Here is a 288,358-nt window from a genome sequence, read left to right on the forward strand (position 1 = left end):
TCTTCAGCCCAACACCCATTTAATCCCATAAACCATGCAGGTAGATTTTTGTACACAGGACAAATATTTTTAAAATGTCTATGAAGGCTTTCTTATAGCGCAATATGCACAGACTCTGTGTAGAGATGGATATCTACTCACCTCAGCATACCAAATCCTTGGAGAGACTGAAATGGCAGGAGACCTGGCCTGATTTTTTATTAATTCAGGTAAATAATATCACTTGAGGCACTCAGACTGTATTTAGGGTGCAACTTTCACCCTGATAATGTCTGGAAAATGAGAGAGAGATGTCACAACAAAAGCATCGTATGCTGACCCAACACAAAAGCACCCAATTAGCAGTAAGGCTCACAATCACTGATGTTTCACCGCAATTATTTTCTACTCGTTTTGGCAAGTTTTGGAAAAACAACAACAACTTATGAGTAAACCTGAAAAGAGTGATTGTGTACATTGAAATGAATTGAAATTGAACATTTATAGGTGGAAATTCACAATAGGAATACATTTGCACGAAGTCGTACCAAATTTCAAGACTGCAAGCTGACTGATCACACAGAAAATCTCGACTTCGTGGATCAGCAGTTTAAACAACTTCAATGATTTACCGTATTTTCCGCACTATAAGGCGCACCGGATTACAAGGCGCACCTTCAATGAAAGGCCTATTTTAAAACCTTTTTCATATATAAGGCACACCGCATTATAAGGCGCATAGAATAGACGCTACAGTAGAGGCTGGAGTTACGTTATGCATCCACTAGATGGAGCTGCACTACAGGGAATGTCAACAAAACAGTCCGACTCCGGTCGGTTAGGAGAGCCTCCTGCGATTGGGCCGGGGCGTGGCCGGACGATGGTCACCCTTCTCCGTTTGCGCACAGCATGTTGGTGGAGAACGTGGTGCTAAATGATCTGCAGACGACCTGATTATAGACGATCGGTAGGTAGATAGGTCAGTCAAACTTTATTAACAAACCAGCATTCTGACAACTATCCCAGCATGCACCGCACGCTTCTTCTTCTACGGGCGAAAATGAAGTCGGCGGCTGCTTACCGTAGTTGCTAGACCTGTTGTGGCTCAATATTGGTCCATATATAAGGCGCACCGGATTATAAGACGCACTGTCGGCTTTTGAGGAAATTTAAAGTTTTTAGGTGCGCCTTATAGTGCGGAAAATACGGTAATTAAAAAGGAATTGCGTTTATGAAACATGTTCTTTCACTGCTATTCGTTTCTACCTAAATGAAAATAGAAAATAAAGAGACATATTGGTATCAAGAGACGATAAAAGGGTGCAGGTGGCATCAAACAGAAATAGATTAAAAAATTAATGTAGTGGCTTCATTTAGAAACCACAGTGGGAGGTCAGCAGGCTTAAGATTCAGGCTCCAAAAAATATATCTGGTTTGGAATAAAATCCTTCATGAGCATCTTGATAATACAAAGATGTAGAAAAAAAAATACTAGGTTTATAATACGCGATGCGTTTTTATAAAACACATTCTTCTTCATCTAGAGACCACGTCGAAATAAAACACACATTGTCCTGTTTTGAGAATGTTTGTTATAACTTTTATTATTTATTATTATCATAATCGTCATCACTATTCTTCAAGTTTAGCTGTGTAACAAACTTTTCTTGGCTGTCAAAATATGTTGCTGAAATATCATTTTTGCATGACACAAAAAACTAAAAAAAAAAAAAAAACAATAACATACAGAAAGGTAACAGAATAAAATAACATGAGAAAACACAACCTAAAAATAAACAAACAACCTTCCCTACAAAAGCCATTCAACAGAGAAGAGACAAACTCCTAATATAATAAACTGATTAGACATAAACACGTACTGTGTGTGAGTGTGCGTGTGTATTGTCAGCCAGTATTAGACTAGCCTTAGTTAACACTGTTCACCCCAAAATCTACGCTCACTGTGTACCTATGTGTGTATGTGTGTTGTCCCTTCCTTGGCAATAAGAACATAATAAATGGAGTGCAAGCAATAGCATCAATTCCTAGAACACATTCTGACAAAGACAAAACATGTGATAAGGCCTCCCAATGTAAACGCTGATTCAAAATGCCATTAAACCAAAAAGCATATAATCACTGAAGTAAAACAAGACCATGTATTCTCCAGACCCTAATTTTTTTTTAATATATATATGTATTTTTTTTTTTTTATTATTTATTTTTTTTAGCATATTTGCATAATCGTTACCATGATCTAAAAGTTAAAATCCCAACATTCATAAAGACACAAGTGTATTTATGGTTTAGTACAGTTTCCTTAAATGTCAAAAAAGCGGGTGAGAAAACAAAAACGCATCGTCAAATGGGACCGGATTTCGGCGGGCTTGAACAAACTCAAAAGTGCGCAAGAACAAAGTTTTTGCTATAAAGGCTGTTGTTTTTTGCTTTCAACTTAATAACAGAGAAAATATTTTCCTTCAAAAGTTAAGACACTGAAACATCATGGCATAAAAAATAAAAAAAAAGTTAATATTATTGGCCCCCAGCCTACCGAGAAATCTCTCAAAATGACTTTTCACACCAGAATTAGCCAAAATAACAATTCAGACACCCTTTTTTTCCACAGTCCCCTAGAAATGTTTCAAAGAACATAAAACATAATAAAAAGTAATACAGGGGAGAACTTATGTTGTATTCCTGTTTAATGTTAGCTCTCTTGATATGAACCATGCTGAAATTCATGACAAAACCCAGTAAATATCTTTGAACCAACCAGAGCCATGTTGAAGTCAACTGTACAAAGCTTAAATTAGTTTGATAGGTCAGCATTTAAACTCTTGAGTAGCCATTACTGTGTTCAAATTGTCCACTCTTTCACTATAGAGTTCATTTTAAACTTTAACATTCTATGTAAGAGTTTGTGTTTGGTTTAAGGGAATTTTTAATAATACTGTTGTATTTTTGTATAGATTATGGAATATTTTATTTATTGCTAAGTTTTTAGTTTCACGGGGGGATGGCGAGAAACCTAATTTGAATTCCTTGTATGTCGAATACACATGATGCATTGACAATAAAGAAGACTTTGACTTTAATGGCCCTTTCCCGTCAAAACACTGCAGGACCAGTCAGCAGCTTATAAATAAAACTAACACACAAAAAATCTATCACTATGGTGTGGTCTAAACAAATCATGTTCAATCTAATACTAATGTTCACCTACATTGTTAGCATACCATAACATTAGCTTCACACTAATGACAACATGTACAGTAATGGCCGGATCAACTCTAACATTAGGGTACTAACAATATCAGTTGGGTAACATTAATGTTAGTATGTTAGCACCAGGGGTTAGCTCAATGCTAATGTTGCCAAGCTAAGACTAACGGTCGTGTTAGCACTAGACCGCTATCGCTGATGATTCTAGATTACGGTAATGAAGCAATCACTAAAAATTAGCTTAACGCTATCTAGCTAACAATTACAGCGAGTTCAGTGCGAATGCCCACAACCTAATTACTCTGGTGTTCAGACTTGTTTAAGGTGCAACTAGATACTCTTTGAAAGCAAAACCCCACCCCTGACAAATATTGAGAAATTCCAAAAGTGGGTGGTGTGGAGAGACACTGAAGGGAACAGCCAAGCGGGACGGGGTTGAGCAGAGCTGTGGTTACGCACCTAGTAACGAAACTAGCTTCTTTTTCTTTGTTATTGGGACCTTTTATGTCGATAGTGGCGACAAAACAGAGCTGTGCTGCCGTACGCCCGTCCTGCTTCCTAAACACTGCAGTCAGTCTTACACAGTCGTACTGCAGCATACCACCACCAGTAGTCAGCGAAGAAAGAAGACCACTCTGTGTCCACAGTTGTTGAGTTTCAGAGATAAATATCTGTACAATAAGTTAGTAATAATAAAGACCATAGATACTATTTTGTACATTTGAACTAACAGGTACAAATAAAAAAAAAATGTCTCTGTAATGTATTGATTGAATATCTGTCTGTCAATGAGGGTATAAAATATTCATGAGATGGATCTGAACTGAGGTGTGATCTGTACGACACTGCCTTATACCAACTTAAAAGTCAGGTGCAAAACAGCCAAAGCTTCAAAGGCATCAAATCTCGACTCTTCCAGTTAAATTTAGCACGAGCTTGTCAGTAAATGAGTGAACATTTTGAAGACAGCGCAAGACTCTGATTCAAAACCTTGAGAAACGTGTTCACCATGCTTTGTAAATCACTGAAAAGGCAGGATGCTGAGAGAAGGCAGGCTACAGAAAGGACAATAAGGAGAGGACTGAGATGTACTGTTACACCTAGATTCTAACCAGCACGTGAAATCAATGCATTGAAATACAGTCAAAGGAAAAACCAAGAAAACATTTCTATCAGCTACTGTATGTCTCATTTTTTCTCCCACAAATTCTTCAGATGCTCCTATCCTTCCATCCACTCCATTGTTGTCTTAAAAAACAGTGCATTGTTTGTTTTGTTTTGCTACAAAAACAGATGTAAACATTCTTTATGTACTCGAAGCCCCTTAACAGATCAAAAGTTTGAAAGTTCATAAAAAAAAAAAGTAAAAAATAAAAAACAGGACAAAATATTGCCACAAATAATGGCAATACAGTTTGAATGATAAGTTTGCTGAACATCCCCAGACATTGCATATTGGGAAACATTTTTAGTAAAAGTAAATTTAAACGACACAGTTAATGGAGATCATGCGTCTTTCTTTGAAATAAGGACAAAAGAATAAAAAAAAACCAGCCAACTCCTTGACCTACACCTCAACTACTTCGGTAATTATATTGCACAAACAACCTGCAGCTTTACTTGAGAATCTTATGAGAAATATATAGCTGGCTTGTCAGTTTAAATTAATCTACTTATAGATTAATGATTAAACAGATCGACTGGATGTAAATGTTTACCAATGTTTTTTTTATTCTCCACCATAATTGTATCACATTTTACTTCTCTTCAAAATTGTACAATTCACTGAAAATGTTTTATGTTCAATTTCTCAGTTTCAACATGAAATTCAATGTTGGTCCTAATTTCAAACCAGTTTTATTGGAGGTACCGTATCTAGTCGTATTATTATTTAGGAAACGATATCAATTACAAAATATGTAATGCCTCGACTGAAGACCAAAGCACTTGTAGTCTGTTCTTTGAGATATATGGCTCATAATTTCTAAAAGGTAGTGTGCATACATGGGAAATAAGCCAACAAGTTTGATAATACAGTAACCACAGAGAAGCATGGTTCCTTCTTTGGAGACTAAAACTGAAAAGTTTGATCAGTTATTGCATGATGCCTAATATCAGTCATGTGTTTATACAAAGTCTGTCTTCTTACACAAAACTCGTATTTTTAAAGGATCGCCACGGGCCAGTAAGAGATTCTCTTGACTGGATGACCTTGAGTAAAAATATTATAAATTCAGTACTCTAACCCCATCGCTTGAAAATCTGAAGTCTTAATTTTATGGAAGGTATTATAATAATATGTATTGTCAGTTTCAGGCTAAAATACCAGGCACCATCATGCTGTTATGCAAAATATTGATTCATTATATTTATTTTCTGAAGTATTTATTTGAACCAGCAATGCCAACTGTAAATTTGAGCAGAAGGATTTATTTGTTTTATTTTCTGGATTCTTTATTTGAACCTGTGATGCTACTTTGTACATTTGAATGGAGGGAGGGAGAAAAAAGCACAACTACTTTGAGAGTAAGTAAATTCTTTGACTTCATAATTTAGACTACAACACAGCTGACTGACAAAAGGGGGAAGGAGGTGTTGTGGTATTTTGAATTCAGACACATGGAGGAAACCCCATACCGTCTTTGCCTGTGGGAACCATGAGAACAAAACAAAACAATCGACATTTCGATTCTGTGGCATTCCTTGAATGCCACATTTTAAAAAATGTATAGTTAGCAGGCACCGAGTGGGTATTTTTTTTTCTTTTTCATCTTTTGAATAAATATAAAAAATAGTTATTTCCTGATTCTTATCTTGTTCCTCTCTCTCTTTGATATCCAGCGAAGGGTTCTCTTTTCTTTTGTTTTCTAGCATCTAAGGCAGCGAGGCTAAAGAAGTCTCTATCAGTTTTGACAACAGGTAAGATAACCAACATCTCTTTCAACTGACTGAGGGGTCTCGGACAAAAAGAAACAAACAAACAAAAAAAAACCTTTGAGAACTTTTTCTGAACTTCAGGATTTAAAATCTAATTATACTTCTTTTCTTATGAAGGTTTTCTGTAATATTTATGGTAAAAAAAAAGAAAAAAGTAACAGTTTCCATCCATTATAAAGGCAACAGATGTTCCATAATTATGAAGATGCTATAATGTGCTACGTAAAGGTAACTTTTTTTTTTAAACTCTGAACAATAAGACATAAAACACTGTAGGCAAGAATCTCTTAAGACTAGTTTATACAGTTAACCCAAAAAAGTTGATCAGTTTGATAAAATGTTGGGTTTTGCTCCCTAATTACTGAAGTCTCTCTAATACACTTAGTAACTTAAACACATGTAGACATTAAGAAAAGTTATAACCTAAAAAAAAAACAAAAAAAAAACACTGGCCTATTGCCAAACAAAAAAAAAAACACACAATAAAAACATATATAGGAAGAACCAAAGAAAACAAGACGTAACATGCTAAAAACACTTATCTCACCAAGCCTTTGATGTGTACAAATGATGTGTCACATGCTGTGATGAAGGCAGGTTGGTGTGCACGTGTGACCCCTGAGGACTAAGAAACTGAGCATTAGCATTCATTGTGTTTACATCATCGTTTAGGGACGGAAAACCTTCGATCCTCACACACACACACTGTAAATGCAGTAAAACAAACGCACAAGTGCGCACGCAACCCCCTCCTCTGCTGTACCAGTTTTCATTTTTGTTAGACGGCTTTCATCAACGTAACAAATCTCATTGAAGACACAAAAACAGGAAAAAAAAGAGAACTAAAATAGACTAATTTTTATAGTACCATTTCCTTTAAAAAGCTTTTTTTTTTTACCTTTACAAAACGACAAATAAGAAAATGTAGCAAATTGCATTTTCGATTAATGACGCCATCATGGTTCTTCTTCTTATTTCCATTATTATTATTATTCATATCATTAATATAAATGTCAAGCAGGTTAATAAATGGTTGTTCTATTTAGGCAGGCAGCCAGGCACATAGCTAGTATCATGGCACAGTGGAAAGTAAAAAATAAAGTCTTAGTTTGTTTTTTTTCCCATCCAAACAGATGAAGACTTGAGACCAGTTTTAACAGTTTGACCTGGATTCAAGCAGTTTCAAAAAGGGGTTAGGACTAGTTTTCAGCCACCGTGTAGATTTTGCATTGATCCAGGATCAGTTTGAGAAACAGCAAGGGATAAAGTGAAGGAAACTGGTCAATTTCGTACCAACTGAACCGCAGATAAGCCCTAGCTGGTTTCAAGCAAACCAGTTTGAAAATACTCAAAACAAACTGTTTTTTTTTTTTTTTTTTTTTTTGGTTTTTGAGATCCACTTGAGAGAAAAAATAAACATGTTCTGGGCAAAAGCGCAGCAGTTCTCACCAGATCACATCTGGCTGTTCTGAAATAAAAAGGGTAAATGCAGCAGATGAAATCAACGCAGCAAAGTTCAAGTGTTATACTTCGAGTTGTTGTTGTTTTTTTTTTTTTTTTTGCTCTTGTTTGATGGCCATGTTAGTCCAGCCTCCGATCCTCCTATGTGAATGCGCACAGATCGGCTGTTTCTGAAAAGTGATTTCAGCTGGATGCCAGCACCCTGTTGACTCCCTGCCACAAATCTGTCAGGTAAGCAGTAACTCACCGGAGGATTCAGGCCGTGTGTCCCCTTGCCCAGCTGTAGTTCACCTGGGTCCTGCAATATATTTCTCTGAGCCTTTGACAGTGGGAGTGCTTTTTAAGGTACGCCCATTAGGAAATGAGCAAACCTTCAGGAACATAGAGCCTAATACTCCAATAACATGTTATCAATGTTTTGTGAGTCATTTAATTTCCATCAGTGAGCCCATCTAACTTCGTAGACTCTGCCACAGTTGTTATCTCCGGGGATTTCTCATCATCCAACGCCGTTTTCCCACATAATTCCTTACTTCTTTCTTGCTCTTTTTCAACTTCTTGTATACTTCCACTGTCTGTATCTTCCTTTTCTTGGCCATCGTGATCTGTACTCATGACTTCATCATCTTCGCTTGTGATCCCTCCATCTTTCGGCGCAGGTGTCTGACTTCGACACTCCGGTGCTGCCTTTACATGGAGACTTTTGCCGTCTGGTGTGTGATCCTTCTGTTGCTGCTGTGGCGGTGGTGGCGGCGGCAGCGTTTTGTGTAAGCCCCTCTGTATGTGCGTGGTGAAGTCATAGCGGTCCGCGCATACGTGGAGGCAAAACCCGCACTGGTACGGTTCCTTGTCGCCATGGCAGCTCATGTGCAGGGCGTACATGACCTCGTCCAGGAAGTAGATGCCACAGTGAGTGCAGCGGTTGGCGAGGTCGTCCTGTGTGGCTGCGTCTGCCTTCGAGCAGTTCGACACGATGCTCGACTCGCGCTTTCCTTCCTCCGCCATCTCTTCGCGCTCTTTCTCACCTTTCCAGTTTCCCATCGAGGTCTCACTTTGGGGCGACTCCTTCCTTTTTCTTTCTGAACCGTTAGACACATACATATTTGCGTTGCTCGTGTCTCGTTGCCTTATTGCGAGATCCAGAGGAGTGTCGTTCTCAGGTGACGCAGAGGACAACGTTTGGGCGTGATGAGGAGGCGGAGGAGGGTAGTGAGAAGGGGCTGGAGGAGGCGGCAGAGGGGAGTAAGGGGAAGCACAGTAAGGCACCGTGTAGCTTTGCTGGTGATATTGTACAGGGGTCACCATGGTTCCAAGATGATGGGCGTTAGTTCCAATCCCACTGGGGCTACTCAGATTACTGATGCTACCAGGGACCCCAGAGGTGGCTGCCATCTTATACTTGGTCCAAAATCTGAGCCAATCAGATTCAGGTGTCAAATCAGGTGACAGGGTCAATGGAAGAGGTAATGGCAAAAGCGGATATTGATATTTTTCTATTGGCGAACCTGGAGGAGAGTAGCTAGAGGGTTTGGACGGACGCATGTACTTTTCAATTGGGCTTCCCCTCTCCGATCCTCCTCCTTTCCCCACTTCTAGCTTTGACGTTAATCCCCCGTCTGTGATGCCCCCGTTGCTCTCGGCCACCATGGATCCTGGGGAAGGATGCGAGGGAAGGAGGAGGGGAGGCATGCGCCTGTGGATCTCAAGAGTCTGATTGGCTAAGAAGGCTTGAGTGGACCGCGGGGAGCGTGAGCGAGGGGAAGGCTGCTGGCTTTTCACTGAAGGGCAGCTCCTGGTGTCCAACTCTTCACCGTTCAGGCGCTCCTCGCTGGTGATTCGCTGCTGTTTTGGGGCCGGGTTCTCGGACGACAAAGTGTCGGGGTTCAAACGCTTTCGGGTCCGCCGTCGAATGATTTGCTCGCCATTGTTCTGCTTGATGATGTTCAGGGGCCTCGGAGTCTACAAATAAAAGGAGACACAAAGGAATATTACTGAGTTCCCCCGCTCTGTTGTGCGAGTAATGCTGCCGATTTGACTAATACATGTCAAGTGTACATGCACCAGCTATACTTGACTATAATGACATTCAATAAATAACTTATTCAGTGATTGAAAGGCTTCTGTGAGTGTCTATCAAATCAAACTGATCAATCAAGTCAGCATATCTTTTTCATTGTTGAAAATGCATCAGTCATTAGATGTTAGAAACCTGTAATTTTGTTTTACATAATTCTTTAAGACCAACATAACCACCACCTCTGAAAGCTGTGCTTCTTGCCCTAAACACAAGGGGGCACACTCACATCTTCTGTAACCTCAGTTTGCCCCCAGGACACGAGCTTAGCTCTACTTTGAGAAGTGCATCCCACACTCATAAGGGTCAAACTGCACATTACATGTGTCAACGCAAATTTAAAAATACATTTAAAATTTACAAATTGAGAAAAGGAGAACATCACAGGCGTGCAGAATTTTGAAGAGTAAAAATTGCACAGTTGCTAAGAATTTAATCAGTTCCTTCTCCAGCTGTCAAAAGCATTTCTGAACACATGCTTCATGTTCTTCCTGCTAAACTGCTGAAGCTAATTATTGGTGCATATTTAGTTATTTATGACAAAAACTGCATCAGTGCAACAAACCTCAAAACCTCAGGTTTATTTAAAATTTACTCTTTTTATAAACTTAAACTTCTTAAACTTTTTTTTAATGTTTGTGCATTGGCATTCTCGCCCGAATCAAGACCTTGAACAAGTATTTTGTAGTATGAATTTTATAAATCTACAGACGGAATTATTTTCTATTTTTTCCCTTCACAAAATAACTCAAACTTGGCCAGATTGGATGGGGAACATTTGTGATTAACAGCACTGGCAAATGCTTTTGATTGATTTTGGGCCTGAACTTTGACTAGGCAATCCTAACTAATGAATATTCTTTGATCTAAGCCATTGCATTGTAATCAGACTCTATATTTATGGTTGTTTTCCTGATGGAAAACAACTTGATGAAGCTCTCATGCTTTTTATTCACCTTCTAACAAGCTTTCTTCTAAACTTTCCAATAATGTGCTAATTGGCATGTCTACACTGCTTGCACAATTTAACTTATTGAAACTTGCAGAAATCCTGATGTGAAAAGCTCTGGGTTTGGAAAAGTCTGTCTGACTCAGTCAGGTGAAAGGGGGGGGAAATGTGTCATTTTTGGCTTGTAGTCTAGTTGATCTGGCAATTGTTCAAATAAACAATAACTTCAGTGATAAAAATGCAAAGGTCCACAGCTCCATTTTTCTAGTAAAAAGAATACCTTATTAAGCTGTCCTAGCCAAAAGTCCACAATGCATTTTTGCATTTTTTTTTTTTTTGTTTACACTGTACTTCAACAAAATGCAAAGCGTCTCCACTGTTAACAGAGGAACTGTCCCTCTGAAGATTTTATACACAATTTAGAAGTCTGAATCAATATCCTAAACAAGATTGCACCACTGGGAGAAGTGGCAGCCTAAACACTGCCTAAATTATAACACAGACATTTCTCTAATTCTCTATAGTTTTCCTGTTTGTTTTTCTTTCACGAGAGACGTAAACAAGGGGGGGGAGATAAATCACAAGTGGGAAGCGGCAAGCTGAGAAACCACAGGAGAAAGAGGTCAGGAACAAAGAGGAAGGAGAAAGAAAGCAAGCATGAGAGAACCGCTTCCAGACTGCGGAGCTGGGATTTGAATCAGCTGACAGTAGAAGCTGACAGAAACAACTAATACTGGAAGACCAATCGATTAGTCGGCGGTCTGATGATGGACGCAGTTTTCCCACAATGCGATGCACAGGGGAAATTACAGACGAATTATTCTATGATGGCGCAAGAACTTGATGGCAACAGAGCTTTGTAAGCGTGACAGGTTATAAAAAATTAAAGCTGCAGTCTGAGTGACAGGTCTATAAGTCAGTATTTGGTATGACATGGTGGTTCAAACTACTGCAACCAAACAGAATTTCATTACATGTGACCACATAATGACAATAAAGGATCCTTGATGTTGCCAAATATCACATGACTTTCTTATTTGCTACCTGCTTCACCCCAAAGCTATTTTTGCCAATTTGCAGATTTTTTTATCTTATGGAACATACTGCACCTTGTAAAAATAAATATACACAATAAACATTTGAATGTATTTTATTGGGACCTTAGGTGAACAGTCAACACAAACTAGTGCATTATATTAAGGTGGACGATATCTGTAGTCACCCCCCTTTTTTACTCTAATCTGCAAACTCAAAAGCAAACAAAAACAACAACAGTCAAACTTAATAAGTAACCCAATTAGTAAAAAGTACCACCTGAGTGACTTCATATCAGTATAACTCAACCAATATGGGACAATCCTGGAACAAATCATGTTACGAGTTTCACTTCCAGCGGGTCAATACCCCTAAAGATAAAACTAGAGGTAGAATTAAATTGTTTAAATGTGTTAAAATGGTGCAGTTAAAGTCCCGATCTAAAATGAATTGATCATCTGTGGCAAGGCGTGGAAAGTAATGCGCACTGATGATCTCTGTTTCATTTGACTGAGTTTGAGCAATTTTACCCAAGTAGGATGGATAAAACCTTCAGCATGTACGTGTGCAAAGCTGATAAGAACTTCAGCTACAACTGCAGACAACCTTGGTACAATCCTCCAATGTATTGACTAAAGGGTCTGAATACAAGCAAGCCACACTTCTCAGATTTTTATTTTAAAAACAAATTTTTGACATAAAGTTGCCACCAGAATTACATAAATGCAGGCAAGTCACCTCATATGTTTCAGAAATTAGGGTTACTTTCTGTAACCAACATATATTGTTCTGAGTAAATCGGAATTATTAATCTCATTGGTAAAGAAGGCTTAGTCATCACAGGAGCTGCAGTTAAAGTAATAGGACATTTACATAATAAGGAAAATATTCAGTTCTTCGGTTGTTGAGCTACTAATCCTGTGAATGCGAGATGCTCAAATCAAACAAGGCAGTTGTGATGTTTTGCGCTTTCGTATAAATAGAGATAGATAGTATAATACCTAGGCTGACTTACTGCCAGTAGGCATAATTCTTGCTCTATTTATCAGTCCTTCCATCTGTTTCCATCTGTTCTTGAAATGTAGGATTCTGCATTTTCGCTTAATCTCTGCGACAGGCTCCATCTCTCACTCTTCAGTCGCCCCCTGCCCCTTCATTATCCTCATGCTGCCTTTATCTATTCCTCCATTTTTTCCCCTCTAATTTTATTTATCTTTCCACTCCTATTCTTACTCGTCATTTCTCTCCATCTGCCTGTTTCCCCCTCTTTATTCATAACTCTCCCTTCCCCTCTCGGACTCTCAAGTGTTTTACTAGCTGCTATCCTCTCTAATAATGTGTGTAGAGCGTATAAAACTTTTATTATAGGATATAAAATATGGTTGTCGTGAGGACTGCCAAGAGTGGAGGGAGCCGGGACGTGATTGGAGCAGCAGATGAGATGAACGGGTTGAACCAAGGACATCTTTGGGGGTAGGAAAGAGGAAACGATGCGGTAGCTTCTTTCCTCAGTGCCTTCTTCAGTGACTCGTCATCCCACTAACAGGCTTGTAGTATGGTCAACCCACTCATTCATTCATTAACAATGTTTACTTTCTTTATTTCACTTCAAAGCATTTATTTCCAATGCATTTTTAATGGGAATCCTACATGTAAATATTCTGTTCCGAAACTCAACGTTTTCAAAGGAAGGAAGGAAGAAGGAAGGAAGCTTCCTTCTTAGGGAAGAAGAATGAAACAAAGAAAACAGGAAGGACAGTCAGATACAAACAAGGGAATGAGCAATAAAGGAAGAAAAGACAGAAGGGAGAAAGGACACTAGTAAGAACAGATGAAAGGACACAAAGAAAGAAGTAAAGATGGAAAGAAGGGAGGTAGGCCACACAGATCGACAGAGGATACAGAGAAGGATACAAGACAAAAAGGCAACCCTTGAAGAGCAAAATAACAGGAAGGTAAGAAAAAGAGCACAATGAAGGAAGGCAGGAAAGAAGAAAGTAAAGACACAAAGAAGGAGATCAAGTAAAATATGAAAGAGGGAAAGAGAGCAGATCATTTTATCTGATCGGGGATTAAGTTTGAAAAACAAAAAAACTGTCCAGACTCCTACTTTGTATTCACATATTCTTTCAAAGCCAGAAAATCATTAAGTTCTAGACTTTTCCTAACTCTCTAGAAAGCCTGTTTTAAAGTCAGGGCTACACACATTATAAAGTTTGAGGCTCTGAACGACTGATATTATTTGTAAAGTGCATAATTAGGCTGAATACCTTGAGAGGATGTCTGAATAAGCTTGATATCCTCAAGTCAACTAAAAATCAAGCTGGCTCTTTATCTCAGCTGAACTTCATGCGGTCTAATTAAATTTGGGATTTCCATCGACTTTCCCCAGGCTTTGATGGTAAACTCCATCCATTCCATCACATTTCCTACGCCGAGGAACTGGCTCGCTGCGACCGCCGAAAGGCTCCCCAAACTCCCGGCACTCGCCAAATTAACAAAACATTTTTTTTCTTTTTTCCTCTGCTACAGTGTTACTTTTTCACAGTGAGAGTCAAACAGATACTAAGCATTTAACTGCATTATGCACAATTTCATTTGCATCGCATGCTAATTGGCCACACAGGAAGAATAATAATTAGTGGACAAAGCCACCCTGCGTGCGCACTAAGACACAGCAGTCCATAAAATGGCAATGAACAACCTTTCCTTTATGAGTCTCATATGAGTGGATGGCAGTTCAGCCCTTCAAATTAATTTCCATCACTCAGACAAATTTGCTTTTACTTATTGCAAAAACTTTACTCCCGTATGATTTCCTCGTAATATAAACTGTTTTGGAAATTTAATTCAGCGCACTTATTACTTATCGGACAGGCAATTTAAGCAACATTAGAGGCGGACAGGGGGAAATTACAAAAAAAGTATTAGGCAGAATGGTTCTTGTGTAATTTTTTTTCCACCATAGCAACTAAAGAAAATACAATTTCTTATTACAAATGTTTGACAAAGAAATTTTAAGGCTCACATTTAAATTTAATTCTTACATGAAATCTAAAATATAACATTACTTTGATTTCAATCACTTGTTTTTTTTTTTTTTTTACCTTTGCCTTACTTTTGTGTTTTTCAGTTCTAGCATTTGACTAACGTGCCTCTAGATTACTCTGCACATCAAATGAAGGCCTCGGCTGCCATCATGAACACCGCAGACAACGCAGATGAGTGGATTATTTGCACTTCCTCTCAGACATGTTGTTAATGCTCATAGGGACGGATTGCTGACAGTCTGGCAGTGAAACGAGTAATGACACCCAGAGACCACTCTCTGGGGTTTTGATCATTTTACAAATACTAAGGGCGTATTTCTTGACTATTTTCCTCTTAGTGGTCGATGACAAGTTTCATCTAAATATTTAAATTGTTTTCAACTTAAAACGCCATAAACCTTTCGTCTCACATTAGTCTGTCTGTGATAGACTAATCTGCACCCACAAAGTGTTTGTGTCTGACTTACCGAATGCAGTTTTTGGTATAAACCACATGCGTTGCAGACGTAGCCTCCGTTTGCGTTTTTCCTCCAGAGCGACGTCTTGGTGGTCAGGCAGTTTGCACAGAAAACCCCACTGCCTCTGCGTCGCTGCAAAGAGACAGCATGATGTGCAGCATTAGCAACTTGATGTGAAACTTTCAAATGCGAGCAAACAAATATGGGGAGACATTATAAGTTATAACGAGAATGGAAGCGCAAACGGTGCCGACAATTTTTGCCTAATTTGAAATAATTCCCTTTTAATGGGCATGCCACAGATGACTGAACTGGAAGATGAGGTTATGAGACAGGCAGAGAGAACGACCACCTTGGCTTTGTGGCTGAAGAACGATGAGCTCTCATTTGCCAATTTGACACAATACTGAACACATTCATCTTTTCCCCAAAATAAACACAGTCTGAAAAGTTAAATAAGCTCATTCAATGGAATATGTTGTTCGTGTCAAAAAAGAAAAAAAAAAAAAGTGGATATGTGCGACTCCCGAGATCCTTCTGGGTTTGCTTTTATTTTTATTTTTTTCAAAGTGCTGCTTGCAAGACATGCAAATGAATGACTTAGACTTTCACCTTGCAGCAATAGAAAGTGTCGCTGAGAACTGCAGAGGGCCAATATTTGACTTTTGCTGTACGAGCGTATGCTTCTTCATCTACACACCTCTGCAGTTCACGGCGCAGCGGTGCATACAAAAGCAGTGTGTGCAAAGAACGGCGTGAAGTGGTGGCGGTGGGGTGGGTGGCTGGGGTGAAAAGGCCAATTGTTGTGGCAATGTGCTCCATCACAGTAATGAGCCAATCACAACGTTTCTCCATCCCATTAAGCCTCTGGCCCCACTCACCACCTTTATGACCCTGCGAGGACAGCATACCTCATCTTTCTCCTCTGTGACTCAGTTCCTCAATCTCGCAAACCATTTCCTTCTCTCTTTCGGTTATTAAAATAAAATTTCATCATCCCACATCTCTTGTATTTATTTTCTCCTCTCTTCAGTCTTTTAAATCCTGCTCTCAGCCACGGAGAGATCTGCAACTGTTGCGCCAAAACGACACACGATAAAGTATTGCGTTGAAAGCTAACTTCCAATGGCAAACGATTACAAGTGTTTTTGACGCAATATGGTGGGAAATATGAATCAGGCTGGTTTCCATGAATATACAAGTAAACTAGGCTGTGGTGCGTCACAAGCAGATGCAGGTAACCTTCAAGGCGGTAGCAAAGAAAGAGAGTAAATGTTAACAAAATCAAGCATCTTAATCATTGACAGTATGCAGAATGATTTTTTTTAAGCAACAGTAGACCCAAAAAGAAGTTTACTTCTTTCCCAAAAACTATTCCTGCTCTCACTAGTGCTAACGTTTTATTATGTGGTGTTCATGACACAGCTGGGAGTTATGCATGACACAGGAAAAAAATCTCAGAACATCCAGATTCACTGGATAAAAACACAGATGAGGGCCTCACTTCAACCAGGCTGTTGGTAATCTCAGAGCAGAGCTACAGATGGAGCCACTCTGATCACCTCCACTTAACATCTGCTTGGTGCTGCCAGCTAAAAGCATAAGAGCCCAGTAGATGCTGCTCTGTTTGGGTTATTTATTTATTGGAAATTTCTTTACTGCAAGTGTCAAAGCCCAATAAACCACTTTATGATTCTTTTGGGATCCCACACATGCAACCATGCAGAATTACCCAACCGCTTCAGTCTAAAGTCATGTGCAAAACAAATTTCACCACCTAACATGGGACGTCATCTCTTTTGAAAGTACACAACAATTGGGACCACCCAAATTTGTACACAGTACAAGCTGGCAAACGGACAAACAGACATGAAGAAAATGGAAATATACTTTTTTTTCTTAAGGATTTTTTTTTTTTGGCTCTTCATGCAGAGAGATGGTGAATTGACAGGAAGACGGGTTAAGAAAGAGGGGCGAAAACATGCAGCAAAGGTCAACGGACCGGGACTTGAAACTGTTACGGCAGGGTCGAGGATTAAGGCCTCAATATATGGCTCTATCCCTGCGCCGCACCCCACAAATAAAAAATAATTTAACAAAACAAAACAAAAAAAATTTAACAAAAAAAAAACAGTACATTTTAAAATATCAATTTCTAGGCATAATGAGGCATTAAAATAGTTTATATATATATATATATATATATATATATATATATATATATATATATATATATATATATATATATATATATATATATATATATATATATATTTGATTGTGACAGTTTCAGTCCTCAGTAGAAAAATCATATTTTCTTACCCACAACTAATGTGGCAGTAATTAGTAACCCAAATTGCAGAGAGCTGATTTACGTAGACACGGATAATTAAAGGCAAACAACCGCAACAAATGTAATGATTTTTCTACACACATATGAACATTGTCTTCAACCCCTTATTTAAATGACAAACAGCCATCACTTAAATCGTATTTGGTTTTGCACATCCAGTTACAAATCTTCCAAGTCTTTTGGGCGCCACACAGGGTGAACATGATGAGGTCGAAAACCCCACGGCTGTGAGAAGATGCTCTCCTAAATAGCACACGGCAAGGTTGGAGTATTTGCGGCGGCTACTTCCTTGATTCTTTTGGCTCTTTTCAGTCTGGATTTGGACAGGAAATTTCTTGATTGCCCAACGACCTAATACATGCAATAAACAGCTGAGCTAATCTCAAGACTCTCTGTGGAACATGTGCTTTATGACGACCTGAGATTAGACAGAAGGACACCTCCATGATCAAATCCTCAGCAGCGCACCGAGCCAGAGCTTGTGTGTTCCTGCGAGTGCATGGGGAGCTCACCATACGGTCACCACATGTAAAGAGACAGAGCCAGGTGATTGATTGATGTATGCTTCCTGTGTGTATGTGCACAAGTGTATGTGTGACTAGTGTTGCAAGCCAAACAGTGCGTCTGTCATCAGAATTCGGTTTCCCTCCGAGTTCCTAAATCACTCGCATATGGCCCCACAGCTGCCCCTCGTTGCAACACACGTACACCTGAAAATATTTGCTTCCACCAGCTAATGAAGCAATGCTCGATTTGGATTTGAGGCCATGATTCAAGAAGTGTGTTAGGGGAAACATTCACTACCCTGAACCTGGGCCAGAAAGATAGCACAATGTGTATAACTGTGAGGGTATGGTTCAAGTGTCAATTACACAGGAAAGGACAGTTTGCGCACATATTGGGTTCATGGTCTCCCAACTTCCTTTTCAGTCAGCGGCTGGTTGGCTTGATGTTTGTGGAAATGTAAAATGCTCAAATGCCTCAACGCACGTAATATTATGTAAACATGAAGTCTAATGCTCAGAACCGTACACCCTTGTCTTCATATGAGTCGACGAGGTTTCTGGGCAGGATGCACTGGTGCTAACTAGCAAACTGTGTGGGCATCTGTGTGTGTTTTGCTGATTTATTACTGATACCTGGCCTCTCCCACTCACCTCAGCCTCCCCAAAAAGGGCCGACGATAATTACAGTTCAGAGGCTTAATGATGTCTATTTATCTGCGCCCTATAATCGTTTATGTGGCACCAACACAACGCCCTCTGACATACACATAAACATAGGGTAAGGTGTGCACACACACACACGCACACACACATACACACATCCAGAAAGATAGATGCACAGTCAAAACCCAGAGGTGTTCAATGGTGAGGAAAAGTATTGGAGTTATTCAAGCCAAAGCAAAGTCCCCAACTGAATCTAGAAAGTTGCTGTAGACAACTAAAGAAAGGACGAGTGTTTTATGCAGCGCTAAATTGTGGAGTTTCAAACGTCTCTTTAAACGTGATCCCGCTATTATATGGTGCAAATATAGTTTTTGGGTGTTAAAGTATGCTCCAAAAGATAGAACAGCATTATCAGCTTTATGATGTGACAAATTAGAACAAGTTGTGGTGCTCAACACCAGGATGGTTGTTTTTTATTATAAAAAAAATAAAATAAATGTTGGATGGGTGGACAAATGAATGGGGATATGGTAGGAATACACATTCATAACATTTATCAATATGTCAAATAGTCATAACAGTTATTTCTCCTGAGGCTACAACACAGAAAAAAAAGGAAAAAAAAGTACTTTCTGCACTCCCAACGACCTAAAAACAAAAAGTGTGATTGGTACAGTTACTTTTATTGTTCTAAATAATTATTTCCTGTGCTGTAAAGAAAACATTAACTTTTGGTTTGGAGAGTTATCAGATTTCATTGGGGTAAACAGGAGCTAGATAGATGGAAGGATAATGGAGAAATAGATGGATGGGAGGATGGCGTGATAATGGAAGAATGAGCAGGCAAACACATGGATGGACAAATAGATGGACGGACAAATAGATGGACGGACAAATAGATGGATGGACAAATAGATGGACGGACAAATAGATGGACGGACAAATAGATGGATGGACAAATGGATGGATGGACAAATGGATGGACAGATGGACGAAAAAAAACAATGGCTATATCAAATTCCCAATTTTCCAGATTTCTACTGGTACCTTTAAAATCATGCGAGGAAGAGAGTAAACACTGAAAATCACAGATTGACATTACAAATCAAATCTGACAAGTCGCCAGCTTCTGGAGGTTTTATCACAGTTAGAAAGCAACTGAAATCAGCCACATTTAAGAGTACGAGGAGTTGCATATAAAACATTTAGCGGTTTAATAACTCCCAATCAGCTTGGTCAGTTTCTGCTCTAATGCACAAGCAGCTCTTAGCAGAAAGCCTTTGTGTCCCGTATGGGGTTCGATTTAATGGGCTACATGACCTTACTGGTGTTAGTCGGAGAAAATACGCTCACTGAAAAACGGGCTAGATTTCATCATTTTATATATCAAAACTCTGATTTAACTTTTTTATTTTTTAGTTTTAGAGTTTTGTGGTTCTGCTGGACTTCCTCAACTTTCTATGAAATGAGCATCTGCCCAAATTATTATGTTTTTAATTCTCACCACATTTTGGGGCCGTTTGATGCGTCTGGATGGCTGTCCTCTTAAAATACTGCAATAAATTATGGAAATACCGTCATAAATAACTTAATTTGGAATGTTTATTCAGCACCAAACATATGGCGCGACCGCGCAGCGACTAAACACTTCAGCTGCGGCTCTGAGTCCACTTTAAGTTTCTCCCGAAGCCAAAAATTTACAGATGCTGAACCAAGTGTTTATACCGCTCGCTTTTTTTGGATTGTCACGCTGGAGCTGGCTGAAACAGATAAGCATCCGAGGGTTTAGGTCCTGTAGTGGAGTTGAGCCCTTCTGATGCATTTCACCATCTGCAAGGGATGTGTGGTAACGTCTTCAAGCAGTGCCAGTGCAGCTTCACTTGAAATAATTCATTAAAGAACAGCTATGCATGAGCTGCTTTACCTCTTAAGAGTTTATATCCTTTTAACTTTATGAACACTTTTAAAAGTATGTCAAGGTAGGAGTTCGCATGAAAAAGGAAAATTTAATCCTTAAAGTTGCGTGGCATAACATCGAGAGACAGAAGGAGCGAAAATGGCACTGGAGTCTGAACAAATTTCTGAACAAAGTTTCCAAAATGAAATTACATTTAATTCGCTTACAGAGCAAGTCATCCCCTGCTTTTAACATACAGAAACACACGCAAACACACTCGCAAAGACACTCGCATTAAATCAGCGATTATTTAATCAACCTAGAAGAGTATCTGGAGGAATTAACTGAACTCCATACTGCCAGGACCAATATCCTATGCAATGGATCACACGCGCGCACTCGTCCCGTCTTACATTCAGGTGGAAATGAGAACAAGAAATAGAGCTGTGCAGGAGGATACAGGGATCTTTTCAGATAAAGATTCACCAAATTAATCCTGTCTGTAACCTACACACACACAGAGACACACACCGAAAACCGACTGCAGTTAATGTAACAAGGACTCAGTCTGTCCACTCTCTGCATTCCTGTGTGTCAGTCCACGTCTGCCTGCATGTCATGCACACGGCTGCAGGAACCCACCCCGGCAATTCTGATGTGCTCATTTAAGTGTCTTCTCCATAATACCGTAATTGGGTTAAAGCTGAATGAATTCAAAAAGAAATGACTCCGAAATAATTTTGCTTGTCATTTTTATCGTAACGAGAAGCCAACAAGGAAAATGCCAAAAAACAAAAAGTAGATAAACCGTTCAAGATCCTCTTCAACTGCATCCTCTTTGAGGTGCTGATCATTTTAATTCTGCTGTAAAGGCTGTGATATTTCTTCACCGACGCGTCTTTCAGTGAAGCAGCAATCAGGTGTAATCCAGATGTCGAATGGAGCAATCAGGTGCAACTTATTGCTCAGGTTGTGTAAATATGACTCTGAAATGTGACTTTCCTGCTGCTCACTTCAAACAGTGCAGCAGTGATAATGAGACGCATCAAACATTACTTAAAGAGGGAAAATCATATTTTGGGAAGACGGGAAAAAAAAAAAAAAGACGACGCAAAACAAACAGATTTATTACTCTGAGCAAAGCAACCACTGAATTTAAATCTAAATTCAACCACTACCTCCTTTAAATTTGCTTTTCCAATGTCAGGACAAGATTTCAAGCCAAAACAGTCATACTGAATAAGTTAGTTAACAAGGACCCCGGATTCCTGATTATTCCACATTAGGTCCAGCTTTTAAAGCATGTGGTCAAAGAACTTAGACCATAAAATTAATCACAAGACAATAAACAAGCCGAGTCGTATTTATGATCCATTTAAAATAATAGGAGGAAAGGACCACCCTTGTCATGAAGAAACTTTTTTTTTCTTTTTAAAACAATCTAGATTGCATAGTTATCATAGAGTTCTTTTAAGGTCATCCTCAGTGATCATTACCAGCTGCAAGAAATGTGGAAAAGTAACAAGAGAAAGAGTTACAGCCTTGATAATCAGCCACTAACACTACCCGCTTCGGTCCTGAACGTCACGGTGCCAAAGAGAGGTGATGAACGCCCAACGTTGTCTTTTGAAAATGAGAATTGTAACATTTTCTTTCCAGACGGGTGCTTAAAAGTCTGTATTTGCTGCTTAGTTTAGCAAATTATTTCGTTTTCTAATTAATGCAAAACCAGTAGAGTGATAAAAAAGAATGGCCTTTGGAATGCAGGTAATAGATTTGGTGAATGGACTGAATTCCAGCCACTCAAAGCACTTTACACTAGAGGCACATTCACCAAAACTCACGCCTAAATACACTCACATTCATGCTTCCTACCCAGACTGATAGGCTAGAAATGAATCCACAACATTAGGATTTGCATGATGACTTTTCCACCCCCTCAGGCCACAGTAATAGTAAATCTAAAACTGTGGCCACACCGTTTCCTTTTTCACTGGCTGATTTAAAAACATTAAGAAATGAAGTGCATTTTGTCAAACATCAATCCCTTTCAGGTTAATGAGCCACATGTCATTTTTGATGAGTTTTTGTGTTGTATGTTGCACATGTAAAACAATTAAGTGTGCAAAATTGCTGTGCCAGGAAGGAGCATGAGTAAGTTTCTTTGCCGTGAATTCGACTGTCTTTTTTTTTTTTTTTTATTCTCATAATTAACGACTGCCAAACCATCTCAGGTTGAAAATTTAACGGTCTGTACAAAATCTAAGAGTTGCCCCTAGTGGTCCGGTGCTATTTTTAAACATATTTGTATTTCGTGTCAACACTGAGAAACTAGTGTTGCCTTGATTCTTTCATGCACATTTGAGAAAATCCTTCAATCTCCCATGGCAACCATTCAGCTGTCCAAAATGCCTGGTTGGGCCTGGCGCCACCTTCAAGGCGCAGCTCCTCCTCTGAGCGGCAGTGTCCAAGCCACCGAGCTTCCCCCTCTCGGCTCCGTCAGACTCGCCAGCAGAAATTAGCAAACACCTGGTGCAACGGCGCATCTGCTGAGCTCCTCATATGAGCTCCTGCTCAGTGCAGCGCTGCTTAAAAACGTTGCTAAAAGGTTTAATAGAGGAGCAATGTTGTGATGCATTTCTGAAGGCGGAGATTCAGAAAGAGCAGAAATGTGTTAAAGAGACAGAGGCCCAATTTAAATAAGTGTTAAATAAGGAAGTAGAATTTCTTTTACGTCATAATTGACGTATTTTTACAACAACTGACCGTAACATAGTGACTTGATCAGACTGTAAAAGGGCACTGTGTGCCTAGAAAACATAAGGAAAGGTGTCTCTGCATTACAGAAAATGGCTTTACATTGTCAGTGATCAGTGTGAGTACGAAACAGGTGCAATATGAAGTGAAGCATGGATGGTACAAAATGTCCCATGGCAAATGGATTCTTTTCACACCCTCCAAAAGAAATTCAGGTACAAAAAGACCAAAGCTGAGTAAGAGAGACAGAAAAAAACTAGAATCAGGTGATAAAAAAACAGAATAACAAACAGGAATAATGAACAAATGATGATATTGAGGTATACACAAACAAATACAATTGTCAAGTGAAGCTAGTGCGATGCACCACAGGACTTTCACACTGAGTGTTGTTCTATGAACATGTGTAAATGTTTAAAGTATATAAAAAAAATGCCAGAAAAGGGAGATACCACACACACACACACACACACACACACACACACGCACACACACACACACACAAAGTTTACACAAAAGGAGAGTAAGGTCAGTGCCCCTCACTTTCTCTCACTCGCACAGTAATGTGGGCCACAGTGTGTGGCCTGCTTCCTTCTTTTCTTTCTTTGTGATCTCTCCTTTCCGGAGCCTCCCTCCCTCCCCTCCCCAATTGCTGCCTTTCTTTTCCATCCTTCCTGTGCTTGGTTAATACAGTAGAAGCTACCTTTTTGTGGCACAGTGAGGTCCCCTCTGTTTCTGTGACCTCAGCCAAGAGCCTTAAACAGACCGGGCCACACATATGCAAGCACACACACACACACACACACACACACACACACACACACGCACACACACACACACACACACACACACACACACACACACACACACACACACACACACACACACACACACACACACACACACACACACACACGCATACAAAGAAGGAAAATCCTATTTTCAGTCAACTAATTTTGATAAACGATTGCAGATGCATCGGCGTCACGGTGAGGCGGTGTGGGCTTGAGCCTGATAACCGGGTGAACAATGGGAAGGGGCCAGGAGAGAGGTGAAGAACCAGCAGAGAATAAAAGGAATTGGTTCCACATAGATCTCATTTTTGATAAACTGCATCCATGCATGCATGTTATGAGTCCAGAGAGCCGCGCGCCACAAGCTGTGGTGTATGTTCTGCGCTGGTGTGCATGCAGGCATCTCTTCTGCGCATTTGGATTTAACCAACTGATACCAACGCATGTGTGCTTCTGTTTGTCGAAAGATTCATTTTATGCACTTTAAGCTACCTTTCCGATAAGATAGGACGTGTTATACTGTGCATTTTTTTTCAAACAGAAGTCATACTTGGAGTAGGGGGAACTTTTTTCATTCTAATCCTACTCTTTTCTTTTTTAGTAGTAGTTATCAACCTGTATTTACCAGTTTTGACGGACATAATGCATTTGATTTCTTCTCCCACTTCAAAAAAACAAAAACAAAAACAAAAAAACATTTCCTTCCTGTTGGATTCTGAAGAGCAGTAACCTACTTCATGCTGACCAGTAAAAGCACCATGTTTGTATCTTTTAGCGTTTGCCTTTGAAATGGATGCCTGATTGTCAGCACAAGCACAAGTGTTTGTGTGTTAGTGGCTAAGAGAGGAAGCGAAGAATCATGTGCGTTGCCATGGGAAGGCCCCGTAGGTTCAAATTAACCAACTTAGCTGCAGCACACATACGCACACACAGAGACACACGCGTAACAAACACTACCACACACATACAAGAGCACATAATTCAGTGTGGAAACCAGGACAGTGAAACCTTAAATCACCCCTCTGACAAGGAGTGGAGAAGAGGAAAAAGGATACAGAGTGAAAGCAGAAGTTATCATAATGTGCATCCTTAATACCTGCTGTTTATCCAGAGGCATTAAGTGCATTATTAGGTGTATTAGACTCTATTTTGTTGTTTATCTGAGAATGAGGCAGTGGGTTGATTCCCACACCATTCATAGAGATGCACATGACACATTCAGATAATCCGTGCACAGAAAAAGCTGCATATAACCAACTGAAAACATAACATACTGTCACTAGTTACAGTCACTCACATCAGGATTCATATGAAACTGATTTGTATTTACGCCTCTCTGCATGTTCATGAGCATTTTAAGTAAAGATCTGGCCCATCTGTCTTTCAGGAGAAAAGACAAAAAAAAAAAAAAAAAAACTTAAGGAAAATGTGTGTTCATCTTCATAAGGGAGGAAATCCCAGTAAGTAAATAGATGCTCACCTAAACCTTCCTCTACGTGCAGCCAGAGGAAAAAAAATAATAATAAAAGGTTTAAAAACAACAGTGCAGCAAGAAAGACATAAAAGAAAACTAAAGGGAGGCATCCATGTTGTATTCTAATTTGCTTAGTTCTATTTAAGTGTTTCACTCAAGACGGGTGGACCGCTGCGGCCCTGCAATCATAAAGCAGGTGTAGATGATGAATTGACTAAAAAGTGAATAAACTGTCAAACAGATTCGTGGTTTGTCTGTGTAGCAGCCAGAAGTGTTTATGTAAAAATGTGTATAGCAAGTTTAGTCTGAAATAATAATAAAAAAAAAATGTAGTCAAAGACAACAAGGCTGAAAAGTTTATTCATCTAGAACAAATTATGTCTGTCCGTCTCAGTCCGGTGGCAAATAGCATATTTTTCTGCTTTAGATAACCGTGTGTGTGTGTGTGAGTGCAGGGGTCAGGGGTCATAGCAGTGAGAAATGAGCAACACTTAATGGGCACAAGGTTCAAGGTGAACAGCGAGTGGAGAGAAGCACAGCGAAACACACGGAGCGGGACTCGCTGCCAGTTTGGTCAGAACTGGTGCTGCATTCAGTAGCAGGCTTTGCAGCTCGAGTCCAGGTGTTGAAATTTAAGGTGAACGGCTGAACTGAATGCAGAACAAAATGTCGGATACGGCAAGAATCATCCGACCCCAGCGGGAAATGTGTGTACAAGTGGTAATCCAACAAATATGTTTAGTATTTGTAGAAACAAAAAAAAAAAAACAGGCCAACACATGTTTAGAAATAGCTGTGTAATTGCCTTCTTAACGGAGGGCGCAGTCCCTCTCCGTCTGCGTATTCATCACAGCTGACGTGCTCCAGGTTGGATCAGTAGGTGCCGCTGAGCGTACACGAGTCATTCTGCTGTGACGTTTAACGAGGGAAAACACTCATTTGCTAAGATACAAGATAATAGAAGAAAATTAGGATCACAGTTAGCTGGGTCCGCACATAAATGTGTTTTTTTTTTTTTTTCCCTCCCTCAAAAAATTGTTAAAGTCACAAAACGAGATAATGATAACACATAAGTTAAAGTGGTATGAGGATTGGAAAGTCCATCAAGTTTCTCGCTTGCAACGCACGGTGTTTCAAAGCCCTCCGCTGGATTTTCAGTCCGAAACAGGTTTTCGCAAAACAGATGATGAAATTTACTCGCAGCACCACGGCTGTTAGACTGCAGGAACCGCAGCTGCTTGAAGCTAAAATGAAATAACAATTTTTCACCCCGTCTGTGTTCAGACATCGTCAACATCCGTCTGTTCTCTGACAGCTCGATCTTAATCTAGCCATCGAGTTTTTGATCCACGCTTAGACGGTTGCTGGATGAAATTGTTGCTAGGAGGACAAGTGCCAATAACAAAGTGTGGCTGAAATTACTAAAATACCGTGTGACCTTTAAGCATCATTAGTGTGGAGCTGACAAGCACCGGAGCCTTTCCTTGAGCAACCACGAACATGAGGCAACTCTCAGCAACCCTCCGGTATATTTCACGGTGCTGCTAACTGTACTCTGACATTGTCCCTCAGCATATCAATAATGGAAAAGTGTGTTTGCTGAAACCTTTATACGATGCATTACATTTGAGGCAGCAAAGTGAGCTTGCAATGCTCCGGACAAGACCGCATTAGTATTTATAGTGGGGGGAGACAAGGAGCTGGCACAGCCGCACTTGTTGCTGTGAGGAAAAACAACGGCTGCTTATAAAATGTTCACCATCTGTGAGTCTATAAACATAAACACACACACACAGAAAAAAGTAGCTATGCACCATAAAAGTAGCAGTTGTGCATAATTTTGCTAAATAAAAGCTGGTTGTAAGTCTCTTGCTGAACACAGGTGTTTGCTTCTGACAAACAGGACGTGCAACCAACCGAGGAAATCCAATGTCTGACAACAAAATGGACAATGCGATCTGAAAAGCTAGCAAACTCGAGTTGGTGCCATTTGTTTGTTGTTGTTGTTTTTTTTTTTACTTTGGACTGCTGAGTAGGTAACTTACTAGGAGAAAATGGAAATCAACCTGGAAGCAACAACAAGCTGCATGTGTTGTGTCTGTATTTGTTCCAGATCACATCCTATTTGGCGTTAGTCGTGTGGATTTTACTGCCACCTATTGGCTTGCAAAAGGGTCCTGATGTGTATTTTTTTTTTAACCAGATTACAAAAAATAATATCCAAGATAGTGTCTGTTTATGTAATATTGTTAGCAGCATTCTATAGTCACACTGTAAAATGTGAGGAGTGTCAGAGGAATCCATCTAGTATGAATGAAGAGCTATTCTACCCACTCAGTTGATTTCTTTTAAAACACAGCCATGCAAACCCCTTTCCCTAACCTGCACTTTTTTCAAGGATTGTGTAGCTTTTCTACTCAGTAGCAAAGCCTAGAAAGATTATGCACCTTGCAGTGAGGTTGAAAAAATAATCAAAGTTTTACTCCAGATCCGAGTCCAATTTAGGAGTTCATTTTGTTCCAGGACCAGAAGAGTTCTATTTTAGAGCAGCGGTCCTCAACTGGGTTTGCATTCTTCCTTTTTACACTGACGAGCTCAATTTATTGAAAGCAAAAACACTTCCAAAAGTCAGAAATCTTTTAAAACAGACTTAATTCTTTCACGCTAAGACATGACATAAATATGTCAAGCTCCTGACTGTTGCAAAAATTTATTAAGACTGAGACTAAAAATATGAATCTATGCTTTTTTTTAATATATATGTATATTAATACAGCTTTTTTTCAAATTTTGTCATATTAGAACAAAAACACGCTTTTTCTTGCAGCAGAGGCCTAATGTAGCATTTTCCCGTTTCAATTTTTCAGTGTACCGTATTAACATGATGCAAAAAAAAATGAGCCAGGCTTTCTAATAACGTTACAAATATGGAAGTTATAAAAACAGCGAGAACAAAAACAAAACAGAACGGCAAACCGACCACAATTTGTTACTTTAATGGGTTAATCATAAGAATTTTTGTGTTTCTATTTAAAGCCAGGGTTTCTGTGAAAACCTTTACACCGAGAACATTTTTCAGATTGAGTGAAAATGTTTACTGACTGTTCAACATTGGGGGTCCCAAAGGTCTGAAAAATGGGTCTTCTGGGCACAGTGAATGCCTGCAGCAAATTTCACAGTAATCTTTTCCACGGCTACGGCCAAAATAACTCAGCCCAGGTCATTTCGCCGCGATCTGCAGATGCAAAGTGCAGCTGGTTTGTAGTGTATATCCATTGTGTTAGCTTGGGCTTCATGCAGACTATAATTTAAGAAGTTTTGTGCCGCCGTTTGTTCTGCGTTACCACCGTCACTGCTAAGTGGTGCCGCCAGCCTGTGGCCCATTTGACATTTTCACCTAGACAGGCCCCTTAGGGTGGAGTTAGAGACTAAAACATCAATATCTGAATTACTTCAACCCTTTTTCTCCAGCTTTATCTGCCTTCATTCCGCTTTTTCTTTTTTTTTTTTTTTTTTTGCTTCTCCAAGTTATTTTGCTGAACAGGGGCCACTCACAAACACCACTGAAAATAAAGAGATGTGCTCACGCTCACACACACACACACACACACACACACACCCTCTTTAAGGGGTGTTAATGGCCATGCTCCAGCTGTCAAGGAGAACGGAACAGATCAGCTATCCTCCAAGCATGCATGTGTGCGCGCGTGTAATCAATGTCTCATCTCTGTTCCATTTGCTCCAGACAGCATCACGTATGATAACCCTCACGCTATCAGAGAGACAAGGGAGAGAAATGGCTGCTCAGGAAATATCACCTGACACCCTATTTGTTGAGCGACTTTCATACTGCGATTCATGCGGCCCTTCCGTCTGCCGAGAGAACGGCGTCGACGCATGGAGAAAAGCTAGCCGGCAAAAAAAAAAAACAAAAACCGATGGCACTTTTTCGAGGCCTAATTGGACTTTAAACCCAAGGGTTGAGACATCTTCCAAATAATGAGATTTATCAGCAAGTTTTGTTTCAAACCCAGCTCCGACACCTTCACAGGTGGCTTGTTAAAGCCACGTCAAGGGATCAACTGGAATTTTTAAAAGAGCATGACTTAACTCTGTTTCACCGTTCGATACTACTATACAACACTACACTCTGCCTCGCAGATCTTTTGTGATGTGCTTTGCAGCTCCAGTGAGTCTTTCTTCTCATCTCCTATAATTTTAAATGCCTTTAACTGGTGATTTTATGGGTTAGTAAAGCTTAATGTGGTATGTGAAAAAAAGTCTGCTTTGGAAGACAAAAGGCATAGAGTGCATAAAGAAGTATTAATCAGGAAATGCGTAGTTAAACATACAAAGACACAAATATATGCGCTGGATTTAAAGTTTTTTACATGCATGTCTGCAAATTCAAAATGATCAAACCCAGTACGATCCTACCCAATGGCGAATAACTGTAGTGGTAGTGTATAGAGTTGGGTTGTTACATTTTTTTTATTTTTATTTATTTTTTTTAATTGTTTGTACCAACTAACTCCATTGAGTTGAAAAGCTGGTAATTCTCTCCAGTATGGCATGTAGCTGAATCCAGGTATACTGATGCATCAAACACAAAGTTTGAGAGTAAAAACCGTTGTAACTTGATTTTGTTTTGATCGATTTGACGCATGAACAAAGGTTTTTCGGTAAGCACAGTTTTAAGTAACTCAATGGTATAATAATTAGTGCCGTCAATCAATTGAAAAAAAAATGAATCGCACTCTGGTGCTGTGATTAATCACGATTAATCTCTATTACTATGATCTTGAAATATAAAAATGCACACTGTTGTGCAAGCCCCTCCTGCCTCACTCCACCCAATTAAAATACAAAATTATCAGATTTTTTTTTTGCTTTATTTTGTAGCAGAAAGTAGGTGATGTAGCCCCATAACACACTGCTGTGAAATAGTTAGGAGAGATTAATCTGTGTTATGTAATGTTAATGTATTTAAGATTTTAATCACATGCGCTAACGTCGATCGCCCTAATTATAATATGAAAAGTTTAAGCCCACAGAGCAATCTTGCATTGATAATGGAGCAAATAATTTTGTAGTCCTCCTCCTGAATAATGGGTGTGACAACAGATAAAATAAAATATGGCACACAGCAAGGGACCCAGGCAGGACTACACTTTTTTTAGTCTATATTATAAACTCTTTTAGTATAAAACCATTGTTTTATTAGTGCTACTTTAATTTGTGTTTCTTGTTATGTTGCTTGATCTGTACAGTGTCTTTGATTGGTGTGAAAGCTGCTTCTGAAAGAAATGTATAATTAACACTATTGTTACGATGACAACCTACAAATTAATATCAGTATGTTGCCACTGAGTTTTCAGGAAACTCTAGTAAGAAAGCCTGCTTATTTGCAGAATATATCCATTTCTTTTCATGCTGTCCATTCAAGGGCAAAGTGTCGAATTACTTACTTTTTTTTTTGTTCAAAAATAATTTTATTCCCTACTTTTCAAAGTCCACACTGGCACAAAGCAAAACTGCCTCCATTTGGTCAGAATGAGTGAAAAGAGGGAGAGGGACGGCTGAAAAACAAGTCAAGGACCATAAGTTTTCTATGAGACGCCTTGCTGCTCATGAAGAAAAGAAACAACATTGTGTTTAAAACTCTGCAAAGCACAAATGAAATTTCTTGCAACCAGAAGCAATTATTTTTTTTTAAAAAGAACATAGCAAAATTTTTGTCAAAGTTTTTATTGAAATTCACGGAGAGAGTGGGAGGAAAACTGGGTCACTCAAGGACAAGGAATCTCAGTTTATTTCTGTAACTGTGCTCGCGCGCCACCCCTGCAAAAAAAAAAAAAAAAAAAAAAATCAAGCGGAGGAGAACAGAGATATGAAGAGAGCAAGAACAGGGAGTAAATGGCGAGAGCAGCCCGTGGAAAAGGAGAGAGCAAATTACTGCTGGTGGTACCAACATCTTGATACCATAAATCCCTTTCCCCACACACACACACACACGCTTTTCTCCTCACGCTGCTACATGCACTCTCATAATGAGACACCCCATCTTGTAGGCTCACTAAAGACACCTACAGCTGGCAAACACCCAGATCTTCAAAGTGATAGTTAGCATCTAGTCATTACCGAGAAGAAGAAAGAAAACAGAGGACAGAAGGAAGAGAGAGAGGGGGCAATAAAATAATACAGTAAAGGGATAGAGTCACAGTGGATGGTTTCCTTTTCCAATCATCATCCCATTTGATCTGAAGCTGCATCTACTCTCAGATCTTGTGCAGAAAATAAACTAAAACGGCAAGGAACTCAAAGGTTGAAGTGGAGTAAACAAAGTTGATGGGGATGAGCGCCACTGATCTTATCCAGCATTAGACGTGACACAAGGACATCTTTGAAGGCTGCGACTTATTTTTCCTCGTGCGGAAATTAGGAGCAGTTGGTCGATCTCCACGCGTCCGTTTGTTAGAAAACAGAACATACCAGAGGCGGCGTCAAAGAATACGACATGATACAAAAAAAAATAAAAAATGCTTGAGTGCTTTTTATGTAGCAGCAAAAAAAAAATGTTTTAATACTTCTTCTAGTGAGTTATAATAATACTACTGAGCATATTAAATAAATAGCTGCTTTCCCTCGTTGACATCTTCACCAACCTTTAACGATACGAGAAGAATCAAAGAATTCGAGCTGCTGTTCACACAACGCACCCTGAGGCACTGTTTCCTGGTAAAACTATATTCTTCCTGTGGGTGTCGTGCGTCAGGTGACTGACAGTAAGCAGAGTCGCAAAAGGGAAGGAACAGAACCAGAAGAAAACCACATCAAGGCTCTGCATTCAAGATACCGAGTCATTAAAACCGCTCGTTTCACATTGAAAACGAATGCTGCACGCTTTCCTGAAAGATAGTTGTGACTTTAGCTGTGCTGACTGTGGGAAGACGTGTGTGACTGAGAACAAAACACCTGGTATTAATTTGACGAGAATTTTAATATTGTAAAACTACCCCGTGGCCATATATTTCGGTTCATATTTCCGGAAAATCACAGCACACAACAAAGGCCAAAAGTTTTCGTATGCCTGCCAAATTTAAATTTAAAGTGACATCGTATGTGTTCGACATGTATCTTTTGACTGGAAGTGTCATAAACGTCCTGCAGTGGCCCAGCCAAAGTCCTTTACTAAATCTGACACAGAATCTGTGAAGGAAGCTTAAGATTAGGGTGATTTAAGGAGAACCGTAAGGACTCGGAAGTCGTCGCAAGATGAATAATCAAAATATCAGTGGAAAACAAACAAAAAGATTGTCTGCAATTACAAGAAAGATTTTGTTGCTGTAATAGTCATATAACAGATTTTTAAATTGGTTATTGAAAACCATAGAAATACATATCATTTTTAAATAAACATCTTATTTTTAAAAGATATTTTACATCGATTTGTCGCATCTGTTGAGAGATGTCCCTCTCATTTACTTTCCAAAGCAAAACTCTTAGTTGAATAAAACATGTACATCGAAATCTGCCAGGCGTATGAATATTTTTTGGCTGTATTCTTATCCTGATCTCTGTCTGAGTCGGCCGACTCCAATAAACAGGTTATGACACCTGATTGGACCAAATTCATTATGAACCGCCTCCCGCTGGTAGATCTTATTTAGTGGAGTCACATAACCACATTTCCTTACAGAAGACTCTCAGTAGATTATGGAAAATTGCTTTAAGACGCACTGTGCAGTTATCGGCTACGTTAGACAAAATCTTTCCTCGCAAAAAAGAAATTCATACATTGGGTTCTGAAGCTTGAATTCAGGTCTGAGGTCGGACACAGCAACTGATGATTTAACAGTCTCCCAACCAAACAAGACCTGTGACAAATATGAAGAAGCGTTAGAAGATAGCCAAGAATGTGAGCAGGGTTCAACCAACATTTTCTTTTTGTCCACCTTCAGTATTTCCCCAACTGTCTCCATCCCCTCTTTCTCTAATAATACGGCCCTTGAGATGTGTAACTTGCTGTCCATTTCCTGTTGGAAGGATATTCTTGGTCTGATGTGATTCTGCTGCAATAACAAGTTGTGCCGTCTGACAACGTCAAGTATGCAGTTTCACAAGAATTAATAGTACGAGTTTACAATGTCAAGCTCGCAGTGTTCTATATGATTTTTTTTTTTTTTTTTTTTAATTCCAGCTGTCTGCCAGGCTTTGAATCAAAGGTCGTCTGAGCAGGTACAAAATGTCCCCACTGAGGAAGGAGCTGATAGTTGATAGATGGTCTGTTTGAAACGTCCCGTGACAAGCCGCTCTGATACCTGAAGCAAAACTGGAGAATGGCAACGGACCAGCATGTTTCCCGGGCTCTCTGCGTTTACCTTAGTTCTTCTGTTTAGGTTGGTTTACTGGGCCTTCAACTGTTGGTGCCCAGCATTTTGATCCACCCTCTACCGGGATCTACTTTACTCCCAGCATGTTGTTGCATTTAGCGCGGCTGCAACGTGTTCACAATAAAAGCTGCAATAAAAATTGGCAGGTTTACTATCATGTAAAAGGATAAAGGACTTCTTGGACTTGAGACGGTGGCAGGAAGCAGAATGTTGGTGTCACCCGGATATTCCCCGGTAATGAGAGTGGATCAAAGTGGGACTTTCTGCAGACATTTGAACGCAACAGATATTAGAAATCAGGGTTTACATTTAGAAGAAAAAGCTTCTTAAGTAAAGGCCTCTCACTTCCAGAGCTCAGTTTATACAGTGCTTTGCGTGCGACTTATTTTTAGTCGCACAAAAGCAAGCTTTTTCATCAACACAGCCACAGAGCAGAGGCTGACGGAGGAGGCCCACTCATTCCAAATCCCCAACCAGTACCTAAGAGACACCGATACAGATGGACAACAGCCAGGAGGAGCTGGACACCCTGGACACAGATGGATCATGGTTGGACTGAGTTACGCTGCAGAAACCTGACGTGTATTTGTAAAGAAAGTTCGTACATTTGTCTCAAGTGTGTGCTTCTATTTTAGAAGCGTGTCTATGTGTTGTCTCCTCAACAGCTCAAAAGTAAAGTGTTGAGATGAAGACAGGAAGCAACGCACATACTACACACTCCCATGAATCAATTTCCAAACACACACACACACACACACACACACACACAGGGAGCAACAATGTTATGACAATAACTCTGTGTTTTACAGCCCACTGTAGCTGCACATCTGGATAACATCAGGCACAGATACACACACACGTCGAGGAAGAGCCATGGCCAAGAAGACGGGGTGCGCGCACACACTATGAAAAAAAAAAAAAAAAAAAAGACAAAAATCTTGATGCAGTTCCCTCTTGTTCCTCCACCCTACTCTATCCTCCTCTCCATCTATTTCTCCCTTGTTTTCTCCCTTTCCTTCTTTCCTTCTGTTCTTGTTGTCTCTCCTCTAATCCGATACGACAGAGACACAGAACACAAATCTCCCTGCTGGCAGAGGAAGGACGGCAAGTTTCAAGCTGAAGAGAGGGAAGAAAAAGGGGGTAGAGGGAGAAAAAAGATTGACTGTTGAACACTAGTTGAAGTGATTTATGAGGTTGGAGTCTGTGCTCGAACACATGTAGACACTCCTCGTCTTCCATTCGATCTTTCCAGCAGATAGACACGGAGAATAAACTCTTTGGCGAAGATTAGTGTAAACCAGGATAAACAGATAACTATTTAGTTGTTGTGCAGTCACAAACATCCAACCTATTATTAATGTGGATGAAAAACAATATTTTCTGGGAAAGAAAAAGCTCTAAAAGCAGAAAACTGATATTACTGTCAGACAAGAAAATCATATCTTGAAAATGTTACTTTTAGATGTTTCTTAATGCAACTTTAGAACGCCTTTAAAAGTAGAGGGTTCCCTTTTTTATGTGTTTCTTACTATAAATTTAACTATGAAAACAGAGACAGGTGTTTAAGGTGATCAACGCATTTTTACAAAAACACAAAACTACATATAAAATGTAGACATGAGGTTTTTTGACAAACTCTTTTCATTGAAGACACCATTCTATGTAATGCCATTCACTGTTCAGTGTGGAAACTGTGACTGAATGAAGTTTCAATGGTCCACGTAGTAATCAAAGGAAAGACTACACAAGTGGGTTTTCAGCTTTGATTTAAAGGAATTCAATGTTTTGTCAGCTTTATAATTTTCTGGAAGTTTGTTCCAGATTAGTGAAGCATAAATACTGAAACCAAACCCCAAACCAGGTTTGGTTCGGGGGATGAAGAGTAGACTAAAACCAGAAGACCAGAAGTGGTCTGAGAGGTTGATATAATTGCAGCAGTATGGCAACACTACAGTGTATATTGGTGCTAAGCCATTCAGTGATTCATAAACTAACAAGTTTATGAAACTTATTAAACGTATAAAGCCTCCTCTCTGAGCTACGGGGAGCCAGTGTAAGGAGCGATGCAGCAGCGATACGCGAGCAGCAGCGATACGCGAGCAGCAGCGCTCTACATCAGCTGCAGCAGGAGTATTTATTTTTTGGGGACTCTGGTGAAGAAACTATTGCAGTAATCAATGTGACTAAAGATCAACACATCCTGCTGAGAGGAGTTATTGTTGGATTCTGACTGGTCAACAAAACACATAATGATTTTGTGCAATGACAGGATTTAATTTCGTTTAATTGGCAATGTTGTCATAAAAGCTAACAGAATAATGTGATATTGTGTAGAAAAAAGTAACATGGGTGGTGAATTCATGAATATTGAAAATCCTTTGGAGGTTTCATATGAAACTGTATTTTCTTTTTCCTTTGATGTTTATTGATCCAAGTGAATAAGGGGAATACAACTATGAAGAAAATAATCCAAAGATTATGTCTTTAAATGTTAAAGATGCATCCTGAAAAGTTTCTTAATCTTTGACAGTTCAGTATGAAAGGATGGACATTTGCTTGGAGTATTATTGGAAATATTTTAAAATCAAAGCTGTAATTAATGACCTTTTCACAGGAGCACAGAGTAAAATGTGAATATTGACAGAAAAGAAGCAGTAGAAAACATGTACTTGGACAAATAAAAGGAAGATAAGTACAAAGAGATGAGGGATAAGGGGCACTCATCCTACAGAAACAAATAAGGATCATAGAAAAACCACATTTCAGATAAGTTGCTGGGAATTATAAGCAGTTAAAAATTAATCGATTCTGTAATCTGACTTCTTTTTTCCTCTCCCTCTCAGTGACTGTCCCGGGTTCCCTTAGTAATCACTCCATCCTGATTGCTCTGATCCCTCCATTCTACTTGTCATTAAACACAAGGCACACACACACACACACACACACACACACGCACACACGCAAACACACATTACCACACATAGTCACACATACAAGCCAAGAGACAGAAAACAAATGCCATTTAATCAAGTTGTATAAATAAATAAAAAGTTTGTATTTCCCATAAGTCCATCTGGTCCCCTGCTTCTCATCACACACACACACACACACACACACACACACACACACACACACACACACACACACACACACACGTTCCAAGCTTTCATCTGCTGGTCAATAAAGCTCACACACACACTCTAAATGAAAGGCACGGATGACCACACACATTGGCCGGTGAATCTAAATGTAGATGAGTTCAGTCTGCTAGAACGACTGGCGGCAAGAAGAAACCTTTATCAAGCAAATCTATTTGTTTTCTGTTGTTTCACTCGGCACCGTTTGACCATCCCATCAATCGGTTTAACAAAATGTTATCGACATGTGCTGGTTCGCTTTCATTTCGCAGCACTGTGCAATTTTGCTAAAGTGTAACTACAGTTCTGATCCAGTGGATCTGTTGCAGGGCAATTTCAAATAGCAGAGGGGGAAAAAAAAACAACAACAAAAAAAAAAAACACTGAGCTAAACTGTGGGCACTGCATAAACACAGGCTGATGAAAGAAAAAAAAAAAGAAAAAGAAAAACGTAGACTTTGATTTGCAGAGTCTTTGATGAATTATATCTTCCAAACCTGAAGCAGGCTCTTATTTATTTTTAATGGTGTTAACAAAATTGAGCGATGAAGTCTGATGCCACACAGATCAGTCTATAAAATATGAGTGACTTGAAGTTGTCTGTACTGCAAACGCCTGAGCCAGGAAATTTAGTCCCTAAGCCTAACCAACCTGAGAAATGTAGTGCCTAAAAGAGGCCAAAACCAAAATACGGTGCCGTACTCCGACCACATAACTCTGAGTCTTAAATAAGACCAAAAAATAAATTATTGTTTAGACGGGTTCCAATCAGTTTGGTGCCGAAACCTAATCATGCAAATGTTGTCCCTCAACCTGATGAAGTAGCGTCTGTGCCTAAACCAGAAGCAGTAAATTCGGCAAGATCAAGCAATGCTGTAGTACTGATACATAAAACATGTCAAATAGTGTATTCAGCTTTTAAATAAAAACTTCTCAATATAGCTTCAGTATTAAGACAGCTGTTTATCACACAAAGCCACCACTTGGCAAGAAGCACCTGGACCAAGAAGCTTTCAATCCTTAACCTGAGAAATGTTACCCTGGCAGCCGTTTTTCGTACAAATTCTTGGTCTTTTAAGCCTGGACAGTAGTTTTAGAGCAAAACAATTTATATGTTGTATTTTCTCTTTTTACAAAAAGCTTTTAGATGAATAAACATATTCTGAACTGTCTAGGACATCCAGCAACTTGAGGGAGAACATATAATAAATATTAGTTAAGTCTTTAAGTTGTCTCTATCTAAGAAACTCGAGCAAGCAGGTAACAAATTCACTTGCTTTTCCACCTCTGCAGATACTAAACTTTCAAATAGTCTTACACAAAATATGGAACCCCAACTTGTTTTTTTAGATAAGACTCCCAAAATGGCACAGGTCTGCAGTTTTTTTTTCAGTCAACATCTCACCCTAATATATCTGTGGTTTAGAGAGATTAAGTGTTTTGTCCAGTAATGATACTCAGGACTGCAAACATGACGCCAACAGATTCTGAACCGTCTAGGACATCCAGCACTTTGAGGGAGAACATATTATTAAAATGCACCAACCAATACAATCATTGAAAATACAATTATTTAATTATTAAAATCAAATTGCTGTGGTGAAATTGAAGGGGGGGCGGGGGTATATATAATTACAACACACCCATCTTCACCGACACACTACCACACAGCCAAACTACCATTCTCCACTTCCCAGTCTGAATGAATCGTTCCTTGTCTCCGAACTGATGGAGCGATAAAGTTGGTTTAAACAGCCATAGACACACCGGCACACACTGTTGAGACAGAAACATGTGTTTTACATCAAGAGCTCCCAGCTATACAAGAGCTAATGTTACCGTCTTTGTGCTAGTGAGCGCGTGCGTGTGTCAGAACAGGGGTGGAACATGTCTTTGCAATCTCCTATCAGCTTTTAATCTCCCTTTGGCAGAAAGGGGGAGACAGAAAGAGAGAAAGAAACCACTCAAAGAGAGAAAGTGATAACCACACAGTGAAAGGGGGGAACAAATGTATCCCCAATCTCTAAAACCTCCCATTATTCATTTTGTTTTGCAAGGCTACTTTGCTTTTTCCTTGCCTCAGGCGCAACGAGAGCAAGCAGGCAGAAGTTGCCTACTTTGGTTTACTTGTGTGTGGGTGTTTATGTGTGATTTAATTCTTATTGTCTGAATACTGTGGGAGTTGACAATTTTCATTTTGGCTTCTTGGGTTACTTAGGAGGGCTGTGTTGCAGGGAGAAATGTCAACATCCATTCCTCGCTTAGTGCTTGTAAGGGACTCAACAGTTATTATTTAGCTTGGAGTGGTTGGCTTGTTGAGTTTGTTTAGGCCCTCCACTGTGTTGCTGCGGTCCAATTTGCAAAGCTGTGGCCTCTGTAATGTCCAGGAAACAGCAAATGTCCCGCAGACATCGAAGTCCTGTAATATCTTCTCATCCCATGATCTGTGCTAGCTAAGCTGAAAACTAAGACTGGGTTATGAGCAAAATCTTTTCATCTCAGTTGTTTATTAAACAACAGTCTAAATTAAAGTGTGTTCTCTGTTTGGTAAGCTTCCAAACGTGAATATAAAAGAGACAGAAGTGAAACCTTCATCCGTTCTATTTCAACCAAAACATTGCTCAATAATTGGAAAATATAAATGTACTTTTTTGGTCATGTTTTATTCAAGTAATGCTGTCACTATTTAAAGACCAGACATGGATAGCTGTATTGTGACAATCAACATTTCTTTATCCAAATTGCTGCTCTTATGATTAAAATTTCTGATAGGGTTTGATATAATTCTTTCCCCAACTTTATAGATGCACTAAAAGTATGAGATGCATAAATCTAAACGTCTAAACATGACCAAGTGTCTTTAGCAGGTAAGGCATATGCTAATTTTGATTCATCCAAAAACGTTTTAGTGTCAAAACATTTTACACAAGTTTGATGAGTACACGTCCTTTTTCATAACACTATTACCAAGTAATAGACTAGACTACAGAGCGCACCTCACTGTAAGCCGCACTCACAGCTTTTAAAAAAAAAACTGGAAACGTACACATATAAGCCACACTGGACTGTAAGCCGCTGATGATATCCGCCATCGGTTTTCCAAACAGACGGCTGCGTCTCCAACGCCGAGCCATGGATTCGTCCACGCCGAGTTTACGTGCAGCGGCTCTATTCCTGTACTGCCAGATCGACAGCCCTCAACCCCTAGAACCCGACGGACCCACCGGTGGGTCCAGCTGCCACGTGACCTCGGCTCGCTCTGTAAACAAAGGCTCCACGTGCCTTTAAATTTTTTTTTATTTTTTTATTATCCGCTAAAAGAGGCTTTAATCTTTCAAAAACTATTCCGCATAAAGGTTTTGCCCAAAATGTTAAGATTTAAATTTATTTATACCCCCTGAGGGTGTAAGAGGTAAAAGCTGCATCATGTGAATTTCTTCATGTTGTTTCCATGATGAGGGGGTGTGAGTTTGATAACATTTCTCCGTCTGCCTGCTGCTAGCATGTGCTTGTTCTAAATGAAAATCGGCACTTTCTTCTTTGATTTCCAATTTTGACCTCCAATGATTCACTTCCTGCTAAAGAGCCCCCTGGTGGTTGAAGAAAAATCCACAGAAAAGCCGCACCGGGCTACAAGCCGCTACAAGTGTGGGGAAAAAGTAGCGGTTTATAGTCCAAAAAAATACGGTAATGAGTTTTAATATCTAATTCTAAACAACTGTATCAATTTGGAAAGTTATACAGAAAACAGTCTCTTATTGTTGCTATTTATGATGGTCCACTTAAAAATGTGTCTTGTATCATAGTAAGCAAGATTACATTTTTTAATTATGTTACAACTATGGAATATGTGTTGATGTTATGACTGCCCCCAGGTGGCCAAGTTATTTTGGTTCCATCCTCTCCCTTTTGGCTGTTTTTTTTTTCTTCTGTTTAGCAGCCACATGTTTTATTTCATTATGCAAAGAACGGCATATGCCATCACATTCTGACAAGATTACACTGCTTGATCACATACTCTCCAAGTAAATTCATACAAACATCCATGATACGCACATAATACTTTATGAACTAAGCAAATTGGCTTGAAAATTGCATAGAATCTCAGCACCAGAAGGAATGAAATTACTGCAAGCTGCCCGACCCAGGGGTCCAAACAAGTATACAGCATAATTTTTCACACATTAAATATAAACTGTTTCTGCCATGGAAGTACCAATTTCTCCAATGAGGACATACACAGCAACATTATTACAACATGTATCGGCCAACTGCGCAAGGTGGAAATAAGACAGAGCCTGTTGACACAGTAAATCGTGCAGACAGGATTTGGGCTTGCATCGCAGCATATTGTCACGACCGTGTTCATTCACAGATATTAAATCCAACACTGTGGAAAATCACCACTTTTTGCGGTTGCAGGTGTTACACGTCATCTGAACAGGTCCGGCAAAGAGCGTTTCTGACCAACAGTATCTACTTGACTTGTAAATGAGTCTACAACTAGAAAACTTTCAAATGAAACACTCTAAGGTCAGCACAGAAGGGGAAAAAAAACAACAAAAAAACTCCTCCACAAGACTTCAGTGTTATGCATCAAAACTATATCCAGCCTCAGAGGCTCTGGGGGCAAATGTGATTTACTGCTTAGTCTTGTTTACTGCAGAAACACTAGTCTTTACATTGGCCAAGTCGGCGTATGTGTGTGTGTGTGCACACTTTCAGACCTTATTAGGTTGTACTTGTGGCAATGCTTAACCCCACTCAGAGTTTGGCAGCTGCTCTCCTTTCTTGTTCTGTCTGCTTTTATTTTCTCTCAGTGTCTTCGCTCTCTTCCTCCCCTCCTCCTATCTTTGCCATCTCACTGCGCTTTATCTATTTGTAGCTTTTACTGTCGTCTCCACTGGTTCTTTACTTCTCTTCACTCTTTTTTTTTGCTCATTACAGCTACAATCTTTTGTGGTAGGGTTCGGGATTAATTACTGTTATACGAAACAAAACTTGTACTAATGTCTTTTATCAGCTTAAGAGATTCCTAGTTGTTTGCATCAATAATTTTGCTTTAGAAGAGAAGAATATTTACCACTATGTTAAGTCATGCTTTTCTTTAATGATATGTTCCACCCATTAAGGGAACTGAGAATATTAATTGTTACAGTTCCTGCTGAATACAAGATTTAAGCTGTTTAACAAGCCATGGTCGTCATCTTTTTCTGCGTGCCCTCTTTATGATATGCTGCACATTTTTAATTGAGGTTGATCCAGACTGCAAGCAGATTATACAGGCATGCATATTCTTGTAGATGAACCCAACTTGTACAGACGAAGAGCCCCTTTGGCCCATGAAGAATAGGTTAACTGTTTAAAAAAAAAATCAAATGTATTAAACTGTATCAGTGACATGACACCCAAACCTCCTCAAGAAGCTGGTTTAGCCACCTTTCTGATATGAGCCTGGATGGCTGGATTGTGTCTTTGGCAGGCAGGACGTGACATCTGCTTTGTTTGCTTTTCTCCTTAAAATCAAGCTGAGACGCGGACTCATCTGATCACAGAACGCGTGTCGTCTGTCCATCTGAGATGAGCCCATGCCCACAGAAGTAGACAACATTTCATGCAGAGATGTTCCGTGGTACCATTTTTGGATGAAGTGGCACATGGAGCTGAATGTCGATGGTTTTCCAAGGTGCCCCAGAGCTCATGTGGCTCCACTGGTCATGGTGACACGACGGTTTCTGATTCGGTAAAACGTCGCGTGAAATGTGTTCAGCACGGCCCCATCAGAGCGTTATTCGAGATTCAATGAAACGCTCTAAAAATACTGAGATTCTTTTCTTCTTTAAATAGGTTAATTAGCATGTTTAAGTTTTGTGCTACACGTATAAAAAAACAAGAAACTTACACAAACTTTGGTTGATTATCAGCGACTGATAAAGATGACCTTTTTTGAATTATCCCAAGAAGAGTGCTCAATATTCAGCAAGAAATATACCAAATGCTTGTTGATGGCTATTAAAAGTGTGTGGTCACAAGAGAGAAGCTGCTAACATTTCATTCAACATTAGTGGGAGTAAATGTGTTTATCTGGCTGCGTATAATTTTGATCGTCCGTAATAAATTGAAGGGTAATCAAACTACTAAGAACAGAAATATTACATTTAAAAAAAAAAATCCAGTATTTATTTCACTGTCAGTTATAGATTTACTGTCACCAGTACTGATAAAAATCACTGGCAGCACGGTGACACTCAGGACTGATGCTGATAGAGAGGAAGACTTGTTCTTAATCAGTGAGCCAGGGAAGATCAAAGCAACAACACCGGTCCAATTTCAGTGGAGACTTCTCCTCTAAAGCGGCTCTGATTATCTCCTGGACCTGAACCCAAAATGCATGAATTAGCGCTGGACTGGAAGTGGATCCTATCAGACTTGGCCAAGAAATAGGGAAAGTATTTTGTTACAGCTGGAGAGATGGATCCTGGCTCCAACATTCCTGGGACAAGGGGAGATAACAGTGGTGCAGTTGTGTTGATCTAGTGCGAATGGACATATGTGGCCAGTTCCTGTGCTTCTCTGAAACAAGAAACATAAACACAGACTACAGTTACAGTCAGATGCTGGGTAAGTAGAACTATGTGCACTTTGTGGTATCTGATTAAAGCAAAGTTGTAAAGATGAAAAAAAAGAAAAAAACTCAAGGACATTTAAGCCCACTGGTCATTGATGGTGACACACACGCACACACACACACAGAGATACTCACAAATCATGCACGCAAGCATCTATTGTTTGGCTGCACCTGGTTTATAAGGAAACAGGATAGATGGGATTCTGGGACCTAACTTTGGGAACGTTTTTATCAGTGTGATTGAATAAGTGCGGACATCCATGTGACTGCTCGTCCACAGAAGCCAAACATCTGCAACAGCAATACAGCTGAACTAAAACGTAAAAAGCCCCTTTTTTTTTATGCAGGTATTAATGGAGTGATTTGTACATTTTAAACTTTTGATTCCTTTTCCTGCAATGTATCATTTGCCTTATGTAACATTGTTTTCAGCATTAAATTATATGTACGCTTGACTGATTTCTTCTGGGTGCCTTTACAGTCAAAGGAATTACTTTTGAACTGCAAGTTGCTCGCAAACATGATTGATCCCAAAATAACACTAATAATGTCAACCATTATCATTAAGTGGATAATGTGATTGAATTTCACACATCATGTTGGATCTTCAAGTAAAATGTTAAAAAAAAAAGCTTAATCTTTTCTTCTCTTGCTATTTTGGTTGCATTTAAGTAAGAAATACCAATATACTGAATTAACACCACCAATAAATTAATTATGATTTTCCACATTTGGTTAAAGCCCTGCTCACAAAATGAATGAATGAATGAATGGATGGATGGATGAATGAATGAATGAATGAATGAATGAATGAATGAATGAATGAATGAATGAATGAATGAATGAATGAATGAATGAATGGATGGATGGATGAATGGATGGATGGATGGATGGATGGATGGATGGATGGATGGATGGATGGATGGATGGATGGATGGATGGATGGATGGATGGAACTGAACAGGTCTTGAACAGTTAAAGCTGTGGTAAGTTGGTGCCGCTGTGCTGCACAGTCAGGCAGACACGGAGAATGGGAACAAAAGAGGAATGGTCTTGAGGGAAATTGAGTGTACAAGATGCATCATGCTAGTGGAGCAGAATCCTTAAACACGCTCGCACACACAGCAGCACACACTACTGTAGAATGCCTAATGAGTGAAGAGCCCACAGGGGACGAGCAGGAGGAGACAAGCGGAGAAAATGGGAGGGGCTAAGTGTTGAGACAAACGGAAGGAGAGAACGCGATGCATCTTTCTCGAGCTTTCAACGCTCATCAAGCATGCATGGCATTATGTTTGGGTGTGTGTGTGTGTGTGTGAGTGTGAGTGTCTGCTATAGATTTGGGGCAGAATTTACGTTTCCACAGAGAGGACTGGAGAGGGAAAATCACACATGCACAAACACACCCTGGCAAAAAGTGATGAAGCTGAGCTGCATGCACTCATGCCCAGGGCAGAATTCCAACTTCACCACGAAGCCCTTCGGGCCACAAAGGTTGCCATGGCGCCGTCTCCTCCCAAACAAACTCTCTCCCTCTCTCGCTCTCTCACCTCTCACACGCATCAGAGCAGGGCGTGGCAAGACGTCCTCAGGTGAAGTGGATTAAAGCGTTAAAATGACTTCAACTAAACGGATTAACTAAAAGTTTAAATTCAAATATGATCTTATGTGTATTTAACCCGAATATGGAAAGCTTATACCGTTTTTAAAATGTACTGCAAGGGGAAATTACATTTCTGAGTGATGCCACAATTCCTCTTTGTCCATTTTACATAATTTGCACATTTTAGTGGCTCTTTAGGTATCCAAGACAATGTCTGAATTAAAATTAAGAAAATGAGGATTACTTTGAAGCACATAGTGGTGAAGGATCATGCTATGGTTGGTTATGTTAGTCCTAAAACTTGCCATTTTTAAACAATTGCAGATTTTTCCAGAATCTTAATTTTTCCCCATATTTAGGGAGGTCAGCAAATGCATAAAAATAAAGCATTCTGTTTATAAATCCAGCTTTTCTCCTATGATATGGCTCTTGAGTAAAAGAAAAGTGCGCAGCAGGTCAGACCACAAAGCAAACTGGTCTCAGCCAGGAAAAGACTGATTGATGCAAAGGACAGATAGATGGGCAAAACACATTCACAACATGTATTCTTGTAATGATTTAATAGTTTTTATCAAGTGTTTTATTAGGCCCGAGCAGCTAAGCGCTGCGAGAGCCTATTGTTCCTGTACTGTTTCTTCTTATTATTACGATTCTGCCACCCTTTTTAGGGGGCTTTTTGGGGGCTTTATCATATTCAAAAACTCACCAAACGTGGCGGGGGCATAGAGCCCGGTGAAAAATTTCGTATTTTATGGTCGTTGAAAAAATCGCAAAAGAAACGGCTCAAGGGCGCCACCTAGCAACTTTCAAAAGACCCTTTCCTATTCACTTACTTTATCGTAGAGACTTGAAACTTGGTACACTTGTACAGCTCCCCAAAACACTCTGAATTTACAATTAATGTCATAGTGCAAGTATCACAGATTGTCGGCCATTTTGGATTAAAGTTCCGATTTTGACCCGATTTTGGGCGTTTACAGGGTTCGCATTTGATCGAACTTGACCTAGGGATTTCGATCGATCGGCTTGAAACTCGGTCAGATCGTTCAAAAGGCATGGCCGATCCAAAGTTATCGTAGGTTTGCGTTTTCGGGCTTGCTGAAGGGGTCTTTCCGGGGGTCAAAGGTCACCGATTCGCCATGAAACATCAAACTGTTATAACTCTTTGAAAAAAACTCATAGAAGCACCAAACTTTCAGTGATTGATCATCATGGGATGCTCTACAATACCCAACGGTCAAATGATGACGTCACTTAGGCCACGCCCCCTGAGAACAGGAAGTGTCATTTTTTACGCTGAACGGTCGCTATCTGACCCCTTTGACCTAATCGAGGTGAAACTGTGTCCACAGACAGAAAACATGTTGGTGTGTTGAGGATTCCAAGCCAAGCTCATTTGAATCCAGCAGGTGGGCGTGGCGGCGTGGCGAAGTGACCCTAAACGCCGTGTCCTTACGTTTGGCTGTGGATTCCACAATTTTGAGGCCAGCTGCACCAAACTTGACATGAGTGATCCTGGTAGGGTCCCCTACGATCCTATGTTGTCATAGTCTGACGTCATCTAAGCCCCGCCCCCTCAGAACAGGAAGTGCTTTTTTTTCCATGGAAAGCTGCCTTTCTGGCTCACTGCACCTAATCAACATGATTCTGTGTTGGATGACAGATAACATGTTAGTCTCACTTGCTTTAAAGCGCCAAGAGTCTTCTGTAGAGGGCGTGGCCGTGGGACCGCGGCGAAGCAGAGGTAACGCCGCCGCCATACGTTTGGCTCTAGATTCCACATCGTTCAGCCCAGCTGCACCAAACTCACTAGGATGCATCCTTATCCATCCCCGAACAGGAATCCATAACAGTCGTTGATGGGCGTGGCCTAATTTCTCTACAGCGCCCCCTAGAAATTTTTAAATGATCAGCCCCAAGCCATGCTTTAACCTAGAATTATGAAACTTGGTACACATGTGTATCATATCAGGACCTACAAAAAAGTCTCTTGGAGCCATGGTGCAAACCCAACAGGAAGTCGGCCATTTTGGATCAAAATCAGCCATTTCCTCTTTTTCATAGACATCGCATCTGATCTATCTCCTCCTGCAGCTTTTGAGATAGAGACTTCAAACTCAGTCAGCAGAGACTTGAGACATTAAAGATGAAAAGTTATCGTAGGAATTTTTCTATGTCAAAGCATGTGGGCGTGGCTAAGTCCCAAACTTTGACTATTCGCCATGAAACATCAAGATGCAATAACTTCCACATAGAAGGTCACAGCTGCATCAGACTTCCTATGTCTCATTATAGACCAGCCTTCATCATAGTTAGGTGGTCGATTGATGACATCACCCTAGCCCCGCCCACTTCCGACAGGAACTAACCTCTTTCTTCAATTGTATGTCTTACTTTTACTCTCTAATTCTTATGGGTTTCATCCTGTGCAGGCTGACATGAAATGAAATGATGATGAACTCTGCCGTGATGAACTCTACTGACCCGTGGGGGCGTGGCTAAGTCCCAAACTTTGAATATACATCATGAAACATGAATGTGAAATTACTTCCTAATGCCAGGTCACAGCTGCATCAGACTTTCTATGTGTCATTATAGACCAGCCATCATGACAGTTAGGTGGTCGATTGATGACATAACATTAGCCCCGCCCACTTCCGACAGGAAGTCACCTGTTTTTTCTACTGTATGTCTTACTTTTTCTCTCTAATTCTTATGGGTTTCATCCTGTGCAGGCTGACATGAAATGAAATGATGATGAACTCTGCCGTGATGAACTCTACTGACCCGTGGGGGCGTGGCTAAGTCCCAAACTTTGAATATACATCATGAAACATGAATGTGAAATTACTTCCTAATGCCAGGTCACAGCTGCATCAGACTTTCTATGTGTCATTATAGACCAGCCATCATGACAGTTAGGTGGTCGATTGATGACATAACATTAGCCCCGCCCACTTCCGACAGGAAGTCACCTGTTTTTTCTACTGTATGTCTTACTTTTTCTCTCTAATTCTTATGGGTTTCATCCTGTCCTGACTGACATAAAATGAAATGATGATGAACTTATTGATGATGAACTCATTGATGATGTACTCTACTGACCCGTGGGGGCGTGGCAAAATGGCTGTCCCTCGTAATATGCATACGTTCGTCTCGTATTCACAAACGCATCATCCGATTTGCACCAGACATTGTATGAGTGACACTTGTGAACCTCTAAGGAGCCCAATAGAGTTTAATTGCGATTTGACTCCACTGCGCACCAAGGTTAATCAAACACCTGTGTCTCCTTGCGATATTAGCTGATCTACACCAGATTTTTGTGCATTGTCTGGGAGCAATGTCGAACATGACAGGGTGACTATCTTCAGGGCGGGTTTGGCAGCTCCGTGAGAGCAAGGAAGTGGCTGGGGGTAGGCGGTGGCTGGGGTGACATGGTGCTGAGGGGAGGCAGTGGCTGGGGGGAGGTGGTGCTGAGGGGAGGCGGTGGCTGGGGGGAGGCGGTGCTGGAACATCCGCGGTGGCTAGGCTTGAGCGGCGCTTGGCTGCGAGGGCCGCTTGAGGCTCCGCGGAGCTTTAATATCTTACTTAAAACTGCTCCAGCTGACAAAGTCGTAGGTGTGGAGAGTGAGGCTGATTCAGAGGCAATGATAGAGTAGATAGTAAATGGCCTGAATTCACATTATCCTTTTTTTGTTTTGTTTTTTATCTTAGCCAACTCCACAAAGTGTTTAGTAATGTCTGCTAACTGTGACAAAAGCAATCTGCATATTAGGGCGTTTTAAAAAGGAAGTGCATCCTCTGATAGTTGTGGGGTTTTAATCTACCCTAAGGCCGCTGAAAAGCCTGTCATCACAACAAAACTGAGATGTGTGCAAATTATGAAAGAATTTTAGGAGTTTATTTAAGTACTTAACCACTACAATACAACAAGAAAAAACTTCTTTTGAACAGTTTATTTTTTGGAAATTGTAAAATATTTTTCATAAATTCTGCACTTTTTCTCACATTTCAAGCCTGCAGTTTACAACTTGTGCTTCAGACATACGCCTAAATTGACTTCTTCTGCATAACTTAAACCAAATACAAATGACCTATTTAATTTAGCTTTTTTCAACTTCAAATGCATCAGGCTGCAAAAACCACAGGCCATCATTCATTTTCACCCAGTTTATAAAACACTCATCGCTTTTGAGTTATTAAACAAACTATTTGTTTGATATTTCTAGTCATTTTATTTTTCCACAAACTCACTGAGAAATGACATCATACTTCTCGAAGCAAGGGAAATATTACTAACAATATTTTTCTCAGAATATCACTTTCAATGATCCAAAATAACAGTTTATGGAAACTTCAGAACTGATGATCAGAATTAGACATTAGCTGCACGGCAAAAAAAAAAATCTAATTAAATAAACTGACAGATACAACGGCTTGGAAGAAGCGGCACCCTGTAAAGATTTGGGCAGTTTACTAAACGTCATCGTTCCAAACCTGGAAAAAATTTTGAGTTGTTTATGGTTACAGACATTCATTTCTATCCAGAGCATTTGAAAAAGTGACAGCCTATTGAATTTATATGAACCAACACTGTTTTTTTTTGTTTTTTTTCCCCCTATTACACACTGACAGATAAAAACGGAGAAAATGTGACCTGGAGCTATTTGTCAATCCATTTTCACCCATTTACTGGAAGCAGTTTTCCTTGAACTATTTACCATAGTTTTCTCCAACTGTTTTGGTCGTATTTGTCAAATTACATCAGTTACCATAACTGCCTGATTGTGTGAAAAAGTCAGAGATCAAAAGCAGAGATGCAGGAAGGAAAGGCCAGAAGGCAGAGGAAAAGGGGAAGGGAGGCAGGGTTTTCAAATTGACTATTGGTCAGGGGTCAGATGGACATTTAATCTAACCAATCAGCTTCCTAATTACACAAGTGCTGCCAGATTGGTGTCTTTTATAAGTGTGCATGTGTGCGTGTGTGTGTGTGTGTGTGTGTGTGTGTGTGTGTGGCTGGCTGGCGTTGCGTGTAGAGGTCTTGTTGTAGCAAAACGAACATCTGGCCTCAATATTGATTCCATGTGTGAGCACACACACTTTAAGTCTGTACGCATGTAAATGTGCGCGCACACACACGCGCACGCATGCACAGGTTGCAGTGAATGGCTCCTGCCTTACACAGCCACACAGAGAGCAAGAGATGGAAAAAGAAAAAGAAATACCCAAGGACTCAGCGACTCGATGTGCAAGTCAGGCCAGAAAAACAAATACAAAAAAAAAAAAAAACATAAAAAAACACATAAATGTATAAACGCATACACACACTTTCAATAGTGCGCACGCGCGTGTGTGTGTGTGTGTGTGTGTGTGGAAGATGATTATAACAGTAATTGATGTAAACGTTTAAATTACAGCTAGGAGCTAAAATAACCACTGTGTTTTAGCGTTGCCATGTCAACATGATGAAAAACACCTGGCCTTTTCACTGGAGGGGAGGGTGGAACGTATGTGTCACTGCCGCCCAGACGAACCAATGAAACACAGTGTTTGTAAGTGACATGTGTCTGAGCAAATGAAATACTGTAAAAATAGAGATGTAATTTAACGGCCTGTCAGGCTGAAGCCAAAGTCATTACATGACATTACAAGGTAATACAGAATAAATAAGACTCAAAAGGTTTATTTCAACTGGGGGTTTTTTTAAAGCATTTTAGTGCTTTAAATGTCTGAATACTCCATCTGAATACCTTGTCTGAAAACTTTTAAAGGTTTTCCTTAATTTCTCTAAGCAAGGAAGGCATCAATAAGAGAATCAGCCAAATACGAATCCACAACCTCACAGGAAGAGTTTGTGGACAAGACAGCAATCAGTTCTGCTCCTCGCAAATCTGACCTGAACGGAGGAGAGGGCGACTGACGAAACGTAAATGTAGGAGCTCTCGTCTGATGAGAATAAACTTAGATTTTTTTGCTCTACATGCAAAACCCATTATGTGGAGGAAAACTAGTACTGCACATCAACCTGAACACTCCACCCTTATGTTAAAACATGGTGATGGCAACATTAGGCTGTGGGAATGTTGTGGTTTGCATGGTAACAGCACCTTTTAATTATTTCATTAGTAAAAATAAATAAAATTATATATATATCTGAAACTATTCATCATTTTTCTTCCTGGTCACAGTTATGCACTACTTTTTTTTGGTTTGTCCAATAAAAATATCTAAAGAAAATTCATGGAAGTTTGACATTCTCAGGAGATACCTAACATTTTACAGGGCAATATACATTCACAATGATGCAGAACAATATTAAAAGTCACAGAATAAAGTCAGGAATATACAGATATTCATCAGACAACCAGATTCTGCCCTCAAGAGAGAATACTACCTGAACATTTCAGCACAAACTACTGAAAAGCTTTCCTGGAAACCCAAGCGCCTACGTACATCTTCAAAGTTCTACGTTGTAACGATCTAGGCTCAGTGCTTTCACACTCAGATTTTAAGGAGTTTGTCTTTAGCAGGAGACGCATAAGGACTGCCCCGCCCTGCTTCCATAGAGTAACCCAAAATAAGAACCGCACTGACAAATCCCAGGATTTCAAAGTCAATTTTATGCACTTTTTTTTTACGGGTGATCCCACACTTTGGACTTTTAGAAGTTGCATGATGTGGCTAAAATGTTACTCAGACATGACCAGAAGTCTCCAGATCAGCTAATCTGGCAGTTCAAAGCATGTGTCAATGGAGAATTGTCATCATGAGCAAACAGGGGAAAGGAAAATAATCCTACCTTTAAGTTTTGTGAGACAAAGATGCCAAGCTGTCACCTTCCACGTATGCCTGTTTTGCATGTGTGGACTACCCGGAATTAGCCTAGATGTGGTTAAAATGGTGTAATTTATTTTCCAAGCCAAGCGTAATGTTCCTTGCAGACAATCAGACTGCTGTGGACTGTCACACGGCGTAAAGCCACACTGTCATGACACACGCTCTCTGATCTAGCAGATACACATAAAACTCTTCTACAAAGACAACACACACACGGCACAAAAATTGCAGCAACCAGGTTTTCTATGACATTAAAAACAGGCTAACTCTGTTTTAGACACAAAAACACACCAAGACTGGGAAAAACATACTTAAACTTTTTCTCTCTTTTTTTTTTTTTTCCACCATGGCTGTGTTTATTTGAGTCTGTGTCATGATGGGAAATGTGACTACTACACAAACAAACTGAAAGGTCTGCAGCATACATCTTTGTCTCAGAGACTTTGAAAATGTGTGCTTAAGAGGAACAGGGCGAAAACCACCGTGCATCCCATTGCCACGCAGACTCCGACAGTCTAACAAGATGAGGTAAATAAAGTGTTCATATTTTTTTCCTCTGTAATAGATGAGAATCATCATCTATAGTCTTCAGGAAATCAGTATTTAAACTCAGGCTGATCTCACTTATGAAGCTGTTTTGATGCTTATTAGCCGGAGAGCGATTCGATGAATAGAAACGCGTGGTTCTGATGGAGTCGCGTCGTGCATGATATTTCTTTATGCAAATATGGCCAATATGAAAGGACACTAATTAAAAATGAAAAAAAGTAAAAGAAACCACGAAGTCAAACGGTACGTGTTAACGTAACGGGTCTGGACCGAACTGAAAGTGACACAGTTAGGCGTTTTAAAAGCTCCAGGACTTAAGTAAAATGATTCCACTACTGCTACTAAAATATTTTCTTGTTTTAATTGCTACAAAAAATAGAACTATAGGCACTAATGCATAAAAAAAAAAACATGATTCTCCCTTTAAGACAGTCTTCGTCAACTGAAACATTCTGTTGTTGTTGAACCATCATGACTACAGCAGCTAGATTGTGTTTAAATATTATGATTCATTCTCATCTTTTTATGGACTTTGCTGTTGAATAAAACAACAGAAATCTTAGTAATCTCTCAGCATGAATTATTAAATGGATAGTACTGTTTAAGAGCCTCAAGCCACCCACTGTTTCTTTAGACTTGTTTGCACTAAACCAAAACTTTCTCGCAAGTTACAAAAAACATATTTATGGTTAAGTACATTTAGCAAAAACTCGCATAACCCAAGATGGTGAGCAGTACTCATAAATAAATAAATTTAAGGGAAAAAAAGATAATCTGGTAGATGCATCTTTCTTTAGATGATCACCTAATTAAAATGCTGATCGGAGCATCTATACTCTCCATAGTGGTTATCTTACATTTTCTTCAACAAAAAACAGACACAATCACAGATATATCACAGATTAGTATTTAAACACCATTAAATACTAATGGTGTTTAGTATTTAAATTTTAGGTTTACAAAAGAAGACGGCACCGACATTTTCACCATTATTAAACTTATCATGATGTGGTTAGATAGCATAAACATCATCAGATCACATTGACATCACATCTTTCATATACAAAAAAAATAAATAAATAAAATATGCACACATATAGAGACAAATAAAAACATAAGCTCTAATTTCCTGTAGCGGATATAAAGTGATGCCAAATTATCAGTTCAGCAAATAAGTTAAATTTATACTCTAATTTCCTCCGCAAATACGCAGCCTCAGATGCGCTCACACACACTCAAATGCAAATGCACACAAATGGCATGTGATTAGGTGAAGGAGCAGCAGCGTGAGAACACATTCAGTTATCCAGACGCATGTGAGCCGTATAGAAGAAAAACAGGAAGCATCTGAATTAGAACTGAAAGGAACAGTCGCTGTCCACTAAACAAGGCTTAGCGGGATATTAAATGTGTTTCTTAATTTCTTCCAAGTGTCCGCTCCTTCTCGCTTTCTTTCTTGTGTTTTTCTTGCTTCTTTGCATTTTCCATTCCTTTTGCCATACTTTACTTCGTTATGATCTTCACTGTCCTTTCTTTCAGAAAGAATCATCAGACAGAGTCTTGTGTGATTTTTTTTTTTCTGTAGCCTTCCTTCTTTTCCATTTCCTTTCTTTTTTCGCTTTGGTTCTTCCTCCCCTAGTTCTGTCCTTATTTGTGTTCTTCCTTCCTTACATCCTTTTTTCTCTCTCTCCTTTCCTTTCCATTTTTAATGTGCATGTCTTTACTCTCAGTCTATGGTATCTGACTACATTAGGAACACATTACTATAAGAAGTAATATCCTGAAATTCATCCTCCTTGCCAACATCCATTTCGCTTACCTGCTGTCTCAGGAAATCTGGAATGTATCAGATAAACTCAATCTAATGTCGACTCACAGACGGTTTGGTACATCTGCACCTCTTCACATGTGTTTTCTTTCCATCTCCTCGCGGCTCTTAACCCTAAAGTCCACTGTGGCTCAAATGCCCGTCTCATTTCATTTATAAACTAAAAGGTTTCATTTTAACTTATTTTCTAAATCTGGCATGGTCTCAACTCTTCTCTCGTACAGTCAGTCAAACAACGAGAAAGCAAAATTTCACAAAGACAAAAACACTGTCCTCGTAATAAATCACTGGGACAACAAAGCCAGCAGCAGGCCATTGCCTCAGCCAGGCAACAGTGTGCAGCAATTAAACATCACACCTTTCAAAGAAAGTATTTCCCTCCCTCCGCAAAGCAAAACGCTGCACGTACCAGCATACTAAAGACTCCCCGTTCTCCATGCGGACATACGTTCGCACGCCTGCACAGTGGTGGTGTGCGCGCGTGCAGCCGAGCGCTTTAAATGTCTGCGAGGTGCGCATCGATCCCCCTGTATCGGGCAAGTTGTCCTTTGAGGAGAGACGGGAAATGAAAGAAAAAGAATGAAACGGGGGAAGGGGAGAGACGGATCGATGCGGCGGAGAACGGCGAGCGCGAGTGGGGATTGAGGGAAAACGCTCCGCAAAGGCACGCGGAGCGCCGCACAGGTGAAGAAACGCACACACGTATCTACACACACACACACACACACACACGCACACAGGTGAAGATTAAATCCGACTTGGGGTATTTGTTTCCACTTTTGTCTCTTTTTAATCTTTTACCACCCCAGTGGTAACTCCCCCCCCTTTGCATGGGGATATCACATCACATTTCCAAATGTCATTTTATATTTTGGACAGATTCACTTACATCACATCAATTTCTCCTCTCTTGGGCCTCATTCAACCGGCTTTCTCCTCTGTGTCTGTGTGTATTAAGCTGCATACAGGATCAAACTTTTACTTACAAACCTTTATTCTTCTCTCGTTTTGAGCAGCAATGATTCAACTCCAGCCTATTATGACGTCTAGAACGAATTGTGCCTGCATGAGGAAACCTGTGAAAACGTAGCATCGATATCTCTTGCTTCTCTTATTAAAATGTACATTTATTTATTTATTTTTTTTACTTCTCAGCTAAACAAATCAAAGGTCTGCGTTTATCTCTAATTAAATAAATTGAATCTTCTAGACGTGAAGCGCTCGGCAAGGACAGATGCAAGATAAGGATGTTGATTAAACTGCGCGTCTTTGTTGCACAGTCTGAATCAACCTCATCACTCATGCATTGCTTTAAGACTTTAAGCTGTACTGGTGCTGCAGGTAAAGATATGAGGAAAACACCAATTTCATCTTTCCTCACAGTAGTAAAATCTCACAAAGAAACATTTAGAAGAAACTCCACCTATAATCTGAGTGCACGGCGTACATAGGTTAAAATCCCATGTTTAAAAAAAAAAAACATCTAACTCCACACACTAATTTGCGCTCCAAACTGTTTCCATAAAAGAAGAGTCACTGAACAATTTTAACTTTTATTTTTTTTTAAGTCAGCGACTTTTGTATAGAGGAAGAAATACAATAAAGAGTGGCATTTTGCACTCACCAGGTATCCATTAAAACTATCATGTGCCCACAAAGTTTGCAAGAGATCCCACTTTCACAATCACATATAATGAATATATGAATCTTCTGCATGCCACTGGGTCTTCAACTCAAACTGTGTGCTTTGAAATAAGTGTTGCAATTGGACCCAGCGTGAAACAAAAGATGAGTGTGTGGAAAAGAATCCCTCATGCCCAGTGTGAACTGCAGTGGAGGATCTGTGATGCTGTGGGCCATTTTCTCTCCCAAAGGCCCTCAGAACTTTGTCAGACTGCATTGCATCACAAAGTCTTTGACACAACAGGAAATTTAAAGCAAAAAAAAAAAAAAAAAAAATCCCCTTACCTCAGCTAGATAATTAAAAATGAGTCGCCGCCGTGTTATTTAGCAGAATAATGATCCAAAACGCAGTTCCCACATCCAAGACTCTGGATGATGCAACAAAGATTGTGCCCAGAAGAACGGTTAAAGACTCGTCTCTTTCATGCACAAAACCTGGAGAAGATTAAACGCAACCAAAGGGGTTCTTGCACGTTATGAGCAGCAGGGTTTATTAACATTTTCTGCAATAATTCATTTTGTTTTTACTTCACACATCATATCGAGGAGCGACATTAAATCCAGCGGCTGCTGTATTATTCTAGAAAGTGCCACAAATGGATTGCTAGTTAATTAGCGCGCTCTCAGTATCTTTATCTCGGCCCTCCCTTTCATTCTCATGCATCTCTCTTTTATTTCAGTGTCACTCTCCCACTTCTTTGCAGGGACACACGGCCCCACCCACAGTAATGAGTAAACCTCCTGCTGCCCCACCCTGCCCAGACTGCCAAGTTGCTGCCAACACCTCAGACACACAAATACACATTTGCAGCAGGCCCCACCACAGCTTGTACAAAGAAGTCATAGACTCAACTGTCGCGCTCGTATGCGTATCCACACACACCGGTTCCACCCGTCTCCCACTTAATGCTGCCAGTATCAGTGCCCTGACACCACATATGCACACACACACATATATATATAGAGAGAGAGAGAGAGAAAGAGAGAGAATAGTCTTTCTGATCTAATGTGATCAGTGCAAATAAGCTCTGTGGCGCTGGTGAACCACAAGCTACGCCTGCCAGTCCATGACATCACTGCAGAATGAAAAGCATTATGGTCCACAGAGTTGGGCGAAGGAAAGTGAGTGACAGGTGGGATTCATGGGAACAGTCGGTTAGCCACCCTCAGTTGCCAGGACGACAGGAAAGTTTCCCTGTGTTGTGAAGTTTAAAATTTGATTCAGAAGAGGAAGATGAATGTGGCTGATGGGAACGGGAAATGATGTCATGGAGGCATGTGCACAACAGATACGAGCGCACTCGTGTGAGAGGCTTTGCTGGCAAACATATTTTGCATAAACTGCAAATATGATTAGAGGCAAACAGATTAGGTTGTAGCAGCTCGCCACATGAGATCGACTCCACGCACTGGAATCAAAGGGAAGATGATTTGAGGATGAAAGTGTATTAAAAGAGGCATTTTGATAACTAGCGTTCCCAGCAGGAAGAATCCCAGGCTGAACTCTGAAAAGTCTCAGAGTGAAGGAGACAAAGCTGACCTGTGAGCTTCCATAACAAAGAAATCAGTATTCACGATGACTTCCACAAATATTCCTACCCCTTTAACATCCTGACACCACATAGCAATAGACTGAAATGGGATTTTGTGTGATAGAAATACTTAAAAATAGTGCATAATTATGAAGTGGTAGGAAAAGCACACTTTTTTTTTTTTTACATACAAAAATATGAAAGGTGTGTTTATGTTTGGCTCTTCTCAATCACTACTTTATAAAACCAGCTTTGGTTTCAATTACCGTCTTTAGTCTTTTAGGGTACGTCTCCACCAGCTTTGTACATGTGAACATTTTTATTTGGCTTTTTCTTCAGCTTATGCGCTAAAAAAGTTCCACGTTAGGATGGTCACTTGCTGCATGTGTCCCAGTTATTTATCTCTGCCCTTCGTCATGTCCAGCTACTAATAAATAAAAACCTTAGAAAAGCTTCCCTGTCAGAAAAAAAGCATCTGCACAGCATGATGATCCCACTTCCATGTTTCAGAGTGATGTCGATTTCAAGATTATTTGCAGATAGTTTGCCACCAAATATAATGTTTTGCATCTACACCAGAGAGTTACGTTTTGATCTCATCTGACCGCTTTCATTTACACGTTTGCTGTGTTCCTGACACCATGACTCCATTTACTTACGAAATGTCTCATGAAATCAATTGTATTTAAGGGTTTCATAGAACAGAATAGCCAACGCACTTTGCAGATTTTCTTTGTAGAAATCATCCGAAATGTGAATAATTTTCCTTCCACCTCTGATTTCTGCATTTCTTTGTGCTGCTCTGTACCATAACCCCCCTCCCACCCCCCCACAAAACTTTTTTTTTTTTTTTTCCATTCAGGTTTGAAAAAACAGGAAAAGATTTAGCAAGGGACTCTGATGACGTGTGTGGTGCATGTTCTGCTTACTCTTAGCAGAGACTGGGATTCTTCTTTTGTGGCTCCTCCTTTCCCCTCCTGTGCTCCTGCACCTCCACTTCCACCTCCTCCACCTGGATACTGTTGTGAAGGTATCTGGCTCTGCTTCTCCCCACCTCCTCCTCCACCTGCAGTAGCTCCCCCTGGCCTCCCTCCTCCCAAAAACGTCTTGGTATCTCCCAAAAACGGCTTGGTGTCTGCCAGGTAAACCATGCCAGGCGAAGCCATGCCTCTCTTCTGCTGCGAGCCCTCGTGATTGGCTGAAACGAAAGAGAGGGAGAGCGGGGAGGGGAAAAGAGAGGGGCTCCCACCTCCTGCTCCTCTTTCTGCTACTCTCTCGGGCCCCATCCGCTCCTTGGGTACCCAGAGTAATCCGTGGGCCTGCTCACCTCCTCTTTCTCCCGGCCCTCTTGTCTCTCCGAGAGCCCAACCCTTCTCCCGTTCTCTTTCTTTCTCCTCCACTCCCTCGCTTTTTACTACACCACCGGGCTCCTCTCTGCCGCCCTCCGCCAATCGTCCCTCAGGTGGAGCCAGAGAGTACAGAAGTCGTAGATCCCCCTTGCTCTCCTCTTTAATGGCCAAAGTCGAGGGGGCTGAGCAGCCATTGGCCGAAAGCGCCAGCGACGGTGTCATTAAGGTGGGCTGGGAGCCTAATGAGGGAGAGGCGTCTTGACAGTGGGCAGAATTAAAATGGTCGAGGAGGGCCGATGAATCGGGAGCGGTGAAGTCGCAGTGTCGGCAGCGGCAACACGCGTGGACACGCCTGGTAAGAAAGAAAAAGTACAAATCTTCATTTTCGGTTTGAATCAGAAAGCCAGATGATGACACTGAGAGTCATCGAAACTAGTAATGAGTCATCGCAGAAATACAATAATGTGACTGAAGGCAGCTCTGCAGACGTTGTTTTGTTTTCAGTTCAGTCTCGGCTCATCTTTATGTCTACCCTTTTAAATAAGTAAAAGTCCCCGATTCACGCAGCTCCACGCCAGAATCGCTCATGGAACGGAGAAAATCCGCCCCCCGGAAATGAATAAATCAAAAGTGCATTTGGCCCTGCTTGATTTCCTCAGAGCACTCAGGTCTTGACTTTCAGGGAACTTGTGGCCAAAAAGTGACTCAGAGTTCCACTAAATCACCACGAATTACTCGAAAATGGTGAGGAGCATAAATGAATCTGAACATCGAGCACTGAATCAACTGACAACAAGCCACCTTCATTTCCTGCCGGGCCAACCCCTGAATGCTTCGCTATATTTCCAGAGCAAGACATGAGGGTACGTTTTCTTCCTGGCACAGGAAAAAAAAAAAAAAAAAAAAACATGCTGGGTGCTTCATGTGTGGGCCAGCAAGAAAAAAAAAATCAATGAATCACCTTTAACACATACCTACACCCACACAAACTCAGACCATGGGCAGCTAATTTACATTTACTTGACATGAGCCGTACTACCCAATAACCTTTATGTACTGTATGTTTTTTTATAGAAAGGGAATATTGAGAATGTTTATGCATTACTTCGATTATTCACCTCTTTGATTTTTTTTTGTTTTTTTTAAGGAAATTGTTTTCATATTAATACTGAATGTTTTGACAATATAAACATTTACACAACATCGCACTCCATTTTATTGTGTTGCCATTTTTGAGGTGGACCAACATAAAAGCAGAATACTTACGAAGTCGGAAAGCTCTACACGGCTTTTACAGTTTTACAAATAAAATCTGAAAAGTGTGGCTGGATTTGCATTTAGAACCTTTGAATCTATGCCGTTTCCCTGACATTACAGGTGCAGAAATTTGGAGTTATTTGTTAAAACTGTTCTGCACACATTGAGACCAAAAAAAAAAAAAAAAAAAAGTCCTATTCCAGTTTAAACTCAGTCAGACTGGATGCTGGGCATCTAAACATCAATTTTCCAGTCTGGTCAAAGATTCTCAATGACATGAGCATTTAAACTTTGACTGGTCTATTCAAACACAAAGATGCTTCATTTTCCTACCAGGAGCCAAACTTCAGTTTCAGTACTCCGAATGAGTTTTCTTGAAGGAATGACCCCATACTTAGATTGTGCTTTTCTTTAAATACTAGCAACACTAGATGGTTGGGACGTCTCTCTCTAACTGAATCCCTGATAAGTCTGCTGTGTCCATGAAGCTGTGTGTTCACCAACACCTCAGAGGCATTCACAGAGCGTATGGAGGCTCTGTTTACTAGGTGACTTTTAAAGACAATTACTTGTGCTGGGTTTTATTTAAAACCCAGCAAATAAAACCCAACCCCTTCCCAGAAAATGCCATCATTTTCCTTCCACTTCACTATTTGGCATTTCTATCTCCTGAAATTTCTGAAAATTACACAAGAGCTTGTTAATCCAAAAATAAAAAAAAATAAATAAAAATTCAAGGGTACTTGTACTTTTTGGAAGGTTTTTAAAGTACTCTGAGAATATCTTGTGCTATCTTGTCGAGGTTCTACCGTTTTGGCAGACGAGTCATGTTGAAACAAAGCTTCACTTGCTCAGGTTGTCACCCATCAGCAGTGATCTGCTAAACACTGGCTATTGCATTCACTTAGCTTTTTCTCAACAGCAGCTTCTTATTGATGCCCCGCAGTGTGAGTATTTTACAACAGCAGGATATACAGTAAGTATGCCAAAAATGTCAATGAGAGCAGAAAAACAACCTCTATGTAGAGAAGACACTCACACAGCAAGAAATAAATCAATGAAATTAAACAAAAAAAGAAAAGAAAAAGCACAAATATGAGGAGTAAATAGATTTTCTTTTCCTTCTCATAAGCTATAAGCTGATTCTCCAGCGGGTTAAAGACTGTCTAGTTCGGAGAGGCCATCTAAAACCCAATGGGTTTAGAGAGTGTCTTCACACTCGACAGGTTTGGTTTGATTAAAAGTAACTCTGGTGTGATTATTCTGTTAGTGCCGATCATTTGAAGCGGTGTGACTGCCGTCATCCGGACCCTGGAGATGCAAGTGGAGATACCAAACAACTGCACCAGAACCATTTAGGTGTGTCAGCCAGTCTGGTCGAAACTGAACTAAAACAAAATATGTGAGAATGTAGCGTAAATCATCAAATATCAACTAAAGACTTATACTGTACTTTATTTCAAGATTATGTTATTCCTAATATTAGGTTTTATGTTGTGCTTGTAGCACTTTAAGGCTTTCTAATGCATTGCTAAAAATTACAACTTGTATCACAACGTCTTGTGTCACAGTCTTAGGGCAGTGGAGCAAAATGTTCATTGAGAGGTAATTTCCTGTTCGATTAAAATTGTGACATGAATTAAATATATATATATATATATATATATATATATATATATATATATATATATATATATATATATATATTTTTTTTTTTTTTTTTTTAAGACACTAAAAAGTCTATGTTCGGTTTTGGAATCCATAGATTACTTGTAGCCAGTTAATGAAGATGATAAAATAAGTTCAATTAATAAATGCAATCTCAAAAAGAAAATTAAGATGGCTTTTCTGGCTGCTCTACCAAGAGGAGGGAACACCACTTGAGAGGCATTTCCGTGTTTTTGTACATAAAATCTAAGAATTAGCTTAGAAGCTAGAGCACTGATTATACAATGCACTTTTTCATTCATATGTCTGGGTGATCACTCTTTCAGCAGGTAACCTTTTCTCTCATTACACCACAGCCCTTTGTTTCAAACACCACTGAATTAAATCCCGAATTTGTTCTCTAAAACTTTAGAATCCGTTTAGCTCTGATTGATTTTACGGGGGGTATGAAACTGTGGCTTTAGCTCACTTTTATTTCATCACAGCGCCGAGTATCAGAGTATACGAGCCTTTTGTTTGAAATGCGACTGGACCGTAAAAAAAACATCTCATAACTGATTTCTCACCTTTCTCTCCTTTCTTTTTATTTCCCTACCCCCACAGCACTATTTCTTTTGAAAATAAATCTGTTTTATTATTTCTCTGGGACCCCACTAAAATCTTTGTCACATGCTAAATAGAAGTACAGAATCGTGGATTATTTAATACTCAATATAAACAATTTTTTTTATTGTCTTTTGTATTCTTGAATACTTTTCTCCAAGTCAGGTAATCTCATTTAAAGTTATCTGTGTGTGAAGACCTAATTTTACTTCAGAGACGTATTGTAACGTCATGCTTTGATTTCTTCTTCCATTTTCGCCAAGAATTGCAGAGCACAAATGACTGGTGAGCTTCAGAGAATGAAGACTGCCATCAGGAACAAACCTAATTTGCATCAGGTAAAGATAAAAGTGTTTCAGGTTTCACACAGCTTTTCCCACATCTAGAGTGAATTTCAGAGGTAAATTGTCCTCGAATGTCAAGCAGCTTGTTCTGTCAAAGAAAAAAAATTGTAGGGGTGACTGAAGGACCGCTGTGTTTAGAATGGAGCATGCAAACAACATCAAACCATAATTGATTAACAGTTTTTTTTTTGTTTGTTTGTTTGATTGTTCTGTCGGTTTGTTGTATGGTTAGCTGGTTTGTTATACAGTGGACCAACAGCATCCACGAGGGTTTGCAGATTTTACCACAATTAGGTAAAATCTGCAAACGTTTAGAACTGTCTTTGTAATAGTTTCAACACCAACTATACCTCAACATGCACTGATACACACAATAGAAATCATCACAGCACAACCACAGAAACTAATCTCTGCACACTAATTTGAAGATCAATTACATTTCACAAAAAAAATCTGCAATCAGGTAAATTCGCAAAAAGGCAAAGGTTCGCTGTGCTTGTGGGTAATTGGTTGGTGAGCTGACTGAATGCGGGAGAGCTGGTTGGCTTGTTAGCTTGTGGTTGGAACGGTGAGCTGGTTAGTTGAGTAATAAATTGTCTTTTTGGTCTAAAAGTTCATTAAGTGAATCGTCAGGTAGTTTATAAGTTTGGAAATTAGTGGTTAACTGACTGGCTAGTAATTTGTTACATTGATCAGATGGTTGGCTGGTTGGTTAGTGAATTAGTTGGTTGAAGGAATTGATTAGTTGGGTTGTTGACTGTTTAGAAGGTTGCTGCTGAAATGTGATCACCCAGGTAATCACATTTCCTGGGTGATCACTTGGAGACCAAAAACAATGGTAGGGCCATCCAAGCACAGGAAATGCTTGGTGGCGTACTTGACTTTTGAATGAAATGTTTTAAGCAGCTGCTTTCAATACTTAGGTGTGTAGAAACCAGTATGGGATATTTTCTCTTTAGATGAGCCAATATGATTGGCATCGTAGTGAAACATATGGAGAATTTTCTTATTCACTACGTATTGTCCAAAAACAATCATCAATTAGTTATTGTGAGATGTCCTGCTCACCTGTAGTGTCTAAAAAGCTCTTCTTCCACTTGTGTGACAAAGCTACACTTCGTACAAGTGTGCTCGGTCTCTCCTGCGCCTCCTCTGCCTCCCTCCTTGTCTCCTTCAGTCTCCTCTTCAGCCTTGACTTGTGGAGGTGCCCCCTTTAGTTTGATCATGCTGTGACAGCTCTCATAGTGTTGCAGCAACACATCGATGTCCGTAGTGGCAAACGCACACTGGTCGCACAAGTGAGTGACACCTGGAGAGAAGAGCAGTATTAAGACAAAAAAAATAAAAAACCTGAAAGATGGAAGTTTAAAATGTTCACATGAAGAAAATGATCAGCAAATGGAAACGGTTTGCTGCACCTATGCCTTTAAATACCTTGTGCAACAACAGGATGTGCCGGGTTAGAGGGGTGAAAGGTGGAACCAGAAATCACACTGGGGTCGCCTCTCGGGTTAGGAGGGGTCACGCTGGGTGAGGTGGCAGCAGTGGGTTTTGAACCAATGGCGTCCTGCTGCTTGGCAGGCTGAGGAAACTTTGAACAGCATTTAGAACAGGTTGGCTTCCGGCAAGCAAACGGGTGGGATACCTATCGAGAGAAATACTTTGTCAAACAGTTGTTTCCATGTTTGCATGCTACGGTTATTTGTCAGAATTGGGTGGATGATTTTGAAGCACATCAAAAAAAAAAAAAAAAGTGGAAGTCGGCAGCAGTAAAATTAGTGTGCATTATTAATAAAAGCCTAAAATATTAACTATCCATTTTTGTATTTTTAGCAGCTGCAGCAGCACTGTTTGGCAGCTGGCACAAAGGAGGGCAGGCAGTGTGCGTGGGCAGACTCAGAGAAGCTAGGGAATTTTAACTAAGCAGGAAATCAGAACAATTAACTTTACACTTGTTCATGGATTCCAATTCATTTTCATGCGCATGCAGAAAAACGCATTATATATATATATATATATATATTTTTTTTTTTTTTTTCCTCCCCCCAGTAATTACAGAGCAAACATCAAATGTTTCAGCTTTTCATGCAGCTCACCTCTCCCAGGTGTTTCTGGGGCTGGCAGAGCCCCTGAGGACAATACATGCAGTGTTGAATGCAACAGCGGTGGATGGAGTGGTTGTGCTGGTAGTGCAGCAGCAACGGAGCGACGATGATCACGTCCGCACTGTGGGCCATCGAGTAACGGAAATCGCACAACTGACAGTTGTAGCTGGTCACGACGGCTTCCGAATCGCCACTTTTTGGGTCTCCTGGGAGCAGAACACAGAAACCTTCTGTAAAACCTTTCGCAAGGGGCTCAGATGCACAGTGCCCTCCAAAAATATTCACACTTAAATGAACTTTTCCGACATTTTCCTCTAGAGAATCACAGACCGCGACTATTTTGCATGGCAGACAAACACAAAGTCGTGCATTATTGTCATGAGGAGGGAAAACAATACGTGGTTTTTAAAAAGTTTTTACAAACATCTGTACATTTATCAGTCTACTCTGAGCCAAAACTTTATAGAATCACCTAACATTGCAAATCCAGCAGCAAGTATGTTTCCAACGGCTTTGTAAATGTAAAGATGAACATTTTTATCTTATGTTTTTGCATTAAAGTTTCAACTTGGTCACTGCTTGGACGGAAAGTGTCTGTAGAAATCAATTTTCAAGTCTTGCTACAAATTCTTAATTAGATTTAGGTCTGGATTTTGACTGGGCCATTCTATGTGCTTTTATGTAAACCATCTGACTGTAGCTCTAGCTTTACGCTTGATGTCCTGATGGAAGGTGAACCTCGGCTGCAGTCTCCTTTTGGAGCCTCTAACAAGTTTTTATATGTATAGATCTCTCCTGTATTTACCTGCATTCCCTTTCCCATAATCTGACCAGCTTCTTTGTCACTGCTGGAAAAAAAAGAGGCGTCCTGAAAGAATGATCCCCACATTTCACTACAGAGAAAATATTTCCAACGATGTCAAACGTAGTTTTTCTGCCGCAGACAGCATTTTGAACGTATGCCAAGAGTTCAATTAAAAGTTCAGCTTTGTTCCCTTCCAAACGGCTTGCTGTGTCCCCGACATCGCTTGTGGAAAATCACAAGTGGAGCTCCTTGTGCCTCTCATTCTGTCTCTCTGAGTTATCATCGGCCTGTTGGCTGCTTCTCTGATTAATGCTTTCCTTGACCGGCCTATCAATTTAGCTAGACGGCAATGTCATGGGTTCACAGTTGTGTCATACTCTTTTCATTTTTAGAGGATGGATTAAACAGAGCTCTGCGAGTTGTTCACAGCTTGGGGTATTGTTTTACAACCTAACCCTGCCTTAAAGTCTTCCCCCCCCCCCCCACATCTTTATCTATGAACTATCTTTATTATGTTGTTTGTTTGCTAATGTTCTCTAACAGATGTTCCACTTTGTGCACTACTTTGTGTTGGTTTATCACAGACAATCTCAATAAGATACATAGAAGTTTAAGGCTGTAGCGTGAAAAAATATTAAAAAGTTCAAGAAGTCAGAATCGTTTTTCAAGGTGGATAATTGTCCAAAGTAATATCACAGCTCTGCTTAAAATTAGAGTAAACATAAAGAAGCAATGTTGCAATAGTTGCATAATATTTGCACCCAAGTTCCACCCCACTTACTTCACACTTCTTTCATTACCTTGGCTGGTGGTGAAGTGATCTTTGCAGCTTTTGGATCCCATGTGATCTTGCTCTCCTCTATCTTTTCTTCCTCCCCTCTCCCTCTCTCTGTCAAGCCCAGAGCTGTTGGGGCTCATAGCGACACCAGCAGGAGCCTTATGCCTTTGTTCATAGTGCTCTAGAAGCTTAGCTGAACCTTCTGACCACTCGCAACTCCAGCTGCAGAGTTTACACCAATAACACGCCTGTATGGGCCCTCGACCAGCCTCCCCCGTCCAGCCCGACGAGTCAGAACCCGCTCTGACCGGGATGAAGTACCCGACCACGGAGTCGTCTTCGGCTCGCACCGCCACCCGCTCGCCGGCGTCCAGCATCACGCTCCTCCCTTTTAGCTGGCTGTCGTGCGTCGCCAGGCTATTGGTGGCCAGCAGGGGCGTGGTCGGGGGAGATTTTACTTTGTTAGGATGCGAGGACAAAAAGTGTTGTTCAAGTTCCGAGGAATTGCTGCCCATGTACGTGAAGTTGCAAAACTTGCAGCGGAAGTACTTAGTGTTCCCTTGGCAGTCGGACGTCTTGCGGCCAATCCCGATTAAGGTGCCGCCCAACGTCACCTGGTGAGGAGGAGAAAAGAGAAGATTAAAAAATTTTTTTTTAAAAAGTTAAAGTAGTAATTAAGCTTTTGGAGTTGGACTTTAATGCAAATGCACATTTTAAAAAATGTATGTACTTAGAATCACATAAAGTATCCCAATAAAATACAATAAAATGCCAACTATCTGCCTACTGTCTGGTTTACTGCTAAACTGCACAGACGCTGAGGCTGACCTTCATCCTGTTGGCTGAGCCACATACAGGAGACACATTCAAGCACAACTTACTTTTGAAACCCATCATTTAAAGCCAGGGGACAAATGTAATTAGCAACTTTAAGATCTAATATTAACCTGTGATTTGCTCCACATACATTTAGAATAAAACTAATGACCTGATAGTAAATCAGATGGGTTAGTGACATTACCTTGCACACTGCTTTAATTCAAATTAGCATGACTGTTCTGGGAAATATTGCACTTCTAAAAACTAAAAACATAATAGGGAGCCGATAAAAACATAATGTTACTGAGTCTTAGCTGCTTTTTATACATTTTTTCCCAAACGTTTGTAAATTGTTTTATATATAATGAATGTTATTTCAGAGGAACAGGAATTGGCCGTGACTGGAACGAGCGTAAAATACGGTAATCCCTGGATTTGTGCTAAATGCTCATATTAAAGTTTGGATGCCTATTATATTTTATAGTGCCATCTGCGTAAAATATTGTTTTTGTGGCTTCATGTCTTTGTGCCTAAAGAAAACACCAGAAGGGTTAGAATCAAACAAGGCAAAGGGCAAATAGGACGTGTCGAGGAAAACGAGTACGAGTCTAGAAACAGGGGTGGCGAGAAAGAAGGAGGTGAAAGATGGATTAAAAGCAAATTGAGCACTTAGAAAAACCGATTTAATACTCAGAAAGAGCGAGCAAGGGGGAAAAAAGTGAAAACAGAGATATGAAGGAGAGACGAAGACGTATAAAATAATGGAGAATGGAGGAAAAAAAGAGGGTTAAATATGTCTGACAGCTGTTTCATTAGACTCCCTCACAGTCGATTAGAAGTACAGCTTCACCGTCTGTCTCTTTCGCTACCTTCTCTCCTTTCCTCTCCCATCTCCATTTCTTATTCATTTCTCCTTTGCACTATTCCTTTCCTCGATTATTGCTTTTTATTTTTTGGTATAATTATTTTTCATCGGTTGACAGAGATCCTGGTCTTAGTAAATGACAAGATGGAATTTTCCGAACGTGGGCTGAACGCAAAAAAATTAAGTGAGAGGCAGAGAGAATAGAGACCCCTTTCATTCCCTAATACTTTCGCTTTTTCTTCATAATGATGATATAACCTGCTGGATTTTCTATTTCGGACTCGCAGGTCTGCATGCGGACTGCTGTGCCTTTTTTTGAGTCCATTATACAACTGAGCAAAATTACTGGCAGTTGGAATAAATGAAATGAAACTGACCGAGTTTTCCTCTCAACTACATTTATAAAATCGCCTCACTTGAACTTTTTAGTACAAAACCTTGTGGTTTCTGTTCGCGCAGATTCACAGTTCTAATCCTTGACTCGTAATCGTCCCAACACGCAAAAATGGCAATTACATAAATAATTACCAATGATTCTACATATCCGATAGGCTGGCGGAACAAGGCAAAAAGCTTTACTAGACATATGATAAAATATCTGTGTGCAAATTAAGATGATATGGTGTAAGTGAAAACAAAAAAAATAGCTAAATAACACAGATTGAGCCTCTATAGGAGGCACTACATACCTGATGTAAAGTTTTTTTTCTTTCCTCCTTCCTGACACTTTAATGTTTATCATTAGCAGCCAGAGCAAATCAATGTTGAGTGGAGGGCGTTGCATTCTTTTTGTTTTTCTTTTTCGGACCAAGTCTGCAGCTGTTGATTTCGCTGATTAGGACCCTCTTGATTTAAAGCGGAGCTGAACACAACAAAATCAACTTTTCTAACCTCCAGAGGATTGAGATCCAGGCTTGCACACTAAAATTACACTCAACTAGAATTCCCAGGGAAGCTTACTTTCACCTTGTACGCGGATTTTCTTCTTCCTCAAAACTACATTGATGTATATTTTCTTTTCAAAGCAAGTCTGAGCAGATACCATTGTCATATTAGAGCTAGATGGAAAATATCTCGTCTTTGACTCGCCTACTGTACAAGAAATGTTGAAAAAACGAATGGCGTTATACTTCAACAGTACCACTTACAGAATATCCATGACTTTGTTAAAAAAAAAAGTTTTTCCTGTAACTTCTGAGCGACACACACCTGTATGTCGTACGCTCCGTTCATCATAACTGTCCTCTGCTGCTGATTCTGTCCATCGGCTCTCGTCTTCCCCAGCTCTTTGGTTTGACTTCTCGCTCCCTGTCCTGTTTGTAAATCTGACATCGGAACAGCAAAATGAGTTGGAAAAATAAAGACACATAAAGACAATTCAAGGTGATTCAAGCAGAACATGTTTAAATAGTAAATTAATCAGTTGCATTGATCTGAAATGATGTTAAACTGCCTATGAGTCGGACCAGTTTGTCTTTCAAAAGAGTACCGAGTTGAAATTAAGAAAGCCTTATACTAGGGTTATTTAAAGCAAAACTATAACTTTCACTGAAGCAGGAATTACCTAAGTTTGTATGCTGGGGCACCATGTTGTGGAGGGCCAGGATCTGGGTGTCAAGAGCAGCATCCTGTCGTGTGCGGTTGTGCAGACCCAGGTGATACTTCCTAAAGTGCTTCACCAGGTCAGCAGGGTCGTTGCCATAGTAGCCATAACCACACACATTGCACTTGAAGTCCTGAAGTTTGGGAGAAGGGCTGGACGAGAGTGCCGGGGTGTCACTGGTTGACTCCTCCCTCCCTTCCTGCCTGGAAAGGACCCGAGGTGCTGAAGGGAGAGGAGGAGTGAGGTGGTCAGTCTCCCCTCCTTCTGCTCCCCTCTCCCCGTCCTCGGCTTCCGACTGGCTGTCGGGTCTCTCACACTGTGCCGCTAATACTTGTTTTGCCCTCGCCCCTCCGCCTGCGGTCCTCCCCCCTCGCTCCTCATTAATGTAGAGCTCACCGACGGAGGAGGTGCACTCACTCTCTGCTTCATCCTCCTCGTCTTGCTCCTCGTTCCCTCGGATCCGTTCAGAGGACTCCGGTTCGGAGGGTCGGTTTATCCGATCTGCTTCCGCTGCCACTCTCTCCTCCTCGTCTCCTTCATCTTCTTCCTCTCCTGTTGGCTTCTTCCCCTCTTCTTCCTCTTCCTCCTCACCTCCCACACTCCGGATAGGGGGATTCTTCTTCCTCACCATCTCTAAAGATGAAAAAAAAAAAAAAAGAAAGAAAGAAAGAGAGAAACAAAAATGTTTTAATTATGCGTCTTAAATTGCTTGGACTCAGTTAACCCAATACTCTTCAAAAACCTGACTCAATGTGCAGGTAAAAATTTTGTTTTTGTTTCTGGCGAGTAGTTTTTTTTTTTTCTAACTCTATATGTGAAGTACATTTCTTTTATCATGATGGAATCGAAACCATCCATGAAAATCTTCAGCATGCGACCACATGAGAACAAAAACCATATCAGAGAGCCCGAGACAGCGAGAGCGAGGAGGGTGAGATGAAGCGAGACATGGGAGGGAGACACCATCGGCGGGCCTATGGCCACTGCGTGACCACATCAAACCAAACATCCGGTATCACAGAGATGGATGATTGAGCCTGCGGATGGCAACTCATCCTCTTCGACACTCCAAAGTTCTCTGCTTCTCCTCTGTTTCTGCCCGTCTTTCATTCACTTTAAAGCTGCAACGCCATCCTGTCCTTTTGTCTCGGTTTTGGTCTCTAAAAACCTGCATTTGTATTTAACCCCTCTACTTTGATGTTTCTAAATAAAATGCATTAAAGAAGTAATTTAGCTAGTAAGTAGAGGCCACCTGTGTGTAATTTAAATTCCATTGAAAATGAAGCTGCTTTGTGTAAGCCTTAAAGGCTTTTTTTTTTTTTTTTGAAGAGCACGAGGGAGCCAACAGCATCGCGAAGAGCAAGGATTACAGCAGAAAGGTCAGGGATAAAGTTGTCGAGAAATTTAAAGCAGGGTTATAAATCTAAATCCCATCTACTAGGCTGGGCAGGGAGCACATTACCAATCAAATCAGCCAGCGAGTTCATGCAAACTCTGGAGGAGCTGAAGAGAGTCCCAGCTCGGGTGGAAATATCTCTCTAACGGACAACTTCTCTTTAAGGATTATAAAATTTGGGTCTTCGTGAAAAAGTAAGAGAGGGAAAGCTATTGCTAAAAAAAAAAAAAAAAGCAGCTATAACTCATGTTCACAGTTTTCCTCAAGCCATGCATGAGATGCAGTAAGCACGTTAAAGGACAAAAGAAACAAAAATGGTGGAAACTAACCTTGCACATCAACCTGAATACACAGTCGTTACATTGAAACTTATGGTGATTTTTTGGTGACAGTTGCAGAGAAGCTGGTCAGTGTTCATGGGACGATGAATGAAGTGAAATATAGGATAATCCTGAAAGAAAATCTACGACAACCTGCAACAAATTGGTTGCTGTGATGGAGATTTACCTTCCAGCAGAGCAACCCTAGATATGTGGCCAGAGCTTCAACGGAATAAGTTAAATGAAGGCATATTTGGGTGTTGGAAATGTCCTGACCCAAAACCAAATGAGAAACAGTGGAAAGACTTTGAAACAGCTGTTCATTTGCAGTCTCCACCCAATCAACTATTTTGAGCCTAAAAGGCCTTAAAGTCAACCATTTAGTGGCCAGACGTACACCGGTCAAACAACCAAAAACGAACAAGGGGCGTGAAAACATTTGCAAGTCATATTATCGGATTAAAATTCTGCTCCGAAACACTTTTTGGGTCCGTTTCCTTTTGTTTCCATGGCGTTTTGATCCTTCATATTCCTTTCTTCCACACGCAAGAATAATTGTTAATATAATTGAAGTAATTTCATCAATAATATTTTTCTTTCAGTTCTTACCCACCCTGTTTTTTCCCTCCTCTCCTCTACCATTCGTTCCTTTTTCCCTCTTATAATCACTTTACAAAAGCCACCAAATAACCAGACATGTGTTTTATGTTAAACCATAATCTTTCTTTTGTTTGAAAAGAGAACAATTGTGGTTGCACTGTTCACAACAGTCGTGACAGAGAGATATTGCGTGTTTTGGGGGTTTTTTGTGTGCAAGTGTGTTTATTTGTGGTTATCCTCTTCATATTGGCTCATAAACACAGCAAACCCGTTGACCCATGTTTGTATGTGTTTGTTTGATCGCAAACATGCCGAGACGCCCGATAGACGCCAAAACTGATCACTTTTAGATCAATGCAGTATGACAGAGGAGAGGAAAGAGAGAGGGAATAATGCATATTTGATGATCCATCTGGAGGAGAGATAGCGTGTACAATGAGAACGACTCCTGTGATCAATCCAAGGCTGAAAATGCTTGTTATTTAAAGACCGCTACCTGCTAACTTTCTCTGTTTTACACATTAAGGATAAACACTTCTAGACCAAAGATGTTCGGGGGAATGTAGTCGAAAGCTCCATTTGGGATGATTGAAAACAAAAGTATGCAAACACACATACAATCTTAGGACATAATTTTAAAACCCTTGTAATGCAACCAAGGGGGCTCAAGAGGAAAAATGGGGAAAAAAATGGACTGCTGAATTCCATTTTCTCTTTGCGGCCTTTGTAGCATTTTACAATTTCAGCCTCCAGTCTTTGCCCCCTCTGCACAACTATTAAAATAAAAGCAATTTATGTCTGCGAGGGCCCACGCCTAGACCAGCCCTGGCACTCACTTCTTGTGTGTGTGTGTGTGTGTGTGTGTGTGTGTGTGTGGGTGACACAGGCAGAGAGTGCAGGGAGCGAAGGAAAATCTCATCTGATGTTCACCACACCCAGTCAGAATTCATCATTCACTTACACACACATACACAGTGGAAAACTACAGATCGTTGTGGTGAAGCAATGAAGCTGAAATCCCGACCTAAAAGGCTCTGACTGACCTAAGTGTGTTTCCATCTGCCCTATGTGTGCGCCGAGATGTTTTAGAAAGTTCATAAAAGCACTAATGATGACAATAATTACACTTATGACTGATTTTTAGGAGAAAGTAAAATCAATACAGCAGGAAGCGATGGAAAATATTGCCATTATCCAACACTTGTTTGAAACTGCAGTCTGGCCTTTTTTTTTCTTTTTTTTTTTCCTATAAAAGGCCAGAAAGTTCACACAGAGTCTGAGCATCTGTACGTCGAAGCTCGACCTCTCTGTGCTGCGGGCTGTATTCACAGACTGGAACGATTACTATCAGCTACAATTAGGTATAACCCACTACAAAATGCCGCATAACAACTCCTGCTACTAGCTACAATTAGCCCTCACACACCACAATAGCCCCGATACCACAACGAAGACAAATGTGACAGTTAATCATTTCCATCAGCAGCAATTAGTTCCAACACAAGTGAGGCTTTTATCTGAAATTGCCAATAATCGTCTCAGGACAGCTGCTAAAGGACCCAGCAACAAGCGGTGGAGCGAGGATCGGTGAAATATGGCCGACATGGCCATCTGGGGAAAACCTCACTGGTGGATTTAAATGTTAATACGTATGGTATATAAGGCCATCACAGGTTATATCAGAGGCATTCCATGATGCACTGATTAGCTTTGTACAAATATCTTCCTTAATTGGCAAACTTGCTTTATCTGTAACTTAGCATTTTCTTTACTTTTTAGAGTCTATATTGTATCCAATGTTGTATGTTGCTGTTCTGCACTTACCGACTTAACCTGCCCAGAGTTGGCACTTGTTGTAGCTGCCATTCTGCATTTGCATTTCTTAGGTCTACTAGGTCGAGGCAGGTAGCAGCTCATCTTTTCAAGTTCTGATACAGAGTTTCTTTCTTTGTAAATTGTCTTCACAAATACACAGAGGAATATTAGAGCTATATAGCAATCCATTTATTGTAGCTCTATGGAGTGGTTATTTCAGTTGGTAGCACTGTTTTCTTACAGAGAGAAAGTCCTGGGTTCTAATCCCAGCCTGGGGTCTTTAAGTCTAAACATGAATAAAATGAGCAATTTGTCCTTAGGTAACCCTGCAAAACCAAGCTGACATACGACGCATAAAGACACTTTTAATTGGTATTAAGCATGTTTGAAAAGCATATTTTCAGTTTCCCAAAACACAGAACAAGTAAAATCAAAAATTACCATTATTCCTGCAATTTGTCACCAATTTTAAAGGCTTGTTTGCTTTGTATAGCTTTAAAAACACATAACTCCAATCCAACTGCACAGTATACGCAGAATCATTAGTGAACCCAGCTCACCATTAACATTCATGTAGCCTTGAAGTCATCAAAGAAGGTTTTTCTCTTTCGAACTACGTTAAATGTCACTAATGAAGAAAAACAGATTACCTGCACATCTCTACCACTTCACCCAATGACTCCAAGCTAATTCTCTAAATGCGTATTATTGAGTTGCGGTAATGGATGGGTCTGATGGCGACTCTCAGCACATCCACGCACTCCCTCTGCCTCCAGATATTCCCCTCCCCGTGGGACCGCTGCTGTTAGCATCTCTTTCTTTCATAAACAAAGGATTAATTAGCAACATATGAAGAAATAATGCTTAAGGCATGGTCTGGTTTTTCCTAATGTTTCTTGATTTGTGTCATTCTTTGTAGTGGGGGGTTTATATCTCCCTCTTTTTACTACTCTCACTGTGGCGTCATCTTTTTCTCTCCCTTTCTTGTCCATTTGTTATCTGTTTTGAAAGAAGATCGACGGAGAATAAAAGTTATTGGTGCAAAGAATAGAGAATGAAAACGTAATTCCAATAAAATCTTAACGCTATTTCTGGAAGGATGATGAAGTTAAAAGGTCTGGAGGTTCCAAACAAGAAAAGCCAAATATATAAAAAAGAAATTGTCCCTTTGTTTTTTGGTAAATGATAGTTTGAAATGGGTGCCAAAGAAGGGAGTAGAAGAAGGAGGGTAGAAGGTAAGATAAGGTAATTTATTTTTATAGCACATTTTCAGCAACAAGGAAATTTAAAGTGCTTTACATAAGTTAAAAGGAAATGCAAACAAAATAAACCAAAGGAAAGAAAAAAAGAGGAAAGAAAACTAATCTAATGTTGTTCTAAAGTATGTAAACTAAGTGCTCCTGTTCAGGATTGCTAAGTATCTAATTCCATTTCTAAATAATGAGTACTCTACAGTTTCTGATAAAATAAGATAAAGAGTGATTGGTCTAATTCCTTTTCTGAGTAAAAGTGAGTACTCCACAATTATAAGTTTGTTCTAAATCCTTTTCTGGGTTAAAAGTAATATAAACAAAGCAGTGACTGTTCCTCTTAAGTATTTCTGGATTCCAAGTTCGTAGTTATTCTAATTCTGATTCCATTTCTGGGCTGTATTATAATGATCTAAATAGTGAGTACTCCACAATTTCTGATATTACTAATAAGCTAAAATAATCCTTTTCTGGGTTAAATAGGGAGTACTCCACCGTTTCTAACAAACTAAAACAAAAAAGAGGAAAGGATACATTAGGGCAAATGGCAACATTCAGACAAAACAATGGGGAAAAACAAAGACATGAGTGAAGGCGGTGACGTCAAAGGGCCATGAAACCACGTTACTGAGCCTCCCGGCAGAAGTCCGATACAGGTGTTGTTTATCTAGGAATGATGTCCTTGGGAGCGCTCAGCTTCGCAACTCCATGGATACAGGAGGGGGTGAGGAGGGAAGAGCGTTGTGTTTACATATCTTCAAGGAGATTAGAAATATGCAGCCCTTCCAAGGTCACACGGGGAAAGACAATTCAGAAACAGAATGTCTTAGGTCGAAGATTATAACTTTCAATCTTCCCTAAAGTCTCTCCGATACATCTCAGTTCCCAATCATCCAAATTAGTTTGGTCGTTCCACTGAACTGAAACTAGCAACTTCTCCAAGATCGATTCCATCCTGTTAGTGAGTTTTAGAGTCCTCGTCTCTGTCCACACCAACAGTCCGAGTGTTCCCTAGTTCGGCCAAGTCTGTCACAAATTTGTTGATAAGCCAGGAATCCATAAGATCCAAACAGCAGAAATCCTGTATGAATAAATCCAGGGTGAATCCCGCCGGGTGTGTCCCCGCAGAACAAAAGGGCTCTCCTGGGCCCAGACTTCTCCTTGAAAATGTGATCAATTGCATTGAGAGATCGAGATCGGTTGACCAGATCCATAATTTGTAGATTTGGATGATGTGCAAAGAAAGGCTCCAAAAATATAGAAAAAGACAGGACAAAAACAGAGCAAGCAGGGCAGGCAAGGGCAGGGAGTTAGCAGAGGAAAAAAGTGTCTGCCTTCATCGAGAGTAAGAGAGAAAATGTAGGACAAGATTATATGAGAACAACAAAAAAAAAAATCAAACCTCCTCTAATTTGAAGTGTTTATTATGACTAATAAGAACATGTCTTAAACCACAACTCATCATACTTCAAAGTTACTCTGAAACAATAGAAAATAAACAAATCAACTATTTATTTGTGAAACGTTTTGGGCTTAATTTGTCCAACAGAGATGAGACCAGTGTATCTGGTCAAGTTTCCAGAAACAGCCTGCAATTTCACAGTCTGTACTTCTGAACTGTGTGATGCAGATGGCGGTTATAGGTTGTCTAAAGTAGCACAGTTATATTTTTACACCTCCAGTTCTGACATCTAAATAATGACATGGACAAAGAAAGCCTCTGACAGCAAGCGATTGTGTGAGGACACTTGAAGAGAGGACAAGCTGTAATTGTGATTTGTTTTTTGTTTTTTTCCTGGAGAGATTCAACCATTCATTAAATGTAGAGGTTTTTCAGACTGATTTTAATGTAAAGTTCTGAGGGAAGAAGAATGATAGTAAAGCGTGTATCAAATGCAAGCATTAGGATAATGTAAGAATATATTAAATAACAGGTTTGCCAGTGTGAATGAATTATATAGCATTCTTCACAAGCATTGGAAAAAAAGAAGAATTATTGCTAATTATCCATGATAATAACAATAAATTCTGAAAATATGTTTGGATTTTGTACTTTTGTCTGACTTTTTTTTTTTTTTTTTCCAATTCTTGGTTAAAAAGTAAAGTCAAGTTGATAACTGATTATATGGAAGAATAAACACCGTTTGACGGTCCAGTTCTCATTCAGGAAGGAGGTGGATTCTGTGTCACAGATATAAAGTGAAAAATATGCAAAACAAGTCCAGAAAATAAGAAAAAAGACTTGATAGTGTAATTAAAGAGTAAAGACAGTAAAAAGAGTCGCATATTGACAAAGGCCGCTCAGGTCATATCGGAGCAGCAGACAGCCTGTCTGCTGCTCCGTAACACGGATGGCTTTGAACAAAAGTAATAGGCGATTTTCATTGTAATAAATTTATTTAGATTTAAATATTAGAACCAAGAAATTGACTGTTTTTTGTTACTTTTGGCAGAAAAGTACAATATTAAGATAAAAAAAAAAAATCTGTATTTTACATTTTTTTCTTGATAAACATCCTATCTATCATTAGAACCCAAGATGCGCAAATTCATCCTCTCTTGCAAGCTAACCGAACAAAGAAGCACCAAGCGGTTGCTCGTTTGCATGCGACGGTCACAAAATTTCTCCCGAGGGTCCTAAGTGAAAGAGCTTGTAGCTTTACGTCGGCTTTCAGAAAATGAAAGCAGCTGCAGAAAATATTAGCTAAAGAGTTCACATGACCCACACAGACAAAACAGATTAGTCTGTGAAACTGCACCTATTCAGAGCACTCGGATAATAATAGCAAACCACCTCAACTACATGCTGATTAGTTGTGCTTAGCGCGTGACGTGGGTCTCTGGCCTTTCTCAGAAATACAGGGAAAAGTTGGCTGAGAGAGAAGTTTTTTTTTTTTTGATGAAACTAGTTAAAGCTTGGAAATGGTATTACAGAGGCACGGCTCTTATTGGGACTACAGAATGAGCTTTTAGGGAGAAACAGAAGGAAGAAAAAGTCCACCTGCCATCTCAGGTCTTGAAGCTTTCAGTTGACTAGCGGGGCCCCTAATCAATGCCAGAATCCCGACTTACACTCACTGTACCAGAGGCCCAATTCATTCCCGCCATGCATCACGCAAATTGCACACATACAATTATGGTGAGTCATGTTCCATGCAGGCACACTCTTCAAAAGTGTAGGACTCATTTGTTATGGGCTAACAGCATGCAAAATATGGCATCTTAAATGTCAAACTTAATCAGACGTTCATATTTCAACGCCTTTCTCTCATTATGAGCCTCCCTCCCTCTTCTTCCTCACCCTCTAAATGGCTCTCAGTCAGACACAGGCACACACACACACAGGCTAAGAACACACCTCACTTCCCCAGCTCTCTCTATCTGTCCATCTTTCTTCTAGCACTCTCTCAATTAATCTTTCATCCTCTTCCCGCCCTCACGGCTGTCTTCTCCCCCAGTCCCAGTTTCTGTGCTCCACTCGCGTCCAGACTTTCCCAACATGCGATTCCATCTGTGTCTGCATTGCTTGTCTGTGTCAAGACATTTCCACATCGTCCCATTAATCTGACGGCTACAGAACGTGCCGGTGTCATGTGTGAAATATCCTGCAGGTGCGTTCTTATAATTAATTTGACACATGATCAGCTGTTCCGAGGAGTCCGACAGATTGCGCAATAAGACAGTCTGTTGTTATCAACATCTGTACAGTTAATCACTGAGGAACAAAAGGAACACAAGAGTCATGTTGACTTCTTGATGGAAAAGCTGCACAAACTTTGTTTTGAAAATACAAATAAAAAATAGTATCACCAGCTGTTGAACTGCGGCATTAAAAAGTCGAATCATACGTCAAACGGTGCTGCAGTAGGCTAAAAAAATAGCATAATTATGAATGCGTGAACGCTGGTGAAATTAAAGTAGCTTTTGAGGATGTAGGAATGAAATAAATCAGGAACGCTTTGTCTATTCACTCATTCTATAATAACACAAAGAGCTTAGTTTTTTTTTTCCCATCCACTATCCCATCAAATGACAGGAATTCTGAAGTCCATCCACTGACTGCACCTGTTTGTGTCAGCGGGGGATACCCATCTCCAGGAGTAATTGGGCCAGAGGTGGGATGAGCCCAGACAGACTGCCAGTCCATCACAGGGCAGAACTCTTAAGTCCATACGACGCATTGTTATTTGGACAAAGAAACACATATTGATGTGAAGGAAACATTTTCCAGTTGCTACAAAACTTTGAGAGCAGTTTTGCATGTGCGCTAGCTATTTCCGGTGGTTTACATGTACGCCTAAATGATGTGTTAATATGAAAAAAAGAGACCAACCCGTTAACGTCTGATCAATCGATAAAGGTCAAATTATTAACAATTCCTTTGTCAAATCCGGCTAATTGAGAAATATCACAGAAATCTACTTATTAAAGAAAATAAGAGTATTGTAAAAAGATTGACTGAATTCACTCTTTCACCTGTTCCACTTTACTTCAAGGTAAACTTAACCTTAGAAGCTGAATGTTCATTTCATATGCACAGTTTACATAAACATTTTCTGAAGCTCAAATTACAGGTTCAGTGCATTTTTTTCTTTTAAAAAATGAACATAAAGTGTCGCAGAATGCTTGCAAATTCTTACACAAGATAGAAGTAAAACAATCTAAAGCTACATGAAGTTTTTCCAGTTTTATATCTTCCCATTAACAAACCCCCCGTTTTTTTCATAGTTAGTATATCTTCCACACCTTTGAGAAGGATTCAATGTTCAATACATCTCACAGGTGTTGGACGTAATATGACCAGTGTGTGGCCCATTGATGTAATTACAGGTAGTTAGGCTTAGGAGGCAGAATGACATGACCACAAAACACAGATCAGCAGGTGTGGTCCCAGCTTTTCCATCTCAGACAAGCGAGTGAACGTTAATGTCCTTCAAAGAGGACAAAACATATGACTAAATAAATATTAGAAATCCACTGATTACAATCTTTAAAGCCGATTCGGACTATAAATGCTAGTAAAAGTCTGACAAAGACTTTGGATGAACAGGATTTTATTCTTTAAATGTTAGTATTGACAGCATGAAAAATTATGTTTCTGACTTGAGGTAGAACTTGAATTTGAAGGAAGATTTTTTGTATTTCTCTTAGGTAATCTTAAAAATAATGGAATACCAAAATAGAGACTTTTCTACAAATACAGTCAAAGAAATTGCAACAAAACATTTTTGTTAAGCTCGAAAACAAACTTCTTGCTTTATATGGTTTAGAGAAATAAGAAAAAAACATGAAGTGCTTAAAATTTTTAATCAAATAAATTTAGGAAAAGAAGAACAGAAAAAGTAACTGAAATGTTTGTTTTTGTACAATCACGTTCCAATTAAAAGAAATTACACAAAAAAAATATCACTTGTTTTTCACTATGCTTTTAATGAACAAAAAAAAAACAGCAGTTCCTCACAAACTGTCTGGAAGAAAATTTGGTACTTTCTTCCATCAATGCAGGCTAATTAGCATCTTGTATCAAATCAGCTATTCATTTCCTTTAATATTTACAAATACAACACAATATATATGAATGATGGCACCAGAGTGAGGTTTGGTGGGGATCAAGACATCTCTAAAAATTACTACATTTTATGCAATATTAACATATATGAATGCCATTCACTAATTTCCATGCATGCACAAGTCGTGTTTAGCTTTGATCTACCAGCCGCAGATCGTGACTGGTCCTGTTCTGGTCATGTCTCAGTTAACTTTTCCAAGCCGCCCCTGGAAATGGCCCCAAATGTTTCCTTATTCATCCAAAAGATAGGAGGGTGGATGGGCTGGTCCCTCACCACAAAAACATTATTAAAAGTATATGAGAGCAGTCTGACCTTCAATAATGACTACAGATTACTGCACCACCCAGGGTCTGGTAAGCACTGTCCCGTGAGTGTCTGATACGCTCTAGGAGGGCTATCTGTCCTTTCTGGAGAAAAAGTGAGCACTGGGTAAAAGCCGCAAGAAGGACACAAGCACACACGGTATTGTATAATAGAATAAGGAGTCTTTGTGTGAGAAATCTGCATTCAGACCGTTCAGGTACTCTCGGGGGGAGGAAAACAGGGAGACAATCTCTCAACAAATCTCCCTTAACTGGCTTAGAAAACAAAAGCACAACATGGTTTGGATTCATACTTTCACGCTCAATTAACAACTCATACAGGAAGCTAAACAGTAAAACGTTACCAGTGACAGAAACCTGACCCAGCCAGGAAGTCTACCCCACTGTGATGCACGCAGCATGACACAAACTAGCTGTTCTCACCTGCGAAGGCTAAAATGACAACGCTACATGACAGCATCATGCTCTATTAAACTTTACTTGGAAGACGGTGTGTTGGGCCACAGGTGGGACACGTAGGGCCATAAAACAGTAACTTCTGCAGGAATGGGGAGAAATTTACAGCAGCATCTAGATGTGTCTGCATTACAGGGCCACCACTATGTTTTAACCGGAGCGGCAGCGTTCACTTTTCGTCATGTTTTGCGTGCAGGGTGTGTTCGCTACATGGCTTGAGAAGATATAAAAAGTTACAATAAGAATGAATACAGCAGTATTCGACACTACGTACAGACGTGTTAATGCATAAGTTGTTGTTTTACACACAATTATCCAGTCAGTCGTGTACATTCTTTCAATTGTGTGAAAGATTTATGTTCACATTTCTTTAGCTTCTTGCCAGTTCCCGATACTGTAGTTGTACAGTGACAGAATACACACGTACGCAAACACACACAAGCAAAGACTTTATATCTCCTCTGTTATTTTAATAATCTGTGACCTGAGAGTTATAAGACTCAATAGTCTGGTCTCTTGAAAGGCCGTCTGGATTTTAACTTTAAGCACACACACGCAGAAACAGACAGAGCTCCCCTGCTATGGTCTTTAGAGCATATTCTGTCTGAGTGTGAATGTGTGTGGGGAGCATACCATGTGTGTGTGGTCACGTCTAAGAGTGCTCCTTTAAAAAGGCATTTCTCTGCATGTCTCCGTCTCATCATGGCTGATGATATCACTGAAACCATCCTCACAGCAGGCAAACTGTGGCGAGGAGCGTCCTATATTGTGCGTTTCTGTGTGCAAAATCTAATTTATCCGTTCAGCAATAAATCATAAGACTGTCGCGAGAGGCCTAGCTCAGACGTTGCACATAAAACACACACACACACACACACACACACACACACACACACACACACACACACACACACACACACACACACACACACACACACACACACACACACACACGCGCGCGGACAGACAGACTGCCAGGAGTGCGTGCAATTAATTATTGTTAACCGGCTGCCAGAATGCAAAGTCTGGCACTGCGAGAGACAAAAAAAGAAGGACATAAAGGGAAAACACATGTCAACACATAGAATTGGACTTTATAGGGTTTGTCTTAGCGGGAAAGAGCTTCACAGAGATTCAAAGCGTCACTTAAAAGAACAAGAACAACAAATCTTCCAGGCTAGAGGTAACACAATAAATGCAGACCTACAGAGTCCTTTTACAATATTACACAAATAAAGATAAAATACCTCATAATGAATAGTTTGCCTATGTAAATAAGCTAGGAGTACATTTACAAGCTTTAAAGGTTTAAGAACTGATTGTAAAATATATAAATGTTCCCAGAAATCAGCTCGTAATGGGAGTCAGACAATTTTCCCCTTCACAGATCCTGACCAGTCACTCATCAGTAAATGAGCTGTGTAGAAGCACAACCAGGTGATTTCAATCATGCTTTTTAGTGTGAAAATTGTTAATGAAGTAAGAAGGCTCAAAGTTAGCCACTTTTTAGGATCACTGAGGTAGCAGAGAAAGCACATCAGCTTTCTGTAGAATTAAAAAAGATGCTGGCAGAAAATTCAGAGATAAGCAAATCGAGGTCAACACTCTGCACCGCATCCGAACAAATGCAGGTTTTAAAAACCCAGCTCATTGTCACGTCATGTAAATTGCAACCAAAGGACAAATGTGCATTAAGATTTAATGGTGTACTTATTAATACCAAGCTTTTATTAATCCTTGTGTACAGTTACAATAACATGAATAATTAATGTACCATCTGGCTTCGCTGTCCTATAACATGCCGGTTATGTGCAGATTTCTGGAGACATAAGGAGAATGAACTGTGACCTTGTCCTATGATCTGATGTTTACTGTAGTTCACAGAGAAAATTGTCAAAAAGCAACAGGGGATACAACTGATTAATTCTAAATTAATTTTTGACTTCCATCTGTCATTGTCCATATTTTGGAACAACATTTGCCTCAACAGTTATTAAAATTTGGTTTACCAGTGAGTCAAAAGTAGACAGCAGTTTGAGCTGCTTACAAACACCCAGTTCCTCCTGGTTTGGTATTACATAAAGCTCAAAATGTTACTGTTTCTGTTGCTGAGTAACATGGGTAAAGACATCAAATAGAAAAGAAATTGAGAAGTACGAGTGTAAAAATATTGGGAAATATTCAACGCTGCAGACAAAATGAAAAAAATAAAAATAAAAAAACAGAGTGGTCCGGGCAACGTCTGGACATGAATCTGAATGAGAACTTGCAACCTGACCCTACGCTCAAAAATCCTCCATTGTGGCTAAATTAAAACAATTATGCAAAGAAGAGTGGGACTAAATTCCTCCGCAGTGTAAAAATATATTACCAGTTACTGCCTGATAGCAGCTGTAGTTGCCAAGGGTGGAACAACTATTTGGTTAGTTTTATCTTTGAATAAGATACCCCATAATACAAAAATTGAATCGTCATTTAGAAACTGCATTTTGTATTTACTTCGGCTGTCATTGTCTGACGCTAATCCTCAATTACGACTAAAACACTGATGCATTTAAGGATTGATTAGGCAATGTCTAAAGCAGAAATAACTTAAAATGTAACTTCTCTGTGTCGTGTCTGCCTCCCAAAACCTATTCCGAGTAAAAATAAAAACCTGTTGGTGTACTAAAGTAATGTGAGTAAAAAGAAGAACAAATGTGTTTTCTGGTGAAACAGGTTGAAACTCTATTCCTAAAACTTAACAGCAAAACAATTTACGCAAAGATAAAAGTATTAAGTCATGGGCTTAAGCACTGAAGGTAACACACTGACAGTACAAAGAAAGCATATTAAAAGCAACAACAACAACAGAAAAAAACATCAAACAGTCTTTGCTATACAACTGAGGGGGATCTGCTAACTGGTCAAAACTATAATAGAGTTTTGCTTTCAAGGCATTTTTAACTGAAGACAGTTCAAAATAAAACCGAAGAGGCAATTCACAGAAGTTCACTCAGAAGTTTACAGACATGGGCAGGATTTCTTTCATCCTCACTGGTTCCAAGATGGACTCGTCCTTACAACTAATAACTTTAATCATTCACCAAGAAAAAAAGAATCTGACATAAATCTGATTGGCTATTGATCACAGTTTCTGAAATGATTGGCAGCCCAACTATGTCCAAGTTTCTTAATTTGAAATATTTGGGGAAAGTTCTGGATTTTCTGGCAAATGTAAAGAAAAGGTCCCAAAGTATGCGGATGCCAACACTATGCTTGACAACTAATTCACTAACGCTACTCACTGATGGAAAAATCAAGTATTCTGACGTGTCTTATAACAGTAGCTATGATTTATCTAAATCCCCAGAAAGCCGTTTGGTAGTAATCTGACTTTTTTTCAAAGTCGTCTATGTTAGTCATCACTGACACAAAGATGGTTTCATATTGATGAGGTTTTACAATGAAATCTGTCAACCAAACTCACTGCAGAGACATTTCAAAAGTGATCTGAAACACTAGTTTATACTTTTGGTACGGGCTTTCTAAACTCTATTGTTTGATTTTGTAAAGATTAAGGATGCGCCAATCCACCTTTTTCACTTCCAATACGACACAAATACTGGCTGATGCTGTATCGGATCGGCCGACACTGATACAATACAGAAAAATAATTTTGAGTGTACTTAAAATGTTTCTTTTTTTTTTAAACATACATAAAAGTACTGAATAGCAAATTTATTTGACAGCTCTACACCATTACAGTTCACTTAAAGTCACCAATACCGTCACAAGCTTGGTCAGACATATAGAAATAACACAACTAAATTCAACAAAGTAGGTTTGTGGACCTTTGTTACGGCCCTGGGCCTTTTAGGCTGGGCTGCAGGTGTCTTGCTGTCTGTCTTTGTGCTCCTCCCCTTTACAGGTGCTGCTGATTTGCTAATTTGGAGCATAGAGTACTTGAACCTGGTTGTCTCCGTCTTCTGTGTGGCCTTCAGCATCCACTCTGCCGCTTGTGGTGTTATGTTGCCAGGCTTCAGCTCCCCTCCTTTTTGCACTTTTGAGTTTGTCTTTGTTTTGGCACTTCAACACTTTCAAGCATTTGCATTACACCACTGATACTGATATCCACAATCCATTGTTGTTTTTGTTAATAAATATTCATTTTACTACACTTTAACCCCTGCATGGTCTCCCGTTTTTGTTATGACCTTGAGCCAGTCGTAACAACCTTCTTTTAAATGGCTCAAAAAGTGCAATTAGGAATTCTAAATATAATGTAAAATAAATAATAAGGCATGGCTTTGTTCAAAACACAAAGCACAGAATCAGATTGACTAGATGTGCCCTTCTCGATAACTGAACACTGTCACCAGTACCCAGTCTAGAAATGTTTTCAATATCAGAACCGATACAGATATTAATATCGGATCTGTGCATCTCTAGTAAAATAGGACTCATCTAGCCTGGACGGATTTAATGTTTTTAAATATGAGATTACGTCTGTATCCATCTCATTGCACTGCTGTTACACATAATTATCTGGTCTTTCTTGGTGTGTTATAGCACAACTGGCAACCCGTTTAGACATTATGGTACAAGCGTTTAAAGCAGGTAACTCCAATAGGAGTCCAGCTTTGTTATCCAGGTTTTCATTGCACCAGTCTTCCTTGACAAGTATTTCAAGGTATCAGGCTGTCACAGAGAGCAGACAAAGAATGAAATACTCTCTTCCTTTGCTTGCTGGAGAGTGGCAGATTCTTCAGACAGAAGAGGGCAGAGCCAAAACAGAGCAGATGAAAAAGTGAGACAAGCTGGTTTTGACATAGGCAGGTTTTTCACACTTTATACAGAAGACGAGAAAAAAGACCATCACACCTGAACACTGTCTCCTCCATTTCTTTACTTCTTTCTTGCTCCCCCCCCCCTCTCACCCCTTTTTTTCTCGTCTCCAACAAGTGTGAAAGCGTGGGTGAAGGCAGCTGTGTTGGTGTGGGTGGGTGGGTGGGTTGGGTGAGTGTGTGTTTGTGTAACACAGACACGATAACTTCCTCTAAACTTCCTGTGATTAGAGCTTAGGGGTTGCTGGGGACAAGCAGGAAATTAGAAACACACACACACTCACACAATCTCATTAAAGGGGGAAATATCATCATACTTTAGAGTCATTAAAGCTATAAACATAAAAAAAAGCATGAAACAAATAAAACACAATTGACCTTTTCATTGTTTTTCAAAGCAAACAACTCATTTTAAAATCCTCTTTTGACAAAAAAAATAAAGAAATAAAAATAAAGCCTCTGTAGCCATGCTCTTGAAAACAGGAACTGAGTACCATAGATGGATGGTGAATACTTAGCATTTTGATTCCCTGTGTAATGAGCTATTGATGTACATAAAACAAAGACCGTATTCCTGATAAAAAATACTTTCATAAAGGAAATATGTTGAATTTTTGTGTGCTCACAGCAGTTGCTTTGAGCACAAACTAGACAAATGTTTCTGTTAACATCAGATATTACTTTTTGAAATCTGTTAAAATGTTGCAAATGAATCTGCAAGCTTATCTTGATTGCTTAGTTTCCATTCATGTGTCACACTCAAATGGAAGAGAGTGTTTTTCTGCATCTGCAATCTAATTTTCTATCAGTACCTTTGCATGGATTTTTAGGGTCCAACAAAATGAGGACAGAAAAATGTTAGTGGACTTCTGTGTCACTACATTTGTGTTATTGTAGTGCATGTTAACTCTCTCAAGTTTAGCAAAGATTATGTGTAAAAAAGTGAAACCTGCACAACCATCTATATGGTTCTCTAATATAAAGCAAGCCGTTATGGTGACAGTTGTCAGGAGGAACATGCTAATTAATGCCTCTGCATATCAACACTGGGCAAAACAAAAGCAGAAATCACATGTGCCTGATTGCTGTGAGAATTTTTATTGTGCTAACATTTATTGCATTAAGCTCAGTTCATAATTCAAATTAGTTTTAAAAGCTTTCTGTCTAAGAATTGTATGGAGTCGCTGATTTGCAGCATTCAGCACTTTTAAGTTCCTGGGTAGGGTTCTGGTTTGTCAAGTCTCCAAACCAGAGCCCTCAGATATTTCTCAATTGGCAAAATCACAATATAAATAATCACTTTAGAAACTTTTTGAGCAGGAAACTTTACCATCTACTACTTTTGTTTTGAGTCAGATATGTATTGAACATTGATTTCTAAGTTTAACTTCAGACTTCCAGGCCGTCTCATGCCGGTTCTCGTGTCTTCCTGTTTTACATGGTTATCGATTTTTGAAAGAACATTGTTCGCAACGCCTCCTAAGTCATTTTCAAACAGACACAAATTCTAACAAAAAGGGGAAGGAGGAAGAAGTTTTGCCCAATATTTCACAATTATAAAGCTGAGATTTAATCACTTCCTGACAATGTGTGCATATGGTTACACGCAAATGTGGCCGTGTGTCTCAGGGTGGAAACAAATGTTCATGTGAGCATGAATGAGAGAATTAAAAAAAAGAAGTGTATTTTCTCCTTATCTGCACAATAACTTGCATACTTTCTCACACACTTGGAGCACACGCAAACACATCCTCGCACACACAGAGACATACAATGCTAATGCATGTGAAGGACGCTAGGACAGCTCTGAATGCCTCAGGGCTACGTCTGAGCTTTCATTTCCTCTATCCTGCACAACAACTGACAGAAGCGAACACATTCACACAACCCACCGACAGAAAGCACAATGTTATGAAACTCTTCACCTGCCCACAGGGACTCCAGCTGTAGACAACTTTAATATTCCAACCAAAGATTCTACCAACATTAGTCTACGTTGCAATAAAATAATCAACGAAATAGAAGGGTTTTTTTCTTGGTATAAAGGGAAAAAAATAAATAAATACGCTAAAATATCTTCCAGTCACATTAACAAACATGCACCAGACATCCAAAAATGCAGACAATGAGTTTATAGGCAACATCTGAGGCTTTAAACTTTAACTAGTTAAACCAAAAAACACTGTGTAAAAATTTGAGTTTAAGTGACTAATAAAGAAGCAGATGTCACACTTTCAAAGGGTGGATACATTGTCAAGCTTAAGGGAAAGTCTAAGGTCTGGCTAAAAAAAAATAAATAAATTTTAAAAAAAAAGCAACAGGAGTCTAACTGTATAGATTATCAGTCTAATTTTACCACGCTGTAATAACTAAAGGCTAAACACGCTTAGTTTCCTTACTGAGAAGAAGTCTGCATTTGGCGTCCAATGATTTGCACCAAAAGGAGACCCCCACCCCTCAACCACACACAGATGCAAACATCAGTAAAAACATGCAGACTGTGTGCTTTCCTGTGCTAGGGGGGAAGTTGCAGGTCATTGCGACATCAGTACTTTAGATAAGAGCTCCTTCACACACCGTGGATTCAGCTGAAGGGGTTTAGTTTAGATTTAATGCAGATGGGCTTTAAAGAGTACGATAAATACAGCATGATAACTTTAGTTGTAGAAGAAGTGTCGCTCGTGCACAACAGGAGTCAAATCCGTTCTTGTAGTCTGGTGCTGCAGGATGACTGCATTGCAAGGAATCTGAATTGAAACTGAATGCAACAGTCATGTGGCTGCGTGCACAAGAAAGGTCTTAAATCAATTTTGATAATAATCCGTTAATCAAAGCACTTAGATTCACCCCTTAATTGGGGACAAAATGTGAAACACATTACATGAGCTTACTAAACGTTTCTACTTTTATTTACACACTTACACGCAGCCAGTGTTGTCAGCAATTTGTTTAGGTATGGTGTTTTAATACTTTAATCAGAACCTGCATCTTAGACTTATCCACGATTAAAAACTAGCCTGCTGAGAAGATAGTGAGCATGGTGGGAGTTAAACTGATGGCCAAGCTAACTGAATAAGATGTCTAACCCAACAGCCACAACAAGTAGAAGTAAATGAAGTACGGACACGTCACTAGGTATGAAACACGACAGGCTTTTTACCGTAAATGAATGATGCAAGATTCCCATAAATATTGCACCATTAAGCTCAAAGCGGTGATTTCAAACTGCAGTGGTCCAGGGCCAGACTCATGCAACTTTTAGATGTGTTCCTTGTCCCACACACTTAAATTAAATAGTGACACTGCCTTGCGAGCATGCAGTCAAGCTCTACAGAGCTCTGCTAATGAGCTTATATTGGAGCCAGGTGTGCTGAAGAAGCAGAGACATCTAGAAGTCGCCGAAGACCTGAAGCTAAGTCTCAGTCAGATGTGATGGAGTCTTTCCATCACAGATTGTCACTTGGAATGAGTTCTGGATGTACGTTCAGGGTCATCCTGCTAAAAGTGAACCTCCGCCCCAGTGTCAAGCATTGTGCCGCCTTTCACGGGATTGATTTGCAGTAGATTAGATTCCATCCATCCTATGGGAATGAATCCCCATATCATGATGTCACCACCACAATGGTTAACCATGGTGATGCGTTATTGCTTTAATTTCACACATACCGTTTCACATGCAAGTCAACAACTTGAATTTTGATCCGACCTGATCACTTTGTTCTGCCTGTTGCTGCAACTCCAACATCTGTAAGCAGGACTCCTTATGTTTCTCTGTTAACGATGGTGTTCTTACTGTCACTATAGATTCATAGACTGCACATCTAATTAAAGATTTTTGTACCTGAGATGTGGATTCTCCGCAGCTCCAGAGTTACCATAGGCCTCTCTTAGCTTCTTCTCTGATTAATGCGCTTCTTGGCAGGCCTAGAGATGCTTGATTTATAATCTAATCCTGCTTTAAACTTCTCCCCTGTCCTTAATGGTGCTGTCTGTTCACTTACCTACAATAAACCAGTGAGGCCTTCACAGAACAGTTGGTTTTACACTAAGAATAAATTACACACAGCTCTGTCAGGATCTTGGGTTGTTTTGAGTTGCTTTGGGTTTTTCTGGGTTCTGATCTGTTATTCTTATTCTGATTAGAGCAACTTTCTGTTTTACTTTGATCGGTCACCTGTTAGTTATTCTAGTTCTATTAATTATTCTTCGTGGAATTAAATTCATAGTTCCTATGTCTGAGTACTCTCCCTCGCCCCGTGTGCCTTTGTCTCTCTCTCTCTTTCTCTTTCTCGTCTCACACCTGCAAACTGTTAGCTAATCATCCCCGATCTTTAGTCCCAGCATTCACCAATCGAGTATATATGCACCTCTACTGCTCTCACTCCTTGCTGGTTCCTCCTGTTATTCTCTGTTACCTGTTCTTTGTGTCACCTGGATCCCTGCATGTTCTTGTTTTTTGGATTCTTTTGCATTTTGGTCCAACCTCAGCCACACATCATGACAAGCTTGAGTATTTAGGTGAAGGCATATGCTTTCCATTCATTTAGGTGCATCAGAGTACATGAGGCTTAAATATTTACAGCACGTTTTAGATTCACTTTACTAAAAAAAAAAAAAAAAAAAAAAAGTAACCCGATTTTCTTTCCACTTCACATGTATCCACTGCTTCGAGAGTGGTGGAGTGAAAAAAAGCAAAAAAGTCAAACGGGTGTGAGTAGTTTTACAAGGCACTATATCTGTATTTTAGTAGAATAGTCTAAAGACTACTTTAAATTACATTACATTACCGTTGGCAAACATTACTCGGTAAGCGCAGCCTCAAAGTAAACTGCACAGCTATACACACACAAGGTGGGCTGTGATGTACTCGTTTTGATCTAATTCTGCATTCCCAACATGATTAACTGAAATCGATCAGCTGTGACGATCCGTCTCAGAATTCTCTGGATGATTTTATGGAAGAGCGAGGAGCAGATGCTCTGCGAGCAGGATGAAGGCAGCAATTATTCAACGGGGGGTGCTGTCTTGACACGAGTCTTCTGACTGAAATATCGACAGAACGGCATCGACCATTAATCGCGTATTGTGGACCAGGCGCCAGTTCCCCACCGCTGATGCACTTTGGATAATAACTTAAATAAGAGCAAGTAATGCCAGGTAAACAGAGGCCCTTGTAAATACCTGCTGTGGAAATTCACTTTGGCTTGAGTCTGCTATTTGTCATGTTCTTGCCTGAGGGTAAAAACATTATACCTGGATTGTTTAAATCACGCAACGTGCTCATCAAGGAGAACCACTGCAGTGGATGAAGATACATATCTTTGACAAGTCTGACAACTAGCTGTACGCATGCAGCCAAAATGAAGATTTATTGTTTAACATTTGATGTCCCTTTGCTTTGAGCAAATAAAAAAAAGATAGCAGAAAACTGCAAAGGTCCAAATGTGGAAAATGAATTATACCTGATGCCTGACGGTTGCACTCGCTGCATAAAAAGGCACGCAATGTATTTTTTGTTGTTTTTTTTTTCTCTCTCTCTCACTAGTTTGACAATAAATCAGACAAAACCTTTTATATTTTTGGTCAGTTAGGATCATTAACTTACTCATTATTCTGAGTCAGGGCCAGAATGAATTTTCAGTTCTGTCAAAATCAGAAATGTGTCACATTCCATTAAGTTGTGGTAGATTGCTCTATTAGACTGCACGACTGAAGTCAAATGTTATAGGTGTCATTTCACAAGCTTCATGCAGTAGTTTGTTTGAATTTCCCTACTGAACTTGTGTAAGTGATTCATATCTGAATGCAGTCTGTCTTGCGCATATCTTTTTAGCTTAGGCCAAAAATTTTTGATAGGTCTGATACCAAGGCTTTGGGATTTGGAACAAATTTTATTGAGGCTAAACACTTCAATTCTGCTTTCATCAGACCACAGGAAACTGGAATTATGTTTTTTTCTGTTTTGTTTTGTTTGGATTGATTGCTTCTTCCTCTTCATGTAGCCTTCCAGCTCACGTGAGGCTCAAGACAGTAACAGTTGCAAGTAGAAACTTTAAAGGGCGATATTGTGCATTTTATGCCATTTTAGAATACAATCATGTAACTATGTTGTTATGAAAAATGTTGCATCAAAAACAACTCAAAAGAAAGTTGACTTCCTGTCACAGTAGTTGGAACTGGCCTTCGACACGTCATCCCAACAATGTCTCTCCGTGTTGTCCACAGCTGTTCTTAGGAGAGTTGCAGTTTGTATGATAAGTTCAGCAGACGTGCAGTTCCACCAGGTGTTTTCCAATTGCTACTGCCGCTAGTCTGGAGGAGTTATGTGGGGCAAAGGTGCTGTGCGGGGTGAGAACTTGACTGAGGACTGAAGTTTCAAGGCAGAGCTTTGACAAATAAAGGCTTGTGTGAGCAGGTGTTGAGGCATCCCAAATGGCTGCCATGGGAGATTTAAGGAATCCTTAAACATGCCTGAGTGAGTCAACACTCCGGGCATGAGGGAATGACATTATAACATTATATAAAGCTTAAAATATATATATTCTGCATAATCTCCCTTTTAAAACAATATCTTGCTTTTGTTAGGAGCTTCATGCATGTATTTTGTAGCAAATCATGTTTGTCTAAGAGAGACAGAACCATTCTCCTTCTCAAATGGTTTGCACATTCCCATAGTATTTATGGTTTCACTTACAGTTTGAACAGATAAATATGACATTTTCAGACATTGTAACTGAGGAGGAATCAGAGTTGTGAAGATCAACTATTCTCCTCCTGATATTTTGACTGATTTGATTTTCAGGGAGGACTTCGACATGTTGCCTTAAACTACAGTTCCTCATTTCCAGTTGTGCCGCTGTTACTTAATGTTGTGAATTAACCTCCTAAAGGCATTATAAAGCCATGACATCATCACACCTTCCCCAAATTGTTTAAAAGCATGCACTGTAAAAAAATAAATAAATAAAAAGATAAATGAACTGATTTTATATAGAACCGTTCCAGTATGACTGGACTTTACAGTACAGACCCATTCTCACTCACAAACACACGCACATTTATACACCAAAAACGCAGATCATTTGGCAACATTTGGGGCTAAGTGTTTTGCCCAGAGAGGCAGAAAGAAGCTGGAATCAAACCTACAACCTTCCAAATGCAAGACAACAACTCCAAACCTGCAATGTAGCAGATATAAATAATTTTAGCAGTCGTAGCATCTGGAGTTGTCCACCAAAAAGGAAATGCTAAGCTTAATTTAATGTCCGTAGTAAAAAAGGTATTTTCTTTTTCAGGCAGGGCATGTAAAAATCTGTTTTCCACTGTGCTCTCTTTAATATGCCTGAGGGTGTCGAGTTGTCGGTTCGATCCTTGCTCAACAGGACGCGTGCACACTGACGGAGGCGAGGCCCGGTGGTGCCTCGCCTCCGTCAGTGTGCCTCAGGGCAGCTGTGACTACTATCCAGTAGTTTCCCACCATCAGCATGTGAATGTGTGCGTGAAAGACAGACTGTGACATGCTTTGGGGTCCTCTGGACTTCACAGAGAGCTATAAAAGCACAAGCCATTTACCATAAGTAAATAAACTCCAAAGACGTTATCAAGGATCTCGATCTTACTCAGACATGCCTGTTTTACGAGGGGTGTAGCAGAGAGAAAGGATTCACTATCATCAGCCCTCTAATTAATGACGTAGTCAAAGAAAGATACTCAACACACTCACTCTACCCTTTTCTGTCAGAGCTGTCAGATCAACTTATTTCAAGTATTTGAGGTGGATTAGTCATTGCCATCTCAAGCCAGATTAGAGCTCTTTAAATAGGTCAAAGATTTACAAGAAATTCAGGTGTGGATCAGTAGAAGAAGAAAAAGTATGTAATGTTTCACACCCATCTAACTGCTGGTCCACCCTTTGAAAAAAAAAAACACACGCCATACACTTGCGTACATGCATGGACGTGCATTCGCAAAGAGTTAAGTTCTTAAAGTTATCTAACTGATACTGCGCCTTAAATCCTGTCATGTCACATTTTATATCCAACTCCTCCCTTCTTCCTTACCTTCTTTTCATCTGCTTTTATTCTTCCTTCTAATCTCTGTCTGATCTATTCTGATGAGTGGCATAAAACAACACCATAGCCTTGGTGAGCGGATGAAGGTATTTTTCATCTGTGTGCATTTTTACTGCAAATACCATCTGCAGTTGTCCACCATGTCATATACAAAGCTTCACAGTACTTGGGTCAAACCACAAGTAGGTTCTTGTGGCATGTTTTTTTTAATGCATGAGTATCAATAGAACATGAGCTAGATACAGCAACAGCTTGTTTTGTAAAGATTCAACGTAAAGAGTGCTAAATTGCACAAGCAAAAAAAAAATTGCACACGCAATAAGTGGATTTATTGCACACGATCAACAAAGACTGTGCATGCGCTTGATTGAACGTGCAAAAGTAGGGTTAGTGTACTTTCCTCAATTGGTTGTTTGGTGTATTTTGGTTATTTTGGGTTATTTGGTTCCCAGGATGGTCAAACCAAAGCTTGGATACTCAAGTTATTTTGTTTTTTATGACAGAAATTGCTTGGGTGAGAGGAAACATAAAATACTTGATTGATATGCAGCATAAACTGCCTTTGATACACAAGGTCTTAGTGGCACACGTGTCGATGTACAAAGGGTACAATGGCGCATGCTCAGTCATCCAACCCTAGGGACATGCTTAGATCAAAGGCAACTGGACTTCTACTTTCTTGAAGACATTTCACAACTTTTCATCATCCTGTGCACCAAGGCTGAGGATTTTGATTGTTTCATCCTCTAAGATTTTGTTTCCAGTTGCCATTCTCTGAGTTTGCCGAAGCCAAGTTAAAGTAAACCTTCACGTCAACTTTCAAGCAATAAAATGTTACACTGTCCCTTTGCTCCTAAACAGCCAGCTAAAATTTGGATATTGTGCATTTTCTTCTTGAACTTTATTTCAAAAGCTTAACATTTAGGTTTTGGAAATCAACCAAATGTAAATGACAGCTTGAAAAGGAAGAGACATCTACAAAGAAAAAGAATGAGATGTGGACACACATCCATAAAAGCAGTGGTGAGTAAAATAGCTCAATATAAATCACACATCACATGCTCAACTGCCTCCACAGACTTATGCTTGCAGGATTTATAGAAATTTGCTTTGAACTTCTTTAAACCAATACGCAGATACGAAATGTTAAATTACCATTTAATTACAGTGTGTATGCGTGTGTATGTAGGTGTGTGTGTGTGTATGCGTGAATGTGTGAAAGTGTGCAGGAAAATAAAGCCAGCATGAGACAGGAGGAGGGATAAGATTCTTTCCACCTATGTGTCATTTCCTTTCTCAGTCTTGCTCACTGCATTACCCCCTTTATATGCTAGCACCATAATTCTTGCCTTACAAGACTTTTTATTACTCAGTGACTTTCTATATAAGCCTACTGTTTATCTATCACTCTGCCACAGTATATCTATGTCTCGGACAAGAAAAGGAACCATCCTCATGCGAAAGAAAGTAGAATAATGGTGTCAAATGAAGATAATTCAGAATACATTGTCAGGAATTGACTATAGTAAAAGTGAACTTGAAGGATGTGATAATACTTGTACACATATAATGTAACCTTTTTGTTTGTCTTGCTTTGAAAGAAATGGTGAGAATTAATTTTAAGAAAAACTATTCAGTAATTAGACAAGTTTTTGGGTATGTTGTAGGGGTGCACGAATTTATCAGCCAGTCGAATTATCAGTGCCAATTTCCTTAATTTTGGGAGATCGGTGATCGGCTGATACTTACCCCCTGATCTTATCTACCTCAGCAAAGGTTTAAAAGTTCATCGTTGTCCTCTTCTGCTCTCCCATGGGACCCTTCTGTTGCCAACTCAGCAACTTTCTTGCTATATTTAGCAACATTTCAAACAAAAACCTTGGTATTGGCCAAAATCAGAATAGGCATGTTAGACCTTTTAAATATAAGTAATCTGCAATTGGCCAGAAAACTGTAATTGGTTCACCCCTAGTATTTTGTTGGTTAAGGTGACGGATCAGGCCAACTGGAGGAAACACACTAGGTTTGAGGTGGCTTGCCAACAGGAAGTTAGTCTAACAGGGCAAGAGTGATATTGACAGTCAGGGGTTAAAAATGAGAGCAGAGAATATGTCATACTAAAAAACCGTGGGGGAAAAAGGTCTCACAGCCACCGATTGGACAGAGTTTGAACTGAGCCAGATGAGTCTGAACTGACTTTGAACAGCATCGCATCAGGCTAAAAAGAGCCAGACGTTGCATATCCAACGTGCCTGTGTTTCGGAAGACTTTGCTTGGCCCACTTCTACAACAAAGCTGGAAATGTAAGAATGTAACAACATTTACATTGGTCCACTGAACCAAGAAGTACAAGAAACACAACAGAAAGGGTGTACACTAAACTGCTGGGGTAGACTTTGTTTTGCAGATGCTACTGACCCTGTATTGTTCTGAAAACTCAGTTTGTCCAAAGAAATTAATCGAGTTATTCCTGTCAATTTAGGCAAAATAAAGCTTTGGATTTTCATCAAACTTTGCTCTGCTAGCTGAATTTTCACTAAGCTTTACAGTTAAGTTTGCTCTACTTTCAGATTTTTTATGCTTTCACTTTTTGTTTTGGCAGGAACTGTGATTTGAGGTAGCAGCAAGATCCTTGGATTTTTTATCACTTTTTCGCCCCTATATGAGCTCAGATTGATAATATAGCAGAATAGCATAATACAATTGTCTGGTGTGTTACATAACTGAGTTAGAAATAAGTGGTATGATTTCCAGTTTGGGTGGTTTTGAGTGAACAGTCATGGCAAAAACAATACTACACCCTCTATCAGGTCTAGGATTTTACAATATCAATCTGACATTAAGTGCAGAAAACACACCTTAAATTTCACTGTGACAATAGTTATTTAATAAAAACGAAGCAAAAAGTGTTAAAGTATGTGAGAAACAAAGCACAAATAACCCATGATACAGTAGAGGAAAAAAACTTGTTTTTTTCTTAGTGACTATTTTTCTAAATTGGCAAGTGACACATTTTATATCAGTATTTTAAGCAATCATAGTGCCATGGTAGTTAATAGTATTTTTCTTTTCATACATACCTGTGTGTGTTAACTACTGTTTCTACTGACAGAGGAAAACTACTTTGTTAAAGTGGCTGTCACTTCCATGGCTTTGTAAACTGCTTGATTTTTAGGCTCAAGTTCTTCTTGTTTATCACCCTCAACTGATGCATCTGCCGCAGCGTCGTTTGCTGTACTTCATTTATTCAACACATCCATCCTCATCATACTCAACAACACTATCTTGCCTTTGTGCTGCATGACACGAGTGTTTAACACCAGTATACCGTCCACCACTAATGTCAAGTAGTCCATACATATGCAGAAATCAAACACAAACAAATGATGAAAGAAGCTACAGGAAGAGTATTTTTAAGAGTATTACAGGTAAGAGTATTACCTGTGAGTATTTAAAAGAAACATTAATTCTTTCTATAAACAAGATCATTTGGTTTAGTGCTAACTAATGACCTATAAAAAAGATTTTTTATAACCAAGGTAATAGACAAGAAGCATGTGTTAAGGGGTAAAAGAAAAGAGAAAGCGAGAGAAACACCAGTAAAAGAAAGCTTCAAAAGTGGAATTACAGTGTACGTTTTTCGTGAAAACAAGAAAAATTGACTCAACCGCTAAGACGCCACTACTTAAGATATAATATGTAACATTTAATATTCTTATTTGGGTCAGAAGTAATGTAGTGGTAAAGTTTTAATCAGAATCTGGAGCCAAGTGGCTAGTACACTGTCACTTCCATGGATTTTCAGGACAGACAATGGATGACAATAGAAACCCACAAGGGTTTAAAGAAAGAAAATCGAGCATTTAGAATGGCCCAGTCAATCACTTGGCTTTAAACCAACTATGAATCTATGGAAACAAATGAAGATCAGAGTTTATAGATGATGCAACCAGAATCTTTGGTTTTTGAAGTCAGTTTTTTTAGGAGCACGGGTGAAAACTGATGCATGTTTTTCCCATACAGAAGACGCCTCACTATTGTAAGAAATTTAACCAGAGTAGATAAAATGATTAATCAGTCTACACATAAAATCTAGGAGATTTTACATGTCTATTAGATTTTATGTGTACAGCAGTTTGCCATGCGATGTGATCGAAACTGGATCGTTTTGTTTGCCCAGGGGCCCCTAGGGGGTTACTCCTACTTTGCCAACACCCATCAATGGGGATCCAATGTAAAAAGTAGCAACCGAAATAAAAAAGGAGAACAGCAGTGAAAATTTGATTGCCTAGCCCTTAAATCTATATTTACAATGGAAAAGCCAATGCCCTGTAAACGCAGAAACTTCTAAAATTCCAAAGTGCTAACTTCAAATGATTTATTTGGTCTGTGCAGTTGACCACACTATAAAAAAGGTACAAATTGTTCTTTAGAAGCATTTAAATGATACCACATTCATGAGCATTTTATTCTTTCCGTTGTTTTGTTTTTGCAATGTTTGTCCAACTGATTTTCTTAGAAATCTGGGAGTCTAATGCTTTATCTTCTTCCCCAGCCAGAACAACATATAGTCTCTTGTCTTCCCCTTGCTGAGTAAAGATGAAGGAAACTGATCCCCGAGGTTGATTTTCCATCTATAAGAGTTTATCAAGATAAGGTAGCGTTTGAGTTCCCAAGCAAAGGGTAGCGGGGTAGGGTGGCAGAGTGACTCAAAGTAAGTACCGAGACCCAAGTTGTCCTCTATAAACTCCTAAAGTACCCTTGAGCAAGACATGTAATGGCCAACCTGTCTCTGGGGTGCTGTAGTGTTGCGGGGGCAGCAATCTAAAGAGCTGAGGTGAAAAAAAGAAATTTCCCTACTGAGGATCAGAGAACTACAAAAAAGCCTGTGTGCTAAAGTCACCAAAGTTCCACGCCTCACCTCACCACAAAACACTCTGGTGGCAAATTATCTGCCTTGCCCTCCCTCCTCCTTCTGTCTATGTGGCACTCTTCGTTTTTTTTTCTGCTTTATGCTTCCTCTCTTCTCCTGTCCTATTATGGACATAGCAACAGTGTTGCTGTCAGGGCGACTAAAGATTTGATTCACTATCTGTCCCCGTCTCAGTGTGCGTGTGTGTTAGATAGCAGATAAGAGCCATATATAAACAGCACTTGAAAGCAGAAATGTAAATGTTTAGAAGTCACTGCTGAACACAGACCATATCAAGATACCGGCGAGCGAGACCGAGAAGAGGAGAGCAGATTACAGCAGAGTTCACACCGGGAGAAGGAGCTCGCTGCACACAGGACTAGAGTTAGATTCCAGCCATCAATACGGCTTAGTGGAATTTAGCATCTCAAAGCTATGCTTCCACAGTCCTTAATCCGTTGCTGAATGTGCCAATTTTTTGATAAGGACGTATTAGATACCTGTGTGCTTTGGCCTATACATGTTAACTCCTTGATGATAATTTGGGGTTCACAGATGTAGAACGGCATATTTATTTGTGAGTGCGTAAAGTGAAAAACCGTGTTTTCAAACACAGGTGATGTTCTCTGCTCATTACAATTGATGGAACAGTGAATGGAGACGGTCAATTTTCAGCTTGACCTACTTGACCCTTGACTAGCCAATCTGACACTCAAAAGGACTACTGTTTTGTTTTGTTGTTTTTTTAAATCAAAATTGTGTTTACAAAATTCCCTTTCTTGTAATTTATCTTTTAGCCTGGATACACTGTAGGCTAATTGTGTACGACCTCAGATTTAGAGTAACTGTTTTTAGCTTGATGCTGTGGGGATAATTGCGGTCTAAAGTTTTTGACACTGCCCCCCTCAATTATTGGCACAAAGCATTAGTCTCTGTCCAATTATCAAGGCACACCAAGATCCTACAGTGTTATAGTTTCATACTACAAGGGAGTCATTTGAATTTTTTTAGCTGTATGGAGTGTGGAGTAACGCACCTCCCCCACCTGTTTCTGACCACTGTCATTCACCAGGTTGACTAGTGGTGTTAACTTATGGAAAAGATCGATTCCTTATATATTTAGGACATGTTGGCTTACAAAGTCTTTCCTACTGCAAGGACTCAACACATTATGTCCGTCCGTAAACGATCATTTGATAAAAAGGCTTTTATTCACATTCTCCTCAGGTGTTCCAATAACTGTGAGAAAATCCCCATCAGTGTTAATGGAATTTAATCAGAATAAAATAAGGTATGGAAGAGAACTCAACAGTCATTAAGAACATAAGTGATCATATTCTGCATGTGAATAAAGTCCCACAACATGCCAGAATGCATAATTCACTCACAAAAGCTAACTTCATCCAACTGACTTTCTCCTGAAGATAGAGTTTAGCTTCAAATTGAAACTCTAACAAAAGTTTATGAATTAGATGTGACAAGGTAATTACAAAGGCGCATGTGCAAGCAGGTTTTAAAAGATCTTTTGTAGTCAAATATTTCTAAAAGTAGAGGGGATTTTTTATTTTTTTTTGGAACTATATTGGCCACGAATTGTGTGCACATGGATATGAACGCCTTCTCGCGAGTGTGTGCTCAGTTGCACAACTGTGTGTATTTTTGCATGTGTGAGCATGCAAGTGAGGGAGTGAGTGATTGTTAGCAGAAGCTCGTTAACCTCAGAAGTCATTACCGCAGCTCAGAGGTTTATACCAATTAGAAAAAAAATAAACGACAAGCGAAAAACAAAACAGACAAATGAAAAACAAGAGGAGAGGAGAAAGTGATTACTGGAGACAAAATTTAAGTGATTATTTTCGCCACGTTGAAAACAATATTCTGCCCCCAAGACAGATTTAAATGGCGAGAGAACGGCAGGAGTGATTGCTGAGAAGAAAGCCATAATTGGAGAAAAATAGGAAGTGATCATCGGCGTAAAATATCAAATTACGGCTGGTAATTCCTTACACAAATAAGGACCAAAAAAAAAAAAAAGACACAATTGGTAAGTGACAAGAGGAATTAAAGAAATAACTGGGATCAAAATACAGAAATAAGATAAAAGATAAGAAGATGGAATGTGGAAGGGGAGAGGACTGACATCGTCGCTCCTATATCATTTTTATTTCTTCTTTTTCATGATATATCTTTGTTTTTCAGCCTCACTTTGGGCAACCCACATTCTGGCCTGTTCCATTTGTCTCCGACACACACACACACACACACACACACACACACACACACACACACACACACACGCGCGCATACATGTACGCATTCTTACACACAAACCCCTGAAGGGGCCTTTTTTTCCACATTGGGCCATGTGGTGCAGACAGGCGTACGGAAACAATTCCCTAAAAACACACAGTCTACTCATAGAAAGCTGCAACACAACCTCACACACTCACACACACATCAACAGTTAAACCTGCTGGATGAATTGCTGCCTTGTTCAGTGCTGAACTAATAGCAAGAAACTGCTCTGGAGATTAACACACACGTACATATCAACATACACATGGAAAAGCCTAAGCATTAGGCATTCTAGGCCACATGTGCATTAAAGTCAAGTTATTTTCCTCTGTCCAGAAGTAGGTTTTCAACAAAATAACCAAGAGAAGCTGCGATAAGTCAACTCCAATAGACAGCAGGGAAACATGTCATGGACGTATTCTGCAGAGATGTTATTTTTGCCTATTTAGAAAGCTATATCTCACTTGTTTGTCGCTGGAGAACTGTGCTGTCGAGACGTAATCTTTCACCAACTGGCTATTTTTGACCAAATTCATTTTGTAAAATAGCAAATATTTGTAGAGTCTCTTAGTTACGTAAAAAGTTCAGAGAAAATGGATCAGAAGTTTGAAGACACCTGCTGTCGTCAAGAGAAAACAGTGATTGGGAATAAATCAGATGGATTGGTCCATGGATGGATTTATAGTTTCTGACATGGTGAATTGAGTTTAGCTGAACTTACTTCACCCAAACTCATCCTGACTACTTACGGAATAACCCTGAAAATCAGACAGTTGAAGGCTGAATGTTCATTTTCCCTGAATTGAAAATACGTTTTGCCGAACCGCATCCGACTTACAAAGTCTGGAGAGTTCCTAAAGTCCTCCTTCACATCAAAACATGAATATATATGCAGGTTTGTATCTCATTCTTTCTGTGTCTTCACTGTTGAGTAATTGCTGTCTTTTCTTTCTGTTTAAAAGAAAAGGACACTTCCATTCTGTTGTATTTCTGCCTGACAGTAGTTAATTATATTTTACCACCAATCTCTCAATTTGCTTTTCTCCTCTTGCAGAAAATGGCGCAGCGTGTCTTCCAATATTCTCAACAATATGGAACGTTTCATGTTCCATTACAGACAATTGGCCCTGAAAGAAGTCAGGATTAAAATTCAACAGTGTTTATTATTGCAGTCAAACGGATCCGAGGGAGTCAAAGCAGCTGGAGACAGAAACGTCCGATTTTTTTCAGGTCGACTTACTCAGCATTGATTTGTTAAGACCAAACAAGTGGCTCCTGTAAGATATGATGCCATGAGAAAGAGCTGTGGGAGAGCTGACTCATCTTGCTGAAAAGGAAACTTCCTTTCATATGAAAACGGAAGAAACTGCACATATTATTCTCTGGCTTATCAAACGCATAAAACTCTGTTTCCCGTAAAAGGTGGTTTCTACTTTATTTTCTTATTTTGTGTGCGATGCGGAAAATGCTTTTCGCCGCTTTTTTAAAAATTATGAAACTTTACAATAAAAGAGTAATAGAAAAAAAATCATACAGTTTAAAGCAGAAGTTTACATACACTGAATAAAAATACAAAAAACATTCTCTACCCCCCTCCCGCTCCCCCCTCATTGTCTGAAGTTAAATCAGATGAAGCGCCTCTTGTTAGGTTCAGTAGAATTACCACAACATGCCAGATATGTATTTTCTAATGTCTCCACATTTTAAAGTTTACACACATTTCCTCAACTTTTTAAACCTTGCACTTTATGACTTTAATCGACATTTTTGGGTATCCTTCCATACGCTTCTCACAATGGTTTGCTGGAAGCCCAAAGTCTTAGATGCAAGGCAACCATATTGGATCTTAAGGTTCGGGTCAGCAAGAAATCTTCGGCTTTTACCACTTAAAGTTCTTCTCCAGAGAAGGTTTCTTTTAACTTTTGGTTTTTAAAGCATAACAAATACAAAGTCAGGTTTAGCCATTTGTATGTGTATGTCAGTATGCTGGAAATATTTAGAAAAACATATATCCACCCATGTGGAGCTTGTCACATGTCGCCAACTTCAGCAAATACACACAACTTTTTTGACTCTTACTTTGCGCAAACCACGCATGTCTTAGTTATGCCAGCACATGTTGCAAGTAGAGAAATCATCACCTCTTCGTCGTTATCAAACACAAAAGACTAGCATAACAAACAATAAACTCTGGCTCACAATGTTTGACACCACCCAAACCAGGGAGTACATTTGATACCAACTGATGATATTTTAGCTTGTCATCAATTTTGTCGCCATCACAAAACTACCACAAAATATGGTGGTAAAATATTAAACTCACCTACTCCTAAACACAAGACGAGAAACTGTGACAGCAGCTTTAAAAATCATAGCATCAACAGAAAATATTAGGTGTGCTCTCGACAAACACTGCACGCATTTCAACTAAGAACTGAGTAAAGACTTGCCTTTGTAGTCAGTGTTTTTTCTTTGTCAATTTTGAATTTTGTTTTCCCTTCTTTCTTTCTTTCTTTCTACTGTCACTGTTGTGCTACTGGAAACACAGTCAAACAAGCTCAGTGTGGCATGGCGACCGACTCGGTTGCATTTGGCTTTGGTTAGCACCTGAATGTGAGCAAACTACCAATTGGAACCATCTCATGGCTCCCAACTACTGTTTTTGTCGCTTTGGCAGGATGTTCTGCTGCTGCCTGAGCTGCCTGGCTGCTGTAACTGGTCGTGCTACAGTCCCGTTGTCTGGAGTGACTCTGGTGCTGCCAGAGTCTGGGCCTCTTCAAATCAACTATATAGGAACTCTAAAACCTATAGTGTACAATTCAAATTCTGATGACGGATCAGTCATCAGTTTAGGCTTTCCTGTATTATAAATGAATACAGACAAAGGTTGGCTGTAGCGATACAGAATAAATCTGCACAGGTACAATCATTTAGATTTCAGCAAAAAAAAAAAAAAAAAAAAGAAGAAGCAGCTTTTGGTCAGTATAAGCAGTCACATTCAAGCTGACTTTGCAGTAGTTTTCTAGCATGCACAACACTGCAAGTGCAGAGTGATTTTTCCTCCCAGACACACCAGGAGCAGCTCACAGCTGTATACATCACCGGCATATGGATTAAATAAATGCAGTCTGTGCAGAGCTTGTTAACACTTGTTCTCTTGGCAACAACACAAGTTTTGGGCAAACCAAACAAAAATAAGAGCACACACCCAAATCTGCGCACACCCAGACAAGAGCGTACATGCAGACTGCATGTGTGCAAACACAGACACGGAGATCGCATCCAAGCAATTTTCAAGAAGTGAACGTTAAACTAAGCCAAACATGTACGTGTGTCCTATGTACAAACCCCATTTGTGTCATAAACTTTAATGCATATTCTCTCCAAAATTGCACAAACGAGGCAAATGATAAAAACAAAAACTAGGCTCAGTCCATCACTCTTGTTTTGCCTGTAAGCCATCTGAATCTGAGTAATTTTTTTATAGAAAAAAATTAAGCAAAGACAGATGCCCTTTTTCTTCAACTTTTAAAAGTCTATAATCTAATAAACATGATTCAATATTAGTTTTGAGAAGTTGTCCCCAACACTTACAAAGCAGTAAACAACATATCAGAAAACTGACTCAACTCTCTACTAGTCTGATGCTTATTTTGCAGTTTTGTTTTGGGGTTTTTTTTCCCAGAAGTTCATCATTTTCACAAGCACTGCATAATTAATCAATCAATAATTAACATTAGTGAAACACAAATAAGACTGGATTTAAAAATGTCATTTTACATTTTTAGAACTCAAGAGGTAGGAAAAGGACAAAATATGATTTTTGGTATTGTGAATATTTACGGGGAAAACTTGCCCTCAGTCTGGAGCATCACTACCAATTAGTAAAGTCAAACTGATTCATATTGGAAGAATGTTTTGACCAAAAAAATGGAGCATAGCCTCTCTGCGGGGAAGAAAGAATGAGGTAAAACAGTGTGATGACACTGACCTCGACCAATCCCACATCGGGTTCTTACAAACAGACCGACTGTGGTTCGCTCACATCTGCCACTGATCTCTGATTGATTCTGTGTCCTTTATCTGAGTTAGTCCTTTACAAACTTACAAATGAAGTCATTAATTGCAATGACAAATGGTGACACTGTCTTTATAAATCTTTGCCTGCACAATTAATAACCTTTAATTGTAATTAATTAGAACTATTTGCCGTTCAGTATTTTGGAAAAACAGACCGGATTCAAAGTGTTGCGTGTGCCTTTCCTGCAAAATGATAAACGGTCACGGCTTTGTCTCACACACCGTGATACGCTGACACAAAATACGTGGTCGTGGGAGAACTAGAAGCGATATCCCCGACTGCAGAGCTGTGAAAAGATGAGATCACCCAGCACACAATGAGCTATCCTCTGACATATTTTGTGCAAATAGGTCAACAGGTAGTTGACGTTTGCAAGCTGACACATTTTTGTAACTCCGGGCTCCGTTATGAATGTGCTTCACAAACGATGGTATGAAAATTAGAAAGACTGCGGAAAAAAAAAAAAAAAAAAAAAAGCAATTGTGGCTCCACTTACTCAAAAGGGGCAGAACTTATTTCTAGGCAAATACATCACAGACACAAACTGCTTTGTGAGCAGCGAACATGCTAATGTGTTTGTGTGTAGTACGACTGTCAAACTGCTTTGTGGGAATGACTGAATTATCTCCGTTCGACATTCCGAAGTTATAAGCAAGTCTTAAAGGAGCAGGCATATCAAAGAGCATTCAATACCACAAGACACACACACACACACACACACACACACACACACAAACACACACACACAAACAAGAGCGCATCAGCGAACATCTGTATATACAGTCCACATCTAAAGGCATGCATATTCACATGCAGAGACATAGTTGGACACACACAATCAAAACCACGTCTAAAAGCATCAAGGAGCTCAAAGCAATCCGCCCTACTGAAAAACATCACCAAGCAAAGCCACCGTACCACATAATGAAAAACATACAAGCACTAACTCCATCATAGGCGCACACATGCTTCCACTCAGGGGCGCAAAACAGGCACCGTGTTTACTCAAACTTTAAACACTAATAATTTATCATGACATTAATTCAGAAAAAGACCTACAAACTGTTAATTCAGACAGTTTTAAAGAAACAGAAGATAAATAATCAAATCATCACATGAATCGATCACCTAGCGGATTGTTTTACAAACTAAAAAGTCGCGCAACGCCTCACCGACAGGACAAATTAAATAGGGGCCAAACTGCATGAAAACTCATAATAAAACAGTTCATTGTGGAAATGATGTCTTTTTCTGCCCGATGACAATTTCCTTTAGGTCTGACCTGCCAAGTTATTTTTTTTTTCCATTTATATTCATATATTCTAAAATCAATAACACTGAAAACATTTACTGCCCATTTTTGATGAAGGTAATGATTCTGAATTAATCAGAAAATGATCTTAGTTTTGATGCAGTGTAGGAACTGAAAAAGAATTCAGATTTTATGGTTTTTGATCGGCTAATCAATCTCTGGTGAATTGATTGGTTCGTCTAATTATTAATTTAAACTGCCAAGTCGGGGGGGAGAAAAACGATGAGAGTGTGAGAAAAGCAGGAATCCGCTGGTTTGAGACATCAGCTCTCTTAGATGTCTGCATAAATATTAAAGGGAAATGAACAAACAGAGAAGAAAAAAAAAAGATCTTCAACCATTTGACTTATTGATCACCAGTCAGAGGCCGTCAAGCAAAGATTGGCAATTTTGTTGCATCCTGGCTGAGTGGTGCATCAATAACAATTATGTTCAAAGAAAAACTGAAAACCAAAACTGTGAATGTAAAACGTGAGCTAATTTCTTTTAGTCTAAAACACCTGAAACATCTGGTCTGACTGTGGCCCGTTTTCATTTTGATAGACATTTTTGATAGAGCCAGTGGACCGTTTAACGGCTCTTTTAAGGCTGAGTCCTATTTTACCACTTGCCCCTCATGTTCAGCCCTTAGCTTTAGGCTTCGAAGCAGTGGGGAATCACAACCCCATCTGTGGGGGTTGAAGAAGGGCAAGTAGGAACAGTTTCTACACTTGTAAACAAAGGGGTCGGAACTAAGCTTAAAAATACACTCATAAATGTAAATATTATATTAGTGTATGTTTTATAGCACAATATAGTGGTTACACAATAACCACTATGGCGTCCATCTCAAAACCCAGGTGGGTTGTGGCAGATGGCCTCTCATACCAAACCTGATTAATGAGGAGTTGTTTCCCTTTCTACTGGTGACACATGCATGTTTATATAGTAAACAAGAGATTAACAAAGTGTCTATACACCATTTCTAAAATATGTAATTTCAAGTCCAACAAAATAAAGTTGTGTTGGTATAAAAATATATTAGATTTGGTATGAAAAGACAATATATACGTCTACAAACTCACCCATTTATAACTCGCATAAAATAAAGGTTTACCACGTATTTAGAAATACCAGAATAAATGCACATGAAATTTGCAGAAGAACCAGAAGACGCTGCAATAATTACGTACTCCTCTTCACAAACCGCTGCAGCCTTGTGATCACACTTACATAATAACCTCTCCACTGTATGCATTTGCATTTCCTGTAGCATAACAGCTTGCAAATATGTCAGTGCATTCTTGAATGCACGTCACAAAACGAAAGCGGCAAAACGAACGTAAGCAGGGTTTAAAGTGTCACCAAATAACACAAAAGGTCACATGATTATTTTATGAGCTTATCATCACGTAACTATGTTATAAAATATGACATAGTTCATCGAAAATGTTGCTAGCAATCTGTAGCATCAAACAGATTTAGTCTACTGCACACTCATAACCTTTACTTACAGATTTAGCGTCGGCCAAGTAGCTGATGAAGACATCCCCTCTAATTTTCACTGAGGGACTGATGAGCTCTGCTAATGGGGCTTACGGAACTGGAATGCACCAGCATGACGGAGGAGCAGGTAATGTTTGACTATGAGTCAGTTATTCTGACGTTTAATGTCAGAGACATTCTTCAACTGTTCATGGACGTGATCTCTACTCATTCAAGCCGTACAGTAACAGATTTCCCTCATCATGGGCAAATATTATTACTGAAACCCAGAGCACAGGGAGCATTCAGAGGCAATGCACAGTCACTTCCCCCAACGGTATGAGTATGACAGGTTTGTCATCGTGCTTTGCTACTCAGCATAAAAAAAAAAAAAACGTAGCTGATGTGAACAATCAGCTAAGGTCGCTGAGCAGGAAGCAATGTTGGTCCACAAATCAATAAAGCTCTGAGAGGAAACCTAAGTTTCCTTCTTTTTTTTTTAACTATATAAATAGTTTTTTTTGTAAAGCTTTAAAAAAAACAAAAAAAACTTGTATTTGCCTAATCAAAAATAAAAATTCCAATGGAAAAATGCTTACACAACACAAACACAATCTATATCCCTGTTGCTAATAAATATGTTTATTTTAATTGAGTCTAAACTGATATTATTTTCACAAGACTATAAGACATAGAAAAATAAAGTTTACAGAAATATGTCCCTTTAACAGTTTAAACTGAAATAATATTTAAGCTGGTTTCAAACATAACATGCATAAATGCATAGAATTTGTATTTTTTTTTTTTAAGTTCTGTATTATTTTGTAATCGGAAAACAAAACATCTGAAAGAGTCAGCAGAGTGTGAGATGTGCAAAGAGTTCTGAAATAATTTTGTTTATTGCAGTGGAATATTTTCACACTGAAAAAAGTTGAAACTCTGTAGACATATTTCTGTTCCCTTACATTTTCTTTCTCAATATATCTAATGAACCGCACATATAATATAAGGTTCGATGGAGTAGCTACTTCCAGATTCAGAAACGTTAACATAAATCTGACCAAAATAAATTATATGTCCTCCAGTCTTTCCCAATTTGAAGACCGTCAAAAATAACTAAGACTCCATGCCCCAAAAATCAGGAATAGTGTGTCAACATCGGAAAAATTATTTCTTAATGCTGAATATGCTTTTTCAATAAATAAACATACTTAAACAGCAGAAAATATTTTTCTATATTTTTCAGTTTTGCGGCTACAATAAACATTGTTTTGTTTTAGAAATTTTTATCCTTTTATCTTTACCAGGGGTGTCAATAAATATGTGGGTGCTTCTGTATCTTCTGGTAAAATAACTCCTTTCGGTTTTAGCTGTGGACGGCTTTTGAGTCATTTTAACGGAGCTGAATTAAACAAACCTTACCTGTGCTGGTCATCAGGTTATCAAAACATCATGGCTTTGGCATCAGTTTTGTTCAACCAGCTTGATTACACGAGTCTGTCCGGTAGCACAGCTCTTCTGCACGGTTCCCCTGTTACTCCAAAACAAAGTAATGGAAAGCAGAAACCAGACGTCGGACCCAAACTGGTATCACTCCATCTCTTCTGGTCCCTGCGAGTCCTCAGAGGTCCACAACTGTCAGAGTAAAAATGGTTCAGCTTCTTTGCCGTGGATTTAAAAAGGTCCTTCACTGGGACAAGCATCGGCTACGTTTGGTCAGGAGCTGCAGCACCTCTTCTGCTCAACTGCGCGCCATCGCAGTTTTGTTCCTGATCAGCTCGAGTCTGGGTGACAAATACTGTCCTGCTTTTTGGTCTTCAGTCACAGTTGTTGCCTTAACCTGGAAAAGTACAAGACAAAACTTTTTAGAGAAAATTTCACAATTGTAAACTAAGGCCTTTAATTTATTTCATTGACATTTAATATACATAAAACATCTAAGACCTAGAAATGTACTAGCTTCAGTTTAGATAGAATCTTTATTATTTAAATGATAAACTGTGAATTTACTTGAGTGTAGCTGTATAAATGGACTGGGAATGTTCCAGCAAATACACTAATTACATGCACAATCAGGTAAAGCACTTTGGGGAAAAAAAAAACAAAACACAACATTCAGTATAGAGAGTGGTGCAGGAAAATTGATGGGGGACGAAACAAACAGCCTGCAGCAGCATTCAGTCGCAACAGGATCCAGCGTCTCACTTTCTCTACGAGTATTACCAACTCCATTTCAATATTGATTGTTCCATGAGTCTGAACAAGGAGGTCGTTAATGAGTAATTTCCTGGGATTTCCATATCAAATTTCCAGTGGCCGTGACCGCTGACAATTACATTTCCTTTATTCTGTAAATCTAGCATTAAAAACACAGACTCTTCGATTCTCGGCTCCCCTCTTTTGTTGCCCCAACCGCAAAAAAAAAAAAAAAAAAAAAAAAAATCAAATCATCCCACCCTCTCTGTTTGTGCCACTCCCCTCTCTCTCCTCCTCTCAGTCCCCTCTCACTCCTCGGCGCCTGCTGGTTTCTATCCATCCAACTTTAATCGTCAGCCAATTTTTTATTGTTTGTGGACTGTTGGAGATGGCGTGTGTAAAGGTGTGCGTCGTTCAGTTACCACCACAAATCAAACCGTAAAAATATGGAGACCGAGTGTGTGTGCGTGTGCCAATCTTGCCAAAAATGTTTCTTTGGGATTTACATCAGGACTTTGACTAGGACACTCCCAATGAATATACCTGAATATACTTTGAATTAAGCTAATGCATTGTAGCTCTTGCAGTATGGTTAAGATCCCAAAGTTAAAAGAACAGGTCTCACAGCTGCAGACTCGATGATTTCCTTCTGGTATCAGCATCCTGCTGAAGGTAAGCATGGCGCTGCCACCACCGTCTTTCACAGTAGAAGTAGTGCATTAGGGTGATCTGCATTGTTTTTGCTATGGCATTTTAACATCACCGACATCATCCTTTCTCACAATTTCAGCTTTTTACTTGCAAACTCTTCCTTCAAGGCCAGATTTTTTGTTTTGTTTTTTTAAAACCCTGTTTTGAACTTATCCACAACTTTCTCCTTGACCAGTCTGTTGTTTTCCCTGCTCTTGGTGATGCTATTTGTTCACTAATGTTCCCTAACAATTCACAGAACATCTGCACTTGATTTTATTTAAGTGTGTCCAAGTAAAGGGACTACATATTCTTTTCCATCCACTTCACAATTATGTGCTACTTTGGTTTGGTCTAGAAAATAAAAGTCCAATACATTTAAAGTTATGGTTGTAAAGTGTTTGACTTTTTGCATTGCAGCGTACTGGATATCACCAGTGGGTTATACAAATTTTTAAACATACGCACATGCAGAATTAAAGAGCCCTGTCTATTGTTTGAAGCTTACTATACATGAATTATGCAACACTAGCTTTGAAAGAGATGAGAATGAATAGCGTTCTCATCCTGCAATCCCCACTCCGAGGGTTGCCTGTGCTCCTTGCCACTTCCCCATGTAGCTCTAACTTTGTTTGCACAAATAGAAAATGAACACACTGACTGTTTTCATGTGAAAAAGGGAAATCTGCACATTATGACTCATAACTGAAATTATGAGTCATTTTTATACCCTCCCAGTTTAAAACAGTCATATTTTTAAGAGGAGTAAAAAAAAAAAAAAAAAAAAAAAAACATGGTTTTGGAATAAGTAAAAATTTCTGTAAATGTCCCACGTCCTCGGATAACCTTTCAGCAATTTAAACAAATCAAACATCAGCTTATGAATACAAAACTATAACCACAAAGGATTACATTCTGACGGTTTCTCCAGGCTGCAATATCCCGACTCTGAAGCTACACACGCGCACATCCACACACATACATGCTTCCTGTTGTTTCAAGTCTGACCACATAATAGTATTAGCTATTAGAGCTGCGAGAAAGTAAGAATGTTTTTATTTTTTTGGCTGTGAGGGAAAGCAGAGAGAGCGAGAGAGAAGAAAACAGGCCAGCTACTTACTGATTAGTAGAACAACAGGAAAAGAGAGGAGAGAGAAAGGTTTTCTTTATTGGAAGGAGGGAGCGTAACTAAATATTTTTCCTTGCGGAGTTCTGACTCAGTCGAGCTCCTGCTTAGTCATTTGATTTAATCACTGTCATTCGCTGCCTCACTGTGCTTTATTCCACATTGTGTGTTTTCTTTATTTTCTCCACAAAGACTTATCTCGCTGTTTTGTTTTTTTTTTCTTTTCATCCCCAGCTACTTTAACCTCCCTCCCAGTGTAACGCCTACTTCCCTGTCTCAGTTTTCCACTCGAGCCGTCTGTCCTATCAATCCATCAGCGGAGCTCCCTGTCATTTTCAAATGCTTCTTCTGTCTGCTTTCCCAACTGTCACTGCGGCTAAGACCCCCCTCGCCCCCAACCCAACCACCACCCACCATCACCACCTCCGACCCCCCCCACCTTGAAGGACGTGTGTGGTCCGGTCTGACTATAGAACATTACATTGTTCCAGACAGGTTGGACTGCGCCACTAGCCAGCAGACGGAGGCAGGCGGGGGTAGGCGGAGAGCAGGGGTTCCTAGGGAATGTTTGTTTTTCTGTTTCCAATTTGGTCCAGCCCAAGGAACTCCACACTCCGCTCTGTCTCAAACACACCATTCATGACGGCCTGACGTAGATGATTACACACAAACACCCACTCAGCAAGTCTCGGCTAGCTCACAGCACACACACACACACACGCGCGCGCAGATGTGTATATAAGCACATACCCACACATGCTGAGCTACCTCGCTGCCCATGAAATACACATATGTACATATATGAGAACTGAGAACGATACACAGATGGCTTAGATTCGTTCTCAGTCCCTTTAACCATGAAACGTAATACGTTTAATTTATCTTTGTTCTCATCTTTTATTGTTTTCTGATTTGTTATTGCTAATGCCATTTCAAATGACATGGTGGTCAAACTAATTATGCTTGTTTTTTCCCTCGTCTTTCCGATCCCCCCTCCGCTCTGTACTTGGGAAAATGATCGTTTCTGAAAGGGCTTTTTGATGTGTCTTGCTGAGTTTTTAGATGTTATGTAGACAAAGTTTAAGCTCCATGTTCCACCAATTAAAGCACAGAGGGCACATTGTTTCATACTCAACTATTCCATCTGAAACGGATTACTTTAGTAATTTCCTTGTTTGGATTTGCTTTTATTTTTTTCTTTTCTTTCTATTTATCGAGTTTATTTGTAAGGAAGGAGCTCAGATCAGCTCTGGCAGCTGGGAAAAAAGTAGCAGACGTACCATACATGTGTTCATAGCTCAAATGTATTTAAAATGCAACTTCCTTAATGAGATCCGAGGGATCAAGAAGTTTTGCTAAAGATTAAAAACATTCCATATACACATGGATTTGCCAGCAAACAGGTGTAACACTAGCACCTGTTTTTCAACTAGTGTTCTTCATTTCATCAGTTACAATAATTTGCCTGGAGGAGAAACTATTTCAGAGAGAGATGCACAGAGAAATCAACTGTTAAAACAATTCAAAGTTGTAGCAAACTGACCAGTAACGAGGCAACCTGAAACCCAAAATTCCTATTTTTTTTCTGGTTAATGAATACGCCATACCAAAGTAATGACAGATCATGCTACCATACTTTTCACTAAGGTTGTTTCTAAAGGGAAAAGGAAAAAGACATAAGGGCCTACAGTCACACAAACACACTGGCTGTTTGCAATTACTAATGCTAAAATACTCACTTTTAATATGAGACTATGTCAGCAATTTTGTTTAAATTTAATATCAAAACCTTGTTTTACAGTAGTTCTTCCCCCACACACAGTAAAATGTTGCCTCTGCCTTTAATATGATGAATGAATGAATTAAGGGGCGATCATGTCGGGAAAGCTCAGATCAAAATATTTTGGAAGGGTTTTATTTACTGTTCTTCAAGAGAAATTCAGAAAGCTTTGCAAACTCAGGAAAAAAATCAGATGCTAAGTGAGTAGGTTAAAATGATTTTTTTTTTTTTTTTTTTAAACCATAATGGTTAGATCATAATATATCTCAGACTTTGTCTGGTAGATCATTAAAAATACTTGAAACAATTTACCAGACAAATTTTAGAGCGATCCGAGTTTTCTGTGGCTGTACGAGTCACAGAGTAAAACGATGCTTTTCTTTTTGTTGTTGCTGAGCACTGCAGGCGAGCTGGCTGATAGGTGGCTACTATGCACCCCAAGCTTGTAAGAAAAACACATTTGGATGTTTTGAAAATAATTTAGATAGCCAACAGCCATTTGACTAGTGGAGCAGGTAGCCCAGCTAATTAACCAGCAAATATCAGATTGTTATAATCCACATGTCAAAAATGAATATCTGCACTATAAACATATTTACTTAAAAACTACTACTAAATTAAGTGGATATCTAATATTTTTGTACAAGTCAGAACAGCAGCAATAATCATGATGGTTAATTTTTTATTGTTGTTTTAAATAAAAGTGATCACCACATACCTTTAATATAGTTATAAGTACTAAATACTGTGAAACTGTTCAAACTCAACAAAAGGATCTCATATCACGACAATCTAAAAATGGCCTACGCCTATTTCGCAGGAGCTAAAAGCACCTTATAAATGCAATGAAAAACTTCAATAAATGTCCTAAATTGCATGTCAAATGCTAACAAAAATATAAATCTTAAAGGCATGCACAAGCCTTAGTACAAGTCTTAAAAGGGAAAGCCATATGAAAATCTGTCCCAATGTCTGCTCATCAAAAAGTGCATTCATATTTATCAAACTAACCAAACTTCTGATCTGCATCTACCTTGCCACGTTCAATGCCAATCCGAGTATACAAGTGAAAACTCAATTAAAGCAATTTCCTGTCAGAGAGATTGATGGCAGAGGAAAACCATGAAGGAATATAGTTTTACCTCTGACAGAAAATACTAATGGTTCCCAGAGGATGACATGTCAGAAAAATGGACCCCGCTGAGTGTATTTGAAGAGCAGCCGACATTAACTGCTGATGTTCACGTCAAAACCATTTACCACTCACTTTCTTACAAAATGAGCAGAGTAATTCCAATTCCTAGTAGGTTTGTTTCAGCTGTGAAATCAAAGTACACCAAAACACCGATCAGGTTACCCGGCCGCTCAAGCGTGAGGGATATCAACTTAGGGCTGAAACGATTCCTCGAATGATTCGAGTACCTCGATTACTAAAATTCCTCGAGGAAAATTTACCTGCCTCGAAGCTTCGTTAATTTATGTTTTATTAGTTAGCGCACCGTGTTCCGGCCGGGACTTCATTTGCGTTGCGCGGAGCTCTCACTTCCGCCTGAGTTGTTGACAAAAGCTAAGTCTCAGCGGCATAAAGTCCAATCTTCAAGATTGGCCCGTGGGGATTTTATGGATTGATGATAATGCCCGACTTTTTATCGTTTTTGGGGAACCAATAAGCATCCTTAAAATGACTGGGGAATGCCTGGAGTACGGCAGCATTTCTCCTCCGGGGCTGCTGGTTGAAAGCGAACGGCGGGAAGAGCGCTGAGGTGAGCGGATAGCCTGAACAGGGCGGGCGGCTGAGTAGCTGATGCTTACCGTGTAAATGTAGCTTTACCGACGAACCGCACAATACATTTCATATCCCGGTCTGAAGAAACGGGTGGCGGAGCGCATCGTACATGGCTGGTAGATGAGTTTCTGAGTGTGACCAGTGAAGGTGTCGTAAATATCCCGTATTGCTTCCCCCCGTGTTCGTCCCCCGGTCTAACGGTTCGTCAGTTCGCTGGTCTATTTCCTCCCCTCCACCCCATGTTCGTTCATTCGCCCTCTCCTCCCACTCCAGGCGGCATTTCCCGTATTTTCAAACCCAAAGCGTGACAGGTTAGGTGGCAAGGTGAGTTTAATTAATCTATTAAACTCACTGAAGATGAATACATAAACTAAAAGCTGGATTGTAGACATTTTTTATAAGCATATTTGTGAGCCTGCCTCTTTGTTATTAAATTCAATATAATTTCACATTTTTCTATAACTTTTCTTCTGGTTTACTTAGAAAGTGAGCTATTATTGTTACAGGTTAGTTTTCTAAACTACAAAAAAGCAACTGTTAGGGATGCTCAAATATGAAAAATTGGACTGATATTGATATCTGATAGTAACACGGGTATTATGCCAGATTTACCAATATTTCATTTTATATTTTTTTTATCCGATTACTCGATTAATCGTAAGAATAATCGATAGATTACTCGATTACTAAAATATTCGTTTACAACAGCCCTATATCAACTGCTTTGATCAGATTAATGCGAGAGAATTATGGAGGTTTCTGTCATGCAAAAGCAATATTGGTAAAATTATTAGTTTTATTTTTACATAAACTCAAAATAGACTGCATAGCTCCTTATGAGTAAAAAACGGGGATGTCAGCAGAAAATACTGCTATATAAACTAAGAAGCATAACCAGAATTTGAAGAAATGTTTTTCAACATAATTCTTTAAACTTCACACTGTGCAAACTGGTTTGCTGATAAGGCGCTCCACCTGGTAAAACTCCACTTGCAGAGATAAACAATGGATCAAAACAGAAACTCCTTTATCATGTTTGTTGTGAGGAAAGAAGCCATTGTGTCGGGCCTGCTTTGCTCTTCTGTATGTGTCTTTCAGCAACCTTGATCAACCAGATCTTTCAGCTGCTTAAGTGAAAGCTGAGGGAGTGGTCTCTATTCACTGCTGCAAGCAACGCCCAGAGCTTTTAAGTGGTGTTCTGACAGTGAGACACGTGCGTGTTACGGAGACACCGACTTTTTCCCATAATGTGTGTCTTCGGACTGTCTCGAAGTGCTTTACGTGAGTTTGCCTTTTCCTGTGGGCTGTGACTACGGGGATTATTCTCAGGAATGCTTTCTTTCAAGTACTTGTGAGAACACATATAGCCGAGATATTTTTGAGACTCATCTGGGCAGAATTGTTTCACAAAGGCAGAGGTGCCAAGAAAAGGGACAACGAAAAACATTCAACATGTATTTTAATCAAGAACTTAAATACATTTTATTAATTAGATGTTTGGCACAGTTGGGTTTCAATGTTACTGACCAAAACGAACAAAGAACAATTTCAAATTTTCCCAAAAAAGAAAAAAAAAAAAATCTTGATAATCTCCACGTAATCACCTTTTCCTTGGTAATACAAATCAGTCCATTTGAGTTGATTCAAATTCAGTGCTATTGTGTACAAGTAACATCAGCAGAATGTATTCTCTGTTGTTTAAAAATGTTGCCTTTCAGAAGCATAAAAATGTATTGTGACAAACATACAGGTGCAAGACTAATCCCTGTGAAGCCCCCATAATCAAGTCTGATTTACACGAGAATTTGAATTTGAAAGACAAATACGACTTCATCCTGAACAACTTTTCTTTCCACGAAGAAAAATAATTTGAAAATGTTAGTTCCTCATTTACTGTTAAATATTTGCTGCCAGAAAATATTTGTGCAGCAGGGAACAGAATTAAACTTGCTGTCACAATCGCTAAAATGAGAAATGAAATTCTTTGAGAATGTGTTCAGTGAAACAAAGTTGCACACGCTCACACACGAGCATTAATCAAAGATTTACAGTTTGTGACCTACAAATGGGCGGTTTTGACGCTGCCTGCCAAAAGTTGCTGCAACACTTCAGAAGTCACTGGAAGACAATAACCAACAGTTGCTGTGGCTGGTAGAGGGGACTAAACTCACCAACCCCAGTCAAGAGAGTAGCCACTTTTGCCTTGTGAACAGTGTTAATATCCTGCCCTGATGTACGATAGCAGTAGGGAACCAAGAGCTGCATAAATCAACTCTTGACTGTTGATTCTGACCTTGCGCTACGCAGCTAAGGCTCTCATACATCAAAAATAATGGAGAACAAACTCTGCTTCCGTGGTGGTAGGCGTAATGGAAAGAACTAGTAGCTGCATAAATCAACATGTTGATTGTTGACTCTTGCTTTGCTTGTCTTTTCCTCCCCAAAAGAAACGGAAAACAAACTGAGACACACATCAAACTGGCTGCCAGAAATCGCTGATGATTTTCAGGACACGTGCACACAACACTGTACGTGTGTGTGTGTGTGTGTGTGTGTGTATTTGTCACGGTGTGGTTTGTCAATGTCTGGGTAAGCTCAAAAATTACGTCAGTCAAAGACTAGCACACACACACACACACACACACTTGCACACAAGTGGACATTCACACATTCAAATAGATTTATGCACCAAAACAGGCTCTACACTTACTGACCAACACACAAGTTCCACTCCTTATACCAAAGACGTTTCCTGCAAGAGCAAGGCCCTACGGGAAAATAGTCTGGACAAACTTCAGATGCACATACACACCTGCAAACACACGCACACACACACAACGGAACATTTCAAACCCACAATGTTGACATTATGCCCCTTTCCAAAGCCGGTCTATCTGCACGCCGGCCAAGGGAAGCACTATCGGGAATCAACATGGAGAAAGTTGTCGGACTTTGTACAAAAACTGGATTTGAATCAAAATTTTAAGCCAAATATGATCATATTTTCATGGTGACTCACCTTAAGTTTTAACGAAGCATTTCATAGCCTGAAAGCAGAGAGAATCACTGATACCAGTCTCCTTTCACGTGTATACTTTTAATAAAAGTATGCAGTGCCTAGACAGTTTCTCACAGTTCATAAATCAGTTCACAATCATTAATAAATTGAGTTGCTTCTGTTAGTAAATCAGTGACAACGTCCAAATTATATTACAATTCTATCAGAGCTAAACTTATTACAGTAATTGTGTTGGTATTATTTTTTTTGCATTACATTTACCATGATTTCAAACACCCATTTCTAGCATTATTTATACTATTCTATGTAAGATAGGAAACCCATAGACAAAACATTAATAGCAACAGGAGTTAACAATTCCCTTTAGTTTAGGAGTAAGAGTGACTAATACTACTAAAACTGCAGTTTGTATGTAATTCTAAGAGGATGAAGAACTTTCTGATTTCCAAAACAGAGGCTGAAGCTTGCAAGGACAAAACAGAGCAACGTTGTTCTATGCCCTTTAGCCTTTCAGTTGCCTGCAAAAAGTCTTGCTCACTCTTGTTCCGTCGTACCATGAATGAAACAGCAAATATGTCTTGCCATGTCGCAGAAAAGTTTAGTTTTAAACGGCTTCTTACACTTCTGTGCTTCTTCCAAGTTGATTTGATGCACCTGACACTAAAAATACTCAACTTTGAGTTGCCTTCTCTCTGTAGCAGCATCCATACTGAAGAGTGTTGCTGTGAGAACAACTTGGTACCGGATTTTAAGCTTCTGAAGAGCCAGTATGCGGTCAGTACTGGTCAAGTAAAAATCGGCCCACTCTGGTAACCAGCTGATTTTTCTGAACAGTTCGAAATACAGTGGTGAACATCAAGGAGATTGTGAGCTGTAAGTGACTGTTACATGGAGTACATCACAGTGCTAAACTGAAGATAATCTACAAGATTATCTCTAGTGAGTTTGCATACAATTGCAGAAGCTTGTATTATCACTTTATTAATCAATGGCTTATGGTCATCTAGCTTCCTCTACATTTCATGCCAGCCATAAAATGTACCACTGGTGCTGTCTTAGTAATTTTCAAGATAAGGTTTAGATTCTATAAAACTCTTTTAACTCCTGCTTTATAACTTTGTGTATTTTTAAGAGAAGTTGTTGTTCCGTACTGCTGTTGTAAATTATTATTTTAGTAATGAAGTAATCTACTGATTTTTTGGATGACTAATTGAGTAAGCAAATGAAAAAAAAAAGAGATAAAATATTGGTATTAAAATATTGGTAATACCAGTAGTAGATATTTACATATTTAGACATTTCCATATCTGTTCATCCTTAGCAATTACTCTTCTTTTAGAAATCAATATGTAACAATAATAGCTCATGTTTTAAGTCAACCTGGATAAAAAAAAATATACAAAGCCTGGAATGATATTCGATGTAATAATAAAAATAAAAAGTAGACATATATTTTTAAATAAAAGAATACTCCAGTTTTTATTCGTATTCTGCAGTCAGTTTAGTAGACAAGGTCTCACTTTGCATAGCCATTTATAGCGTTTGTGTCCATGTAAGAGAAGAAATCTTTGTCACCTTTTTCATACACAGTGGTGTGTACATATGCCAGCTATGTACACACCACTGTGTATTCGCCACTCATTTGTTGCAACCAGGGTGCTAGAAAATTTATTTTACGTTTCGTTCATAAAGCTACACCCGCACTAAACATCAGCAACAATGCTAGAGTGCAGCCCACTGTGTTCCATTTCTGTGTCTCCGCTTCACCTATGTACATACACCCACCACGCACTTTGCCACCATTCACTCAAAAACAACCTCTAGGCAGGCGCTCTGGGAGAGAGGCTCTTGTTTTCCATTCATTGCGCATCAATTTAAAGATCCATTTTGATCCCTTAAAAAATGATAAAACCCTGGAAACTTTTATCAATCAGTGAAATCCCCTTGTCCTCAGACAGAACATGGAAAGTGGACATGTTCAGACAAAAGGGGACGTTTGGTCACCCTACGCTATGCCAATAGCACGTAGCAGTTGTCAACTCTAGTGGAAGTGAGAGCGTTGCGCAACACAAATAATTATCTGGCGGGAACACCGTGTGCTAAATAGTAAAACTAAATTTAATGGATCCTCAAGGCAGATAATTTGCCTCGAGAAATTTTAATAATTGAGGTATTTGAATCATTTGATGAATCGTTATTGCCCTATATACTGTCATACAACTGTAGTGTAATTCAATAAAAAAAAAACGTTCAAGAACATTTTGATTTCAACATTCCTAACAAAGTAGCTTCCTGGTGAAATAATTTCAATGATTTCACTTCAAGAAAAACTACTCCTGCAGATATCCTTAAAAACAAAACGAATGCTTTTATCAATTTATGCAATGTACGTTCCTGAACCTCTACAAATTCAAAAGGTTTCATTACTTTCTAGAAAACTGTGAACATAGTCAAATAAAAGTTAATTCACTTTGCTTAACCTAATCTAAAATAAGAGAGAGAATACTCTTCATATTAGATTAAATCAGCCTCTAAATAAAGGGAAGAAGACAACATGTGTGTAAAGCAATAAAAAAGCCCAAAAGCCATGTTGTTGAACAAATGCCATGCCCCCCACTGGGCTTTCTCACACAGTGCAACACACTCCCACACACACACACACACACACACACACAGGGCTGAGGTAAATTTAACTGTCAGCCGTAAAGTTTTCAACCATAGCAAGTGATCTTTTGCTCCCTTTTCTCGCCCCACTTTCCCTCCTCCTCCTCTTTATGCAAATAGGTGTATCCTTCTGTTGCGCATCCATCGTTCCAGCCATTATTTTCTCACCCTATTTCCACTCTGATTTTCCTTCACATGTAATCCATCCTCATGTCCATTCCAGCTTCTTGTTTCACTTAATGCGCTTTCGTACCATTTTCTTTTTCCGCCCTCAATCGGTTCCTCCATTCCTCGCAGCCGTACGCTGACCCAGAATCCCTCTGGAGGCTTTTTTTACTTATCTCCGCCTTCCTACCTTCCAAGAGATGAAAAGATATCCTTTCCTCTTCTGTCTGTCTATCTGTCCATTCTTCCCCCACCAATACCCTCCCAAACAACCCACACACACTTCTGACTGTGGGCCTCTGACACCCACCTCTTCGTCTCTTGCCACAAAGGTCTGAAAGACCCCCAGATGTGTGTCCCCCTTCAATTTCCATTTCAAAAAAAGAAAAAGAACCACCTCTCTCTTCCCCCATCATTCATCTATCCCTGTATCCACTTTTTTTCCACACACACACACACGAAGGAGAAACGATTAAAATGTGCAGTTAGTAACTTATTGGGAAAAACACTATTACATTTTCTCAAAAAACACATGAATATCACTCATAAGGTCCAATGAATGAGAGTGCTGGAGTGTTAAGCAATTGTACTATTTATGATGGAGGAAAACTTCCTCTTTAAAATGTTATTCTTTAAAAAAAACATGCTGACCATCAAAATCTTTCATATCTCACAAGAGGAAACATGCTGATGCCAACACATTTCACTGATCTCTAAAAGGTTCTCTGATGTTCCTTGAATGAATTCTGATGAATCAGCTCCAAAAAATTACTTGGGGAAGTTTTTAAAGAGAATTGTAGATAAATAAGGCAGGAGTCCATCGTTATAGTCAAAGGTTGAACATCGCTGTAACATTCAGACTTTTACAAGACTATTTAATAATCACAAATCTAAACAGTTTGAGCATATTGCCTCTACTACTACAGAAATAAAAAGTAGTGGAAGATATTAGCTCCGATGCAGTATTTGATCTGTGAATTTACTGATTTACAGATCAGGCAACAAAATTCGCCATCGTCTCTGGCCATCAGATTGGTGTGTGTCTTTTTTTAAAAGAAGAAAAAAAAGTAAGCTTCCTTGTTTTGGATCAATTCCAAAAATTGAAAATTTACAGATAGAAATGTAATCAACAGTTATTCCAGTTCCAGTCAAATTATCCAGATTTTAAGCCCATTTTTAATGTCCACATTAAAAAAGTTTTAAAAAGTTTATCATGATATTTTTAGCATCCTCAAGCTTTGAAAACAAAACTAAGACAGCATAAAGTGAAGGTCTTCTTAAAAAGAATAATGTGTTCTGACGATTTTATGTTGTAAAAATCACAGGGTCGAACTTTATTCTATCCTGAGTAACGCATCCATAATTTAGACCACTAAAGCAGACTTTTTTCATGGGAAGGTATTTTTATTGTCTTTTTGTCAAATCAAACCTACAAAAAGAAAAAATAACGTCAAAAGATTCTGACGACACTGACATCATTTTATTTGGCGGTTCTCAGCATCTACAGTCTGCCTGTGCAAAAACTTGGCAACTCAAGTGTGTTTGGTGGAGGCTGAACCAAAATTAACTGGTGCTACTCGTAAGCACAGTCTCCATATGTTCAACAGCAACTCTGGTTATTCAAGCAATTTATTGTTTAGAAAACCAGATTTTTATCTTCTCAAGTTCATTTCTTTATGTTTTCTCTTTTTTTATATTCTCTGATCCGTGAAAACACTAAGCTGCTTTTGTTGATATCCAAGACTTTGCAAGACTAATAGTTTTTCAACAAAGGAAAATCTATTTTATACGTTTCTGATTTTCTTTTCTTTTTTTTTTCTAGACTGGCTACAATTAACTGGTCAGAAGTTGAAAATCCTATCATTTTTCATACAAGTAAATCTCCCATATTGAAGTACTAAAAGGTCTCACTGATGGGACTTATTGTTGTGAAAGCTTTAGAAGTTATTGAAGGGTCTTCCTACTCTACAGCGAATACAAACACAAACTGATGCTTACATGTAGTAATCAATCAAAACAGTTGAACAGCATATCTGAGATCCTCAGAAATATTAAAAATTGCAAAGCAGTTATTTTGAAAAATTATTTCACAAAATCCAATAAATAACTATGATGTAAGCTGTAATGAAGCAACACTCCTTGGAAATCAAAAGTTGCTCAAATTGATATTGGCGAGCAAAGACAGTGGTGGCTTTGAAACAAAATACGGAATCTTGAGAAAAATAAAAATCAGACCCAAAAAAAAAGTCTCACTGACTATTTTTGAGAAAAAAAGAAGTCTATTCAAAAGTCTCGAGGCTGAGTAGATTGAAATTATTATCCATTTGCCATAAATGTGGTTGTGTATGTAGCATATTTATGGCACAATACTCGTTTCCTGGTTCTCTGAAGATTTAATTCGAAAATAAATGAACTTTAAAACTCCTTAATGTTATTTCAATCAAGATTTATCAATGCAAGCACAATTCCTGACATCCATTTTATTTTCTCTGACCCGATGTTTTGTTCTGCTTGAGCAGCATTAAAAAATAAAGCCGTAAACATTAAGTTTTCAAGCATGAAGCCTCAGAAAGACGATAACACCATTAAAATTTTTAAATTAAAAAAAGACATTTTCACTGATGATTTACAAATGATAAGCTAGCACAAATCTGTTTTAGTTTAGTGTCAAAGCATAAGCAACAACAAATAACTTCCTGTGACTTTAGCCAACTATAATTAAAAAAACCTTTTCCTTTTCATCATTTAAACAGCACAGCACTAATACCCACAGTGGTAGTCCAATGATGGCAGCTTAACGCACAAAGAACTCTATACTGCTCTAACAGAAGACGAGTCCAGGCCCTTTTAAAGTTTGTGTGGTTTGAAGTGAAGCCCTAAGGGCATCAGCTCAAACCATCTTCAGGGCGGCAGCCCCTTAAGCCCAAAGCTGCTCCTGCAGAATTATTTTGCAGTATCAAAAAGGAAAAAAAACTAAGCCATCCCAGCGTCATCCTGCAGAGCACAGGTGAAAGAGTCCGCTGTGCTTTTGCACTTGGGTAAAGCTGTCTCGCTGACTCCTTCAGATTTGGGTAATAATGTCAGGCAAGAGCACAGCCAACTTAAAAAGGTGTCATATCTCCCTGCGCTTTCTTCTTTTTATTCCTCCTGGTTATAGAGCAGCCAGTGAAGGCTACATGAAATGAATAACATAAACAACAATCCAGACTGGCTATTTGTGAACTTTTTTTTTTGCAATGCATGCAGACAGAAGCAGACACAAAAATATATTAAAAAGCAGAGACAACAGTGGTTAGTTTCTTAAAGGAATAAAAAAAATAGCTTGAATCAAAGTATTAATTTGGTGGGGCACAATAAAGCGCGTGCACACACACACACACACACGCACACACACACAGAGAGGAAACCACACTTTGACAGACAGATGCGTGCTCAGACTGAGGACAAAGACTACTTTGAAAAGTTACTCAGCCACCAGATGTTTCAGCCTGATCCCAGACTACAATACTAATAGGGCTGCAGCTATGTGTGTGTGTGTGTGTGTGTGTGTGTAGGCTAAAGTTTTAAAAAGCTCCAAAAAAAATGAGACCCTTTGTAAAAGAAATGTGGTCATGATAAAATTGCTTCTGTACTCTTAATGCAACAGCATGCTGAAGATTCTTGAACTGAACACATTCCAACAATTCAACGATAACTCATCATGTACTGTTTGACGATTTTTATTGACCTACAGATTCAGATTTTGTCTAGTTTCTTTTTTTTTTCTAAGAATACAAAAACTAAAATACAATTGAAAGCTAACTTCTGGGGGTAAAAACTTTAGAGTTCTGTCTCTCACTGGAACTCAAATATTTTTCTCCAGCTTGCTGCACAATTGTGTGCAAATTAAATCAAACTGACAAAGAAGTGCAAAAATTCTTCTTCATAAGCCACAAAGACCTTAGTGGTAAGAGATGAGGTGTCAGAGGGCCTCTTATAACTAACTATAATCTTTTTCATGCACACATTAAAAACACAATAGTGCATAACATGACATTTGCTTCTATGAGATTTAAATTTAAAAGCAACTACAACTGTGGTACATTGTCATTGGTTGTATATAGGCATAGGCCCAAATAAGAACTTTACATTATATTCTGAGTACAAATAGCATAATTTCATGGTGTATGCATTATAGTTTTAAACTAAACACCTACAGCATCACTGATTTTAAAACCATTGTTTTATTTCTTTGAGGAAACGTTTTCAAATGGGTGAATTTGTTTTCTAGTAAGCCGAAAAAGTATAAACCTTATTTCAGCCAGCTGACCAGCAGTGGTGTTGTAATGGCGCAGCTTTTGGAATCACCAAACTGAAAGTCAAAGATCAAGATGATAAAGCTGAAAACCTTCCAGTTTCAGACCCAGTAAGAGAATTGGCAAGACTACTGGGAATGGGTCAGTATTAAAGTGTACCAACGTTTTGAAAAAGTCAAAACGTTTGGGGGTTTTTTTTCCCCCCCTTACTTTTCCTGTGATTTAAAGTGTTTTTTATATGATGTCAGAAAAAGTGCCAGAGTGACCAGAGTTTTCTGCAGATAAACGGATCATAAAAGTGACTCAGTGCTGCCCCTCCTGCGCTAGTTGCTAGGCAGATTGAAAGAAAGCTCTTAGCCTTTGACCTGCCTTACAACAAAGACGACTGTTTAGAAATATTTCTGGTTGTGAAAAACGCAGGAAACAAAAAGTGTGCAGCCCCCCACACCCTTCACTATTACTGAGGCAACTGTTTTAAAACTACAGCTGCAAACCTCGGAGCAGCATGACTGATAAGCAGCAGACTGCAGGCTAGTTACCTGAGCAGAGAGCCTCTAATTAACTGGGTGAGATCAGCTTGTTGTTCTTGTGTTGCCCGGTAAAGATAAGAGCAGCAAAGTATCATAGCGTACCACGGAACATGGAAAAAGCACTACTGCTCATTTTAGAAGTTGTTTTCTTAGGTCGTTTTGCCTACTAATTTAACAAAAAATAGATATTTCAAATAACATCATAACTGTAAAAATAAATGTTACAATTTTGCCAAATTGAACAGCTAGAAGGTTAATCTGTTGAAAATGTGTATGATCACAAAACGAATTTATATTCGCAACTGAAGAAACAACAATTGGGTTTTCTATTGTACATCAAAGCAATTGTTTCATATAGTTTTTGTTTAAAAATCTTTGTGAAGGTAATTATTTTTATTACACGCTCATTCCTAATCTTTATTCATTAATATTTATAAGTGAATACAGTGGGTGTGTGTGTGTGTGTGTGTGTGTGCGTGGGTGTGTGTGTGTGCCTGTGTGAGTGTGTGTGTGTGTGGGTGTGTGCTTGTGTGAGGAAGACCATCTCACACATAGCAAACAAAAGCTATAAAATATTATTTTTTATTTTTTTTAAATCCATAAAAACTGTATTAGCCACCAACAATGCATCACAGTTGTAAGGCCTGCCCAGAATAAAATGCGTGATTGCTGGAAAATTGTGCCACATCACCGTTGGAGAAAACATGTTCGTGACTGAGAAAGAGCACAATAGCAAACAAATGTCAGCAACTATTTACACACTCAACATTAAAGTTAAATGCAATCTTGGAGCAAGTAAACTCCTTTTCCTGGCAGTGATTACAGGACAGTTAAGGGCATATGACACTCAAAAAAAAAAAAAAGCCAGAAATTTTAATGCAAAGATTCAGAACATTTGAGTACACAAAGGAAAAAGAAGTGAAGCAGAAGCAGAGAATTGTCTGATAAGAAATCTGAGCGTGTGCAGAGGAGGTAGTTAACCTTCAGTTCAGAAATAAACCATCAGCAAGTCTATTTGTTCAAAACCAAACTGTAAATGAGATAGATTTGAAGTCAGCAGCTGCAGATAAAAAAGCATCCGACTCTTAGAATAACTGATTAGAATCTATCAACAAAGCCGAACCGTCTGGAGATAAACGTTGACTAATACTGCTACCACCAAGCATGTGATGTTGGGTGAAGATATGCAATAGCAGCAGATGCCAAATAATGAAATAGGCAGGGGTACAGGGGAGTGAAATCACCTGTGTTCAGGCGACTGGCCACATCAAAAATACCCAGCGGAAAGCTCTAATGGAGGTAAACCGAAAGCTGATGTTAGGCGAGCTGCAGTCGGTTACGCACTAATCTGCTGCAAAGATCTTAGTAAATGAGACAAACGACAAGTGGATTTCTTGATTCACAGTGGTTGTTTCCAAATAACCAGTAAATCAAATGGAAATTACCAGATTGGATCCAAACTACATTTTCCAAGTTGAATCACTATTTAAAATAAAAAAGAAACTTTGTGGAAAAACAGTAGAAAAGAAAGCAAACAGCTTCACCTGAAAGAATAAGAAAACTCTACGTGTGTGTGTGTGTTTTTTGTTTTTTTTTTGTATGGCACCAATTATAAAAGCAAGCAGGATGACATCACATTCATGTCACTCACATTATTTTTATTTTACGCTTAAAAGGTGTGAAAAATGAGCTTGAGAAGTCGGAAAAGAAATAAACGTTAGTTCAGTTTGGCAGTGAATGCCAAAGTATCTGAGACCGTCTAAAAGCTATGACCGGCAGTAACATAAAAGTAGCAAACCAAATTTATTGAGACACATTAGCAACTAGCAAAATGGGGACAGGAAGCATAATCTCATTCTAAATCTTTTTTTTAGAAAAATACAACCCTTAATTTGATTAGATTTATTGAAAATGGAACAATGTTCCTGCTGGAAAGTAATTCTATCCATAAAACAACCACTGGTGTATTCCAGCGATTACTGGAATACACCCAGATAAAGGAATAAAACATTTTTAATTGAAAGTCTGACTTTCAATTAATTTGTCTAACATGAATGCCATATTTAGTAGAGCAGATGTATCCTGATCTTTACTAGTCAGGAAGTGACAAAAGAAAATGATGTACTCACCTAAAAATCACTCGTCTACAGCAAGAGCAATAATGAAATGCTGAAGAGGAACTTTAAATGGGACACACAAAAAAAACAAAAAAAAACAGGTGTTGCATATTTACCATCTGTGCCAACAAACATGTAAGGTGCTGTACGTTACATGTGCAGGGCCGAATTATAGTTAGACTACACAAACTCTGAATACTTACGAATCAACAAACAAAATCCCTCGAACTTTGAAGACCATCTATCGCTATAGATCTAAATTAAAACATAACCCATTACTAAAACACAAAACAGGCATCTTAAGTACAAAATAAGTACTCTGTAATATTTACGCTAAAAGCCTTCATTGTTAAACAGTTAAAAAAATAAAATAAAATAAATGAGCACCACATCAGTTCATTATCAATTAACCAGGAGCTCCTTTTGTAATTATATTTTGACAAATTTCATCAAGCACGCAGCTGGAACTTCACCTCCAGGTGTTTTGCACAAGGTCAAAATTCATCTGAGGCGTGATTGATAACTGAAGGTCTGGGTGCACAGGAAGCATCAAACCTGCTCGTACCGCTGAGTCAAAGCAGCCGAGACTTCAAAACTCAGAGCGCTGACATCAGAAGCCAGCAGGTTTCATTTACCAGCTGCCTCACGAGCCAAAGCTGCAAAAGGCTGTGAATAAATTCCTAATTATTTTGACATTGTGAAACTCAGATGCACATGTTTGCAACTGGGGCTATCTGTTGCATGTTTTTTTTTTTTTTTTTTTTTTTTTTTTCAGAGCTTTAACTGGCAGTCATACAAAGAAAAGTATGAGTAGTAAGCAGGTCTGAACATTACAAACTTTCGGTAACGGAACAGACCACAAGGCTGTACTGCTGCCTGCACCACCCCACTCTTTTTGTACCCGTTTAAATCAACTCAACCACCGCCTATCAGTTTCCACTGTGTCATGACAGAAAGATTTTTACCCTCTCGCATTAAAGAAAATCTCCCAAATTTAGGATTTCTCAGAAAAACGGTAAAAAAAAAAAAAAAAAAAAGACTCATCTCACCCTAAACCAAGAACATGTGCTCGTTATCTGAAGACAGACTTTTAAGTCTAAAAAAGAACAAAGACATTAAAAGACAAACAAGGCTGCACAGACCACAGACGCAGTGAGGATGACAGTTTTTTTTGGGGGGCGGGGGGCTTTGTAGCAGAGACCGACTTGTAGCAAGAAGCAAGAAGAATAAAAGATCAAAATCCGTGCACTGCCACCAACTACGGGCAACTAATACAAAGTCACGATATGCCGGGACAGTAAGAAGAAGAAGGGGAAGAAAAAAAAAGCTAAAGATTGCGTCCTTGAGATATGAGCAAAAACAGGGCACCGGGTAGTAAAACAAAGGTGCGATCAGAGAGTCGCGAGCAAGCCAGGAGCCTTGAAAAAAGTTTTTTTTTGCTTCAAATAAACTATCCGTGACAAATGGGTGTTTTCCTTTATCTGAACTGCGAGCAGGGCTGGGATGAATAACAGCTGATTGCACTAATAGATGCAATCTTTTTCCTGCTTATTAGAAACAATGGGAGTTAAAGCGGTCGCAAATGTAAATGAAAGCGATTAGAAATGAAATAAATAGATACTGCGATGCCAGACGAAAGAAATGTTCTTTAAGTCTCCCGGTGGAACTTGTCGGCAGACAGTTTCTTCCAGAAGGACACGGCGGTGGTGTTGCACTGACACGCTCGACAAGCGTCAGCTGAGCACACTTATGAGAAACAGCTCCGGAAAGGCTTCCCACATTTCTAATTATTTAACATATAACGTTACACAAAAGCAAAGGGAAAAAGTAAAAATATAACTTTAAAAACGTACGTTATTTTATCATATATGGTATAAATAGATCTGTACTAGTTCTCAAGGGAGAGAGAATTTGGTTTGCAGAGCTGGTCTTAGTCTAATACAAAAACCAGCATTAGTCTGAACTAGAAGATGAATTATTACAACAAGGTAAGTAGTAGAATTGAAGAGCTCAAACTTCACATGGAATCTCATGTATAAAGGTAAACAAAGGGAACTGGTGCAAACTTTTATCCGTCCCGAGTCGGTACTGGTGTTTCTGTCATACTGTTCCTGTGCTTTAAATTCATTTGAATGAGGATCTGCAGAAAATAACCAGAATTTTCTTTGACTGTTTAGTACTCAGCTCTGTACCCTTGCCTACTTTTTGCTGTGCACTGCCAGTCAGCTGGGTGAGAGAAGGTTCCTACACCTTTGCTGTCTTACAAGAACCCATTTGTTTGTAAATATTCCAAATCAAAAAGAACACAAACAGCCATGGTGTAAAACCCAAAGGAGTGTAACCAACGACTTCAGTTGTTTTGAAACTATATAGTCTGACAGCCTCAAGCAGTACGTCTGTTTAGTAGTCAACGACAAGTGGGATAAGGAGCAGATAGTCTGACTAATAGTACCAGACTATCAGGTTGTTTCACTCCAAGATTCACTTTGTTAAGAGAACAAATTGGCAAACAAAAAATTTAAATTCTGCACAATGAGAGTTACTAAATGCATTCTATTCTATTTTATGTTATGTATTATATTATTTTAACAGAAGTAAGAATGATAGCTTATTTTTCAGATTTAAATAACCACAATTTGCAATTGTGTAAATACCATAATGGGTAAAGTATCGTGGAAATCTGATACCAGCTGATGCCTTGTTGCTTGTGGTGTAAAAATATAGTGTGCTGTCTTTGTACTCAAAAGTTGAAATTTAACAAGATTGTCCCCTGAAGTCAGGATTCTGACCAGAAAGTCCAGCGTTCAAAATTAGTATTCCCAGAATATGCAAACATTATAACTTGCAGGAATAGACTATTATTAGCCCTTCTGATGGTTTGCATATTACTCAGCAGTTGGCTCAGATAGGGTTATATTACTGTTAGTGAACATGTTGCTTTACTGTTTGACCAAAAAAAAATATATCACCAGCTTCTTTTGCTACTAATTAGCACCGTAGCGATTACCAAATTGTGCTGGCTTTCAAATTCGGCAGTGACACCATTCCCAGATCCGAGCTCTGACTTCCCAGACAAATCGAATGCAGCGATAGTACAACCCCTGCCCAAGCTGTTGCTCCACAGAGTCAGCTAGCTGGCTGAGTAAAGCAATGTCTCCTAAACTGATACCATTATTTTTAAGAAATGTTGCAGTTTTGACTCTTTTTAAAACTGCAACATTTTCCCTTATGCAAAAAAATATGGGAAGTTTGGGTTCGGGCAAAGGACCAAACCAAGTTTTCTTTTTTTTGTTGACGTTGCTTTAAAAAGCAAATGTTTGAAATAAGCTACTAGCTACTGTGACTATCAAAGGAATAAACGACCTACTGGAGTAGGGACAATAGTCGGTTTCGATTAAAAAAAAAAAAAAAAAAAGGCCCTTACACCATGGTAGAGATTTTTGGTTTTAATTTTTGTGTTGATATCGTGTTGCTGTTAAACATGAGTTTACAGGACATGCCTAATCCTCTAAACTTGTTTGAGTTTTTGTCTATCTTTTGAGTTTTGTCTAACAGGACCCGATCCAAGTCATTGTGAGCCCGTTCTTTAATCCTTACAGGCAACCAGGCAAAAAAAAAAAAAAAAAACGATGTCTCCAAGGGTGGAATCTGCTGCTACTTTCCCCCAAAAAGCTACTCAGACTGGCCTCGACTTTTTACGCTCCGTCTCAAACCGACCTTTCCTCCCCCCTTTCGAAGCAATGTAAGGGCTGCTCCGAAACAACCAGATACAAATAACATGGCAGCCCGCAAAATCACTACAGTTGTTCCTCATGTCTTCCAGAACATCAAACCATCAATAAAACACGGGAGATACATTCCAGCTATAGTCGAGCGGGACATTCCTGACTTCTGTGCATTCCCTTCGCAGCTCTCTCTCTCTCTCTTTCTCTCTCTCTCTCTCTCAAAACTTTCTCTCTCCTCCGAGTTTCACCACAAGTAAGAGCGGCTTCACATATTGCAGCCATATGAGTGAGCCATGGCCCGTCTCTGCTGCCCATACAGACACACACAAAAAAGGGAATAAGCGCTTTGCTGTCTCCCACTCTTGCCCATACATCCACAAATGAGTTTTACAAGCAATAGCCTCGCTTTAGGAAGTTGTCAACTGTTTTGACGTTTAATAGCTGCTATGAACAAGCCAGTAAGAAACAATGGTATCCAGTGACCTGAAAGAAAGTTTTTTTTTTTTTTTACCACAGTGACTGTACACATTTTTGGGTGACTTTAGTAATTTTAAAGAGATTTGTTCAAGTTGTAAAAGTTTGACAGGCCTGATTATGAACACGATTAGAATTTATTTAATCTAGTTAACGCTGAAACGTTGAAGACGGTGACGGGCAACATTAATTGCAAGTTTTATGAGATTTGGAAGTTGATTAAAAGTACATGATTTTCATTTAATTCCAGCCCTAAGAATAACGCCGCTCATCCATGTCAGCTTTTATTTAAAAAAAAAAAAAGAATTACAAGAAAAGAAAAAGACAGACATGGAGATTTGAGGAACTGTTGAGAAATTTGTCATTATTACATGCGCAGACCACTGGAAAGCAGATGTGAAAACAGTCAAAGAAAAAAAAAAAAGTCTATATATGGAGCTGAATTTTTATTACAAACTTTACGTGGGGGTAAATAAGAGGTTCTGTAATTTGACTTAGCTGTAAGAACATGCCGTAAATTCTTTTGGTCATAAAGTCTAAAAGAAATACAGAAATTAAATGTGATAAACTAAAAATCTGTAGCTTTACATTAAGGCAAGAAAGCTAATGTTTTAAGTTACAGCCGTCATCTTTCATTTCTCTGGGAGTTAAAACTCTGGATTGACGGACGCCGCAGGAATCTTCCCAACTTTCTTTGACTCTGTTTCTTTGCTTAGAGAGCACTTCATCAGTCGGAACTTAAACCATTTAAGTCTAAAGTTGCACATTTTAAAAATGATTGTTAGAGTGTAATATATATTAACTTTGAAACTCAGCGTATATCGTTGTTGGATTCATATTTAGTATTAAATGAGTAAGAAAAATGTTTCTTACTCATTGGAGAGGATTAAAGAGAGACTAAACAGGCCTGAGATTTGTTTTAAAATTCAAAAATAAAGGTTATCTGCTGAAAAGAAGCAAAGCAAGTTGTTGTCGGGCTTTTAGGGGAGGCTCTGGTTTGAAGAGATCTTGTGAAAAACTGGGATGAAAAGAGATAAATAAAGTTTCCACGCAGCACCTCTATTGACATCAAAAAGCCAACCTGAGACAGACTCTTAAAGTGTTATCCAACTTACTTTCACAGGGAATGCTAAACTGAATCAACGTGAATTAAACAAGAAGAGGAGATTCTAAGTGCGTCACAGAGACGTGGAGGCTATGTGGACAGCAAAGCTGTGTAACGACTCAGCCGAATTAAAGGGAGTTATACTGTATATGTAGTTAAACACTAGTCTTAGTGTGGGATTATGCACAATTCAGCGTTTTAAAATACTCTTTTAACAGTCTCCATACTTAATAGTTTTGCAAAGTTTCTATACAAGATGTGATTGACCTTCCTCCTCTCTTACTGAAGAATCTTTTCTGTAAATATACTGCACTTGCACACTGTAACCTTTTTTATATGAACTGCAAAAGCCAATAATAAAAAGAAAAAGAACATAGAAGCTTTCTCCTTCTAAGTCACCTAATTAGAGTTCCTATACTGGATGGTTGTCCGATAAATCTTTTTATGATAATAGAAAGTTTTCATCATCAGTAGTGCCTCCTCCAGGCTCTACCTTGGTTACCCTTGGGTTTTGTTTTGGAGATATCTCTGAGGTAACTTTCTGAGTCAGAGAAAAAAAAAACATTAGGGAAAATTTGACAGTCAAAGCCTAACATTTTAAGATGCAAAAATGCACATTTTAAAGTATATTTGGAGTGCATTACAAGTTTAATTTTTAGCCTAGGCATGCATTGTTAATTCATAAACAATTTACAACTCCTGAAGGATACGCATGGAAACTTTCACACTTGTACAGTTTTAATCTATTCATTTAAAAAAAATTACACCTCAGATGCAGATTTGAATATACGTCTACATCACAAAAAATGTTGCCAAACTTTCCCGGATCATTAAAGAAACATTATCACTCAATAGGTTCAAAAATGCTAATTTTAATGAACAATTTAGCATGTAGTTAAAGCCTCACCTTAAAACTATACATGCATCTTAAGAAATTTATAAATATGCAGAGGAAAGACTAATGGAAGGTTAAATAGTACTGAATTGCCTAAAATAAAAACTAAATCACCTCGAGCAAATTTGTAATTTGGATAAAACAAATTTTTGATCTCATTTTCAGCTGCCACTCTCACTCTCAACAATTTTAGGTATTTTCTTAGGGATATAAGCACTGATTTTAACTTTTAAACGAGTGAGGATAATTGTGTGGGGTAACTTAAACAGAAGCTTAATAGGCCTGCATTGCTTTTTAAATACATTACTGCTGGTTATCTGCTTAATAAAAAGCAAGGCACGTCGTTTTGTGGAGTTTTAGGGGGGCTCCGATTTGGAAAACTCTGGTGGAGGACTCTGTTAAAAAAGCTTCCTTGCCTCATTGTGCTGCCTTCACATACCCTGCTGTCCCCACAGAGTTGTCATGCCTACCCAGCACTCTTATCTCAAAGGAACATCACAGTTTGTTACGACGAGAGGAGGGGAGGTGGAAGGGGGGGGGGGGGGACTTTCTAAAAGTTGAGTAAAATGCAACTCAGAACATGAAGCTTTCAGCCAAAACAAAACAAAAACACACGAAATAAGTAGATAAGAGTTGAGTTTAGCTCGCGTGCACTTGTTTGCTTTAAGGTTGATAAGGGAGGATGTGTCGACAACTCAACATCCACCACGCCGCTCTTCAACAATGAAAACAGCGCCATATCGAATAAACAACGCTTCTTTGATGTGCAAATCCCACTTTTTGTCGCTTTTTAGCCCCAATAAACATCAGGGAACTGAAGAGTGACGTTTGCCGTTTGTTTTTGTTTAGCTTGTAACACTTTCCGTTTAATTCCGCGACGTGCGTCAGAAATCTGAACTTGAGTATCAAGTTTGCGGCGTGAAAAGTTATCAATGAAACAACAAACACAGCAGACTCGTAGTTACACGGGAGCTCCTTTGCAGTAACAGAAATCACTCCGGAGTTTAGCTGACTGCAATCAGAATCAATCAGGACGCCACTTATCGCCAACTTACAACCCAGAACTTAAAAAAAAAAGAAAAAAAAAAAGAGGAAAAGCACAAACCTACTTGAGGCGACTCCACGTTCCCCCCTTTGCTTGCTTTCTGCTTGTTGTTGGCTTCAAACTTAAATCAAAGCAGTAGCTTGTCCCCGGTAGCAGCAGCAGCAGTTACAGCAGAAACAGCCCCCCCACAATTCGCATTAGTGTGGCGTTTGGGTGTCCTAAGCTAAATGTAAATTGCCATGTGAATTCAAAGCGGTTCTCCCTCCTCTCTTCTTCATTCAACAGCAGATTCCCTCCACCCCCCCTTCGCCGCCACCACCACCTCCTCCTCCTCCCCTCCGCTCCCCTCTCTCTCTCTCTCTCTCCGTCTCTCTTCCCCTCACACCGACGCTGCTGCTGCTACTCAGGCCGTTAGTTACATAAGACGCAAACCGACCGCTGCCCGTCGTAAAACTACAAACGGCTACATTTTGTCTCCCCCTTCAAAATCGCTTCCTTTTCGGACGAACACGTCTCATCGGCTGACTCGTCTGAGAAGCACATCTCTCGCCGTCTACGACTCCAAACCTGCATCGCTTGGTTTATACATTTAAATAATTGTAATTTAATTTAAAAAAAAGAAAAGAAAAAAAGGAGAAGGTCTTGCAGAGATAGTTGTATGTATGGATGCTTACCTGTTGATCAAAATAAGCACTAGGTTCTTTTCTCTCTCAGATTGTGTCTCTTTCAGCAGCCTGTAAAGATGGTGGCTGGCTGGATGGCTGTCTGGCTGGTTCGTCTCTTTGTGGGCTTTTTTTTTTTGTTTGTTGATGATGTCGGACGGGGTGACTGTGTCTTGGCTGTCTCTTTTTTTCTCTCTTTGGTCAGAGAGGGTGGGGGGGGGAAGCGAGATAGTTAAAGGCTTCGCGGCAGCACATAAACTAGGCTAATACCGACTGATTAGTGGGTGAGTTTGGCTCGGGTGTTGATATATTCCCGACGCTATAGTTAGTTTGTTATTCATGGAGTTGGTGGTCACAGCAAACCAAAGCAGGTCAGCTCGTTATCTTTCCTTTTTTTTTCTTTTCTTTTCTTTCAGACTAGTGTTATCGCTTTGCTGTGACAGGACCTCTCCGCTTGTCTCTCTGTAGGCATTACGTCAGAGGAGGAAGACACAGCGGCTCTATTAATATCAAGAAGCCACCCGAAGACTCACTCTTAAAGTGACACACACTGTTATCTCTCCCTGATTTACACAGGTAATGAAGATCTGAATCAGAAACTAAGAATAAAGTTAGAAGTTATCGGAGCAAAGTAACCACTCAGCCAAACAAGACGGACTGCAGCTGGCACTTTAAATAAGAGTTAGGGAACCTGTACAACAAATAAATAAACGCTTATTATCGCTTATTCACCAACATGTGGTGAATGGTTGTCTAACTCATCTTTTTTCTGTTATAGTATGATTTATTTTTTTCCATTGTTAACAGTGCCTATTAGTTCTTATCTCGGGTTGCATTTCCCAACTTTCTTACAACCAAATTAGTCTTACTGCTAGCAGATTAATATTTGGAGTTTAGTCAATAAATCACAATGTTTGCTTCCATTAGGAACTGGCAAATACTAAAAAAACAATAAGACTATGTTCAAGGGGTATTAAAAGAAAATCACTATTAATTTACTTTTTTTTTTTTAAATGGCTTATCTATTTATTGATTAGTCAATAGATAAATAAATAGTATTTTGCTGAAAGTCAGAAGACCGTCTTGGACCTTCTGGCAAAACCCTTGTGACATCCTTATACGCCATGTGATGTTTGATAAGACTTATTTTACTTTGTTGTAAAGAGTTTTTAATTGCAAACATCTCTGAGATAAAATGTCAATGTAAAGTCTGTATTTATATGGATTTGACGAAAGTTATTGCAGCATTAATTATAATTCAGGGCTATAGTGATTCATTGTAAATTAGTCTCTTTTATGCCGTCTGCACCTGATAGAAAATTCTTCTCCCAGACTTTACTTAATCATGAATAGCCTTGATCATACTATTAGTAATTATAATAAATTATAAATAATTTTGTCAGCTATTCTAAAAATGCAGTACTGAATCCAATATTCAACTCATATATATATATATATAAATTATTTATTTATTTTTTTTCTGAGATATGAAATCAGTACTGGAGGCCTTTAAAAGCTCAAATACCAAATCTTGTGTCAGGCCTGCCTTTTTAAGTAATTTCCACTGATAGTGTGTCCTTTAATCATACAGGCTTCTGGTGGGAATTCTTTTACTAACTTATTTTTACTTTATCTTCATCACTTTGCATGCTTTCAAACTGCAAGGGAAACTACTGCTAACATGTACCCTTTTTGATCTAGCTCCTCTCACAGGGTTTTGAGCCTGGTAAAGAAGTTGTTCACCAAAAGGCAAGGAACATTCTTAGTAGATTCACAGTCCTTCACTGGGCGCACAAAGAAACACATTTCTATACCCTTTCACTAACACCTATGGGAATTTAGAATTAGGTTTCTTTATCTGGATGGTGGGAAGAAGCTGGAGCTCTTGGAGACACTCATGTAAACCTCTGGTCCAAAGCTCCTGGGAATAGACGATGCTGTATTAACATTACGGTCTTTATAAGTCTTTGCCTCCACTGTGTTTAGAATTTGAATTCAGGATTGTTCTGTTCTAAAAAGTCGTAAAAAATTCAATTTTAGGCTTCAAAAAGTCTTAAGTTAACCCATGCGTTATATATTTATTTAGATTTTAACCACATGTTAAATACAAGCATGTTTTTCTTGTAAGTCTGCCTTTCTCATGGATGTGCTCCAAACACATAAAAAATGGACTAGACTAGACTAAACTATAGATTTTACAAATGTTCTTAGCAAAGAGGGTGAATTTGTATAACAGTGCTGTGCACAATTTTTTAAAAATACATATTTTTCTATTCAGTTGGAATTTCTCGTACATTTTATGTTTTTGTTTTTCTTTTTGCACTTTGTTGTTTAACAGTAACAGGAGTGGGAAGTTAACAGTATTTATTTACTTTTTTTTTTTTTTTTCTCAAAATTTGATCAGGAGTCCTAAAAAGACCGAAAATATATCTTTGATATATTTCTAGCAATGTTTTTGGGGGGAATCTGAAAAACAAGCCATTTCAAAAAGTTCAGATTATTAAGTCACAATCTTCCGGACACTGCCGTTACCTAGCAACCCCAGCTGAGCCCAGCCTCTTACCCGGACCCTAAAACAGCTCATACTGAAAGGAGTTCAAAGTAGCTAGAACCAAGCAGGTGAAGTTTTCCAAGAATTATTATTGCAAAAGAAAACATTTAAAAAACATGTTTTGTGCAGCCCACAGAATTATCCTAACCTGTTCAAGGAAGCATAACTGGTCCCCTCTAAAATTCCCACCACCTTCTCACTACAAATCATTTTATTGAATTAGTTGTAAATGCTACTTTAAAATATAAGACTATGATTGTCACATTCCCTGTTGTAACAGTTATGTAACATTAAAGGGCTTCATGCTACATGACTTAATGCTACATGACTGCATCAGCTTAAGCATTACTCAGTCTAAATGCTACTCTATAGCGCACCCTCTGTTGAAAAGAGGGACTTTATCTACCTGTTGTTGGAATAATTAATCAGATGCAAGATTAAGATTTATAAAAGTACACACTGTGAATCAGAATTTTATTTAATTTTATTTATTTACTTATTTATGAAATTATGTCAATAATGTAGAGGTGTTTCAGGAAACGCTATAAATAATTGAATGTGACCTTGTAAGCTCTCTGGAAAAACCAACCTGTTGTCCAGTGAGCTTTCCTTCATTCCCTTCAAAAGCTTCCTCACCTCATTACTCCCTGAAGGAGGAAGCTTCAGTGAACTTTTTACTTTTTTTCCTCTACACACTGGCCTTCAGAAGTCAAAGGTAAGAGGGTTTTTTTTTTTTGTTTTTTTTTGTTGCTTGTTTTCTTTTTTTGCCAACAGAGGAGGTTCTGAAGCCTGAAGGCATACATGCTGCTGCTGCTGCTGCTGCAGCTGCTGCTGCTGGTGGATCCAACACTATGAAACAGAAAGGTTCTACAAATCCCAAAGGGAAACATTTAAATAAGAAGAAAAGTCACTCTGGAGAAATATAGCTCTCATATGAGGCTGCAGGTCTGCTATGCAGATATCAATATACAATTTCCAATTTTCATTCTTGTCCTTTCTTTATCTTTTGCTGTTTTGTTGAGGCTACCATTTCCCTTTAAGTAACACATCATGTATTCCTGTTATCCCCCCACCCCCATTCTTCAGAAGTACAGAGGCAAATAAATAAATCAATAAATTCATGGATCTGACAACTCAGAGAGAGTGGTTTGCTTTGTTTATTATATTTTGGGATTTTTTTTTACCTATCCAATCTTAAGTTTGAGGGATGCTGTCATGTGTTTTTTTTTTTTATGACAAACTTTACTCCTCTTTACCAAACACATTTGGAGTTCAATATAAATTCTGACATTTACTAGATTATCAGTACTTAAAAGATATTGTTCCCTTTTTCGTTTGCAGTCTATTCTCTAGATCTCCAAATGAGATCGAGACACCACGAAGGTTTGCTGCTTGAATTGAAGCTAAGATTGATTCTACAAAGTATTGAATAAGAAGTTCAGGAAAATAAAGCACAATACTAATTTTTAGATTAAAACTTGGATTATTTTCCTTAACGTTTATCGTTCTGTGCTCTTTGGTGTTGGTCTACTAAAGATGCATTTAATGTGAATGAAATATAACGCAACAAACTGAAAAGCTAAAGGGTGGTGAATACTTTTCCAAGATGCTGAAAACCTTTTGTCCATTTTCATTTTTATAGCAGCAGCTTGCGGATTTGTTCCAGTAGGTCACTGACTGGCTGCTCTCTAGGGTTTCATTCTCCGGAGACTGCCTGGTGATCTGGATTGTTTTGGAAACCACTTTCCTGCATTTCTCATTTGAAAATGATTTTGCAATTCAAAGTTATTAAACATGTTCTGCTTTTACAGAATAGCTGCAGGAAAAAATGACGCTTCCAAAGCTTTTTAGTTTCTGAAAGGCCCAGCACCTTAACTCTGAGTCACCAATGAGTTCCACCCTGCTTTTTATGCTTTCCATTATACAATTTTCATTCTTGTAAGTTTTAAAAGTCCTTCATATTTGTGCTTTCCAAAGTTAATTTAATTTTCACCTCAGAATACACTTTCTTCATACCCATGACCCTCATGTTTGTAATAGCATGAAATAACTCATTCAAAATATTTTTGATTTACTAATGAACCTATTACTACACAGTCTAACCTTTTGAAATACCAGGTAACTCAATAACGTATACCAAAAACATAACAAAAATTGTATGTAGCTGAATAATAATCTGTCAATTTAGCATAAATTTGTCACAAAAGTCACATTAAGACAAGCAAGTCTTACAAACGTATAAACTCAGTCAGTCCAACTGTACTGAATCCAATATGGGCAAAATTTGCTTCTAACAACACAATTTGTTAGACTACAATCTAATTAGAGTCACTTTCCGATCCAAATACACATAATCCAACTCAACCCAAATGATGCAAAACAATCCATTTCAGAAAATGAGTTAATGCCAGTTGGAAAACGACATCGATTCTCTGTATCATTTATCTGATCAGTCTCAAATCTATCAATGATCAATTAGAGGGAATACATTGTCAAGAAACAGAGCAAAATGAAAAATCCTCCAGGGAATTGAATAGAAAATATTAGGATATTATCAGCCCATTTCAGATCTAACCTTATTGAAAGTTCTGTCAATGTCTCTTTCGCTCTGAAATTTAAAGATATAGTTGTTGTGCTTATTTTGAAGTTCAAAATACCTCGCTTGCGTCTACAGTTGAAAGAAGAAAATTGAGAATTCAACAGAAGAATAGTGTTTTGAGTTACCACAGGTTCAGATTGAATTAAAAACAGCTTCAGTTTTGGCTTCAGTCTGGTTTCACATTCAGCTGCTGAAAATGTGCTGTATGAATAAAATGACCTTACCTCTGGACCTCTGGACCTGAATATCCAGTTTCTCAGCTCAGTGGCAGAATCCCAGCAGAGCTGTTCATTGCGACTAAATCTTGATCAAGTTGATCAGAACTGGTTAATCAGTCTGGGCCAAATCTCTTCAATGCTGTTTCTCATGTCACCTTGTTGAGATTTTCCTACCCTATTATTTAAGTTTACAGAGAGAGACAGAGAGACAGCTCCAGATTTCTAGATCTGTCTAGATGTCACATTTGGTTTAGAAGCTATCTTAGAGTTTTAAAATATCAAATCATACTCTACAGAGTATAGTTTGACATACTGATATTTCCACAAATAAATATTTTTTATATATAACATAGGAAGCCCAGTAAAGATGATGTCTTGCATGTTTCAGGTACATCATCTGTGGGGACAATTATTTCAGCCAAATTAAATATCACGATGGAGTGCTGATGCTAACGAATTGGTCAGAGTGTGAAATATACAAAAGTCAGTTTTCTGATTCATTTCAGTCATTACAAAAATATATGACATTATTCAGAATAACACCCATGGATTTTCAAGGCTTTCTCTAATATTTGGCCTTACCATATATATTGGGAGATGTTGCTGTCGACTAAGAAAAGAATGGTCTTGTTCATAAAAAGTCTCACTTAAGTCAAGTAAGTCTTCAACAAATGTAGTCGTGGAAACCTTTTCACAGCTATGACTCTTGTTCAGATGATTAACATGAAATGTGGATTTAAAAAAAACCACAAAATGCAAAGCTGTTGTTCTGGCAGTCACTCATTAAGACTGTTCATTGTAAGATGGCTCAATCATGCAGTTTAGTTTTTCATAAAATGTTCATACTAATAACTCAGTGATTTCTATTAATGATGGTATAGCACGTGATGTGCATTAATGTATGCAGGTTAGATTGCTGAATAAGAAAGCATCGAAAGGAACCGGTGTAAATTACCCCCAGAAGCCTTGAGAAAATTTAAAATGTGATGCTGCTTCATTAATTCCACTCTGTTTGAGTCCAATTGAAAAGGAAATGAACAGTTTCTGAACAACTGCTTCTTTCATCACTAATTCATGGAGAAATAGGTCTGATCCAAGGACAGCAGTGCTCAGCTAGCTCCATGGTGGTTTTGGCCTCTTCTTTACCTGACCTCATTCTCACTGACAATACAAGAGCACCTTTTAAAAAAAGGCTTAGTTTTGAGGCAACTTTTTTTTTTGTCAATTTTAAGCAAGAATAAACAATTGTTTGTCAACTGTTAGCTTTTAAAAAAAAAAATAATATCTGTAGCTTCATTAGACAGCTGGGTCTCTAAAATCTTTCTGGACAATTTTAATTCTTAATTACATCATCCCAATGGAGTAACCAATTAAAAATCAAAGTGGACTGGTTTACAGTCTGAGTGATATTTCTGTCTGTTTACACGGTTGTGCCATAACAGTATAAATATAAAGCTTCACATATATATTTTTTTTTTTACCAAAACCCTGTTGTTTCCCCTTTTCCTGACAGCCAGTGCACTATGTCGCAGCTGGAACACGTCAGATTAATGTCTGTACTTTTTATAAAAGCCTAAAAGTTTTGAAAAACACATTTTAAATTCTCATCTAATATGAAACAAAGAGTCTTTCACTGTGCGCCTCTGTGCTCCAATCGTACACAAGGGCTTTAGAGACGTTGGGGGATTCTAGAGCAAAAAAAAAAAAGGCAGAAAGGCTGTTGATTTGCGAGCCGAAGTCAGTATGTACAATCTATAAATGCTGAACTGACATATGGACGGACCAGCGGCCAGGCAGCATGTAAACCGAAACCAGATTTACTCTTCACAAGTCATGCTTCCCATTAAACAGTATCTCACATTCGTTCCCCTGGCCTCCTTTCCCTCTTAAATGAAATCTACTCCTTTAAAAAAATCTCAAGGCAACTCAGAAATATAAATTCATTTTATGGAAATTGTCCCATTCTCAATTTCAGTGATGTGATTTAAAAACTTTAGATTTTACTTCAGGTGAGCAGATATTCCGATTTACGATCCTCTGGGGGGGGGACGGCTTTTATTTGATCGAGCCGTTCGTGATGGATGACGTTGAGCGTGAAACCTCTTGCCACGAAGAGCCAGCAGGAAATGTATCAAGAAAGATGTAATATGTGGATAAAATCTCCATTATCCTTTCATGATTTCATAGACTACACTTCTGATCCAGACACTGGGATTTTATATTAAATACAATAATTTTCATCATCATGACACCGGCTTCTTTTTTTCCCACATTCATGTGGACTTTTGATGGGTCGTAAGTGTTTTGTGATGGATTTATTTGTTTTTTATTTCTCAAAGTTAATTTAGACTTATTAAAGTTTTATAAAATGTTTCCATATGTAATAAAGCAGTAGAATGCTAAAAAAGAGTGCTCCCAGGTTGCTGTCTATCCACTTGACTTTCCTCCCACAAAATATTACGATGAAAAAGCATTTAAAAGCTGTTTGTCTGCATAGTGAATGAACAAAAATGTTATCTTTATAAATGCCCCAAATTTGACTTATGTAACTTCAATAACTCCACTGAGAATTAACATTAAGAACAAGTTATGTTATGATTTCAAGCAAAGAAACTTTTTAAATACGTTCGTGTATCAAGAATGTTCTTTTGCAGGTGTCATAAACATAACGTCACATATAAACAAAGATCTAAAAGTTATTGGCGAATGCACAATTAAGATCATATTGTTTTGTCAAAGTATTAATAGCTGTGCAACAACAATGTGAACAGTGCTGTAACGAATGGAAATATAAATATTTTTAGCAGTGTGCGCACGATCTCGGATAAATTCAACACTTAAATAGTAGTTAAAGTCTGAACATTTGAATAGCTTATGCACATATTCATTCCTTTTAAATTCTTGGTCACTTTCTTTTAGTTAGATGCCGATGCAAAATACAGAGGACTCAAAGTTTAAATTGTTCATTCATTTCTGTAAAAATACATTTTAACACCAAAGAAGGCCACTAAGAACTGGATTACAGGTTAGTTTTGAGTTCTTAAAGGCTACACAACAGGGGACCTGTAGAGACATCTGACCAGTCCTTATAGGGTGCAATGCACTACTGACTGTTGAACACTATGTCAGCTCTTCCTCCAGAGGAAGAAGAAGTTATCAATCTGAGTGATTAGAGATGGAGCTCTTCCGGGTTAGGGGTCTTCAAATCCAGAGCTGGAGACACCTGAATCAACTCCTCAGTATAAGTCAAGTTCTCCACAATCATGCCAATGACCTCATTATTTGAGTCATGTGTGTTGAAGCAGAGACGCATCTAAAAGTTACAGGACATGTGAAGACCCCATGCTCCAGGCAGTGATCCTTGGTACTCAATGCACAATGCCCTGCCTGGTTTGTATGTCTTCTTTCTTTAACACACCTGGTGCAGATGAATGCTGTTTAGCAAAAGGCTGTTAATCAGCCAGCAATTAAAGTCAGGTGTGATGAAGCTGGGAAACAGTGCAGTGTGCCTTCAGGGAAACATGCTACATATGTCAAACATGAATTGAAAGAAATTGTACTTCCTGATTTAACGCCTTGAAATTGGGCCTCTGTCTCTTTAAAAACTCCTGCTCTTTCTGAAACTCTGCCTTCAGGAAGTCATCACAACATTACTCCTCCATTAACCCTTTAACAACATTTTTACCAGCATTTCACTGAGAAATAGCTTGTATATTGAGCTCAGCTGTTGCGCAGTTCCACCTGGTGTTTGCTAATTGCTGCTGGCTAGTCTGACGGAGCCGAAGGAGGAGACGCGAGGGAGGGCTGCTCTGTGATGCTGAGGTTCAAAAGTTTGGAAACTGCAGCTGCAAGGACTAGCTGCGTCTTGAAGGTGAAGCGAGGTCCAACCAGGTATTTTGTATAGCTGAATGGTTGCCTCAGGAGCCTAAAGGATTTCTCAAATATACATAAAAGAATCAATCCAACAGTTAAGGTAGGTTTTTGATGAGGGAATAACATCGTAACATGGTGTAAAGTTCAAAAAAGTTGATTTTACATTATAGTTCCCCTTTTAGGGGTTAGAACTGCCTCCTGTTAAAAAGGTACAGGACATTCCTTCTTGCTCATCCCCCCCCCCGAAAAAAACAACAACAAAATATTCTTCATTTCTTTTGAAATGTGGTTTATTCATCTTATTCTGACTTTATAAAGATTCATAGAATCTGCTCAAGGTAGAGCGAGTAACTTTTTACTCAAACCACCCAACATAAATTGTTTTACCACACTTGATACTTTTCTTGGTTGTCATAAAAACCCATTCACGCTGTCAAAATTCAAAAACTTTGTGTATTGATTCTGACTAAGCAGACACGCGTCAACTGTTGGTATTTCCTGCTTTGAACATGAAAATCCAACTTCTGAATACCAATGGAGTGCACCATTATAATGGTCACTCCTGTATGGTTTGCACACATACTGCTCTAAAAACTGCTGTTTTCTGTGACTTCAGAGTCAATATTTACACATTTGGTATGTTGGATATTGTGACACAGCTACAGCTACAGTCAGGGTATGGGTGCTTAAATGTAATCCAAAGAAAAAGGGTAGAAGTGCAACGTATTCTGCTCCAAAATTTAAAACCATGATGTCCATCAAGTCAGATTTAGGTGTGTCCCTTGTAGCCAGACATAGTTTCCACCTTACATTTTCCAATCTCTCCCAGTTGGCATCTTCTTGGCATTTTTGTGCTTTCTGCTTTGGAAACTTAAGAAGAGAAAGAGCATTTATTTAGACAGGGGCCAGCTCTTGTACATTTCCTCTCCAGAATCAGTCAACTTTTCCAAATCTGTAATCTTTTTTTCTCACTTTCTTTTCTCTTTGTTGCACCAACTATGTTTTGTTCACAAAAAAAGTTGACACAAACGTTGAATTAAAAAAAGGAAAGAACTTTATTTCAAAAAACATGTAATTGCAGTTTTTGTAAAAAATGTGTTTGACAATTGATTCACAGTATAAAAGGAAACATTCCAAATGGGTAAAAACATCTAACTAGCTTTTTTTTTTTTTTTTTTTTTCCCCAATTCTGTGACGCTCCATATGTGTTTATTATTCTGGACAAATACTGGACCTGCTTACGTTAAAGCATATTGTGTAAATAATCACTCACAGCTTGTTTGATTGTGTTTTATCTGGCCTGTGGCTTCATTTATAAAAGTCTTACTAAACAATTTTAATCAAATCAATGCATCCAAAACTTTTCTCTAACATCAGTTTTGTTGTTTCTGTGGAATGGGTCCAAACCCCAGTTCATTTGAAGCTAAAAAAAAGAAAAAAAGAGGAGAGGCAAGCATGAAACAATTGAGAACTTTGAGAAAGTGAAATGATCACACTGACTTAATCTGGTGGGAAGATGATTCAGAAGTGATCAGGATCCCTGAATGTGGATCTATTCTTATAACACTTATAAACTGTATATTGCCCTGTTGTTTGAATGGAGATGGGCATTTGTCACTTTCTACATATCTGTGTTATTGATCAAGCCTATAACACAATAGACTCGATCATTGTGTTATAGACTGGACAATATCCATGAGAAGCTGGATTCTTGTATATACTCTCTAAATGTATTTTATGAGATAAGCATAGATAAACGTAAGACCAGTGCAGATGAATTCTTATATTTGGATGTTGAACTACATTAGCAGAGCGGTGAATGCAGGTCCAGTACAAGTACTGAGTTCGGGTTGTGTTAATGTGACTATTTTTAATTAAATAATCCGTCATTGCCAGGACGAAATGGGCATCCTATATATGGAGGCTGTTCGCTTCATAAATCTCCACTTTCTTGTTGAAACATTGTTATGAAAGGCCATAAAATCTCATCTTAAATGTACGTGTCTATGGGCTGAAAATATACCCCAGACAGGCTTAAGGGAATCTTTTTGATTCGACCAACATGTGGTATGTTCTGGCTGAAAGTAACATTTGAAATTCAAATAGAAGGTGTGGAGGAAAATATTTTTATGTTACTTTAATAAGTAAAAACTTTCATAAGTGCTACATGTGTTAATTTACAGCAGCGTTGAAGCCTCGGGGAGTTCCAAAGCTTGACGTTTTAAAAGAAAGCTCTTTAAAAAGGTAATTTTGTGTTCTATTCTTGATAATGTTAGGAATGCATTTTGCAACTCACTGGTGGATTAATGAATTAGCATTACGCACATCTGCAGAATGGCAGGTTTTTCCACTGTTGCTCTAGGCTTGGTTGTTTCTCTGAATTGCAAACACACACATAAAAAGTGCACTATATTGTCTGGACAACACCCTTTTGTGAAAAATAGTTTTTAAATTAGGAATATTCAGTTACAATTCCTTTAATATGTGTTTTTTGAATATTGAATGGGATTGAACTATTCCACATCAAGTCAGGCTCTGTTTACCTTAACATTAAGAACTCATACTGTGACTCATGAGTTTAGAGAGGTGAATCGGATCATCTTGTTGTGTTACGTCTATTTATTTAAAATGCATTGGACAGTGGGCGACACTGTGCTTGGTATACCGTCGTCTTGCAGCAAGAACCTGGTCCTAGATTCAAATCCCACCCTGGGGTCGATCTGGATGGAGACTGGATGTTCTGCTGCATGTGTGCATCAGTTCTCTCCAGGTACTCTGGCTTCCTCTCACTGTAAAAGTTACAGTGGGTTGGTCTCGCTAAGTTGTCCTTAGATATGTGTATATGCGTGTGTGTGCGTGTGTGTGTGTGTGTGTGTGTGTGTGTGTGTGTGTGTGTGTGTGTGTGTTCAGGGTGTACCCCACCTCTCACCCTATGCCCCCCTGAAACTCTGGAAGGATGTGAGGCTATGGACAATGGATAAATAGATGAACTGGATAGTTGGCAGGTTATCGAGGCACATATTGTATCAATCACAGACCAGATATGCACAATCTAAACAGACACTTTAACAATGATTGCTAAGCAGCAGGAACTAATAAAGCAAATTATGTTTGGAGTGAAATCATTTTAATGTTTCTGAATGTGTGCTGCAAATAAAGTCTTCAGTCGTTATCTCCTTTTGACATTAAAACTTGAATCTCTGTGAAAATTGTCTTAGATTGTGGGGGGAAAAAAAAAAAAAATCAGGTTATGATTGGGCGTCATGTCGTAATTTAAGCTTTTTGTTGTCCCTGGGAGTAACGCCGTCTTGTGTGTCAAAGTAGCTCCAAACATTTTCACTTTTTCCTTTTTCCTCTTTGTGAATGAAGTGGAGTTACAGGGTGAAATCAATATGGTAGAAGGGCTTTAACCTCCATCCACATGGCTTTATGAAAAGACCATCAGCTCATAATAAGCTCTCCAAGCTACAGTCGATGAAGCAAAGCAACATTTTGATTACCATTTCCTCCACATTATGTGATCCAACAAGTCCATCAAACAAATACACAGGCGGATTAATAAATCCAGACCTCCCAAGACATGAATGTATACATACAGAGCATCAGGTTAAAGTGAACATTCTGTAAACCGAGTTGATGAGGGGAACAACGGCATAATTCTTCACTGTGAACACACACACACACACACACGCACACACACACACACACGCATACACACACACACACACACACCATCACTACACGTAATGCCTCAACCCTTCCTGAAGACACACGGTCACACGTGAATGCAAATTCATCTAAACACGGCCTAAAATGCAGATCCGCAAACTATGGCAAATGCATGTATGGAACAAATTTGATTCATAAATGGGAAGGTCTCCCTTTAAATTCTCACCCTCTCATTTCTAATTGGCTGCAAACGCAGAGTTTGGCCTGTAGGACGTTAGAGGGAAGAGAAGTATAAGCGAGGGCTGAGATCACCATTCAAAGTGATTTGAACAATAGTTAGTGTGTGGAGCTCCAAGGTTGGCAGAGGAGGTATGAGGAGCGAGTCAGCAAGGAAAATTTTGCACATGGTTAAGTTTCTTTTCACACATACTTGTTCGTTGATGCACATTTAAGATTTTGTTTAATTGTCTTTGTGACTATTAGAGTATGTATAAAAAGAAAAAAAACAAAAAAAAACACTTGCATAAGATTTCCCTTTGTTGACTTTTGATCTTAGTCCTGATAGGAAATGCATCACACTAAGCAGAACCAAGTTGAAGTCATACTATTCGGTATGAACTTTTAGCTTGAAGTTAGCTATTTTCAGTTCCAGTCAGGTGTTTAAAATGAAAAAGGAAGATGCAATAAGTTGTGTCACAGGAAACTAATTTCTATGACATGTTCAGACAGTAATCATATGACAGGAAGACCAAGAAAAAAAGCACAGCAAAGTTTCTCCGTTTTGTATTTTGGAGAAAAGTGTTAGCTGGTAACATCTTGCACACACTGTAAGCTAGATTAAGTAGAAAAGTTCAGTTTAAAGGCAGATCAGAAGATGAAAAATGCATTTTGACTAATATTTAATATTGGGACAATCTGAGCAGAAGTAGCATAGCTGGTTGTAGTGGGTTGTTTTTTTGAATAAGTATAGCTAAATATTGTATTCTTTATACACATGCAAAGTCAATCTAAGAAGTTCACAGAAAAAAGGAACTTAAAGTAAACATCCTTTAAAAGTTAAGATGTCTGCATGTTCTTAGTGTTGGTCAGGACTCTTGCAGCAGCATTTGAGATCCACCTGCACCTGCAATGTCACTATTGCAATAATCTGACCTACTAAGACTGGAGTAATCACGTGAACAGTTGCTTTACTCTACAAGATATGTAACAAATCATTTTGTTACCAAAAGTGATTCAATCTCTACTGCAAGACAGATGTGTTGGTAAAATTCTTGATTGGGTAGGAGTTTGCAACAATGAGATTACACCAAAACAGTTTACAAAAAAACTGAATAAAACTAATATTATTGCATTCATATTCAGAACAAAATTCTATTTTCAAGAACCACTATTTTCTCAAAATGATCCAATCTTCACTTACTACAAAAAACTTGCAGTGAAACTTATTCAACACAGCCATTGAGGTTTCAGTTTCCACGAGAAGACGCATGCTAAATGTTGATGAGCTTCCCGACGGAACTCCAAAGTATAGCACTACTGATCCAAAAATCCCAGGACAAGTTACTATCAATAAGCCAAAGAGTTTTTGGGATTCTGTTCTGAAGAGCGATGAAGCAAAAGTAAAACCTTTTCCCTTCAACCTGAATTCTACATTATCTGAGCGTGTTTCTCTATTCCTACAATTCTTCTCTCCAAATCCTAAAATCAGAGATTGTATATTTATTTTTACTTAAATAAACTACTTAAACCTTTATCTAGCCTCTTGTCAGTGTTCCAAACAACTGAATCACTCTGAAAACATGAAATGCTCTATGCAATCGATAATTTCTGGAAGAATTACAGGTCAATATATTCTCTCCAATAAACCCAATTTCCACTAGTGGCTACATAATTTTAGGCGTACTTACTCATGCGGCTATCTTTTATGCATACTGATGGGTCTCATGAAACTCAAACAAATAAGTAAAAAAAAATAAAAGTTTGGGATTCAGAGAAACACTATTTCTCCAAGCAAATACTGGACAGGAGCGCTCTGTGTTTTCGCTTTAGGTGTGGCTCGACAGACAGGAAACAGTCCCCTCTGCTTTTAGCTGGGGCCTTACAAAGGACGTGCATGTACTGCATATGTCCATATTTGAGTGTGCGCATCAGTGTACTGTACCCACTGTGCATTTCTTTACTTATCTGTAAGTAAACAAAATGCTTTGTGTTTCCCCAGACGTGAGTCACATCCAGTTAATAATTCCGAAAAGTTTATTTATTTAACACCTCTAAGGGGAAAAAAAAAAAAAACTCAAAATGGAATGAAAATAAGCTTCCTGAGTTGCTACCGGCCAGCTAAAACAGAAGAGCCCACCTATTTCCCCTGAAATGTATATTAACACAAAAAGCACAAATGTTTTACTCCATTATGTTCTTCTTCATCTCTTTCTGTGTTTGTGCGTACATTTGTCCAGAAGGACGTCAAAGTGGTCAGTTCATCTTGGCTGCGTTGCCAAGGGCTGGACCACTGTGGTTTCATTCGAGCTTGGTGCCAGTATGCAGTGCATGCGTGTGTGTGTGTGTGTGTGTGTGGGGGGGTGTGTGTGTGTGTGTGTGTGTGCGTGCGTGTGCGTGTGTGTGTGTGTGTGTGTGTTGACTTGTCCTTAGGCTAAAATGGGCACCGACCACAACAGACAAACAGATTGACTGATAGACAAAAAGAAGAAGAGAAGCTGAGAGACTGACCGCAGAGAGGAGCGAGGGCCTCGCAGTAAAATTTAGCTTCCAAACACAACAACTCACTCCTACACCGGCTTGTTGAACACGGAGGCCTCGGACCTCCACTGGTCTTTTGCTATGCCCCTCTGAGGAGATTCGAAACCGTTGTGTTATTACTCCGTAAACACAAATAGGCTGTAGAGAAAGTTAAACACGTCAATCTGAATTTGCCCAACTTCGCCTCGCAACGGCTACAGTACCTTGCAGTAGCGTTTATGTCCAAATATATTTAGATATGCTCATGCTTACATAGCGGCCATAAAGGTTAATGAATCTTATTGCACGAAGAAGAAACGCCGTTGTATAGAAAATAAATGAAAAGACATGACTCTGTGGAAAACTGTGACATGCAACCAATTCCTTTCATTTTTACTTAATTACTGTCGTAAACAAACTACACTTGTGTGTAACCTAATCTTAGTCCAAATACTGCGTTCTGTAAAGGCCTCGGGGGTTTAATTAGAGAACAATAGCATTGGGAGGACCAAAGAACAAAGTAGACAGGTCTCGGAGACAGCTGTGAGGAAAGTTTAAATTAAAGTTGTGTTTTTTTGACAATATCTTGAGATCTGAACTTATAACAAAGCACTGTTCAAACCATCGTCTGAAAAATGAAAAGCATTTGGGACAATCCCCAAACAGACAGCATTATTCAGAAAAACGGTCAAGAGGACTACAACACAAATTAAAACCAATATACCTCAGGATCACGAGCATCTTATTGGATCACACGTTCATATTTTTGTGTTGAAAATGGAAAGAGAAGGTCGACACTTGAACTGGTCATTGATCTGAGGTAAATATTCAGCAGCTGATGTAATGAGTTCCAATGTATTTGAGGCCCATCATGTCACATTTAATTGCACATTTGGCCTGCATGTTTATTGGATTGTGATGTTAGTAGGCGTAGCTAAATCATTACCTTTTACATGGTAATTAGTAACTTAAACATAAATAAAATGAAATAAAATAAAATCAATTCCCCAAACTGATTTCATTGTCTCCCAAATATTATCTTATTGTGAAAATATCTCTGCCCCACCTGGAAAGTGGTTCCAACCATCCCAAAAGAAAGTGAGGTCAACAAGTAACTGGGGTCCGGTCCATTATTGTCACTTTTTCAGTGAAGGACTTAGATTATTTTCCTTTTCAGTCCTTAAAAACAGCTAGCTGCCATCACAGCTTGTGGCTTCAGAACTGTCCAGCCACAGGACCAAAACCCGAAAAGGCCTCTGTACTGTTAAAGACATTATCTCTTAGAATAACCCTGCAGCAAGTGGGCCCGACTGCATGAGAAAACGAATGGTTGTGGGGGTGTGTGTGTGTGTGTGTGTGTGTGTGTGTGTGTGTGTGTGTGTGTGTGTGTGTGTGTGTGTGTGTGTGTGTGTGTGTGTTTATGCATGTGCAGTTGTTTTGACCTGTAGTTAAAGGACTGAACATGCAATCGGCTTTTCTGTGGTGAAGTCTCTGCTTTTCCTCTTTAAGGTTTTGGTGTTGTTTTCAAGCACGACCATCAACCAGGCCTCCACCCCGTCCTCCCTTCCTCTGTCTGATTCGGGGTTTTTTTTTTGTCTCTTCATAAAACTGTTTTTGTACCTAATTTCTGTCCTTTTGATGAGGTTTTGTCCACTGTTTTTCTCTCTTTCTTCTCGAGCTCACATTGTCCTAACCCTCAACCTCCGTGACCTTGTAGACGGGACCTCTTTTATTGGGACACCACTCAGCTTCAAGGGAGGACAGCTTCTGCATCTAGAAGAGCTGCTTATACCGGCGAGGCTCTGGTTCAACTAGGCCAGTCGCAATGGTGCCAAACAATGCCCACTTTCAGTTAATGTTAGAGTTCAAAACAAGGTCTCGTTTAGTTTCCTGTGAGAGACGTTCTTGGGATTTATTGTACTTTCCTTGACAATTCAGAACAGTACTCAACTTTAAATACAGTGTTACATGTCTAAATCTGTGTTTTTGCCAAGCATCAGAGGATAGTTTATGGGAGGCTACAGACTCAGAGAACATAAAAAATGTTCGGTGTAAAGGAACATTTATTTCTGTGGTGCTATAAGCCCATGGTGCTTGCTTTAAAAGAGCATTTTGGGTGCTTTTTTCATGAACTACCAATGTGTCTACAGGTTCTAATTGAAGAGTATAAATCCCAGCTTTTGCTTTTGGTTTCTTTTTTGAATAAATAAACATGAACATTAAATGAACTCTACGTGTAACGATATAACTATATCCCCTACTTTCTGATTTTCAAAAAATAAAAAATACAGAGATTTATCTCCCTGTTCTCAGCAACAAGCAGGGGTGCAATACACATGGCAAAAGATAACAGAAAACCAGAGTTTTACTGAAAGCTTGTATTTCTATAATATGGTGATTGTGCATCCCAGTTTCAAATGTCACCCTGGGAAACACCCCTGATTGCTCATGCCCTTACTTCCTATTAATACTGATTCTCAGATTGTGTTAATCACTTGGGATTCCTTTAGGGGGTAAACTGTGGCATACTGCTGAAAACCTTTCCACCTATATGTTCCTAACAGGTCAGTGAGCTCTTGTGCTCAGGGTGAGCTGGTTGTACCACACAAGGGGCTGAAAACTGAAGGCAGCAGAGCCTTTCACTTGTAGCACAAGGACTCTGGAACTCACTAAGGTTGGGGACTCTGGAGCCACTAAAACCACTAAAATCCATCTTTTAAAAATGATTTTTCTGAATTATGCAGATGTGTAATGTTTTGAGGGTTTTTTTGGGGGGTTTTTTTGGGGGAAAGTGGTCTTATGCCTGAAAGGAGATATATAAAATAAAAGTAACAAAATATTCATAGAATATTACTAATGTCTTTTACTCTATTGCAGAGGTTCCCAAACTGTGGGGCGCGCCCCCTAGAGGGGGCGCCGTGCCATTGCAGGAGGGGCACGGGAAGCCGTCTGGATGAAAAAACAAAACAAAACATGAACGCTGTATGTGCTCGGTTTTTACCTTAGAATGGCCAACTCTGTTATTCCTATGTCAATTTGATACAGTAGAGGCTTCCACATTTCCATATCTGTGTCCTCTGTCACTTTTATCAGCAGTTAAAACTGTTTAATCTGTTGTTAACATGTGGTAACCTGTTTTTCCGAGCCGCCTTTAAACGCAACACGAGCGTTGACGCTAGCACTGGGTTTACACCTGTGAAGGAGACCTGCTGCTGCTCCAGGTGTGTTAGAATCATGGCAGCAAACCAGCAAAACTTAAAGAACTTTTCACAGTTTTCCCCCCAAACGAACCGATTGAGTTGAGTAAAGCTGTTAAATGCAGGTAATGCTAGCTAAAGGATGACTAGCTAGCTAATATCAATTCCAAAAAGATGATTGGAAACCACTGAGGGGGCCCAGGAGAAAAAGTTTTGGAACCACTGCTCTATTGTTTGCAGGTTAAATTTGATCTTTGTTGTTGTGTGGTGGCTGACAGTGAATGAAGAACAAGCATTGGAGGCTACTGCTGCTAATGCATTGTTCCAAATGAATACACAATCCAGTTTGTGCTCAATGACCATACAAACTACATGCAATACACTCAGTCATTGTCACTAAAATAAGTTGCAGAGTACTGTGTGTGAAAGATTAAAAGAGACTTCTAGAAGTGCTTTTTTTTTTCTTTTTTTTTTCTTTTTACTGTTGCTCAGTAACTTGTGCATGGAAGGCAGACATGTTGGATTTGGAGGTTTGTTAACAACCTGAGACTTTTCCCACTTCAAGTCCCAACTTCTAGAGAATTTTATGTCATTCTTTTCATCTTCAGACTTGCAAAAGTTCAACATATTTGTTAAACTGGAAAAAAAAAAAAACATTACACCATTCTCCTAACCAACCAACCAACTAATGGCAATAGACAAGACTTTTACCTCTAAGTCCTGTTGTATTACTCTTTCAAAGCATCAGTTTGTATTGTTTTACCTGGAAAGTAGCAAGTATTTACTGAGGTAATACTTGATGTGAAAAGGATGCTGAAATAGGATTAGCTCCATCTTCAGTTAACTTTATGTTAATAGAAAATGGACTTTTCTTGCTAATGTAGAAAAATCTTTGTCTGTCTATAAAAACAGACGTTGGGGATTAATTTATTTATTTCATGGAGTCCCCAGATAACGCGTGTCCCATGCGAATAGGGATGTGGTCAAGATATTCTTGCATCATTAAGCTGCAGAATAATAAATCCTCTCTATTTCTTTTCTGCAAAGGAAATAGTCCGAGTGTTTAACTGTGAGCTTGAACACAGAAAGACATTAAAGTGTGTCTACTTTGTAATTTTGGCTCCGCTCATATCTTTCTTTTGTCATGCATTAAAGGTGGATATGCTGCCAAACAGTAATCTGAAAACTCCCCACTGCACAGTGCTTTGGGATCGTCACGTGAGCTTCCAAACCCTTGGCAGGTGACAGCGGAGGAATGCCGCATAAAGCGATGAGGGAGAGAGAGATGAAGTCATGCATCGGCTAAATGAAAAACGGGGATTATTAAGATCATAGTCCCAGAAGTAGATGAGGATGAAGCGGAAAGAAATCAGTGATTACAGATGACTGGATCAAAAATGAAGATGAAAAAACGGTTATGAAAGGCTGAAATGGAAGAACCTGGGAAAGAGAGAAGAGAGTGATACAAGGGAGGAGAATGGAGATGATGAAATAGGCAGAAGCTCACAAATAAAATTCCAAAAAGCTTTGAAATCAAACTTGATTTATTTACGCAAGGAGAATGAGTAGCGCCTGTAAACTGGTGACGTTACAAAAAAAAAAAGAAGCAACAGCTGGGAAGGAGCCCACAGGGAAATCAGAGCTCTGACTGACATGCACTCAGATGAATTAAAAGCTGTGCATCAATGTGCAGGTAACTTTGTGCAGCTGTGTGTGTGCATATCCTTCTTAGTAAACAGAATGGAAATTAATGGGGTAAAAAAAAAAAAAGTTGAACATTAAAATTCATGGTTACACCAGGAAAGCTTTAGATTTCCCGCTGGTTAAGTGGAAGAAAAGATGTTCTGTCGAACTCGCCGTGTGTACCAAAGGATCGGGATAACAAAGAGAGTGTTGTTTACTGTCCCACACCCACAAGAAATACAAACTCAAGACTTTCTGCCATAATATATATTCCAATGTAATGGGAACATAAGAGATGAAAGACAGAGGAACTAAACGGTACCATCTAAGAACTTGCCTTTATTTGTGTAGTTCATATCATGTCTTTTGACTAATAATTCCTTTGGTGTTGATTGATTTCTTTTGGGACAAAAAAATTACAAATACCTATTTGATATTTGCTATCTTAGTGGAGTGTTTATGTGTTCCAACAATCAGAAACGTTGAGCCTCGCTAAGCTTTATCCCCTGGCCTTCCTGATCTTGAAAAAGAGACCTGGGGGTACGATGGGTCGAAGATTACAATTTTTCTACTAAGGCATAATTTTCCTGATATTTCAAGAAATTTCTAATTATTTTTTTAGATTTTTTTTCATCCTTCTGTTATGAAATAACAAAACTATTAAGAATCCAGAACATTTTTGTTGTCAGTATTTTCTACTTGTTTTTTTGTCTCTGCCGTTTTACTTTGCTAATAAATGCTCTGCACAAAGGAGCAAATACAAATTTATAGTTAAGAAAATAAAATCACAAACTAAAACAAGTTTAAGAGTAATAGAACATGCCAGACCCAGCAAAAGATGCATATAGGTGTTAAAATTTTCAACATTAAATCGGGTTAAAGACACAAATGATTCACTCTTTAACAGCTCTTTTCAGTTAATTGCAATAGTATTGAAAAGTTTATCTATTTCAGTAAGCAGCTCAATTTACTAAGTGGAAAACATTATATTGATTGATTACACAATAATTATGATGATTTTTCACTGACAGCTCATGAAAACCCAACATTTGAGATCAGATTATCACATCAAACCAAAAAAAAAAACAAAAAAAAAAATTTTAAGACAGAAATAAGGTAATAAACTACGACTTCTTCTTAGAAGAACGAATGATTCCTAGTATCATCAGTCATCAAATACCTGGACGGCTTTTACAAACATCTAAACTTTTCTTCTTTTCCAACCTTAGATAGTGTTTTATTTCTTCAAACTTAGTCTTTCTCCATCTGTTGTATAACCTCTCTCTATTCATCTTCACATCTTCTCCACCTTGTACTGCAGCATAGCATCCCTGCATGAACATCCATTCATTCATCTGTCCATTATTCCCAGCCAGACATATAATCCTTCAAGCCATGGCCGCAGGGTATTTGCTTGTATACAAGTATTCACAATCTTATTCAGTCATTGCTTGAAGTTCACGAGCTTAGGAAGGTTAGGGTCATAGATCAACTGATGAATGAAGATCTTAGCCTTGAGGATCAGCTCTCTCTAACAATGCAGCTGTAGCTTCATCAGTGCAGAGTGAGAGCTCAACGTCTCACAATAACATTTAGCAGTACTCATGATCAAGTTGCACAGAGCCATAAAGGGCCGTTTTGCACATTCAAACTGGGTAGAAGGACGTCTCAAATGTGTCTTGCAGGAGGAAGGCAAAGGGCCAAGGCCTTTTAGCCCTTAAAAATGAAACAGTTTAGAAGCAGACTTCTGTCTTAAAAGTATTTTTACTGGCACAAACAGTCCTGGTTTCAAAGATGTTTCATTTGGCATCATGTTCAATTATCCCTAATGCTAATTTACAGAAAGCCTGAGAATCACTTTATGGCGTGACTACAAACATTATGTTCAATTTCACAAAGATCAGTTGATGCTTGGTCCATTTGTCTCATATATATATATATATATATATATATATATATATATATATATATATATATATATATATATATATATATATATATATATATATATATATATATATATATACGGAGGTGGAAACAAACCAAGAATGTATCTGCTACTATTGAAGCATTACAGTTTACTGTGTAATATATTTGACCCATTCCTAGAACGGGTTATGGTGGGGAATGACGACAAAATGCAAGTCGCTCTTTTTAGATATAAAAAAAGCAAAAGCCATATATAAGTTCTCTCTCACTCTAGTATTATGAACTACTTCATAAAATTCTGGTGAAATAAATGAAGTTGGGGGTCGTGATATGGCAAACGTTCAAGGGGAATGACTTCCTTTGCACGACACCCTAGGTCACATGTGTCAAACTCAAGGCCCGCGGGCCACATGTGGCCCGCCATGTCATTTTATGTGGCCCCCCAGCGTTTTATAGGTCCATGATTGACTTAAAATAGGTTTTGAGCACGAATTGACGACAAACTACATCTCCCATAATGCATTCCGATTGTTACCAGCCAACATTACGGCTTCTCGCCACTAGAGAGCAGCAAAGTCACCTTAAGCTGCTTATTGATTTTACCAGCGAATAAAACTGAGACATCAACAAGCTAACATCAAAACGTCCAAGAAAAGAAAAATCGATCTACAAGTAAGACTGTGAATGAAGATGTGTGTGAGTTGGTGTCAGGGCGGCAGGTGGCGCTAGACTTTTTTTGTTATCCGTTATCTTGACCGACAACATAAAAAAAAAAAAAATTGGCCCTGTACTATTTTTATCCGTGAAATTATAATCATATTAACATCGGCTATTTAGCCGCATTTTATGCGGTTTAGTGAATATTCACCGTGAATCCTGATCCCATCACAAATTAAACAGATAAATGCATCTACATTTTTCTCCGTAGTGACAAAAAAAACCACTGACTAAGGCCCCAATAACTTTTAATAAATTAAATTAAGCGACTTCACTTAAATTAGCATCACTTCACCCGCTGGGGTCTGAACGCTGGGTTCAAATCTGCAGAAAAATCAGACAGTTTGGATCCAAACTGTCTGATCCAACTGTTTGGATCAGACAGTTGGATCTGTCTGATCCAAACAGATCAACTGAACTCTGAGTGTTTTACCCTGCGGGGTCCGGTGTGCGCTTTAAGGATTTTTTTTTTTTTTCGCTTCTCCGAAACGGACAGATATGTTTCGTCTGCAGCTCCTCCAGAGCACCGCTCTCCTGGGTAACGTGAACCCAGAAGGCTCCATTTGTTAAATCCGCTGGATGAGTTACTTCCAGCGGTTTTTAATTCTTCGCAGTGGCGTAACGTAACTGCCTCCGCAGTGGTTGAGCAGTGGACAGCGCATGTTACAGTCTAATTAACTTTTGCATCGTCGTTTATTTCCTCAAGATAAACTGCCGGCTCCTCAAATGGTTTAACACAAAGTTGCATTCTCTTTAGTTTTCTCTGGTCTGTAATGGAGACTTGAATTTAACGCACCATTTCAACCAAAGGTTTGTAATGCGCTTCCTAACCAGAAGCTCCAAAGAGTTGTTTAACAATATGAGGTGTTCAATTTATTTTTAACATTGTATTTTCATACATTTTATGCTAGGGGTGCCCAAGTCTAGTTTTCCAGAGCTACCATCTGCAACTTTAGATGCGCTCCTTCTCTAACACACCTGGATCATTGACTCATTATAAGGCTCTACAGAACTGAGTTGCTGCTAATGAGGGAAGTCAACCTTTTGCCTGGGGTGTGTTTTAGCAGGGATGCATCTAAAAGTTGCAGTCTGAAGGACTGCAACTGGGCACTCCTGATTTGTACCGTCAATGTGGCCCTTTGAGGGTGGCCAATATGCTGAAGTGGCCCTCGGTGAAATTGAGTTTGACACCCCTGCCCTAGGTGTAGGAGCATAGGTAGCTGAAATACAAGTTTCTCCCCTCAAACTTCACGGATTCCTTTGCAAGTTGGTTCATCAGCTATAAAAAGATATTTCACCTCAAATGTTTAAATCCACAGCCAACTTGGGCATTTATTTTGGATGCCGCTCCTTTTTAATGAAAAATACTCCCACGGTTTATTTACTTTTTTTGTTCATCCCTTTCACAGTCAGAACTGGAGACTCACTAAACAAACCCATTAGTGCGGAAAGCTTAAAAGCCTCTCTGTCACCTGAGAGGCTGCTGAGTTGCTGGCATTGATCATCAACGTTTGCGGGTCCCTCGCTCATAAATTAGAGCCACTTTGTACAAAGCCATCAAAATATTACTGATTGCACCTTTAACATCAGCCACCAACCATCATTAGCATGTATGAACCATAAATCCTATCAGCGCAGTACGGGATCATTTAGCACTTTCACATCAGCTAAAGATAGTGTTGCACATTAGAATGAGCTGGGTGGAGAGAGGATGAGAAAATAATGACAGAGATTAAGCTTTAGTCACAGTGTGTTTGTACACACAGGAATTTAGTTATTTAGGTTCAACTCATATGCACACAAATATGCATGTACGTTAATTACTAAATGTATTCAGCCACTTACAGATCTCTTCTGCTTCTTTTGTTTTTGGGAGCATTTTTCATAAAAAAAAACAAAAAAAACAAGTGAAATCCAAAATAAATGCCCAACTTCACTGTGGATTTTCAAGATGAAATATATTTTTTATAGCTGATGAACCAGCTGAAGTTGTGCCGAAGAGATCCATGAAGTCTGGATAGAGAAACTCGAGTTCTAGGCTAAATATTTCTGTCACCCATGAACCTACACCGAGAAAGTCGTACAAAACAAGTCGCAGGCCTAGAACGTTTCTCACACTTACACGTTTCAGCTCAAATACATTTTATCATCAGACAAAGATAACTTGAGTAAATAAAAAAACAGTATATTCAAATGACTACGTCATGTACGAAAACAAAAATCTTTTCAAATCAGCCTGATGCTATGTGAAAACCTATTTGTCCCAAGATTTAAGACAAACCCAATTATAGCTTCAGAAAACAACTTGTGAGATTTAAAGGCACAGACTTAAAAACCTAACCCCAGGTATATTTTTTATTAGAAGGTGTGTGCCCCATTATATCAGATGTAAAACTGGCACAGTGTTTTAGAAGAAGAACATAGTAAATGTCCTGAAATCGTACAGTGATTTATCAAGTCCAGAGGACCTCAAAGTGCTTCACGCTGCATTCAGTCATTCACACACACACACCATTCACACGCTGTTGGTGCTGAGCTATGTTGCAGCTACAGCTCCCTGGCGCAGACTGACAGAAGCCAGGCTGCCACCAGGCCCTCCAAACACCTTGCCCAAGGATATAATGACTGAGAAAGACGATGAAGTGGGGATTCAAACCGCAACCTGGTTACAGGATACACTACTACCACCTCAGCCCCCTTACTGATCATACTGAAAGTCAAATCTGGTTATGATCTGGGGATGAATTCCATCTTCAGAACCTAGACGGCATGAAATCAGCTCTCTATCAGAATGTCCTGAAGGGGAATTTAATTTCTGAACATAAGCTCAAGTGTACATCCCAATAAAAAAGCTGATTGGCAGCAATTCGAGGAGGAGCAATTCTACAAGGAAAAGTAGGTAAAAACCCACAGCGATATAAAAAACAAGTTGCCAGTTATTAGGATCTTTGATGGCAACTGTCGCCATCGGTGGAAGTAGATAAATTTAGTCTCGGTTTAGTCTGAATGCCTCTTTTCCTGTAAATCTAACAGTTATCTTTGACAATAAAAATGTGTTGGAATATCTAAAACATGCAAATGTGGCAAAAAAAAAAAAAAGCAGAAAAAATGTGTATATGGGCGCAGTCTAAGTTCACACAACATCTTTTGTCAGCCAGTTTTTCCCCTTTCTTTTTTGTAATTTTCTAAAAGTCATACCATCAAAAATGCCAATGGCTGGCTGACAGACCGACTATCTGATCAACAATCTCTGTGTGCAAATTTTCTCGTACGTCTGCCTGCGTGCATGTCGATAAATCATATGTGATTATGATGATCAGGCAGGCAGAGGAGTGAGCGATGAGAAGGAGGTAGGAACCGAGTCTGAAACACACACACACACACACACACACACGCACGCACACACACGCACACGCACACACACACACACACGCATGCCCGCACGCAAACACGCAGAACGACAGGTGAAGGAAGGATGGAGGGAACCGGAGAGAAAGAGGGGTACAGTGGCATTACAGAGGTCATATTTCATCGCAACAAACCTCCAGCACTCAGCTGAAAAATGATGTCGCTTCAGTAACATTAAGTTACTAATCACTCACCCACATGGCTTGTATATGTGTCTGCTTGCTTGCATTTGCTTTTAAAGACTGTATAAACATCAACATCCTAATAACTTATTTCACAGTTGTGTTTGTGTGTGTGTGTGTGTGTGGGGGGGGGGGTTAAAAATGTTTTTTATGGTTATGTATTTGCACCCTCATAAATCTAATCCACAATAAGCAGGTTTGTTTTTGTTTAATTTCACAAAAACCCATATTTTCTGAAAACAAATTACGGTTGCTTTTTATTGGACATATATTACATGCAAATGTGCAGTTTTGTTATCTGGAATCAACAGTGTGTCGCGACTGTCGGGTCTGTTGGTTTTCTTTCACTATTCTACAAACAACATGTGAAAGACGATTTAATTTTCACCCAAAACAATGATCAATCTGATTGGTTATGTTGGACTCCTGCTCTGAAGAACTGATATTTTACACTACTTTCGATTCTTGCTTTACTTTTTTCAGCCTGTCTTGCAATTTCTTTGTGTATTTTTTTTAAGCAATTAATTTGAATCTAATGGAAAGGATTTTAAGGCGTTCAATAAAGACATTATATTACAGTGTTTATTGTTAGTGCAGCAAAATACCCATGAAGGTCTTTCAAATATCCCCTCTGAGATTTTGCTATTTTAAAGAAGCAGGAAGCTGCTTAGCAAAGACCAAAGAGAGGTCTTCAGCTAATTGCTCTTAATAATTTTTTTGCATCCGTCTGTCAAGCTGTAAGTCCTGAGTATTTTTCATTAATTCAAAGGAGGACAGATTGCGTCTCTGCGACAAACTGCAGGGAACAAACTGTCTGAAGATCTAGTCATATTAGATCTTTAAGTTGCCTGTCATGTGCAGACGCAACACTGGTTTCTCCCTTAAATTTGCAGCCTTTTGCGTACGAATACTTATTTATACATGCACAAATTCTTTACATCTCTGGAGAAAAATGTGTAAAAATGTTTGAGATGAAGTCAGAAGTTTTTATTGCAGTAGCAAAACCTTGTTAAAATTTTACAATACTTTAGCACTAAGGAAGCAAAAACATGCAAAGATTTTTTTTTTTCCTTAAATTATAGGTACCGCATTTCTTGGTGTCTTTTCTGTTAATACTGCATTCCCATTTAGGCAATAGGATCACATGTACACTGCTTGTGTTCTGCCTTGCTTTCTCTTCTAAAGAGGTTTCTATTGGATTCATGTCTGAAGAATTGGTTGATTTTGTGTCTGGTGAACAATTGCTGTATTGATTCAGCTCTATGCTTTGAACCGTTTTCCTGCTAAAAGACTCAGTGATAATCCATTTTCATATTTCAGGCTCGATGTTCATGAATACGTGTGCTTCAAGAAAGTTTCTGGGACCTTTGGAAGAAAAGCAAACTTCACTTCACTAAACACTGAAAATGAAGTGATTAATCATTATTGGATTATTTTTGATTTGAGCAAAAATGTTATGATTATGTTCGTAATGACAGGAAAGGTTATGTTTTTTTTGTTTGTTTTTTTTTTTGCATTCCTCCCAAACAACTTGGCAATGACATAGAAACCCAATTTTTTTTTGCTTCTCTGAAATTTTGCTGCCATGTTTCTTCTGATTGGAAGTAATATTAAAGCTTTGGAGTTGCTCAGCCAGATGTCTGAATCTGTGGAAAACGCAAAACATCGGGGTGATGGCAAGAAGATCTTCTATCCTAACCAAATAAATCCTCAAAGCACCAGTCGAAACATGCAATTTTGGAACTGATTATTTAGCAGGGTGTAAACAATGTCCAACATTTAATTTTTTAAATAAAAAAAAAGGAATAACCTTTCAAATACAGGTTGTTCAAAATTGATTTTGTAAACATTGTCGTATTTTTTTTTTTTTTTTTTTAGGAGATTCCCGTCTCATTTTCTAATGTACACAAACTTAATTTAAGTGAAAATTATTTTTAAACCTAAATATACCAGAGGCACGAAAAATGTTGTGCTTTGATGTGAGAGCTTCTAAAGGTTTTTCTGGGAATTTAGAAACCCCAAGTTGCCACTTTTTGCTGCAGTTGTCCAAATGTGAGAGTTTGGGTCCACATCCAGCCTTGTTTGTCACAGTTCCAGTTGTTTAAAGTGTTCTTTTCTTTGATCATTTATTTCGTTGCAGCCATTTCGAGACGTATGAAGATGGATACATGTGTGCCTGAATTACATATTCTCTTATCTCTCCCTTTTACCAATGTGTCCAAGAATAATTGACCACTTTGTCAAGTCACGTTAATAAAAAACAAATAAAATCATAGATTACTGATTAGATGCTCACAGAAACTCTGATGAACTTACAAAAATCTTCTGTCCAATGAAAAGGGAATTTGCCCGTTGACATTTTAAGATATTACCACCAGGGGTAAAAGCAGATTTGTGTGCTTGGGTTTTTATTTCTTGATAACTTGCTCTCACCTTCATCAGCGTTAAGCCTCCCCTGGTTCCCCCCCAACAAAGTTCCTTTTAAATCAACTCCAGCAGATGCCGTCGGTTCCTAATTCCAACGGAGTCTTCCAGTCCACAGCTCCAGGGGAGCATTTGTGTTGCAGTTGTGCGGCTCACCCTGAGGTTTGACCTTCCTGTTGAGGAGGTAAGGAGTAAGATAAATACGTCCTCTGGGGATCATTAAAGTAAATATGTAACAAAAGCAGGCAAGGTTGTCTGTGTCCAAAAACACAAACCCCCGCAGAACGTGTTCAAGATGCTGGGGAGGTGCTGCGGGGGTTACACATTCACACTATGCAGACAGGGCTGCATTCTGCAACTTTTTTTTAATTTTTTTTTTTAGCTTTTATATGTTCATCTGCCCAGAACTCTCCAATGACCGAAGCTATCTGCTCCAAAGCCGACAAGCACAGATTTCATTCTGCTTAAACTCAACGTATATGTGGATATGCGAGTGCGCTTCTCTGTGCATGTTTGTGCGTTTGAAGTCTACATGCGTGCACTTTGGTGATGACAGCTGCTGATCAGGAGCCTGTGTGTTGATTGCAGATTAGGTATGTGAGAAGGATGCTGATAGTGTGTCTGTGTGTTGATTGCACACCGTATATATGCGCGTGTGCTCGCGTGTGCGCATACGTGTGTGTCGCCGCATGTGTGTGGCCGCTGATTGCAGAGTAATGCAGATCAGATGAAGCAAGAAATCGGCATTTTGGCTCCATCAATCATCTCTCGGTCCCTCTCCTCTCACCTCCATCTCGCTCTTTCCTTCGTTTCTGGTTCATTCATTTTCTCACCGTTTCATTGCCCCGTGCCTCTGTCTTTCTTTCTCTTTCCCTTTCTCTGAAACACTCTCGTGATCTGCCTTTGTGTTTTTCACACATGCTTTGGCTCCTCTTTTGAATTTGCAGGCAGACTGCAGAGATTTCACGGAGCTGCGCCTCACAAGTACAGGTGACATTTTTAACTTTTTCAGCACTTTCTCAGGGAGGAGAAGAGCGCACAACCAACCACACAAAGGTCACTTCTGCAAATATCAGAAGGCTCCAGATAAAATAAGATGGTGAAATGCATAGATTTGATAATCACGTCAACAAGCCTCAAAGTGTAAGATAAACTTAAAGAATGTTGTGAATTTAAATTGTAAAGCAAAAGAATTTTTTATTTTATTTTATCAGTAGAACAAAAGAGAAAATAATAATTCTTTAAGGGTATTTCTCATTTCACCAATAATAAAAGTCAACCTTTAAAGGTTTGATGCAAGAACTCAAGGTCAGCAAATTATGTAAAATATAAATTTGAACATGCACATCTTGTTCTAAGTTGCATTTTGACAATTTAAAACATATAAACATGTTAAATTCTTATCAAAATGCAGCATTTCAATCAAAAATGAAATATTTTTTGTCATTTGTAACTGCTATTTTAAGTACAAAGTAAATTAAAGCATCATGAAGAAAACGACACCAAACGCATCAGCAAAGCTACAGCAAGACCTGTGAATTAAGGTGTTACAATGGCCCAGTCAAAGTCTGAACCTCAACTGGATCGATGTGTTGTGGTTGGACTTTAGCTGTGAATAACTCATGCCAACAAAACTCCATGAAATGAAGTGATGTTGTAAAGAAAACTGGGTCAGTAACAATGACAACCAACAGCAATGTTCATCTTTTTACACAAGATCTGTGTTTTTGTTTTTTTTGTTTTTTTCCATCCTTCAAAAGCACTCGCTGTCAAGCATAATAAATTAGAGAAAATTCAGATGCCTCCCTAATGATGTTTTATGTTGGATAACATCTATAAATCAACATTAGCCCGAACTTTGGGGTAAAATTGTCACCAGCAAACTGGTGCAAGACACAGAAATGAAAACACATTCTCAAGGGAAGAGAGAGAGGGAGAAAGAGAGAGAGAGAGAGAGAGAGACACTTATCGCACACAGAGACACACACATGCACACAAAGGAAAGATAAGGACGGTATAAAGGCAGATAAACAAGGGCAGGCGGAGTAATTGAAAACATTGCCATTTGGTATTTGGGATGATGATACACGAGTACCGCTGCCTGCTGGCCCTTCCAGTGAGTACTTAGAGGTCAATCCGGAACATTGCAGAACATTCCTCCACACTCTGATGGGAATCCCAGATCTTACCAGCACAGCTGTCAATTATATCCAGATTTTTTCAACTTTTACTGGGGCCTCCATGCCACATCAATGCAGCAATACCATCCCTTCATCTATCTCTGTCCCGTCCCCTGTCCCTCCTTCTTTTCTTTTTTCTCTCTTCCCATTCTGGCACAATAGCAAGAACAATGCCAGGGTGCCACCACATCAAACACCATTGAGGGAGACTATTAGAGGGGACAGACAGAGAGCGAGGCAGAGGGAAAGAGAGACAGGGAATTACAGTGCGGGTCGAAATCTGATTGTGCATCAAAGGAGAACTGAGGGGAAAAACTTCCTCCTTAAACTGATTATATATCCATGAGAAGAAAAACCACAATGTCTCTCTCTCTCTCTTTGTGTGTGTGTGGATGTGTCGCTGTTTTTCTGTGTCTGTCTCATGGTGCCAACTGTCTACACGCCACCAGTGTCTACTTTTGCACGTTGCTATCAAAGCCATTTCTGTGGGATCGAGTCTTGCCATCCATTCTGTTTTTGCTTCTTTTTTTTTTCTTAAACACTTTACTGTAAGCCATGCTTATGAGCAGCTTAATTAGGTTTTCAAAAATGTTCTCTAAGTGAGACTTGACATGTGTTTTTCTTGGCAATTTGAACCATATTTATTGACACAAGCAGTGCCAGTTTAGACGGGTGAAGCCATATTTTCCCCAGAAGAACCGTTGGCGAAACAGCAAATTGTATTTCATGGAAAAGTGTATTTTCTTTTATTTTCATCAGGGGAATAAGCCGTGGACTGCACAGTGGCATAGTTTGTAGAACTATCGACTTACAGTGAGAAGGTACTGATCCCAGCCGAGGGTCTTTCTCCATGGAGTTCCCCTCAGTGACTGTTATGTAAGTTGGTAACTTCTTTGCTAACATCCAATCTATTCTTCCATCCATGCATCCAATCCATCATCACCTTCTTATCTGAGAGGAGGTGAAGCAACAACCACTGGTTCAGATCCAGTTCTATAAAAAGGCCCAGTCAAAGTCTGGAGCTAAATCCAACTGAGAATCTGATGGCATCAAAATCACTGTCCACCGATGGACTCCGTCCACTTTGACTACGGTGAAAAGAATAATTTGGCCCAATTTTTAATCTCTAGATGTATAAAGGTGGGAGAGACGACGCCCAAAAGACTTGCACCTGTAAATACAAATGTACAGAACTAAAGATAAATACATACACCACTTTTCAGAATATCATAAGAATTATGCCTTGTCTTGTATTTTTAAGTCATCCACTATTCACTATTTTTTGTGGATCTGTCACGTAAGATCCTAAATAGTTTTGCAAGTCAGAGAAATACAGATCCATTCAATGAATTCAAATATTATTCCAGTAACTCAATCTACGAAGAAAAACACCTTCGATTGATTATTTCCCTTTATTTCTGTTATTTGCAGTGATTTTATGTTGACGTCTAATGAAAACAAAACATTTAAGGTTAGAACATGACCCTTAAAAGCATTTTAACGGGAAACATGCTTCACACCTGCTTAAAGATTGTTCTTTTCAAGTAGTACATTCACTCCGATAAACCGTCAGCTCTCGCAATCCAATTTAATTAACCTGATCTCCACAAGTTATTCAGTTCAGTTTATTCATGTTGTGCCGGTTCACAGCAATCGTTTGTTCATCCACTTGTTTCTGTTAACAAACAACATGAGCTGGAAACGGGGTGCCAAATCCAATTCTGTCAATTAAACACAAACAGAAAGAAAACACACTGAGAAGTTCTCAAACACAGAAAGTTGTCAGTTTATCGCAAACATATGGAGACGCACAGAGATGGGCTTTTTGTCTGCAAACCTCCCTCATCCATCATCTTAGCTAATGTCATATGGGTAAGCTGTCTATGACGACACATGACGTTCATTTATCATCAGTCTTCAATGCGCTCAGTGTTCTCGCTCCGTTCTCATCCTTCTTCTTCATCCTTGTTGATGTGAATCAGTCCTGGCCTCGTCTTTCTTTTTTCTTTCTTTTTTTTTTAATCGTATTAGAAGGCCGTGTGAAACACACTTTTCATTTGGTAATTACGTGCATTACTCTTGTTTATCTTAGTGCTCATGCATATTTGAATAAAAAATTATTTTTATAGCTCCGGCGGAAAAGTTTATCAACAAGACAAATGGATTGATTGATCACAGGAATCAGGAGAGAAGAGGAAAACATATATCAAAGAACGCACATGATTCATGCAGAACAAGCAAACAGCCTGGTTTAACTAGCATGTGTGTGTCATTTGGATTTCCTGCCCTTACTTTTTTTTTTCAAACATCTGAATCAAAGAACTCTTTATTTGTTAATGTTTGTGAATGTTAAAGACGAACAATTTTCGAGCCGAGTAGCTAATTTTACTCGTCACTAGAACTTTCCTGCAGAGACGCACATTTTCCTGTCTTTCTTCCCTGATCATTTTAGTTAATCGCAGCCTTTGTTCCTAATTTACACATGCTGCAAACATTTGCAACTTTCAAACAAATATGTATAAATGGGGGCGGTGATAAAAATCCGTTCTTAGACATTCATCGACAAAATAGTCAGTTTTTTCCCCCCTCATTTTCATTTTTATCAAAATGCTCAAGACGTCGGCTGATAACATTTTGACACCTTAAGAGCCTCTTTCATGTTAACGCTAATGAGATGGCCTTACCATGAGCGCTAAATCTTCAAAATTAGTGCTTTGGTGTTTGACGTGAAGAACAAGAAACAAAGTAATTTCTCAGATCTCTTTTAAGTGGCTTGCTCTCTGCTTTAGTGTTTTTTTTCTCTCTGACTGAACCATATTTTACTAATTTAGAAGGGGTTTGTTGTTCGTGTCATCCCCATCAGCCAAACCCTCCCCATCAAACTCCATCCTCTCTTTTGTTTCTTACAGCCTTTATGTTTGCCATGTCAGACTTATTTCTCTCTCAACCTTTTGCAGTTGTAAATATCCTTTTTGAAATGCTTTTTAACGGTGCAAAAATATAACTACTAGGCGTATATCTTTAAATGTCCATCAAAACAAAAAATTCAAATAAAAAATAAAGTAACAGAACGGCACACGTACAGTGCGGTGCTGGAAATGTGTTTTTTTGTTTTTTTTTTGCAACTTTACAGCTGAATTTTCTCTAATTTTTAATAAATAAATAAAATGCATCTTGTTTAATAAGAGATTGTACCAGTTGTGTGTTGTCACTATGTTTTATGTGACAGACCAAAATGAAGTACTGCAGAGTTGTGGAGTGGGAGGAAACCCAAAATTAAGTAGTTGGGCTTATTTCCCCCCTGGAAATACATCTGCAAATCTTTCATGGTATGTCTAAAGTTTTGACCGTCTAGAAACTCACAATTTTACAAGTCCTTATTTTACAGAAGAACTTTAGTTCCACCAGAGAGGATGCAGAATATTTGAACATCCATTTTCCCACCTTTATTTTTGCAAGTGGCTTTAGGTCTGGACTTCTAAGACACAAAGTTTAAGGTGTTGGAAGATGAACCTCCACTAAAAGGTCACCCTGAAGGATTGCTCTATATTTAGTTATTTTGTCTCATCAACTATGAACAAATTTACTCACTTCCACAGGAAGATGCTGTCACCACCATGTTTTATGTTGGGAATAGTGTATTTAGTGTTCGCTGTGTGATCTCTATAAGAAGGTTAAATTTCCACCAGATCCCAGACTGAATCAATTCCCCCTCCCCCCCCCAAAAAAAATAAATAAATAAATAAATAAAAATAATAATAATAATAATAATAATAATAATGGTTGAATATTTCTAAATCGGAGCACTTTATTAAAACTAAAATGTGCATCATGAATGTATTAGCTAAGGAGGGTGAACACTTATTTAAGTTTTCAGTCTTTTCTTTTCCCCTCTAAAACAATTTATGGAGTTTTAATTACAGTAAAACTCTGAAAGGATAGACGTTGGTGTCATTTTTGTGTATCGCTGAAAAACAGACCATTTAACATCTGTGTTTAGAGTTTTTCTATCCACTAAGTGATGATCTCAAGTACATAATGTCTGGGCAATCCATGTCTCCTAAAATCAGCTCGGTCTTTAACAGTTGCAGAAACTTTGACAGACTAAACTTTACTTGCAATTCTAAGGTGAGGTTTTTGTATGAAACCTCAAAAATCCCCTCTGTGTATATCCTGCCTTCCTCCCTTTCATCATTATCTCCATTCTTTTATTTTCTTACCAGCCACCCAACGCTATCATCATCCTCTCTATTGGTCAGAGGAGTGACACCGATATGCAGACTGGGTTTGTGCATGTCAATAGAAAGAGTGCACTATGTGTGTGTGTGTGAGGGAGAGAAAAAAAAGGATGATGATGATGAATAAAGCTCCAGAGAGGAGGGAGAGAATTACCTCTGAGCATAAGGGAGTGAAATAAAGACAGGGAGAAAGGCGGAGAAAAGAGAGACATTGAGCTGGGGAGAGAAGTGATAACACAACGCGAGTTTGGTGAGAAGAAAATGAAATAAAAAGCGACGAAACGAAGGCGAAGAAACGGGGTGGGAGAAACGGGATACGAGATGGGAAGAAAGAAGTTCTCTGGTCCGAGGTGTGAGCACGTTTCACGATTCCCAAGTTGTTTTGGAATCGTGAGGAGAAAAGAAGAAACAAAAATAGAAAAATGGCTGGAAAGAGAGACATGGATACTCCTTAATCGCATTTTCTGTGGTGTCTGCACGTTTTCTGAATCCCATGTTGCTGTTTGGCTCTGGGCAACAAATTGAGAGTAAAACTAGCAGCCGAGATGAGGAATGAAAAATTTAAGATAATATTCAGAGCTGCTCCCAGTGGAATGCTATTCTGATTCACAGCATATGCAGAAGGAGGGAGGGTAAAGTACAGGAGAGGACTGATATATTTCTGGTTGGATGGGTGGGGGGAGGTAATGGAACAATAAAGAAGAGGGAGATATTTTTGTTAAAGACCTATGTTACTTCTCAGGGAAAGAGTGAGAATAGTTTAAAAGATGGATGGCAGAGATTATAGAGACAAAAACCTCCTTTTGATTCCACATGTGAAGCTACTGAACACAATTCTTCGGCACAAAGCCCACGTCTCATGAATCCTCCCCACCACCCGAGTAAAATTGGTGAAATTTTGCCAGGTGGGATACAAAATGGCTGCCATAAAAATGGCTCCAGATGGAGTTGTGACATCCAGGCCAATATGGTGAGGGACACGTTTCCCCAACTTGAGGGGGGTTTATGGGGACCTGGCCAAGTCTCCATTAGACTGTAATGAGCTCCAAAGCCCTCCAGTCTCATAAATAATACATGTGTAGATTGAAGGCTGCTCATGTTCAATTCAGCTTTCACACAGAAACTTTTCACATACTAGTGGAAGTATGTAATCATTCTTTTGCAGGGTGGGGGAGTTAAATTATATTTAAGGATACAGGGCACCTTGTATAAATCATCTTGCAGTATATACCCATGGTTGGCAAGCACCTGCTTGTATAAACCTGTTTCATACCTCAATGCTGGCCAAAACTGGTGATAAAATTTTGAATAGCACAACACAAGTCCCAAGTCATTGACGGGGTAGTCATTAGGTGATTTCCATTTTCCTTTGTATCCTTCATTATTTCTGGTAATCCTGGCAGACAACAAAAAAGCCTTAAAATCAGTTTTTAGGAAGGCGTCCCGAGTCCAGCATGTCACTCTCTGCTGAAGTTGTTAATCAGGGAAGTCTGGGGATTTTTGTGTGCACCTCCCTACCATCCTCCTCAACATGCATGATGGAGCCCTCATTCGGGCTTGTCAGTCGTGGTGCTAGTTATTTTAATCTTTACTTATTATTGATCTGACTGGATACCAGCAGTCTCAGGCGAGTAGCTACTTTCTTGTAACTTTCGTCTGACATGCAAAGACCAAAACAAACATGTGAGCACGATTTCTTGTCTTTCCCAAAAAAAGCTGCTGTGAGATATTAAATTATGCTTATAAAGTGTCATAAAAAAAAATCCACAATTCTTTTATTTTTGTGATTCAGAACAAAAATTATCATGCAAAAGAAAACCTCAGTCTTTTTCAGGTTGAGTAAATACATAATTCAGTTTTCAAATAATTTTATCATCTGAAACACTGAATGTGTTTCAGGCAAAACACAACCTAAAAAGCCAAGAAAAACTTAAGTTTTTAATTTGCTTTCTTATGTTTTACATGTCTTTCTTGAGAGCAACCAAAATCAAATTCAGAGTTTTTGTCCACAAACTTTGATTTGTCCGTTTTTATTCTGAAACAGGACATTATAGAGTCCCTATTTGAAAAGTCCCTTCACACTTATTGCTTTGAAAAATCCGAAGTCGTTGCGTTTTGCACGAAATGTCAGGGGAGAAAATTGATGCGATGCTGATTACATTGTTGAAAGCAATTATTTACGTATGTGAAGACACATCCTCTGCAGATTCTCCGTTTTTGTCGTGACCTCCTGTAAGCAGATCTTTTAATGTAGCCAGTCTGCCTGGTGTTGCTAACCATTTGACAGCATTTATGAGTGCTGCTGCAAATGGGATTTGTGGACTTTGTTTCCAACTTGATAAACACCAGCTGGTGGTACTAAAACACCCACAAAGGTAGTTTAAGAATGCCCAAATTACTTAATGTGTATTTTTTTCCCAATTTGTGGGAGTCTGAGTAGCTGGTATAAAAAGGTACACATTTAAGGAGGAACACGGGCAAATTTCAAACAAAATAACGTTTGAACTAACAACCGTCTTGTAAGACAGTAGCAACCACCATAGCACGATAAATCCTAATTTAGCCAACTAGCAGTTTCTTCAGTTCCAAAAACAGAAAGAAGGCACATTGTGAAAACTGGAGATTTTTTTCCATTTCTGGAATTATAAAAGCAAATATCTGTAATTGGCTTCTGTTATTGCTGTGGAGGACAATTTTTTCCTTTTCAAAATTTACTAGACAAATCTATAGTACAGTGACAACAGCAATTTTTGAGTTGTGACAATTCAGACAGTTTTGTTGATAGATCTGTAATTAATTAATCTACAAGTAAGATGAAAACTGAAAAATTTGTCATATTTTCCCACTTTAGACATGAATGACTTAATATATCATACAAGAAGTTGCACAATATTTCCAAAAGTTGTGGCCAACTTTCCTTTATTAATGAACTTGAATAACATTTTAATGTGCTTTTAAAATTGGGATTTTAAAAGCACATTGTGACCAAAATTGTAATATTTTAAGAGCATATTATGGCCAAAACCTTTGGCATTGAAACCATAAAGTGTTTTGTGTCAGGTGGCTAAGTTAAAGTAAATACAAACACAAATATAACCTCATTTCGAATGTTCTGATGAGTACATTATTGAAATAAAAATCAACCATTGTTTACGTCCGCCATCTTTAGCCACATTTAGAGCAAAGACAACACTAAGTAAATTTCTTCTGGTAGTAACTATTAAGAAAATCAAAGAGGAGTCTCGATCTTGGCGTCATGTCCACCACCAAGCATCAGAAAAGTCATTGCAGTACGGCGTTTGGCCCAGTAATTTGGCTGCCATTGATAAAATAGGTGAAGAAGGGGAATTTCTGTGGTTGAGGATGAAGGACAAGCAAGCACCAACGACATTTATCAGCCCGTGGCAACTCGTATTACCACAGCGGCAGCAGGCTTGTCAAGAGGGATTATCAAGTTCAGTGAGACAAGGAGTTCCTGTGGCTGTGAGATAAAAATGTAAAAATTTTCTGTAGAAAAGCTAAAACGAACCAAGGATTTGTCCCAAGGTCTCTAAATCAGTGATGAATAATCACAAGATATGTCAGTCACATTGATGCTTTGAAGGCAGCCAACCAGAGAGTAGGATAATGACATAAAGCAGACACCAACAGAGAGATAGCGCAACACCAAGGTGCCTTATCAGGGTTTTACTGGAATTTTACATATTAAAGTAACTTTAAACCCGTTGTCATCAGCAGCAGATTATTTTGGAGTGTTTTTTTTTTTTTTTTTGATAATCACTTGTCCAGTTCACTCAGTTTTAATGGGGGTGGGGGGAAAAGCACAGCTTTTACAGAAAAACCACAAAATAGGATGTTTATTAAAATAATTCAGCTAGAAATTTACTTTATCCTAGCATTTTCTTAACAACTGATGTGTTGATATGTAATTCACATCCAAGATATTTTACATTAGACATAAATTTGGAAGAAATGATGTTTGTTTCTTCTAACATATTTCAATTCTTCAATCATGTTCCTCTCATCATGAAATCTGATCTTTCCCTTTGTATTACGCATAGATCTCTTCTCTTATTCTATTATCCTTTTTCCACATGTTATGCACCTCCCTTACACATGTGATCTATGCATATGCAGTACGGTACGCATCATGACTTTATTTTAAAGAAAACTGTAACTTCCTCAAATGTTCTCGGTCTGCCTAAAAGATGGCTGCTGGTCCTCTTGTCACTTTGCCTATTTATTTTTTACTTTGGTGGTTTTTGATCGTTTCACATCTGACTTTTTTCTGAGGGGAAAGACAGCTGTGTCCCATTAGTCATTTTATGCCATCCACGCTCAATTCATATCCACCCCAGGGATTTTTGTACCTCCTTTGATAAATGATTATTTAAACTAATTTTCTGCAATATGCTTCTAGTCTTCTGTTAGGAACTGTGGTTATATGACTCAGATGTATATTCTTTTCTAGCTCTACTTGCTGGTTTGAAAAATATCCCTAAAATTATTTCTAAAATCCTCACATAATTCTTGTCACCTTTCTTTACACCGACTTCTGATTCCCTTGATTGCTAAAAGCTTCGACATCGAATTTTCCCTTTTATAATGAGTGTCACGCTGCGCGACTGAGATCGGATCTCTCCTCTTTATTGGCAGACACAAAGGAGGTCGGAGTAAAAATGACTTTATTCATTCTCAAACACAACAACATTATCTCGTTATTGCCGTAATGTAGTTACAGAGGGAAAGGAGTGGATATGAAAGCTTTGCGGATAGCTCATTTGAACATCTGACCATATGCTGTGGCACTGGGGACTTCTGCCACATGCCCTCTTGTCTCAAATCTTTCCGGCTGCCTTCTGTAAACAATAATTATGAAGTTATCTCATGGTTTGCAGTTTAACTGTGCTCAGTGATTATATCTTCAACCCATCAGGAACAATTGGGGAAAACAATTAGTTGGCTTTGTAAGCACTGTCTGGATTAAGACACAGGTAGACTGTCTCGACTAAACTTGTGGGACGATAGTGGCGACATGTGGAGCGGCTTGATCCGCGCTCTGTCGATGTGTCTTAGGGTTAGATACTCCACCCACCTTGCCTGCTGGTGGTGCCGCTGCTGCATGGCAACTTCATTTCTGTCAGACCGAAGCTGTAGCTACTACCCAGTATCTTATCCCCATCAGCGTGTGCGTGAATGGGTGAATGACTGACTCTAGTGGGAAACTTTCGGGTCCACGAGACTTCATGAAATGCTATATAAGTGCAAGTCATTTTCCATTTATAGGCATGAGGCAAGGCTCATGTATATTACTCTTTACTCATTTAAAAACACAGTCTGTAGTTACTCAGGTTAACTTTGATGTTGAAATTTGCTTGAAGATCTCAAACATTTTGATGCGTCAAAAAAGCAAAACCAAAACGAAATCTATAAAGATGCATCGTAGTAGCTCGCAAGTTATTTTTCTTTTGTCTTTTGTGGAGAATTTATCCGTTCTCCATGATGAGTTCTTGATGTATGAGGTTGAAGAAGAGTCAGTGAGTCCATTTATTAATACCAAAATACAGCTGGTCCATTTCTCATGCCACCTAAAGGGGGCGCTCCCTAATGTGTCATTTCCTCCAACCCATAGCTCTCACTTGCATTTCCTAATATGTCATTTGTTTTTAGGTTGAGCTTAGCAACTAGCTAAAAGGAAAACACAGAATTATTTATTCTCAACACTTTCAAGACAGGTGAAAGTCTGTTCATTTTTCTTTCTTTTCAAATGACTTTTTACCTCTGACCACTATATTTAAATGAGTTAATTTTCAAGACCAACTTGAGGTTTTGAGACAAATTTGATTAAACTTCCTTCAGGCATTTAGGTTACATGCTAATCTCAGGAGCAGGACGGACTGCCCTACAACTTTTGACAGCTGTGCCTCCGGCTATGACCGTCACTGCGACAGATCCAGGAAATTAATGGAGACATGAAAAAAAGAAAAAAAAAAGTGAAATTGAAGATGTCCATGATGCGCCACTGAAAACAAATGATGAAAAGTCATTTTCTGATGGCTCCTCTTAAACATGTCCCATTAGCAGCAGAAACCTAATATTCCAGCCTTTTCCCCCTTTCTCTGGGGGGGTTAAGAGGTTCACAAAGAGCATGATTGGTCAATCGAGAGACAAGGATGGAGAAGAGACAGAGAGAAAGAGAGGGAAAGAAAAGATAAGGAAGGCCTGGAGTTAAAAGACCTTTATATTACTTCATCTGCCTCATTACATACATGGTTTACTCATTTCGCCACAGTGAATAATGAATTACTCTTGAGACTTCAATTATTAGTGTCCTTAGGAACAACCAGTCGAATCTCTTGTGAATAATATGTTTCAGTCGGGCTTGTGTTGAAACCTTTTCCCATTTTAGTAAGTGGAGTTCAGATGTTTTGTGTGATGGTTCTGTTATTGTCAGGCAGCCCATTCAGAGGGCTTGGACGGGATTCAGCCACCAGCCAACTAAGCCGGTTTAAAATTTGAATAAATTGATCTAATTAAGTTTTTATGAGGTAAAAACTGAAATATTTGGTAAGTGCACAAATCAAACATAATTAATATTTGTTCTTCCATTAAGTTTATTGTCTCTGAAAGTAGTCCGTTTCTGTGCTTTTTACTTTTAAAATCATGCAACACGACGCATTTTAAATAATGCCTTTCACATGGAAGTAAATTAAAACCATCAATAACAAGAACTCAATGCTGCCATTGTATTTCAGCTATTACAGGCACATTTTTTAGCAATTTCTCTAAAACAGCCAAGAAAGTTACGTCACTTCAATTATTTAACTGCAAGGTGCATAAATTTTGTCCGAATAGGGCAATCTGGACTTTTAACTGCTGGCTGCATGTACATACAGTGGTTTGAAATAGCATTCATAAATTCTTAAAATTTATTACATAGTTAAATATATTTTAGTGGGAATTTATGTGATAGGTTGACAAAATGGCGCGTAATTGTCAAGAGGAAGAAAATGGGCGCATGGTTTTGCAAACAAACATCCGAAAACAAGTGAAGTCAAATAAACTGCAGTAACACCATTGCCTTCAGAAGTCAAGAATTAACAAATAGAGTGAAGTGTGCAGTTAGCAAATAGCACGACAGCCAAGGAACACACCAAAAGGGTCATAGATCCAGTTGTACAGAATTTAAAAGCAGGGTTTACTTATAAAACAATATTCCAAGCTCAGAGCATTTCCTCAGCCAGCCACCATCTGAATATGGAAAGCATATGGCACAACTACACACCTACAAAAACCTAAACTGACAAGCTGGGAAAGGAGAGATTGAGAAGCAGCCAAGAGGCCTAGTTTAAGCCAAGTGGTAAAATCTGTCTGCAAGACAACTATTGCACTCATGCACTCCACTAATCTGCCCTTTCTGGAAGAGTTGCAAGAAAAGAAGGTTGTTGTGGAAAGAAATCCAGAAGGAGTTTCACTTGCAGTTTCCACATACAGGACACTGCAAACTTGAGACCCGTGCAGGACAACCAGTCGCAAGTGGTTGTCCTTCCTTCGGGACATCACCCATCTACATCTACATCTACGTACAGCAGAGTGGTTTTGTTCAAAGATGCGCATCTCCAGTCTTTGCCCTGCAACTTTTCAATGCATCCCTGTTCCACTGAGCCTGAATAAAATGAATGGCACGCTGCCAGTCCTCTGCAGAGCTCAATGACACGCCAATGAGAGAATTAAGCCATATGATTCAGGTGTCTTGCAGCAGGCATGCTTCTAAAAGTAGTAGGATTGTAAATCTGGAGGACAGGGCTTGTATACTCCCAGTTTAGAGCAAAGCACATTCATATCTTTTTTACTTTGACTTGCCAGTCAAAGTGAAAAACAAAGTCCAATTGCAAAACTGTGGCCAGATTTGACAACGGATGCTCAAAGTTTAGCTCCATCCAAGATGAAAGACCTTCATCTAATTGGAACAGAAGATTGAGCAATGATTTCCATTTATGGAAATGTAGAAAAACTCAAACATTTCTACCTGGTGCAATGAAAATATGCTGGCTAAATTCAAATGTACGTCACATTTTTTAAGCCATTTCCTAATTTCCTGGCCTTTCAAAATTGTAGTAATATTGCCACGGTGAACACCACCTGTCCCCCAATGATGGCTGGAGATAAGCCTCCACCCTCACAACCCTGCAAGATAGAAATTCTGCCTCACCTTACAGGATATTGTATACAAATTATGTTGTACCAATTCAGTGATTGTTTCATGTCATCCAGAGAAAACATCTCGTCTCGAGATGAATCCAACAAATCAAACTGCAAAGTAGATCTTCACTTCGTCCGAACTTTATTTAGAGCTGGGATCATGTTTTATGCAACACAATTTATTACCGTTGGTTCATTTAAACCATTTAACCATTCCTGTTGAAACTTCCATCTCCATTTAAAAAAAATGAAAAATTAAAATTAAACATTTCATTTCATAAAACGGCTTCATCAGAACCAATGAATCCGAGAACATCAGTGAATTTATATTCATAATTAGTGTGAGTGCCTGCAGACCACAAATGGATTCTCAATGGCAGTTTCTCTAAGTGCAGCAAAGAGCAGAATCCTAATGTTTGTGTGCACGTGATTCGTCTGACTGCTGCACACTCAACAGTAACTGGAGAGCTAAATGTATTGAACTAGGCAGAGTGCAGAGACGGAGTGAAAGAGAGATGCTCTAATTGCAGAATGCAGTTGTTCATCCTAAATGACTGGAACATCCTAATCACTTATCACTGATTACACTTCTCCCTCTCGGTCTGACTAGTTGATGGTAATTTTTTTCTCTTCTTCTTCTTTCTGGCTGATATCTCAAACTGGTAATTTACTATTAGCTTGCTGGCAAGCTGCTCGGCCCTCGGTTTTGCTGCCCGACTGACCACTGGGCCACATAACAAATCTGCTCAGTGGCCAACTTTATAAGCAGCTGCTCGCCGGTTTGATTAAAAGGATATTTATGGAGTGCAAAGGGGAATCTTAACCTGAATTGTATTACCTTTCGTCTGAGTGAGAGGGAGTGAATCACCAAGCTAACATTTTCATTCTGACTGGATGGAAGCGAGGGGGTATAATGGCTGTAATAATGAGTAGAAATGCAACAGGAAAATGAAAATGGAAGATTTGATTACTTGCTTTGGCAACTGAGAATGGCATAATGTGTGTAATAACATCAGAGGGTCTAACAGCAATAAGAGTGAGGTAATGCAGGTTAGCACACTGGCTAAAAGGTGTAATTAGAATAAAAGGACAGATGCTAAAATATATTAATTTCTGACGACTGTTGATGTGAAAACCAGCAGGATATCACACTACTTGGAGTCACTCGATAGTCTAGACTGGTAGACAGATCAGAAGATCTGGGAAGGATCTATCAACAAAAATTTAAAATAATAAGACAACTATAAATTACAGGGTTTATGCAGTCTTGAAAGGTTCGTAACTTTTTTTTTTTTTTTTTAACCTATTTTCCAGTTCTGGATAATTATATAAAAAGAAAATATAGCACTAAAAATGTTACATTTTTCCAGACATTATCTCTCACTTCATTTTTTTAAAAATAAATCTTTATTTGCAAAACTGCTGCAGTGATTTGTAATGAGATAGATTTTTTTAAGTTGCCACATTATACTTCAGGTTTCACACGTCACTCAGCAGTTTTTTAGGTTTTAAATGACCTCCTAGTAAAAACCCTCTAGGCGAAAAAGGTGTGGTTTTCTTTCTGTTTTATCTAAACAACAACAAAACTGCATGTTTACTGACAGAAATAAGTTATTAAAATTCACCAGCTGTGCTTTGATGGATATACATGTAGTGTAGGATAAGTTCATTCTGACCAATTCAACGGTTGGATACTTTGAAGTAGAAGGAATCTAGCATGAAAAAAGTTGCTTATTGGCTCTTTGGCATTCTGTCAAATCGGTAGCCAACTTCAGGTAACGGATAATTTCCGTAATCTGAATTCCATGCAAACATGAACAGATTGTTCAAGTCACAGGAAAGTATTTCTATGACATTAGGTTTCTGACCATGTAAACGCACTCCACTGTGAGATCTGACTGGCTTGGCTGCTAGCTAGAAAGTAGCAGCAGCAGCAGCAGCTAAGGTCCCCTTCACATAGAGAAGATGATCCAAATTGTTCACATAGGTTGGAACAGGCTGCTTGGATGTCTGAAAATGACTATATTTCAGAGCCTTGGTGTGATGGGATCATAGTTTTTAGCTAAAAACAGAAGGATGTTTCAATTTCTGTGCATAATTCCTTGTCCAAGTCATGTCCAACAACTTAAATATCTGATTTGAATTGTTGGACAGGATGGACGCTCTGCGGTGTGCTGCACTCTGTACAGAAACTCCTTCTATTCTTCTGAGAAGCTGATGAACTTTCCTCCTCCATGATGATGGAGGTACAAAAACCTCCCATGCAAACATTTTTCTGCAAATTTTAAAGAGCCACAGTTCAGACGCGATACCCCTGGCTGTAAAGGACAACAGTAAAAGGGGTTAGGAAGCTGCAGGGGGGAAAAAAAATCCTATTTGACAAGAACTAAAAATGTAGTAAGATTTTGATTGCATTCACTTTAAAATTTGATTTTCTACATTTGCCCTGAACTAACAGTGTTCGAATTGCGTTGGAGGTTCTGGAGACTATATGACAGCGGCTTATGCTGCAAAACCCCACTGTTTGGTGGACTTTTATTTATTTATTTTACAGTAGGTGGCGCTGCATTATTGCTTCACCACATAAATAAGAGCAATAAACTGGCAACAAGAAATAATGTCACCAAGTTCCTGATGTCCAGAAAGCTACTCCTGCATTCCTCACATTGAGACGTGATTAGCTTGTTGGGCTTCTTTTTTTAACACTGCCCAGAGCATATTCTGTTCCACATAAAGAGGTAGGATCTGTGTTTGATGCACAAAAACAAACTGTTGCATGCTAGGCACTACAAAGACTTCTTGCTGTGACTTCAGCACAGCAAATGTTGTGGTCATCCAGTAAATTATAAATCAAATGTTTCACTCTCGGCCTACGTGTCAAACAGGAAAACTTGTAAAGATGTCTGACCGCAGTCTGAGCATGTATGCAGCAAGTACTGAAGTATAAAGTTAAATTAACGCAGTATGATCGGTGAAAAATTCAGATTTGAAGAAAATTCAAACAAGCCGTCATAAAGCATGCAGGCAGAATGTCCAGTGATGTTAATAATACATCACATGTACAGTATACTGCACACTCAATGAGAAAAGGAGGGAGGGACTGATTTTGAGGAAATTGATTGATGCTGTTTGAAGAGGTCCAGATGGTGTGTGTGTGTGTGTGTGGGTGTGTGTGTTAAAAACAGCACTCTCTACAGAGAAACACAAACACAACTGCACACACACACAACACATCCAAAAAATAAACATTATCCTTCATCTTTGTTGAGCTCACTGTAAATTGGTTCCTCAAGGACTCTGTTCAGATGTTTTGCTAAACTATGCTTTCCAAGAAATCTTATAAAAAATAAATAAATAAATAAAAAACTTGCATTGCTTTTGTTGCTGGCATCAACACATCATGATCAAATGGAAAAAAACATGAAAACAAGTGAAATCAGGTAATTTACTTAAGTTTTGATATTTCAGACAATGTAAATTTGGAACAGAAAAATAAAATATAAAAAAAAAAAGTATAACAAGAAACAAGTGCCCATGCACATGCATTTTTTTTTTTTGTCTTAGCTGGAGTAAACAAATATCCTCACAGCTAAAGACAGTGATTCAACCACACTGCTTTCCCCTAATCACAGCTGATCGTTAGTCAGAAATACTGTTTTATTAAAACTGTAAACATTGTGACTTGTTAGCTGTGGATCTAATTGACCTCCTTTGTTTTACTGAGACGGGGGTCCAGTTTTGCTCGAGATTTAAAAGAATTTAATAGAGTCTTATTGTGCAATTCTTTAATTAAACCACTGATGAGTTAAATAAACATCATGTCAATGAGTCAAATCAGCATGTCTTTCCACTGGTATCCAACTCTATTGTGAGTGATACAGAAGCTCGTGATAAATAAGTGTTAAATGTTTAATAGGATAGAATACAGCTAATATACCAACTTATGCACACAATGTATATAATTACAAGCACAAATTAATGTGTCACTCTGCATGCATTTTCTATAATACTAATTAATCTTTTCTTCAATCTAATGCCTGACTTATTGCTGTTTTAAAAAGAGAAAAAAATGGAGCTGCTTGCATTAAGCTGGTGCCCACGGCCCTCCAGCTGTGTGTGGCTGTTTTTTTTTGTGTTTTTTTTCTTAAATATGCAGACTGCATGTCAGTCTCCTGCTGAGGAGCTCCGTCTCCGTCTGACAGTACAAGTTATGCCTTTTAGCAAAGCAGAATTGGCCTCAATTTTGTGCTCATTTCTCTGATTTAGCGGGTTTTTAAAAGTACAAATTAGCCAGTTAGGAATCATGAGCGCACGTTTTTCCAAGAAGGAACATGGAGTGATTAAATAAAAGGAGAATTAAAAGAAAAAAAAAAAAGGTTTGCACGGAGGGGTTTCTCGTCATTGCTTTATAGCTTTTAATGAGAATATGAGGTTTGTCAAGATGATTCATCAGTGTTTTAGAAATAAAGTTCTCAGATCACAGGACTAGTGCACGCAGATGTCAACTCTATTTTCAAACACTTTAAACCTCAATGATGAAATACAAGTGTTAAAAAAAACAATACTTTATGAAGCCATAAAAGTAAAAAGAGATAGACCAGTCTGATTTTTTAAAAATGTGAATATATTTTACAGTTTTGACAAATCTAAAAAGGGACATATATGTTTAATATTATTCATTTTAATATCCCTAAAAAAAAAAAAAAAAAGTCCAGTGACATCAGCTGTATTAGAAAGAAGCCAATAACCTGATTTTGTATAATTTTGGGACAAAAAAAAGCGTTAAACCAGGACTCAGCCTCTGAAAATGGAGGTTGGCAGAACTGCAAGCCTAGTCGGGTCCAGTTGTCCGCCTAAACTGAACATTAGTCAAGAGCCGTGGTAACGATGGAGGAGCCGCACAGCTCAGGTGGCAGAATCTATCATAAGGATCTCTACTGACAACACACTTCATAAAACTGCCTTATAGACAGAAACATGGTGGAGGCGGCATGGTGCTGTGGGGATGATTTTTTTTTTCTTGCAGGGACAGGGAAGCTGGTTACAGTGGATGGGAAAATGAATGGAGCGAAGTTAAAAAGAAAAACAAAGAATTGAGCAGAGGTTCACCTGCAAGCAGGACAACAATCCTAGAGATGCACCTAGAAATGCAATGGCTGAAATCATAATTAAAATTTTAAAATTCTTAATTTATCCCAAAGGTAAAGGGCCGAGTCAAAGTTGCCGATGCTCTCCATCCCATGTGACTGAAATTGATCTATTTTGCAAAGAAAAACGGAGAAATAAATCAATCTGCCCATTTGCAAAGATGCATATCTTGAACACATTATTATTATTAGTTTATTATACTGATAACCTAAATTAGTATAATCTGGATACAACGCATGTTTATTATTATTTAATAAGAGTCTTTCTGGTTACATTTTGCATGGAAGAAGATCAAACGCGTACAAACTTTGGGGAAAAAGTAATAATCAGTGCAAGTTGAAAAGGTTTCACAGAGCATTTTTCAACATGCAGCAGATGCAGACATGAGCCTTTTGGTGTTTTTTTTTTTTTTTTTTTACAAATTTTTCCACCATGTCAGTCTCACAGAACCGTGTTTGTTTTATTAAACACAACATCCATATTGCTAATTTAAAAGTAGCGCTGCACACACACACACACACACACACACACACACACACACACACACACACTTGACCATATGTGCCAGCCTGCCTGCATTCACCTGTTCCTTATAAAGCTAATTTAGTACAGTTCTCACTTAGCTGTATCAAATCAGCTTGTGTGTGTTCCTAATTTGTTAAAATACATAGCTGTGAGCAACATAAACTTATAAACATGGGCCCACCGGAGACCGTTTTATTGAGTTCAACGGAGAAACTTTCCGAGAGCGAAGGATGGCGCAACATAAACAGCACAACGAAAACAAATACATGTCTGCAACTAGATACCAAACAAGCAGCCTGCTATTTTCTGTCTGTGTTCCACATTCGAAGTAATGCAATAAAGATTTTGTTTTTGAACTGCCCTAAAGCGCAGGGGAAAATATGTTTTAAACCAAGAACTAAACTAATGGTGTGCAGAAATCATTATTCATTCTTGTGGACTCACAATTACACAAATTGGTGAATTTCGATAGTAAGTTTTCAACTATATTGCAGTTAATTTCAATATATTGCATAAAATACACTATATCAAGTCTTGGAAAATTAGCTCTGGGTCTAAAGGTGAATCGGTATCAATATTCTGCCGTCGGTTCAGATTTAGCACGCAAAAAGACGCGACTGTTTTTAATTAATCCTGGTCCCAAAACCAAGAAGGCCTTCACAAAAAAACACACACAAGACGTTTGCCAGTTCAGAATAAACTCGCTGGCGTTGTAAAACAAAGAGAAAACGAAAAAAGACTCCTGTGGAGTTGAAATGAAAACGGAAGCTGGATAATAACCTCAACTTTCAATCATGTGGAGGAGAAAAGGTAAAGGAAGTCCCGATGCGAATTTGGACTGTGCAAACTGTCGCAGGCAGATAAAACTGAGCAAAAGTGTGTCTTTGGTTTTGTTAAATTGGAACTCTTGAGATATTGTCCGCCATGCCGAGCGGGCTCTGATATTGAAGATTTGCAGCCTGTTCTGCTCAAGTACGAACAGGGAGCCGGGGACAAACAGCTGCAGCTGCTGGTCCAGCTGCTCCTCCTGTCACATTTTTCCTTCTGTACGTTACTTCTTATTGAACCGTTTGTTGCTTATGTGGCCCACCCTACAACACTCACAGATAGCCTAGAACATCTCCTCTTCATCAGTTAAACAAAAACAAATGAAGCGGAAATCTTTCTGCAGTTTGTATTTATTTTTATTAACTTTGTAGTTTTTTTTGCCTTTAACTTTCTGATGCATAAATCTTTGGAGAGTGAAACTGGAAAGTTTATACTTATGTAAAATGTACCTTAACCTTGGTTCCTCACAAAAATAAGTATTGCGATCAGTCTTTTTTTTTTATATTCCTTGTTGTGACAAAATAATAAATTGCCTATTAAAAATCTGTGACTTTTAGATAACCTCAATCATCGTTAACCTGAGTACATTTTAGTAAAATATTCAATAATTTATCTAATAATTGAATTCAAAGCATATCATTCATAAACACGTTGCACATTTTTAAAAAATAATTTGATAATCACATTTATAATAGCTTAATTTTTAGCTCAGTTTTGTTAAAACAGTCCTATAAGCCCCCATGTTTAGCCCTGAGAGATATGACTCTCTACCCAGGGCGCCATTTTTTAATGGAGCAGTAGAAGCACTTGGGGAAAAAAAAAAGCTTAAAATGTCATCTTCATTCGGTGCCAAAAACAAGTTTTCTGCTTCTTTTTTGTACATCCAATCAATGTAGAGTCATGTTGTGCAAAGTGTAATACCAATCACATGTTAGAAAAATAACTTTGGTTCTGGTAAAGTGATATTACTATCAACACTAAAAATTAACGCCATTACAGGCGTTTTAACCAACATCTTCCCTTTTATCCTTAGATTTTAATAACAAAATATCAGATACTAATTATTTACTGTTATTTTCTACAAAGTTTTGGTTAAATATGTATTTTGTTTGTCCATCCATTTCTGATCAGTAGCAATGGAAAGACTTTTCCCTCCTTCAACAGAAAAAAAAACTTTACCGAACAAAAAAGTGACTGTACAGGTCATTAAGTTAAACCACATTCTCACACGCACACACACACACACACACCTTGGCGCAGGCCAGTTACTGCTCGTTAGTTGAGGTAATGTTTATATAGCATTATCCCGTCCCCCACACACACATCCATACAAACTGTTATACATGGCTCCAACATGGGCACTCAAAAGTAAAAAACAGAGACATGGAAGGAGGGGAGCGAGCAGAGATCGAGATGTAAAGTTATATTTGAGTCAGATGTAATAGCTGTAATTATATTGGCGATATGGAAGGCCTGAGTCTGGGTCTGCAATGTGCATGTGTGTGCGCGCACGCGTGTGTGTGTGTGTGTGTGTCTGCATTTGAACAAAGGGCCGCTTGTGTCAGGGGCCTGCTCACTGCAGCTCTTACCGTAATGATATTCCAACGCTTGCCGTTAGCATGCGTGCATATGTCTGTGTGTGTGTGCGCGTGTGTGTATCTGCATGATGTTGAGTCTAGAAGGGAAATGACTACCATGCCTTGCCAGAACCCCCAGCCCCTCCTCCTCACTCCCTCAACCACACACACACACATGCACACGCACGCACAACACCACACCCCACGGTCCAGCCTTACACACTCACACACACGCAGGGGATTAGTTGTACCTGCATTATGCAGTTTGATATTTATGTATGAGGGGAAAAAGATGGGGGTGGTCATTTCCAGACTGATTAGGTGTGTGCGTAAAAGTAAGACACAGAGAACTTGCTGTCATCTTCCACTTCTGTCATCTGCTTTTCTTTCCATCTCTTTCTTTCTCTCCTATCTTTTCGAATGGTTCTCAATCTCGTTTCCTCCCTCCCTTTTGGTTCGGTTGGTTTCTTTTTATTTATATAAACAAAACAAAACGGGTCTCTGCACCGAGTGTGACTCTGCGCATCCGTGACGTCATTAGGTATGTGCACGATCCAGATGGATTTTCCACAGGCGATCTCCACGATGGGTGGATTGAAGAAGTAGCCGAGGTAGCATGCCAACTTGCTCTCTTTCTCACACACAGAAACATGCACGCGCACACACACATATTGCTGTTATTTTATCCACAGTCATATGAATCCTTTCACAGTGCATTAAGTCCAGGGGAAATATTTCTTCTCTCCCTCTGCCCCATCTATCTGTCTCTTAAGCTTCTTAAAGAGGCTCTTCTGCACTTGCACCAACAATCTCGAAACCATTTTTCTTGCATAAAAAAGAACATTCTTAGTAAAAAATAATTGTAACATGAATGTCCCTTTAACAGTGACATTTGGCCTATTAAAGAAACATTTGTATATTTTTACAGCCCATTTAGTATACATAAAACAATAAGAATAACAAAAAAAATACTGTAAAAATAAATATGCAAGTTAATTCCGCATCTAAAAGCAACGTATAAAATCATAAGCTGAAATCAGATGACTACAAAATAACTTGGCTAATTTGCAGATAAAATTAGTTCCACAATATAGTGACCCTAACTGAAAAGGAATCAAAGAAATCCACTGGTCTCTTAACAGCTGTTCAATTTTAGCACAAACGATGCATCAGCCAATCTCATCGCAGCAACGCAACGCATTTAAATATCTAAACAACGTTGAGAATAACTTGGTTAACAACCGAATGGAGGAGAAAGGCAATTTAAGTGACTTTGAATGTGGCATCATTGTTGGTGCCAGATGGGCTTATCTGAGTATTTTAGAATCCGCTTATCTACTGGGATTTATGTTGGCACGGCAGAAAACTGTTGAGAAAAAGACAAAAAAAATAAAATAAAAATACATCTAGCAGTGTTCCTGTGGACCAAAATGCTTTGTTGACATCAGAGGACAATGTCCAGGTTTCAGACGACAGAAAGGCAATGGCTGCAGTAACAAGGCAACGCCGTCTCCTCAGCAATCGAAACTGTCACTAATTTCTAATAATGAAAAATTCTGACATTTCCTGATGTGAAGTTTCCATGAATTTGTCAGTTGGAATTTGCAATGTACTAAAGAGTATTCCTAGAAATATTTGTAAATGTGCATTTAAGCGTCACAAAACAAGTGCATCAATTTAAAGCAAATGTTCCGAACTTTTATTTTTCCCCTCAATTTTTTTTTTTATTTTTTTTGCTGTAACCAGCCAGAAAAGCTAGCAGACAAACCTTTCCACCAGTGCAAAATCTATATTCATTAACATAAGTGCCATAAATAAGGAGAGGTGGACTTGAAGTGAGTTTAGATAAGATCAAATACAACAAGGAATTTAAGGAGGCCACTAAAAAGTGACAGAAGGGCACACACAAACAAAAAGGGTGAATTTACAGAAAGCATCGAGATTGAAGAAAGAAAAAAAATGAGCACAATGTAGTAAGATAAATTTTGAATCCTAATGCCTTCTTTTACCGTAAAAAAGTGTTTTTCTCTGCGGTCGCTACATATTGTCAATATTCTGTTTCCAGTTTAAATGGTTTCAATTCTCTTTGGCAGCAAGATGTAACTCAAGAGTTGCAGTGGCCAAAAGTTACAGAAAACACAAATGGATACGGTGTGAGGATAAATTATGCACTACATAAACTCTCGTTTCAGCCAAGAAGTTCGGTTCTTTATCATGCTTTGAATTCTTATTGATTGTTTTTTGCAGCATCTTGGTGTAGCAGAGCAGATTCTGTCAAATGACAGAAGTCACAGGCTAATTTGGGTTTTTAATTCAATTAGTTGGTAAAGCTCAACTCTAATTACAGTAAATACACTCCATGTTAAGGGAAAACAGAGTCACACAAATGGTACAACTGTGGGGAAGTTGCTTTTGTGGCGCTTTTCTATTCATTAGCCACTTTTGAGGCTGTAGCACAGGTCACCAAAACTTTTATAGATATGCAGAGCCAGCCGAAGAATGGTTTACAATGCCTGTATCACTGTTTTACCTGACTGACGTCGTACACAAGGGTCCAGTTTATGTCATGGATTTTAAAAAATTATTTCGACCCACATGCATCGACTCTGACGGCATTTAAGAAAGCAGAATAAGTGAAAATTCAGAGTAGGTTCAGGCTAAGAATGTGGATATCTTGGGTTTCGGTTTCAGAAAGGCAGTCCAGTTACTTCCACAACTTCCTCTGTAAACCAATCCTTCTTGTTACCAGGATTGCTTGAGTAAATCCTGAGTCTTGCCTACTGTTTTGCTGAGACCTGGCACAAGAAAAGTGTCAGAAATAGCACATCCTCTTCTAGAGTAGCCTGCAGATGTTGGAGAGCAACACTCTGTCGAAATATCTGTCAGGAGAGGGTGATCAGCCTGCGATTTGATGTCTTATCATTCCTGGTTTAATACTTTTGCTTGTAATGGTTTTTTGCTATAGTCAATTTATCTCAATATAATTTCAGCCCGCACACCACTCATATGACACAATGAAGACTAATTCTTTGCGCTGCACTTTGTTTCTACGCCAGCAGCATGTCGTCAGAAAAGTTTGTACCACTTGAAGTGTTGCTGTACTGCAGAGGTGCCCATCAGGATGACCACAATCTTCAGGTCGATTTAGAGAGTGTGATGAAGTCCAATTTCCCATGTTAGGGGAGTGTGTGTGTGTGTGTGTGTGTGTGTGTGTGTGTGTGTGTGTGTGTGTGTGTGTGTCTCTGCCTGTCAGGACATCAGGGGTCAATCCCTAGCAGGTGTTGTGTAAAGCTATTCTTTATTTTCATCTAGCGCAAACAGTTTAGTTTAAGGTTTGGTTTTCAGACAGGAGCACTCCCACTGTAGGGAGGTAAATCATTGTGACTCAGACGGCTAGTGTCCAAGTAGCGGCAATCTAAAAATTATGGGTGCCGATGCTGTACAGTTTTGCATTGTTCCTTACACAAACCAACAAGACAAATAAAAGAACTCCACAGAACCGCAGGTGTCAGGGAAGCAGTAATGTAGTCTGTATCACATTTTGAGACTTTTAAGCATCGTCTTTTCATGCATTTGTGGATGTCCAGGCATAACTGGCTACAGAGATGGTTCCTTTGCAAATAAAGGAGAGTACGTTTTATTTTAAATGACAGTTTTTCCATCTGCCCAACAAGAATTTATACCAATCCTCTCAGCAGTGTCATCTGCACCTCATTTAATTAATCTAAATATAACTTTTGATAACTGCCATGTTCAAAAATAAATGTATTTTAATTCATTCTATTCTATCCTGTATTAAAATATACTTAAACCAGTGCAAACATAGTTGACATAGTAGCTAATTGTAGTTCTCTACTCTACTGTCTACATCAATGATATTTTGTTCAAATAAAAATCATCCACTTTATACAACTTTAATTCTCTGTCAAATCACTTTCACACATTGACTTGGTATTGTGTTTTTGTTAAATATTTCTTGATGTTCTCCTTATGGCGTAATTAAGATTTCCAAGAAATGCACACTTTTGAGGCTTACTTCTTTCAGTTGGTATGGTGATCATGTTATCCATGTTCCACTGGTGAGCGTTTGTTAAGCCTGCTTTCTAAAACAAGGCCCAGGAGGCAGAAGAAACTTTTAAAAAGTTTATAAAAGAAGAATCCGAATAACAGTCCAAGTCCGGACCATAATTTGTCCAGGGTATGCGAGGAATAAGAACACTGAAGGGGAAAACAGATTACAGGTGACCTGTGGAAGTCTGTCCGGGAGATTATGAGAATATTTGATATGTTTACTGTAGCTCGAGGTGTAGTCTGCCAGGGAGGGATGGCTTGGGAGATGGCCCATGAGATGGTGCTAGGCCTGCAGGGCGTAGAAGCTAACAAACGCAGGAGGAATGGAGTAGTGAAGCATTGGAGGGCAGACAGATGATGTTGGGGGAGATAGGAGGCACTTCAGTGGTTGTAGGAAATGAACTAGAAGCTTTTGTTGTTTTGGTCTTGGTATCAGAGAACAAGGAAACGGAGCCAAGTAACAGATCTGAGGTACAACAGAAAGGTAACTTTAAAACAGATGAAATCAGATCAGCACACACGTAAACAAGGAAAAGAGTTACCACAATGGTAAACGGTCAGGGATCGAGCAATGGTAACCAGCTCCTTTTAACTTCGAGATATGTAGGCAGATTGATTGCAGGTGTGCAGCCACACGCCTGCCCTCTGGTGGAACAGAGAATGCTGCTCCGTTGCTCCCTCTGGTGGCAGGCTGCAAATACACAATTACAACTCCCCTGACATCCTGGCAGTTTGTACATGTCAATAGTAGATATTAAGACACTGGAGAAGAGTTTACTTGAATTTTTGAGCCATAGTCTCAAACAGAAAGCCACACACATCTCAATAATTACAGATGCATCTCATTCAAAAATTATGGATATATTTTTCAGGCCTACTTTGACTTTGGACCAACACCAGTTAATTCTGTGCCTCACTGATCTTCATCCAAACTCTGACCCTGATTTTCGTATCAAATGCATTTTTTCACCAGGCCCAGGAAAGGAGCTCCTGGCATTGTCTTTGACTCAGGGGTGGTTTAACACAAGGAATGCGACAGTTGTAGCCCATGTCCTGGATATATCTGTTTGTGTTGGCTCTTGAAGTGCTGACTCCAGCTGTCATCAACCTTTTGTGAGTCTTCTCCAAACTCATGAATGGGCTTTCCTTTGACTATGTTAATTTTAATCAGAAGAAGAAGAATTAAAATCTTTTGACTCGTTTTATTCTCTCTTCTGCCCGGATTCCTTGATGCCGTCATTGTATCAGCTGAACCATAAAGACAAAGACAAACGTTTTCCCAAGTCCAAACATAACATTTATTAGATGAACAACTAATGAAACTGACAAAACTCAATAAAATCACAAAACAAGCATCCAATTCAATATTTACCTCACTCCACAGACATCCACACACCAAGACAAACTTACGGGGAACCATTTCACTGACGCACCGTTCGCCGGAGACAGCATCCCGGGTAACCCCGGAGCGATCTGAAGTTAAGGTTCCGGGTCCTATACTTTTAAAGGGAGGGCGTGTTTCCCTTCTCTGCTGTATTCAAATTAGGGGAGTGTCCTTAGCTGAGCTCAGTAAAAACCTGTTTTTAAGATCAAAGAAGTGTTATTTTCTTTTGAATGAAGACAGATGTTTTTATGACCCTGTCCCAAGAGGAAGCTCTACTCTATTGGCAGGACCACATCGTTTTACACCAGCTGTTAAATCTTATCAAAGTGGTCAAAAGGTTAAACTCACACACAGAGCCACGACCCCCTGTGAATGCCTGCTTAGTCAACAGAGAGACTAGCTGTGTTCTAAATTATAGAGAACTGCAAGCTAAGTTATTTTAATTCAACTTAGGATATAATTTGGAGTGAATTTTCTTATTTAAAACACTATTAATTGTATCTAATATTGAACATATGGTTAAGTTTTTACAACTAGCATATTTTACATTTATTTTCTTAACAGTACCTAGAGCACCTTATTCTACCACTCTTTCCTTTCACTCAACTTTTCATTGTTTTTGAATAAGGTATTCAATAATCAGATTCTTCAGCAGCCAGCTTGTATGGATTACCCTCATTGCATATTGTCACCGACTGTCAGACAACAATAAAGTCAGAGCTTTACAAAAATTTGTATGGGCCAGTCATAACATTACTGGATTTCAAATTGTTTTTATTGTTCAAATATATGGATGACGTTTTTCAGAGAAACTATATTTCAGATTTTTATTAGCTACAGCCTATAATGCCCAAATGGATCCATGATTGTAACAATACATTTTGAGAAACATTTATTTTAGATGTAAAAACTATATACTAAAAATAATGTTGACTATTTTATATATTCAAATTTAATATTGTCACACAGAAGTCAACATGTTTACTCTTCAGTGCAGCCTGGCTAGGTAAATGCTACAAACCCAGACCAGAACAGTTTTACACTGAGTAATATTCAACCATTTCAATTTGAACTGGGTCGAGGTGTAATAAAAGGCGATGCAGAAATGAAAAGAACAAAATTATTGCAGAGGAGAGAGTTGACTGAAAAAGTCATGTCATCGCTGTTGCTCGACTTTTTTGGGGGCAAAATGAATGTACGTAGCTGAAAATAGACACCAACATCGGTAGCCTACAAGGTTAAGCTTAAGGTTCTGTATTGATATTAGCTAGTCATCTTTTAGCTAACATTACCTGCATCCAGCAGCTTTACTCAACTCAGTCGGTTAGTTTGGAGGGAAAAACTGTGAAAAGTTCTTGGCGTTTTGCTGGTTTGCTGCCGTGATTCTAACACAAACCTACGTAGCTCCGCACAGCAGCAGCAGGTCTCCTTCACAGGTGTAAACCCAGCGCGAGCGTCGTAGCGCTCATGTTGCGTTTCAAGGCGGCTCGGAAAAACAGGTTACAACATGTTAACAACGGATTAAACAGTTTTAACTGCTGATAAAAGTGACAGAGGACACAAATATGGGAAGTGTGGAAGCCTCTACTGTATCAAATTGACAGGAAAAACAGAGAGTTGGCCATTCTAAGGTAAAAACCCAGCGCATACAGTGTTTATGTTTTGTTTTGTTTTTTTCATCCAGACGACTTCCTGCGCCCCCCCTGCAATGACACGGCGCCCCCCCCTAGGGGGCGCGCCCCACAGTTTGGGAACCTCTGCTTTAGCCATTTCCCCAAATAAAACGCTCCAATTTAAAGCCAACTTCCGTGTTGTAATGCATACCCGAAAGAACAGCATAGCTGCAAAAACAAAACAAAAAACAGCGTTCTTCAGAAGCAGATGTGACAGAGGAGCAGTAACGAGCTGGGAAGTAGTCCTACAGTAAAGTCCGTGCTATGGGGCCTCTCATACCGTGCCGACATGCAAGCACATCCACGCCCACGCAAACATACGTATCACACAACTTACTTTTTGGTTTCAGCGCAAACTGACGCGGTTCGTCATGGGTGCACACGCGGGTAACCTGCCTCAGTTGTTATATCCATCCCAGCTTGTAATTTCCAGTGTCAAACACTTTCCCAGATATTCAAACATAGCTATTTCCGGATTATAGCGCCCCCAAAAGGGAGTCATGTGATGACGCAATGACATTGCATTAATTGAGCGCTTTTCTGTTAAATTTAGTATTTGTTTTTCTGGACACGCCAAATGGACACTTTCAGAAAACGCGTGAACATGCCCACAGGAAAACGTCTCCAGAACTTTGTGCTATCAAATTTAATTTTATAGTGGGTAAAACTTGTATTTACAGCCTTATTTTTTTTTCTTTCTTTCTTTCTTTTTAGCCCGTCATGTAGAGTTACATAAAAAAATAAACTAGAATACTGACAGGGGGGAAATATATCATTGTGTGTTATTCCTCTGTCATGAGTATTCCAGTTTTGCACAAATATTCACATATGTTTTCTGGAATAAATTAATTTCAAGCAGTATCGCAATGTATTGAAATGCAATATATTCTTGTGACAACTGGTTATAGAAAAATGTTGCTTTGCCTCTGACATATAAAATACAAATTATCTCAAGCTGTATTGGGATTTAGCCATAGGAGAAACAAATGCTACAAAAAACAATTAACCAGTTTATAAATAAACAATATTAAACGAAAAATAAAAGTACCCTTTCAAAAGATTGCTAACCTCTCCAAAGATGAATTAAATTTTTATAATTTTTTAAAAACTCAGCTCTAATTATGTTGGCACACCAGAAAACTACTCCAGTGGTATATTTTTTTTCCTCCCTCCACATTTCAAGTGCATATTTCTTATTTTTCCGACATTTCTGCAGTGCACTTCAGCTTAATGAGGTCAACATATAACTAGCATCCTGTTTACTCGATTATTGCAATGCTCATTATTTTTAAAAAAAAAATAACCAAAATGCTATGTAGACAAACAGCGTTTTCTATAATGGCAAAAACTTTATTTTGTTTATTCATACTAAAACAAAAAACAAAAATATTTGCCATTGTTGTGGAATTGATGCTTACCATGACCAAGTTACAAGATGACTAGTGAATGATCCCACAGTAATCCATTTTCACTCCATAGGCACCTGTTTCCATTCTCAGGTTGGCCTGTTGACAGGAAGCTCTCTGAAAATCAATCTGAGGTTGCACTTCTGCAGCATCGATCACGACTTAACAGAGAACTCAATTTTTCTCGTCTTTGTCTTATTTTCTACTTTACTGTGTTTCTTTCTCCTGTTTTCCTTCTTAATCCGTCTTTGATTATTTCCCCCTGTGTCTGTTTTGATTTTCCTTTTCCCTGTTTTGCCACTTCGTGAGAAAAAAAAAAAATAAAGGGAACAGTGGCACCAAAACTGGAGACAAATCTAAATTTTCATTGAACACCAAAAAAAAAAAGAAACATTTTAAATATTCACAGTGCAGCATGGTTGCACATTCTGAGTTGGACCAATATGTTTCTTTTCATTGTTTTGTTTTCATTTTAAGATGGCTCAAGCAGTTCTTCTGTTCCCTTTTGGTACAAAAAAATTGCAAAAACAAAACCAAGTAAAACTTCTTTTGATAATTGCAATTATTATGAGCTAAACAATAAAAAACAGTGTCACAAAAATGCAGCATACAAGAAATTCAGATCAAGAGATGAAAAAAAATCCCGCTCTAGGTTCAGAATTAACTTTTTAACCTATAATTTGTCTCTGAGTTTAATGTGGTTTGTTGTAATCGTATAATAACGGACTCCACGAGGACGTGTTTATTATTGGTCTGACAACTAAAGAAGAGTTTCTGATTAATTCATCATGGTGTTCATGACAATTTAAATTGAATTACTTAATTTAGAAATGTACGATTTCTGACCAACAGGAGAATCTTTCATTTGACATAAAATGCCCTTTTCACTGAGTTTATCCAAGAAAACTGAAGACTTCTTCTATGTTAAAACTCTTTATTAAAAAAAAAATACCTGCAGCGAAGGATGTGCCAGTCTTAAACCGTTGTCCCACAAGTGCTGTTTCTTTCTTGACAAGGAAAGAGCGATACAGACCGACATTTATTTGTTAATCAAGATGGTCTGCCTCCATAAAGGCATAGGTGGAGGTGAACAAGCAGAACCAAGACCTTGCAGAGTGCTTCCATTTCACGCTTTCTATCAGATGGAGATTTTGGGTCAGACTTGATGTCTGTGACACCAAGACTGACGGTTTGAATATCAGCACACTTGATACCAGAAACTGCATTTAAAGGTCTAAACATTGATGGATGCGCAGAGGTTTCTGTGCAGAAGTTCAGTTGGACATGTGGGATCTTCACAAACAGGAGAGAGGGATCCTGAACTTGCGCTGAAATGGTTCAAACATTCCTCCCAAAATGTACAATGAACTGTTGAGATGTTTACTTTGGCTTCCTTTGTGTTTCCTGCTTTTGGGTCAGGACCTTAACAGAACGCAACCTTTGGGTCACCAGTTCTAAAGTCTTAATTTTTTTCCAGTAGTTTTAATCTTTCACCGGCTGGGATGTGAACTTTGCCTGTGAATGTGGAAAGAAAAGAAACCCAGAGGGAGGTTGCCTCTTTAGCGTAGAACAAAAATTGAAATCTATTTATTTTGAGAAATAAATAGATCTTTTTTTCTCTCTCTCTCTCTTTAAAGTTCTCATTGTCCCAAGGCTCTAAGTAAGGCTGCTGCCCGGACATGTTTTTCAGCCAACCTTTTCCTCTAAATTCTGTAACTGAAGACAGCCAAGCCAAAGGCCAAATGGTTGCAATGTCCTTCACTGACTGACGGGTTGGGTTCTTGGCAGCATGCAGTCTGAAGGTCTTTAAAAGAAAAATATATTTACCCACTGGGCCCATATCTGAGTGAGATTCTTATGTCACACTTAGAGTATTGGTAGAGTCTAATGCACAGGTTGTTACAACGCAAAAAGGTGTCTGACAAACAAAACTATTAACTATTTTCTTTAATTCTTCCCTGAGAAAACCCCTCAAAGCATAAAACACAGGAAATCCAAAATTAAAAATCCCAACGCTGTTTCAAGGCATAATAAATGTATTCCAATAAGTACTAATATAAAACATGTCTAATGGAACATTAAGGAACCAAACACAACCCATGAATCAACCTTTAACGATGACCACAATTTATTAAAGACTCATGTTATGCCTAATTTAAATTTGGCATTATTGAAATAAAAATAAAATTCATTAGTTTGAATTTAAATTACATTCAAATTAATGACTCGATACTAGGCCTCTTCTGAGCTGATTCAGAGGGAACTCAGTCATTTGGGAAAGGATGCATCTAGAAGCTAACAACAGCTGCATTGGGCCAACCCTGTTTTCGAATATTGCCCTTTGAACAGGTGAAACAATAACATTATTTAGACACTGGAAGAGAGGACATGTTTGGCCCAAACCAAATATTACATTCCAAGAAAAAGAACCTCACGCCAACAAATTTGAAGCACAGAGCTGGAGGGAATGGAAACCCTTCAAACATCTCGCATCTGAAAATGAGTATCTAGACTGGAAACAGGCTACAATAAGTTTAGTTTCTTATATTTAGTGAGTAAAAAAGGCTTGTTTTTTGGTATTTATATTTGTCATTTTTTCCCCCCCTTTTTTGTATGAGTTTTGTATGTCTAAAAATATAGATTTGTCAAACAATAATTTCTGCTAGGACAAAATGTCCCTGACAAGAAAAAAAAAAAAGATCCCACAGGGTGCAGAACATTAATCGCAGAGGAGCATAAACGGCACTGGATTTTAACAAAAACATCAGAGATTAGTTTTTAAATTTGGCATAATTTTGCCCCCCACTTTCATCAGTCCTGATTAAAGTTCTGCTGGGGACATCTCCATTTTAAACCAGAGGTGACAGGAACATTGTCACCCTTTGTTTGCAATTGTATCTCACACGTGGTTTGGCGAACTAATCCCATCCCAAAAGAGCTTTTGTCCCCGTCTTTCTCTTCTTCTCTGCTCAGTCAAAACGGCAAAAATTGCCAGTAGAGTAAAGAAGAATTACGTTCACGCCGTGATGTCACTGCAATGGAAAATCGCTGATTATAATCACTGTAACTCTTAGCTCCAGGGGAAGTGTGTATATTTCTACTGTAGGAAATGAGGATTTAGCATCCAGGAGACACGATAGGTGGACAAGGCAGTGAAGGAGAGATAGGGTGGATTGAGAGGTATGAAGTCCAGAGGGGGGAACAAAAGAGATTTAGGGTGAGAGTTCAAGATTAAGAGACATAGACGTGGTGAACAAGAGAATAAAAGAGTGAAAAACAGGGAGGGAATGAGAGAATGAGACAGAGTTGTCCAGCACTCTATCACAGCAAACAAGAGTAATGTTAAGGCCTTAAGGGTCTTTCACACACTTGATGGATGGTATTGTGCGTGTCCAGGGATGTGTGTGTGTGTATATATTTAGTCCTGCATGTGTGTGTGGGTTTGAGGGAAAGAGCAAGGAGGAGGAGGAGGAAGAGGAGGATGGCCAAATGTGAGCAACTGCTGCCTCAAGTGGCAGAAGGTGGTGATGCCTGCAGTGCTGTGCACAAATGAAAACCACAGAAAACACATACAATATATATCTTACATTTATTGAATGTTTTTCAGTTCTTTTAGACTTTGCAGCAGCTGCTTCCTCGTCATAATCTAAATGTGCTTTCGGTGGTGCCATAGCTGTCTGCAACATAAAATCCTCCCACACAGCAGGATAACATCAGAGCCTTAATTATGTTCAGTAATCATCAAGTTAAACTTGTTGAAAATAGAAAGAACTTATATGCAAATACAAAGAAATTATGGGTTTGATTAAAGTGTGAAACAAGAAAATGCTTTTTTCATTTACAGAAAAAACTAATTGAAGTCCCCCCGGGTCAGAACGGACTGAAATAACCACAACACTTAGTCTTAGTTTGACTTAATTCTCCTGGAAAATATTTTACAAATTTGTCTTTTTTTTAAATAGGTCTCTCTGTTTTTGCTTTTCCACTTTGTTCATTAAGTATTTTTTTTCCTTTTTTCAGTTGATTGTGCTCGTCTCAAAGTAAATTTCAGACTTCTGTATCCTGTCTGTGCCACTCACCCTCTGTTTGAGCCCTGACAGCGATTTGTAATTATTTTGTCTTCAGAAGTCATATAGCATATTCATCTTTACACAAACGAGCATCAACACCCCCTACACACACACACACACACACACCCACCTACACACACACACACACACACACACACACACACACACACACACACACACACACTCACACATATAAGTCTTGTCCTGTTTGTAATTATCAATCCATTTGGGAATTTGAGGATTTTATCTGTTAAAGTTAAAGGGGTTGTTTTTCTGTTCAACAAAACCACATCAGAAAACATGGACACACAAAGCCATGACGACGCACTTGCACAAACAATTCTTTGCCATCGTATGCTCTCGCACGCAGATGCACACAAACAGGCGCCACAAGAATCTCCAAGGAGAGGAAGCCGCATTGTTTGAAGATAAGGAATTTTCTCCTCTTCCTCATCTTCTTCAGTGGCTTTTTTTTCCCCCTGGTTGCGTGCAAAGTCTTGAGCGTTTTATGACAGATGAAGTTTTGAGAACTTAATGTTATGTGACAGATTTGTCAAAACTGAGGCATTGCAAAACCTCATTAGTTACTTAAGATTTCAACATGCTTTCATTGCCTGCATATGCAAAACCAGTGACGCTTTCCCATTGCTCACACAGTGATCGTTCACCACATTCTTTGACTCTTCAGTCTATATTTTCAAACTTTAATCCAACATGCGGTTTCTTCACTGGTTTGCTTGCACTATATTTTCATGTAAATTTATGCAATTTTTTTTAATTTTATTTTCATGAGGAATGCATTGCTATATTATATTCCCTGGATTTTGATACTAACAAATCTGCTTAGTAAGTATGTCCCTATGAGTGTGTCCTCTGTTCTATGTGTTCTTTTTGATCGACCTATTTCTCGTTGCATTTATCTTTTGAGTTTGGATCTAGTTGTTGTTCATGCAAATACTACAAGCGCGCCCTCAAAATCCAGAGCTACACAGGTTAGATGTTGATACAGTAAATTATACTTGCACATAAAACAGTAGCTGAGTCGTATTTTTGTTTTTTTCTTTGAAGAATGGTTATTTACTCTACAGTGACATCTGTTGTTTAGGAGAGAGAAGTGCAGTAAGACGTGTCGTTATCTATAAATAAAGTTTTTGATTTCTTAGTTATATCATGTTTGCCAATACTGCATGTTATGGCTTTAATTGTTTAGTTCACAGCCCGATTAGTTTATATGAATGGATCTATAATGTCTTTTGTAATCAACCTGAGAACCTAAAGCCATCAAACGACCATCAACAAAACAGTTGAGAGGCTAAAGAGAAAGCATCTCTGCAAGCTGAAATAAGAAAAAAGCAAAATGACTATGACTTAAAAAACAAACTTGTGCTTACCTGGGCTTGGGTCGTTGGGTCAATAGCCTAAGCAGAGAGGCCCAGACTTCCCTCTCCCCTGCCACTTGGGCCAGAATCTCATGGTGTTCCCAGGGCAGCCAAGAAACATAGTCCTTCCAGCATGTCCTGGGTCTTGTGAAACCAAAAGGACCACATCACCATGATTCTAAAACCACCAAAACGAATCCCCTCAACACCTTGGCTGCATGTAGAAATTATGTTCTGAACTGAATTTGTGACAAAGAGCAACTCAAATAGGGTTACCCGAGGTACATGGTCAAACGCCTTCTCCAAGTCTGCAAAACACATGCAGACCGGCTGGGCAAACGCCCATGCCCTCTCCAGGACCCTGCTGAGGGTGTAGACCACAACAAAAATCACACTCCTCTTCCCAAATCTGAGATTTGACTGTCCGGCGGACCTTCCTTTCTAGAACCCAGGGAAGCTTACGAGTACGATCCCCCTGTAGTTGCAGCACACTCTGTGGTCCTCATTTTTGGATAAGAGAATCACCTCCCCAGTCTGCCAGTTCAGAGGAACTAAACTGAATTCCCATGCAATATTGCAGAGTCATGCCAACCAACAGTTCTTTAAGGAACTCTGGGCAAATCTCACCCAACCTTGGGATCCAACCACCGAGGAGCTTTTTAGTCACTTCGGTGACTGCAACGTCAGAGGTTGTAGAGCCTCACCCACAGTCTTGTGGCTCTGCTTCCTCACTGGAAGATGCTCTGGTCGGACTGAGGAGATCTTTGAAGGATTCTGCCCATCTGCCCATGACACAGAGTCGAGGTCAGCAGCATATCATCCCGACCATAAACAGTGTTGGTGGCTGAATTCCCTGTGAAGTACTTCCAGCATTTTTGCACTTGAAGCTTCAAACAGTGCCAGCCAAGGCTTCTATTTGATTGTATGAAAAATGCGTTTTGAATTCGAACTGTAGCCTGAAATGCTAAATTCCCTTTGTTAGGCAGCATTCGCTCTACATGTCCAATTTGGGTATATATTTCCCAATTGAGATAAGCATTACACAAGAAGTGTGAAATATACTGATCTCCTTGTTGCAAAAAAACTTTTTGTTTTGTATAGACAGGATGAAATGTTTGTTTCAGCAGCTTGGTAGAATCATTTTTATTCCAACCAGAGCAGGGGCAAGAAGTGATGCGCATAGCAACTGTGGTCCAAGAAGGATTAAGTTGTGGCCTTGGCATGAGGCCAGTGTGGGCACTCCCTGTTCAAATTCTATAACGACCAATTCACACAGATGCTTCACATCCCATCGAACAGGTAGGACTGCTGCTGCTACGCTCCCCCAGGCAGCACCAAGGTTCCTATAAAGATGCAGCCCTCGTAAAAAAAGAACGACCACAGTCTCGCTGTGGAAGTTTTGAAGAGGCTTCAAAAACTTTGCAAATTCTTCCTTTGTTTGTCTTTCATAATGACAAGGGCATTCTTTGCCCTTCAGAAAAATCTTTTCAAAGATCTTGGAAAAACATTTATTCTTCACAGGTTTTTAATGTGACGCAGTTAGACATGGTAGTTGACTCCAATCTTAATTAGATATTAAATCTTTGACACAAATCAATTCATATATCAGGAGACACATATCTTTATTGATTTAGTTTTATATTAAGTCAGTGTAGAGTCATTTAAGTCATTTTGTTGACAGTTGATGTTTATTTTTCTTTTCATCTTTTCCCTGTCAGAGCTTTTAGTTAACGACGGCTCCGAAACTCTCAGGCAATTTCATATAAAACGGGTAATTTGATCAAATATCACTTTCAAGCAATCCTTATATTAGTGAGATGATATAAAGCATTCACTGTAAATACATTCTGTCCAAACTGGATTTCCAGGGATTTGGGTGACTAAGGGATACTGCAACTTAGTGCAGTGCTGAACACATGTTCATTCAGTCAGCTTTTTCCCTTTGGAGCCATAAAAATACGCAGCACTCACCTAGTGAGCATTGTGTGACACTGCAAGTTTTGAAAACCATTCATCATCTTTGCTTCATGTTTTCATATAACAATGAAACACACACACATACAACTGTTCGTCCAAAGAATGGGATGAATCCAGAGGACAGCCAGACAAACAAAAAATGGGAAAACAAAGCATTTTTATGAAGCTCGAATGCCAGTGAATTGATTACAGCCCTTGGTAAACCAGAAATACAACATCAAGGTTTAAAAGCACATGCAGCCTCTTTATGTGTTTTGTGTCTGCATTCAATCATAACCTCAACAAAATGGAGGTTCAGAAAGCCATCTTTAAAACGTTTTTTTGGGTTTGTTAAGCCGCTCAAGCAACTCTTCTTTCCCACTTGAGAAAAATGGAAGATTTTACAAAAATGAAAATAAATTATAAACAGCATAGCAATGTCCAGCCTTCGTGTGACTCAGGGAGGAGGCTGGTTCATTGTCTCGGTGAACAATCAGTGCATCAACTCAGAACAAAAACAAAATATCTTGTGAAGATGCATGTAGTTTTTTTTTTTTTTTTTTTTCCTCCACGTTATTAATTGTTAGCATAAAATAAAGACTACTGAATTGGAAAACAAGATACTGCTAATCAAGAATAGTTTAATTTCAACATGTGTTTAAATAGCTTTGTTTGCATAAGCCTTGAGAAAGCTGAGTTTTTTTGTTTTGTTTCGTTTTGAAACCAGACATTATAGTCAAAAAGATAGTTTCGTTCTTATAATCAAAAGCTGTACATGGGTCACAAGGTGCCTCAGCTGAGCTTCTACATGGCACAAGTGCTATTATAATTTAATGAGACTGAGTCCCCAAGCGAGAGACTGCATCCACTCAGGTTGGCTCCCCGTGAGACTTCAGAAATAATTCGTTTTAATGAATCCTCGTTGGTGAAATGACTACATGCACTCATCCGGACTCCAAGGCTGAGATCTGACGCACGGGTTCCTCAAATGACTACTTCACTGGCGGAGTTATTTCAACACAAACTGAAAATATTGACAGAGGAGAAACAAAAGGGGTCCTCAAAGATCATGTGTGTTTGCATGTTTAAAAAAAAGAGGGAAAAAAAAGAGTGGTTTTAAAATTGAAAATAAATTTCTCACCACTTTACACAAAACATAATTCAAGGTTGGGATTCACATTTATAACATTTTAACTATCATGGACTGAAAAGCATTTGGGTTGGCTTTCATTCCCTATACATGTTCTATAAGTAAACAAGTGCTTATTTTCTATTTGAATTACCTTTACATAATTGATTTTGCTGCTGGGTAACTCCTTCAGTGTCCTTCAGCTTTACAGATAAAGAATTATGTATCCACTGTTGCAAAAACATTAATTCATTTCAGGGTTTTTATTTTTGGTCAGGAAGAGAGAGAGAGAAAAACATTCAATCAAGTCCCTGAGCTGGGCTCCAGCTAGCTCTTTTCCTTCCTAGATTTGCCCTTTGGTCAACAACATCCCTTTCAGTTTCATTATTATTTATTTGATTTGTGTATTTGATAAACAAGTAAAGCAAATGTCACCATTTGAAATGTCACCATCTCAAGACAATGTGCTGATGGCTTACATCTGCCGAGGAGGTGATTAGTGACGCGGGAACTAGGTGAGCGCAATCACAGAATGCAGGGCAGCTTAGTGAGGCCCTAAACTGAGAAGGGAAATGTCTAATTAACACAGAAGTGAATAAGCTGACTTCTAACAGGACACAAAAGGATCTTATAAAACAAAGGTTTAAGTGACACACTAAAATAGAAACCCAAAACCAGAGGCACAAAGAGCATAACACAAGAATGAACTAAGAATCTCTAAACCAAAATATATATAAATATATATAATGTAGTATAGAAACAATCACAACCTAAGATGAGCTGAATACATGATTCATGACATTATCCACTATAAAGCGATATAATCTCACTTATCATCTTTGGGAGGGTTAGAAACAAGTTTTTCCTCGGGGAATAGAGGAGAATTGCAGGACAGAGTGAAATACTGAGGTCAGCGTCTGGACAATAACAACGAGTTCTTGTTTAAATACTGAATATTATTTGGCAGTCAGGCCAGGAAAAACCCGTTTCTATCCTACCATCGTAAATGCAAAAGTTGGCTAAACTCCACCGGGGCATTGACTGGAAATGTTGGACAATAAATACACGGTGCGGAATAAATCAACACATCTGCGCCCACTGCTGAGCATGGTGGAGGGTATACCATGAGGTCGGCATGCTGCGGTGCGCTTCGTTAAAAATGCCTTGAAATGTTGGAACGTCTTTAAAAAATGTCTGTTGGATCCTACCAGTAAACTGAAAAACTGGATGTAATTTAGTTTTTCAGCAGGATAATAATCCACTAATGTCCTTCAATACATTGTTAAGGGATATTTACAGATTATTATTAACAGTGGGCCTACTAATAATGTTTGAACATTCTTCAATATAAAAGCATCACCTTTTAATTTCAGATTTTTTAACGAGTATAAACAAATTAAAGTTGTAAAATCTTCAGGTTTTTTTTTTTACAAGTAATCTTGAAAAATACCTTTTATCACTACCCAAACAACACACAGATAGAAAGACATTTAAATGTATGCTACACTGAGATGACTGTATAACTCACCATCGTTGGAATTTGTCTTCAGTAGAAGATAGCCAACAAAAAAATAAATAAATCTGTATTTTTAAATGCATAAAACACAAACAATTTAGATGTGATAACTGAAAAAGTACAAATTTCTCTCCGAGTTCCACTTTTCCTGCTTTTGTTCCTCGGCCAGTGCCGACGTTTTTTTCCCCCTCTCCGTCTCTCTCTTGCCCTTTAGTGTCAGTTCTCTGTTCTGGCATTTAGGAGACAAATGCTACTGTGTCACACCTTGTCACTCATACCTCACACACCCTCTCTCGCACACACCTACATTTGTGGGGCTTAAATGCTAGAGTGTCAGCAGGCCTGTCAAAGTGAGCGTCGCTGTGTAGGCACCTCTCGGTCGGGCAGGGCACACACGCTGACATGCACAGACATATGCAGACAGTGACAGAAATAACACAGAAGCACGCAGAGACACATGGCCAGACGCAGCGAGAGAGGGAAATTAACAATATGCAAACAAGTAGCCCACCATGGGCTGTTGACACTTAGACAATGGAAACACAATTACTCCTGCTCTCAATCAAGCACACATACAAAGCACCAAACAGCATGAAGTGAGAAAAAGATTAAACCCCGCCTTTGTGTTTGGGACCAAAAGTAGATGATGACAGAACTTGGCAGCAGATGAGGTTTGGTACCAGAGTGATGTATGGAAAGCCTCTGCCATTACTTCACACTAGACAGTTTAAACCATCCTGCTTTGAGTAATAGCTGCCCTACTTGCTTCCACTTTTTCCAAGTTTATGCTCCTCGCTTTTTTTTTTTCTTCCCCCCTTTTCTGTTTCTTCAAAGGAACATTTGTGTTTTGTTCAGCTTTCCTACAGCAACCATATCATTTTTCACGCGACTTTACTAAAATTGACCGTATCCCTCTTTATCAGCTGTAACATTTAAAAAGCTTACAAGGTAACTTATAACCCTTGGATTTTTCCACATTTTGTCACGTCACAAACCACAAACTTTGATGTATTTTATTGGGATGTTATACGATAGATCAACAAAAAGTAGCGCATGACTGTGAAGCAAGAGAACCAGGATAGATGTTTTTTTTTATTATTATTTCTTACAAAAGAAAAAAGTCTGAAAAGTTTGGCTCTCTTGTATTCAAGCCTTCTGAGTCTATACTAGAAGCACAATTTGCTGCAATTACAGCCACGATGGTTGAGTTCTTTAACATCTTGGATCATTTGAAGGCTGATATTAATTTTTCTTTGCAACGCAGCTCAAACCAAGTCCTCAGTCCTCTTCCCCGCCCTCGCTTTTTTAATGCAGTTCTAGTTTACGTTTCTCCATGCAGATTAGCCTTCATTTAAGGGGAAGATGACCAGATTTGTCATGTTGGTGGGTGATTGTGGGTCGATTCCATCTACACATAAAAGTAGATGGAGTCTATTTGCTTCCTGAAAATCTCAAAAGTTGTCCGGTAGATGATCAGTAGGTTAAGTGGCCTGGCGTAACAGCAAAGAGTCTAATTATTGTAACACTGTGCGATGGAATGAGACTGAATTTCTGTTGTTTTCAAACATGAGCTACAAAAAAAAAAACAAAAAAAAAACCGTGTTCAAATCTCAGTCAGTCTAATTAGTCAAGTCTTGTAACGTGTCAGCTTAATTAACTTAATCTGAATACGAGCACAGCTGGAATGTCTTGGGGACAACTCACTCCACATCTGGAACACTGAGAAACGCTCCTTTAAGGTCAAAAAAGGTGAAAAAAGAAAAGGTTTCTCAGTGTTTCACAAAAATTATTATGAAACGCAAACAAAGCTTTTAACCAACTGAGATTAATGTTGATAAATCTCAGTTCCCACTCAGTCAGACACGACGGCTTTGGGGAACAGTTTCCTTAGGATCAGGTTCTCTTATTCTCTTTATTTCATTTCACAAATAAAAATCACAAAGTACTTCACAGATATGTTGGTTAAATCGTGTTTTTTGGTCCTTTATATCTAACATACTATAGTACTAACAGGCACACACACACACACACAAAGGCAGAGTGTGACCAGTTGGCATATGCGACCTGACAGCTTTTAGTGACCAGGTAGGAGAGGGAAACTGTGCAGCGAGGTGGAAGGAAATGCAGTTCTGACTTTGTAAAGAAAGTCAGAGAAAGGCATCTTAAACTAAGTCTAGCGTCACACACAACTTTCAAAACTACACACAATGAGAAAAAAAAAGTGTGAATGTGCATCTGTGCATCATAAATTGTGTTTGTGCGTGGAGGGAGGGATGACCCTGCATTTAGAAGTAGGCAGCAGGTAAATTGAGGTCAGGTGAAGTCAACGGAAAAGCGAGACAAAAGTCCCACACAGACACACAGGTACACACACAGAGACGTCCACGCAGACGTAAATCTATAATTATAAACTGCGGTTGGGTTAGTTCATTTGCTCAGCATATTTTAGAGTGGTTGAGTCAGAAGATCATTCTTCATCTTCTGTGTGTGTGTGTTTGTGTTTTGTTATTTTTTCCTTGTGTGTGTACTCAGTTTGTCAGAGAACAAAAAAAAAAACAGGTTTTGTTTTTAGCAGAAAAAAATATTTGGGACTCTAGATTTTTTGTAATTAAATCTGGCAAAGTGCAAACAGGACTTCTTGTGGCTTTCTTTTTTCAACAATGACTTTCTTCTTTCAACTTTTCCACAGGAGCAAGATTTATGAGGTGTACGTCTAATAGCTGGCCTGTGAAGAGACGCTCCTACCAGAGCTGAAAAGAACCTGTAATAGGATTGCAAAACTGATGTTCACACATGTTCTCCATTTACTCTGATTGAGTTCCTATTTGAATTTTGTGCCTCGTTGTGCTGCAGCTTTAGCAACAGGGGATCTGGATAGTGTGTGCCAAACATTTTGATATTATTTGTTAAAAAATAATTGAAAACCATGGATCCTTGTTATGAGACTAAACAATAATGAGATACTTTGTGGTCTGTCACATAAAATCCTACTAAATACATTGAGGTTTATGGCTCCAAAGTGATCAAATAAAATATAAAATAAACACAAAAGTTACTGAAGATTAGGTCCGCGTCTGCAGTTTTGTTAGCTCGACATTTTTATTAAACACCGCAGTGCTGCTTGCTCTTTGCTTTTGTACTTTCCACACCCGTTTGTTTTAAAAACAATAAAAATGTAAATGTGAGCGTAAGTAAGGCAGCACTGGCAAAAACGTAACTCAAAGTCGTGGGAGTCCGATGATGCCAGGACAATTAATGAACCGCTTCATTGCAGAATGTGTCGGCTTTCAGGAGGTGTCCAGCTATCCCGCACAAAATTACTGCCAACATGGATATTAAACCCTCTGTTTCTGTTACACTTTTGAGGTATTTTTTCATGTTTTTTCACTGATAAGGAGGTGGTAATTAACTGGCATGTTGTACCTCCTCTTACAAATCACTGCATCATTTCACTGCATGTCAGTGTTATGTTATGATCAATTCCAGGATGTCTCTGCAGCAGTGACTTGTTTTCATGCCTTCTCTCTGTCTCTCCTACCTATAAATCGATAAAAGCCATCAGTATGTGCGTTATAAATGATGCCATCTCAAACTACGGTAATAAATACACGCTTTGGTTCACCAATAGTATCTATTTTCATTTGTCAGGTGTGCAAAAATAAACTTTTGACCCTCTGGTTATTATTTTATCTTATTTTTTTCACATTTGTTGTCACACTCTAAGCGCCATGAGGAACTACCTCAATACCGAGTCCTGCAGAAAGAAACATTCAAAGTTTGAAAGAGCAAAATAAAAAGTCATAAGAGCTCTGATAAACACCTGGAGGAAGAGATTGGATGGAGATGTTGTGCATCGACCGGCACTTGAGCTCCATCACAACACATAAAAACTCAGCGGTGGCAATCGTGCAGCTGGGAAGAGAAGGAAGGGGAGTTGACAAGATAAAATACCGAAACGATAGATACAGAGGAGGGTTCGCCGGGCAACCCAATGAAACAAAGATGGATCAGGGTTTTACAAGCAGGAGTAGGGGATGCAGTGTCATAGAAAGAACACAGATGTGACCATAAACATGAGAAACAACAATTGTTATGGGACTGTCACTTTGGAGGTAAACCTGGTAACACAAACTGTAAGTCTGTGCAGAGGAAATCAAAATAAAAGTCAGCATCGGTCCCATTCAAACCCGCACTGCCGACGTCCTGAGCCACTAAAAAGAAAAGTGGGCAACAAAAGAATCCATCAGCTGAAATGTGGCCTGCTGCTTACACAATTACAAAAAAAAAAACTTTGACTTGTGGATGGTGTTTTTCTTATCATCCGCAGCCTTGCCATGCTACATCCTTGTCATCTTCTATACAGTGAACAAAGATATAATTTAGATGTTGCTGAAATTATGGCTGTTCTTGAACTTTTTGCAGGGCTCTAAACTTTCGCCTTTGTTCAAAAAAACTGAACAATTGTGAGGTGAATCAAACAGAATGTCGTTTTTGGTTTTTAGTCTTTATGTGCTCAGTGCAGTCCCTCCTCCCTCTTTACTTTAACATCTATATTTACGATGTGAATGTGTGACTCTAACGCTAACCCCCTAATAAATCTACACTTTTTTTTTTTACCTGTCAGCCGCCATCTGGTTCTCAAAAGGCAAGATGTCCCCTGAAGTTGGTGCCCTGTCAGGTAGTATGCAGTAACACACACACACACAACCTGCAAATGCAGGAAAACAAGCAGAAATACTGTTTGGGTCACTATAAAAATAAAAACGGATCAGTGTGAGCAGATTATTTGACTTGCATGAATGTGGAGTGCATGCTCACCTGTGATGGTGGTGCACGCCGCTAAACGTCTAGATTTTAAGTGAATGCCAAGAGCCTCGTAAATTCATCGTTTGAGTTTTTAAACTGACGTAACTTTTTGGTGGCGGCTGTGCGTGTGTGTGTGTGTGTGTGTGTGTGTGTGTGTGTGTGTGTGTGTGTGTGTGTGTGTGTGTGTGTGCGTGTGTGTGTGTGTGTGTAAAACCATTCAGCTTCAGACCTGTAATTGCAGCGCTGCTGGAAAAATCATTTCTCCATGCAGGTGCAATAAGGCAGAAACGAATCAGAGCAACAGTAATTACCAAAGGACACACACATATGTGTCCGTTACATGCACATACCGACGCCTGTGTTTGACACGTGCTGATGCCATGAGGGTCATTATGTGAGTTTTTATGGTCACACACGCAAAAAAGTCCTGCTAAGGTGTGCAGGCTTGCAGGCATTGCTAAAGCAGCATTTTGCTCATAAAGTCTATTTCCATTGTTGTGTTGTGATGAATGGGGCTCAGGTGAAGTCAATGAGATAGCACATCGCCATTATTCAATCCAACACACACACACACACACACACACGCACACACACAAGCATAGTCACGCATACTGACATGCACAGAAGTGCAGTTCATAACTCAAGACTTTTGCATGCGCACAAGTTGAGATACACACTCGCGTTTGTGCACAGAGTCAATGAGACCTCTGTGACCATAATTTACTGTAAAGATAAATGCCCAGTGTGCATTCTCCATGAGGCTCCAGGTTTGTGCTGTGGGTTTGCGTTTTAATGTTTGTGTTACAAAATGTGAGAGGAACTTGCTGTGTTTCCCAGTCAAGGTTATGTCAGCAGATCATTTATGTTAAAGTTTTGTTTTATTGAAAAACGCATTCCATTTACCTTGTTTGGCTTAGGTGTTAGTCTGGTTTCAGAACTTTTTTTTTTTTTTTAGATTAGATTAGATTTATTGTCATTGCATAGCATTTTTAGCAGTGCAACAAGATCAATTAATTAACTTCCTGATTCCCTTAAAGATATAGTAATGTTATGGTTTTATATACACTTTTTGATAACATGTATTATACACTGTGCTTCTTATAAATGAACACTATGTTGCCAAACATAAAAAGTCCTTCTTACAACTGAATGAATTGTTCTTGTCTACCAATTCTTCTTTTTCCAATGGCATATCAAATGTTTCAGATAATTATAATTTCCAAATGCTAAAATCTGTAAGTTGTTCTTTTTAGTTATTTACTTAAAACTTTTAAACTTAATATAATTAATTTAGCTTTGTTGTTATATTTTTCAGCTAAATGACAAAGCAAATAAAAAAGTTAAAACCTGCAAAAAAAAAAAATCTGGCTATTTTACTTCTGTTTTGCAAATAAAGGTCAGACTTACTTATGATTATAAAACAGGAAAACCTGCAAATGCATTTGTATTTGCATTCATTTGTGGAAACTTTACTTCATGGTCCTAAATAAATAAAAAACTATTGAAATACATGGAAAAAAAAATAAGTGGTTTGTGTTTTTATATTTCTGGCTTTTTTGAAAGAGGAAATTGCTTAAAATTTCCTGAAATTACAACATCCTGTCCTTAACCAAGCTGCTTTACACAAGGAGAGAGCCAAATGTTTCAACACAACATTTCTTCTCACTTCTTCTGGAGCCCCATAAGTCAAACTTTGTGAACTGTAAAAAGGAAAGCAGTAGCTTAGATGGTGATTCGTTATCATTTTTCGACCATACTTAAATACATAAATGCACGCAACGCAAATACTTCAATTCAATTTGTTTCTTATTGGAGGATATGTGGTTATTTTTTCATACACCCTAAGATTGTTTAGTATTTTATTGATCCAGTGAGAAATCTTGTTCCTGGGCTTAATGGCGCTGTAGATCCAACTTAATTACAAAATTGCACTTAAATAAATCCATCACCCACGCAAATTTCACATCATTATAAACATGCATACAACCCCCATGCAAAGTATAAATCTCTCTCCCACTGCTAAAATCCATTTGGGGGGGGGATGCTTGCACGACTGCTCTTGTTGGTTTTAATACAGCTATATTATAAGCATCCATTTGGGAAAATGGAGTTTAAGAAAGAAAGCAAGGTCGTTCTGCTTCGCCCAGGCGCTCTGGAACACATGTTACTTGATTTTTTTTTTCCCTTCTTCTTCTTTTTTTTTTTTTTTTTTTTTTTTTTTACTGTTGTTGAACTCTTGCACTCCTACAGAGAATGATAGCACACTCTCCGATGCAGAGGTGAAGCATAGTCGGTTGGTCAGGGCCAAAGGTCCAGAAACAGAGGCTGTTAATCATGCTTCTGCGTTGGCATCTCTTCATTTTCCACCACTTATTAAGTCTCTCTGGCAGTTTATGCCTTTTTAGAGGATAAACTTTATTGCCTCTTTAGGGAAATACTTGTTCAAATGCAATAAAAAGGAGACACAATGAATTATACAGCAATTTAAACCAAGTCATCACTCCCACTTGTGTATGAATCACATGCTCTGGCCAATGCATGGCCTCAAACATGCGCGCGCGCACACAGAGAAGAAATTAAACCTCCAAAGACTCGGGCTTTCAAAGAAAATCTAAAACATAATCTCTGCTAACCCTCCTTTTGAAAATTCCTGTGATATTTCAATAAACACGGCAGAAGTTGAATTTCATCTCTCAGAAAAGGGCTAAAATGTAAATAAATAAAATCGAATCTTTCTCAACTAACAGCCAAACTGCTTCAGGTAGATCTTTGAAATTTAACATGTTGGTGTCTAATTCATCAAACCATAATGTATTTGTAAAAAAAATATACATCTATCGATCTTGTTTTACAGATTCTGCCCTTGTTCCTGCTACATGTCATTTACCCATTGCCAAGAAAAACTAAGACCCACTTTCACAAGTAAGTCATATTAAAGCCATAAATAAAGTTTTCTCAATATTGTCATCTGTGGTATTTTAATAACATGCAAAGAGGCTGTTGCATATTAACTCTGGTCTTTGTTGCCGTGTTTGTGCCATAATGGCATCTGAAATATATGTTTTATGTAAAATATACTTTTACTCATATTGTGGCCTAAAATTGAAACTGGAAATGCCTGGCGGTCTGTCATTATCATGTTTTAGGTTAGGAAGGACCCAGGAGGCGGACATGCCGCGCGTTAAAACAGAGTACCTTCATGAAAAGGAGAAAACACAAAAGAAAACTGCAGGCTGAGCAAGTCATGGGACACAGGCAGTTAAGCAGAATAGTTCAGCTTTAAATAGTGGCTTAGTTATTGATGGAGGGATGGGAAAAGTGACATCGGAGTCATATGAACTAATCAGAGAAAATGTGGTACAGCTGTCTGTGGCAGGAAGAAAGCAAAGAGCTTAAGGAAGGGAGACTGCGCTAAGAGTCAAAAGGGTCTATTGGCCAAGGGGGAATGACTAAAACAGATCAAAGAGAAATCAGTCTAAGGGCACAAACATCAAAACACAAGTATAAACTAATAAACACAAGGGAACAAACCTATGTGGGTGTCTTACTATCAGTAATGAACAGAGAAAATTACTGAATATGCCAACATAACTGAACAACAAGGAAATGATTAAAACACAAACAGCTGTGGATTGTGACAATTGTTTTAATTTGCAAACAGCCTGTTAATTTACTCCAAGTAGTTGATCATTTTGAGCAAACTTTTAATTTAGAATCTGCTTAACTGAAATAAACATTTAAGAAATTAACCGGACCTCAAATTCAAGTCACGGAGGTTGGCCTACAAAAAGCTCTCACTCCACTTGAACTCTCTCATGAAGGCTCGTGCCAAGATCCGGTCACTGCGGTCATCAAGCGACGGCTGCTGACGCAACACATCAAGACAATTCAGACTGCCGCCTCACGACGGCGGATCAGCTCGCCAAGAGCCACCAGAACAGGGGCATCTCTGACTCTTAAAGAGCCGGTTCTTCAGAGCTCATCTTCTACACTGTACCTCCATAACCCCCCTGCTACCGCATCCACTCTGCAATCCCCCCTGCTTGTGTTTTATTTATACAATCACACCCACCGCCTCTGACTGAACCCGACTTCCTTCTAAGTAGCTTATTGTTAGCTTCAATAAAAACCGTACTGCTCTCTCCTAATTTGTAAGTCATGTTTGTGATGCATAAACATGATGAGTCGTTAAGAATTAACAATGATGGGTAAATTTGGCACTGAGCTGCATTATAAAAGGCAGCGAATTAGTGGTGACTTTGTCTTCCTTACCTATTTTCTTGTGAGTACACACTCTAGCACTTTCCTGCCTGTTTAAACTAAAGAACCATCCTTTTAATTGCCTTTTAAGATAGAAAATCGAAAAATATAAAATTTATTAAAAAAATGCTATTTCTCACTTCTTTTGGAGTGAGAAATTGTAAACATTTTCAAAGGAAAGCAGATGAAAAATATTCCCATTCGTCTTTGATCTCCACACAAACCTAATTGAACTTACTTAGCACCTTAAAAGTTTTCCAAAAAAACAAGTCAATCTATTTCCTGATGCACTAAACTTTGCTCTACAAAGTCCTCAAACTGGGCCATCCTTGTTAATCTGGAAATCAAGGTTTCAAGTCATCGCTCGAATCTTTTGACAATCACGTTTGCCCCGTGACTTCTCGGAAGCGTGTATGTTTTCAGTGGCTTTTGTTCCGGGAGGAGCGTTTCTGAAAAGCTCTACTTGCACTTGACAACATGACAGACTCCCTCCTGATTACATCCACAATGGCCAGTTTAACATGTCACAGTTAACGCTGGTCTTCAGTAACAATTATGTTCCCTGATAGGCCCCCTCATTATGCAATCATTGTTCACTCGTGCGGAAACACAGGCACACTAACGCTGCAGCACCTGTGTGCGGTTTCTGGAAGCTCGCCGTTGTTCAGAAATCAGAGATGTGGCAGGCGACACAACAACGTGATTTTTTCCTAACTGTGCTGCCTCGAAGCACATTGATTTATTTCACTGCTCCCTTTTTTAGTCTAATGTCAACAAGCGGTCAAAGTAAAAAAAAAAAAACAAGAAAAGAAAGAAAGTTCTGGTGTTTTAACATAGAAATTTTCCTGTTTTCCACTGGTCATAAATAAAAAGAAAAAAAAATTGCACATGTAGAATTATAGGTTCAACATGCTGCATGTTCAGAGACACAACTTAGTTGTAATAAAGGGTTATTTTAGCTGCTGTCGCCAATGTATTATCCCTTTCAATTTTTTGTTGCATGCCTGTTGGATTGTTCTCTAGTTCAGATCATTCTCTTTAAAGGCAGCTCTGTGTGCAGATCCAAGTTGATCAAATGCTCAGAACTATTATGCTCTGTTCAAAGCCATTTAAATCCCATTTCTTCACCATTGCAATGCTTTGTTTAAGCTTCAATAAGTTGTTTTCACTTTAAACAGGTCCATGGACCTTTGGATTTGCAGCAATGTTGTTTTCTGATTCACTGTTTCTTCACAAGCATCCGTCCGTCTGTCCTTGTGTCCATGTCCAGCAGTCGTTGGGTGAGAGGTGGGGAACAGCCTCGACAGGTTGCCTTTGCGCGGCGGGGTGAAGTCCACTTCTTATTAGCTGAAAGAGCAAACAGAAAAGGGGTTTTAAAGTGGCCTAGTCAACGTCCAAACTTAAATCTGATTGAGATTCTGTGGCTGGATCTGACTGACCAGGTCATTTATCCTGGAATAGATTGCTGAAAAAAATAAAAACCTTCCAAAGTGACTTAATTAAACCATTTCCACAAAGATGAAGGAGGCAACGTCTTTTTCCCAGCTAATAAATTCAATCATCGTTCGAAACATATTATCCATGTCTGACGCTAAAATGTGTTTGACGATCAGAAACAGTTAAGTTTGAAAAAAACAGTCAAAGATCTGTGACTAAAGCAAATACAGGTTACAGTATTTTGCATAATAATTCAGTTTGCGCTGATTAGCACATTTACATTTGTTCGTTTGCGCAGAGAGACGGGAGTGTTACTTTGTCAGCTGTGCATAACGCCATACAAAGCCTGGTGGAAACACACCAAGTTAAGAGGATTAATTCTTCTCTGAAACCAGATGCCTTGGTTTTTCAAGAGCAGTCACACTTTCTAATCCTACAAACAACGCCTTTTTATACCATCTATTTCATAGCGGTTAGCGGCAGCTTTGCTGAAAGTGGAAGACAAATCTTTCTGTGTTTACATAACTCCTGTTGAACGTGCCATATGAAAGGAGCTGTGAAAAAAACAGGAGCTTTCAGATTAGCCCCCTGGAGACAGACTAGAATCCATTTTCTCTAATTCAGCTTTAAAAGTTCAGTCTGTGAAGCAGCAGTAATGGCAGAGTTTAGTAATGATTCATATTATCGTAATGATTCGTTCTCATCCCACTGACACGCACGCACACACACGTGAGCAAACATTTATGCTTATCCTTGATAAAAATCCCCCAAGCACAAAAACACAAACACAGAAGTTCATTCATTGGAGGAATAGACTGCTGAAAAGCATAATTAATGGAGCTCTTTGCCGCACCTTTAAAAATGCACAAACAGACGCAGATATTAATACTTTCTGTTTGCTCCGTCTCTGAGCACAGCATATGTCGCTGGTTGTCATTCATGTCGACGTTCCTCGCCTGTAATTTGAATGAGCGCGCGGCGTTGAAAGCCTGCTTGGAGTCCGCTGACCCGAAACTTGTTAAATGACAAAGTGGAGCTGGTGAACATAATGACACAGGGACACAAGATAAGCCGAGCCTTTCAAGAGGACTATCAGAATGCTAATCAGCGGCAGAGATTCCTTTATTTACCCGGTGTCTGTTTGCTCGGGCTTTGCTTTCTTCAAAAGTGGCGCTTAGCTTCAGATTATAACAATGGATCATGATGGTCAATGTCACCTAAAGGGTGCTTTTTAAAATTAACATTAATAGTGAATTTTTAAAAAAATTGCACACCTTATTAAATTCCTTCTAAAAAGTGTAAGAATTTGAAGAGGAATTTTTTTTTTTTAATGGTTGCATTGTGATTTTTCTGCCTTCAAAATGTGCTACTTTAGGGGTGACATGTTCAGTTTCCTTGTTTTTAAGAGAGCATCTACATTGGATCGTCAAAAATATTATCTATATGATAGATTATTATTCTGTTACTCTGTAAGTTTAAAGTTATCTGCCTCCCTTACCCTGGATTTCTGAATCCCACTTTACTTCGCTGTTCCTCTGCAGACTTGGATGGAACATCAGCCTCTGATTGGATTTGGATTTTTTTGCATAATAAGCTCAGATTCTGAAGTCCCCAACACTTGGTTTTCATCTGTTCCCAATCAAAATATTTTTGCCTTTTTAGCTGCCAAATGTTCCAGTGAGTTCACCAGCTTGTCACTAAATTTGTTTATCTGTCCCGCTCTTTCACAAAGAGTGTGCTTTGGGACTATCGAAGCCTTCAGTGGAACAGCTATTTGCTGCAAGAGAACCAGCAACACCACTGAGAGTGGAAATATAAGCAAAACACTGCGAAACTGTGTGCTATGAAGTAGTTAAAAACAATTATCACAACTAAAATTCAGTCTATCTATTGTAATGGATTGATTTTCAATGTCCATACTAATGCATATGAACAATCCTTCTTTCATGTGTGTTATCTGTCAAATGATAAGATCCTTATTTCCCAACAAGCAATTTTTTTTTTACAAATAAAAACACAGAGTTGTTTATCTTCAAAATTAACACTAAAAACATTTCTAGTAAATTTAATTGCATTTAATATGAGTTTATGTATATTCATTTTTCATCTTATTAATATGTTTTTTAACTAAATGTAACAGGAACAAAAATCACACAACACAGAGCACATTGGTCAACAATTATTCTACGCTCTGCTTCTACGGAGGAAAACCAAGATTTCTGATGCAGGAATGAAAAACTCAAACAATTTGCTGAGATGATTAAAGTTGTAATCTATAACAAAAGGTTCAGACCTCTTAAATGTTTACAGAATGAGCTGTGGGTCCTGATTTGGTACAATTACAGCTAGCATTCAAAGAAGGAGAGGAGAGAAAATCATAGGAGGAATCACGTATGATAAAACTTGGAATCGTGCCTCAGCTGGTCTGCCATAAAGCTGTCGTTTATTCACAAAACTGACTGGATCGCTTATTTTTTTTCATACTTAATATTCAAAATATTAGGTGTAAAGGTGTATTGACAAGAGTTGATACTGTTTCTTTTGAATACATTAAGTGCCATTAGGACTTTCTTGCATCTGAGAAAATTTAGGAGGTCATCTACATGGACGAGAAAGTTGCTTTTGCTAACCTTATTTGTTTAAACATAAAAGAAAAACCTTGATCACAATCATGTCTAAATTGTGCTACAGCTTGCTTTGCCCCATCAAACTTTCAACAACTGTTATCTATTTACCAAATAAGCCACAGGAGGCCTGAAACAACCAACAGGAATGTTAATGTGCCTTAAACATGCAAATTAACACATACTCACACTTCACGCAGTTTGATGGCAGAGAGGTTTTATGGAGCCTCAGAAGAACTCCTGAGATCTAATTAAGTTTTTTGTGCTGAATGTGTTACGATGACAATTATTTGCATTATTTTTGTCCTATACCATGTAGGTTTAAACAACCAATCCTGCTAAAGACTAAAGGAAAAAATTATATCTATCTATCTATGCCTTGACTCATGTATATTTATGATCAATCACCTCTGAGTGCAGCTAAGCATGGCCTATCTGATCGTGCTGTAACACTCCAGGATTTGCAAATTTAAATTCCTGCTTCAACGAGTAAATAACTGATTCACCGTCTATTTCTGGGCTATACACACACACGCTCAAAGGTGTTGTGCCAGATCACAGCCTCTCAGTTTTAATTAGATGTTTAGGATCCATTTCTTTCACTACTTAATCCTCTCTCTATTCCATACTCCCTGTTTCTCTATTTCACTTTGCTAGTAATATCAGTAACTATCCTGGCTCCTTCCCAATCGTCTGCCTGGAATTGAGTTTTGCTGCTGTTGTGCGAGTGTGTCCTCCAGTGCAGATTTCTCTCTGCCAGAGTAATTGCTTGTTAAGCCGTTTCAAAAGCAGGTGCAGTGTGTCTGAATGAGTTCTCTGTTTTCTGAGTAGCTAACCGCCTTAACCTGCCAATGTACATGTGTGCACGTGCGTGCATATTCGTGTGTGTGTGTGTGTGTGTGTGTGTGTGTGTGTGTGTGTGTTTGTATGCACAAATGTGAAATGTAGGCGACGTTAGGCTTCATGTCTGACAGCTTTCTTCTCTGAAAACACACCTAAGAAAACACACGCCGCCTGGCTCACGTGTGGTGGAGAAATCGGGATCCTATTAAAAAAACAAGGGGTGGGGAGGGCGCCCAGGGCTTCACGGCCACACATGCATGTGTACGAGCAAATACGGATGCAAACACTCTCTTGTTAAAAGACAACACTCACCATATGTTTCTCACAAATGAAAAATCCCACGTCACAGAGAGTCAACATTTCCTTCTCAGAACTTATTTTGAGACTTTATGAATCTGCAGCTTGTGGAAGTGCTCAGACCACTAATTCTGTCACGCAACCCTCACCTTTTCCAAGGTTAGCCGGCAGCTTGCCTCAACATTTAGAGCGGGTCAGAAACTTCTCCGCAACCTTACAACAACCCAAAACTTCACAGACGGTAACGGTGAGAGAGGCGACCGAACAACACACCTCACGGGGGGAGACACAGACTCTCTGTGACAGAAACGCCTGTCAATCAAACTAATTTTGTGCCGTGTTTTGATTATTTCATCTGTGAAAAGGCCATCTCACAGAGTTAGCTGGAGCCAAACTAAGCTTTGACCTTCAGGACGCAGGAGGAGAGGAACTGCCCCTAACAGTAGCCGTCCCCCTGACCTGACTCGAGTGCCAATGTCACTGCACTTCAGTTATTTCCACATCCGCTCCATTTAGCAAGGAAATAACATCCTGCAATGTGACAGCTACAGTTTCAGGGTGTCAAGGGGAGCAAATGGGTTGGTGATGAACTTGATGATGTAGTCCATGTTGTGCGTTTCTGAAATTGTGTGCCAAAGTCTCATGATGTAGAAACTCTATAGATTGTGATGGACTGACAACCTGTTCATCACTAATGTACAGCGTACTCCTCTCCAAAAGGAGCAAGTGAATATTTAAAATGGATGTATTCCAGGGGGCTGGTTTGATTTAAGTATTTTCCGTCATCAGATTTAATGAGGGAAAGCAATGCTGTTTAGATGGAAAATAATTACTACCAGAAAATATTTAATCAAGCTTAAAGATAGTTCTCCCAGACATTTCACAGTAAACATGTTTGGGGCGAGGGGAGCGCCTTTTGCACTAAATTCTGCTTTGCATTTTGAGCAATTTTTTTCCTGCAACTTTTGCAAGATTTTCCTGAAGCTAGCAATATTTTTCTCAGACGTCTAGCAGGAAGGAAGTCTTGCAGCTTCATTAGCATGTCAATCAATAATTGCAAAACCACTGTGTTTGTCAAATGCAAATGATTTTCTACCACTTTTTTTTTTATTGCTGCAAAGTTAAGAATAGGTATGTGGGCTCTTACACACATAATCTTTCAAACTTACAGCATCAGAGCACAGAAATAACCCACCAGACCAAAAACAAAAACAACAAAGTAATCCACCCTGAAACATATTTTGCAATCTTGTCAAGCAGACAATTTTGAGAAAAAATATTGATGATCATGTTTATACTGAAGGTCTCTTTACACATTTTAAAGTCATTTTCGCCCCCAGTTGGTTGCTTATTAGACTGGTTTGTAAAAACTATAAATATTCTAAAAAATATTCATTCTTAAAATTAAAAAAAAAAAATTAAAAAATAATTCTAAGGCCCCAAAGTGTGTAAAGAATGGTGGAGCATAAAAACCAGAGCCTTGGCATCCAGACTGCGTCTTCAAACATTTGTCAAAGCATGCGTTGCTCACAGTAGCAATGCATTCAGTTGTGAAATTTTATGTCTACTTAGTATTCCAAAGTCAACTATTAGTGGCCTTATAAAAAAAAAAAAAGCATTGGAGTCACTGGTGTAGAGCATGCTGCCATTGCACTAAATGAAGAGGAGATGTGTTCTCTGGAGGGATAAATGCCTCTGACTGATAATCCAATGGATGAGTCAGGGTTTGGGAGTTAACAGGAGAATTACTCTTTCCTGACTTGCATTGTGTCAAGTGTAAAGTTTTTGCAGAGGGTAATATTGGGCTACCCTAAAACTCTTGATGCTTAAATTACCAAGGCTTTTTGGACAAGTCCATACTTGTGGGAACAATTTGTGGATGGCCTCTATCTGTTCACTAATCCACAAGACAAGGTACATAAAGACATGGATGAATGTCATCTGCATGGAGTCCTAACATCGACCCAGAAGAACATTTACAGTCAGAACAGAGACTGTGAGCCAGGCCTTCTCACCCAACATCGGTGTCTGAGCTCAAAAATGCTCTGCTGGAGAAATGGTCAAAAATTTACATCAACCAGCTCCTGAACTGGAAAGTTTTTTTTTTCTTTTGAAAAGCTAAAACTGTTATAGTTACAAAGGATGGTCCAACTTGTTACATAAGTTCATATGTGTGTCAAAGCAGATCATAAAGGTGTTTTATGAACAGAAGAGACCGATTAAAGTATCTTTAATAAAGCAAATAATCAATAAACAAGGCCTAACATGTATACAACTCAACAGTTAAGCAACTTGTTGCTAAAAAATATCTTCAAATAAAACTTTTCAATTTTGAAAATTGAAAAGTTTGCTATAGCTATCTTCCTGATAATAACTTTTTATAAGCAGTATTAATTAAATTATTTTAGACAGCTTAGATACACTCTTTGTGCTAAAAGAAACAGACAATAGGTTTGACACTCAAACTTATAGCGAAACAAATCCAATGAGAATCTTATGGATACAAGAGTTAGTAGGTCAGAGAGGGAAAAAAAACAAACAAAAAAAACTTGGGTTTCCTGGTTTCATGCTTGTCTCATTCTAAATCTCCTCATTTAAAAAAATGGTGAAATTCATTTCTCACACAGATGGGAACAGGCAAGACTGATTTCATTAAAATACCCATCTGTTGGAGAGTGAGACGAGTGGAGGGAGGCAAAGAGAACGAAAAGGAGAGAAATAAAAAACAAACAAGGGTGAACCAAACAAAACACTTCTGTCGGCCCGGAATAATTTGTTTCCCCCTCCGATGATGTGAGGTGTGTGTTTTTTGGTACTGATGGGTTTCAAATATGAATGGACAGGCAAGAAGAGCCAGTCAAAGGGAAAAACAGACACATGTGAAATAGGGCAGAGTGGTGGTTGGACTGGAAAAGGTCTGAACTCAGGATACCTTGAAATAACAGAGAAGAAGAAGAAGAAGAAAGACAGTGTGGAAAGTGGAACTTTGGTTTAAAATTGCTATTGTAGTCCTTCCACCTAGTGACAGTTCTGAAAACAAAAACTTGATTAACACATTTATTTTAAAATTCTTTTTAAATGAATTGTCATCTGCTGGGTTTGAAGTGGCACATGGGTTGATGATGAGCTTTAAAGCCCTGTTTTACAATTAAAACTCATTAAAGTGTTTTCACTGATATGAAAAATATCCCACCATAAATAACGTTGAATCATGTCCTTGCCGTTTTTAACCCTTTCATGCATAGGGGTCACTGCACTGGACAGCTGTCTAAAGGCCGTTTTCTAGAGTTTCTTGTGGATTTTTATGTTGTAAAGGCACACAGACCACTGAAGTGGACACTAGTGCAAAATACAATACACACCACTGGACATCCACTGCAAGTGCAAGAAATTTTTTGTTAAATCCAACATGAAAAACCATGCCGACCAACCCAGTCCCTCCTTCTGCTGTAGATGACGCTCGCAGGTAAAAATAAAAAATAAAAATTAAAAAATTAAAAATTGTGACATCAAGTAGCCAATAAAGAACAATACTACTGATGTATTTTCCAAATAATAACTTTGTATTTGGAGAAAATTAGAAAAAAAAAATCCTGGATTTTTTTTTTTTTTTTACAAAATCTTTTTCCCCACCTTTTTCTATGCCTTACGAAAATCAAAAACACTTTGGAAAAAAAAAATCTTGACATAAAAAAAATCATAATTCATGCATTTAAATTTATTTTACTCATCTAACATTAAAGATGTATTTTTTTCTTTGTGTGCATTTAGGTTTATCTTTGAGCACATTTAATACTTTTCTAGGGGTTTTAGTTGTAATTAATTCTTCACAAGTTTTCCATTTTGGCCTAATCTTTATTTTCTACACATTATTAAGCAGGTGGGTGCCACTCAACTCAGGTAAGAACAGGAAACAATTTAAGCATGCGACACAAAATAGAACAAGACATTGGTGTGATGAACCTCAAACTGAGCTGCAACATTCAGATGACAGATTTACAATTCGATGCAGAGAACACAAAAGCATCTGGGTTTCTTGAAGACAACAATCAGTTCACTGGAGTCCAGTGGTTTCCATAGTCACCAGATCTCGCACGCTGTCTGACTGATGCACAGGTAAGAAATCTGTAGCAACTTTGTGATGCTGTCATGTCAATGTGGACCAAAGTCTCAAAAAGACATTTCAGACACTTTGTTAAACTAGCAAAGCTAACAAAATGGCTGGTGAGTTTACACTACGCTCCTGAGCTTTGAGATATTTTTGGTCTCTAGACAATTCCAGTTTTACTGGGCGTTCCTCCACAGTTTTAGTCTCTTGAGGTTCAGCCGTTTCTCCCCGAGGAATCATCTGACTTTGAACAGCCACTGGTGGAAGAAGCGTTTCTCTCCTTAAAAGGATTTCAAAGTTTATTTTTGATAAAAGCATGCAGGGCGCTTGTGTCTGGTTCCTGACAGCAGAGTGACAGTGATCAGATGCTTTCAGTCCCACTTTACAACAGAACAGATGTCTGTCTTCTTGCACAGCTTTTGAAAAGAATGGAAAAGGATTGTAAATACAGCCTTTTTATCTAGAAAGGACTTACTTGCGTGCTGTTCTAACTGCCTGCGTCCTTCAAAATGTTCACACTTGTGGTTATGTCGAGTCTGTTATCCGATTCTAGGCTGTATGTGAATTGCATTGAGATCTCTGGATTCTTGTAAAGGTCAATTTATGAAAGTTTTTTGCGTATTTTGAGACGTTGTACGACAGTTTGGGTTTTCTGTTCAGGCTCTAACCCAGCTGATATTTCTAAACGGACATGTCAGACCTTGTCTATGTGTTTTCCTACATCTACTTGAGTCTCTCACTTCCTCAATCAACAGTGGACACAATGCATCAATGGAAGGCAATGATGTCTACAGTATTTGCACCTAATCACCTAATCTTGGATATTATTTGTGGTTAATTTATCTACTTTAACGCCGCAAGCCAAAAGTATTCAAAAAATACTCCAAAGAGAAAATGCAACTTGGAAAGGTGAGATACTGAGGTTCAATGTTACTTGACACACTATTTGTTGGTGTTTTCAAAGCAGCCAATCCAAGAGCTCCATTTATTTTCCTTTTAGCGGATTGGCTACCCCCTGCAAGAGCAGAAATAAAAAAAGACAAGATGGTTTCCACTGTGCGTATTAATGCACATTAAGGTATTTTTGGTACTTGAGAAGTACAGGGGGGATTGAGCTATTCACGCAAGATTTTCTTTTTCTTATTCATGTTTTGTCATTAAAAAAAAATATTTATTTTCTTTTTATTGTCTATGGATGAATTTAGACATTGGATCTCTCCAGAACTTGATAATTCAGTCACCTGACATGACGTTGTGTGTTGATTTCTTTTACTCGGATTCTGTGCAACAGGATAAAAATCAAAAACAACACAAAACAAACAATCAACAGCAACAACAAACCAATTAGTAATGGAAAAACTGTCTTACTTACTGGAAAAACTTCTTACTTCCAAGGATTTGCGAGACGTTTTTTACTCGACAGAAACTGTTTGTTGATAACATGTGCTAAAACAAACATGTGTTTATGGGCTCACACACACGATGATGCACAGTTTTCCGACCCATGTTCTACCAGCGCTCTCCTCACATATAAAGTCCTGAGCTTTCACAAAGGGTGACCAGATCGTTTTCGGAGGCAAAGAACTTCCCGTAGGGATAAAGAATCTAAACGTATTTCCCTCCGTGGGATTTCAAGCAAAACATCTGCTCATGTGTGTCTGCATGGTCCCCACGTCTGCGTCTAAGCAAAGCGTGACTGTTGAATCGTCCTTTTAATGAGTTTAATAGTTACATCTTTTCTTCATCAACCATCAACGCTGGTGTTCCCTCACACACAGACACACACACACACACACACACACACACAGACACACACACACACACACCGAGACCACGTTGGTGTTCCTCGTTATTTACTTCAGCTGGGAGGAACATGCCAGTCGGACAAGTGACTGAGCAGATATGTGCGTTTGTGTTTACGTGTCTCCTTCCCAGATAAATCTGTTTAGTAATCTGACAGTGGAATTTAATTATGTCATCATAGGAACATGGATTAGGTTAAGGGATGTTTAAAAATGCTCAATTAGTGTTATTACCGCAACATATGTGAGTTGAAAACAAGGGAGGCAGAAATGCATCAAGAAGAAGAAGAAGAAGCAGAGATTCTAGGGTGGAAATAAAAAAAAAAGAGGATCAAAAAGATCCAGTTTGATCTTTGACCTACTGAAGGTAAAGAAGCAAATATATTTTCACAAGATCAAAACTGAAAAACATGATTGTTTTGGAGACCAACATCAGCAGCAGCTCACTGGCGAGAAGCCTTCGTCCATAACAAACAACTCAAGACAGATCGAGCAACATGCAAAGATAAAAAATGAGACAAGAAGGGGAGAGAGAAACGAAGAGAAGAAGACTTCAAAGAATCCTTTTATGGAATCTGTTTAGAATTTTAAATCAGCAGTCCAGATCCACCACAACAGAAGATGAAACGATAATCCGATAATCGTTGCATTGTTTCACAGAGACGAAATGTTTCTGAATATATCTATGTGTTTATGCGAGTGAACTGTGCTTAAAGCATGATAAAATGTTTCAGTTTGGTTTAAGCGTATTTGTTTTTGTTTCTTCGGCTTGTTTTGGTTGGCCCGTTTTCTGGTTACGGGGTGGGGGGGCATCTGGACATGCGCATGTTGTAGGCAGGAAAACAATAGTTAATGGAAAAAGAGCAATTGTTTGCATGTGTGTTCGTGTACACTGTACATATTGTTGTATACACGTCCATATACAACATGTACTGTACAACCCGACTTTGATTTGCTCACATCCTCACATGTAAAAGGAATATTTGAATCCTCCTAGTTGAACGGAGGGTTTCAGGGAAGCTATCCAACAGTTCATAATTAGCATAACCTATTTGGCAGTTTGTAACACCGTCACAAAGAAACGCAGGTTCAGGTTTAATTACTTTTTTCTCAAGGATTTAACAAACAATAGGTTTTAACACAGTGGGGAGTTTTTTTTTAAACCCTGGTTTTCAGGACCCACTGTCCTTCGTGTTTTCGGTGTCTCTGCTTCAGCACACCTGATTCCAATGACACCGTTAGCTCCAGCATGCCATCAAGTGCGTCACAGGCCTGTTAATCAGCCATTTATTCAGGTCTGGTGTGTGGCAAAAGGGAGACACTTAAATCATGCAGGACAGAGGGCCCTGCCAGGCAGATAATCAGAGCCCAAAACAACATTAGGCTGCATGTATTTATTAAAATTGACGTTTTTTCTGTTAAAAATACCAAGTGTAATATAAACATAAGATGTAATTTAATGTAAACAATAAGCACCATTCTACTTTGATTCCTGCTCAGATTTTTTTTTTTTTCGAAAAGACAATCAGAGAAACACCACAAAAGACAATTACGCTGATCAACAGGTGTAACATATAACCAATAACATACATTTACTGTGCAGCTGACTCGAAATATGGTGCATGCCTATCAGAAAAATGTTTGTGAGGAATCATCAAATAAGAAACGGCTACTCACAAATGTTTGATTGAAGGATTTCTGCGATGAGCCACACTGACAGGAATAGAAACGACCCCACTTATTTCATTGAAGCATTGAATGTGGGCAACTTGCAAACCTGCAGAACAACGGCTCTTTGCTATACAGCACAGGAAACTGTAATTTTCTACAACAGGGAAATTTAAAAAAAAATTCATCAATCATGGCTGGTAAAAGTCATCGAAAAGTTGCAATGAACTTTCCACAAGAACTTCTGGAACCTTTAAAGTTAATTGAGCATAAGGTAAAAACAATGTAATCAATGAATTGCAAAATGATTATTGCTCTAGTGAGTAGCACAGGTAAAAGATGAGATGAAAACATGAGTAGATAAGTATCAAAAACATAAATATAAAGGTAATAAGTAAACAAAGATAACACAAATATAAATGTGTAATTATAATAAATGATCACTAACATATTTTACCAACATCTTGGTATTATGTGAAAATATAATTATAGTAAGTTTTAAAAAAAAAGTGCCAAGCACTGAAGATCAGCAGTAGAATCATTAAATTTATTCCAATAATTTCCCAGGAAATGATGGGAAATGAGGCTAAGACAACAGTGACAGTGTAGTTCTCTACAGTATTTAATAAATTAATGGATTTTTGGCAGAAGCAGGTGAAGAGGCCGTGACGCTGTTTGAGGCGTGAGGAGATGTAGCCTGTCTTGTAAGGCCATGTAATCTCACACAGAGTAAAAGGAGCTGTTCTTTTATGCTGGGAGGTTAACAGCATGTTGGTGGGGCAGAGTGGAGTTAGAGTGACTGGGAATGAGACAAAAAGTGGGAAAGAAAAAAGGCAGAAAATAGAGGCAAGCACGAAAAAAAGGATGGATGGAGAAGGTGAATAATAGAGTGATTGGAAAATTCATCACATACACAATCCTAACGGCAAAGATTACAGATTACCCTAACCCTAACCCTACCCTAACCCTATTACAGAGCAACGGCAAAAACTGCCTCGTGACCCCCGGGGCGTTTTACCCTGGGCAGCTAGCAAGTTTAGGCCACTGCTGCTTAGAGGCCCCTGGGCAGAGATTGAATAATACAGGCCAAAATATGTGTCAGTGTAGTTCTGAACCACAGTGAATAAATCATAGCATTATGTTGTCAGAGAGCCTGCAGCGAGTTCCCAAACTGTGGAGTTTGGGGTTTGCCAAAAACTAATAAAGAGGGAAGAAAGTCATTCTCTTACACAAAAATTATGCCGACTTTATTATTCCTGCTTTTCCTCTACAAATCATTCAAATTAGTCTTAGAAAGAAAAAAAAAAAAACATCCATTTGGACTAGCAGTACAGATTCAAACTAGACTCGCCTCTTTGATTCATTGTTGCAGTCAATGTTAAAAACTTATCAGATGATTTGAGATTTACTTTGTAAAACTCGAATTAGTGTCTTGTTCTACTGTTTGATTTTTCTCATTGAGAGTTTTTCAAAGAGTGAAGCTGATACCATGAGAACACAGGAATAGTTTTTCTTCTGCATCGCTCTAGTAACTCCTATGTTTTGCTATTGAAGACTGGAAAAAGACTGCCCTCTATCAGGGTAACACTTGAAACTGTCATGATTTGATGATGATGGGAGTGGTGAGAGAGACGCCGGGAATCCCAGGTAGTCATGATGAAATAGAATTTAATGAAAAAACCAGGAGGAACAACAGAAAATCTCAGGCAGCACAGGAACAGACACAGACGTGAAACGAGGGTGAGACACGACGACGATCCGACAAAGAACACTGACAACAGGTGGGACTAAATACACTGGGAGGGTAATCACAGGAACGACACACAGCTGGGATCAATCAAGACAGACTCAGGGGAAAACAGGACTAGACAGACAGAAACTACACAGAAAACACAGATCCTAACAGTACCCCCTCCTCAAGGGGCGGCTACCAGACGCCCAAACAGAAAAGTCCAAAAACCAAAAACAACCCAGCAGGGTGGGCGGAGGGGCGACGGCAGGAGGGCCAGAGTCCAGAAAACAGTCCAAAACGAAAAACGACCCAACGGGGTGGGCGGAGAACCAGGAGGCTAGTCCGGCGGACGTTGCCGGCGAAGGAGGCGGACCCCCTTGGGCGGGCCCGGCGGTCTCTTCCGCCGGCGCAGGAAGCGAGGAGGCGGGTCCGGCGGTCTCCTCCGCCGGCGCAGGAAGCGAGGAGGCGGGTCCGGCGGTCTCCTCCGCCGGCGCAGGAAGCGAGGAGGCGGGTCCGGCGGTCTCCTCCGCCGGCGCAGGAAGCGAGGAGGCGGGTCCGGCGGTCTCCTCCGCCGGCGCAGGAAGCGGACCCTCGGAGGCTCGGGTGGGCCGGCTGGAAGGCCGGCTGGAGGGCCGGCTGCAGGCTCGGGTGGGCCGGCTGGAAGGCCGGCTGGAAGGCCGGCTGCAGGCTCGGGTGGGCCGGCTGGAAGGCCGGCTGCAGGCTCGGGTGGGCCGGCTGGAAGGCCGGCTGCAGGCTCGGGTGGGCCGGCTGGAAGGCCGGCTGCAGGCTCGGGTGGGCCGGCTGGAAGGCCGGCTGCAGGCTCGGGTGGGCCGGCTGGAAGGCCGGCTGCAGGCTCGGGTGGGCCGGCTGGAAGGCCGGCTGCAGGCTCGGGTGGGCCGGCTGGAAGGCCGGCTGCAGGCTCGGGTGGGCCGGCTGGAAGGCCGGCTGCAGGCTCGGGTGACTCGGGAGGAGGGCTCGGAGACTCGGGAGGAGGGCTTGGAGACACAAGGAGCTCGGGAGAAGGGACCAGGTCAGCAAACTCGGGAGGAGGAGGCACTAGAAACTCTAAAGGCTCAGGGGGCGGAGTCTCGGGGGGAGCAGACTCAGGAAACTCGGGGGGAGCAGACTCAGGAGACTCGGGGGGAGCAGACTCAGGAGACTCGGGGGGAGCAGACTCAGGAGACTCGGGGGGAGCAGACTCAGGAGACTCGGGGGGAGCAGACTCAGGAGACTCGGGGGGAGCAGACTCAGGAGACTCGGGGGGAGCAGACTCAGGAGACTCGGGGGGAGCAGACTCAGGAGACTCGGGGGGCTGAAGCAAATGCCGCCTCGGCGCGGGAACCGGAGGCAGCGGGGACAGACGCTGCCTCGGTGCAGCAGCGTCCGGAGGCAGCTGCAGGCGGGGCCCAGGGACCGGGACCTCCGGCGGCTCAGGGCTGCGGCGACGGCTTTGCCAAGGGGCCGGGACCTCCGGCGGCTCAGGGCTGCGGCGACGGCTTTGCCCAGGGGCCGGGACCTCCGGCGGCTCAGGGCTGCGGCGACGGCTTTGCCCAGGGGCCGGGACCTCCAGCGGCTCAGGGCGGCGGAAACGGCGTGACCCAGGGGCTGGGATCTTCGGCGGCTCAGGGCGGCGGAAACGGCGTGACCCAGGGGCCGGGATCTCCGGCGGCTCAGGGCAGCAGTAACGGCGGGGTCCGACTCCGGGCGGGCAGAACGCCAGCCGAGTTCCCACTCAGGGATTCAGGCTGGCTGGAGCTCCGCCACAGAACTCCTCCGCTCTGGATCCCCGCCGCCGCCTCCGTCGCGGTCCGCGTTGCCTGGGTACGTCGAGGTCTGAGGCGAGACCCAGTTCCTCCAGCAGCAGCGGAGAAGGCAAGATCTCTACATCCTTGTAGAGATCCCGTTGAGCCAACTCCAACTGCTGCTGGAACCAAGCCTCGCTACCCCAAACGCTGGCGTCCTCACCTCTTTTGTGGTCGGATCGTACTGTCATGGTGTGTGGTTGAGAGTGGTGAGAGAGACGCCGGGAATCCCAGGTAGTCATGATGAAATAGAATTTAATGAAAAAACCAGGAGGAACAACAGAAAATCTCAGGCAGCACAGGAACAGACACAGACGTGAAACGAGGGTGAGACACGACGACGATCCGACAAAGAACACTGACAACAGGTGGGACTAAATACACTGGGAGGGTAATCACAGGAACGACACACAGCTGGGATCAATCAAGACAGACTCAGGGGAAAACAGGACTAGACAGACAGAAACTACACAGAAAACACAGATCCTAACAGAAACAAAGAAAAGTCCATTCTTCACACACAGATGAAGCCAAGAGGCTTCATCTGTGTGTGCAAATTTGCATAATATATTTTAAAAATAGCAGATTTTCCACATTTTCAGCTGTGCACAGGTTTGCTTTACACAAAAGTAACCTGCTGCTGTAGGTTTGCCAGACATCCAACACCTAATTTTGATCTAATATCAAAATTTGAAGTTAAATTCAAATGCATTCACACTTCTGACAGGTAAATCTGCATTTTCAATTACCATTTTATAAAAAAAAAGATATATTGAACTGTTTTCTTCCCTCCTGAAAAATTATTATTGACATATCAGCATTCAAGCCATTCTCATAACTGCTGACCAACTTCTTTTCCATGTTTTCACTGACTTTACTCAGGAGAGCAACACTTGGTTTCCTTCCTTCACACAATCTTGCTTGTTATTGCGACTGATGGACAGACGGATGTCTTGTGCCTTCCTCCAGTGGTCATCTGGGTACACCCAAAACGGGTTGCCAGTCCACAGACCGAAGCACTCATCCCAATTAGCAGTCGTATTTTGAGACTGTGGGAGGAAGCTGGAGTACCTGGAAAGAAGCCACAGATGCAAAACTCTGAGCCGAAGGACTTGTTTAGGTAGAAACCCCCACATTTTTATTAGCTTAACAGAATTTAACGTTTTATTTCAACATTTTATATATTTTGTGGAGCTTTGTTACTTTGCTCTTGTTCTTAAAACCTTTTATTAATGACAGAGATGTAACCAATATATAATGAACGACCAGCTTTATAATCTTGAGTGCTTAAAAGGCAACCAAACTTCTTCGTCTCATTTGTCGAAGACAAAATAAAAAGTCCAATTGTCTCCTAGTTGAGCACTTGGGGTTGTCATGTCCCAGATATCTGAGAAATGAACTTTGCAGGTTTCCATGTATTTTACAGCATTTCCAAATGTCAAAAGTGAAAGTAGGACATCAACATAAAGACATTTGCATGACTCTCAATGGTTAGTAGAACTTGAACTACCAACGAATCTTCAAATGATCTTCTTGAAATGGGTTGTTTTCAATAGGAATACTGTTAAGCACCTTTAAATTATTTCCTATTATTGTGAACTTAAAAATATATTCCAGCAGCAGCTGTTTCTGGCCACATGCTTGCTAGTGCATACATCCTCTGAAAGCAGTCTTGGCTTCATAAGCACGGCCATGTATGCACACTGTACGTTACCTAAACACTGATGTTTGATGCTGGCAAAGGAAACAGAGGCCATCTTTGTCATTCCTCCCCCTCTCCTTCTGAATATTTCTGTTTATGTCCGTCCCACGCTTTGAAGTGGTCAGACCCCCGCGCGTTAGTTTTGATGCTTTAATGAATAGACTGTTTTCATGTGACGCATTGGAAAATGGAAACTATGATTCTCTCTGTCTCTCGCTTTCATCATCTGTCTGTGTTTCTTTCACCAGGAGCGTTTCTCTTGGTGCACCCTGCCGCCTTCCATCACGGCGCCTACCACTGAATTTTAATTCAGTATTTTTAATAATTATTTCTATTAAACTGTTTGTTGTGGAGTTTATTTCTCTCTCTCTTTCGCCTTCTGCTCTCGACTCTCTTGTTGTCCTCTCTTTTACTTTGCATATTTAAAGTTTCTGATTTGTCTTTAACTTCCAGTGCCTGAAATGAAACTAATTTGACTTGTTTTATATACATAAAATTAGTCAATACTGTGTATTTTCTTACAACAGTGTGACGATGAAAGTCAAGTCTTCTCATATTTATGCAAATCGGTCTCATCAGCAATTATCAAGACTCTCTAATCAGCAGAAAATAAACAAGAGGAAACAGTTTGTGGCTTAATTGAGTTTTAATTTATAGCTACAGTGCCACACCAAATGCACATCAGAGGTTTATTGACGAAGTTTCCCTTCTAAAGAATCCTTTACAAATCCACGGCTTCTTTGATGCTCTTGAATTTCGCTGCTTTTAGGATCGTCAGTGTGTTCCTAATTTATATTTGCTACAAAAGTCTTGATTCAACATTATTTCTTATTGTATATTTAATTTTGAAATTATGATAGAAGACCCCAACTGTGTATATATTTGCGTGTGTGTGTGAGAGAGAGAGAAAGAGGCTCTTTCCTGAATAGAAATAGTTCTCCAATCTGCAACTCCATCATTAGTCTGGTAAAGATGGAAGGAGCTGTTTGATTGCCAGTCTTCATCTAATGAACATCCAGTGTGGTGGAGTCAAGCCTCCTTGTGTCAAAGCTCAACTGGAACATTCCCTTTGCTCCTTTGTTTCCTCTGTCACCAATGTTCAGTTCTTTTCTGGAAACCCAAAGTCTTTTCTCAAAATTTCACGGATCAGAACTTCCTCTTCTTGAATGAAACCGACCTCTAGAACAGTTAGCCTGAAAGTCCCTTCACTTTGGCGCCGTTCACAAACATTATTCTTCCCTCATCTAACACTGGGGTCTGGATCATCATTTGATTTGGCTGCAAAATGAGTCTTTTTTAAGAGTTTCACTCAACTCCTCAACAGTTTCGCTCCGTAACAGATGCGTAGCGTAAAGAGCTGTGAAAACGCCTGGCTCTCCTCTGAACTGCCGGATCTCGTTTGGAAACATTCAGCCTGGACAAAGACGCAGATGACAGGTTCTACCTCAGACTGATTTGTTTTTATACGACTGAAACAAGCCAAATAAAGAAAGCCAAATCAGAATATTGCTTGTCTGTCACGTCTGAAATCTAAATTACCCCAAGAAGTTTTGGGAGGCTATTATTTAGGACAAATTCAAGATCCTGAATTGTTTCAACAACCATGTTTAATTCTACTTTTTCCGGGAAACCTTGTTCTGACACTCCAAAATACACTAGTCCAGTTTTTTTGTCTTCTTTTTTAAAATCTTTTTCTGTTTACTCTCATGACCATCAAAAACAATCCTACATCAGTTTGTCTGTTTCTTCGTCGGTTGTGGCAGACGGACGCCCGCCAGGTTCTGCTCACGGTTTCTCCCTGTTAAACGAGTTTACTTTACTTTACGAGTCTTAAACTTGAGTCCTCTAATCCTGAACGTTACGAGATGCAACTGTCAAGTAAGCCTCTAAACGTAATCACGCCAGCCACTGAAACCCACTGAAGTGTCATTAACTCCACTCGCTCTTCCAGAGTTTTGGTCGTCCACACTCGGTTTGCAACTCGAGGCCTGCAAACAGTCAACCATTCAAACTTTTACCTTCGTTTCTCGGAGCGTTTCATGCTTTTGACTCAGACACATAACTGAGCATGACACTGGTTCCTGCAGTGGAAACAACAGGGGTTTGAAAAAAAGAAAAAAAAACGGCCCAGAAAACGACACTGCCTCCTGGAAAAAGCTGCAGCAGTGGAGGGGCACCTATAATTTTCTTGATTACTGTTTCAACCTTAGAGCACAAAGCTCTTCTTTTTCTTCTGTTAATGGACGGAACAGCCCCATGGTTTATATTTAACAAGTTTATCACGATGTTTACCCAAGAAGTGTTGATCTGAATTAAACATAACGTAATACATGACTTCATGAAGGATGCCGGTCCATTTTTTTTTTTAAAGAAACGGGGATAAGAGCAGGGCGAAAACACAGCGGTTACGTTCCACTGTGCTGACACTTTCTTTAAAAAAAAACTCACCATTTCCTAAACTTTCCACAGCTTTCATCAGTCCAGTTTTTTTTTTTTTTTTTTACAGTGAACGTATGTGAAATGACAGGGCTGAAGAAAGAGTACCTATGTTCAGTTTTAAATGAGTAGGTGATTGCTTTCCCTCCGTGTCGTGTGATTAGATTTGTCTGCTTCTACCTTCAGGGTTGTTATTTTTGTCTTGCAGCCAGTATGTAAAAGCCGTGGCTTTAAACAAGGCGCACGCGGTGATACACACCGTCTCTGTTTCACACACAATCTCGCAGCAGCTCGCAGCCGTGGACGGACGCCAGTATTTCATCCACACTACAGTATTACTCACGCAGAACGCACACGCAGCAGCACGCATATGGCAAAGCAATCAGTGACTCTAAGCTGCAGACACAAAGATTTGTTGTAATAACTGCTCTTTTTGTTGAGCATGATAAAAGGTTTATAGTAATGAAATGTATTAATGTTTCAGACTGGAGCTTTTAAAGTTGTGAAATACACCCAGAGCACAGCAGCAACTAGGAATTATACGCCTGAAACCAGAAAAAAAAGGACTTTGACAAACAGTTCTGCAGAAAATAATTACAGAGTGCTGCTGCTGTTCTAATTATTAGAATTGACAAAATCAGATAAATTGCATTTAATTTCACTGACAATGATGCTAAAGAGAACCCAGGAAGGATAAAAGAGGCTGTCACTATAGTTAATTTACAGACAAAAAAACAAATATTTGACATCCTGTACATCTCAAAAATAAGATCAGTTTCTAAAAGCAGCAGATTTACTTTTGTGTAAATAAAAGCAGAGTTATAAGCTGATTTCAAATGTGTTCTTTTTCTTATCTTGACGTGTGTTAGCATGTCCTTTAACATGTTTTAAGGCCAATGTAGACAAAGCAACAAGCATCAGATTTCTTCTATTTTAGCCTTTTTATTCACATTTTCATGTTTTGGATCATGAAACAAAGTTTAACATCAGTGAAAGACGATGAAAGCAACATAAAAATTCAGATTATAGTTGACCAAAGCCTAAGTTTTACCAACCGTTCTTAAATTCGGGGCTGAAAGTTTGATGGCAGGGGGTTTGGCTGCGTCATGTGTCGGTATTTTGCTGCAGGAGGGACTAGTGTGTTTTACAAAGCAGACGGCATTATGAGAAAGGAACAACAGGACAAATATGTTAAGACATCAGAAAAACGTGGCAGCTAATGCTAATAAGTGGTGTAAAGTGGCTTGGGTACAAAGTCAGTGTTTTGGAGTGAGCATCAAAAATCTTTGATTTCTTAGAAACGTTTAGTCAGAGCTGAGGAAGGAGACCCACAAATATGCTTCAGCAAAGCAAACGACTGTGAGAAGCTTGTGGAAGGAAACCCCAGTATGTTTGACCAAAATCATATGAAAAAAAAAAAAAACAAATTCTAACAAAAACTAAGCTTCTGAATTTGAAGGAATTGTTAAAATATCGCTTAAAAGTAAATATAAAACCAATCATTTTGGTCTAACGGACCTAAATCACATTTAATATCGGACAGAAGATAATATAATGCTATACTCCATACAGCATATGTAAATATGCAGGTTTTAACAATATGTCTGGTTATGTTTACCGCTGTAGACATAAAATGGCTCTTTTGTGTTGTGTCATAAATTAGCAGAAAGTCGTGACGAGCATCTGGGCATTTCTAGATATGCTTTTAGATAAATTTTATGAAGCACATGATGGATGCGGGATACTAAAGCAACGCAATGTAAAAAGTTTCCCTCGGTAGTTTTCTCCCTTTCAAAAGCCATCGGTAATCTGTGACAGATTTTCAAAGCAAAGCAACTTTTGTAGCTACTCCACTGGTTTGCATGAAAAATCTGCAAGGCAGAAGAAGAGATAATCCATCTGAGCACTTTTTACGTCGGAATCATTCATTTTAGCTCGGCAGCCAGTCGACGGCACTTTCGTCACAGCGTGCCAACTTGTTTTTGAGGTACAGTTTGTTTCCAGTCATTTTAGCTGTCACTGCATTGACTTTCCCACTCCTACCCCCATGCAGAAGTAATGCATTACGAGTACACATCATCCCTCCTTTGTTATCTGCTGTCGTCGACTTAGTGGTCTCAGAGGAGAAGGAAAATTCTACCCTGAGGTCTCGCTCACCACCACGAACTCTTAATCTGCCAACTTGCAGCGCATTCCAGCTCTTAGTTTATGACGAAATGTCACCGTTTACTCTCTTCTTCGTGACCTGTCCTCCGTTCCTTCCGCACATTTTTTTATTCTCACAGTGTCTTTAGCCAATCCCATTAGATCACAGGTAAACTCGTTCTAATTTGGCAGCTGCTGGAGGCAAGTTTTAATGTGAGATGTAGACAGGGGAACATCAATGCAAAATAAATAAAACGTCAACATATCACAAACACACACTAGCTGTGTTCAACATTAAAATAAACTGTTATTCAACTGCATCTAAGTCTTTGTATTAGGATAGAGTTACCTTCCTGGAAGGCTATACAAATTTAAAAAAGTGAAAGTAATGGCACAGAAAAACTCTCTCTTCTACGGTCTCCGTCCCACAGAAGAAGAAAGCATGATGCTGCTTATGAAACATGATGCTGGCATATTTGTCGCACAGGTGGACAGCTATATCTACTAAAATAAAGTTAAACCCAATAAAATGTGTCTCTGTAGTGTGAAAAAACTTGAAAATGTTCAGGTGGCACCAAGATTTTTTAAGTTCTTGTAAGAATCAGTCGGTTTTGGTGCTGATCAATAGCTGGAGCTGGACAATAAATCCATTCTTAAAATAGTTGCTCTGTGTTTTATTTATTCATTTATTTATTTTTGCTTTATTTATCTAAGCCGATGCACACTTTACATGGATTTTTCTATTTCTTTCTTTCATCATTTTAATTTAAATTTTTCATATTTTCAAATCTTTTTAAGTCTTGAGAAAATCTTAAAAAAAAAAAAATAAAAGGTGGGATTACACGTCAGCTACTCATTACCGAGGTGAATAAAATTAACTGCAATAAAAATTTAAAAAACAGTACAGTCTCGTTCCCATGGTGCTTGCACGCTAGTTTTGAATAAAATTCACTGGACATAGTTCAAAATTCCCCGACAGAACATTGCAACTTAACAACATAATTAATGCTATTCTTCTCACTTGTCAGTGGTTTTAATGCTAGCTAACATCCAGTTCTCGCTCCTGCTGGGATATTTATGGAAACACTTTTGACGTGGTAAAATTCGACAGATTTTAGCCCCCACAAATCAACTCCTGTGTCTGCTGGAGGCAAGTTTCTTGCGTGTCAGCCGCAGACATCGCTGCTTGATTCAAGGGGCGATGCTTGGAAATTAGTATGGAAATAAACCTGCCATCATATTGAGAATAATCACTCCGACTTGAAACCTTAACCACAGGTTTCCCTCAGGACACTTCCTGCTCTCGTCGTCTTCTTTTTTTTTTTTTTTTTTTTAGTTTCTGCTTAGATGTTAGAGATGTTGTGTGATGATTTTATTACCATAACACTGCGCGGCACGGATTGGGCCCAGGCGCTCAAGCAAGCAAACGCACGGACACACGTTTTATTCATGTAAAACTAGAGCAGCAGTTATGTAAAACATGTGGTTTAAATGCTGCAGAGGCCTTCATGTATTACAACCAGAAACAGCACTTGTGGGGCGGCGCACCACATCCACATGTGTGCGCAACATACATAAATATAAACACGTATTCTCTCACAATGCCTCTCAGTCTTTCTCCTGAATCATTCAGAAGAGGGAATAACGGCAGGTTTGTGCGTCTCGTCGGAATATTGAATTTAATATTCCTGTTGTGGAGGCGAGCAGGCCGGATGCATGTGAGGGTGAGACAGACAGACAGATTGGGAAATGTTACTCATGTAATCATCGCTTCACCAAAAAAAAAAAAAAAAAACACTCCAGTGCCTTTTTTTTGTCAAGTGTGCTTACCACATGTTGCTAAAAAAGGTCACTTTTTATTGAGAGATTTGCGGTAAAACCTAGCAGTTTCCCTTTGAAATAAATTTGTTTTAAAATGCTGCCATTGTGCCAGGGTCTGATGAATCACCGCGCTCACGTAGACAACCGGACCAAAACAGAAACAACGAGCATCCACAGACTCGCTAGTGTTATTTGTTAGGCAGACTGTGTTAAGGTTCTTCTCTTTCTTTCTTTTTTCCCCTTCAGAAAGTCAGATCCTCATCAACAGACCTGCAGATTTTCTGTAGAACCAAAGAGCATTTTTACATTTTTTATTTTATTTTATTTTATTTTTTTTTTTAGGGACAATACACATTAACTGACATTTCTGTAAATGCGATAAAAGGCTATTTTTCATTTCTCCACCCTGGGCAATTCTCATTTTGTCCCATTCAAAGCAAACGAAGGTCACACAAACAAGGTTAAAATGACTTAGATACATAAATTGTGTCACTAAAAACAAAACAAGGAAATTACAGCACATATAAAGTATAAGAAGTAATTTAAACTAAATCAGTCCTTTATGTTGTTATTCAAAATGTTGACAGATCTGATGTGTTATGAATCAATTCTTTAATTGTTTTTTTTTTTTAAACAAATGTATATGGAAGAAAATGGCCAAACAATCTAGGTTAAATTTAGTATTCATATCATTTCAAAAGGGAAGGCTTTATAAAGGTCTAAAATAGTTATTTTTGTGTTTCTGAAGTCTAAACGCACATCTGTTTTAATCCAGATTAACCCATATAAAAACAACTGAAGGTGTTTTCTGCTGTTATGATACTGTAGCAGTTCTGGTCAGAAATTCTGATTTTGGCTGAAAACCTCAAAATTTTCTTTAACAAAAACAAACCTTACTTTGTCTTAGAAATCAAGAAAGTCTCTTAGTGCCAGAATGTGGCCTGGAAAACTCAAATTATAAATGAGTAAATACGCCCTCAGTTTGTCACAACTAAATGAGGTGAGGGTTGACGTCCAAATCAGATCTACTGCTCACCGGGGAGCTTTCAGGATTTCAATACTTCATGTCGCTGACCACAAAGCCTGATGTGCAGGGAGTAGCAAGGGAAATCAAGTCAGGTCAATGCCTAACGGAGAAACGATTCTGACATTTGGCCTCAACGATGCATCATCCTTCAGCTGATTGTTGACATTTTATGTGTGAAACCAACACAGAGTAATTTGTAATTGTGAATCGAAGGGAAAATAATTACAAAAATAAAGAGTAAAATCAGTTTACATTTATGTTCTGACTACCATTTTCGTCAAAACATGGGGATGAAACGTGGCGTGACTTTTCTTTTCTTTTTTTTCTTTTTTTTTAGAAATCTGGGAAAACTGGAAGTTGGATGGAGCTGAATACCAGGGAGAATGAGGTGGATTTTCATTTCCTAGCAGTGCAGCTCCCTAAAAGTATATACATCCTCAGTTACAATCGAATGGCCTAGATCAAACACATGCATGTAATAAATGGCCAAACGAGGATCCAGACCAAACCTTAACTCAATTTGCGGCAAAAGAATAGATTTTCCCAGGCGTCTTTAATCCAATCTGACTGAGCTCGAGTTATTTTGCAAAGAAAGTTAACAAAAATATCAGTGCAAAGTTGGTAGAGACATATTCCAAAAGACATGCAGCTTCAAAGGCAGAAGGTGGTTGTAAAAAAAAAAAGTATAAAGGGCAGAATTAATGTCTTAACATAACTTTCAGATTTTCATTCCAAAAAAAGAAACATTGTTAAAGCATGTAAAATCCATCTACTTGATTATCATGCCAGTAAAACTTCTGCATAATATAGCACTGCATTGATTCATCAGACAAAATCCCCAAAAGTTGCTTGAAAGTTGTTAGTTCAGGGCAATAAATGCTGATGCAAGACACTTTAAGAGTACCAGAGAATCTGTGGTGGATTAGCACACCAAACTGGATTAAATCTCAACTCTCAATACGCACTCCTTGCTGAGTCAGGGAAGGTGTGATTCCTACCTTTAGCCAGCGATCAACAAACAAGCAGTGTCCACAGCAATTGCAAAAAATTTCAGCAATTTATCACAACTAAGTCTGTGTACCGTGGGAGAAAAAAACGAAACGAAACAAAAAAACGATGCAGCCTGCAATTATTTTTAAATATGTCCCTGTCCTGGAATTACACAATTTACGGTGGGATTAAGTTGGAAAGCACCAACTACTGTGTGCCAAGTTTTCAGCTAATGGCTGTTCATGGATCTCCTTATTGGGACAGAAATTGTACTTTGCTTCTACTTGTTTTAAATTGTTGTGCGTTTAGCTAACAGACTACCTGTAACAAAGTAAAAGGGGTTAAAAAATTATCCTCATTCTGAAAATGGATTGTTCTGGGCTAAAAAATGAGTGGAAAAAGCTGCCAGAGAAGGAAAGGAGACAGACATTAAGAAAAAAGTAAAGAATGAGAAAAGAAGGAATCACTCAAGACGTTTTAGGTCAGTATGACAGAGAAGCTTCATGTAGCACCTCTAAAACTTTAGCTATGATGAGATTCAACAAAGCAGCAGCTGAAGATTTAATGGAAAATTCATCTGCAAAGATGATTGACTGCTTGACATTAGTTTTTTTTCCTCTGATGTTCTCACTCTGACAAATTTCATATATATTCACCTCAATTGTGTTAAGCTATCAAAACTGTTTGTTTATATGCACAGCCTGAGCGCGGCTGCTTGTCAGTCAGGGCCACACCACCAACCGCAGCGGCGGGCTGACGGACGACACACACCATCAGTTCCTGATGGAGGAAAGAAACTCCAGCAATTTTCCAACAACTCACTTACAATGATTTAACACGTACCAACACTGGTCAGTTCTTAGAGTCACAAATTGACATATGTATGTTAATTTGAATTGGTATCTTTTTCAAGACACTGACGAAGCACAGCTAATATTTTCTGCTTTTTTTTTCTTTGTATTTGAAATTTTATTCTCATTTTGCAGTCAATTCGATTGATTTGTGTCTGGATTTTTTTTTTTTTTTTGCTAATGTACACAAAAAAAACACTAATGTAAAATTTTAAAGGCAAATTCTCCTAGACAAGAGTCACGATTATTAGAAAAATCATCATTAGAAAGTAATAAGACCCCCCATTGATGCTTTTAGTGGTGCTACTGCATAGATTATGAGCGTCATTCTAAACCCCAGATGTTTCAAAGACCATTGAAAGATGGAGCAGATGTTCTCACTTTTTTTTTTTTAAAGTAGGGATAACACGTTTTTTGTGCCCTGCAGCTTTTTTACTCCATTATTATCCAACTCGTTTTATTTAAGGGAACAACTTCTCAAACTGAATGCACAAGTAAAAGCAGCTCAGCTGTTATTGCATCAGCAGGAGGAAACTTTCTCACCTCTCGTCTCACCTGCTCTTCTCTGACTCGGATAAAAGAAAAATCTTCAAATAACTGCATGAGCACCGAGGTGAGGCTTTTTGAGAACAACCAGCAGCCACATGTGCACAGAACTGAGCTGCACACGACCGGCTTTGGTCGTTACTATCAAATATTGCAAACGCAAAATCAATCAATTTAAATCTGCTTCTCTTTTAACAGAAACATATTGAATTGCACTGATATTTTAGGGATTAATGTCTATTAAATACGTGAATATTTATCTTTAAATCTCTTCCCCCATGAAATCCGAGGACTCGTCTTGAGGAGAAACTGCTTTAAAGTCAGAGTACTTTGCACTCAAAGACAAAAACGTTTCCATAGCAACATCATAACCGGATAGGAAGCTTTGACTGTGAACCTATAAAAATACAGAAGCATTTGTCATTTTCCTCTCCAACACCATTCCCGGAACAGCAACCATCAGGCTGCCAGCCCACTTTCCAATGTGAAGCGCGCCATTGCAGCGCTTTCTATTTATCTGCTTTTACATGCTTTTCACTGTTTATCTTCATTCCATCTGGCAGCGTGGCTCAGGACGTATCCAAAGCTCTTAGCCTTGTTGATTCTGAAACAAATAAGTTGTTTTGAGGTGAGACGGCCCATCGTCTCTCCGCTTATTCTGTTTATTTCATCCTTACCTCATTCTCCCGAGGAACATTTGATGGCCAGGAAACAGTTTTCGGTGCGGCGAGCCATGGCCTGTTGTTTGCTGATGATGATGATTTAGACACTGAAGCCTGAGCTGCTGCTGTGCACATCGAGCAAGAACAGCTGGGGGGGGGAGAGCGTTTCTGAAATCGGATGAAAATGAGATTTTTTTTTTTATCTAGCAACACGTTTACATACAGGAAGATTTAGAAATTGCAGAGTTTAACCAATTTCTGTTGGCGTTTCTGCACCCTTGTTTAGTTGATAAGACTTCTGTTTGCTTTATTATTCTTAGTTCTTAACACAGGAATTTTAATTTGAGTATCTTGCCGTCTTGTGACGACAAGTAAATAAATGAATTAGTTTTATGGTAACATTATCCGACTATCTCGGGGAAAACTACATTTGTTTTTATTGAACAAGACAATTACGGCCTGGTTTACTTGATCACGTCTGATTAAAGTTTTAATGACTGCTGGAGAGAATCTATAATTGAACAGCAGGGCTGAACACGAGTGTTTAGTTGAGTAGATTAAAATATTTTCTGATTGTAGATAGCAGAGGTGGTAGAAAAGTCTAACTCCTCTACTTCAACCAACAACTGTTCAAATTAAATATACTGACAGCATAACAGCTGGAGACATCGACTCCAATCAGTTGTTACAGTTAACACTTATTTTGCACGACGTCCGAGCAGCAAAGTTGAAATACTGAAACATTTTTGGTTTTCTCTTTCATTTGCTTGAGGTAAATAGCAGTGTTGCATGGCTTTCTGGGAAAGTTTCCATTTTCCTAGACTTAGCTTTTTTCCGTGGTCTTTGGCTTCCTTACGAAGCTGGGCTATTCCAGCTATTCCTACCCACCACAACACACATTTAATCAAACAGGAAAGATTAAAAGGAACAAATATTTACAGTTCTGATGATGAGTGCCAGTGCAAGATGAGGATTGTGATGGAGAAGAGGATGATGGTGGCTCAAGAGGAGAAACCAGCCTGTACAGAAACTCAGGAGACAATAAATGTGACGAGGAGAGAAAAAAAATAATAATAACGGGACTTGAGATTCTGCTGAAGGTCGCTGCTCTGAAAAAGAACACGGTAGCTCAGAATAGACGTCGTCGTGATTTTGCAGCTTTGCTGAAGGCTGCCCACATGAAACCGGCTTTTCTGGTGAAGACCGTTGCTTCCACGAAGATGAAGGCATCCCTGAGGGGCTGCTCGGATGGAGACGATGAAGATGAAGGCAGAGGCTGCCGAGGGTTGAATCGGGACCGTGGCTGTGTGTGGGTACTGGATCCCAAGCACAGAGGCTGACCCACAATGACTGAAGAGACGGCTACGGTCTGACCCTTGGAGAGGGAAGGTGATGCATCAACCCAAGCAACTCCTACTGTGACAACATTTTTGATGTTTTATGTGCATTTCTACAAGTTGCATGACATAATGAAACACAAGCCACGCGTTGATCACAAGAACTCTTGATTAAAAGCCAAAATTTGTTTGGAAAAATTTACAGTGTCACCGAAACGCACACTCTAGTCTCTCACAAGCTGATTTTCTTTGAATTATGCCTCTATTACCGCAGCACATGCACATAGTCAAACGCAATCTCCGAGGAAAACACAGACAGACTACCTTATTGCCAAAGATATATGTCACCAATGCAGACAGCATTGATTAGTACAGCATAGCAGTAATAAACAGCTTCCTGTCAAGTGTATATTATTTTGCTGTGGGTGTGTGTGGCGTGCAAAGAACATCAGTGCTTTGATAAGTTTAAATAGATCGTGCAGCCAACCTTGCATTTGCATTTGTGTGTGTGTGTGTGTGTGTGTATCCTTCATGTCCTTTGTTCACCTCTTCCTATAACTATAAATACTATCTGCAACTGACTCCTTCTGTCACACACACACACACACACACACACACACACACACACACACACACACACACACACACACAGAACCATAACCATAATTTGTGTCTAACTGCATCACCCTGTCCAAGGTACGAGGCTATTTATACATGTGTTCTTCGACCATGTGAAATAAACTGCATCAACTCAAAACCCCAGCAACCGCGGCTGCATAATAGATTATGAGTGTGTCGTTATGTGTGCGTTATTGCCGGTGTGGTACATAAAGCAGGTTTCTGCAGGTTGCAGGGCTGAAGTGCACATCTGCAGGGAGCCTGAAAGCTCACCTAGAGAACGAGGTCGGAGGTCGTTAAAATGTCCGCAGGCATTTGCAACATCTGGGATCGCATAACGGAGAAGCCCACCATACTGTAGCCTTCAGTGCCCATACCCAGAGTCCAGTATCAGGTGCAAGCAAATCGTTGCTGATAGGGCTACACTGCTTCTGTTTACCAAGAGAAAATCTTTAATTTGTGATGTAAATTGGCTCTGCTTGCACGCCTCTGTTACAGTTTTCATACGATCACATGGAAAAACTCGCTGGCCTATGTTTCACATGTGACAGCAAAAGAGCATTGGTGAAAATAATTTAGAGAAAAATATGTCCTGTAAACAAAATACATCAATGTGTTTTTGAATGTAAAAAAAAAAAAATCTGAAAAGTGAAACTTGCAATGAAATCCACATATTTTATCGTATGTTTTTCATATTACTGCCTGACATGGTTTTCATGTATAATTTCCATGTGTAATTACTTTGCATGGTTTGAATTTTTTAATTCATTCCCTTTAATCCACATGTGTCAAACTCAAGGTCCGTGGGCCACGTGTGGCCCGCCATGTCAGTTTATGTGAACCCCCCAGCATTTTATAGGCCCATGATTGATTTAAAATAGGTTTTGAGCACGAATTGACTACAAACTACATCTCCCATAATGCATTCCGATTGTTACCAGCCAACATTACGGCTTCTCGCCACTAGAGAGCAGCAGAGTCACCTCAAGCTGCTTATTGATTTTACCAGCGAATAAAACTGAGACATCGACAAGCTAACATCAAAACGTCCAAGAAAAGAAAAATCAATTTACAAGTAAGACTGTGAATGAAGATGTGTGTGAGCTGGTGTCAGGGCGGCAGGTGGCGCTAGACGTTATCTTGACCGACAACATTAAAAAAAATCAGTCATGTACTATTTTTATCCATGAAATTACAATCATATTAACATCGGCTATTTAGCCGCATTTTATGCGGTTTAGTTAATATTCACTGTGAATCCAGATCCCATCACAAATTAAGCAGATAAATGTATCTACATTTTTCTCGTAGTGACAAAAACCACTGACTGAGGCCCCAATAACTTTTAATAAATTAAATTGAGCGACTTCACTTAAATTAGTGTCACTGTCCTCCAGAGCGCCGCTCTCCTGGGCGTTCTGGACTCTGTAGAACCATTTGTCTCTGCTAATGACATCTATACATTTTTTGTATCCCAGGCTTAGTTTATGGACTGTTGATTTTATTTTTGAAACCTTATTTATTGTAGTGTTGACTTTATTTTTGAACCATTTTTAATTGTAAAGTATTGATTTTATTTTTGAACCATTTTTAATTGTAAAGTGTTGATTTTATTTTTGAACCCTTATTTATTTTGAAGTGTTGATTTTATTTTTGAACCCTTATTTATTTTGAAGTGTTGATTGTCTGAAAGACCTTACACATGAATTGCCCCATACGGGGTTTGAACCAACAACCTCAGCATTACCAGCACCGTGCTCCAACCTGCTGAGCTAACTCACCTACCTTACAAACTGTTGAGTTTCCATGGATTTAAGAAGAAGTTACATGATCTTACCACAATGAAGATTTGATAAGGGTGCTTATATTCTAATGTTTTTCAAAACAACATACATAATATTTTATTTTCCAGAGATTTTGTATTTTGAAGTGTTGATATTATTTTTGAACCATTTTTAATTTTCAAGTGTTGATTGTATTTCAGAGATATTTTTTATTTTAATCTGTTAATTTTATTTTTTAACCATTTTTTATTTGTAAGTATTGATTTGATTTTATAGCCATTTAGCCAAGTCTCTGTAGAACCATTTGTCTCTGCTAATGACATTTTCAATACATTTTTTGACCCCAGGCTTAGTTTATGGACTGTAATGTGAAATTAGGCACAAGTATAAGTCTGACAGTTTGTTCACCAAGTTACTGTGCTCTCTGAGAGGATCTGTGGTATAAGTATTTGACATTGTTCCATGCCCATCCTTGACATTAGTCTCTAACAAAATGTGGATCATCTACCTGGAACACTGCAAAGAGCCTGAGTTTCTGTAGTGTAGTGGTTATCATGTTTGCTTTACATGCAAAAGGTCTCTGGTTTGAAACCAGACAGAAACAGATTTTGCATGTTCTATTCATCACAGGTGTTTACTGAAGGTCAACAAGGGTTCTGTGGTGTCATGGTCTGTACTCTGAATCCAGGCATCTGAGTGCAAACCTCAGTTGAAATTTTCATGCATTGCATCTCACATCATCAACTTTGGAACCTCAAACTGAAACAAAGCAGAGAAGTTCAGTTCCTGTAGTGTAGTGGTTATCATGTTTGCTTTACACGCAAAAGGTCTCTGGTTCAAAACCAGACAGAAACAGTTTTTGTAGGTTATGCATCTCCTGGGGTGCAGTGAGACAACAAGAGCCTTCCCCTTTCGTGATGGTTCATTTGCCAATCGACTTCATTATTTAAACACTGATTTAAATATTGTAATTTTTAAACTGAGCAGTAATTTTACATCCATGGAAACTCAAATGTAATATTTAAAACTTCAATACATAAAATCAGTTATTTAACAATATGAGGTGTTTAATTTGTTTTTAGCATTGTATTTTCATACATTTATGCTGAGGGTGCCCAAGTCTAGTTTTCCAGAGCTACCATCTGCAGCTTTAGATGCATTCCTTCTCTAACACACCTGGACCATTGACTCATTATAAGCCTCTACAGAACTGAATGAGGGAAGTCAACCTTTTTTCTGGGGGGTGTTTTAGCAGGGATGCACTCCTGATTTGTACCGTCAATGTGGCCCGTTGAGGGGGGCCAATATGCTGAAGTGGCCCTCGGTGAAATTGAGTTTGACACCCCTGCTTTAATCCTTTTGTGGAATTTTTCTTTTTTGCTCCCAAATATTTTTAAAAGTGTGAACAATCTTTTAGTCATTTTTAATGCATAATCCTTCTATGAATAATGTAATTATTTGTTTCTTACCAGTATTCAATATTATCATTGTATAAATATTTATGTCATAGAAAAGCCCAGACAGGAACTGGATCTGCAAATTAGCTGGTAACTGATTTATGACTCGCATCACTAAATAATATTCCATGTTTTGCTCGTGTGCAAACCATGCTTTACATGTGTGTCACATCTCACATGTAATATCACAGATTTAGTTAATCCCGTTCATGTGTCGCCATGTGTGGTTTTGTACATTTGAAGTTCATCTGTTTTTTTTAGACGCTCTGGCACCAGGCTGTGAATTCTTACTCGGTTCTACATAGATATCCCGTCTTTTTGAATGCTGCATACAACATGTACTGGATCCGAGGAACGAGGCTCAGTAAAAAAGGTTTGCTTTCAAAGCTGAACAAGCCCCAGAGGCACACATTACGACACAGTTTAGAAAAATCCCGGAGGCAACGCTTTCGTCTGAGTCACAGTTATGGGTGGATTTAATGACCCTTGGTATTTTGCAGTATGTAGCAGATAAATCAAAATGAAAAACCTAAAGCAACCCGACTTCCTGATATGTCAACTCCTGTCAGATTTGCTTCCAAGCTGCAGGTGAGCTAGCTGGACCTCTGACATCTTTCCTCTGAGAAAAGGGGGGGAGGAAAAAACCTGTGCAATTCAATGAGAGAGTAATGCACATCATCCACTATCTGATAGTCGTAGCATATTCAAGAGAGTATCAGCCAGTCTTCCTTTAAGCAATGAAAAGAGGTGATAATCTGTATTTTCATTCACATTCGTGACCATAATCCTCGATGTGTGGCACAAATCCCGACGCTGCGTTAATGCCGACTGATGACAGAGAAGCGCAGCAGACAGATCAGAGAGAAACGTCTGGGTCAGAGTTGGATTGCAAAACAGCGTCTCAAACTTTAAACGAGAACCGTTTAATTCAACATATGAAACAAAAATGAGACTAACGGTTTAACTCTGAGTGACACGTAAAGATCAACAGCTCACCTGGTGACACTATTTACTTGGCGCGCAACAAAAATTTTACCATACGCATTGTTCGGTTTGCATTGTTAAAACTGAGGCCACATACGACATACATTTTTAATCATAGGACTTACAAACCATTCTTAATCTCCTGCTGTAATTCATGTGTTTAAAATCAGACACTGCATAATTTGCTCACTCCTGTATGAATTTACAGAGCATCTCCTGCTATGCGTTGCTACAAATCAATGTGTCTGCAAAGTGCGATCTTTCGGACCGCTGCCGGTGAATGTCGACTCTCCTCTGAAGCAGCATTAGCCAGGAAACACGAGCTGCCCCCTTGTGAAGTCATCAGGCAGTAATTACAGAGAATTTGAGTAAATGTGTGGTCATGGTACAAGAAAGCCAAATAAGGATGTGGTGTATTTTTTATTTTTTCCCCCAAACTCAAAACTGTTTCAGAGTGAGGCATTTCCTAAACAAACCTGGATCTGCGATGTGCACTGAAATACTCAACTTAGGGAAATTCAGGAATGCATTTCTTTCAAAAGCGTTCTGAGCTCTGAACTAGCAAAACTAAAAGAATGACTTTAAAGAGCACCGTTTGACATGAATGATATGGATATAAATAGCTTCTGCTCATAGACACTTTTTGACCATTTCCAGCACACATCATGCAGAACAGGATGTTATTTAAGCTCAGTCTAATCTAGTCTTTATGCGGGGATTTTTAACAGTGCAAAAAGTGGGAAAAAAACAGATTTCTAAGCTTTTGCATTGCTACAATGGCCACAATACCCGTGTGCTTTCTCTGCAACTAAAGAGGCACTTAACCAAATATATTTTGGGATGTGTTTTTGAACCAACTTGAATATTAATAATACTCTGTGGTTTAATAATAGAGTTGTTTGATATAAGTGCATGATGACTTCCACCCGCTGACGAATATGCCGTTTCAGAGCACTTAGAAACCACGGATAAAAGCGCGCTTTAATTTGATCAATTTTACACGGTTATGATGTTTCTGCTCGCTACAAAACTCAATGCAAAAAGATAAACAGCATACATTTTACTTTAGCACCTTGCAGTTTAATGAAGAACATTATTAAAAACACAAAGAACTCAGTAGTGTTTGTCTGTGTGTTGGACAGAGAGAAAGGAAAGGTGCAAGATGGACCGCTGATAACAACCTTAAGCACAGGCAGTTTAGGTACTTAGTTTGAGTAATTTTCTTTAAAAGCAGTGTTTTTTTGCACCTTTTGACCTGCACAGAGTCAACATGTGTTCTCTAGAAAAATCAGAACAACATTTGAAATACTGGAAATACACTCAAACTCAGGCCCACAGAACATTAAAACACTGGTCTTTGGCTCCAACGGAGAAAAAAAATCACCTCATCTGGAAAGTACTGGTGGGGACGAGGTCAAGGTGGATGAGTTTGTTTCTTTAGAACAACATCCGTATTTCTAACAATCAGTAAGTCTGCATTATTTTGGGTATTTTGTAAAATAATAGAAATGGGTCCAACACAGAAGTGAATAAAAGTTGGTTAATGTCAAAATAAGCTTAATTTACTGAAAATGTTTGGCTAATTTCTCGAAATCACAGATAACAGATGATAATTTTTTTTTCTAAAGTCTGAAAATATTGTCTGTTAAATGAGATGCTGAGAATTGATCAACTGGTTTTAAAATAAATTTTTATGAAAAGAATTTATTGACTTACTTGTGTCTTTAATAAAGGTGGTGGCGATGATGATGAAGGCTTTCTATCTGAGTAGGTGACCTGACTAATTAACTAGCTAACGTTAACTAATTTGCTTTCAGTGTTATTCCGTTCATGAGCAGAACTACAACCCCTGGCAAAAAGTATGGAATCACCAGTCTTGGATGAGCACTCATTCAGACATTTCATGCTGTAAAACAAACTCAGATCAAAAACATGATACAATATTAAGGTCGTTCCAAAGTGCAACTTGTTGGCTTTCAGGAACACTCAAAGAAATGAAGAGAAAACATTGTGGAAGTCAATGAATGATACTTTTATTGACCAAACACAGGGAAATAAATATGGAATCACTCAATTCTGAGGAAAAAAGTATGGAATCACTCAAATTGGAGGTAGAAAAAAGGACACACCCAGTCTATTTCCTTTCCCTAAATGGACACCTGCCCCAGATTAGATGTGCCCGTTAGTGTGCAGTTCAAAACACCTGCAGTCATGACACCTTGGAGGGCTGCTGGACAAAGTGGAGTGGCGAGAACCATGACTCCAACAAGAGAAATGTCCCTTGAAACAAAAGAGAGGATTGTGAAACTTCTTGAAGAAGGTAACCCTTCACGCATGGTTGCTAAAGATGTGGGCTGTTCACAGTCAGCTGTATCCAAGATATGGTCCAAACACAAACAGCATGGAATGGTTGTTAAAGCCAAGCGTACTGGTAGACCAAGAAAGACATTAAAGCGTCAAGACAAACAACTAAAGGTCATTTGTCTTGAAAACCAAAAAAGTACAACTAAACAGATGAAGCATAAATGGGAGGAAGCTGGAGTCAATGTATGTGACCGAACCGTAAGAAATTGCCTAAAGGAGGTGGGATTTCAATACAGGAAAGCTAAATGAAAACCAGCATTGACACCTAACCATAAAAGAACGAGACTCCAATGGGCTAAGGAGAGGCAATCATGGACTGTGGATGACTGGATGAAAGTTGTCTTCAGTGATGAGTCAAGAATCTGCAATGGACAAGGTGATGATGCTGGAACTTTTGTTTGGTGCCGTTCCAGTGAGATTTATGAAGAGGCCTGCCTGAAGAAAACAACCAAATTTCCACAGTCCTTGATGATATGGGGCTGCATGTCAGGCAAAGGCACTGGGGAGATGACTGTGGTTAATTCTTCTATCAATGCACAAGTTTACATTGACATTTTGGACAGTTTTCTCATCCCTTCAATTGAACAGATGTTTGGAGATGATGAAATAATTTTCCAAGATGACAATGCATCGTGCCATAGGGCAAAAACAGTGAAGGCATTCCTTGAAGAAAGACACATTCAGTCGATGTCATGGCCTGCAAATAGTCCAGATCTCAACCCAATAGAAAACCTGTGGTGGAGATTGAAAAAAATGTTCCACAAGAAGGCTCCAACCTGCAAAGCTGATCTGGCAACTGCTATCAAAGAGAGTAGGCACCAAATACTGTTTGTCCCTCATCAAGTCCATGCCTCAGAGACTAAAAGCTGTTATAAAAGCCAAAGATGGTGCAACTAAATACTAGTGATGTATTTTGAATGGTCTTTTGTTTATGTGTTTTTCATGATTCCATACTTTTTTCCTCAGAATTGAGTGATTCCATATTTATTTCCCTGTGTTTGGTCAATAAAAGTATCATTCACTCACTTCCACAATGTTTTCTCTTCATTTCTTTGAGTGTTCCTGAAAGCCAACAAGTTGCACTTTGGAATGACCTTAATATTGTGTCATGTTTTTGATCCGAGTTTGTTTTACAGCATGAAATGTCTGAATGACTGCTCATCCAACACTGGTGATTCCATACTTTTTGCCAGGGGTTGTAAAGATGCTTTTAATTGGTTAGGAATTGGTCTAGTCTTCAGTTCTCATTACATTTTTGACCATTTTTTTGTATTAAATACTGCAAAAATCTTTTTCGTGCACCATAAAAATAAAACAAGCTTGCCGTACGACATAAATCACTTTTCTCTTTTTTTTTTTTTTTTTTTTTGTTTGTTTGAATTGTTTGGCCTTATAGACATTCACAGTCACGTTTTTGCAGTCGGAGAAGAAAATGTCCGTCACTGCCTCCGACGGTGACCGGCGTTTATATGAATGAGTTCACAGAACAGCCAGACTGGCACGAACCCCCATCCAGTTGTTCTGAGGCCTGTGTGTCTTGGAGTGAGAAGCCTGCTCCATGCAGATAACCAAGTGCTGCTGTTCTCCATGCATCACAGAGGATGCCGGCTGATGCTGCTGGAGCTCTGTGGCTGAAATCTGGCCCTCGCGGTAAATCCAAAAACAAAAGTGGCAATGCTGAACTAACAGGAGCATCAGAGACGTGGGCTCACTTCAAGTGCTGTACAGTTTCTGCCTTGGGCGAAAATAAACAATCACTTTAGTTCACAATCTGGGCATGGGGGATTAATTATGACGAAGCACGACGAAAAATATGTATTCAAATAGTAGACTAAATAAATCAGAAAAGTTTTACTTCTTGTTGGTCTGAGTTTCCCCAAGGCAACATTTTCTCTGCAGCACAACATGCCAGTCTTTAACTCTTTATGGGTATTTGTTAAAGCAAAACTTTGCATTTCTAGCTTTTCCACACAAAAAAAAACATTTGTATGTTTTGAAAAAGGGACGTTTTGCAACAGGGTGCCTAGTTAAGGCAATAAAGTTGAGTTCAGCTATAAAGGAATTATTTCTCTATCACTCCTTTAACAACAGATGGTTAAATGTATCTTCCAATCAGCTCAGGTTTTCTGTATTTAGCTCCATCCTCCTTTTAGCTTTGGCCGTCTTCCCTCCCCACAACATGACAGTGCCACCACTGTGTTTCTCTATTAGGACGGTGTTTTGAGAACAATGTGCAGGGATGAGGCTGGTTTGTGGTCGTTTCAAAGTTTGTTTATTTTGCAGTTGAAACACTTTTCCCCCATCACACAAGAATGTTGTCGCTGGTGGAAACCACGAAGAAGAAGACGACAGGAAGTAGCTGAAGGACCATGAGGCGGTATATTTATTAATGACTTATTCACGTGTGATTTTAATTGTATTTCTTATTTAATGAAAGCACTGTAATTGTGAAATTGTGTTTTTCTTTTAAACGTTAGCAGGATACTAACAGTTGCTATGGAAACGCAGCGATTTTTGCCTCACATTGGAGAAGCAAAGTCGCTGCACAGTGCGTGTCACAGACTCCAGCACACCTGATTCAAATGATCCTCTTCCGCATGTCAAGTGGCAAAGAAGCCTGTTAATCGTTTAAGTCAGGTGTGTGGAGGCGAGGAGACGCCAAAAACATGCAAGACAGTGAGTCCATAACCAATGTCTTCATTTTAGTTGGACTTTTTTTTTAGTAGTTTTGCAAGTATCAAAAAAGTAGAACCCCATTTTCTAGATTTTATTTGGTAAAAAGTAAAATGATTACAAAATTTAAACAGTTTTAAATATTGCATAACTGTAACAATGTTAATATTAAAAAAAATATATAAGTATTTAATAACTATAGAATTTGAAAAGTTATTTAATTTTTTTTATTTTTATCTGATTGTTTATTACTCTGTTTTTGTTTTTAATGATGTAAAGCACTTTGAAATGCCTTGCTGCTGAAATGTGCTATACAAATAAAATTTGATTGATTGATTGATTGATTGATTTTGATCATCTTTGTTCCCGTTTAATTGCACAATGAGTCGTCTTGCAGCTTTCTGTCTTCATATGAGCTCTTGACATGATTTATTTTTTTATTTACATGTGCAGGAGATCCATAATTTATCCCTATATCACACCCTCACAATTTATAACCCGAGCTCGCATTGAATTTTACAACTAATTGGAAGAAAATAACCTGAATGAATATATAAATAAATGGTGCCACTTCTACAAAGTATTCTGTTTTTTTCTGAAACAATTCAAATCATAGAGGGAATGGAGGAGGGCGTGGTTTACAGCTGCAGATGCAGGAAGTTGAAGAATATTTAAAAACCTCCCTGGAAACTATATTGGAGAATCAGAAAGGGGGAAAAAAAGTTTTTTATTGGACTCACGCCTCACTGTTTTATCCAATAAACTAAATCAAACACTTAAGATAACGCATTAGGTGAAAGCATCCAAACACCAGCCGCTACATCCTCACCCCAATCTTAATATGTTTTTTATTCTATTTCCTGCAGAACTAATACTGCTGGCCGCATTGATTTCCAATTTCTCTCCTCTCTTCAAACAGCCATTTTGGATCGGTATTATTCTCAATTTCAAAACTGAATTACTGCACAATGCGTGTCACAGACGAACATTCGGAGTAAAATGCTCTGGGATGGCCTGAGGACTCTTGGCAGTGGGAGAAGCAGCAAAGAAAGGATGAAAAATCAAGACAGAGATAAATGAAGACAGCCAGAGGGAATGAAGACAATGAGAAATTGAAGGAGAAATGAATGGAGACTAAAGAAATTAGGATGAGCAGGCAAGAAAGTATAAATAAAAAAAAGGCATGCTGTCTTTTTTTTTTTTTTTTTTTTTTTTGGCTGCATCGCTTTGGGTTTACGGTCTAAAAGGTTTGCCCTACACTTTCAGTGTTTTTATATAAGGAGATACTTTCCATGCAATTGCTTCTGGCAACCTCCCAAACTGCGAATGTTACTGCCTGCAATATTTCACAGGCTTGTTCACTTTCGGCTCAAGAACATGCTCACATCAGCATGTTCTCTGAAATCATCATTCTTAGAGAGTTAATTCATTTCACTTCTTACTTTATGCACATAATTATCTCCTCTCAATTAAAAAGATGGATGGGAGACGAATACAGAGAAAACTTTGAAGAGCAGAAGTTTTGAAGCTAAAGCAAAACACCAGAAACATCAGATCTATCGTAGACGTTTTTATTGTTAAGCGGAGATAACATCTTTGGCTCCAAGTTTAGCAAAATAGGATTATGTTACACCTACCGACAGCATGGAGTGTTGCATTAAGATGAACATTTTGATAAAACGAAAACTGCACAAACATAAATGTAGCATTTGCTTTTTCTACTTTTTCAAACAGATGAAAAAGGGAAATTGTTTTTAATCCGATTCAAAAAAAAAAAGAAAACATCATTGTTCAGACTTAAAAATTCAGGCTTAGGTCAAAAATAGAAAACTCATGAGGGAGCCACAGGATAGAATGTAATTTTAATATTTAATTGTGTTGGTTTTTGTGGCCTAGACACTGTTTGTGTGTGAAAGTGTTTGATGTTATAACACTGTGACGGTGCTGGAATGCCACATCGGTTTACAATATTCACTCTTTGCGGCATCTTTTCTATTTTTCCACATGTACTTAAATGTTTTTTAAAAAATCTAAATTATATGTGATGCATCTTTTTGAGTTTCAGCAATATTCATTTCCGCTGCCTGCATGGAAAACAGTAGTTTAATCAAACAGTAATTGCACCTATGATCACAGCTTACACTGTGGAAGTAGAGAAAAGAGAGAGGCAGAGAGGTGCACTGTTTGCACAGACAATGTTGTAGTGAAGCTGCGCTTATGAGGAAATTAAACAGCGTTTGAAAGAAAGGAGGCATTTTGAATGTAACCATTACAAATGTATGAAATGCTGCTTTCAAATCGAAAATCTAAATCTCATATTTGTTGTTTTAATTCCCGCCTACTCGCTGGCATGAACTCTGTGAAAAAAGTCAAGTCGTTTGCAGCAAATATCAGCAGGGTAAGAAATCTACTGAAGCAGGGGTGACAGTGGAAGTTTGTCGAAAGGAAAATGAGAAGAAAAATAGACGAGCGTAATATATTACCCCAGTGGTATTATGGATAAAAACTGGAAAGTGGTCCTACTGTAAAACAACCTGATAACAGATACCTGGGGATGACTCTTACTTTAAATGTACATAAAACATTAGAAAAGTCTGAAGCTCAGATATTTATTCAAAGAAAAAAGTAAAGAAAACCTTTAATCATTAGATATGTTAAATTAATTAACTCTCAGGACTAAAATAAAAAACCAAGACAAATCAAACAAAATGTATTTATTTTGTTTGAAGACTGAAACTTACACTAAGCAGCAACATTTTAAACTTGGTCACATTGTGCTGTTATGCAGAAGACCACCTACCTCCAAGTGAACTTCACCAACATAGCAATCAGCAAAAAAGTGGGAAAAATATAAAGAAATCAGGCCAATACTTTGTGTGGCATACCAACTGCAGTCACACACCCAGAAAAACCAACAATAAATCAGATAAACACTTTTACAGTGCAACCATAATCGCAGGCTTTGTGGTGAAAATAAACACGTCCACACCTCTGTGCACACTGTGTCTGCAGACTTTATGAGAGAGTCTGATTTGTGCTGACAAACAAAAAACATGTTGTTAATTTGGTATTCTCTCATAGCGACGGCGTGCAAGTCAATCATACCTTTGTTGGCTGAAATCTGCATCTGAAAACTGAACTCTTAGCGGACACAAGGATTTTTATTTTTCCAAGTGTTACAGGCTCCACTACCAAGAATTTACAACATCATCAAACTAAAGGGAACAGAGGAGTAAAAAAAAAAAACACCACAGCCTGCTCAGTAGTTGTTGCACAACTATGCTACCAACACTCACAAGATTGATCCTCTAATGCCATGGGCGTGACTGTGAAAGTTAGAGAAAACCCAATTGTAAGATCCAGAGAGCTTGGCGAGGCATCAAATCAATCCAATTATGAAGACAGAGTCATATTTAAATATATGCATAACAATTTGATCCAAGTTACAATACCATGTGGTCAGTTTTAGTTGATGATGCTAATTTGAAGCTTTCTCTTATAGAGTATGCATGGGGCCACAGTGGAAAGGAAAGTCCGTTTTAACAGGAATAACTTGCTGACTATGCTAACAAAATGTCAGCTGTTCAAGACAGGAGTTTACAGCCAAGCAGGCAAACCCTGAGTCAGCGCTAAAATCTATGGGATGGAGGACAGAGTACATGCAGTTAAATTAATTTATGCAGCAGAGAGACGAGATTACAACAACCCATCATTTGTCACTGGGTAGGGAAATTCAAGATGGAATAAAAAGTTAGGATCAAGTGAGGAGGAGAGCATTAAGTTGTTGGAAGTTAGCTGGACATTAACAGGCTCATCAGATCCAAAACTGAATTGTTGAGTTGAGAACTAATGGTGGATAAGAGGCCAACCACACAGCACATTAGAAAACTCATCAGATCCATAAAATCAGCATCAACACAAGATTTATTCCACACAAGAGGCAGTTAAATTTCCATCCAATTTAGACCGAACGAACAAAGACTTTTCCTGTCACCGTCTGAGTTTCAGTCAGACCGTGAACATGACTCACTTCTGCTCGGCGTACGCAGGGTTTACCTTTAGAGATGAACCCAAAAGGCCGAAGAGCCTCTTGGCACGGCTAACAAAGGTACCCGGAGATTTGATGCATCAACAGGTGGCAGGAAGCCCTCTCTTCGCCGGCTCTGTGGAGCTGAGCGCACCGGCTTCGAAGCCTGACAGCTGTCTGTCTGCAGAACTCGGAGCAACAGGAGGCCCGAGCTCAAATGAGGTTTTCCTCCCGCGGCTCTGAGGCACCTCTGACAGGCAGCCAGCCCCAGAGCACCTGCACCCTGACAGAAGAAACAAACGGCAAAGAAATGTTTGTTTCCTGCGTGAGCGTTCCTGTTATCAGAGAGGAAAGTGCAGAGACGAGAAGTTAGACACGATGTTAATTCACATAAAGCCACGCCTTGATCTCCTTCACCTCGCAGCTCTTTGTGAGTGGCGCCGTAATAATCCATCTATAGGATCCGTGTGTGTGTCTAATTCTTTTTACAGTCAGTGTAATTCATCCACGGAAGAGGTGTGGGTGTGATTGCGCTTTTTTTGTGTAACGTGGGCTGCGGACAATTCATCTACATTAGCGAGACATTAACCTGCTCACCTAACACATCCATCACCTGTATTCACACGCGCAGGGACGTACAGACACATATGCACTCAGACAGAAACGTACACAGCCTCTGGCAAAGGCAGCAGAGAATCACGCTCACATTTGCTCGAAAACGGAGAGGGGGCAGCGGCGCCACGAGTATTTTTCAAAATGAAGGTAGAGTTAGACTGACACCTACTTTTAACCGTATCTGTATGTGATTCTCACAAAGATGTAATGTTAATCTAATTCTTATAGATTCTTATTCTTAAGTGACGCAGCACACTGATGAATCCACCTTCTTATTTTGAAAGGCAGGAATGTATGAATTTGATCGTTTCATCGTTTGAAAACGGCTTTTTGTATTTACATACGGTTATTTTAAATGATGACCTAAAAGATTTCAATGCGACAAAATGGAAAAACAAAGGAAATTTGTCAGGAGGCAAATACTTTTTATCTGCACTCTAAACAAACCCTTTTAAGTTAGCTCTCACTCAAGCTGATGTTTTCTAGAAAAAAAAAATCACAACAGAAAACCTCCAAAGTAATTCCCTTCTTTCCACAGTTAATTTCATGAGCTCCAAGTAAATGTAAATACAGTGTTTGTGCTGCAAGCGGTTATTTCTATAAATTTTGGCGATTAGTACTTACAGCTAATAAGACCCCAGAAAAGTAGAGCCAGTAAATATTACAGAAATGCTTTGGCCTAAACAGTCACGGGGAGGACTGCTGACGTGGCTCTTCAGTAGACGGTCACTAACACCCTTCACAAGCGGTAAGCCACAAAAAGTCTTTGTTAATGAAGCTGTGTGCTCACAGAGTCCTTTATCCAAGCAACAGGGATAAACATAGACTTTAGAGAATTTATAGCAAATCCTCTTCATGAGTCTTGGGGAGATTCAAAGTTGAGAAGGCAGCTTTTGTTTTGAACCTGAAATGACGTCAAAAAAAATGACTGGACGGCTTCTTAATGTTCCAAAATCCTCCTTCTTGATGAAAGTAAATATTGCATTTCCTTTTTAAAATCTCAAAGTGGAGTCAGGAGGAACTGGATCCAACTCGATTGAAGTCCAGTTTAGCGACAGCGGTGTCATCTGCTGGTGTTGGTCCAGCGTGCAGCACTCAGTCCAAGGTCAGCACAGGCGTCTGCTGGGATGCCTTTACAGCGTTTCATGCTTCTCTTTATGGAAACGCCGTTTCACTTGGTACCTGCCCATACTGTCACAAAAAAGTACCAACACCTGCTTTAATGATCATGATGTCACCGTCCTTGATTAGCCGGTGCAGCCGCTTGATCTAAACGCTACAGCAGATCTGTGGAGTATTTTCAAGAGGAAGATGAGACACACCAGAGCTGACGATGCAGATGAGGTGAAAGCTGCTATTAAAGCAACCATGATCATCTCTAGCACCTCAGCAAAACCACAGGGCAACGTTTTCTGCATAAAAAATGTCATAACTTAATTGTCTGAAACAGCATTTTGTTTTGTTTTTTTATTAGCTGCAAGCCCAGTCCTCAAAATGAAGATAAAAGAGCATTGGAAACAAATCACCCCCATCGTAAAATTTACAGTTTCACTTTTTGACATGATTGAAACAAATGCATTATTTGGGGGGAAATTAAAAATGACTGAAACGCGACTGTACATAAACCACTGTTCAGCAGGTCACAATAAGTTATTTTAGCAGGCCTTTAACGACCTATTACTATTTCCTCAGTTAACATCCCTGTCATTAAACTGGGGTGACAAGGTCCTCCATAACAATTAAAATATCCAAAGAGTTTAACATATCGAATTCAAACTTACAAAACTCAAAGCCAAAATTTGTTTTCACTCCTTCTCAATCAGTAATCAGGCTTTTCCAGAGCCTTTCATCGGTGCTCTGGGCTGAACAATGTATTGTAAATTTATCATTATTCCACTGGCGTTGTATGTAATATGCATATTGCTGAGAGCTGCTTGAACTGCAACAGATGTTAGCAAATTATTTAAGTGTTGTGTTGCACTTTCACCAGGACCGGAATCACATGTTGTTCAGTACATTTCAGAAGGTTAGGAGATGGAAAAATGGCCAATCAACAAGAAACAATTAAGTTGTTTAAATGATGCAACTTGTTCAGGGGCCATGCTTGCTGTGAACTCGACTCAAAAGGACAATATCACTTTTTAATCATTAGTTTATTTACGTCAAGTCGTACCACTATCACAACATTCGCAAATATTACCTCACATGACTTCCTAGCAATCAGCACTCCCTCCATGGAGTCTGAGAAAAGAAGAGGCAAACATCAGACATCTGCATAAAGTATCGCCATGCACTTTGAAGTATCCGTCTGTGGCAACCTTTTCTAAAACCTGATTAGAAAAGGCGTTTCTTTTTTTTTCCCCCCCAACTCGTCATTCATTTGTTTGATCCCTTCACAAGCCTTCATTAGAGACCCCTGAAAGGTAAACCGTCAAAGCACCACACTCACAAATACTAACAACAAAAAAATACCTCTGTCTATGTTTGGGAATACTGAAAGCAAATTAACATGTTTATGTATATTATATAAGTAATAAAGATTTTGATTAAAGAGAGAATTAGCTGCCACAATGGCCTGAGATCGCTCACAAAGACATTTTAATTAGATTGCAGTGTCCCCCTTCAGAGATGGCTCAGCAATAAAAGCACTGCAGTAAAACGTGACTATCTGGCTGTGAAATCTTTGTTTGCTGTTGGTAATTATTTTTCGTACTGTAAGCAGAAGTGGCTGCACACAAATGGAAGGTTAATCGTAATACGACACTGAGGAAGTCAGAAGTAGGTGGTCTCTGAATTTGAGTCATTTAAGCAGACATTAGTAAACATAAACAACCTCGTGTAGAGGCAGGAAGTCTTGTCTTGTGATAAAATAAGTGCGCCCTACGACAGCATGTGTGTTTTTCGCCACACCAGGTAAGAAGATGGTTGTGCAGCGTTTTTTGAAGGGGGCTTGCTCAGTCTGAGCCTCAGACGTTTCGTTTGGCGTCTTCCCGAATGTTAAAGGGTGAGTGAACTGAAAGAGCCGTCTGGCGCTCTCAGAAAGAAGATTGTAGCGGTTAATGAGTCGGGGAAAATCAACCATTCGACTGAAGAGAAAATGCTCCACAAGTCGAGAAGGCTGAAAACAGCATGCAAACAGGCCTTGTCATACAGGCAAGTTCCCCCTGAAAGGATCCTGCAAGATGCTAAAAAAAAAAAAAAAGAAGAAGAAAGTCTCCAGAAGCCCTAAACCAGGGGTCCCCAGGCTATGGCCCGCGGGCCGGATCTGGCCCGCCACGTCGTTTGGTCTGGCCCCCTGAACAATGCTGGATCCGGCCCGCCTCCTCATACCAGAGAGCATTCAGTGTTTTTTTTTTCATATATTGTATTTTCTGGTTTATATGTGGATTTTTCTTCAACCACCAGGGGGGCTCTTGAGCAGATGTGAAACTAACTTTCCCTCAATGGGATATATACTAGTCAGTCCCAGTCACCGTTTCACTCACGGTTTTTTCTATTTGCATTCTGGGTAAAAATCTATCTAAAAGCGTGAATGTGTCATCCCCCCGCCCCCTCCCGTCGATAAGAATTTTCTAAGGTTTCTTTCTCCAAAAACCTAAGACCGGCCCCTGACCAGAGAAAGGAACAGCTATGTGGCCCTCGCAGGAAAAAGTTTGGGGACCCCTGCCCTAAACTATCAGGTGTCATCATTCGTTTAGTGTTTGAGTTTTTTAGTACTTAATATCTCGCCAGATTTTCTCTGTGTTTACCTCTGTTTTGACATTGCCACATTAGTTCATTCCTTTGTGTTAGTTTTTGTTGTTTTTTTTATTTCCAATTTGGTTCCCTGAGACAATACTATGTACTTCTACAAAGTTTAGAGAGATTTTATGCAGGCCTTAGATGTTCTGTTTGAAGGGAAAGGCTTCTATCTTCCAGCCTCACTCCTTAGTCCAGTTACACTGAGAATAAAGGAGAATACAGAGATGTATTAAATTCCCCTGTTTCTTCTGTGTTGCCATCAGTGTCTTGGGTGACCTGCGTGGCTCGTTTCCCTCCTGTCTTCATAATGTTGTTCGTTATTTTCCCTCGTTGTTGATTAGCTGACTTTACTGCGCCGTAGCGTAAGTAGTTTTTTAAAGACTTTTTTTTTCAACCTTCTAAAGAATGATTCCTTTGTAAAATGAAAACATGTTGATCTTTTGTTACCGCTCCGAAACCGATGGTGTGAGGAAGTCCAGTAACGTGAGTTGACTCAGTATTTTTTATGTTAGTTGTGTAAAAACTGCATCGAAAGCTGCACACTCATGCAACAGACAATTTTCTTTTTCATTTGTAAATATTCTTTTCTTGCAGATGTTTGTTTCCCATTTGAATTGAACAGGATTAATGTCAGGTTAATAGAGTAAGAAAATTCAGAAATGATTAATGCTCGTTTGATTTTCCTAACACTTTAACCTCCTGCTATGCTCCCCTTTAAATATGTGAATTGTACCTTTTTTTCCAATAAGTGTTAGCGCAGAGAGAGACCGGTCGCTCTGTTAAGATATTTTGATGTAGCAAATCAAAGATGGAGGAAGGTGGGAGGAAGGAGGCGGGGTTGGTGGACAGCAGGAGCTGAAGGTCATCAACACAGCAATGAAAATAAATATGTGTGGAAAAATATAGCAGAGAACGAAAAAGCGGATTATGATAAGAAGTCAGAGCACCGACCAGAAAACAGAGGCGGTGGTTGAAGTGTTAATGGCTGAAGCAGGAAAGCAGGCAGAGAAAGTTCAAAGTGAACTGTTGAATCCATTAAAAGAGGGCGCTGCGCTACTCGAGGTCAACGTCTTGTAAACTTTATGTTTTGACATGATGCTTATGTAGGGCAAACGTCTACAACTCAGACATGTCCTGCTTTGGTTCAAGAATAAGGTGTATAATTATAAGAATAAATCAATTAAATCCAAAAGTATTCATCTCAAAGGGAAATTAAATGTTGCTGTAACTCATATTAATTCAAGATTATTCAAAGAGTGATGTAGCAGTCTGTATTACGGTGAATTTGAGAAAGCCTCTGACTGAAGACTGTTTTTCTATAACCACCCACATGGCCGACTCCAAAACCATTTATGCAGTGACTCAACATATTCAAATTCCCATCTTTTGTGAGGAGAAAATTGTTTTTCTACTTTTTGCCAAAAACATATATGGAAGCTCAGTGTCGCTCCCGAACTGGCAGAGCCACCACGGGGTGGATGACGGATAAAGAGGAACGGATAAGATGAAGGGAAGACGCGACAGAGGAAAGAGAAGAAAAAAGTAAGAGAAAAAAAAAGAGGAGAGAAAGTTTGGAACAGAAAAGAAGAGTGGAGTGTAGATTGTTAGGTGGGGAAAGATGGGAGGCAGTCACAGAAAAGGAGAGTAGAGTAAACAAACGAAGCAATGAGGGGAACGAGAGGAGAAATGATCCAGAGAAGGAATGATGGCTGAGGGAGCGAGGGATGCAGGGAGCCGGGGAGTGTGAAGAGAGCGAGAGAAGGAGGAGAGAGGACAAGAGAGGCATTGTGCTGTGTGGCAGCCCCCAGTCGCTGTTTTCTTTGGTTGCCATCACAACGAGGAGAGAGAGGGCTGATAAGTTAACCAGATGGTTAGAGACCCGGAGAAGGAGAGGAGCGTGTGTTTCTGTGTGTCGACGTGTTTGCGCGTGTCCATGCAGAGCTGCTCCAGTGGTGTTTCGGGCCTTTCTGGAGTCTCTGGTGACGACGGATCAAGGCTGACAGTCGTTTCAACTCCTAATTCATATTTTAATTTCTTCACGGTGCCCCAGCAAAAGCGAGGGAACGCGTAAAGAGTCGCAAAAACAAATCATCTTTCTCTCTCTTTTCTCCCCGCTTTTGTTCTTTCTCTGTCTTGTTGTTTCAGAACGCGTATCTTTGGTGGCAATATTTATGATTTCCGCTTTGCAGTCCTTATCTTCTGTTATTTTCCGACTTGCCATCTGCATGCTCCAATCCTCTGAGTTTTCAGGGCTTGGCAGTGGATCACTCTAAAGAATTCCTCTGTAAAACGCCGAAATCCCAGCAGCAGAAACAACAGCATTTTTTTCCCCACTGTGCATCTAATTTCTTACCTAAGCATCATTTCCACAGCCGTCTGATTAAAGCACGCATGCAAATAGGCGGATATTTGTTAAAACTGCTGGGATGGCACATTTGAGCCCAAGTCTAAAATTCATAAAGAACCAAGAAGGAAGGAGATTCATTGTCTAGTGCTAAGTTTTAATCTTTATTACAAGAAGGTTGGGGGAAAAAAAGGATAATGTGGAAAGGTAAGGCGTTCAAAACCAGCCTGGTTAGCTTACAGCACCAGAACCGTCACAAGAGATTAGAAAAAGAACCCTATAGGTCAAACACAACCGCCGCTTCTGCCAATGCAGTTCCACACCTCTGTTAATTCTCAATTGATAAATACATAATGTTAATACTTAAATTGGATCTTTTTTGCCAAAAGTCGCTCTGACACGGGGGGTATTAGTCTCCTCGGACTCTGGCCATTGGATGTCCAGAGTTCTCCACTTTGGATCACTTTGAAATCCAGGCCAAGAAATCTAAACATAAATATGCTCAAAGAAAATTGCTATGTGAAACTGAACAAAGGTTCACGTTGTGTGGGAGGAAAAACAAAACAAAAGTTGCAGGAACTTTAACAGAAAAAAACCATTCAAACCAAACACAAACAGGAAAAACCGAATCTTAAAACAGCCGAGTGAGCCTGTCTCTTAAAACATTCCTGGTGAGTCAATTTATCCTATTTTTATTCATAAAAACAGTAGTAAAAAACCAAGTTGCTGTGCAGGTTTATTTTCTGCATGTTGCCCAGTCAAACTCCAAGGTTTACACTTCAGGTTACTTTGGTTACATTAGCCTCTCTGTGTTTAAATAAATCTCATCTTTAGTCGAGCAACAAACGACGCTCGCGATGTTGGTGACTGATTGTCACCAACAAAAATGGGGATTTATGCCGAGAAATGACGTTAAGCGCCTATCACTGGTGAAAATGCAACCTCAGCTGATGCTTACATGCAAAATTTGCACATTTAGCTGTAATTTAAAGTCGGTGTAAATTGCTGCAAGCTGCTGTCGAGACTCGTATGCAAATTTAATTCAGTGAATAACAATGGTATTGTTATTCACTGAATTACAAAGTTTGAAAAAGCAAAACTACAAAATTTGTGGCCATCCTTTTCTGTATTTATGTCAAAGCAAATGGATGCAGGACCATAATTTTCAGCAACAATCCTCAGTTCAGAACATTTTAGTGGCTAATTAAAGCAAATTTGTGTCGCATGCATCAACACAAAAACACATTAAGCCGCATTTGAGCTCAAAAACATGTACATTTCTGTTGTTTTCTTGTCATTTAAACATCTTATGGCTCCCCTGCTTGTCAAAGATGCAGGGCGGGAAGTCTGTGTAAATCTGTGTCAGTTTTGAGGAATTGCATTTGAATGCACGGCCATCATTTTGTATTTTGGGGAAGGAACTTTTCCCAAAAGCCAGGTTCTCTGATGAGTTTCTGTTTGTTTCTCACAATAAAACACATTTTGGAGGGATCTTGGCCTCAATGACCTTAAGAACTGCAGAAGCTTTTGCACTCTTATGTCCTGCACAAGACCAAGACAAATGAGTGGATTTCTGACTCAGTCTAGTTTTCTATTTCTACCCAGCGATCAACTGTTTTGCATCTATGCACCTGCACAGAGATGCTCCTCTAGCTGTTTGGCTCCAAACGCATTAAGTCATCCATTACATTTTCTGCTGAAGTAAAAGGTAGAACTGCATTAATCTTTTTTTTTTTTTTTTTTCCACACTCCTTCCTATTGCTTATTTATGTGAGGTGTGTGACCACTGCTGCAGTGCGCGTGTACCCGAGAGTGCAGGTCGTTGTCAAGGCCAACTAGAAAGAGAATTTTATCAGTTTAATTTAAAAGTGAGAGAAAGTCTACATGGGCACCCCTGTGCGCGTCTTTGTGAAAGAGGAGCAAGGGAGATGAAAGAAGAAACCCTTTTTTTCCTTCTTTTTATGAAGATTAAGTTTTACAACCTGAAGGCCTGAAGCAAAGGGAAAAGGGAGAACAGATAGAGTTGAGGTGGAGGTGGGTAAAGGAAGTGAGGAGCTGAGGATGGAGGAAGGGACAGGTGTGCAGAACAAAGAGCAATGGAGAAATGAACACATGGAAGGTGACGAATACATTCTTTTTTTTTTTGTCGTCAGGGTCAACCAAGGTTTGTTTAATTAAATTCAAGCTACAACCAAAAAGTCTGTTTGTATTTGTGAGCTGTACCTTGGAAAAGAAGCAGCAAAGCTTAAATAAGGAGACAAATCCCCAGAGATCACCGGTACATGCGAACTCTGTGCAGAAGGTTGAAAAAAAAAATCCAAATATGAGTGCAGGAACTGTGGGTTTGTACACTCAATTACTGCTTTCTAAGGTAAACTCGGTAAGTTTCTTGTTAGTACAAATACCGAATCATCCAGTCAAATAACTAAATATTTTCAGTGTAATTTGTGCTTTGCCCCACTTCAAGGAGGTTTGTTGCCATCAGTGGATGCACAGGCCCTCTGCAGGTGATGCATTTTATGTCCAGGAAAGAATGAAATGTAATCACTCTAAATGTGCAAAGATTAGCTCTGTTTTACTCATTGCACAAAACGTAAAACTGCGTTTGGTAGAAGCACAGTTTCTACCAAACGGTGCTTCGGTTTCTACCAAAATCAACTTCACCGAGTTGACTTTGTACCAATCCCTGACATCAGTCTGAGGAAAGTACGCCTCACTCATCGCTTTCAGATGGGATATATTTTAGCGGTTTCCTCAACTCACCCTCCGGCATCTGGTCATGATCTTGGCGTTGACTTGGTCTACGACTTTCCATTTTGTATTTCTCAGCCAGTCCCTCCATGGATTTACTGGTAGGCTTTGTGTTGCTGCTGTAATGCAGGGTCTAATGCTAATTCTGCTTTTATTTTTACACATTTTCCTCAAGCACCCATCAATACACAGCAGAACTCATGACAGATTCCATGATCATAAGCTTTGCAGTTCCTGCTGCAGGAGAGAAATCATAAACCACGATACTTCCAGCTTTATCCTTCACAGCTGGTACGGGGGTCTCTTCCTGGAATGCTGTATTTCATTCCAGAAATCTCGCTCTTTGTACATTCTCACTTGTAAGCTTCATGTTAAGAGAGCAAGGCTTGGAAACCTCTGATGGTCCCAGCATTCACTTTTATGCGATAAAGTGTCTGTCGTAGCTCTTTTGAGGATATTGTAGGGTTTTTTGGAGACTTGTTTTGCAGTTAGCTCTAGGGGTGAAATAACATGTATGATCATTTGATGTTCATGTGATTTAGGTGTGCTGGAGAATGAACGGATCAAATGGTTGCAGAATGGGCACATTTGATGTAAAAATACTATGATGCTGCTATTTAAAGAGACACTGAAAGTACTGGAGAAAAGGCAAAACTATGAGGCGGTACCATTACAAAATACTAGAGACATAAGTATTTAAATTTCTCTTTTTTAGCATGGTCTATCACTACAGAATGATTCCTAAGGCCAGCAGCACAACAGTGGCCAAAGGAGCCATTAAAGTGGCAAAATTGGCTCAGTTCTTGTCCTCAGATTTAGAGCTGTTTACGCTCCGCACTAGAAACGTTATCAGAGTTTAGAGTTTCTAATTCCCAGATGAACCAACGACTGAAACAAAAACAAATTTTCGCATTTGCATTTTAAACCAAGCGAGGTCTGGCTTTGCAAATTAGCCTCTGGGTTGAAAACCTTTGTACAGAACAGAAAGACATCTAACCAAACTACAATTTAGCCACACTTTACAGGATTTTAACACAAGACATGATTTTAAAGGTTGTTGTACTCTTCCATCACGCAACAGAGATTATGGACAGAACTGCTCTTTTTAGAGGAATGAAAATATGAAACTCCCTTCCTTTAGCTTTTTTAAATGTAACATTTGAATGAGTCCTGTTCAGTTATCATATAAAGTGTTATATTTGTGTCTTTATAAGTTAATTCATGTTATGTTACGTCCAGCTGTTTTTGTTGCATGTTTTTTTTTCTTTTTTCTGTGTAGCCATACGGCAATGACCAATGATGATCCTAAAAACAAACAATGGTCGCATTGTTTTAATGTCTTGTGTTCTGTGCTTGATTAAATAAACTTATATAAGGAGGGAAATCCTGAGTAATTATGTTCTATATTTATGATATGAAATGTGTGTGTGTGTGAGATCTTAACCACTATAAGAAGGTGGGGGTGTCCTAATTTATTTCACACCATAAACTTAATTTTTAAATAACTTTAACATACATTTTTAAATTTTAAATGTATTTGTTATTGTTTGTTCCTAGTTGAATCTCTTGAATTTCTCAGTATTAATATAATTCATTTCAAATATCAATATGTCCCAACATGTAAGAGCTCCATATAGGCTGTTTGGGTTCAAACATTTTCATATGACTGTATTCAAATGTAAACAAAAAGCTACTGAATGCATGGCACATAAGCCAGGGGAAGCTCATCAACTCATAGTGGAGGACAGTGAAAGAAAAGTTTGTCTCCAGAAAGAAAAAGAAGAGGATGGGGGAGAGAACGGAGACCAACAATCAATGCGGTTGCACCTTTCTAAAATTAGAAGTGTGGGTGTTCGGAGACAGATATTTAAATCGCTGTGAAGAAAATTGGTGTTTGTCAGAACGCAAAAGCAGAAAGAATCGGTAGATGCAGGAGGAGGTGAAACAGTGAGGAAGAAAGATAGGTGGCAGGTAGAGATAAAGATTTAAGGAGAAAATCAAATGAGTGCAGAAGTGATGGAGGGGAAAGAGTGGGAGCTGCACAGAGAGGGAGAGAGTGTGTGTGTGTGTGTGTGTGTGTGTGTGTGTGTGTGTGTGTGTGTGTGTGTGTGTGCGTGTGTGCGTGTGTGCGTGTGTGTGTGTGTGTGTGTGTGTGTGTGCGTGCGTGCGTGCGTGCGTGCGTGCGTGCGTGCGTGTGTGTGTGTGTGTGTGTGGCAGCAGTAGCAGCAGCATTCCTGGCTGAACAGATCAGCTGGCCAGAGGAGAAAGACAAACACAGGAGAGGAAACCATGTCTAGACCACTGCTAGACACACACTCACACACACACACACACACACACACACACACACTCACAGAGGGAAAAGAGAAAATACGCACATTCACAGACGCACATCAACCTGCTAGTTGGACAAGGTGGGCGACTGCCAAGCACTGCCAAGAACGTGGTAGGGGGGAGAGAAAGGAGGCAGAGGGGATGGAAAAAAACAAAGGAACAGAGATAGGAGGGAAAGAAAAAGGCTGGAAGAGATATCAGGAGAAGTGGGGGAAACGGGCATGGGGTGTTATTGCCAGTGTGACACCAGTTTAGCATCAAGTTTCTGCAGGATACTGATGATGTGGAAAAGTACTGTGGGTGGTTAAACAATATCATCCGCTGGAAACCAAGAGACGCGATTTCTCAGTTCAGATCCACTCGGTTATTTCAGGGGCTCTTTCCGTTACTCCGTGAGCAGATTAAGGAATTAACATACGCCGTTGTGTCGAACCGTGGGGCGTGCGTCTGTTTCCTCGGGCGCATTTTAAAACAGATGCTACGTTTTAAACTAGACATGAGTAAAAATACCTTATTGTACTTTGGTAGCCTTCCAAACTGGCTTTTTTGCCATATTAGAAGAAAGATAATATAAGCGTCTGAAAAAAATAGATTGGTTTTGACATTAACAGGTATTAAACATAGTTTCCCTCATTTCTGTACTAAAAATGTTTTGATTTATGGATCTGAGGTAGCATTCTGACCTTAAATGTTCTCTTTTCTAATCATAATTAACAGAAATAAAAGGCTTTAAAACTTTAGTCTGCAGGTAATTACTCTATAATGAGTTACTGAAATAAATGAACTTCAAAATAATACCGAAATTTATTGACTATGACTGTATTTTTGCAACTTCAATAAAAAAGGGGCGGAGAATAAAAAAAAACAACATTTATTAGTGTGCAATCTGTCAATGTAGCATTAGTTCACACCAATTTATCATCTCTGAGTTTGTTGGAAGTTTTTTTGTTCCAATTTTCTTTTCTTGTAGGCAGAAATTTGTTGATGTTCCTTTGGTATAATGATTTATTCCTTTTTCTCATAACTTACTGCATCAAAACTTCTGACAACTGCATGTAAGATGTTAACTACCGATAACTACTGAAAGGAAAACTGACTTTCAAAAGTATAAACTTGAACAGCATCAATTCTGTATTTAGAACAAAAATGCAGCAAGCTACGTTAAGTAATACATGTTTTACTTATTCACATTTCATTTATAATGTCATGATTTGTTGGACTTTGAGTTTAGTTTAATTAATTTAGTTGTTTTGTCCATGTTGTGTTTCATTTTTATCTCTGTGTCTTTGATTATCTAGTTCACGTGTGTCAAACTCGAGGCCCGTGGGCCAAATTCGGCCCTCCATAGCTGTTTATGTGGCCCTCTAGATTCCAGACTAAACACTAAGTGAGCTTAAATATTATGTTATCAGTTAAATCAATGAAGTTTTTATCTGTTTACTGCCAAATTATATAGATCAGTCCCTTCAATTTCTTGAGAATTATTATGGAATTCAGGCGAAATCAACAAATCCCCATACTGGAAGTTTATTGCAGATTTTTCTCTAAAACTGTCAAAAACTGTTTTTACTTGTACTAACAGCTGCCTGAGCCTCCACTGATGTCAGATTATAGTCCATGATCTATGCAGCGAGTAATAAAATGTCGTTTTCAAATAAGCGCAAATATCAAATATTTTTATTTTTATTCCAAAAAATCTGAAAATATTATTATTATTATTATTATTATTATTATTGTTTAATTTTAAGAATCCAGCGATATTTTAACAGTTGGTGAACAGGTTTTATCAATATATTCTGGCACAACTGGTCCTTTTAGTGTATTCGTGGTCTTGATTTGGGCCAAAACAAAACTGAGTTTGACACCACTGATCTGCTTATTTTTGACCTTAGTGCTTCAATTACCTGCCCTTGTTCACCTGTTTTCCTTCCGATCATTTACTCCCCTGTGTTGTGTCCTGTAATCAAGTCCCCAGTATACATCCCCCTTGGTTAGTCAAAGTTAGATCCTTCCACTGGTTTCTTGCTCTGTCAGGCATTAAATAGTCATTTTTTCGTCATCCTGTGTTCGGGTCCTTGGCCGCTCGCATAGTGCGAGATCCCAGAGAAAAGCCTCAAGTGTGATTTTTCGGCCGATTTTCATCTTTGGTTCCCTTTTATTCTCAAAGGTTGAAAGGAAAACTTCAATGCTTGCAAAAACATAAATCTACAGTCTGTTACAATCACAGATTCTAAAATAAGACGAGCTCAGGGGGAAATCAGAATAAATTCAAAGTCAGCGTTGAGGCAAGGTGAACAATAGCTATTCACGGTCGCTTCATGACATTTACTCCATGACATCTTTTATGTCCAAGCCACAAGAGAAGGCCACAAAAGGCGTCTGATGGTTTTAAAAAACCAAACTGACTTTATGCTAGTAATGCTTTTTTCTTTCTACATTAAAGGTCAGTGACAGACCTCCAAGCTCATTATTAACTTGCTTAACATATAAATCTGTTGGGTATATAAATGATGATCTGCAATGCCACAAAAGTGCTGTAGAAGTAAAAATGCCCTCTGAAGTCACGAAGGAAAATTAGAAGTCATCTGCATAATTTAACAGCTGAAATTCTTTACGTGAATGTTAATTTATGCACGAGTTGCAACAAACGTCATTTCAGGGCAATTCACGAAGCAGTTAGATACAGTGTGATTCCAATTGCACAGATTTGAATCTATTAAACTCAAAACAATCCAACTTATTTCAATGGTCTGTTTCAGATTTCTCAATAAGAAGGATGATACAATGCAGTCATATTCAGTTGTTCATCAAGGCAGTGATGGTGCTGCAATCCCTAATCTCTCATTTCAGTCCCAGAGGCCATTTGCCACAACTACCTAGGCACTGGACGGACATAAAGCAGACAGTTAAAGAGTGCATCGAGTTATTGGCTGTGGTCCTTCAGCGCTGAAAGGAGAAGCACTAACTAGGAGTATTTTGCATGGGAAAGGGAAATAAAGCCAGAACGCACAGTCAAAAACTAACAATAGCTCTGTTAATGACTCTGTTTTGGTTGAAGACACAAGTAATCAAAGAAATACCAAGTCTGATGTGCTTTCTATGGGTAATTGAGTACATGTAGGCATTGGGCACTTTGGCTCTATGAATGGCTTCACCTAGGAAATGACAGATCTCAACATAAAAGCACATACTGTAGCTACGATTATTTTCTACAGAGAAAAACAAAACAAAGGGTGCCTCGTTTTCCTCTTTGTCATTCGTAAGTTTTGCATTAATTTAATCAAAACGACTACACACAGTTTTTGGCAGCAGTAGGTCCGTCTGTGACTTTCTCCAGGAAAAAAGGTGCAGCTAAACACAGAACCAGCCACACAGCCTGGATTAATCCACATGAAAGAAAATACGATGGTATATCGATGCGTTGGCAATTCAAGGTGTGCTCTGCTACTCGTTCCACCTGAGGCAGACTCTTCAAATGGGCAATGCCTCCCCATGACTGTGCTCACATTCTGCGATGACAAGCTGAAAATGAGGCTGTTCTATTCGCAAACGAGACAAGCAGCTTGACATTTCCACTAAAAAAGTTGGACCTATTGATCTTTTTTTTTTTTTTTTTTTTTTGCAGCCGTGGAATTTTAGAGCACAAACTGAACCGGCATCCTGCATCAATGCAGACCAAAAAATATCAGACACAAAACAGTTCAGGTGTTCCTGAAGTGGCAGGTCAATCTGGCTGTGTTGTTAATTGGTGAAAAGTTCAGTCCAAACATCAGAGTCTATCAGCTACGGTACCTGAAGTGGAAAATAGCCTTCCTGTGACACTTCAGCAGGTTTTGACCAGCCAGTGTCCCCTGAGCAGACCTGCAGGATTCATTTTTTGCCCCAATCCTCCTTCCATTGGCAGGACGTGTATTTATTAATTCGCTTCTTTTTTTTTTTTTTTTTTAGTTTAGAAATCGGCTTAAGTTTCCCAGCAGGGAGGATAATATGTTTTCTTTAAGTATTATTTAGCTGCATTCAACCTTTTTATTTACACTTGGTTTTATAGTTTAGTTTTCTAAAAGGCAATATGTGCTGTAGGAAGCAGATATTAACAAATATTTATTTTAAAAATGTGCCATTAAACCCATTCAGCTTTCAATGTGTTTCAGTGATCTCTGATTATTCATGTAACATCTTTGAAAAGATACTTGATAAATATGTACCGTGGATGCTGACTTTAGCGTTGGGGATGTCTGTACTTGATGCAACCCGTTTGGTTTTGAGGTGATATTTGTGGCTTCACTAATATACCAGCTCCTTCTTGCACAACTTGCACACAACAATCAAAATTGATCAATTATGTTTATGACGTAAATAAAGCATTTTGAACTGCCTCAACGCTGAAATGTACTCTACAAATAAAATTGACTTTAATTTATTTTTTTTTCCAGTCTCCTATCAGATTGTTTAGTAGGCCAAGAAAAGCGGCTTTGTCGTCCACTGCTGTTGTTTGCAAATGTCAGATATTTGACAGAAACACACAAAGGTTCTGGCCGGGACCTTTGGATCTAAAAAAAAAAAAAAAGTTATTTGTTTTTTTAAAAATGTGATTGTGTTAAAATTTTAAACACATTTAAAAAAAAAAAAAAAAAAGTAAGATAAACCTATGTCTCATTATTCTGACATTTAGCGAATAGAAACTATTTTTGGGATTCCCCAACAAACTGGATCGATATACTAAAAACTATCAGTCTCCATGGTAACCGTGTTTATCCTGGCTGTTGATAAACAGCCCCGATATATCCTCGTCTAAGCCCAATAGTTCCTGACAAAGTGGCACCGTGTGATGCCTTGGGATTGAGGCGGTAGGGCCAGACTGCTAAAATAAATTTCGATGATTCTACACAGCAAATGTTGCGCGCGGCTGCAGTTGTGTGTTAGCTTCCTGTCCATGACACCAACCAGCACTGCTCAAGCCGATGTTCTCAAATGCTTAACGTGAGTGTTGTCTCTCCAGACAGGCCCTGCCACCCACTCCCCTGACACTTGGGTGAGATATGAGGGGAGACAGAGGGCTGCAGAGGAAATATTAATGTGTTGACATGCTGAAACACACGCATCTCTCTCTTTCTCTCTCTCAATTTCTGTCTCTCTCTCTCGCCCATCTTTCTGCTGCACTCCTCTATCAAGAGGGACCTTTAGCAGCATTGAAATAGATAGCATTTAATCTTCATCAGGATCTGCACGTGTCAGGGGAGCTTGTTAGATTCCTCTGCAGGTTGGTGCATGATGAGCCTTTAAACACCCGTACTCCGTTGCCTTCCATCACTACCTTTAAACCCACAAATCCTACAAGTTGAGTTGAACTCTGAATGACCTAATCAGTTCAACATTCAGAAAACTAAGATTCTACAGGTATAATTTTAGTCATTGATGTGAAAACTTTTTCTCAAGGACTTATTTTTCTCACTGCATTTTTTTTTTTCTTGCCTGACCAACAGTGTGAGGCAGTTGTGCAGAAAGCTGTCTGGCTCCTGAAGATGGGAACAGGAGGAGATGCTCCTGATACGGATCCCAGCATGAAAACCTAAAGAATCCCTGACTTGCATTTCTGCAGATGGTCAGACAGCAGGCGCTGGGACTGTTGTTGTTGAAAAAGTTAAAACTCCAGGCAGAAAATAAATGTGGGGAGCCGGAATTGTGGGTGGCCGACAGATTTCTTGAAGTATTATAAATCATATTAAATTGATATTAAAGTTTTTTTTTTGTTTTTTTTTTAAATTAAGAAAGTCGAGGGAAGGCAGTGGAGTTTAAAGCTCAACATGTGCCTCAAATTACGACTAGCAGGATATGACAGATGTCCAAGGATCTCCAGCTTGTGATCAAATTTAAATTTACTTTTTTCGCCAGCATTGCATCCTTAAAAATCATCTGTTTCATCTGGATCTATATCAAATCAATTAAAACAGTTTGTTTTTCCCCAAGTGGATTAAATTCCTCTACATTAAAGAAAGTTCTGGTGGACTGGACTTATTGCAGTTTGTTAAACTTCCCGAGATCAATAGTTGCAGTTTTGGTGTAAGGACGCAAAAAGAGAAAAACAAAACATTTCTCTTCAATCATATTTGAGCTTTTAAGTCTGAGCTGTCCTTACATCTCCACCTGACTGTGGGGACTGCTGGGAAGAAGTTGTGTTTTCAAGAGTTGGTGCTTTCTACTTGTTTGTTTCTATTGACCTGAGGCTTTATAACATTTTCTTGACAAGGGACTCATCCTTGTTTCAGGCCAAGAAATAAATAAAATACAGCATGTTTGGCTTCTCTGTTTCTGTTTCTGTGCCGTACATGTACACAGCTGAAAACAGATATTTACACACGCCGTGTGATGAGACGCAACCTCTTTTCTCATTGCTCGACATTAAATCAGCCCGAACGTTTCCTGCTTTAGGTCAGCTGGGATTAACACAACAATTTGCTAAATGCCAGAATAAAGAGGAGTTCACATACATTAAGATTACATCTTCAAATTATTTTTGAAAAGCCCAAATGATGATCTTCTGATAAATTAACTCAAAACATTTATGCTCTGCGGACCTCCGCAAGTCTGGTTTGTCTTTGAAAACAATTTTCGGGTTCCTAAACGTGTCGTATTCATCATTTCAAACAAATCTATAGAAATATAATCTCCATGGGGATTTCCATCCATCATCCCATTTAGGAGGAGGCGGCTGCGTCTCCTAGAGACGAACACGATTCGGTATAAAATGTGTGCGTTTAAAGCTCAGAAGAAAACAAAGGACCTTGTGAAGATGCTTAAGACAGTGATGCATAAGACAGTGTCATTATTCACAGTAAAGAAAATACTACAACCAACTCTGAAAGACCGCTCGACGAGGTGGAAGCCATCACTCAAGAAGCAGATTACAGTTGTCAAAGCACTCCAGGATGAAGAGCCTTCATTTTTGGAGGCACATCCTGTGGTCTGATGAAACTGAAATGTAAATGTTTGTCCGCGATGACAGTCGTTACTTTTGGGCAAAAAAGCGGATAAACTTGCGTGCAATCTGTGAAAGGCAGCGTAGGCAGCATCATGCTGTGGGGGATGATCATTTTGCAAATGGACACTGACCCTAATCTTAGTGCCAAATTGTTTTGAAGTTGGCATGAAAAAACTCACTCTTACTAAGGTAACGCTGTTTTAACACTACAGACAGCAAGTGTCGAGTGGCATGTCTGTCAAGCCTCTGACTGCAGGCTGTCTGCCCAAGCTGTCAAAATATAACATATATTATATATTGTGTATCATCTCAGGAGAAGAAGCGAGGGCAATTCTATGAAACTGTAGTTTATTTGACCAGTGTTATCTCACGGTTGCTGTACCAGCCCTTTGCCCACACCTGTGGCTAACCATCTCTTCTGTATCAGCCGTCAGAAACAATGTTCTAATTTGTTGTTTGGTTGCTGGATGAGTTCTTCCTGTACAAATGCTTCGCTGTGTTGTGTCTCCCTGGATGATCAGCCTTGCGTGCATTGATTGTGCAGCCTGTAAGACTCTGCCATGCAGCTCAGAGTTGCCACACTCTCTGATTTTTGTCCTCTAAATAAATAGCTCTTTGGCAAAACAGCTTCCCCCAAGACGATGCTAAGACTAGTCTCAGTTGGGCAGATTCCCCCCACCCCCCACCCACTAAAATAAAAGCCTTGCAATCTGAATTGGATTTTGATTTGAATTCGGTTTCGCTTTAGTTAGAGATGCAGTGGCGCTTATGTGAACTTTTCTGTTCCTCCTAGTTTCTACGTTGATCCTTCAGGAGGACAACGACCAGATTTTCAGAAGTTAAACAAATTTAAGTTATGCTCCGACATTAACGTGAATAACTCTGTGCAGTACAAGAAAAAGTAAATTAATTGTTACAGTTCAAACCAAAGCCAATGTTGCTCAGGTTAGATTAGGGTGCATGTTGTTGCAGAGGGATCCTTACTGAGCACTGCTGCAAGAGGAAGATGTTTACTAATATACATGCGGAGTGCTCTTTGTATATTCCTGACAGATGTTGTCAAACTTTTGCTGAGAAACAAAAGTGTGTTCTCGCTTTAGGCAAATCTTCATCAAGGCTAGCAGTTTCAGGTTTTGAGAATTTGACTGTTTTCTGTGGAGAATGGTCTTTAAAAATACAAAAACCAAAATAAGAAGAGCTAAAAACCAACTCGAATGTCATCAGATAAACTACAGTTAGGGAAAACAAAGGTTGGAGTGAAATGCGTTGGAGGAAAAATTCAACCTTTTCTAATATCCAGAAGAAACAATGTGTAGTGATTACTGAATGTTTTCATGTAAATCCAAAAAACACTAAATGTGCAAGGAAATCTTTTTGTAACTATTTCTGATTGTCTGTTTGTATTTAATCCCGAAGATACGTTAAATATCTGAAAATTAGGTTCTGATGAATCTTAATTTTTCACCCACATCACTGTCACACATGCCCCCCCGTCCCAAATTGAATTTTATTTCACTAATATGCAGATGATACACAGTTATATGTAAATTTCACAACTGCAGCACAACATCCATCATCATTCTTGATATCATGATTTCAGTCTCCACTTAATATCTGTCTGGAGGAGATAATGGTGTGCATGGAGTTCCGCTCCAAAACTCAAGATGTAGTCAGTGTCGCTTTACCAGATTCAACAATTTCCATTACCACCATTAAAATATCTGGTCACAAAATCCACCTTTTTTCATCATCACCAATTCTTACCATCTCTTCAAAATATTCCCCCATCACTTTCATGCCATTTTCAGATTTCATCTCAGTTTTTAGACACTAATAAGTTAATGTTTGGCTTTGTCTTCTTTCATATAGGCTATTCTTCACCAGGATATCTGCAGTAGCAGAGGTTTGCAACTCATCCAACACTCTGCAGCTGGGATCATGTTTATACGCTACCTTTATTAGACAGACCATGATTTCATGTTGTTTACTTGAAATTCTTCACCTACCGCCAGAATGCCGCTGCTTAATTAGAAGCCAAAAAGAAGCCGCAACATTTTTTCATATCCGATATTGTTTAAATTTGGTAAGCCTGTGCAAATTGAAGCCTCAGTTCGCTGTTCTTAAGGCAACCAGTGTGGCTGTTTTGTTGCTGTAGCCCATCTGCTTCATGAAAATCCCAGGAGATCAGCAGTGGAAACGCTCAAACCAGGCCGTCTGTCACCAACAACAATGCTACATTCAACCGTCTTTGAATGCAGTTTCTCCCTTATTCTGATGCTCAGTTTGAACTTTTGCAAGTTGCTCTCACCATGAATAGATACCTGAATACAAAAATGTGTTGCTTCCACATTTTTGTTAACAAGTCGTTAAACCAGTGTAGAACAAAGTAAAAAAAAAAAAATTAAAAAAAAGATGGCAATCCCTGTATCATAGAACTAGGTGGCCATCATTGTAAATGCTATAAAAAGAGTTTGGAAGCATAGCAATTTAATATTGATTGATATTTCAGCTGTTAATGATTATATCAACACATTTCACTGAGTGCCACCTGACATAACCTCCCACCTAATTTCTGCCACCCCATAATTAACTCTCTGCCCTTCTAGGCTGGAGTCTCAAGTCTGTTAGAGACACTTAGTAATAATTTCCAGGTGTTACTCGTTGAACAGTGATAACAACAAAAGAAGGAAACAGTTAGAGCAGCCTGGCCCATAAACTGCAGTGTTGCACCCTTTGCCTGAAAAACTCCTGTGAGTCTGAGGAAGGTTTCCCCGTCTCCTCACTTTCAGATCTAAGACATTTGAGGAGTTTCTTGCTTGGAAAGCTTGTTTCAAGTCATCCTACAAAATCTCCATCAGCACAAAATCAGAGGTTTTCTTGGTCCTTCTGAAGCAAAACAACGCCGAGCCGTGACACTTCCAGCACTGAAACGGTGTTTCGTATTTGGTGGAACCTGGGAGCGGGAGCCAAGTTTAATTGGTCAAACTTGAAAGCCATCACTGATGTTATCAGTATCACTCGTGTATTTGCGTGTATCTGAAATGTGACGATTAAAGGAGAAGAAGTTGGCTTCTGATGGCAACTTCTGGTTTAGGAAATGGCTAAAAGGTGATTCCACTAAATTTTCCACTACGTTAATATGCAAATATAATCTGTTAATAATCTTAAACACTTCCAACCTGGACTAGATTATTCTACACTAATAGAAGAACATTTAAGGCCACAAGTGTGATCTGTGAAACTTTTAATAATTAAGATATGTGTTTTTTAGGGTATGTGTTGATATTTAGTGCTTGTATCTGTATTCAGTAAGAACTTGTTCTCGAACTTGGTTTTAAAAAATCTGGTTGCATCCCAAGTTTTCAGTATTGATTTACAGTATCAATGTAACTCATATTGGGGGTTTTTTGCACAGGATAAGAGTTTGGGTTCCTTTTTGTCATGATCCGTGTTTCTGTGTATTTATTTTAAGGTTTTTCTGTGTTCAGTTTCTGTCCTGAGTCTCTGTTGTTTCTGCGTCTTCCCCGTTGATTGCTTCCCAGCTGTGTCTCATTCCTTGATTACCCTCCCTGTGTATTTAGTCCCACCTGTTGTCTTTGTCTCTTGTCGGATCCTCGTCGTACGTCTACTGTCGTCGTATGTCATTTGTCTGCTTGCCACCACAGTCGAACTGTAAAGTCCTGAGTTGGTTCAGCTCTCGTTTTCAGTCCTACGTCTTTCAGTTGCTACCGGTAATTAGCTGTGTGCTAACTCTCTACCATGCCGCCTGTGTTGGACTGTGTTTGAGCTCTCTTTATTAGATTCATCATCACCTTCATCACTACCTGGGTCGTCAGCGTTCATTCTCACCACCAGCAGCCACACCTCCTGACACTTTTTCTCTCTCACCTTTAGTTCTTTCTCATGAGTTTGCTTTTATGCTTTTCATCTTATGATGCTTTTGTCTTTTCAATTGCTTTTAATCTTATGGTGTTTAATCCATCTTTGCGATTTACAGAAGGTACATTCTAAATAAAATGTATTATTTCTGTAACACAGGCACCTTGAGGTAGATGTCTTTTTACGTTTTACACACCTTGTGTCGCCTAAACATTTAGACTGAAGGCAATGTCTTTTGTTAACATTTCTGTTTGGCCGTTTATTAATGTAACATTGACGATCAGGTTGACTACATCGAAAACTCACCAAAATAAAAGCTATTGGTCTTTTTTCTTCCACAACAATGCCATTCTTTTAGGATGCTTGGAAGTGAACTGAGTTGAGGTCTCTCATCCAACATCCAGTGAGATCTAGTCTATAATACAGCATCCTTGCCTCTCAGGGCAGGCGGCCATCTATAGCACAACCTCAAGAGATAACTTGACACTACAGTGTTAGCACGGGTCATTTAGAAAGTGTGAACAAACAGCCGGTGATGTAGTTTTATTTTCTGCCGAGTTCAGTCTCCCGTCCTGTGCAGCGTTTGTTGTGCATTCCCCACGTGTGAGCGCCTGTTTCGATTACCAACCTCAGATGAACGCCATTTCCCACCGCTAACCGAGTTCGAGCCGTCGCCTCTTCTCATCTCTCGCTCCGACGCACTTCACCCGAGACGCTATGTGGAGCGTTTTCGGCGTGCGGTGGCGAGGACGACGGCAAATTCGCACAAAGAGTTCGTATCTGATTTAGCCCTCCTCAAAAGAAGAGGGAAGTGATTTGGTGACCGGGCAGATAACACTTTAAATCCCCACAGGCTGAATAAACTGTGGGAGTAGAGACTGAGAGGTAATCCACTCTCCTGAAGTGCTCCTCAGCAAAGCACTTCAGAAAAAGAATGAAATGGAGGAGGGGAAACGATGAATGCAGGTTCACCGACTGCGGCTAGATGCAGCTTTAAAAGTGACGGTTACTGATACTGATGGGGATGAATTTAAGGCCGCGGGCTGTGTTTCATATGCTCCCCATGTCTTAATTTCATGAATTTAACATAACTGCGTGCAAACTGCAAATCTATTTCTGTAACAATGATTTTAGTGTTATAGGGCATCTGCTTTTGTAATAATCACACATCAAAGTGGATGAACCGACAGAGGTTATGTGTGGAGAACTTGAGAGACGGACATTATGGGGCCCTGCATCTCTTATGCCACAGGCTTCCTTGTGTTTGCAAATTTCTGCTTATTTGTGTGTGTGTGTGTGTGTGTGTTGGGGGAGAGGGGGCATGCGGGTGTATGTGTGTGAGACAGAAAGAAAAAGCAAAGAGGAAAGGCAAGAGTGCCATCTAGTGGCTGCACCAGTCTATTATGACAAAGCAGGAATCACTGTAGTAAATGGTGGATAAAGAGAATGAGGGAGGGGAGGGAGGAGGGAATGTGAGAAGCACACAAACTGTAAAAGTATGAGGATATATAAAAATTTTCATTCTTCTGATTCTGACTTTCTTTGACTTCAGAGAAAGAAGAAACAAATATGCACTTCCTTGTGCGGCGCAGATGAATGTGCAGATGCTTGAAACTTGCTTAAAATGGGTGATCCATCACAGCGACATTTAATCAGCCTTATTTTTTTTTTATCAAAGTCGTGATATATTTGCATGGTACTACAGCTGTGAGCAAAGACTGTTTATCATCTGCCCTCCTCAGTGCATTCAGGGATGCTGAGTAATGACGCTCATGCCTGGATGCCTTAAAGCATCCTTTTTAATGCGACGAAATTTCCATTTTTGTGTGATTTCCCTACATGCCTTCTAAATGTTGTGATGAATCTGTGGCTCATGGACTCTCTGTAAATATCTTTTTATTAAACACAGAGGGGGGTGGGGGAGAGTTGAGGTGTATTTAAAACGTGCATCTCGAAACACCAGCGCTGTGAAAGTCTCAAGTCATCTTTCACTTCCTTGTACTTACCTTTGAAGGAGTCAGACGTTATTTGTAATATTTTAAAGTGGAACTGATCAATAGTTCTTCAGGCTTTTTGGAGGACCGTTTAAAGTTGTTTTTTTTATCTGATTCTGTTCTGCCCAGTAATCTGAACATTTTAAATGAAAGATTGAGCTACTTAACACTGACCTATTAATCATTCAGGCACTCACTGTGGTTTGTTTGTGTTTGTGTGTCTCCTAGATGATCTGAGGGGAACAAGACCATAGTTAGTTGTCCCATCAATTCTCACACATGATAATAATAGGCCACTTAAAATGATCAGTTTCTCTGATTTTAGTCTTTATAGGTGTATGTTTGAGTAAAGCGAACATTGTTCTTTTATTCTATGAACTACTGACATCATGTCTCTGAAATTCCAAGCAAAAATTTTGTATTTTTTTGCAGAAAATGAGAAAAGGTCAAAGTGCTTTCAGACCTCAAATAATGCAAAGAATTTAGAACCAACAATACTAAAGTTTTAACTCAGGAAGAGTTCAGAAATCAAAGTTTGGTGGAAAAACCAGGAGGTTTTCAACGGGACTCAGTGGAGTGGGCTTTTCATTTTTTCCAGAGCTGTATATCTCTGCAGCTCCTCCAGAGTAACCGTAGGCTTCATGGTTTCTACACTAATTAATGCTCTCGGTTTAGGAGGATGGCCATGATAGACGTGTCCTGCTCTGTCTGTTTTCAGCTGATATTGTTTGTAACATAAATGTGCTTTAAGCTTCTCCATAGCTTTATCTATGACCTCTGCTCCCCAACAGGCCTTCATGTAGAGACTTTTCTTGGTCTCCATGATGCTATTTGTTCATTAATGTAGTCTAACACACCTCCAATAAACTTAAAAAAAAAAAAAAAACATCTGTTGCTGTCATGATATTAAATCAAACATATGTAGACTTATTTCCAGATTAAGTTCTCTAGTTTTAAGTAGAAATTTAAAAAATAGTTTTCAATCGCCACAGTTTGTTTCATTTCACATTTTTGTAGCATCCGGCCTTATTTCTGTTTTAAAACCTCACAAAACTTTTCCAGTTGCTGAGTAAGGAATTCATGACTAAATCCAGAGTCTTTAAAGTGCAGTTTATCAATTTTGGTACATTTTTATTTTATTTTGTTGATAAAACTTCATAAAACGTGTTTTTAGTTTCCCGTTTGGCTGTTTACACCCAGCAAAAGAACCCAAGGTGAATTTAGAGTTGCCTAAAGTCAGACAGGTAATAAAATGTCCTTTTAAGTCATAAATCTAATTGCTGATGGGTAATGCTTCACAATTATTTTTAAACTAATGTGAAAACCTCTGTATTTCTTTTTAGCTTTATTACATTTTCTCATTTACAAAATGGAACAAGGAGCTTCAAAAAGTCTGGAAAAATCAAGTATTTTCTGTACTTAACCTTGTTTTTTCTACACTCATCTTGAAGAAGAGACTGTAGCCTCCATACACCTACTCCACCAGTCGTCCTCTTAACATGCATGTTGCATCACAAAAAAATGTCTTCACCATGAAAAACATTTAATCTTTAGATTTGTTAATGACAAAGAAACATAAATTTGCTACTTGATCTAGCAAATTGATAATTTTATGTCTGAGTGAAGGATATTTGTCCAAAACTAGATCTGAAAACAAAAGAAAAAAAAGCGTATTAACAATCCGTACAACATAAAAACCTAATTTTTGGAGACAAAATGAAAATCATTTCCATGAAGACGGAGAAGATGACCTTCGTCAGGTCAAGAGTACTCTTCCATACGTGGGCGTGCGTGCTGCTGTTAATGATGAAAAGAGGAATCCACGGCCAGCTCCTCTATATGATGCAAACCTAATGAAACAAAAATCGAGCTCCATCAAAAAAAGAAGATCTTAGTAGAGAACGAGCAACATCTGATGGCCCAAAGCACCAGCTTATGCATCAAACAGCGTAATGCTTCTGTTATTACTCGGTCGTGAGCGGCAGCCGTCGGCGCAAACGCGGACCGGGTCGGGCAAATGGGTGTCGATGGATGCAAAACCTCAGGCTTCATCCTCTGCTATAATGATTTTGTTTTATTTCATGAGCATCTATGCATAACCATTCTGTGCTGATGTAATCCAATTCAAACTAAAGGCCAGACTTGGCACTTTACAGTCGGCTTCATTATTTTACTCCAGAATGTGCAGAGACCCCCCAAGCGTGAAGACCTACAAATGACTCGTTCTGGACTGATATGTCAAAAGTAATGGTGCGCTGGTGCATCATCATTCAGCTGAGAGCCGAGGAGATCAAACCGCCCGGCGCCGCGTCAACGGGGAGCCTCGGATGTCTCCAAGAGAAACGGGAGAAGTTTTCAAAGTGCAATGAAGGGAGGAAATGCTAAAATTTCAGATCATTAAATCTGAAGCTAATTAACTGGGGAACCAATTATGTTTTTGAAGACAATGGATCTTAAAAGTATACACATCCCTGATAAAAAATAATAAAAATAATTTCAAAGGTTTTGACACTATTAATGTCATATGTACACAGTACAATTTAGCTGGAAACAAAGTAAGGGAAATGCTTAAAACAAGTGGAAATCAATGAATGGATTGACTTCCATAAAAAAAAAAAGTCATTTTTTCAGATGAATCTCAAAACGTTGCTATGGAATAGCATTCCAGGAAAAGACGCTCATACCAACTGCGGAGCATAGAGGTGGAAGTGTCGTAGTTTGGAGACGTTTCGGCGCAGCAGCACACGAAAGCTCGACAACATCACCAAACATACAGTAAAGTCCTGCTTGAGGAAAATGTGAGCCCATCTGTGAGAAACCAAAGCTGAGAGTGTCTGGACCCTGCAACATGACGATGGGCCAAAACATACAAGTCAAACCACTGAGGGCTGGCTTGAAATTATAAAATGGAAAGTCCTGGGCTGAGTCAAAGCCCAGATAATGATCTCATTGAGATGCTGTGGGAAGCTGGAGCAGGCCGTGCAGGCAGGAAACCCCTCAAACATCCCAGCTCAAAGCGAGGAATGGGGCGAGCTTTTCTCGCGTCAGAGACAAGAAGCGATGTTATTTCACAGACAAAAGAAGATTGGGAATAAATAAGCTCTACTGACAGCAACAGAAAGCTGGAGAATTAATCTTGAACTGTGAACATTACACACCGTCACGTTTTTTTCTTTTTTTTTGATTCACTGACAAGTTTGGTTGAATTTCATTCCTCTGAACCGACCTTGGCAGAGAGAGAAGCTTCACAAGGTCCAGAAAAGCAGCAGCCAGTGCATCTCCATTAAATATTCAGTTAATATTTCTGAAGTCTGCTGTTTATCCTGCTTCTTGGGCCGTTTCAAAGGGCTTTCTGCGGCTTCCGAAGGGGGAGCTGCCCGATTCAGTTCTGGTCCGTTAGCCGCTGAACCGGTGGATCACTTGAAGGTCAAGTGCCTGGCCCAGAGGCACTCCAGCAGCAGCTGAGAGGGCAAAGACCTCAGT

At 39.2% G+C, this 288,358-nt stretch overlaps 1 protein-coding gene across 3 annotated transcripts; it reads right to left on the reverse strand.

Annotated features, from left to right (window-relative positions):
- Window positions 1-1,556: 1,556 nt before the first annotated feature.
- Window positions 1,557-137,402, reverse strand: trps1 (trichorhinophalangeal syndrome I). Of its 3 annotated transcripts, XM_014992122.2 has the most exons (12): window positions 136,366-137,402; window positions 110,116-110,533; window positions 70,419-70,634; window positions 69,963-70,223; window positions 69,608-69,723; window positions 66,737-67,328; window positions 65,123-65,337; window positions 64,461-64,671; window positions 64,095-64,335; window positions 58,735-59,506; window positions 15,178-15,300; window positions 1,557-9,561 (listed from the first exon to the last, which is right to left on the reverse strand). In XM_014992122.2, the coding sequence occupies exons 2-12, from the start codon at window positions 110,126-110,128 to the stop codon at window positions 8,032-8,034; spliced, it is 4,290 nt and encodes a 1,429-aa protein (XP_014847608.1). In that variant the 5' UTR covers window positions 110,129-110,533; window positions 136,366-137,402; the 3' UTR covers window positions 1,557-8,031. The 3 variants fall into 3 exon arrangements, with proteins under 3 accessions (XP_014847608.1, XP_014847606.1, XP_014847605.1); XM_014992120.2 differs by having other exon boundaries at window positions 69,963-70,634; window positions 136,980-137,402; XM_014992119.2 differs by having other exon boundaries at window positions 69,963-70,634.
- Between the last annotated feature and the right edge of the window lie 150,956 nt (window positions 137,403-288,358).

This window comes from Poecilia mexicana, unplaced genomic scaffold (assembly GCF_051168715.1).
Source record: "Poecilia mexicana isolate PSO_F unplaced genomic scaffold, ASM5116871v1 scaffold_11, whole genome shotgun sequence".
Lineage (NCBI taxonomy): Eukaryota > Metazoa > Chordata > Actinopteri > Cyprinodontiformes > Poeciliidae > Poecilia > Poecilia mexicana.

Bases quoted from the DNA above. Each gene is read 5' to 3' on its own strand.
- trps1 (XM_014992120.2), bottom strand. The intron at 69,724-69,962 runs GTAATTCCTGCT...TTCCGATGTCAG, and splicing joins GCCCCAGCATACAAACTTAG to ATTTACAAACAGGACAGGGA. The intron at 65,338-66,736 runs GTAATGAAAGAA...TTCTGCTCCCAG, and splicing joins TCACTTCACCACCAGCCAAG to GAGACCCAAAAAGTGGCGAT.